The 288,358-nt window shown below is 43.8% G+C and overlaps 1 protein-coding gene across 8 annotated transcripts; it reads right to left on the reverse strand.

Moving 5' to 3' along the window:
• Positions 1-16,859: 16,859 nt before the first annotated feature.
• MPDZ (multiple PDZ domain crumbs cell polarity complex component) lies at positions 16,860-192,759 on the reverse strand. 8 transcript variants are annotated; one of them, XM_040417153.1, is made up of 50 exons: positions 192,596-192,758; positions 177,289-177,320; positions 170,378-170,544; positions 166,788-167,006; positions 166,258-166,397; positions 165,861-166,074; positions 165,171-165,299; positions 163,108-163,317; positions 161,408-161,525; positions 161,148-161,236; positions 160,139-160,328; positions 156,191-156,271; positions 150,428-150,513; positions 144,234-144,380; positions 134,223-134,393; positions 132,426-132,521; positions 131,759-131,947; positions 130,586-130,795; positions 125,598-125,714; positions 124,375-124,533; positions 123,812-124,177; positions 123,314-123,434; positions 112,395-112,593; positions 109,454-109,495; positions 97,585-97,689; positions 95,932-96,024; positions 95,634-95,811; positions 94,313-94,423; positions 93,629-93,712; positions 92,200-92,295; positions 83,498-83,651; positions 81,632-81,828; positions 76,407-76,498; positions 70,050-70,140; positions 62,890-62,961; positions 61,622-61,714; positions 61,473-61,547; positions 60,054-60,234; positions 56,950-57,095; positions 50,991-51,074; positions 50,713-50,906; positions 47,343-47,490; positions 41,702-41,788; positions 31,972-32,065; positions 31,254-31,294; positions 29,879-30,001; positions 22,169-22,273; positions 19,290-19,402; positions 17,891-18,014; positions 16,860-17,586 (listed from the first exon to the last, which is right to left on the reverse strand). In XM_040417153.1, exons 2-50 carry the CDS (start codon positions 177,302-177,304, stop codon positions 17,440-17,442), a joined length of 6,504 nt encoding a protein of 2,167 aa, XP_040273087.1. In that variant the 5' UTR covers positions 177,305-177,320; positions 192,596-192,758; the 3' UTR covers positions 16,860-17,439. The 8 variants fall into 8 exon arrangements, with proteins under 8 accessions (XP_040273087.1, XP_040273088.1, XP_040273090.1 ...); XM_040417154.1 differs by lacking the exon at positions 92,200-92,295 and adding an exon at positions 86,045-86,116 and having other exon boundaries at positions 192,596-192,757; XM_040417156.1 differs by lacking the exon at positions 41,702-41,788 and having other exon boundaries at positions 192,596-192,759.
• Positions 192,760-288,358: the final 95,599 nt, after the last annotated feature.

The raw sequence follows: 288,358 nt of genomic DNA on the forward strand, positions 1-288,358 counted from the left end.
TTATGGAGAGGCCTGTGCCAATCTTAACCCCTTAAGGACCAGGCCATTTTTTGCAAATCTGACCAGTGTCACTTTAAGTGGTGATAACTTTAAAACGCTTTGACTTATCCAGGCCATTCTGAGATAGTTTTTTCATCACATATTGTTCTTCATGACACTAGTAAAATTAAGTCAAAAAAAATCTTTTTTATTTATAAAAAAAATACCAAATTCACCAAAAATTTGAAAAAAATGGCACATTTCCAAGTTTCAATTTCTCTACTTCTATAATACAAAGTAATACCTCCAAAAATAGTTATTACTTTACATTCCCCATATGTCTACTTCATGTTTGGATCATTTGGGAATGATATCGTAGAAGTTTAGAAGCAAATCTTGAAATTTTTCAGAAATTGAAAAAAAAACAATTTTTAGGGACCAGTTCAGGTCTGAAGTCACTTTGTGAGGCTTACATAATAGAAACCACCCAAAAATAACTCCATTCTAGAAACTACACCCCTCAAGGTATTCAAAGCTAATTTTACAAACGTTGTTAACCCTTTAGGTGCTCCACAAGAGTTATTGGCAAATAGAGAGGATATTTCAGAATTACATTTTTTTGCCAAATTTTCCATTTTAACTCATTTTTTCCACTAACAAAGCAATGGTTAACAGCCAAACAAGACTATCTTTATTGCCCTGACTCTGACGTTTACAGAAATACCCCATATGTGGTCGTACACTACTGTACGGCCACACGGTGGGGCGTAGAGGGAAAGGAGCGCTGTGTGGTTTTTGGAAGGCTGATTTTTATGGACCGGTTTATTTACACCGTGTCCTGTTTCAAGCCCCCCTGATGCACCCCTGGAGTAGAAACTCCCTAAAAGTGACCCCATTTTGGAAACTACGGGATAAGGTGGTGGTTTTGTTGGGACTATTTTTAGAGTATATATGATTTTTGGTTGCTCTATATTACATTTTTGTGAGGTAAGGTTACCAAAAATTAAAATTCTGAAATTTCATCTCCATTTGCCATTAACTGTTGAGGAACACCTAAAGGGTAAATAAAGTTTGTAAAATCAGTTTTGAAAACCTTGAGGGGAGTAGTTTCTTAGATGGGGTCACTTTTAGGGAGTTTTTTACTCTAGGGGTGCATCAGGGGGCTTCAAAAGGGACATGGTGTCAATAAAAAAGGCAATCAAAATCAGCCTTCCAGAAACCATGTCGGTCCTTTCCTTTTGCGCCCTGCCTTTTAGTGATACAGCAGTTTACAACCACAAATGTGGCGTTTCTGTAAACTGCAGTATCAGGGTAATAAATATTAAGCTTTGTTTGGTTGTTAACCCTTGCTTTGTTACCAGAAAAAACGGATTGAAATGGAAAAGTGCCAAAAATAGCTGTTTTGGCCCGTTTAAAAAAAAATTGGGGACCGGGTTCATTTTTTTATTTATTTTTTAGCCGATTGTATTAGGTAGGGGCTCATTTTTTGCGGGATGAGGGGACGGTTTTAATGGCACTATTTTGGGGGCTATATGACTTGTTGATTGCTTGCTATTAAACTTTTTGTTATGTAAGGTGACAAAAAAAAAAATCTTTTTTTGCACTTTTTTTTTTTGGACCGTGTTATACTGGGGGGTTAGGTCATGGGGTATTTTTATAGAGGAGATTATTACAGACGCGGTGATACCTAATTTGTATACTTTTTTAAAATTATTTTAGTTTTACAAACTTTTTGAACAAATCTTTTTTGCTGTCTCAAGTCTGAGAACCATAGTTTTTATCGATTGTCAGTGGCGAAATGGAAAAGGGGATTATAAATTTAGTACTCCATGGAAGTGTGGTACTCCCTGAAGCAACCGTCAATGCAGAGGCCCGGATGATCGGGGCACGTGTCACACTGAGTAGTGGTGTCCTTCCGTATCCCCCTCCTGTGACACACTCTGCACTTTTTTTTGGGTCCGTCGTTTCTTTCCAGTATGGGGGACCACACCTGGAAAGTGTTGGCCAGGGACAATCGGGGCACCTATTGTTCCCGAGGTACTCCGGCCTGCTCTTTCCCGGTCAGAAAAGATCAGGGCCTTGAGGACTGCCTCATAGAACTGAAGGAATTTCCCTGTGTTGCCAGCGCACTGGAACAGTACAAAAGAGTTGTACATGGCAACCTGCACCAAGTAGACCGCAACTTTTTTGTACCATGTCCGCGTTTTGCGCATGGCGTTATATGGCTTGAGGACTTGATCAGAGATCAACTCCTCCCATATACCGATTGTAGACGACGATACAATCGGGCTTGAGGACCGTTGCCACGGTACCTCGCACAGGGACAGGGGTGATGCCGTTACCATGAATTGTGGACAGTACAAGGACATCTCTCTTGTCCTTATATCTGACCAGCAACAGGTTTCCACTGGTAAGGGCACCCCTGGGAATAGGTACCTGGAGGGGGTGGGCAGGGAGGCCGCGTTGATTTTTCCGCACGGTCCCACAAGCGGACGTGGATCTGGCGGCGAGGGACCTGAACAAGGGGATACTAGTATAAAAGTTATCCACGTAAAGGTGGTAACCCTTATCTAGCAGTGGGTGCATAAGGTCCCACACAAGTTTCCCGCTAACACCCAGAGTGGGGGGACATTCTGGGGGTTGAATACGGTAATCTCGCCCCTCGTACACACAAAGCTTGTAAGTGTACCCTGAGGTACTCTCACAAAGGGGGGGGGGGGCATGCTGCATTATCTGCTCAAACCGGGAGCGTGTCATGGCCGTACTGTAAAGTGGGGTCTGGTAGAGGACGTCCCAACTCCAGTATAGCCTGGCACTAGGTTTTTTGACTAGGCCCATGTGCAGCACGAGGCCCCAAAATGTCCTCATCTCGGCTGCACTGACCGGGGTCCAGCCACCAGGCCTAGCCAAAAAGGAGCCCGGGTTCTGAGCGACGAACTGTTGGGAGTACAGGTTCATCTGCTCCACCATTATATTTACCAGTTGGTCACTGAAAAAAATGATTAAAAAAGTCGTATTCAGTGAAGCCCACTGTGTAAATCTGGATTCCTGGTTGTCCAACAAAATCAGGAATCGCGGGCTCAAAGTTCTCTGGGGTACACCAGCCAAGTTCACCTGCAGGGGCCCCAGAGCTGCTCGTACTAGGGGGCCACAGGGTCCCTAGCATGGGGGTCCCCTCGATCGCCTGGCGGCTCCGCCGCCTTGGAGGCTCATCATCACTTGATGATGAGGAGGATGTGGATAACAAAAGGAACGTGGGGTCATCCTCGTCCTCACTGGGGCTCTCGGACTCGGAGGGCGTATGCCTCCTCGGCCGAGAACATCCGGCGGGCCATAGGGGAGTGTGTGTAAATCTTTATTAGGTGTGCGTGTGTGTGGGGGCACGGGTGTTCCCAGACTTTTCCCTAAAAAAAAAAAAAAAAAAAAAAAGCCCCCAAAAAATGTGAAAAAAATTTATAAAAAATTATAACTCGCTGATCAGCCGTCCGAAGCTGATCAGTGGTGGGGTGGGCGATGCACTAACAGTGGCCGGACGCTAAAGAGTGCTGGCCACTGTCAGCGTACGCAAAAAAAAAAAAAAGCTTGCGCCCCCAAAAAAAGGGTGAGGGGGGGGGGGGGGGGGGCAAGCTGCAGCACCCCTGGGGGGGGTCTAGGGTTACACAGCTGTGCTGTGGACCCCAGACACCCTAAGAGGATGATGCAACACTAAAAAACGTAACTTTCCCTAAAGTCTCCCTGCCTGAACTACCCTGTCCCTAACCTACCTTTTAGTGCCAGGTGGCACTGTGGAGGATCAAAAGAGGGAGTGCTGGGCACAGATCAGGGGGTGCAGGATCTGGAGATCGGGCAGCAGGCTGCTCTCTCCAACGGCCGAATGGAGGAGAGGAGAGGTTTGCTGCGATCACCGATGCGGGAGGGGGGGGGGGGGCTGTCACAGGACCCCCCTAGGCATTGTGCCAGAGTGCCTGCCGAATGATTTCGGCAGGCACTCTGTTCCGATTGGCACTACAGATCGCCCTGTGTCCTTAAGTACCGGGACATCAGGGCGTACCTTTAAGCCCTGTGTCCTTAAAGGGAACCTGTCATGTGGATATTTGATTATAATCTAACTAATTATATACAATCATTAACTACTAAAAAGTACCTTAGATGTATTCACTTACTGGTGTGACAGATGGTTACCTCATAATATACACACAAAGATGCCACATACCGCATGCTAATGAGCTGATTTGAGTCCAGCGTGATGTCAGTGAGTCCAGCGTTTTTTTAATTCAGAGCTATAGCCACTCCCCTGCCCACCTGCTGCTGATTCATATGGAAAAAAACTGTCATTCAGCAGCAGGTGGGCGGGGAGAGTCAGGAGCTCAAGAATATTCAGGACTCATCATTATCAGCTGGAGCTTTTCAATACAAGATGTTGGCACATTGACTGGGTCAATTAAAGAAAGTGACCCAGCATTTTGCTAAGAGAATCAGTCACTTATTTATGTTGCCCTTAGTTAGGACACCATAAAACTGGTGACAGGTTCCCTTTAAGGGGTTAATAAATGTGCCCCAAAATTTTAATTTTTGCAGTCCAATATTGATAAATTCTATAAAAAAAAAGAAAAAATGGGGGTCAAATCTATCACTACACTGCTTGCTGAATTCCTTGGGTGTGCCTAGAAAGCAGTTTATGATAACATATTAGATATTGCCATACTCAGGAGAAATTAACAGTTTGTGGGCAATTTTTGTCACTACTTAAAGGGTTTCTGTCACCCCATTAAACCGTTTTTTTTTATTTCTTTACTAATAATCCCTATAGTGCGATCTCATGATACATAAGCAAATTAATCATTTTGGTTCAGTAGAATTTGCTAAAAATCGATTTTTAAAAAATGCTAATTACCTTGCTACCAGCAAGTAGGGCGGCTACTTGCTGGTAGCAGCCGCATCCTCCGATGGTAATGACGCCCCCTCGGCATGCTGATTGACAGGGCCAGGGAAGGGAATCGTTCTCTGCTGGCGCTGTTAGAATTTGAAATCTCGCGCCTGCGCCGTACCGGTCTTCAATCGGCGCAGGCGCACTGAGAGGCGGCCGCTCGCTCGACCGCTCCATCCTCAATGCGCCTGCGTCGATGACGTCATCAAGTACACCCGGAAGAGAAGACGCCGGCATCGCTGGAAGGAGGCGGAGAGTCTGGTGACGTCGCTGGATGCTCGAATCAGGTAAGTATGTACATAATAAGCATGCTGCCACAAAAACCACCAACGAAATGGGAATAAATAATTTTATAAAAATGACAGTTATTACCGTATTTTTCGCTTTATAAGACGCACTTTTTCCCCCCCAAAAGTGGGGGGGAAATGGCAGTGCGTCTTATAAAGCGAACACTGCCATGTTTACTTTGGTCACGCTGATACATCGCAAGCCGCGATGTATCAGAGGGGTGGGAGGAGGGGACGGAGGCTGGCAACACTCGCGGCGGGGCCCGATGCAGTCACTGTACTGTAATACATCGGACCCCGCTCACGGTAATTATCACATGTAAAGTCTATAATCTTCAAGCAGTGTCTCTGCTTTAAACTATACCAGTACTCACTATGAAAGCAGCAGTCCGGCCAGCACGTGACGTCACTCACTCAGTCAGTCACGCTCCTGCCAGCTTCATTAATGAAGTGGGAGGAGCATGACCGAGTGAGTGACGTCACGCGCCGGCAGGACCGCTGCTTTCATAGTGAGTACTGGTATAGAAGAAAGCAGAGTGTAATGAAGCCGTTTTCATATGTAAAGTCTATAATCTTCAAGCAGTGTCTCTGCTTTAAACTAGGGCAATCCTCTGTAGTGCAACTCACTATGAAAGCGGCAGTCAGAGCGGCAGCGTAACCTCGCGATTCTCACTCATTAATGCTCCTCCCACTTCCTTCCCATGAATGAGTGAGAATCGCGAGGTTACGCTGCCGCTCTGCCTGCCGCTTTCATAGTGAGTTGCACTACAGAGGATTGCCCTAGTTTAAAGCAGAGACACTGCTTGAAGATTATAGACTTTACATATGAAAACGGCTTCATTACACTCTGCTTTCTTCTATACCAGTACTCACTATGAAAGCAGCGGTCCTGCCGGCGCGTGACGTCACTCACTCGGTCATGCTCCTCCCACTTCATTAATGAAGCTGGCAGGAGCGTGACTGACTGAGTGAGTGACGTCACGTGCTGGCCGGACTGCTGCTTTCATAGTGAGTACTGGTATAGAAGAAAGCAGAGCCATTAAAAGATTTTACATATAAAGTCTACTGTGTGCCCGGTGGTGTAATGGGGGTCACTATTCACACAGGGACAATATACTGTGACACATGATACTGTGACCAGCATAAGATCATCTTATGCTGGTCACAGTATCATATGTGTCACAGTATATTGTCCCTGTGTGAATAGTGACCCCCATTACATAAGATGCTATATATGATGCTACATCCCCCGTAGTAGTGCGTCACCCACAGGTCCCCCCATAACAGTGCGTCACCCACAGGTCCCCCCATAACAGTGCGTCACCCACAGGTCCCCCCATAACAGCGCGTCACCCACAGGTCCCCCCATAACAGTGCGTCACCCACAGGTCCCCCCATAACAGTGCGTCACCCACAGGTCCCCCCATAACAGTGCGTCACCCACAGGTCCCCCCATAACAGTGCGTCACCCACAGACCACCATTAGTTCAAAACCCCTCCAAAAGCACACCATTAGTTCAAAACCCCTCCAAAAGCACACCTTTTGGTTCAAATTTTTTTTTTCTTATTTTCCTCCTCAAAAATCTAGGTGCGTCTTATCATCAGGTGCGTCTTATAAAGCGAAAAATACGACACTATACCACCAACGATTATTAATAATAAATCTCTTCCGGGTGTACTTGATGACGTCAGCGACGCAGGCGCATTGAGGATGGAGCGGTCGAGAGAGCGGCCGCCTCTCAGTGCGCCTGTGCCGATTGAAGACAGGTACGGCGCAGGCGCGAGATTTCAAATTCTAACAGCGCCAGCAGAGAACGATTCCCTTCCCTGGCCCTGTCAATCAGCATGCCGAGGGGGCGTCATTACCATTGGAGGATGCGGCTGCTACCAGCAAGTAGCCGCCCTACTTGCTGGTAGCAAGGTAATTAGCATATTTTAAAAATCGATTTTTAGCAAATTCTACTGAACCAAAATGATTAATTTGCTTATGTATCATGAGATCGCACTATAGGGATTATTAGTAAAGAAAAAAAAAAAAAACGGTTTAATGGGGTGACAGAAACCCTTTAAATCTTATGAAAAGGAGAATTATAAGCTAAAGCCACATATAGTTTTTAATTTTTATGGACTGATTCTAATAACTTGTATGAAAGACATGTGGAGTCAAAGTGCTCTCTGCACCCCTAGATGGATTCCCCTAGGTATGTAGTTTTCCAAAACAGGGTATTTTGGAAATGGTTCTCATGTTATGTTTGGTGCCTGAAAAGCATTGTAAAAAATGAAGGTCTCAAAATCCATAAGGTGCATCTTCATTTATGAATTCAGGGGTAAGGGGTTCAGGTTCATGGGCCTGTGCCAGGCTCGGATAACCACTTTAAATTTCTAAATACCATTTTGAATAAAGGGGTAATCCAACATCTCCAACAGCCCCCCGCCCCATGTGTCGGGCCCCTCCCAGGTAATATACTTACCCCGCTCCTACTTCTCCCTGTTCACAGATTAAAACATCCGGTGTGTTGCAGGGGAACAGCCAATGGCAGGCGGGGATGAGCCTCCCTAGCGTCACCCGCGATGCTAGGGAGGATCATTCCAGCCTGCCATTGGCTGCTCCCTCCCGACACCAGATGTTTTCATCCGTGTACAGGGAGAAACAGCAGCAGCGGTGCTGGGACCAGGAGCGGGGTAAGTATATTACCTGTGAGGGGCCCGGCACATGGGGGGCTGTTGGAGACGTTGGATAACCCCTTTAAGGGATGCAGGTTTTAAAATGGGGGTTTTCTGTTATATGGGCACATCAAAGCAACTTCAGAACTGAACGGGTCCCTAAAAACAGGTGTTTAGAAAAGTAAAAAAATTGCTGCTAAATTTATAAGCCTTCTAAAGTCCCCAAAAATAAAAGTAAATTGAAAGATAAAGTGGAAATATGGTAAATGTCAATTATTGACTATTTTCTGAGGCGTGACTATTTGTCCGAAAAACTGAGAAATTAAAATTTAGATAACGTCAACTTAAATTTCTTTTTGAAAAATTCAGATAAAAAAATCTCTCAGAGTAAAATGTGTCATCCAAAACCACCTCACAATTGCTTGGACTAAAAAAGCATTTAAAGTTATTACCACATAAAGTGACAAATCACATTTTAAAAATGGGGGTCTGGAGTTTGGTCCAAAATGGCTTCTGCTGGAAGGAGTCAAAACACATAGCAATGATACTTATACAGGCTTCATATGTAGATTATTTTTTGCAGAATATATATATATATATATATATATATATATATATATATATATATATATAATTATTTTATTGTAACAATTTATGAGAATATCAGATGCCTGCTGAATCTAAGTGGTTTGTTCAGGATACAATTACTTCCAACTTGCAATTCTCCTGCTTTTAGGAGATTTTATAAGATTGGAAGAATTTATAGGAGAAGATATTAGTTTTCTGAAGCAACCCGAGGACAATATCATCACAAACATCAAACAATCAATCTAAAAATATGTCCAAATCAAATATTATAAGATTCTATAAGATACTGTGCAACTGCTGCAACCCTCAGGACCATTCTGTGGTATTCACAACATCTGGCTGGGAGTAAATCAAGGTAGCCAGTCATAAAGTGAAAAGATATGAGAAATTTGTATATGCTAATAAGAAAAAACACAATAAATGGAGCAATGTCTGGTCTGATTGGGATCCTAACTAACGGCTCTATTATTACTATTTTTCTCTCCAGCCGGGTAGTTCTTGGGTAAGGGAAAATAAATATATTGCATTATAATTGTAACGTTTTATACATTTATAATAAAAAAAAAAAAAAAAAAAAAAGTAGCCAGCCAGAGCAATTGATCCATCTTTAAAATTCAAGTGAACTGATTGAAAGGGAATTGTGACATTAAAGAGACTCTCCAATTCTATCATCATATTTTTAGGTTAAAAAAAAGGTGACCAATTTTTTTAAGTATATTTTTATATCCGAAAAAACCAAGTCGCTTACATAGACAGATATGAAAATTAACATGCAGATTATCTGCAACCTCCACCAGAAGAAGCTCTCTGTGTAATGCATTAAACAAATACAGTATGCAATAAGCTCCCATACTCCCTCTAGTGGCAGCTGCAGGTTACCAGAACCTTATCTTTAAAATCTGTTTTCCATCTTTCCCAATTCTCAGGTTCCTTTTAAAAGGGTTATCCAAGAATGGGATAGTTGCAAAATTATCAGGATAGGTCATCATTATCAGATCAGCTTGGGTCGGAGTCCCGCACCCCAGCCGATCAGCTGTTACAGGGAGCCGCAGCGCTTGCTGGAGCTCTGGTGAGCGAAGACTGTTCCCGGCATGTCTCCGAGGACAGCGCAATACATAGTACAGCGGCTGTGCTTGGTGTTGCAGCTCAGCCCTATTAACTTGTATGGGGCTGAGCTGCAACTAGGCCATGTGACCGATGTAGTGTGATGTCACATGGCCTAGGAAGAGGTTGCGGTGCTTCTTCTAACAGCTGATCGGTGGGGATCCCAGGTGTTGGACCCCCGCAGATCTGATATGGATAACCTATCCTAAGGATAGGTCATCAATATTAATTAACGGATAAACCCTTTAAAGTAAGAAATCTTCAGAATGTTACAATCTAGCGCCATAATCCTATTCTGAGCAATATAAATATTCCATGTATTCCATGAACATACTGGGCAAAGCTCTTTTCAGAAATCACAGACACGTCAGGTGTAACTTAGGTGCATCTTTATTGTGTTCTAGGTAAAGCAAACAGTGGTCTTAACATGTGTTTAACTTGACAGTAGTAAGAAAATATCTGTACAATTATCTAAAAATACTTAAAGTGACAACTAAAGAACATGTGTAATGTCATACAGAATAAACACGACATACATGTGAACTAATAAAATACATTTCTGTAGGAAAAAAGTTGCATGGGTAATAGAATGTCAAATGGAAAATCTCCACTAGGGAGACAAAATCCCTGCTGATTTCCTCCATGACCCCTATGGAAAAAATAATAATTCTCCAGCTGCCCCTCCCCGGCTGGCAGTGTATCTCCACAACAGTGAGAAGAGATCTGGCGCTGCCAACCACCCGCCACATCTATTGTTACTAAACAGAGCAACCCAAAAGTAAACCACAGGAAATACTCATCTGGGAGTCCGGAGGCCTCCACAAGGATTGATTACAAGGGGAAACCAGTATAAGCCAGAGCTTCCTTTATATTTGAGCGGAAATACTGAAGAATTAATAACACTGAAGGTGTGTGGGGTCAATACAGTTAAATGGGTTCTTCAGAATTAATAATAAAGGTATGCATTTCATTCATATCCATGGGTTGCCTCTGGTATTGCCGTTCAGCAGTTCAATGGAGATGAGCTGCAGTATGAGGAAATGAATGGACAAGAGTGCCACAGTTTTTTTAAAACAAAAGCAAACCTTCCAATCTAATCTTGGACAATCCCTTTAAGTACAGACTCTGTTCTGCATCTATAGAAAATGACAACAATCATATATAACTGGATACAACCTTAAAGGGGTTGTCCCCATACCTTTATTTTCACCCAGACAGCCCCCTGAGGCTAGCATCGGAGCATCTCATGCTCCGATGCGCTCCCTTGCACTGCGCTAAATCGCGCAGGGCAAGGCCTCTTTTGTTTTCAATAACACACTGCCGGGCGGAAACTTCCGCCCGGCAGTATGTTCGGTGATGTCACCGGCTCTGATGGGCAGACTTTAGCGCTGCCCTAACCGTTTTACTGGTTAGGGCAGCGCTAAATTCCGCCCATCAGTGCCGGTGACATCACCGGGCTTCCTGGCAGCCCCATGGAGAGCCCCGGTACGTCACCGGATCTCCAAAAAATGCCTTTGCTCTGCGCGATTTAACACAGGGCAAAGGAGAGCATCGGAGCATGAACTGCTCCGATGCTCAAGTCAGGGGGGCTGCCGGGGTGAAAATGGAGGCATGTCTGGGTTCAACTCTGAACCCGGACAACCCCTTTAAAGTAAAGCTCCACCCTGCATTTTTATTTATTTAATTAGGCTCTAAATGATGTGCTCATTAATTTCTTAATATATAATAATACAACTTTTTTTCCACCAATACAGAGCTCAAAATCCCCTGTCTTGCCATAATATGGCAGCCACAACTAAAGGGTGCATGGGAGCTAACTACATGCTATCATATGTTAAAAGGGCTGTCCAGGATTTTAATACCGATGGCCTATCCCTGAGCTAGGCAATCAATATCACATTGGCTGGGGTACAACACTGTGCACCTCCACAGATCAGCTGTTCTGAAACTAGTTCCCAGAACTACACACTGTGTAGTGGATGGAGCAGGTTACATTCACTTCAATGGAAGCAGTACTGTAATAAACAGCTCCGTCCAGTACACAATTTCTGGAGCTGTGCTGTTCCAGCGCCAGTGCTACTTTGGCGGGGGTGTAGGGTGCCCATGCTGAACACATATTGATGGCCACTAATATTTGGTTTGACTCTCAGCGCTCCTGCCAATCAGATTTTGAAAGGGGCTGAAGCGCTCGGGTGAGTGCTGTGGTCTCTTCCTTGGCGTGCGACATCCATCGGTTACACGACCTTTAAGCAGCTCTGTCTGATTCAAATGTATAGGATTGCGTTGAATACCAAGCACAGCAGCTACACACTGTACAGTGTTGTGCTTGATATACTACGAAGAGGACGCGGCACTCGTCCAACCCCTTCAAACAGAAGATCGTCAGGGGTGCCAGGAGTTGGACTTCCACCAATCTGATATTGTTAACTTATCCTGAGGATTGGTCATCAATATTTAATCCCTAGAAATCCCCTTAAACTCACTGATAGGATAATAACTTCTAGTGGCGGTAGCAGGTAGCCAGCATGTTATCAATTCAGATTTATGGAAGGGATTTTGAGCAATGCAACAGACTTTCTAAAAACACTTGTTACTGTAGGACAGCAAAATAAAGTCCAAACCAAACAATGACAAAATGTGGTTAGGATGTTAAGGGTGCGACAGTAGAGAACATTTTCACAATGTTAGAGCTAAAGGGTCAAGATTCAGAGAGGGGAAGAGAAAAATCTGGTTGCCGAGGGCTGACCTCCATGACTAGGTTTGAAAGGAGGAATTTAGTACTGTATGTACATCTGGGATGTAACATTTGGTCCGTTTATCATTATCCTGAGATCTTCTAGAAATTTCTATGCACATTTCTTTAGTCTTTTTATATCTATAGAATACTTGACAGGTTTCAGCCACAGTTATATCATAGATATGAACATATTCTAGTAAAAGAAATAGGTCATTATTGAATTAAGAACACTCTTGATTCTTTAGAACAGGGGCACCAAACCTCTGTTACTGCTTCAGTGGTTATAACCAAAGTAAATACAATTCTCCCCACCAGTATGGAGCCATGGTAAAAAGCCACAAAGGAGACTAAAAGCTCCAAACCCTAGCTGCAGGATTAATATTACTGCTTTCAGTGGTGGCTTATGCAGTATCCTGCCAATTGGCAAATCTAAGTTAAGAGATAAAAAACCATCAGACCTTACAGTAATCAATACAAGACTAATGATTTACTTAAAAATTTACATGAGCTATAACTAAGAACAAGTCTATCTTTGTTTGAAATGTGTCTACTGGTGCTGCCCCTGATGTTTTTAAATAAGTGACAATACATTTTTATGTTTACTGTAGTGCTGGATGGCCGTTCTTCATTAGGATAATCCCACTTTTGCAGACAGTATAAGAAGAAAGAAATAATACTCTTAAGCACACCCTAAGCGTGTGTGTGTGTGTGAAACTAGCCTAACATCTCCTGCAGGCTTGTCCGGAAGGAAGCAGCCTGTCGGAGATATCAAGATCCGGCACTGCCAGAAATTGCCTGAAGGCCAATAACCATAATGGGGACTCGTGGAGATCCGGCCACAACCTGAGAAATTGCGGTTTTAGTCAGGCCAAATCTTGGCATGTTCCACCACCGGTCTCTATTATAGTTATTGGGGCTGGTGGGCCTTCAGGCAGCTCCCGGCAGTGCCAGATCCATACATCCGGTAGATGTTAAGCACTAATGTGAAACTAGCCTCAACATAATTGATCAAATCCAGAAAACTACCATGTTTCCTCAAGCTGTAAACATCTCAGAAGTATTCAAACCAGATCTACTACTTAATCTGCATCAAGGTGTAGCCTAGCACCCACGTCATGTAGACCTTAAAGGGGTATTCCCATCACATACAATGGGGGCATATCACTAAGATATGCCTCCATTGTCTGATAGGTGAGAGGTGGGACCCGCACCTACAAGGAGAACGGAGCGGCGAGAGCTGTGGCTGGAGGACCCTGGGTTTCCCGGGGTCCGTCCACCACCAAACGATGCTCCCATACAAGTGAATGGGAGCGCACGCGTGGCCTCTGCTCCCATTCATTTCTATGGGGCAGATGGAAATAGCCGAGCCAGCGCTCGGCTACTTTCGGCGGCCCCATTGAAATGAATGGAGGGCGGCTGCACATGCGCAGTGCGCCCTCCATTAATTTCCCTGCTGCGTTCTCGTTGTATCAGGCAATGGGGGCATATCCTAGCGATATGCCCTCATTGTATGTGATGGCAAACCCCCTTTAAGTAAACAAAAAGGGATCATTCACTTTGGCTCCTTCAGCCTGTATGAGCAAAGATAAACTGCAGTATATGAAAAGTCCTTTACAGATACATCTGTATCCTGCTTTGGGGTATAAAGAAAGGGGGGACGGGACGGATGGTGGAATTTTTTTTTTTTTAAGTGAATGTTCATCACCAAATACAATAATTTTAAGCTCTAAAATGCAATGCAATTCCGCAAGCAGCAAGTTATCAAGCAGGAGGGCATAAGCCTGATTGATATACAGTTTTGTGGGAAAAGATTCAACAAAATAATGTAATTTATTAATTTGAAACTTCTCTTATTTTGAGCTTAGTAGTGATGTGGGCAGTTCTTTCTCAGTGATTGGTAGAATTCCTGGTGTGTCAGTTACTGGACTGAATTTTTTTTTTTAAGTTTGCATAATGGTTGTGCTTCTTTGTACAATCATAACTGTGAACAGGTCTTTCTTGGGCTTCCCTAAAGTTTTTTTCAGCCCTATTATTCTCTGTTTCAGTTGCACAGCTAGATCCATTTATTCAGAAGCAGAGGTGCGTATCCAGTCTGTGAAATCTGCCAGCACTCTACTGCTGTGACGTCCTTTCCCTTACTTCACACTATGTATGTTTTCAGCTCCGAAGCTCATAGGGGGAAATCACACTTACATACACACAGAAGGCTCCTATAATCTTCAAAAGCTATGTAGAAGTCTCAAATGCTGTCTTCTGAGTCTTCGTGACTGGGGAAGCATCTTGCCTGACAACAGACAGTAGGCTGCAAATTAGGTGGCCATGACTTTACAACTTTAAAGTGAATGCAGGCATATTTATAAATGAAGTGATTTAGAAGTTTGGTAGTTACTCCATTCTCTATGAAATGAAGTTGTGTAAAAGTACAGTGACTCTTAAAGCCCAGAAGAAAAGATTCAGGGGAATAAATTACAAGTTTTCCAGAATTGTCTACCAACAAGCTATATTTCAATCTGCTCAGCTCCTCCTGCAAGCTGCATTTTCATGGTGACAGGTTCGATTTAAGAGCTACATTTTATGAGGTCTATAACTATGCAGAAAACTTGGAGAGGGAATTCGATAACTATGCAGAGGAGGAACTTTTCTCAGAATCCTGGATCTAAAAAAAGGCACCATGTTAAAAAAGGTAGACAATCAGTAAAATATTTGTGTTTCACTTTTTCCCAATAGTTTACTAAAGCATGTGCTATGTTTTAATACTGTTAGTGGGGACTTTTTGCCATCAGATACAGATTGTTTAACGCTCTAGCAATAAATCTATAAAGCACACACAGGCACAAAAGCTAGTGTGTCGGATATTACAGAAACTTATAGAAAAAGAAAACTTGTTGCTGAAAAGCCCACAGCCTGAGGCATTCAGGGAAAGAAGGTTAGTGTCAGGCGTAACCGAGAAGATATGTATAAATCTTTGACATTCCCTAATGTACAGTACAAAGAGAGTGATTGTTCCCCAGAGAAATCTGACTATGTTAACAAATGATATAGTGATCTGACATTGCCAGGCGGAACAGCTCCACGTCTTGTCTGCCACATAACTACATTGGGTGTAGGTGCTGAGATTCTTCTGTCGTCTTAAACTGACTTTTATTTTTAATACTGAAAAGCTTTTTTTTGCTGAAAGACACTTTCCACAACTTTAAAAATTTCCTTCACATTATGACTGTTGAGGCCATGCATATATATATATATATATATATATATATATATATATATATATATATACACACACACACCTCTATATAATATACACATATATATAGTATCTGACCTGTTTTCGATGTCGTTAAAACCTTGACTCACAGTTAAAGGGAATGTGTCATCAGAAAAAGACCTATCATTTAAATCACGTTTTTATGTTTAACGTATTTTTTAAGAATTTTTGGTGATGTTATTTTAAATTTTTCATGTCAATATCTAGATGTCAATAAAAACCATAAAATCCTACAGTTTTCGCTCTGGCCATTAGACCTAATAATAGGTGCACCTCCTTAGTCTGTACAGATAACAGTGCAGTTATCTGCTTATCATTACAGGCAGGTTTAGAATGGCATATATCAACTCTGTGTACAGATAACACATGATCCACCATACACAACAGGTGATTGCCGAGGATTATCTATTCTTTCCTTGTACAATGATCCCTGCACAGGTCACAGACTATGCCTAGAAAACTCTCCTATAGAAGTCAATGAGGTCCCCTCCTGACCATTGTGTCTATGGACCATGGGGCTGCGGTAAAGCAATTCTTTAAATGCTTTCTAAATGCTGTTAAGAACTGCTTAGTCAAAATGGCAACCTCCATAATAATGTTCAGAAAATAGAATAAAAAAGTTTGTACTCAGAAATTAAAAACACATGAGAAAAAAAAGGCTGTAAGTTGGTTTTAACTAGCATAAAAAAGTTGGTGACACATTCCCTACTGTAACCTATTGTAGACAGTGGTTTCCCAAGTCAGGGTTCTTTAGAACATACAAAAACAAGAGCTATCACAGTGGAGATGGTAAAGACTTGAGTCTGTTTAAAGAAGCTTGGCATGGGGGCAGGAAATCTCAGTTGGAATACAGAATGCCTACCTCACCTCTATACCAGTTTCTTTGAGGTTGGACTAGTAGTAGGGATTCAACAGGAGTAGAAACATGTTATGGGGTTCTCCATTAGCAATAAAATTTAGAGACACTACATTGGATAATGAAACACCCAAAACATAATACATTAAGAAGGGGTCATTACTTAAGGTGCCCATGCACGGTCAATGGACTAATCTCCCCGACCCTCACCCAATAACAAAAAGGGAAAGCAAGCCACAGCTAGAGATGGCTCTGGTGGCAATGTATCCCACTTGAGAACAAAAGGATAGGGCATTCAAATTTTCCATGCCTGAAGTCCTCCCACCCCGCCCCCACATCAGGGAATAGCCTGCACACTCTTATGCTCATAAGCTAGTTTGCCAGTCCCGCTGACTTTACTATTATGGTATGGGCAACTAGGAGATCAAACCACAATACCAAGCTTGTATAGGAGAAGTTGGAATCCTTAAATCTAAATGCAACCTATTTTGGCCAACAGAAAATATAGATTTTATAATAAAATTATGGTAAAATAAACCTTCATTTTTCCAGTGTACACTCAGACACTAAAACGCAAAACATTCATTTGTTCACAGGCCATATAGCAGCAAGTCAGTGGTACAAAAGACATGAAAGCACAGTTAAACACAGCAACTATAAAAATAGACGTAATCTACAGCTTGTTTGTTTTTGGAGAGAAAGCCATTCTCTTGACCTGTTCTGTTGCCAAGTTCCATGCTCTTCACACATTTGTTCTAAGCATAGTAGATCTACGCTATTAAAAAACTTCCTTTGTGGTTAAAGAAAGAGCTATTAGAACTTGGCCTCCAGGAGTCCTTCAGCTGAATACGCTGTAACGTACTCATTTGTCTCTGCAATGTAAATCGGGGTGTTAAATGACAGCAGCTAGGTAAACATTCTCCCAGACACACGGCTGACCTATAGTAAGGGTCCTACAACTTTATGTACTTTCACAGGGGAAAGTGCTGAGGGGACACAAATGGGCCCTGGAAGGTGACGGTAGAGAGCTCAGGACAGCACAGTAAGCGTAACCGTTCCTTTCGTCCTCTTCAGGATAGCAACTGCTTCCTCATGAGTCACACCTTCCAAGCTCTGTCCATTCACAGCAATGATCTGGTCCCCTCTGTTCAGGCGACCGTCTTCAGAGGCTGCCCCCTGCAATAAGGGATGGCAAACATGTCAGAGTAATACAGAAAAAAAACTGTGGCAAATTATATGAAGAAAGGTAAATGGTCAGATATAGTCACCCTACTTCTATCCACCTCCAATTTTCACCCCATTTCCCCTTTTGATTTTCAGATTCAGATCGTGCAGACTACTATTTAATTACAATATATACAGGGGCCAGTTCTACTTTGATAAATCTCCCCCAGTGGCTCAGGTACTAGGTTTTTACACAAGAAAAATATGGAGGCTGTGACACTAATGTACACAGTATTCAGGATGCTTTTCTGTTTACCTTGCTAAAAACAGTCTTCACATAAATGGGGAGGTCACCATGTGGACTCCCATGACCCCCGACAATACTGAAGCCCAGTCCGTCTGGTCCTCTCTCAAGAATGATTGTCTTGTACTGAGGAGGCCTAATAGGAATGTACACATTAGAATTAGGATGGTTAGGTTCAACACATCATGTATACCCTGTGCAAGAATACTATGTATGTACATTGCAGTTTTTAGTTCTACATCTGCTAAAATGTACACTAAAGAGGTTGAATACTTGAGAACTTGCTTATAGTTCCTTATTTGTGTAATGTCTCATTGAGATAACCTGTACTCTAAAAACTCTAGCACATTTTAACTGGTTCAGCTGTATCACGCAGGTCAAGGGATTTTTTGTTAACATTTTTCACTGCTAGGCGGAGGCTTTCACCTAGCAGTGTTGCTGGTGATGTCACCAACACTAATAGGAGGACTTTAGCAAACGCCCGCCCATCAGTGCCGGTGATGTCACCAGGCCCACTGCTAGGCGGAAGCCTTCACCAAGCAGAGACCCGGTATGTCACTGGATCTAATGAAAAAGTCCTTTCCCTGCACGATTCAGCACAGAGACAGGGAGAGCATCAGAGCATGAAATGCTCCGATGCTCCACTCAGATGGGCTGCCTGGGTGAAAAAGAGGAGATGTCGAGATCAGCTCTAAACTCGGACAACCCCTTTAACTTTGCTGGTTCTGTATCACGTTGCAGATTTCCTACACAAAAATCCATGTAGAAAAATTATGCGTAATCCACACAATGCACAGGTAGCCTAACTTAGATTTTTTTTATTTCAGTATCGGAGGAAACCGAAACAAATAAAGTTGCAATTAGGTTTTCATATGTAAATCCTAACAGGTTCAATTGCTGGAACAGCTACATCTAAACCTCGCCTCTACAATGGTCCAGATGTAAACTTTATGATCTGGCTGTATGGATTTATGTAGCAATGGAAAAAAAATCATAAATAATCTGAACCACATAGACCGTAAGGTATGTAAGGAGGTCACCTCGCATACAACTTGAACATTAAAATAAAATGTCAGGTCAATAAATTCAATGTATGTTATTGCATAACTATTCTACTGAGGGGTTAAGAAGACACTGCATGATGGTACTGGCCTCCTTTTGAGTATATGTCAAGAAGAGTTTACGTATTTTAAAGACATTACATGTAATCCATCCGTCATGGAAGACATAATACAACCGGATCCATACATAATAGATGCATGCGGTTGTATTATTGTAATAGAAGCGTTTTTTCCGATCCATGACGGATCCGCAAAAAACGCTAGTGTGAAAGTAGCCTAAGATGATAGATTTTAACAAATGCTAGAGTATGGAAGTAGAATATGAGTGTCCTGTGTCAGATAATACCTACCCCAAATCATCTTGCAATATGCTGCTTGAAGCAAGTCCAGAAAAGCTAACTGCCGTGCCCACATGTTCCTGTTGCTGACCAGTGACCACGCTCACATCTCCCCCGGCCACAACCTGAGAGGTGAAATAAACAAACATTCTGTTTTCTAGGGTTTACATTTTCCTTACTTCCCATTTAATTTGAATTTAATGAATGGAATGAAACCTTCAATGATTAATGCACAAGTGCATTATCACATTTTCTATAAGCAGCACTTTACTTTTCACGTCATGACAAGTTTACTTTGGTTTCATGGCTTTGGCTTACATTTATTTGTCATGCTTTATCCCCATTGTGTTATCATGTTCTTATAAGTTATAAAATGCTCTGATAAGTTTCATTTTGACAGCAATAAAATAGCACTATGCTTCTTGGACTTAAAAGTTGTTGTGCCACCATTTATACTGTGTGCACAATTATTAGGCAAGTAAGTATTTTTTGACCATATACAATTGTGTTCAGAATAATAGCAGTCAGACATCACTAACCTGTTTTTGGTAGAAATGATATTTTTACATGGCAAATAATTTACTAGCAGGTGTAGTAGAGTAATAGAAACCCAACAGACCCAATGACATGCATGCTGCTGATTCTCTGTAATTCAATCACTTATTGAAGGGGGTATGTTCAAAATAATAGCAGTGTGGAGTTCAATTAGTTAGGTCATTCATTCTTTGAAAAACAGGTGGCAATTATTGCCCTTATTTAAGGAAGGAAGGCAAATGTTGTACATGCTGATTACAGTGCATTTATCTCTGAAATTCTGATGAAAATGGGTCATTCCAGACATTGTTTAGAAGAACAGCGTACCTTGATTGGAGAGGGGAAAACATATAAAGAAGTGCAGAAAATGATAGGCCGCTCAGCTAAAATGATCGCAAATGCTTTAAAATGGCAACCAAAACCTGAAAGACGTGGAAGAAAGCAAAAAAACTACCATTCGAAAATGGCAAGGACTCAGCCAACAATCAGCTCCAGGAAGATCAAAGAAGGTCTAAAGTTACCTGTGAGTACTGTTACAATTAGAAGACACCTATGTGAAGCCAAGCTATCTACACGAAGCCCCCGCAAAGTCCCACTGTTGAAAAAAAGACGTGCTGAAGAGGTTACAATTTGCCAAAGAGCACATTGACTGGCCTAAAGAGACATTTTGTGGACTGATAAAAATAAGATTGTTCTTTTTGGGTCTAGTGGCCAGAGACAGTTTGTCAGATGACCCCTAAACACTGAATTCAAGCCGAAGTACACAGTGACAATAAAGCATGGTGGCACAAGCATCATGATATGGGGATGTTTCTCATACTACGGTGTTGGGCCTATTTATCATGGATCACTTCAGTTTGAATACATCAGAATACTTGAAGAGGTCATGCTGCCTTATGCTGAAGAGGAAATGCCCTTGAAATGGGTGTTCCAACAAGACAACGACCCCAAACACACCAGTAAACGTGCAACATCTTGGTTCCAGACCAATAAGATTGACATTATGGAGTGGTCAGCCCAATCCCCGGATCTTAATCCAATAGAAAACTTGTGGGGTGACATCAAAAATGCAGTTTCTGAGGCAAAACCAAGAAATAGAGAAGAACTGTGGAATGTAGTCCAATCATTGTGGGCTGGAATACCTGTTCACAGGGGCCAGAAGTTGGTTGACTCCATGCAACACAGATGTACAGCAGTTCTCAGAAACAGTGGTTATACAACTAAATATTAGTTCAGTGATTCAAAGGAAAGCAAAGCTATTAGAAGGATTTTGAGCTTTATTCACTTTTTTAAAACACACTGCCATTATTTTGAACACGACTGTAATTGGAAAGAAATTGATGCAAATGAGCTCTTAACAAGCTCTGCCTCTAATACCACCAGATGTAATGCAGATATCCTGTAAGTCAATGTTCAATCCTTTAAATAGGCCTTGAGACATGACTCGGATATTAAATAAGCCAGCATGAATGGCCTGTAAGTCTCCTCACGCCAATTAAGGCGCTCCCTCCCCAGGGAGAGATGGTGCCCTCCAAGTTATGCATATTTTCCAACTCCAAGCTGTATAAACTTGATTGGTAATGTGTATTTGTGTAATGAGGGAGGAAGATGCAGAAGATGATTTTTAGACATTAAAACATATTGCAATTAGCCAAAAGACAAGCCAAAGATCGGGAACAAGCGTTGGTAGGCTCAAATATTGGATCAAGTAAAACGGCCTTACTGATGTGCCTAGTGTGCAGGTTTTTTTTAAACCAGCTCAAGGCTCTCCATATCACATCGGTAAAAGAGTAATAAATGTGCTATAGCGAGCTCTAAGCAGTCCGGGGAGTGCTCAGCCAGGAACCCGCTCTGCGAAATCCTGGCATAGCACACCTGTACAGGGTATCTGTACGAGGTGCTGTGCCACAATTTAGCCAAACTTGAGGGGCGCGCACAGGCAGGAGAAGCGATCTGTGCTCCGACCTGTGCAGCGTTCTGTGGCCCCCAGTGAAATACGTACTCCAGAATAGCACTGACATGTCAGCGCTGCACTAGAATAATGATTTTCAGACGCGATAGCCCCCAGGACTCTGGGTGCCTATTTGAGTAGGAAAATAGTATAATTGATTAATAAAGTATATTACAAAAATCATTTTTAGGCTATTTATAACATTTTAAAAGAAAGTTTTAGAAAAGTTTAGTTATTCTTTAAGACTGTGGAGCAAGTTTCTGAAATCTTTTTAGTCTTAGTCTAATATTTAAAAAGTAAAGGCTTATGTGGCGCCATTGTTAATACATGAGGAAGCAGGGTTTATGTTGACAATAGATTAACCTGAGCTGCATGGCTGGCATCAAACAATACTTAACAGTGTTACCTGCAGCTCGATTGTGCCCATGGCATTCTTCAGGAGGCTGACAGCCTGAGAGTGAGTAATTCCTTCAGTCGATGTCCCACAAATACTAACAATCCTGTCACCAACCTTTGTGTAAGAAAAGAAATAAAAGGTTACAAAGAAGGGACAAAGAGAGTGCCGCTCACCGTCTCAGGTCACCATAGTAACAAAATATACTTGAGTATTACTAGAGACTTCATTCACACAGTGCTGGGCAAATATAGTGAGAGGACTGCATGTCACCCTCTGTTTTCCCAGTGGTAACTTTTTGTATGGCATTTCATTAACAATAATAGCTTACAAAGAAACCAAGGGTATTCCACCAAAAACATAAATCACAAAGGTTAGGCTACTTCAACATCTGTGGCACTGCGATCCAGCAGAGAATGCCCGGAATCGGCCATCCATTACAGCTAATGTCGCCGGCGGGCATTCAGGCTGCATCAGGCAGTGCCGGAGGCGGAGAATTCAGGCAGGCTGCTCTCTGCCGGAATACATGCCACAGACATAAAAGTAACCTTAGATGGGTGGGCTCTGACCACAGGGACCTCCACTGATGACCATGGTCCCCTTTCCTCCACTCCCAGCTGCATGACTGCGGCAAGAAGGAGTCTGAATGGAGTGTTGGTTGAGCATGCATGCTGCTGCTCCTCACTACGTCTACGAGTGTGGAGGAAACAGGACTAGTGCAGACTTTCAACTATGTCTAAATAAGCGGTACCCTCACCAAAAATCTGCAACAAAGGTTTTTGAACATGCTCTAACAAGGGTTAGGGTGATGTGGTGGAATGAGCCAGCCATATGCACTGTTCAGCAGGTATAGCTTGAAGGAATTTCTCAAATATCACAAAAGTGGATGTCTATATCTGATCCACCCCTCTGTCCTGCATGTGTTCAGACATGGAGAATGTGTTGCAGATTTGCAATGTGGATTCACTAATAGCATTTCCAGTGGGAAAAAAAAAAAAATCAGCCCAGAATTTTGGGCAGGCAGTGAGTGGACTGTCCAGTGTGAGTGATGACAATCTGCGTACAGTGCTGCTCAATATGCTGGTAGTATATTAACCACTTAAGGACCACAGGTTTATACCCCCCTAGTGACCAGGCCCTTTTTTACAAATCGGCACTAAACAACTTTAACGGTTTATTGCTCGGTCATGCAACTTGGCACCCAAATTAATTTTACCTCCTTTTCTTCTCACTAATAGAGCTTTCATTTGGTGGTATTTGATTGCTGCTAAGATTTTTCGTTTTTCCGATATTAATCAAAATAGGCTGCAATTTCCTCAAGAAAATGTCTATTTTTAACTTTCTCTGGTTAAATTGTTCAAATATAATTACATTTCTATACAAGTTTGTGTCAGAATTTATTGTGCTACATGTCTTTGATAAAAAAAAATCCAATAAGTGTATATTTATTGGTTTGCGCAAAAGTTATAGCGTTTACAAACTATGGTACAAAAATGTGAATTTCCGCATTTTGAAGCAGCTCTGACTTTCTGAGCACCTGTCATGTTTCCTGAGGTTCTACAATAGCCAGACAGTAGAAACACCCCACAAATGACCCCATTTTAGAAAGAAGACACCCCAAAGTATTCGCGGAGGGGCATGGTGAGTTCATGTATGATTTAATTTTTTTTCACAAGTTAGCGAAAAATGACACTTTCTGAGGAAAAATATAAAATAATAAAGTTTCCATTTCTGCTAACTTCTGGCAAAAAAAAAAGAAAAACATACGGTGTGTGAGAAATATCTCTGTAAATGACAAGTTTTTCAATTTTTTTATACAAAGTTGTCAATTTACAGAGATATTTCTCTCACCCAGCATGGGTATATGTAAAAATACACCCCAAAACACATTGCCCTACTTCTTCTGAGTACGGCGATACCACATGTGTGACACTTTTTTGCAGCCAAGATGCGCAAAGGGGCCCAAATTCCAATGAGTACCTTTAGGATTTCACAGGGCATTTTTACGCATTTGGTATGGTGAGTTCATGTAAGATTTTATTTTTTGTCACAAGTTAGTGGAATATGAGACTTTGTAAGAAAAAACAACAAACAAAAAATAAATAAAAAATTTCCGCTAACTTGTGCAAAAAAAAAAAAATCTTCTATGGACTCGCCATGCCCCTCAAAAGTGATCTTTATAGCGCCGCAGCGATTTTACGGTGTTTTTGCAGTGATCAGAAAAAATATATATTCTGTCACTGCGGTGGGGCGGACTGAATGCAAGTGTGCGCACAAGATCAGGCCTGATCGGGCGAACACTGTGTTTTTTGTAGAGCCTATAGATCATGTCCTATTCTTGTCCGCAATTGCGGACAAGAAAAGGCATTTTCTATATAGTTTTGGCAATGTGCGGATCCGCAAAATGCGGAAAGCACATTGCCGGTGTCCGTGTTTTGCGGATCCGCAAAACACATACGGACGTCTGAATGGAGCCTTACAGGTGATCAGGGAGTCTATATGGGGTGATCAGGGGTTAATAAGTGAAAGGGGGGGGGGTGTAGTGTAGTGATTGGTGCTACTTACAGAGCTGCCTGTGTCCTCTGGTGGTCAATCCAAGCAAAAGGGACCACCAGAGGACCAGGTAGCAGGTATATCAGATGCTTTTAACAAAACAGCGTCTGATATACCTTTCTGGGGTTAAAAAAAAAAAAATCGCATCTACAGCCTGACAGCGAATGATCGCTGCTGGCAGTCTGTAGATCAACTTCTAAGCTGCGCGTCGCTGTGAACGCGCGTTCACAGCAAATCTCGGGTCTCACGAGATGACGCCTTTCGGCATTAGTGTGACCTGGGAGAGCGGTTGAGGTGGCCATACCCATTAGGGCTCATTCAGACGACCATATGTGTGTCCACATTCTAATCAAAATAGCGGAACGGATGCTACATATGACATACTGCATATAATATACCGCATACTCCCAACCATAAGAATACTGTCAGTGTCTCCCAATTATTGTCTAATCGGTATTAGTTTACACACACACGTCAAGTATGAAATTAAGCTCAGTTTAACTATTCCTGATAGATCTCCTTCCAATGTGTTGCTCTCTGAAGATTACTCATACCATTCTTAAACAGGTGTCAGAATTCTGAAACTACACATATAAAGAAAAACACAAGATTAGCGATGCTTTGGTTGGAGGATCCTCCCCACGCTTGTAAAAGTCAAGACTTCAAAGAAAACCGGAAACAATTCAGTGTTTTATCTTTGCAAAGCCATAGTAAAAATGGGACAAAGAATGAGGTCAACAAAGTGCTGCTAAAATCTGAGTTTATACTGCCACCTGGTGGTCAAACCACAGTTTGCTTAATCGTTTTTGCTAAAACCTTGCCAAAAAAACTGTGTTGATAAGACCACCTAAAGGTAAACTTCAGTATAAAAAAATGATTACATTGCTTGCCATAGTTATTCTTTAATAAGTCTTTCAGATGGAAGTTGCAAGGTATTTCATGTTCAGGGTCGTGTCAGGCCTCCATAAACGTTATGGTTCACAGACCACCATAGTTTGCAGGAATGTGGCCCAGAGTAAAATTCTTAACTACATCCTCCAGATGTCCATTAGAAAAAAAGGGTCTTAGTTATTAGATCTTAGGATGCCCATACACGTACAGCGACAAGAAGTAGAATCTGCTCTTTACATTAGGTCTACAAAGCGCAGCCTGGATTACAAAAGTTTACCCAAACTGAATTTCTTTCAAGAGGGCAGCGCTTATAGGAAAGGGTGGGGCTATCACATTTACTATCATTTACGCCAGAATCAAGAGGCCTGCACCGCTTAGTAAACTGGCCGCACCTCATTTCTCGAGTGCCTTTTTATTTTATTCAAAATGAACAAAAATGACTTTTTGCTGCGATGCTCCTTAATTTTAGCTGCGCTCGAAAGAATAGTAGCCTTAAAGTCTCGGAAAACCCTTTTAAAGAGGACCTTTCCCCCACTCCTGACGGGCCTGTTTTAATAGCTTCACGCATAACCCATGTCATAATAATTCTGGAACATCTATTCTTATGGCTCTATTGTATACCATTCCTTTATTATTTCTACTTGAAGTTATGACTGAATTGCTATTAGCCTTCAGTAAGGGTACAGAGGGGTGGTACCTGCACAGTCTGAAAATGGCAGCACTGATTGGATAGAGTGAGACTGTGCAGGTACACACCCCCAACTTGTTACCTCCCCTCTGTACCCTTACTGCAGACTGCTAGCAATTCATTCATAACTTCTGGTAGAAATAATAGAGGAATGGCACAACATACAGCCATAAAAATAGATGTTCCAGAATTGTTATTACATGGGGAATGCATGGAGCTATTAAACAGACATGTCAGGTCCTCTTTAAGTCTTTGCTGAGTTCTTTTCCCACAAACCTACACTCATTGACAAAAATAAATAAGGTCCAAAGAAGAAGTTGTTGGACTGGAATGAAACTTTATATGTGTGAATGTAATGGGATATATGTAAGTGTTTACAATATTAGAGTGAAAACTGTAGAACTGAAAGGAGGCTCTAGTACCCTGATGGGCCACCTCTAGCCTAGGTACAAAATGAGATATGGTTGGGCATGGATGCATACAGTTTCCATATGATATCCTGCCGCACATTTGCAAACAGCAGCTGGGTCTGTAGATCCTGCACACTCCTAGGCCTCATGCACACGACTGTTGTTTTGGTCCGCATCCGATGGATGTGGACCCATTCACTTCAATGGGGTGTGCTGTCCGCATCCGTTGCTCCGTTCCGTGGTCCGCAAAAAAAAAACAAAAAAACTGTCCTATTCTTGTCAGGCAGTTATATCAATGGCTGTCCGTGCCGTTCCACAAATTGCGGAACGGACGCCATCTGTGTTTTGCGGATCCGCAATTTGCCGACCGCAAAACTCACAACGGTCGTGTGCATGAGGCCATAGACTGCTGAAGCTTGAGTCCCAGCAGGTCCCATTAATGCTCAATTGACAATAAACCTGGCAGGCTAGCGTTAGAATCTGGTGGAGAAATTTCTGGAAAACCCTTGCTTTGTGTGGGCGAGCATTATCCTGCTGAAAAGATGCTAGCTGGAAGCATCGCCATGATAGGCAGCACATGTGCTAGGTTGTCCTCACACATTGCTGAGCTGCTAGGCTAGTTTCACATCTGTAACAGAGATCTCCAGCAATCTGTTCCTGTAGAGAACAGCCTGTTGGGGTTCTCTGGATCTGGCACTGCCGGACACTACCGCCTTCCTGCTGGACCACATTAACCATAATGGGGTCCGGCAGAGATCCGGCCTCTACCTGGCAACTATGCTGAGAATTAGACACGTAGCGATTTTTGTCCGGCTTATTCCAGACACTGTCTGGTGGAACTGCCGGATGGAACACCGGGCTGCAGGTCTTAAAGTATCCTTGTATCTCTACTAGGGGTGACCAACTGTTGTATGTGATGGCTCTCCAGATCATCACACTAGCAGTTAGGGCAGTGTGTCACTCCAAGGCAGGATTGAAGCGCTCACTAAGAGGCTTCTATATTCAAACCCAACTGCTGTTGGATGCCAAACAGAACCTGGATTCGTTGCCAAAGAGGATACTGTTCTAGTCTATAGCAGTCCAGGTTTCTTGTTCCCGACACCACTGCAAACAAAGTTGACGGTGGCTGGCTGTAAATAGCAGGACATGTAATTAGTGCCTCGATACCAAGTTTTCTTCTGCTAAGCCCTGGAAATGGTCTGAGCAGAGATAGGGGTGTGTAATGAAGGTGCCACCATTGTCTGGATGGTGGACAACGAAACTGAGCTCCATGTGCTTGTCAGCGGATCAAACGATCCTCTCTACTGGTGGTCTGTTTGGAGTCTGTTCACTGTGTATGTGTCCCTTCTCATAACCACTGATACCAACACCTCCTAACAGCTAGGTCAGAATGGCCTAGACAGAGGGCAATTTGTCAAAAGGACCATTCTGCTTCTTTAAGGCAAATGAGGCACTCCCTCTCGAAGTCCGTTGATTGGGCAAAATGTCTTCAAGTGCTTCATAGAGACTTGTCTAGCAGTCAACGATCTCTCACCAAGATGTACACTACCCAAAAGTAGCCTCTGAGAGCTTATTTAAGCCCTCTTGTGGCAAGACCCAGTGTCTAATCAGACCACACCTGTAATAATTTACTAATTTGCCAGAGACATAACTGCATGCTGAGTTTTGCACCAATCCGACATCTGGGTGTATATATTAATCTGCTCAGCAACTCCTGTCCTATAAGATGCTACCAAGAGATTGCATTGCATTTCAATTCGTGGTGACAGGTTCTCTTTAAAGAGCTTTTTAAACACTATGGAAAATGTCTTACATGCATTAAGATCTGTCACTTATCAATGTCCGGTCAGTAGAGGAGATGCCTCAGTAAGCCAGCTCACATGCAGACACATGGCAATGCTCCTCATGTTTAATCTGCTGCTTGTGTGATATCCTTTTAAAGCTCGATAAACGTAAGATCAAAGTTGGTGGTACCGCCAAAACCGCAGTAAAACAACTGATTAAATAAAGTAAAATAAAGTCTGCATTTGTTCTAGCAGCTTTAGTCTCTAAATTGCCAAATCATTTACTAATATATAGTGTAAACCTATTTTTCCTTCCTAGTTTTTATCCTGTGTTAGGCCTCTTTCACACTTGCGTTGTCCGGATCCGTCGTGTACTCCATTTGCCGGAGGTGCCCGCTGGTGAAAAACGGATCCGTCTTCAAAATGCGTTCAGTGTTACTATGGCAGCCAGGACGCTATTAAAGTCCTGGTTGCCATAGTAGTAGTGGGAGGGGGGAGCAGTATACTTACCGTCCGTGCGGCTCCCGGGGGCGTTCTAGAATGACGTCAGAGCGCCCCATGCGATCACGTCATCCATGCGCGTGGGGCGCCCTGACATCACTCTGAGGCGCCCCGGGAGCCGCACGGACGGCAAGTATACTGCTCCCCAGCTCCCCACTACACTTTACCATGGCTGCCAAAACTTTAGCGTCCCGGCAGCCATGGTAACCATTCAGAAAAAGCTAAAACGTCAGATCCGCTAATGCGCCGAAACGACGTTTAGCTTAAGGCCGGATCCGGATTAATGCCTTTCAATGGGCATTAATTCCGGATCCGGCCTTGCGGCAAGTGTTCAGGATTTTTGGCCGGAGCAAAAAGCGCAGCATGCTGCGGTATTTTCTCCGGCCAAAAAACGTTCCGTTCCGGAACTGAAGGCATCCTGATGCATCCTGAACGGATTTCTCTCCATTCAGAATGCATTAGGATAAAACTGATCAGGATTATTCCGGCATAGAGCCCCGACGACGGAACTCTATGCCGGAACACAACAACGCAAGTGTGAAAGAGCCCTTAAACACCTGGAGCCGAATACTTGGCGCACAGAAGCCAACAGGCCTTGAATTTTACTATTAGCACATAACAATGCTCTGCTTCTAACTACAGATTTCTTATTGCTGTGCCAACATGAGATACTAAAAGGAGTGATATGAATGGCTGCTATGTAGACAGTGTTTAACCCACTAATACTTACACAATATTCTAAATCGCACCAGTAACAGCACAAAACATCAAAAACTATTGCTGTGTATTCTTGACACACATCTCAGGCATATGTACGGAATACATAACTGATCATTACATAGATAACAGCTAAGAAGTCACTGAATGACAATTGAGTTGTTGAATTTATACATACCCTTAGTTTTTGTGTTTGGGCCACAACTCCATTTGCATGCATCATGGCTATAAAAATTGGTACATCTCCTAGAGGGCTGCCAACTCCACCAGCAATGCTGATACCCAGCGAATCTGAAGGGCCCTGAAAAAATAACAGTCTTAGTATGGATAACCTTGGTGACCTGTGTCCTACTAAACCTAATACCAAGAAAACAAAATACGTTCAGCTTAGGGTACTTTCACATTAGCGGCAGGACGGATCCGACAGGCTGTTCACCCTGTCTGATCCGTCCTGCCGCTATTTCACCGTGCCGCCGCTCCGTCCCCATTGACTATAATAGGGACAGGGGCGGAGCTCCGGCGCAGCACGGCAGTTCGCGGTGAGAGGCCGCCGGACTAAAAGGTCGGACATGCAGTACTTTGAGTCCAGCGGCCTTTCGCTGTGCTGCGCCCCCCCCTCCCTAATATAGCCAATGGGGACAGAGCGGCGGTCCAGCGAAATAGCGGCAGGACGGATCCGACAGGGTGAACAGCCTGTCGGATCCGTCCTGCCGCTAGTGTGAAAGTAGCCTTAGGTGGCAGTATTACATAAAATAGCCTTAATAGCACCTTTAAGAATCTTTTGAATGAATGCTTGTTCATCGGGCCATCGCAATTTTTAAGAAGGCTAAAAAAAATAAAAAGAAAAATTGCTTCCTAGTGGCAGATCATGCTGTTTAATCACACTCTGCTGGCAAATAATGATTCTGTATGGAGATGAGCGATGGCATCAGCGATCACTCCTCCCCATACTCTGGAAGAGATCGTTGCATGTAACAGAAGCGGTCTCCTCCACTGACAAGCAGGCAATTGCCGGGAAGGAACGCTTCCTTCCCGACAATCATCAGCCTTATCTGCTGGTCTAATACAGGCCTTATCTGAACATTAAACGGTGAAAAACTGTAATTAAACCTACATGGAGGACGAACAATTGCAGTAGCAATCATTTGTCATTTATGAAGTCTCCATAAAGGCCCTTTATACAAGAACTTGTAGACTATAAAAAACATTCAATCTCACTTATTATGGCCACAAATTGGGCCATAAAAACGCCATTAGTGACCCTACCTTTAAGAGGTAGAGCTTGAGGCTCCAAAGCAAAATCTGGAACTGAGTACCCCACTAACTATGTGCCATATATATATATATATAAAAAACACTGTGTCATCTAATGTGGCAGACACACCACTGGGCCCTCTCAAGGACCACTGCTTCTTCTGCACCCCTATAACTATGCCGATACAATGCTTATCTTTTAGGAACATTGCCTAGATAGATTATAGATATATATATATATAGAGATACTGTGTGTATAGTTATGTTCCACAGATATTGCATCTTCTACATAAAGATACCTTTATGATTTCAACTGTCCGTAGTCCTTGGATGTCAGGAGCTGCAGAGGAAAACAAAACGCAAAGTTGACGTGAAAAGAACTATGGATATACTGCATATGGAACAGAGCCAGGCTGCTAAAAGTTGGGAAGACAAGGTGACCTCTAAGTAGAAAATTGCGTAAGAAGAATTGCACACCACAAGCACTGCCAGCCACTTAAGCTGGAAGAAAAGGTCAGCTCATTTTTCAGTTTTTGTTGTTTTAAACAATTAGCACTAAACACTTTATCGCGTGTGACAAGGTTACGATGCTTGGGTAAAGTCAATTTAACCTAAATATCTTCTTGATTACAGATCTTCTATATTAAACATAATTTACAACACTAAACAATGTCTCACTGCCAAGAAATAAAATAACACCATAACAATCTAAATATATTACCAGAGCAGAACTTGTACTAATAATACACACATGACAATCCACTTTTATAAAAGAGTATGTCACTTTCCATCACCAGTCATTAAATTCCACCCAAAAAACATTTGCTATGATTAAAATTGTCCACATTCATCAACTTGTGTACAGACATCTTAAAAACTGGCCACATAGAATTAGAACGTTGACGCAAGTGGACAACCCGTAGACATAAGCTTCCACGAACAAGAACTTGAAGTCGGTGAAGATTGATAGATATAGAAGGATTCCTAACATTTAAGAACATTAACTGTAAATCTTACTTTCATTCTTTTTGGAGGTATTCTCAAGTGACTCAGCTGCTAAAGAACCAGGCGGAAAATTGAAAGATGTAAGACTACTGCTGCCATCACTGACCTACAATAAAAAGAAAAAAAAACGGTTTACACCAGTCCTCACTAGACCAACAGACAGCAGCTCATAAAAGAGCATCTTGTAAGACAGGGATATCAAACACTAAGACAACCATTTCTAAAAGGCCTCTTAACTGACGATATTAAAAGGGAGTTGGTTATAACTAGAGAAGAGAAAAGTTTTGAAAATTTTGATTTCGTCATGAATCGCAATAAATCAGGTATACCCAGGCCACACTGCCTAATCATATTCACCTTACTTGATGGCCCAATCTCAGTGTGAAGGATTGGGAGTTAAACTGCAGGGAGAGTGTATCACCATGTGCATTACGTTCTAGTGTACCCACATTCATAGTTAATCCGTTCTGTAGGTACTGTGCTGTCAGTATTACAGGTGTAATTTATCGCTGTCTACATCACTGTAGAGTGCACCAAGATTCATAGCTAACCCCTTCTGTTAAACAAAAAGAAAAGCATACAGCACCCTTCAGAAAGGCAAAAAAAACGTGTGAACCCCTGCAGGAACTGTGTCCTAATGGCTCCTTAGTGGAACAAAATACAGAAATGGAGGCAGCGTCAATAAATTAGTGGAGAACAAAATGTTCTTTTAATGCATGTTGGTTTGTGTGGCAGTCCAAACACATGCTTTTTAATCCCTTCTGTTAGCTGTAGATTTACTGTGCATCAGTATTACAGGTCACTGTTACTCTCAGGACTAATTTATCGCCATGGACTTAACTGTCATGGGGCCACTAGTTGAATCTTGGTACACGGCACAGAGTAGTGACAATAGTGGCCCCGTGACAGAGTGGGGAGTGTTGGCAACAGCAGCAGTAACAGTGACACTAGTAGCCCCATAAAACAGTAAGGATGGGGGCCAACAGCAGTGGCAGTAACACGGACAATAGAGACCCCATGACAGAATGGGGAAGGGAAGGGGGGGGGCAGCAGTGGCAGTAAGGCTGTGTTTACATGCAGGACTTTAACAGCCTCTTTCACACAGTCAGTATTTTGCATCAGTATTTGTAAGCCAAAAACAGCAGTGGGTCCAAAACAGAGATAAAATGTAATGGAAATATATGCATCTCATCTATGACTTGAACCCACTCCTCCTTTTGGCTTATACATACTGATGAAATACTGACCATGTGAAAAAGGCCTTAGGGATGCTCAAAATACAGGATCATTTTTCTAATTTTTCTGCCCCACTCCCCATGACAAAGTGAGGGGGAGGGGGACAACAGCAGTGGAATACATCACAAGATGGTGGCAGATCACAGTAGTAGCAGAACCCCAAAACAGCAGTATGATAGCAAGGCCCAGTGGCATGCATATCCTTTTTAAAAATTTAACATATACATATCAGTAGGCAAATAAGCCCCATTATAGGAATGGCAGAGGCAGCAGGTGGGTGGCAGCAGCATATGGGCAGAATTACTCATTTTGCTGAATGTTGCGGTGTGGCAGCACACTACAGTATGATCATTAGTGGCAAAATTCTGCATCAGGCACCGGCATCTGGAAATCCAGGTTGATCCATGCCTGATTCATCTTTATGAAGGATGGTCTCTCAACATTTTGGAAGGAAAGGCGAGTTCTCTAAGGGGTAACTATGCCCCCCCCCCACCGCACTGAACACCCGCTCTGATGCCACACTACTGGCTGGGTAGGAAAGCATGCTCATGGCAAAATCGACCAGTTGGGGCCACACTTAAAGAGGATCTTTCATGTGGCAAAACATTGTGAACTAAGTATCATGATCTGTACAGCGGCGCCCAGGGAACTCACTGCACTTACTATTATCCCTGGGAGCCGCTCCGTTCTCCTGCTATGCCCTCCGGTATGTTCGGTCACTTGGTTATAGTAGGCGGAGACTTAGTTATAGTAGGAGGAGACTTCCCTTGTTCTCCTGGGCATCTTCTTCTCCCAGGCTGTAGTGCTGGCCAATCGCAGCGCAGAGCTCACAGCCTGGGAGGTTTTTTTCTGCCAGGCTGTAAGCTCTGTGCTGCGATTGGCCAGCGCTACAGCCTAGGACAAGGAGACGCCCAGGAGAACAAGGGCAGTCGCCTCCTACTATAACCAAGTGACCGAACATACCGGAGGGCATAGTGGGAGAACGGACCGGCGCCCAGGGATAATAGTAAGTGCAGTGAGATCCCTGGGCGCCGCTGTACAGATCATGACACTTAGTTCACAATGTTTTGCCAGATGAAAGGTCCTCTTTAAGTTTGCATTCCCAATAGTCCAGGGAATCTTGGATCATGGGCGACAGGGTGCAGTCCAAGTATGCCACCACCTACTGGTTGAGGTTCTGCTGCATGTCCTGCTGCTGGGTGGTTTCTTCAGTAGGCGGCTGAAGAAAACTGCTCATCAGAGACTCCAGACTGAAGTTGTCATGGCAGTGCAGGGTCTAACAATGAAGATAGGCAGTAGCCACCCCCCTGCCAAATCCTGATAATGCGGCTGTCACTACACAAACATGACAGCATGCATCTGGCCATTTGTGCAAGGGAATCAGTGGACGTTCCTGACTCCCCATCTGCATACTGCCACGGTCTGCCAGGGTAATCTGCATCGTCTTCGTCAATACCCTCCAGCTCCTCTTCTTTCGCTTATAAACCAACTAGTTGTGAATATAATTTCTGAGCGTTTATGTTTTCTTCCTCCCCAGGGCTCAGATGGCTGTGAAATGGAGGTGCCACATCTTCTGTCTCCTCACCAATCAGATTTGTCAGCATCCCTTCGAGGACGCGAAGGAGTGGAATGACATCATTTATCCCATACTTTTTCCAACTGACAAATAAAGTAGCCTCCTCAAAGGGCCTGAGCAAACGGCACATGTCACGCATGAGCTGCCACAGGCTAATCTGGAAATTACACACGTGGATCTATCAGTCTGTAGCATTAAGAAATCATTGACCATCTTCCTCGTACAGGTGGTCTAACATATGGAGCGTGGAGTTCCAACAGGTGGAAACGTCGCATATCAGATGTTGGGAAAGTGAATTTTGCCTTTACAGCCCAAGGGGCACGTGTTTTCCAAGGTAAGAATGGTTGAAGTGCAAGCACAGTTTCCTGGACATTTTTAACAGCTCTTGGAGATCAGTGGAAGACTTGAGGGTGATGACGAGAAATAAGATGTGCGCCACGTAGTGTGCATGGGTCAGCCCTCCCTGACGCAGCACAGACAAAATGTTCTTCCCGTTATCAGTAACCATGGTTCCTATATCCAGTTGGCAAGAAGACAGCCAGTGTTCGATTTCTTCTCCTCTCCCAGTGTGGCTCTGTTCACCAAGGCTGACCAGGTGCACAACCGTGTGACAACGCCTAGCTTTGCATAGGTGATATGCTGCAGGACCACTGTAAACTGTGCCTAGAGGGGAGGGTGGGAACAAGGTAGAGAATGAGGAGGCAGAGGAGTACATTGGCACAGAAATCTGGTCAGGAACCACATTTACCCAGTGGGCTTTGAACGACATATATAATCCTTGATCATAGTTACAACTCCACACGTCAGCACTGGCATGAACTCTACCAGACACCAAGAGGCCCAAGGACTGGCCCACCTTCTGCTCAACGTACGTGTGCAGGGCTAGTACAGCTTTTTTGGAAAAATAATGTCAGCTTGGGACTTTCCACCTGGGCACAAGCCATAAGTTCTCTGAAATGTGCAGTCAACTACATGGAAAGGGGGGGACTTTTGCAGCAGCAAGTTAGCCAAGTGCACGTTCAGCTTCTGCGTCGTTGGATGAGTACACGCTACTATTGTCTTTTTGCAATCGCCTCGATGATTGCTGTAGAAACAAGTGACAAGGAGTAGAAGAAGCATCAGAAGCAATAGACGACATTGAAGTCGATGGGAAGGAACGACAGCTTCCTTCTGCTGACATTGTCGAAGCCTGACTGCTGCAGAGGGGGCGCGGACGGGTGGAAGATGCAGCGGTTGATAAAATCATATGAGTGCAGGACAATAGCACCAGGGGCGGCCCGACGTGCACAGCATCATTGTAATCTATGATGCTGTTTGCTCCCGTGCGCACGATCAATGCCGCTCCGGGACATATGGCCCGCTCACGGACCGTATGTCACAGAGGGCATACGGTCGTATGCAAGAGGCCTAAATGAGTGGCAGTTTTCCCACGCCACTTTATGGTGACGCTCCAAGTGTTGATGAAGGGCCGTCATGTCAACATTAGCACCATGGCCGAGCCTCACCTTCTGCCCACATATCCTGCATACCGCCACGCTAACATCCCCCAGCGATTTGGTAAAAATTCCGACAATGCCAGGTATGGCATTTTCCCTCCTCAACTGGGTGAAGCCTACCTGCCGCTGCTTTTATGAACCCATGTACTGCTAGTGTGTTCCTCATAGGTAGTCTCCCGAGTAGCAGATGGTGTACCCCACTGCTTCCACCCTGCTGTCTCACGGCCACGCTGCTACCCTCACCACCTGATGATGACTGCACACTAATCATTTGGCTCCCATGTGTGATCGGTTACATCATCTACATCTGTTTGGTCGTCACTCGTGTCACCCTCACCTGTCTCTTGCGCACGTCCCTGACCTCTCGCAACATGTGCTCCCACCCGACTGTCATCGTCGGTAGTTGCACGCCTAGAGGAGTGAACAGCGGATCTCTCCTCCAAGCCTGTGCTGGCCTGCAACTGCTGACTATGCTTACAATGCTTATCCTCTCTGAAAAGCGGAGCAGAGCCGGCAGAATACATTTGGCTAGCAGAAGGAGAAGCAAAAGCAAGAGGCAGGTCCCAGGGCTCCAGATGGCGACCAAAATGGTCGCCAATGCGACTTAGAATTTACAAATGGCGACAAGACTTTTTAGTCTTGTCGCCATTTGCGGCTCTGCCGTTGAATACAGCTGCGGGCACAGGAGATGATAGTTCTCTGCCCCGCTGCCGATGTTCTTCTCAGCAGCGCAGTGGAGAAGGAGTCTCTCCCTCGCCCCTGTGCTGCCGCCGCCTCCGCTAGTAAGAGGAGAGACGGGAGGAGGGGAGGGGCTGTGGCCACTGCGCCACCAATGAAGATAACTGACCTGTTAATACAAATACAGGAGGCGGGAGCCAGAATCAAATAGCCGGCACCCGACCTCTATGACAGGGGGCTTCGATCAGCGGCAGTTAACCCTTCAGGTGCGGTACCTGAGGGGTTAACTGCCGCTGATCGCAGCCCCCTGTCAAAGAGGTCGGGTGTCGGCACCCGCCTCCTGTATTTGTATTAACAGGTCAGTTATCTTCATTGGTGGCACAGTGCGCCCCCCACCCCAGTATAATAAACATTGAGTGCGGCCCCCCCCAGTATAATAAACATTGAGTGCGCCCCCCCCAAGTATAATAAACATTGAGTGCGCCCCCCCCCCCCAGTATAATAAAAATTGAGTGTACCCCCCCCCCCCCCCCAGTATAATAAACATTGGTGGCGCAGTGGGAAGTGCCAATGAGGGTTAAAAAATTTTTTTATTTTAACTCACCTCCTCCAATTGATCGCGTAGCTGCCGGTCTCCTGTTCTTTCTTCAGGACCTGTGGTGACGTCACTGAGCTAATCACATGGTCCATTACCATGGTGATGGATCATATGATGTACCAAGTGATGAGCACAGTGAGGTCACCACAGGTCCTTTGACAGGTCCTGAAGAAAGAACAGGAGACCGGCATCTACGCGATCAATTGGAGGAGGTGAGTTAATTTATTATTATTTTTTTAACCCTCATTGGCACTGCCCACTGCGCCACCAATGTTTATTATACTGGGGGGGCGCACTCAATGTTTATTATACTGGGGGGCTCACTGCGCCACCAATGTTTATTATACTGGGGGGGCGCACTCAATGTTTATTATACTGTGGGGGGGCGCACTGCGCCACCAATGTTTATTATACTGGGGGGGTGCACTGCGCTACCAATGGTTATTATACTGGGGGGGGGCGCACTGCGCCACCAATGTTTATTATACTGGGGTGTTGGGGGGGGCGCACTGCGCCACCAATGTTTATTATCCTGGGGTGTAAAGAATGCTATTATTTTCCCTTATAACCATGTTATAAGGGAAAATAACACAGTGAATAGACTTTCATCTTAGCAACCGTGCGTGAAAATCGCACCGCATCCGCACTTGCTTGCGATTTTCACGCAGCCCCATTAACTTCTATGGGGCCTGCATTGCATGAAAACGCAGAATATAGAGCATGTTGCGATTTTCACGCAACGCACAAGTGATGCGTGAAAATCACCGCTCATGTGCACAGCCCCATAGAAGTGAATGGGTCCGGATTCAGTGCGGGTGCAGCACCTTCACCTAACACATTGCACCCGTGCAGAAATCTCACCCATGTGAAAGGGGCTAAGGGTGAATAGGACAAGGGTTCCAGCCCCTAATGGGGCTAATAGTAAGTAAAAAAAAAAAACAAAAAAACACTAAGGCTACTTTCACACTTGCGGCAGTGTGATCCGGCAAGCAGTTCCGTCGTCGGAACTGCCTGCCAGATCCGCCGATCTGGATGTGACTGAAAGCATTTGTGAGACGCATCCGGATGCGGATCCATCTCACAAATGCATTGCAAGGACAGACCCGTCTCTCCGCTTGTCATGCGGACAGACGGATCCGTCTTGTATCTTTTTACACATTTTTACCGGTCTGCGCATGCGCAGACCGGAAGGACGGATCCTGCATTCCGGTATTTTGAATGCCGGATCTGGCACTAATACATTCCTATGGGGAAAAATGCCGGATCCGGCATTCAGGCAAGTCTTCCGTTTTTTTCGCCGGAGATAAAACCGTAGCATGCTGCGGTTTTATCTTTTGCCTGATCAGTCAAAACGACTGAACTGAAGACATCCTGAACGGATTACTCTCCATTCAGAATGCATGGGGATATGCCTGATCAGTTATTTTCCGGTATAGAGCCCCTGTGACGGAACTCTATGCCGAAAAAGAAAAATGCTAGTGTGAAAGTACCCTAAAATATTAAGTTTAAATCCCCCCTTTCCCAATTTTACATATAAAATATATAAACAATAAATAAATAAACATATTACATAGCGCTGCGTCCGAAAAGTCCAAACTATTAAATTATTAAAAAATATCTCCTATGCGGTGAGCATTCGCCATTTTTTAGTCACCTTGTCACCCCAAAAAATAGGATAGGACTGTTCTATTATGGGCCGAACGTTTCATAAAATGCGAAATGCACGTGGCTTTTTTGGGTGTTTTTTTTATTATTATTTTTTTTTCCGCAGTATTGAGTATCGCAATACTTTTTTGTGGTGACGAAAGCGAATCCAAATTTTGGTATCGAAACAACCCTACGCCGATCTGATCGGCGTAGCGTTGTCACGATACCAAAATTTTGATTCAGTTTCGATTTGGCGACTAAAAATGTAATTTGGCTCCTAAATTTTTCAGTTCAGGAGCCAATGGCTACAAGTTTTTTTTTTTGTCTGGAGCACTGGGTCCAGGACAGGCGAGGGCACAGAGGCGGTTCCTGGGCAATGCCAACTAAGTGTGATGTCAGAGGGACCCACCGATTCCTGGCTGTCTGTATCCCTTTGTATAGTTCAGCTGGATTGTTGGTCAAAACATGACCGCTGGATGACAGTGGCAGCTCTAGCCTGTTGCTGTGGCTGGTGCTACCACCACCCCTTCTTCTGCTGCTACTTGTGCCAGTTACACGCCCCTACCAAATATTCTCCTATTAATAGCTTTCTGAAACACTGTCCCTAGTGCATAAGCGCTTGTTACATCTTTCCCTAAATTCAGCTTACAGGGAAATGGTGGAGACCGCGCTGAACAAGGCTTTTATAGGGCTGTGACATCACAGGGGATGGCTGCCGATTGGCTTCCTGCACTGCATTATGGGTGATCTCGCATTCCTGGGCTTCTTACTTTCACAAGTCATGATTAAAGGCATTCTGTCACCAAGTTTTAGGCTATAGAGATACGGACATGCACGGCTAGATCGCCTCTAGCATGTCCGCAATATACCTGTCCTATAGGGCTGTGTGCTTTTATTTTTCTTTAAAAAAGGATTTTAGAGATATGTAAATTAGTTTTGTAAGGTGACCAAGGGGCTGTACGAATCTTCCTGGTGCCCAGCCACGCCCGCCTGTGAAGGAGCCCAGCACCGCCTATGTCCTCCGAATCTCCTCCTTTCGTCATCGAGAGATAGCCGAAAGGAGGAGATTCGGAGGACATAGGCGGTGCTGGGCTCTTTCACAGGCGGGCATGGCTGGGCACCAGGAAGGTTCGTACAGCCCCTTGGTCACCTTACAAGACAAATTTACATATCTCTAAAATCCTTTTTTAAAGAAAATAAAAGCACATAGCCCTATAGGACAGGTATATTGCGGACATGCTAGCGGCGATCTAGCCGTGAATGTCCGCAGCTCTATAACCTAAAACTTGGTGACACAATCCCTTTAAGAACAGTTTTGTTTGAAACGCGTTGACTTAACAGATGGATGTCACTGGATGCGGTTGATTTGCTGCATGAATATTACCACGCACAGCTTTACATTTCCTTGGTGCTGGATCTTTTCTATTAGCCTTCTTACTTTCACTTTGTAACATGTGCAGCAGCCATTTTAGAAAAAAAAATAAAAAATAACGTTACCACAAAGCACAAGGAAATTCGGATTCGTGGCGAATCTAATTTTTCCGAAACCTCGGATCGAATTCTACTTCGGATGCTTTGATTCGCTCAACACTAGTTATGACCATGGAAAACTGCTGACAGCGCTCGGTAGGAGCCAGAGGTAGTGGAGTGGTGAGAAAGTGATGTTTTAATCTGCCAGGTTATGCTTCTATAAGTGCCCTGGAGTCCATGCTTTATTGTGAAGTGCTCTCTGCATTGAGCTGCGTCACAGCCCCTCCTCTCTCTGCTGTGTGTAACAGCTCTAATGGTCTCCTGCTTTGATGCTACAGCTGTCACTCAGTGTTGGGGGGTGGGGGTATGAACCAGCTCGATACAGAGTGCACAAAGCACTACCCGGTAAAGCTCTGCCTCCTGAGTACTTGCAGGAGCAGAATCTGGTTCACATCTACACTAAGGCCTCATGCACACGACCGTTGTTTTGGTCCACATCCGAGTCTTGGATGCGGACCCATTCACTTCAATGGGGCCGCAAAAGCTGCGGACAGCACTCCGTGTGCTGTCCGCATCCGTTGCTCCGTTCCGTGGTCAGCAAAAAAAATATAACCTGTCCTATTCTTGTCAGTTTTGCGGACAAGAATAGGCAGTTCTATCAATGGCTATCCGTGCCGTTCTGCAAATGGCGGAACGCACACAGACGCCATCTGTGTTTTGCGGACCGCAAAACACAAAATGGTCGTGTGCATGAGGCCTAATCTTGATGAACAAAGCTCCGCAAAAGGTACTGTATGTTTGTCCTGCTGTCTCCAGTTCCTACCTAGCGCTGTCAACAGTTTAGTATGGTCAAAACTGCTGACAGACTCCCTTTTAGAGATAAGATAGGGATTATTGGAGCAGACACTTTTCTGAAAATCTTGACAGTTTTTCCATTAAAGGGGTTGACCCATTACAAACACTTATCCGTTATCCATAGAACAGGTAAGTATCTGATCTAAGCGCTGTATTTTCCTTTTTTTCTTTTTTACTAACACTCACTTGACTGCTCTGTGAAGTCCTCCTTTCAGAGTGGAAAGGCCCAGCTTTAATTCTTCCGACTTCTAGCTTTACGGTACCTAAGGAACACTTAATAACAAATATATATTACTGTAAAAATGTCCACAGTAAAATATCTTCTAGTTATCTTTCCCATTGTCTGAAATGTTGTACTCCGTGAAATCCCTGTTTCTAAGTAGTAACCATTTTGTAAGTATTAGGGTGCCTTCACATGCTGCAGATTTAGTTGCAGAATTTTCCACAACTTAAAATTCATTTAAATGGGGCAGCAAGCACATGGATTTCTGCAAGCTCCATTTACCGTAGGTGAATCGAACAGATATTCAGTTGCGGAAAATTCTGCAACAAAATCTGCAGCGTATATAGGCACCCTTATGAGGTGGGTTCATTACTTATGTCATCAATATACGATTACAGCACTCACCTATTTATACAAAGGAAGAGAATAGATAGAAAGGAAAATAACTACAAACACTAAATTAAAATATTAAAGACTTTTTGACCCCTCAAAATGCTAACACCACTAGACAGGTGATGAGAATACAAGTGCACTCATAGCATAAGTGAGAAAAGGAAGTATGAATTGCTCACGCACTGAGCCGTCACTGGACAGTGGGTTCTCCTGGATTCCCTCCCCACAAGCCCTCCACTGAGTGATGGTTCTAGTGGCTGCCTGCATCATAACACGTTTTCCGTTACACCAACATAGCCATCTTTACACTTGTATTCTTGTCACCTTCTAGTGGTGTTAGTGCTTTTGGGAAGTCAGATTCGCTTTAAATGCCCTCCATAGACATTCGGGCTGCCTGCAGTCACCGCTAGAGGGGGCATGGGAGATACAACCGTACACTTAACTTTTTAAAATATATTTTTTTTTACTAAGTATCCACAGCATGCCCCCTGATGCATCCATCTTCTGGTCCCCGCGCTGTTTTCATCCGACTGCCACAAGCAGCCCATCACCGCTAAAGCCAGTCATTAGCTGGAGAGGGGTCATTTCTTAAGACCGGTCTTTTAGACGCTGGTCTTAATATCCCCTAAAGCTGGCGGTGGATCTGCTGGAGTTAGGAAGAGGTGCTGGCCTCTACATAACATCGGCGGATCCACCGCCCGTTCTAGACCTTTTTCAGACCTGGCGTGAATGGTAAAAAAGTTGCAGATTGTGGAGCAAAGGACCTCTGCACCGCAATCTGCGCCAGAAATATGCCTAATATAGGCATATTTCTGGTTAGTAAATGATCCCGATAGTTTTAAAAAGAGCAGAAAAAAGGTGGTCATTCAGTCTTAGAAAATTAACTATTTAGGTTATCAAAGAATGAAAGCTGTACTCAACACAGCAAATATATATTTAGGGGATCTCATTATACCGCTACATTTAGCAAAAAAATGTTCTTTTTACCTCTACAAGTCCTATGTCATTACATTCAAAATGTAAATTCTAAAGGCATCAGGGGAAAAACATATTCAAAAAATAATTTCCAGGATGTGAAGCACTTGCATTATTAAAGATTTTGTATAGAAAATCCAACTGTTCCAGAATTTTATTTTCCCCATGGGCACTTTTACTCAATATTGTAGTTGCTGATGGTCTATGACGAATCCAGAAGCGGCATCCCCTTGTACAATGAACACGTACCAGGTGCAGCAAGGACCAGTGATTTCACAGTCATCATGTGCTCTCTACTCTTCTCCTCCCTTGCAGCAACCTTTACTGCTACATCTACATATGTGGACGGGGAACAAGCACATACAATTTTGGATGCAGCATATTCATCTCCAGCTCCATTCAGTTAACGGTCACAAAATAGTGTTTCTTTTAGCTTAAGTGAAATTGCGGAAGATACCAAGATCAAGTTCTGGTTCAGCTGTGGCTGCAGTCTCCTGAAATAACCTCATGGGGAATCAATAGGATTATTAAACAGGGCCTTTCGAGATTATAGTTATTGCTGGTCTTTATTTTATGTTCTGCCATCTGGAGCCATCAGATGTAACGTGCTATTATCATCCAGTTATGGATCTCCTGAGTCATTGAGTACATGATTACAGCCATTCTATTGAAGTCATTTTTGTTTTAATAAGCCTCCTCCCCTAGTTTCATGATTTAACAATGGGGTCTAATGGAGTGAAATTGCAGTTGATGGCACACTTTTGGGGGGAACGACACAAGGTGCCAAGAAGAATTACATGCAAACGGACTAGTAACTGATAGCCAGTTTTCATGTTGATTATTGTTTAGAGGGATTAAAAACCTCTCCGTTCACATGAAAAGCACTTCACTATTATATGTCAGCTCCAGAGCACAGAAACATTCTCAAATTGGCCATTATTGGGATTAAAACATATTTGCAAACAGTTTGCCCTGATCACTGTAGAAATGAATAATGTCATGTCAAAAACAGTGCCAGATTACTAGTTACTTCGGGTAAAGTTCAGAAGGTTTGGAAGTAGTAGAGCTCTCCTAGTCACAAGGGCTGCACTTATTTATTAAAAGGAACTCCGTGCTTTAACAGTTTCCCCTTAGGATGACTGTATCACAAGAAGTTTCTAAAGTGCCATATGAAATCAAGCTAATTTATACAAGAAGTAGTATTATATAATTTTTTTTATCTAAAATAAATTTTTTCAAGACCATATTTTATGGCAGTGTAATACTGTAGGTGACAAAACCCATCAGATGGGTATGATGTGTACGGAGGCATTTAGATGTCAGGAATACACAGTTTGTGCCTAGGATACAACTGGTGGACACTGCTTATTAGCGTGTGCTTACACGCAACTATCTCATTCAGAAAAACTTTGAGAGGTTTCTACACCTTGATTGGAGTCCACCTGTGGTCAATTCAGTTGATTGGACATGATTTGGAAAGGCATGCCCCTGTTATATATAAGGTCTCAGTTGGAAATGCATATTAGTGCACAAAACAAGACATGAGTTGGAAAGAACTATCTGTGGAGTTCAGAGAGAGGATTGTGTGGAGGCACAGATCTAGAAAAGCACACAAAAACCTTTTGATGCACCTAAAGTTCCCAACAGCACAGTGGCCTCCATACTTCTTAAATGGAGGAAGTTTAGAAGAACCAGGACTATTCCTAAAGCTGGCCTCTCCACAAAAACTAATTGAGGGAGAATGACCTTGGTAAGAGGGGTGACCAAGAACACAATGGTCAATCTGGCTGAGATCCAAAAATCCTGTGTGCCGTTATATTTCCAGAAGGTCAATCATCATTGCCGCACTCCACCAATCTAGGCCTTATGGCAGAGTGGCCAGAAAGAAGCCTATTCTCAGTAAGAGACGCATAAAAGCCCACCTGGAGTTTGAAAAAAATGCACCTAAAAGAAGTCTCCGACCGCAAGAAACAAGATTCTCTGGTCTGATAAAACTTTTTTTTGCGTCAATTCTAAGCGTCATGTCTGGAGTACATGATGTGTGCATCACATGCCCAATACCAGCCAAACAGTGAAACATGGTGATGGCAGCATCATGCTGTGGAGATGTTTTTCAGCGGCTGGGACAGGGAGACTGGTTAGGGTTGGGAAAAAGTTGAATGGAACAAAGTACAGAGATATTCTTAATAAAGACATGATAAAGTGTTCTCTGGACCTTACACTGGATTAAAGGTTCATCTTCCAACAAGAAAATGACCCTAGGCACACAGCCAAAAAAACACAGTAGTGACTTAGGGACAACTCTGTGAATGTCCCTCAGTGGCCTGTCTTGAACCCAATCCAATATCTCCGGAGAGACCAGAAACTGTCAGTCCACTGAAGTTTCCCATCCAACCTAACAGAGCTTGAAAGGATCTGCAGAGAAGAATGGCAGAAAATCCCCAAATCCAGGTGTGCAGAACCTTGTGGCATCATACCCAAGAAGACAGGAGGCTGTAATCATTACCAAAGGTGCATCAACTAAGTCCTGAGTAAAGGGTCTTAAGACTTATATCAATGTAGTATTTAAGTTTTTCCGTTTTAGTAAATTATCAAAGATTTTGAACATTCCGTTTTCACTTTTTCCATTATGGGATACTGAGGGCAGAATGACGGTGAAAAACTTGAATTAAGATAAACATATTAATCTCTAGAACAGAAATATCGCATCAGCAGCATAATATATGCACAATCATAAATTAACCCAGTGCACATAAGACAATAAAATTAATGATTAAAACTATTACAGTCAGTATAAAAAAATATTAATACATGTATATTATTTTACAGTTATACCTCATTCCTGATACGATTCAGTACCTCACCACAATTGGGTAATAGCCATCTGCTAAAAAGACTTCCAAAACCTATCGATAACACACCTCCTCTGGATAAATCTCTCACTAAAACTACAATGAGCACCAATGAATCTAATGGATAGTAATGATTATTTATAATACCCCTAAACTTCCCCAAGATGCATTGTACTTGATACAAGTAAGGGTGCATTCACAAGCATATTGTTGTATGAATGCTCCCTAAACAGGAGATAATCTTGCCCCTACTGGTTGTCTGGTTGTAGCATTTTCTGCATAGGCCTGAAGAAATACTGCAGATAACACATGGGTTAATCTCCTGCTGATCTGTTCCATTTTCAGCCGGTTTTCTCCTACTGCAGACAGAGCAGTAAGGAGGAGGAGGGTGGACAATTGTAACAATGGCAGTTGGCAGCCGCCAGCGTGCAGTACATCCTGCTATGTACCTCAGTCGAACTGCACACAAGGCTCCTCCTCTCTGCTGCAGGCTACGGACCCGCTTTCCTGCACTGTCGCAGGCGGCGACAGCTTCAGTTGCACCTTGTAGGAGCCGCACGCGTCCTGTTTCTTTAAGGGTTCGTGCATACCCCCGATTCCACCTTCTCTCCAATCTCGGACAGGCACCACCTTTATAAGGGTACTTCCCCCTTCCTGTGATGCCTGGGCCAATATTCTAGTTTTCTACAGCGAAGGTTCCAGCTCGTTGTTCCTGTGTTGATATCCTTCTTCCGACCTTAGCCTGTATCCTGACCTCGTCTCTGCCTGATCCTCCTGTACCTTGCTGCTCTCAAGTGTATGATTCGGATTGTTGACCACGCCTCTTTGCTGTTCTAACAGCTCCAGCTCTGCTGAATCACTAACTCCGCTCTGCTTTATCCGACTCTGCTGCTGCGCTTTTCCATCCAGGGACAGCTCGCTCCACCTGCCTGTATCCCCAGTGCTTGCACCGGGGCGTTCTGACCTGCTCGGCCAGCTGCCACTTAACCGGGACCACTCTTGCGGTAGCGACCTAGTGTCTCCCCTGCAGCTAAGACCAGCTTTCGCATCCTGGAGCGGGATAAAGGGTGAAGACCAGGGGAACACTTAGATTCCGCTCCCAAGTTTGGCACAAAGCCAAACTGGTAAGTGGCACAACGGGTCCACACCCGTTGGAGCGTTACAACAATATTTTCCCTGGACACACAAAGATTTCTTTATATACAGTTTTTTTTATTGTGATAGTAGATAAAATTGGAACATAAAGAAAATAGGAGAATAAGGGAGGAATTGCTGGGATAGATTTTTTTTTTACACAGTCAGTTATAGATACAGCGAGATTTCTTTGAGATGGCCACCCAAAGTTGCATTAACGAATACATTTATCTATATGTACAACAGTTACCTTCAAGAGTGCTGCCACACCTTCCTGGGTAGCGTTCCTCACATCCTCTCCGTTCACAGTTAATATCTGATCCCCCTGCATCAGTCTTCCATCTGTCTCTGCTATACCTCCTTTCACAATATCGGAGACAAATACTCCAGTATCATTCCTGGGTTTTGGAAAGGTGCAATGGTAAAACACAAATATCACATATATAATCCTATGTAACATACGATATACATGACCTATAAAATATCAATCTGGTCATTACATATTTTTCATAAGAAAATGTAGCATTCCGATGGTTAGAAAAAGCAGTGTGCCAGATGTGCTAGAACATGGAGCAGATCCTGGGCCTGCTTTTTGCATAGAGTATTTTTTTTTATTTGCACATGCATCTCATCCATGACTGTAAACGAGTGAGAAGAATCAGGAGTGGTAATCACTCCTGCAGGATGATGCGTCACCGTGGATGAAAATCACTATGGCCTTCAGCAACTAGATATTGGAAGCCATGTGATGTTCGGTCATGCCACTAGCAGAGCAATTTCACTAAGACCTCATTTACCCGACTGTATTTTTGGCGCCCTTACGATCTGCCTTTTGTGCAGATTGGACGCAGACCCATTCATTTCAATGGGGACAACACTCTGTGCGCTGTCCGCATCCGTATATCCGTTCCGTAGACCCACAAAAAAGATAGAATGTGTCCTATCCTTGTCGGTTGTGCAGACAAGAATAGGCACTATTACAATGGATCAGAAAAAAAAAAAAAAAACAAACAAAAAAAACGCATGCAACACGGACATTATCTGTATTTTTTGCGGACTGCAAAATACATACAGTCGTGTGAATGCACCCTAAGGCCTAGTACTTACATGTGTTAAAGGAATTGGTAGTGCAGGACTGAAGCAAAATCTTACAAATATATTATATATACATTTTTCTTTTATTTCATAAGTTTGATCTATTTCAGGTTTTTTTCAGAATATGAGAAACCATAACAGGAGCTGGACTATTATCTATGGTTAAACTGCTTTACCAAATAATGCACCTTATCTGGATGCAGTGAGTACAATTTGTACAGGGTAAGCTTTCTTCAACTACTACTGCTTTAGATGCTGCTATCTCCTGAATGGTAGCAGAGAAACATGAAACTGGTCCTGTTTGAAAGCTGACATTCCAAGCTTTCAGACAATACCAGAATGACATAGTGTGAATGCAGCTGAAAGTGAAAGTAAAAGGAGGTTTTACCCACGATTATTCCCGACTCGGGAAGGGGTGTACTGCAGACACCCTGACTGCTCACACAAACATTTGAATGAGAAAGCAGATATAGCGATGAGGGACAGATCGTCACAATTATAAGATTAGGTCTATAGGATAGAACAGCGCGAGGAATTACATCATACAACCTGTGAATGAGCATAAAAGTGCTGGGAGTAACTCATGCTGTCCGTTTGCATGCAAATTGCCTGATCCGGGAGGCAGTTCCGGCGACGTTATGTTGCTACTTTGGCTGCTACATTAGCAACTAATGTTGACACTAATTGTTCCAAAGTAAATACAAAGTGGATAAAGTCAATGCATAGTGACTATAAGGCCTCATATGCACACGACCGTTCCGTTTTTTGCGGTCCACAAATGGTAGATCCGCAAAACACGGAAGCAGCCCGTGTGCCTTCCGCAATTTGCGGAACGGAACAGGCAGCCCATTGTAGAAATGCCTATTCTTGTCCGCAAAATGGACAAGAATAGGACATGTTCTATTTTTTTGCTGAACGGAAGTGCGGATCCGTAAACGTGGACAGCACATTCCGGCCCCATTGAAAATGAATTGGTCCGCATCTGTTACGCAAAATTGCGGAACAGATGCAGACCCATTTTGCGGACGTGTGAATGGACCCTAAATGTTAAAGGGTTTCTGTCATGAGAAATAACGTTATGTAGCAGACTGACAGTAGCGATGGGCTAATGTCAGCAGTACATAACAGTGGGCTTTATAACTCCCTGCCTGCTGCCGTTCTCTTAAAATAAATACTTTTAAAATATGCTAATGAGAGTCTGGGTGCTATTAGGGCGTTGCTTCAGCACCTAGAAGCTCGGTCTACGCACCCTTTGGCACGCCCAGGTCCAGTTGATTGACTTTCGAGTTCTCCTCAGTGTCCCGTAAATCCCGCGCCGTCCAGTTTAGTATTCGCCGCAGGCGCAGTGAGTCAAGGACACTCTCCTGCTGCCAGTTTCCTTCTTTCGGTGCAGTGAGGAAGCTGGCAGAACAGGGGACCTGGGCGGGATAAAGGGTGAGTGGACGGAGCCTCTAGGTGCTGATTTTACGCCCACATAGCACCTAGAGGCTCATTAGCATATAATAAAAGTGCTTATTTTACCAAAACGGCTGCAGGGAGAAAGGTAAAAAACACACTGTTATGTAGTGCTGACATTAGCGCATCGCTAATGTCAGTCAGCTACATAACAATATTTCTGGTGGTAGAAACCCTTTAAATCTAATAATCAATATGATAAATGACCAGAAACAGGAATGAGATAGCCTAAGGCTTTTGGAATTGTGATATTCCCGACTCGATTTCTAACAGTGATTTCTGTTGCTTGGACTTTAGCTGTCATTTTCGTCTTGTATGAAATCCTCGAAGCTTTCAAACAAGACCAGTTGCATGTTTCTAGCTGCTACCATTCAGGAGATAGTATCTAAAGCAGTCCTCTACCCTCCAGTTAGCTACTTTTCTCGCTGCCCGCGCTGGACTCGGGCAAAACAGTTAGGTGGTTAATCCCAAGGATGCATCTTATCCACATCATTGTACTGTAGGGAGACATTTTGAATAAAATCACACAATTTTCTGGTGCATCTTTAGGTGCAGTTATCTCAGCCACAATCAGGAGTGGAATTGGAAATATAAGATAAGAACATATGCGCCACTTCTGCCTTTGGCTCGAAAAAACATCAAAAACCATACTATAAACTACAGGTGTGTTTCAAGCCTTAGGAATATAAGGACTGATGCTGTCACCACTGCAAAACCAAAAGAGTTACAGTACAGTAGAATCACACAAAAATATCTAGTTAAAAGAAAAAGTTTAGTAAATCCACTTTTTGCCTGGTGTGATTCTCTCAGTAAGCCAAAGGAGAAATCTGCTACAAAAATGCATGACAGGGTGTGTTACAATATTAAAAAACACACACCGGGACCAAAAATAATGCAATATTGAGGGATGGGAATTCATAAACTCCCATTAACTTACAGGTGCAGAAAAACAAGCCACTGGCATACAGTTAACTGGGCCTAAATTGGCACCCCCCCCTTTCATTTCTAGTGGCACAGAGTTTAGTAAAGCAAAATAAAAGTAAATATATTGCCAACATAGTATACATCACCTCTTCCCCACAATGCTTAAGCCAAGGCCTTTCCCTGGTTTCTTCTGAAGCTCCACAGTTTCTATATCATACATATCCTCTTCCTTATACTGAGCCTCGTCCCGGTATACGCTCAGGCGGACTTTTTGTGGTGTCTGTCTCAGCACATTTATGGCTTCATCATGTGTGGCATTTCTTAGATCAATACCATTGACCTAAAATTCGGCATCAACAGTCAGTGAGGGAAATTACCACCACCAATACGGCAATCATACGTTCGTAATTCTAACTCCCCCTACCTCTAAAATCTGGTCACCAGCCCACAACCGCCCATCTTTGGAAGCTGCACCTTCTTCATATACTTCATGAATTATAATGGCACCCTGATAAAAAAAAAAAAAAAAAAACAGAAGCCAAACAAATAATTTTACAAAAGAACAAGGGATCATATATCAAGTACTACACAAAGAATGGGTTAATTTCAGAGGAAAGATCCAAAAGAGCACAAGTCACAAATAAAAGTACCCTGAATGAGTCCTTAAAGGGGTTTTCCGGGAACTAAGAAAATGAAAATACTTAAATAAGGAGATTTTTTGTGAAACTCACCTGTAAAATATTTTTCTCGTCTTTTCCATTGGGGGACACAGACCATGGGTATAGCCTAGGTCATTACTAGGAGGAGACACTATGCAAATAAAAAAAGAAAGCTCCTCCTCCCTGGGCTATACCCCTATGTTCCACCGGGAGTACCCCAGTGTGTGCAAAAGCAGTAGGAGGAGGAGACCAAAGCCATAGAGACCAAAACAACGGAATACCGCCATCGGACCGAAAACCTTCAGGACCTGAAGAACTAAACCAACCCTTCCTACAACAGATAAGAATGGGAGGGAGCTCTGTCCCCCAATGGAAAAGACGAGAAAAAGATTTTACAGGTGAGTTTCACAAAAAATCTCCTTTTCTCGCACATTCCATTGGGGGACACAGATCATGGGACGTCCTAGAGCAGTCCATGGGGTGGGAAAAAACCAGCACCTCCAGGAGAAAACGCCCAGTGGTCAAACAGGAACCACCATCAGGTCAAACCCGGGCGCCCTCACCTGCGACAGATGTCCTCGAAAACTTCCGGATTTAAGGACCACTCTCCTGGATCCACCGTGTTGCGGCCGAGAAAGTCCGCCTTCCAATTGTCGATCCCCGGGGATGTACACTGCCGACAGTACTGGAACATGGGTCTCCGCCCACTGGAGGATCCTCTCCGCCTCCTGCATCACCGTCCGGCTGCGGGTCCCGCACTGGTGGTTGACGTAAGCCACGGCGGTGGCATTGTCCGACTGGACCCTTACCGGGAGACCAGCCAGGAGATGAGTCCAGTGAGAAAGGGAGAGGAAAATTGCTTTGAGCTCCAGCATGTTGATCGGAAGGCGGGCCTCCTTCGCCGACCAAAGCCCCTGCACCGTCCGGGTCTGTAGAACACCACCCCAACCTAGGAGGCTGGCGTCGGTGGAGACGACTGTCCAGGAGATCAGAAGAAAGGACCTCCCTGAGATCAAGTTTTGGGGGGACAGCCACCACAAGAGGTCCGCCAGAACCCGGACTCGAGATGTCAGACCGCGCGACGTCCTGTCCCAAAAGAACAGAATCGCCCGCTGTAGAGGCAGAGTGTGAAACTGGGCAAAGGGGACGGCCTCGAAGGAGGCCACCATCAGCCCCAGAACCCTCATGCACTCCCGGATGGAGAGTAGTCAGGAGCAGAGTAGGAGAGATACCGATTCCTGAATTCGAGAGGACTTGGAACTGCCGTGGTGTCCAGAACCATCCCTAGGAAGGTCAACATCTGTGAGGGGAGAAGAGATGACTTCTGGGCATTGATCAGCCAGCCGAACTGCTCCAGAGTCTGAACCATGATCCGGACGCTGTCCCTGGCCTGGGGAAGGGAGGAAGCCTTTATCAGCATGTCGTCCAGATAGGGCAACAGAGATATGCCCCTGGTACGGAGAAGCGCCAAGATATTGGTAAATACCCGAGGGGCCGTAGCCAGTCCAAAGGGCAGGGCGACAAACTGGTAATGCTGCCAGCCGACAGCGAAGCACAGAAACCTGTGGTGAGATTCTGCTATAGGGACATGCAAATAGGCGTCTTGTATGTCCACCGACGCGAGGAATTCCCCTGGAAGAAGAGAAGAAACGCTCCGGAGGCCTGGAAGCGAATTCTATTTTGTAACCAGATGTTACAATTTCCAGGGCCCAGGCGTCCTGGATATGATCTCTCCAGACCTGTTGAAAGGAGAGCAATCGGCCCCCCACCGTAAGAGGTGGGGGCGCCCCTTCAGGCGGAAGACTGCTTGGGAGCAGCAGGGCGGGCTGATTGTGGCCGCGGGCGCCGGGAAGGCTGGGGCTTAAAGGCAGGTTTCTTACGGGAGTCTTGAGAGCCACCCTGGAAGGGGGCCGCCGCAGATCTGGAAGAGGAGAAGCGACTAAAGGACTGGTTCCTAGAACCGGAGGACCGACCTCCAAAAGGTGCGCTTGGATCTAGATTGGGGCAGGTTGGAACTCTTACCCCCCGTCGTGTCCGAGATGATCTCGTCCAGCTTAGCACCAAAAAGCCTGGAACCCGAAAAGGGGAGGTTAGTGAGGGAACGGTTAGAGGAAGCGTCAGCATCCCAAACCTTCAACCAGACTTCTCTACGCTGTGTGACCGAAAGGGCCGAGATACGCGCAAAAAGAATGCTAACATCAAAGGAAGCTTCGCAGAGAAACTTCGTCGCCTGAGACAACTGGAGGACAAAATTTAAGGTGTCCGCAGAGGCATCCTGCTCCACCAGGTCCTGATGGTGGCGCTGCAACCATACGGAAAGCGCTCTGGATACCCAGGCCGAGGCAAAAGCGGGCCGCAGGCCAGTGCCTGCCAGAGTGAATATGGCTTTTGACAGAGAATCCAAACGCCTGTCAACTGCATCCGGTAGGGACGAACCGTCTAAGACAGGAATGGCCGTATTCTTAGCCAATCTGGCCACCGGCGGGTCAACCTTAGGAGGAGAAGACCACTGCTGCACATTTTCTGCAGGAAAAGGATAAAGAGTATCCATACGTTTCGGGGCAGAAAACCGGTGATTCGGGCGGTCCCAGGCCTTAGAGAGGACCTTGTCGAACTCGCCATGTATGGGGAATACAACCGTTTGAGGTTTCCTCGAGTGGAAAAGAGGGAATTCCTGGCTACTAGCGGAAGGAGATTCCCCCTGGATATCAAACGTATCCCGGACCGCCACCACCAAGTCTGCCACCATAGTGGACAGTTTGGGCGAGGGTTCCAGCTCTGTGTCCTCGTCAGAACTGGATCTTTCCCCTTCCGATCTATGTTCCCTGCGAGGAGGGGAAGTGTCTGAACGGGCTTTTAGGCGAGGAGGGGAAGCAGAATCATCCGAGGAAGGATGCTGCTGTGTACGCTGCCTCTTAGTGGTTGAGCGTCCTCTGTGGGAACCACTGGGAAGAAGTATGGTGTTAGCTGCAGGATCCGTAGACGCCATGCGCTCCATGAAGGCCATGGCGGCCCGAGAGACTTGGGCTAAGTCAGCGGCCGCCCTAGAAATGGCAGAGGCCCAGGCGGGTTCCGCGGGCTCTGACAGGGCGGAGGGAGGACTGGGCTGAGTGAGAGGGGGGAGGAGGCACGAGAGGATGATCCTGTCCAGAGGCAAGGCAAGAGTCACAGGATCCAGAGACCGAAAGTGGTAAGCAGCAAACCTTACATAGCCCCAGAGGGGCCGACTTGGATTTTTGTGAAGCCCCAGGTTTTGGCATGATGGCGGTAATCCAGCAATGGAAGGGGCCAGGGTCTCCTACTGTTCCTGCAGGACGCAACCGGGAAGAGTGGAGCCGGAGCAGCCGAGAGCGCTGAGCCGGAAGTAGCAGAAGACAGAGCGCCGCCCACAAATCGCGTCAGAAGGAGCGAAACCCGCTCGCGCGCAGGAAATATGAAAATAATAAGAAGCGGCTGCCGGAAGGGTAGGAGAGACCGCCCCCTAGACACCGCCGAGGGAAGCCGGGAAGTAGCCGCTCATGTAGCGATGCCCCAGACAGGTATCCTCTCCCCCCTTAAACCCCCCCACCAAGCGGTAGTAGCGTCACACCGGGAGACAGTGTACTTATCTGTGTCCTGTAGTCTTCGCTCTCAAATCCACACCAGGTCACTTCTGTTAGCTGGCACAAGGAGTGGAGGGCAGGAAGGTGACCCCGAATCTGGTAGGCGCTGAGCTGCAGATCGAGCCCGGTTCCACTTAACTTCTGGGGGGGGGTGGGAGGTAGCCGGGGACGTCAATTCGACCCCGGCGCTTGCTCCACCAAGAGACCAGGGAAGCAGAATTGCGACCCTGCGTCCACAGCAAAAAAATAAACGGGAGTAGAAAGAATGTCATCCTCCTTATCCGACACTAAGCAAGAACTGGGGTCCTCCCGGTGGAACATGGGGGTATAGCCCAGGGAGGAGGAGCTTTCTTTTTTTATTTGCATAGTGTCTCCTCCTAGTAATGACCTAGGCTATACCCATGGTCTGTGTCCCCCAATGGAATGTGCGAGAAATTACTTATTACAAATACATTCCCAAATATCTTTCATTATATAGAATGGCTTGTTTTGTCTAGGGAGCAATCATTAGGAGAAATAAAATGGGCGCCGTCCTATTAGTACACACAAAACCTGTCCTAATCACCCAGAGGAACAAGTTACTTGTCTGCCTCTTTCTCTTCTCTACTCATCAGGGATTATGATCCTGAATACAGTTTAATAAGATCTTCCTCTGAGTGGCGCCAGTTTTGAAAATGAAAATGTGCTGCTAGCAATCTGTTTGTGGCTGTTTTTACGTAGGCACTGATCTGTATCTCACCACATCCTGCACATGTGCAGATATGGGTGCCATATGCCTGTTTGAGCATTGTATAATGAAAGACAATTCAACTTCCTTCGACTAAGTACACATCTGCGGCATAGTTACAGTATTCTGTTCCAGCATAGGACCCTGCTCCTTCCAGAACTTCCACTGCAGATGTAAACCTAGCCTAATAAACATTGCGCTTCAATCTCTCCCCATTTTCAAGATCTTTTTTAAAAAGCTGAAACATAGTCCTGACCAAGTCTTACTTTCACAGACTACAGTTTGTTACATAATCACGCCTTGTACTCCTCTGTAGGCTAAACACAGCAGCAGTACAAATCTCTCACCAGGCCCGATAATTAGAAATGAGCAACACTTGTTTCTGCTCACTGCCCTATATAAATATGCTGTCAGTCTTCCTACAGATCGGCAAACACTCATTTGTCGGGTGATCGCATCTTTTAAGCAGCAGTAAAAATCATTTGTTGGCAGCACATCACCTCATGTAAAGTAGCAAATGAAACCTGTACGGGGAGGAACAATCATTAACTATCGTTTGTGCCCACCCTTACAATGAGTGCCGATCGACATGCCGTACCATCGATCGGCGCTTGTTAACTGGTAGAAAAAAAAACCCTGCAAAACCACCTTCACCCACAGATACAATTGGCAAATATAATAGGAGTAAAACAGGACAGGTTTTTGAGCTCAATGTACAGTAAATAAAAATGTTTTATTCATTGACCACAATGAGATGAAAATTTTGAGAAAGGTAAAAAATTGCAAACCTTTCCTCCCGCTTGGGGGTTAAGGTAGCTAAGGAGTTTTTATTAAATTTTTAGATTTTTTTTACAAAAATCTCCGATGTTGCTAGAAACGGTCACAGGAAGGATTAACCGTGTATAAACATTAGCAGCTATACTTTCTCGGCTCCTCTTACCCAACCAAATGGGAGTGATTGTGAGGGGTGGCAGTAGGGAGGCTGTTTATTACAAGCATCTTCCCCACTGGCCCTCCCCCAGCTGCCTCATCGCTGTACGCATAGTCTCCTTCCCTCCTTGCTGAGGAGCATTAAGAAGTACAAGAGACAGGCTGAGAACTACAGTTGGATCAATGCACAGATATTACGAGGTAGATCTGGCTGCGCACGAGGCAAGTCTCTGCACACGTGTGTTCTGAAAACATCACTGGATGGGCATGCACAGACTCTTTCTGAAGGAACAGCAGGGGGCGCCTCAAAGCTAGCAAGTTGAATATCCCTGGACGGATGTATTTTTTGTGAATGGTTACCATTGTGAAAACCATTCGTTTCATATAAGGAATAATTTAGTGTCCACTTTCATTAATGGGAAAAGTCCTTTGAGGTTGATATTCAAGAACCCTAGGCGTACTTACCAGCAAAGTGTCTGCACCTCCAACAATGCTAAGTCCCAGACCTGTTCTCCCTTTGGATATTTCAATTGTTGTTTCACATCCAGGTATAATTGGACAAGTGGTTGGATCGGAAGGAAATGTAGCTGGAGTTGATGACCGACTAGCATCTGCAAATATCACAAAACAGCTAAAACTGACTTGTAAAATAACTTGTTTTCTACTGGATCTATTATAGTCCTGCAAAGAAAACTAGTATACAGTACATTGATTCTGCTGCTTCCTGGTGCAATAATGGTGATCAATAAAACTATACTGGCCTTATTGGACATACGCAACAAGCAATACAGTGAATTTACCGTATTTTTCGCAACCTATAAGACACATCCACCCCCCCCCCCAAAAAAAAGGGGGGAAAATGCGTCTTATGGGGGTGAATACTAATGAAGCGCTTCCATTATGGAAGCACTTCATTAGTACTGGAGGACCGGGAAGCGGTGAAGGCTCTGTACTCACCGCTTCCTGGTCCTCAGCTGTCGGCTGTAAAGACTGCGCACAGTGTGAGGGTGTGCTGTGAACTCACGCTGTGCGCCCCAGTTCACAGCACAGCAGATGGAGGAGGAGGAAGACCGAGCGCGGGCGGTGAGGAGCGGCGGCGTCCGGAGGAAAGTAAGTGTTTTTTTTATTTTATAAAACATGAGGCGCAGGGGGCAATATGGACATGCTGGAGGCTGATATGGGGGCAAAATGGACATGCTGGAGGCTGATATGGGGGCAATATAGAGATACTGGGGGCAATATGGAGATGCTGGAGGCTGATATGGGGGCAATATGGAGATGCTGGGGGCTGATTAGGGGCAATATGGAGATGCTGGGGGGCAATACGGGGCTGATATGAGGCAATGGGGGCTGCTGGGAGCTAATATGAGAGGCAATGGGGACTGCTGGGGGCTGATACAGTCCTGATCAAGAGTTTAAGACCACTTGAAAAATTGCAAAAAATCATATTTTACATTGTTGGATCTTAACAAGGTTCCAAGTAGAGTTTCAACATGCAACAAGAAGAAATGAGGATGAGACAAAACATTATTTGAACATTCAATTATTTGAAAATAACGATTAAACTGAAACAGGCTGTTTTTCAGCTGATCCAAATTTTAGGACCACATGCCTTTAAAAGGCCAAATCTGTGCAAAGATGTGGATTCATTGTCATTTTCTGTCAGGTAGTCACACGTTGTGATGGCAAAGGCAAAAAAACTCTCCCTTTTTTTAACGTGGTTAGGGTTGTTGAACTGCATAAGCAGGGTCTCTCACAGCGCGCCATCGCGCCTGAGGATTATGGAACAAAAAAGTCAAGTGGAAGACCCCAAAAAATTTCACCAGGACTGAGCCGGAGGATCCAATTAGCTGTCAAGACACTGGACGATCCTCGACCCAAATTAAGGCCCTTACTGGTGCTGACTGCAGCCCCATAACCATCAGACGGCATCTGAGACTGAAGGGCTTCAAAAACAAAAAACGTCTTCAAAGACCTCGTCTCCTTGAACGCCACAGAACTGCTCATTTGGACTGTGCAAGAGAGCACCAAACATGGGACATTCAAAAGGTGGAAGAAAATTTTATTCTCTGATGAGAAAAAAATTTAACCTTGATGGTCCTGATTATTTACAACGTTACAAGCAGATCCCACCTGAGATGTTTTCTACGCACCACAGTAGAGAGGGCGCCATAATGGTCTGGGGTGCTTTTTCCTTCAGTGGAACAATGGAGCTTCAAGAAGTGCAGGGGCGTCAAACGGCCGCTGGCTATGTCCAGATGTTGCAGAGAGCATTCCTCATGACTGAGGGCCCTCGTCTGTGTGGCAACGACTGGGTTTTTCAACAGGACAACGCTACAGTACACAATGCCGGCAGGGCAAGGGACTTCTTCCAGGAGAATAACATCACTCTTTTGGCCCATCCTGCGTGTTCCCCTGATCTAAATCCAATTGAGAACATTTGGGGATGGATGGCAAGGGAAGTTTATAAAAATTCCAGACAGTAGATGGCCTTCGTGCAGTCGTCTTCACCACTTGGAGAAATGTTCCCACTTACCTCATGGAAACGCTTGCATCAAGCATGCCAAAACGAATTTTTGAAGCGATCAACAATAACGGTGGAGCTACTCATTACTGAGTTCATGTTTAGAAGTTGGATTTCTGTTTTGGGGGGGGTTTAGTTTTTTTTTGGAGGTGTGGTCCTAAACTGTTGATCAGCTGAAAAACAGCCTGTTTCAGTTTATTCGTTGTTTTCATTAAATTGAATGCTGAAAAAATGTTTTGTCTCACTCCCATTTCTTCTTGTTGCATGTTGAAGCTCTACTTGGAACCTTGTTAAGATCCAGCCATGCTAAATATGATTTTTTGCCATTTTTCAAGTGGTCTTAAACTTTTTATCAGGACTGTATGAGACTGCTGGGGACTGATGAGTGGCATGAGTCTCTTATCTGAGGTCTGATTGGGGGTCTGAGGTGAGGTCTTGTTGGGGTCTGATTAACATTGGGGGTCTGATTAGTGGTCTGACCTGAGTTCTAATGAAAAAAAGTCGTACACACCCCAAACTATTAATACTGAAAAGTACACATAACTACAAAAAAGTTAGAGGGGGTCATACGTTTTTTTTTGTTTTTTTTGTATTAAAACGCAAGAAAAACTATACATATGTGGTATAACCGTAATCATACTGACCTGGAGAATAAAAGTAACAAATCACTTTTACTGAATAAGAAATGGTGTAAAAAAAAAAAAAGCAACATAAAACTGTGCCAGAATGTTTTTTCTTTTTTATAATTCCACCCTCATTGGAATTTTTTCCCAATTCCCACCACATTTTATGTAACTGTATATGGTGCTATTACAAAGTGCATCTTGTCCTGCAAAAAACAAGCCTTCATACGGCTATGTGAATGAAAAAATAATGAAAAAAGTTATGGCTTTGGGAGGCTTGGTAGTAAGAAACAAAAATAAATGAAATTTTCCGGTCATTAAAGGGTTAAAATGCCTAGTCAAAGCACAATATGCACACTGGCTATATATGTAGAACATGATACGTTGGAAGGCCAATATCTAAAAACAATACAGATTCTTACTATGAACAGCTTCTGGCTCCGAAAGGCTGATATGTGGTAGACACGGCTGGCTGCTTCTTTTCTCAGCAACACCGGAGGTGAATGTAGACAGCGGTAAAACATGGTTTTGGTGGGTGTCTTTTTCATCAGAACTTATTGTCAACTTCACATTCGTTTTTGATTTCTTAAGAAGACCAACAACCTACAGGAAGGAAAATAAATGAAAATATAAAGATGAAATGACCTGATTAAAATATATATTATATAAAATATATATTTTTATATACAGTACAGACCAGAAGTTTGGACACACCTTCTCATTCAAAGAGTTTTCTTTATTTTCATGACTATGAAAATTGTAGATTCACACTGAAGGCATAGAAACTATGAATTAACACATGTGGAATTATATACATAACAAACAAGTGTGAAACAACTGAAAATATGTCATATTCTAGGTTCTTCAAAGTAGCCACCTTTTGCTTTGATTACTGCTTTGCACACTCTTGGCATTCTCTTGATGAGCTTCAAGAGGTAGTCCCCTGAAATGGTTTTCACTTCACAGGTCAGGTTTAATAAGTGGGATTTCTTGCCTTATAAATGGGGTTGGGACCATCAGTTGCATTGAGGAGAAGTCAGGTGGATACACAGCTGATAGTCCTACTGAATAGACTGTTAGAATTTGTATTATGGCAAGAAAAAAGCAGCTAAGTAAAGAAAAACGAGTGGCCATCATTACTTTAAGAAATGAAGGTCAGTCAGTCAGCCGAAAAATTGGGAAAACTTTGAAAGTAAGGGCTATTTGACCATGAAGGAGAGTGATGGGGTGCTGCGCCAGATGACCTGGCCTCCACAGTCACCGGACCTGAACCCAATCGAGATGGTTTGGGGTGAGATGGACCGCAGAGTGAAGGCAAAAGGGCCAACAAGTGCTAAGCATCTCTGGGAACTCCTTCAAGACTGTTAGAAGACCATTTCAGGGGACTACCTCTTGAATCTCATCAAGAGAATGCCAAGAGTGTGCAAAGCAGTAATCAAAGCAAAAGGTGGCTACTTTGAAGAACCTAGAATATGACATATTTTCAGTTGTTTCACACTTGTTTGTTATGTATATAATTCCACATGTGTTAATTCATAGTTTTGATGCCTTCATAGTCATGAAAATAAAGAAAACTCTTTGAATGAGAAGGTGTGTCCAAACTTTTGTTCTGTACTGTATATTATAATATATAAAATAATATAAATATAATAATATTTTTTATGAAAATCACAACTCAATATGATTTCTATAAGTTGCTACTACATAAGATATCACTGAGATAAATGGCATGGTACTTAAAAAGTTAACACCAGATATCCTCCAGTCCTCCTGATCTTGGCACTCTTTGACACACGACTTGGCACATTTTGTTTGTGACAGTCACTAGATGTGAAGCCTACCTTCTCAATAGGGTGACCCACCACTGGTTCATCATCTACGGCCAAGATACAGTCGCCCACTTTAATTTGCCCATCCTGAAGAAGAAGAACAATTGTTCTTAGGAAATTCAGTAAAAGTCTATATGATACAGAAATGTGACTCTACTCACCTTCGCTGCTGCACCATAATCAGTTAAACTTTTAATAACTACTCCATTAACCGTATCCTCTTCACTGATGGCAATGCCTAGGCCCCCTTGGTCCTATAAGAGATAGATCATTTAGAATCATTTTTTTTTTTTTTAGCAGGCTTGAATCTTTAATCATCCATCTAGTTCTCATTATACTGTATATTTAGTCTATATGTCATGTCAGATGCATGATTCATGCATTTCTCCTGACCTCTCTATGAACAACCTAAAACAGGTTCCTCAACCTACTCGGGAAGACCAATTTACCTTGGATTCTAGCAACACTATTGTAAACTACTACTAACTGAATTCTTGAGTATATAAATATTTCAGGAGGTATGTGGATCCCTGGTCACTCATTTCCCAACGTTTCCGATGTCAGTCTCGAAAATGACTGCTCAGCCGATCCCTGAACACATCAGCGACCCACCTCAGGTAATTGTTCGCTAAGCTGCCATTTTCGTGTGTGCTGAGAGGGACCGGGAAGCAGAGAGTGGCAGGGACCATGAAGTGTTGGAATAAGAGGTGGAAAATCAGTAAGGTGAGTAATGACTCATTTTTTATTTTACTTGGGAAGCATTTTATATTTTTTTCATTTAAAAGTCCAGACAATGCCTTTAACACACCACCAGGAATGTTGGGATCTACTCATCAAAGCCTGGCCTTTCATGCCAGTCTTTGATATACCCAGATGCTCTTAATTTACGACTAGGCACAGGTCTCGTCATAAGTTAGGTGCATCCTCCGGCAGCCCATCCCACCCTAGATTGAAAGCTACTTCAGCTGGTACCTAGAATAGATTTCAATTGTCATTTACACCTGTAATGGCATAAATTAAAGTAAATGTGCTGTGCCAGAGACCACCACTCAGCCACTATCCCTTTTCAGAAAGTGGCAAGGACAGTATAAAAACCCGGCTTGCTTCTAAATTTAGCAAATTAACCCCCTCCCCCATGTACAGTATCCTTGTGTAATTCTAAAAACAAGTATCTGATAGACCAGAGATCTATGCAGTGGGTAGTAATGCCCCCTCATGACCATACTTAGAAGCATCTCACAAGTCTACCAATATGCCCACTTGTGCAGCAGCTTTCTAAGGGTAGAAAGAGTGTGCCATGTAAGTGTGACAGTAATGATTCCCAGCAATATCTGTCAGTGCTGTAACGATAAAAGGACTGATAGCCTACTCCGTTGCGTATGACATGAAAAGCGCTGTTATCTTGACCCGATGTATAAGCTATTATTACCTTTGGCAAATTCACATGGATGACATTTTTAAAGGAGCTGAAATTCATTGGAGTGGAAACGTTCTCATCATTCTGAAGGGAAGACAAATGGTGGAATTAAATACATTGCACACATACACGTAAAGAAGGCCTGTCACCTCTCCTGACATGTCTGTTATTAACTATTTTCATGCCTCATGTAACAATGGTTCTGGAGCATCTATTCTTCTTATGATTCTATGTTGTGCAATTCCTCTATTATTCATAGTAGTAGAAGTTTATAAATCAACTGTCAGCAATAAAGGTCCATCTGAGTGTTACTAGCTGGGGGGGGGGTGTCCCTGCACATTCCAACACTGGCAGTACCGATTTGATAAAATCTGACTGCCCAGGGACATATCCCCAACTGATAACACCCAGATGGACCTTTAATGCAAAGTGCTAGCAATTCATTCATAATGCATAGCAGGAATAATAAAGGAATGGCACATGACAGTCATAAGAATAGATGCTCCAGAAATGTTATAATAAGGGGGGTGCAAGTAATTACTAAACTGACATGGCAGGACATTACAGGTCCTCTTTAAAGGCGTTTTCCCAGGATCAGAAAAATATTGCTGCTTTCCTCTAAAAAAAACTCCACCACACCTGTCCAGGGGTTATGGCGGCTACTGGAGCTTTGCTCACGGGGAGGGGCTAAACTGAAATAACATAACCTGTGGACAGGCGTGGCACTGTTTTTGGAAGAAAGCCGCCATTTTTATCTATTCCTGGAAAACTCTTAAGGCAAAAATTCTAAAGAGCCATTTTTTAAGACCGACCTTATAATCAACCCCTTCAACAGATCCCTGAAGTTTTGCTTTTATTTTTGCATTTTAAACTCCATCCCATTATGCTATGTACACATACAAAAATGAGGGAAATGGGGGCCACCACTTCACTTTTCGCCATAGTTATAAAAACAACTATAAGCACCACTATTCTGACTGTAATTACATCAACACATAACTGTAAGAACCAGGAGGGTGGGTGCTGGAATTTTTCCTCCAAAAAAAAACTGCGGTTTTACAAACACTGTCAGAGGACCGCTCATATGTAATGTGGACAATGCATCTGCAATGTTCCTTAGGCTACTTTCACATTAGCGTTTTTTGCGGATCAGTCATGGATCTGCAAAAAGGCTTCCATTACAATAATACATGTCATGAACGGATCCGGTTGTATTATGTCTTCTATAGCCATGACGGAGCCGTCTTGAACACTATTGAAAGTCAATAGGGGACGGATCCCTTTTCTATTGTGTCACATGGCAGACAGAAAAACGCTGCAGGCAGTGTCTTGGTGTCCGCCTCCAGAGTGGAATGGTGACTGAACGGAGGCAAGCTGATGCATTCTGAACGGATCCTTTTCCATTCAGAATGCATTAGGGAAAAACCGGAATTAGTCTTACCGGTAATTCTTTTTCCATGAGATCATCACGACGGCATACAAGGAGAGATTGACCCCTGACCTCTGTAGGGGCAGGAACAGAGAAAGGTTAAATACCCTCCTCCCACCACCAACACCAGTGTTTCCAAAATCACACAGAGCAACCCGGTGGTGGAAAATAGTGAAACAAAGGTATTACTTCATACCTTCTAGAGACCTACTAGGTCAAAAACGATTTAAATCATAGGGAGGGAATAACGTGCCGTCGTGATGATCTAATGGAAACAGAATTACCGGTAAGACTAATTCCGGTTTTTCCATAGCATCATCACGACGGCATACAAGGAGATATAAAAAATATATCAGTTAAGGGGGGCTACAGCCTGGAGGACTTTCCGCCCGAAGGACAGATCAGAAGATCTGGAAAGATCCAGGCGATAGTGCTTTATAAATGTATGAATGCTGGACCAAGTGGCAGCACGACAGATTTCCTCCAGAGAAGCCACAGCTCTCTCCGCCTGAGAGGAAGACATGGCCCGGAGTGGAATGGGCCCTAATGTTGACTGGACATGTAAGGTTTTGTATTTGGTAACAAAGACTAATGGCTTCTTTGAGCCATCTAGCTATAGAGGACCGGGAGGCTTTTTGGCCCTTAAATCTTCCTCCAAACAGGACTAGAAGATTGTCAGATTTCCTAAACTTCCCCGTCACCGTGATATAGTTTAGGACTGCCCGTCTAACGTCCAGAGAGTGAAACGCTGATTCTTTATTATTAGAGGGGTGCTGGCAAAAAGAAGGTAGGGTAACCTCCTGGCTCCGATGAAAATTGGATACGACTTGGGGAGAAATCCAGGATCCAAACGGAGAATAATTCTATCATCTAGAATACGGAGGTAGGGTTCCCTGATTGATAGGGCTTGTAATTCCCCTACTCTGCGGGCCGAAGTTATCGCAATTAAGAAGGCCGTTTTCAAGGACCATAATTTTATTGGACAGTCAGACATGGGTTCAAAGGGTGGTAAAGTAAGGCCTGTAAGAACGACGTTCAGATCCCAGGAAGGGACACGGGCGGTGATCGTTGGGCGGAGTCTCGTCGCCGCCTTAATGAATCTTTAGATCCAACGATGGCCGGCTATATCTTGGTCAAAGAAACAACCTAGGGCTGAGATTTGGACCTTCAAGGTAGAGGGTCTAAGTCCCAGGTCCAGACCTTGCTGTAGGAAATCCAGTATTCTTTGGATGTTGGGTTTACGCAAATGTGGCGATTCGTCCCCACTCCAGGAACAAAAACGTTTCCAGATCTTAAGGTAAATTGCTGACGTTACCTTCTTTCTGGAGGCTTTCAAAGTAGAAATAACTTCGTCTGACAGGCCCTGAAGCTTCAGGGTTTGGGACTCAGGATCCAAGCCGCCAATTTCAGAAACTGCGGGTTTGGGTGTAGAACTGGACCCTGCTGGAGTAGATCCCCCCGCACAGGAAGGAGCCATGGATCTTGTAGGGAAAATTTTTGGAGGGATGAGAACCAGCTTCTCTTTGGCCATAGGGGAGCGATCACAATCACCGTGGCCTTGTCTTGAAGAATTTTTTGTACCACCTTCGGAATTAGAGGAAGTGGAGGGAAGGCATAGCACAGATTCCAATGCCAACGAATGGCGAAGGCGTCTAAGGCATGAGGTCTGTCCCTGGGGTTTAGGGAACAGAATGTTTCCACCTTTGAGTTTGCCCTGGTGGCAAATAGATCCACGTCGGGCATCCCCCATTTCCTTACTACTAGCCCGAATATTTCTGGACTTAGAGACCATTCTGTATGGTCGATTCTGTGGCGACTGAGAAAATCCGCTTCCTGATTTAGTATTCCCTTCAGATGAACTGCCGATATCGAGGCCACATTCTGTTCTGCCCAAGCAAAGATTTTTGTTGACAGTGCTTGTAGGGTTACGGACCGCGTTCCCCCTTGATGGGAAAGGTAGGCAATGGCCGTAGTGTTGTCCGACAGCACTTTTATGTGATGATGACACAACATCTCCTCTGCTACCTTTAACAGCTCCCAGACTGCTCTCAGTTCCCTGAAGTTCGATGACTGGGATCTGATCGAATCTGGCCAAGTGCCCTGGAACATACGATCCCCCACCTTTGCACCCCAGCCGGACAGACTTGCGTCTGTTATTACCTGAACCTGGGGAGTCTTCTGCCACGGATTTCCCCGTGATAAGTTTCCGTGGTCTTTCCACCAATTTAGGGACTGCAGAATCTGAGTTGGTGGACTTACTTGATGATCTAGAGAGGATTGGCACCTGTTCCAGACACTCAGGATCCAGGACTGTAGGGGTCTGAAGTGTATTTGACACCAGGGAACTGCCTGAACACAGGATGTTAGCAGGCCCAGCAGACTCATCGCCTCTCTGATAGAGCAGGATCTTCTTTTTTGAAAGGACCTGATCTTTTGTTGGAGAACTGATATTTTGTCTCGAGGTAGGAATACCGCTTGCCTTCGGGAGTCTAGGATCATCCCTAAGAAACGAACTTCCCTTGAGGGGGTGAGGACGGACTTTCCTTTGTTCACGATCCACCCCAGATCGTCTAGGATGGAGAGAAAAAGCTTCAGGTTCGAACTGATTTGGCTGAGACTTTCGCTGACTAGAAGGAAATCGTCCAAATAAGGGATTATCATAAGTCCCTGTCTTCGGGCAAAGGCGACCATCTCTACCACTACTTTGGTAAATATTCTTGGCGCAGATGAAATCCCGAAGGGAAGGGCCCTGAACTGGTAGTGATGGACGTTCCCTGATATATCCTGGATTGCAAACCGGAGAAACTTCTGAGTCGGTGTGAATGGGAATGTGGTAATAAGCGTCTTGTAGGTCTATTGTGCACATGAAGACGTCTTTGCTTAGCAGAGGGATTGTAGATGCTAGGGTCTCCATCCTGAATTTTTGATAACGGATGAATCTGTTTAGTGGTTTCAGGTTTATGATAGTCCGAAAAGTGCCTTCTTTCTTCCTGATTAGAAATAGGGTAGAATAGAAACCCCTGCCTCTTTCTGGAGGCGGGACCGGTGAGATTACATTCATTAAGTGAAGTTTCTGGACTCCTTGCCAAAGGTTCATTTGGAACCGTGTCAGTGAAAATTTGTTTGGGGGTCTTGAAGACCACTCTATTTGGTAGCCTGCCCCGACTACCTTGGAAATCCAGGGGTTCTGGGAGATGGATTCCCATGACCCCAGGAATCTTGAGAGTCTTCCCCCCACCCCGACGTCATTGCTTATCGGAGGATTTTGGGTGGGAGAAGGATTGGCCTCTTCCTCTTCCTCCTTTTGGATAGCTCCAACGTCCTGATTTCCCTTTCCCCCTGTAGTTTTTTTCTTGACCCGAGGAGGGGCGAAAAGGATACCGGCGTCTGGAGGGGCGATCTTCCGGAAACCCCTTCTTTCTGTCCGCGGCCTTCTCTAGAATCTTATCTAGCACCGGGCCAAACACATATTCTCCAGAAAAGGGTATGGAACAGAGCTTCAATTTAGACGTCTTGTCCCCCGACCAGCACTTCATCCAGAGGGCTCTTCTGGCTGCATTGGAAAGTGCCGCGTCTCTGGCGGAGAATCGGACTGATTCGGCAGAGGCATCCGCCAGGAAGGCAGTGGCGGATTTTAAAAGAGGGAGAGAACTAAGAATTTGTTCCCTAGATGTTCTATCCTTAATATGAGTTTCCAATTCTCCCAACCAAAGATACATGGATCGGGCGACTGAGGTAGCCGCAATATTGGTTTTAATATTGAACATGGACGCCTCCCAGGATTTCCTGAGAAGACTGTCCGCTTTACGATCCATTGAATCTTTAAGTTGGGAGGTATCTTCAAATGGGAGAGATGTTTTCTTGTTCACTTTGGCCACCTGTACATCGATCTTGGGAATTTCATTGAAAATTTTAGATTCCTCTGGATCAAAAAGCAACCTATTTTTGAACGCAGCCGGGACTCCCAGACGTCTTTCTGGATCTGCCCACTCATCAAGGACCATATCCCTAATACTCTCGTTAATGGGGAACACACGAGTTTTCTTGACCCTTAGGCCCCCAAACATTTCTTCTTGTACTGAATGGGTACGTTGCACTTCCTCCACGCCCATGGTCGACCTTACTGCCTTTAATAGGTCGGACATTTCTTCTGTAGAAAAGTAATATCTACGACTGTCATCCACTGAGTCTGTATCAGAGACTCTCTCCCCCTCTTCCCATGACTTAACGGAGTGGGCACTTTCATCCGCCATAACTTCTAGGTCCGGAGGGGACGGAGACCTAGCCCGCTTCCTCTTAGGTTGCGGCAAGTCGGGGGGATTAGTGGACAGGTGGGCCAGGGATGAACGGATCTCTTCCTGAATCATAGTTTTCAATTCCTCTTTTAAGGAGGGTGCTTCATCCCGTACAATATTAGAAATACAAGACTTGCACAACTTTTTAGGGTAGTAGTCAGGAAGTCTGCTATTGCAGGAGATACATTTGAGTGTTTTTTTGATTTTTTTCGGGGCTTCTTTAGCCTAAAAGAGAGGAGAAGGCAGGGCATCAGGGTATGACCACTAGAGGGAGAGAGAGAGAGCAAGAGGGGGTCAGCAGAAGCGAGCTAGCTGCCCCTGGAAATAACTTCCTCTCTCTCTTTTTTCCCCCTTCCACCTATTACAGCAGGAGAGGGGGATCAACAGACTCCCTGACCTGCACAAACAATACCCCCGAAGGGGACTCACAGTTGGTAGCAGCGCCGGAGGCTCAGCTCTGGGGGATCGCTCAGATGCCGACATCGTCCTCTCTGCAGGCAAGGGTTCCGCACCAGTGGGGACCGATCCTGGGAGCGTTTTGACACGGGCGGTAACCAGCGTTTATGCCTCGGTTTTAAACTGGGCTCCACGCTGCCGCCGCGACGTCACTTCCGGGTCGCCGGCCGTGACGTCATAAACATGCGCTCCATGCGCCGGCGCGCACCCAGCTATCGCCCAAGTAGGCTAGGAGGGAGTCTGCGCCAGGGAACAGGCCCCGGAATAACCAGGACGAGATAGGCCCTGAACCCCCTGCCCAGCGTTAGTACTTGGACCGCGGGAGGGCAGGGGGACGCCATGCTGGATGCCGGCGTTTTCCCAAAGGTAACGGAAAAATAAAAAATAAACAGGTTCCATTTCCTTAGCTTCATCTCCCTGCATACAGGGAGACCTTTCTCTGCCCTGTCCTCTGTAGGGACAGGAAACACTGGTGTTGGTGGTGGGAGGAGGGTATTTAACCTTTCTCTGTTCCTGCCCCTACAGAGGTCAGGGGTCAATCTCTCCTTGTATGCCGTCGTGATGATGCTATGGAAAAACTGATCCGTTTTGGACCGCTTTTGAGAGCCCTGAACGGATCTCACTAACGGAAAGCCAAAACGCCAGTGTGAAAGTAGCCTTATATATAGACATTTTTTTCTCATGGTGCATGGTAACCTGAACCATATTTCTGTTCCCAGTTTAATATTAAATTCCTTTATATAGCTGACCCCCTGCAGTGTGTGGCATAGAAGGGCAGCTCTGGCAATATACTTCTCTGTACCGCAAACAGTAGTCCAGCCTGGCCAATATTCACTTAAAGCCAAGAGTGACGAGCCCCCTACCCTCCTGCCACACCATACATTGTGCCCGTCGCCAGCCAGATTTCCTGGGCTGAGTTAAAAGTTCTGTCCACATGTCTCTCTGCTCAAGAAACAGACGCTATTATGTAAATGTGTCAGTGTGATGTCTACCTCTTGACTTGGAAAAGCGGAAGAGTTGGAAGGGCACAGCTCAGCCGTTTTCACGGGGCACACCGCCATTTGGCTTACAGCGTCTTTATTCCTGTTAGAAAATACATGAAGTCAGAAATCCGTTATTCCTAAAAACGCTGACATATATGTAAATGTTAACCTAATTTTTTCGCTCACATGGGCACCTGTCCTAAAAAATAAGGAAAATAGTTTATTAGTCTTCATTTTTCTGGAAAAAAACCCAGCACACACCAAGAAGAGCAGAAAGCTCTAGAAATCCTGCGGCACCATTGCCAAGGCATGTGTGTGTCACAGGAATCTTTTCTACAAACATCAGTTAATCAACACGCCTCCGGGAATAGTGCGATACCAAATGGCCAAACAGATGACAGGCATGTCACACAAAATAGGGAAAAACACATTGCTGCAAGACTTACTACAAGACTCCCAGTGATTTTTGGCTTCAAACGTTTACAACGTGCAGCAAAGAATCGTGATTTCCCAATGTGACAGCGGCTCGTCAGTGCCTAAAATAGGTTTCTAAAAATGCTCAGATCAAAGTTCTTTGGTCCAGTATATAAAAAAAAAAAAAACCTCCAGAGCTCACTAATATGATAAAACTGGGTTCTCTAAAGGTGATCGGGCATTGGGCGAGTTCATGGAGCTTGTCTGTATAGAAAGAATACTGCATTGATAGGGGACCTGTCCCTCTCCTGACAGATCTGCTTAGTGTGAGTACTTGCATTCCACATGTATTCATTCTACAGCACCTATTCTTATGACTGTGTTGTGCCATTCCTACATTATAGGTTTATGAAGGAATTGCCAATAGTTTGCAGTAAGGTCCAACTGGGTGTTACCAGTTCCAGTTGGGGATGCGCCCTTGCACATCCTGCCACTGGCAGCACTGACAGGGCAGGGACACACCCACAACTTATAACACCCATATGGATCTTTACATTTACCAACCTCAAAAAGGAATAATAGAGGAACGGCACAACATAGAGTCACAAGAATAGATGCTACTTGGGGAATGCAAGTAGTTACTGAAACATTTTAGGAGGTGACAGGTCCACCTTAAGGCTGGGTTCACACGGGCGAGATTTCCACGCGGGTGCAATGCGTGAGGTGAACGCATTGCGCCCGCACTGAATCCGGACCCATTAATTTCTATGGGGCTGTGCACATGAGCGGTGCGTTGCATGAAAATCGCAGCATGCTCTATACAGTGCGTTTTTCACGCAACGCAGGCCCCATACAAGTGAATGGGGCTGCGTGAAAATCGCAAGCATCCGCAAGCAAGTGCGGATGCGGTGCGATTTTCACGCATGGTTGCAAAGATGACAGTCTATTCACTGTATTATTTTCTCTTATAACATGGTTATAAGGGTAAATAATAGCATTCTTTAATACAGAATGCTTAGTACAAGGTCAATTGAGGGTTAAAAAAAAATAAAAAAATTACTCACGTCCTCCTCTTGATCGCGTAGTTGCCGATCTCTTCTTACTTCTTTAATTATGAGCTGCCGGCTAAAGGACCTGTGGTGACATCACATCACATGGTCCATCACCGTGGTGATGGACCATGTGATGAGCTCAGTGACGTCACCACAGGTCCTTTGACAGGTCCTGAAGAAAGAACAGGAGACCGGCAGCTACGCGATCAATTGGAGGAGGTGAGTTAATTTTTTATTTATTTTTTTAACCCTAAATTGACCTTGTACTAAACATTCTATGTTATAAGGGAAAAGAATTACATCTACACAACACCGAACCCAAACCTGAACTTCAGTGAAGAAGTTCAGGTCTGGGTACCACATTCAGTTTTTTATCACGCGCGTGCAAAACGCACCCGGGGCGCATCCTGAGCCAAAACGTGACACCCCCGTGTGAACATATCCTAAGGCCTCTGTCACACGAACAATACGGATTGTGTCAGGGTGCGTTCAGTGAAACTCACACCATTTTGCAAGCAAGTTCAGGCTACTTTCACACTAGCGTTCGGGTGTCCGCTCGTGAGCTCCGTTTGAAGGGGCTCACGAGCGGCCCCGAACGCATCCGTCTGGCCCTAATGCATTCTCAGTGGAGGCGGATCCACTGAGAATACATCCGCCTGCCAGCGCTCAGCCTCCGCTCAGTGAGCGGACACCTGAACGCTGCTTGCAGCGTTCGGGTGTCCGCCTGGCCGTGCGGATCCGTCCAGACTTATAATGGAAGTCAATGGGGACGGATCCGCTTGAAGATGACACCATATGGCTCAATCTTCAAGCGGATCCGTTCCCCATTGACTTTCAATGTAAAGTCTGGACGGATCCGCTCAGGCTACTTTCAGACTTAGAAAATTTTCTAAGTAATAATGCAGACGGATCCGTTCTGAACGGATGCAAACGTCTGCATTATCGGAGCGGATCCGTCTGATGAAACATCAGACGGACCCGCTCCGAACGCTAGTGTGAAAGTAGCCTCAGTCAGTTTTGTCTGCATTTATGTTCAGTGTTTTCCGCGCGGGTGCAATCAGTATTGATGCGTTTTTCACGTGCGTGAAAAAAAAAAACTGAAACAACGTCTCCTAGCAACCACTGTTGAAAAACGCATTGCATCCGAGTGCAATACGTTTTTCATTGAAGCCTCATTTATTTCTATGGGGCCAGAGCTGCACCAAAACGCTGAATATAGAACGTGCTGCAATTCTCACGCAACGCAGAACTGATGCGTGAAAAAAACCACAACGCTCATGTACACAGACCCATTAAAATGAATGGGTCAGGATTCAGTGCGGGTGCTACACGTTTGCGTCTCGCATCGCCAGGGCTGTGGAGTCGGAGGCAATTTTGGGTACCTGGAGTCGGAGTCGTCAAAAAATTAACCGACTCTGACTCCTACTAGATTTAAATTGGAATAAAATAAAAAAAAGCAAGTTTAATTGTCCCAATTGACAAAAAGTTATAATTAATTATCGTATTTTTTGCCCTATAAGACGCACCTAGGTTTTTGAGGAGGAAAATAAGAAAAAAAATATTTTTAACCAAAAGGTGTGCTTTTGGTGGGTTTTGAACTAATGGTGGTCTGTGGATGACACTATTATGGGGGCATCTGTGGATGCACTGTTATGGGGGCATCTGTGGATGGAACGGTTATGGGGGCATCTGTGGATGGCACTGTTATGGGGGATCATTGTGAGGGCATCTGTGGATTGCACTGTTATGGGGGCATCTGTGGATGACACATATATAGCATCTTATCTTATGTGTCATCCACAGATCCCCCCCCATAACAGTGTCCCTGTGTAGTGAATGGGGGCCGGCATCTGTTTCTGTAATGGCAGCGGGGCCCGATGCCTGCTTCATTCATAAAGAGGGAGGAGCAGACGCGTGACGTAGTGAGCTACGCTACGAGCGCCCTCCCGGCCTCCTGACTGCCAAGAAGTTAGTAGTAAGTAGTACAGCGCTAGATTTAAGATGATTGGAATACTTTAACAATACCCACAAGTTAGATATGATTACCGTATACTACAGTGAGCGGGGCCCGGTGTAGTAGAATACAGTGACTGCACCGGGCCCCGCTGCCATTACAGAAACAGATGCCGGCCCCCTGCCCCTCCTCCCTCTCAGCCTATTCACCGGACGGTCGCAGCATTCACCCCATAAGACGCACTGATATTTTTCCCCCACTTTTGTGAAAAATACGGTACTTCTCTACTGTAAGAATAAAGGCCAGTGCATGTAGTGCGTCACGTTACAGCAAAACGAACACGTTAAGTGACCATGAAGAAGCATGCTTTTCATATGCTTCACTATATGGCACGCAACGCACAGTTAGGAGCGCCAATACTTATACTTTCCATTGTGTTGTGTTCCGCTGTTACAGGGTTAACCTAGCCTCTCACTGATAACTGATTAAGTAAATATGTTTTTTGCAGGACTAGACACTTGTATAAGTTAAGGGAATGGATAGTCAATAGTCCAAGACTGAAGCTGTAAACCATTTGAAAAACTGCTGTCATTCAGCTAGGGCTATAAAAACTTGTAAACTCAGATTGTTAGCTTAAACTTTAAACATGACTATGGGATTCTACTAGGGAAATCATGTTTTACAATAAATGCCCCTTTCTGGATCCTCCCACTGCCCTATCTTCAGCAGAAGATCAGCACACAAAGGAGAAGGCAGCAGCTTCCTAGCCAGTAGTTCTGTGGTAATGACATGTATGTTGCCTTTCTTTCCTTCAAGGAATGTATAAAATACATTCGCATATTAAATACAGAGGAGTCGGAGAGTCGGAGTCGGAAGTACCAAAAACTGAGGAGTCGGAGCATTTATCTACCAACTCCACAGCCCTGTGCATTGCACCCGCATGGAAAACTCGCTCGTGTGAAAGAGGCCTAAAGGGGTTTTCCACTAACTACTGCTTGGAGACTGCAGAACTTAGACTAGGCCGCCATAAAAGGGCACATTGGCGGTCACCAACGGGATAAATAATTCAATTGAAAGCATATGTTTTGTGAAATCTAACAATCGGTACCCCTTTAAGAATAGGGAGTTGCAGCATTTTTTTGTCAACTGTGTTAAGGGAAGAAGAATTCACAAGAACTCAGCCAGTGCCATTAATCTTGCAGTTGTCGTAATCATTTACACACATATTAAAAATGGCTAATATGAATGCATCTAGATTTTGGAGTAAATTGCATGTGACACAATGGGTGAGAAATCTTAGTTGGAAGCTCCATTTGGGACCTCCATCACAGTTCATCAGAAATAGAGATTGCGTACAGGGCTTTTTTCTCCACAAAAAAAACAAAACACGTTCTCCAAAATGGATCAGATTATAGTCAATCGGATTTGTTAGGCCCTGTTCCTGGTGGTTATGTGCCGAATCCAGCATTTCTGTTACAGCAGAAGAAAGGAGATAGTAAGTGCTGATGTGAAAAAGCCCTTGAGCGCATTCACACATGCCAACAGTGTGCTGCACAGGAAAGAAAGATACAAGCATTTTACTGTGGTTATCAATGTTTTTTAGGTGAAATGTAGCAAAACACAGTAACTTCCTACGATTTACACCATTGTGATGGCATTCAAAGAGCCCCTAGACTCTTGATGACATTCAAATTAGCCAACTGGAGCGTGAGCATTTTTCTAGTATATCAGGAGTTGATTGGGATTAGGGCTGAAACGATTCATCGATGTAATCGTGGCAAAAAAATCCTCCTGCAATTTCTCTGCATTGAGGAGTCGTTTAAATCACATGACCACGGAGCGTGAGTGAAGTGAAGCCCCTCACTCACCGCTCTCTCGGCACTGCGCTGCACTGGCCAGGTCCTTGCGTGCACACATAGTCAGCGTCAGTGCATGCTGGAAAGAAGATGCGGTCCGTCTCCTGCGCACTGCCAGGAAAGGTAAGTGTAATGTTTGGAAGGGGGGGGGGGGGGCGGTTTGAATGGGGCACCTGTGATTTCAAGGGGCTGATGGCGCTGGGCGAGTGGGGGACGGGACATGGATGGCATAGAACTAGCCCTATTATAATGTAAGCTGTGACTATGAGATGCCAACTCATTCCTGGCAGACATTATACACTATATTTGCCAAAAGGCAGCTTCTAACCTTAAAAAAAAAAAAAAAAAAAACTAAAATGAAATATTAAAATAAAAGCTACGATTTTCTAGGCCTCCTCTTTTTCCAATGATTTACATTTTTCATTATCTGACTGAAGATGTGTCCATGGCTCATTCATGGATGAGGCATTTACCTCAAAAATTCCATACAATTTGTACTGTGGCCAAGAGTGGTCTTCTGCAATCCTGGTTGCATCTTGTCCCTCCTACTATAGGTAGGGTTGTTAATAAGTTGAAACGTCTCCCGACTTCGGAAAGAATGGATATTGAAAATGTTGTCAAACTGCTGGCTTTTAAAAAAAATGGAGGGCGTTTATTGGGAAACATTTTTTCAGCCATTGAGATTAGCTAGTTGATGTCCCCTTTTACCCTTACTCACTGGTACCTGAGAGTTTGCGGGGGATCCTTGGGAGCTTTGAAATTAACCTGCTGATCTATGTTAGGGAGAGCAGTACCGATTGGGCTGTACCATGTGACATCAAATGATGGACTAGATGTCAAGTTTGGAATTCGCAACACTTGCAATGGCTGTACAGTTGAGTCCACTGTGATGCATGGTTTATTTGTTGTAACCATCACTACTGAATTTTCAATAAAGTAAATTTGCAATTGAAAATTAAAATAAAAGGCAAATAAAGGAATGAAGCATAAAAATGTGTATATAAAGATATATATATATATATATATATATATATATATATATATATATATATATATATATATTTTCAGTTTCAGCGTGTGTAGTTTTTACCTGATAAAGATTATTTTAACTTCAGATGGTGCACATTTGATGATAGATGAGGCATTCTGATGACTTCTTCCATATAATATTTGCCCATTAATCTATGAGAAAAAAAAAAGGCAGAGAAATTATAAGCTGTTAGGCCATATTCACATGCTGAGGATCTTAAGATGGTCTAAAAGGCAATGTTTTATACTCCATTCACACCCTCAGGAACATAGCCATGTATTAGCTCCATTGAATTATTACAGCGCTAAATCCACATGTGGATCCCCTGGATAACCTGTTGAAGTCATGAATATAAACTGCAAATTTCTCCTGTGGTTTATCAGAGTAAGATGGCTTTTGATGATGCCAAGCCTCGCCTGGAATGCTCAGGAAGCCTAAACAAAAGATCTGAATGAAGAAAGGCAGATAGAACTATCATCCTGTAATGTAGAGCACCAAAACCACCTTTTGAAGGAGGGCACTGGGTAAAGACCCACTGTGTCCTGAAAACTGCCAGACCGAGGGTCTGAGGCCAGTTCAGGGTAACAAATGGCTAGAATAACCTCTGTCTGAACCGCTTGAGAATTCAGGGACAAGCAGTAAGGGTAAAAAAAAGCATACAGGAGCTGAGAAATGATGAAGAAGAAAATGGCCCTGGGAGACTGAAAATTGAACCCAGCAGTACAGAAATGCCCAAAGAGAGCTACTGAGGAAGAACCCTATAATGAATATCTAAATGTAAAGGCTGTCAGATAGAGATAAATGGGAGTGAGCCTTACCAGGATGAAAGGCCTGTAACTGTCATGGAGCAGAGGATTGTGACGAACACCTTCATAAAGACAGCAAAAGCAGATGTCGGGTTGAAATTATTCCCAAGGACATCTATTAGGCTAAACATATTGATATATGGAGAAGTGTTTCCACTAAAAAGAAGCACCAGCATCCGTTTAAGACTTATTAGCTGGAATAGAATGAGGGACCGGAGGACCAAGAGCAAGAGACTAAACCAGTCCTTCTTGGGATGGAGGGCGGGGCTTTGGGGGTTGCTGTAGATAGACAGTCCCTGAAAGAAACTCTCCAATTACAGGAGGCATGTAAACACGCTGTATTCTGTTGTCACAAGGCATAGGAGCTACGGTAGAACACCAAAAGTCTGGAACTGGACAGCGCATGCAAATCTGAGGCAAGAAAAGCCTCTTGACACTAGTGGTCTGACAAAATCTGGTCCAGTGTAGGACCCTAGCAACATAAGCAGAGACAGGACTTGGTGAAGTCTGATAAAAAAATAAATAAATTGCAGGACATTCCAAGGTGGAGCAAATCTCAGACTACGAGATAAGGCCAACAAATCAAACTACCTACAACCAGGTACAGAGGCCTTTTCCACAAATGGAAACAAGTAGCTCCTATATAATAGGAACTAACCCTGACAAAGCAACCACCGAATAACACCCATCAAGAGAAGGTACCAAAATCGGTACGTGGCTTGAAGAGCCAAACCTAGAGTCTTGAGGCACAGCTGTTGCAAGGCCGTCTGTACCCAGGATGCTGTGGGCAACATCCTAGAAGGGGATGATTCAGCTTGAGAGTTCCAGATGCTTTCAAAAAAGGTTACTTAAATAGGGTAGACTCAGCCAGAGATACATATGCTGCCCAGACTGGCTCAGAGGGCGAAATGGAAGCAATAGGTGCCTGAAGAAGGGGTCAATGAGTGGGGACTAACCACAGTGAGACCCAGTATTGAATAAAGACAAACCCAAGCAAAATGGGGCGCCTAACATTAAGTGAGGACATACATCGTATGACAACATGTAGATTTTGCTACCGCACAATTACGTAGCCGTAGAAGGAGATAATACGGCTGCTGAAGTTAGCCCTACTGCATTGATGAGTGAGAAACAGAGTCTAGAAATAGAACTAAATGTTTGTGCCGGAGACCTAACCATGCAAAGTGTTAATGAGGCTGACTGCCTGCAAAAAAAAACCACACCGATGGCAGATATTAATAAAAGCAAGCGAACCATAAGAGGAATTCGGTTATCCTGAGCTTGCAATAGCCATATCGGGAACAGGAAACAGATAGAGCACCATTGTCCCACTCACACCAATGGTGTAGTCACAACATACACAACGGCTTGTGGTAGTACAATTAGTGTACTTAGATAAAGGGGAAAAGGAGGGTGCCCAGTGCACTGAATACCTATGAAGCCATGTCAAACCAGAGCATCCACTGATGATCCAACTACAAAAAGAGAAGCAACAGCATGATTACTCTGTCTGAGGAAGAGGGTAATGTATGTAATGAAGTAGGTGATGTGGCTGTTTGGTGCACATCAGAACTGTGTGGTTTTGTGTGATACACCATCAAGATACAAGCACTGCCATAGATGCTGATCTGGCTGGCCAGTGAGAGAAGTCCCCCATAATGGTGTCAAGCTGTTTGCTGGCACAGCCGCGGCGAACACACTGCAGATCACTGACTCAGCCTGACCAAAGGACCTCTAGTCCCTGCAATAGACAGGGGAAAGGTAAAGGAGGATGAAAAGACAGACTGAAGAGATAGGGGTTGACACCTCTAGTGCCAGCCTACAGTAATAGTGGCAGTATAAGGGAAGCTGTGACGGAGAAATAACCACCAAGCTCTCCTATAAAAGGTGCCAGGTAGCGAAAATATACTTACCCCTCAGGAGCAGCATACTCATGGTACATCCAAAGACTGTCCAAATGCAGTCAGGTAACATTCTACAGAGTGGTGTCTCTAAGCAATGCTGAAATAAGTAGGACTTTTAAGAAAAGGCGACATTCTTGCTGGTGGGTTACCGGATATTTGTTGTCCTGCCTAACCGTCTTGCCTTCTGGAGGTAGGGAATGAGTGGCAGGTTTGGTGACTTGCTGGTCTCCCTCCTCAGCCGTAGGATAACAGGGGGTTTATGCCTCCTGTATTCTCATGCAGAAACCCCAAAATAAAAATGGTAGCAGACCAGAAGGAGGTAGGCCTTCCTCGTGCAGACAACAAGCTAAAACCGTTTTAGAATATTAGTGCAATATGGTGGCTCACTTCAAGTGGATTATGGAATCAGGTGCTACTAACCCAAATTAGAGGGACACCCACCCTCTGGTCAAATAGCTAATAAATGAAAAAGTAGTGGGTGAGCACTCAGGCACTTGGACTTGATAAAATTTAATTAAATCAATTTATTGATACATGTACTAGTCATAAAATCTATTAAGATAAATATAAAACATAACATAAAATGTAATCACCAATGAGGATCAATATGCTGGATTTCCACACTTGACATAAAATGTTTGCAATGTCCAAACAGTGTGGACTGACACAGCAGGTGGCTGAGCACAAATCCACTACCAGAGTGTCAATTCCAAAGTGTCAATTCTCAGGTATGGTTATCAGTCCTTATCCCATATATCAAACACATCAGGCACAGATAAATAGCCAAGGTATGGTTAGGATGATAGTGCTTATCTCCTCCGCAGGGTTTTCGGTGCAGTAGGTTTTATCACAAGCTTAGTAGCTGTAGGTATTAATTATACCTTCCGATGAGAGTCAATACTTTGAGGAGGAATGGTTCTTACCTTCCTTCCTATCCACACGAATAGCAGGCGGTGCAGGTTAGTGCCGGCGTCACGCTTCAAACTGTTCGCGCTGATTGTCCCGAACTAACGCGGGAGTTGGAGCGGGACTTGGTTCGTCCGTGCGTGATGATCCTCCGGCTGGAACAAGGAAATTACCTCTTCGGTCTGTGTTTGTTTGTTCCTATAGGATTGACTGCGGCTGCAGTTGCAAGTAGCGTGGCCACGCTAATGATCACGGAGGTACTGCTCACAGGTGTCCGGTCCAGACGCGTTTCGGGAATTAGCCTTCCCTTCCTCAGTTGTGTCTGGGCCGGACACCTGTGAGCAGTACCTCCGTGATCATTAGCGTGGCCACGCTACTTGCAACTGCAGCCGCAGTCAATCCTATAGGAACAAACAAACACAGACCGAAGAGGTAATTTCCTTGTTCCAGCCGGAGGATCATCACGCACGGACGAACCAAGTCCCGCTCCAACTCCCGCGTTAGTTCGGGACAATCAGCGCGAACAGTTTGAAGCGTGACGCCGGCACTAACCTGCACCGCCTGCTATTCGTGTGGATAGGAAGGAAGGTAAGAACCATTCCTCCTCAAAGTATTGACTCTCATCGGAAGGTATAATTAATACCTACAGCTACTAAGCTTGTGATAAAACCTACTGCACCGAAAACCCTGCGGAGGAGATAAGCACTATCATCCTAACCATACCTTGGCTATTTATCTGTGCCTGATGTGTTTGATATATGGGATAAGGACTGATAACCATACCTGAGAATTGACACTTTGGAATTGACACTCTGGTAGTGGATTTGTGCTCAGCCACCTGCTGTGTCAGTCCACACTGTTTGGACATTGCAAACATTTTATGTCAAGTGTGGAAATCCAGCATATTGATCCTCATTGGTGATTACATTTTATGTTATGTTTTATATTTATCTTAATAGATTTTATGACTAGTACATGTATCAATAAATTGATTTAATTAAATTTTATCAAGTCCAAGTGCCTGAGTGCTCACCCACTACTTTTTCATTTAAAACCGTTTTAGGTCAATATAGCTGTGGGAAGAGCTAACCCTTTTTTAACTTAGTGTATGCTCCTAGTGGCAGCAGCTATAAGACTGTGTCCTCTAATACCCAAAAAAAAAAAAAAAAAAGTCATCACCAGAAGTGTCCGGATGGGACCTTTTTCCTGTGTCCCCACTGAAAAAAAACATACATGCTCGGCCATGCCAAATACGTATGTGTATGGGTGAGTTGTGAGAGATAGCTGTCAGACAAAAGCTACTGAAGGTGTATGGGCCATCTAAGGCCCCATGATCCGTCATACGTTCCCTATAACAGCTACGTACAAACTGCAATATGACAGTATTCATAAGGCCTTTATGCCTTTCTACTGTTATTTACTCACTGTTATTTGGTATTTCTGTGGACTTATCCTAAAGAAAGACATTTGAATACCCTACATTATTTATCTGGTTCTTAATGCCACATTACTGACAAAAGACTCATTTAAGATACCTTTGCTTCCACTTAGTGGAATATAAGAATTCTTCATTGGAAGGGAATCTTTATCTCAATCGGCTGCTAATTCAGAATTTTAATTTACAACTACAATGGATGTATTCACTGGCGGCTTATTGACATATTCTTGCCTCTAATAACTCATCGGCAATCTGCAACCGGCCATCTTTGCCAGCTGCTCCATTTGGATCAATCCCCACGATGAAGACGCTCATTCGTGATCGGTCTTTGTTTCCAGCAAGGCTCAGGCCCAATCCAGTCTTCCCTTTCTCCAACTCTATCATATGCAACTCTCCTGGCAGGTTTCCATACCGCTGTGATATCTTTCCTAAATGGGAGGAAGAAGCACTAATTAACAAGTCCATCATACTAAGAACAGACATGAGTAATTAGCTCTTTGCAACAAAATTGGGATAAAAATGTGCAGAGGTCCCCTAGCAACAACAACACATTATTACCACCATTTTACCATAGAGAGAGGCTGGAAACTTCTATCTTTAGATAACCCAGTTAAATCTGTGATTTGTGGATGGATACAGGATTCACCCAGTAAAGAAGCCAAGATATACCATAGTGCAAACTAACACTCAAGCACAACCTCAGTGTTTTCAGAGGGAATGTGATTTTTTAACCTTTTAAAGTCAGTAATAAATAGAAAAAATGTCATCAACATTCGCTGACTGCAATATTCGTACTTACCGTCAATTCTTAACCTTCAGAATAAACAGGTTATCCTAGTGAAAAAATATACAGAGAGATGGAGAATAGAAATCTCAGGTTTCTGATGGGTTGACTTGGAGTAGTCTAGGATATATATATATATTTTTTTGCTAAAGGCAGAGAATGATTTTATAGAGACTGTCCCTTTTGAAATCAGTTTCAGTTTCAAAGTAAGCATACTACCATATAGGGTAGGTGACACAAAGCGCAACCATACCTTTCTGTGAAAACCCTGCCCTCTAATCCTGAAAAACGCTTCTTCTTATTTTTATGTAAATAAAGCTTTCAGTGCTCCATAGGAGGAACTGCTCTGGTACACCACCCCTCCTCCATAATGCTTCCCAGTGCCTCCTCTTCTTGTTGGAGTGACAGTCCCTGAGATTTCTGAGGCAGTAGCAATGATGCAGAGGAAGCCAGATCCAGAAAATGAAGTAGCTCCGCCCAGGGAGCGCCAATAACCGTATTTGAATTAAAGTAAAAAAAATAAAACATTTTTCAGAATCAGTGTAGCAGATTTTCACAAGAAAGGTATGATTATATTTCAGGGCACCTACACTACATGGCAGCATGCTTACTTTGAAACAGATTTTTAAAAGCTGACCGACACACTTTAACATAAAAAACTAAAAAAACACACACAAAAAAACTAAAAAAACTGTTTAATCCCCAGTCTCTCTAGAGTGGTCCCCACTGTTTACTTCCATAAGGATGATCAAGTGCCATCTACAGCCAATCATTAGGCTCAGCCGTCTTGTTGGAGTACATACAGACAAGATCGTTGAGTCCAGTGGCGGGTAGATGGTACATGACCAGCTGCATGGATGCAAGTTATCCCTGCCTTTAGAAAATAAGCTCTGTATCCTGGACAACACCTTTAACAGATAAAAAAAATAATGTAAATATATCAGCACACTTTGAAGCAGCATGTCAAGTAAAAACTTTCAGGAAAAAAAAGAAAGGACTCCGCAAAAATATAAAAATTCATGGATCTGTGGAGAGACATTGTCATGTGTAGTTTTTATCTCCTGACGAACCCCTTTGACCATCAGCTAGAGCAGTGCTCCTCAACTCCAGTCCTCAGGGCCCACCTGCCTGTCATGATTTGAGAATATCTCACAGAATGAATACCTGTGGTAAGTCCTGATGCATTGAAACTAATTGTATCACCTGCTCAGTACTAAGGAAATCTGGAAAACATGACTGACAGATGGGCCCTGAGGACTGGAGCTGAGGAGCACTGAGCTAGAGTGAATATTTTTGTAAATTTGGTAACTTACGCCAGCTGTAGCCAAACTCGTCTTCTTTTTCGGGATCTCCGTTGAAAGTAGTAGTGCCTAGCTGAGCACTGTCAGAACTCATTGAGGTCAGTGGTGCAGTAACTACACTGGAAAGGGTTGCCTTTTCCGAGTCTGAATCCGAGTTACTAGATGCCTAAAATAAGAAGACAATTTATTAGGTAATGAAACTAATAATGTTAGAAAGAAGGATATACAGTGAAATTCCTTTAATCCAGCATAGAACTGTAATATAATATGAATTTTCACAACATCTGAAATGATCTGGGATGATCAACTAGGAAGATACCCACATAACAAAAACAAAATAAGAGTAGCAGTGTGTTAACCTTATATCTGGAGATTTCTCTACCCTAAGGCCTAATTCACACATCAGGGATTTGGTTAGTGATTGTGGGCCAAAACCGGGGATGGGACATATACTCGCTAATCCGATGTTGTTACTAGTTACCCTTTCCTTTCCCTTGGCGCGGAAACCCGCTTCTCCTTGTTCTCCCTCCCCTTCTCTTTCCATTCCTACTGTGCGATGGTGGTATCAAACTGATTATATTGTTTCATGCTTTAAGTTGACCATCAGAATCTCTGAACTAGAGAACGGCACTTTTTGGGATTCTACTCTTTCTTACCTTTAATAAAGTATTGATTCACCTCTCTACTTATCTTCATCCCCAACCTGGGCTGTCACATATAAATGACCTTGAGTACATGGACTGTACAATGCGTTATTCTTATGGCCTAATAAATGTAGATAATCTAAGTTACTATGTAGGATCTACTGTTGCTCTATATATATACCTATGTAAAACCTATGTACTATTATCGCTTTTATCTTTTATATACTGTTGTACCTGGTTTTACCTGTTTGAATTCAAAAATAAAGTAAAAATTATTGCCTCTTAAAAATTGGGGATGGGTCAAAAACACAGAGGAGGTGCAGATCTTTCCATTATACTTTATCTTTGTGTAGGAACCACTCCTGGTTTTGGCTCACAGTGACTGATGGAAATCATTGATCAAACACTGGCATGTGAATTAGGCCTTACAATGGATTTTTATATACTTTTCCAAGATGGTAACGGAGAAAATCTTTTAATTTAACACCTAACAAGTGCCATTAATGCTGGATTAAAGGAATGCACTGTATATTGATAAGACACACACAACCACACACACTGATTATTTTTCTTCTTATATGATGCAGATCTAATCAGACTGTAGAAGCAAAGGCAAGTCAACTATGCCATTTTTATGTTTAATAAGTCCTTTATTAAAGATATTATTTGTTTTGGAGAATCCATTTTAAGATGTCCTGTGGTTTTGGAGTATTTGAGGGTAGGGCATTCCCTCTAGAGATCCAGGGCTTAGCTATGAGAATTTTGAAAGTCATGTAACAAATCTCTGCAAAAGCGCTCTTTCATCACTGCTGGATGTCCAGTGATCAGCTGTTGTCAATGACTTGCCAGTGTAGACAACCCCTTTACTCAATCTGTACAAACAGGGGTTTTCGAATTTTATCATGATTGTATGGACAAACTAGACAACATAGGAAACTCTACAAGAATTTTCCAGTTAATGATATAAATATTAGATCGATGAGGATCTGACTCCCAGCCCACCTTCATTTTTTATTACTGAAAATCTAGAGACTGTGTTGTCATCAAAATACTAATAAAAGTTGTCTACTGCAAGCAACCTCCAAAAGTAGAAGGCCCCAAAAGAGTCAGACTCCCTTAACTAAAGCTTAGGTGGACAGTCTGCGGTATCACCCAAGCATTATGAACTGAAAGTACTAACTTTGGCTCACCCAAAAGAGGAAAATTAGTTACAGTGGGATGAGGGGCCTAAGGGGCCAAATACGCCACCCTCCAGCAAGAACACCCTTAAGGGCACTGCAAAACTGAGAACATCTGGAAGTATACAAATTCCTGGTACTGAGGTTTAGCTAGAAAGCCACAGAGGTGTGTGCTCTCAAAAGAAGAAGTGCAAATGCACAGAATTAAATGGGGTTCCCAACTTCAAGTGCCCACTGGAGCGACACTACTTGGGCACTTGGGTTTTTAAAACCAGCTGGCCTAATGGCATCCATTAGATGGCCTGGGGTTGCCTATTAACAGCAATTAAATTCGGCCTGTGAGCACCCCAACCATATCCACCTTCAGCATAGCATATCTGTTCCATTTCTATGACCCTCTCTCATGTTAAGAACAGATGCTACTTGATATTAGTCCAAAGACAGAAGAAACGGTTGTAGTTGAAATGCAAGCAGCTTTCCATGAGAAGAAAAGACATGCACTATAGTTCACACGTAAAACTCATGGTGTTAAGGTGATCATGCAGGAGTCCAAACCACAATTAACAACAATGATCGATGGATAACTAAAAACACAGTATATAAGTATCTTATACTTTCCATCAGACAGGCAAGCAGTGCTTCACAAACTAAAAATGATACACAGCATCACACAAACAAGTGCGCACTAAGAATGGAGAACTATAGGCGGTTACTGAAATGTCATCACTCAGACAAACCTTAAATGGCGTGGGAGCAAAGGGGTTAGTTGGGGAACAACGGAAAGCAATTCTAACCGGATTCATTGTGCCCTACAGTGACAAGAGAACAGTTAAAAGTGTACAGATAAAAGGCAAGATGCAAAGTCGTGTAAATTATAGTCACTATATATATATATATATATATATATATATTACATTTACTGCAGCATTTCCTTCCCATATCCCATATCTACACAGTGACTATCTTGGTTCCCAACCAGTCCTCTGTATACATTAGTGCATAACAAAATGTAGTTCACGCATGTGAAATGGTTGTGACGGTCATCTGTTTGCTACAGTGTGACGTGTCTTTCATAGTTATAATACTGCCAATCGTGCAAGTGACCCAAGTGAGACATTCATATGAAACATGGTGGTGATAGATACACTTAGATTATTATCTGTGGGTGTTTATTTTAAGGATTTGGAAAACAAATTAACCACTTATGGACTACTAGGCGACCTAAAAGCGTCCGCATGCAAGGTCATTTCTAACTGTCCATGAGGAGCTTGCAGCTGCGGGAGCGGGGAGCTGGTTGTCAGTGACAGCCAGGCTCAACAGAGAGAAGGTAGAGACAGTTTTCTTAAGAACCCTAACTTCCCGATCTATGTATACACAGCGCTCAATGAAAACTAATCATTACAGAAAGCGGCCATGATGCTCCTATTCCTGTCCTGACAATCATGTGATCTCTGGGTGCTAGGTAATCAAAGGAGTTGAAGGTCTTACAGTAGTGGGTAGGGTTGAGCGAACCTGCCTTTTGGCAGGTTCGAGTTCGAGGTTTAAGTGAATTACGTAATGGATTCCATTCTAACAGAATCCTTCACGTAATTCAATGCCGGCATGTCGCATAATACAAGTGTATGGCCAGCTCCGAAGGGTTCCGCTCTGCTGGCCATACACTTGTATTATGACAGCATTCAATTACATTATGCATTATGTAATTCACTTAAATGCTGAACCTGCCAAAAGACAGGCTTGCTCAGGTCTAGTCGTGGGCAAAAGTTGAGAGCCTGGCACAAATTTTAGTTTTCACTAATTTTGCTGCTTCAGTTTTTATGGTGGCAATTTCCATTGCTATGAAGAGTGATCAGATTAATTTTGCAAAAAAATTGCAGTCATTCCTTGTCATGAAAACTGATTTAAAAGGGTTGTCCCCCAAAAAATATTCAGCAGTTTTCAAACCAGCACCTGGATCTAAATTCTTTTGTAATTGCATGTAATTAAACAGGAAAAATGTACTTCAAACCAACATTGCCGTACTTAAAACCAAATTCGTTATTTCTTCGCGAGATACAAGCAGATAAAATGTTGACGCGTTTCAGGCTACACTAGCCATTTATCAAACATGTAAAGGTATATGTAGTTCAGCTGTTAAAATACACATGCAAAAAAGTGAGCCAATAAGAATCACTGAACGTCATTAATTGGTTGGTTATTCCCATACTTAAAGGAAAATCAAGGAATATATTCCATACTGTACGTAGTTGTAAAAAACAGTCGCTTACTATTATTCACACGATTTCTAACAAAAGGAGAGGGTCTTAGCAAGTCTGACCTATCTTTGGTTCGCAGCAAATTTCCTTGCACGTTCTAATGGCCAATCTTGATAGTCCCTATCCTTAAGATGTTAGTTATACATTCACATACTCTCACAAAAGATGCATTATCAGAACAATTGCGTTTAGATCTAATGATTTCTCCCTTGGGAATATTTTTAATAACATGCGGGGGGTTTAACATAAGTAGTAGTAATGATGGATTGTTTCCGTGCAGAAAGAGTTAAATCTAAAAAATGTATTTCATTGTGGTCATGGTGGATAGTAAAAGGTAAATTACATTTGTTCTGGTTTAAATAATTACCAGATAAACTGTATATCTTCTAGATGACCTCCTCATATAATGAGGTCATCTATAAATCTACGGTACCATACCAAATAGATGAACAAAATGGATTGCCACTGGTGTAAATAAACTGTTCCTCCCACCATGCCATACAAAAATTGGCAAGCAAGGGCGAGAACTTAGCTCCCATAGACGTTCCTCTGATCTGCAGAAAAAAAATCTCCATCAAAACTAAAATAATCATGTTTCAAAAGGTAGTCCATAGCAGACAATGTGAACTCCTTAGTCTCCTCACTATATTTACCATACCTGTTTAAATAAGGAGATAAAGCCACCAGAGCTAAATCCTGTGGAATACTAGAGTATAAAGGAGTAACATTACAGGTAATCCAAACATAGTGAGGAGACCAAAGTACATCTTGCATAGATTGTAAGACATGTTTACTGTCCCACAGGTAATGCTATCACCATGGGTTGTAAGATCTGGTCCACCCAGAGGCATGTAATTAATTTAATGTAATTTAACATAGCCACTAAGTTATTCAATATAACGTATCTGTATAGCACCACCTGCTGTTTTTTGATTTCTTTGACCTGCTCAATGAGATGGCCGCACATGCTCAGTTTCATCCTTCAGCTGCCTCCTGAGCTGTGATAGGGAGAGCTGAGACACACCCCTGAGCTGCAGCAGAAAAGACACGTCCCTTGAGCTACCAGCTTGTTATAAATCTAGCAGATCAATGAATGTGGAGATCACTGGATATATGTGAGGTACAGGGCTGGTTCTAAGCTTTGTTAGAAAGAGATTGCTATGTACCATATGATCTCCGATTGTCATTTTTTACATTAGTCATGGGATAACCCCTTTAATCACTGCATTTCAGCCTAGCCACAAAATGACTTGCTAATAATTTCAGTGATCTTCTTGTTAGCTCAGAAGAAAGTGTTAACGAGGACAAGGCAGCTGATATCACTCTGTTATGCTGATTGAATTAGAACAGCAGACTGGTTGCTTTAAAAGGAATAGTGGCGCTTGAATCATTGTCTTCTGTTACCTAAAAGGAAACGCATGCAGTCATCGATGTTATACATCAAAAAGGGCTTCACAGGCAAGGACACTGCTGCTTATAAATCAACCATTTATTCGACCACCAAGAACTTCAAGGAGAGACGTTCAACTACTAAGAAGCAGGCTTCAGGGTTTCCAAGAAAGTAGAGCAAGTGCCAGGCCCATCTCCTAAAGAACATTCATCTATGAGATCTGGTCACCACTAGTGCAGAGCTTGCTCAGATATGGCAGCAGGCAGGTGTGAATGCATCCGCATCCACAGTGGGGTGAAGGCTTTTGGAGGATGGCCTGGTGTCAGGACAGCAAAGAAGCCACTTCTCTCCAAGAAAAATATCAGGGAAAGAATTAAATTTAGCAGGAAGTACAGGGAATGGACTGCAGAGGACTGGGATATTTTCTCTGATGAACCCCTCTTCAGACTGTTTGGGACATCTGAAAAATTATCCTGTCCTAATCCTGTGTCATGCCAACAGTAAGCCATCCCGAGACTATTCATGTGTGGGGTTGCTTCTCATCCAAAGAGGTGGGCTTACTCAGAATTGTGAACAATCCTCAAAAAGCAGGTGGACAAACAAAAACACAGAAATTGTAATAAACTCCCAAGGACTAATTAGGCAAGAATGGGCTGACATCGGTCAGGATTTGGCCCAGAAGCTTGTATACAGCATGTCAGGGCAAATTGCAGAACTTTTGATACAGAAGGATCAACACTGGAAATATTGAGTCCTTGCATAAAATTGATGTCAAGAAAAGTAAAAAAAAATTTTTTTTTAAATGCTTATATATTGTACTTCCATATACCATAGAAACGTCTGACAAAACACTGAAGAAGCAAAATTTGTGTCAGTCTCAAAACTTTTGGCCATGACAGTGCATGTCAGGAGGCTGTATTATTTTACATAGGGCTAATATGTTAAAGCCAGTTACAATAGAAATTCGGGAATAAACAAAAATATTGTAATGTTACGATGCCACCAACTGTCTTGCATTCTTTTAAGGGGGATGTAAAGTATAAAATGAAGACAAAACCCCCCCACCATAAACGAAATATCCCCTATATAAGAATGATCCTAATGGAAACAATGTTAGTTGTACTTTGAGCAACTAGACAAAGAAAAAGAAAAAAAAGAAAAATTGACTATTTTTTAATTTTCCTGGGTATAAAGAAAAATAAAAACACAAAAAATGCTAAAATAAAAATAACATTAAAATAAACCCCCATGTATCACTAGAAAAAAAAAAAGACAAAAAATGTAAAAGTTGCCTTTACGAAAAAATAAATAAAAAAAATGACCTGGTCTTGAACTTGTTAACATACGTTGATTAAAGAAGCCAGGCTTTACTAGGCCATCACTAGATGATCGGCTGGGGTTTGACACCCCGCACCCCAGCTGTTCGGGTGTAGCTCCACTGCTGGTAGTCAGCGCTGGCCTTACACTGCACCATCAACCTTGTACTGGCATGTGCTTCTACTGACATTAATGGGAGCAGTGCACCAGTGACGATCAACTAGTGATGGCCTACCATGCTGTAAAGTCCAAACAACCTCTTTAAAAAAAAAATTACGATTTAATCATAAACACTTTGTTTCAAATGTGCACTATTTCCTTATTCAAGGCGGCTTTAAAAGGCGCAAAAATTATTTGTTTCTGGCATCCAAGGGAAACTGGCTGCATCTATGTAACTTGTGCTGCTGATCATTGCACACAGTCATCATCTTAGAATGGTGGATTCTGACACACTGCAATTGCTTACAATTATAAAGGAACATTAAACCCAGAAGTAAGGACAGTAGGAATCTTGCCCCCTTGTTTGTCATTCTGCATGATTTTTTTTTTGTCCATAAGGCTTTATATAAATCTGGTGATCTCTTCTATTGCCAGTGGGTGGTCGGCTGAAGAAGCCGCCTTAATAAAGGGGGAAAGCGTAAGGATTTTTTTGCTCTTCTACAGACAGCAGCACCACAGGAAGGCTTCCACTTCAGCCATTTGCATTACAGCCTATCACAGGAATATGAGGAGGAGAGGCGACACTGCTAATCTGCTAGGAAGATTTCTCGGTTTTTAATGTAATTTGAGACAGAATAGGACAGAGGGAAATGAAAAGATGTAGGGATGAAGTGCTGGTATTTTTTATTTTTTTTCCATTTTCTGTGATTAGTGTTCCATTAAGCAATTATGTCAATTACGCAGTTGTGTGAACCTGTAAACCACTTTCTAATGTTCTCATCATTTCAAAGCAAAGTGGATCTGCTGCTTTCAGAGCTGGTCACATGATGTGCCTCTTCAGAAAATCTTGACTTCGGTTGACGTCACGACCGTCTTCTCACTCATGAAGTTTCCGGGCCCTAAATGGACGGTCCATCATTTCCGTACCAGCACAGCGGCAGTGTAGTGGATAGAGCTGTAAGCCCGTCGAAGAAATCTTCCATCTATTGGAGCATGCACAGAGCACATTCACCACATTGGCGCATGCACTGACAGATGAGGACTGCAGCCCCATCTATTGCACCGCCCGTATTCTAGTCCCAGAAACGATGTGACATCCATTCCAGGGACAGGATACTTAAGGAGAGATGAGACATTGGTGGAAGTCAAGATCTTCCAAAAAGGCTAGTTACGTGACCGGTTCTCAAAGCAGCAGATCCACAGAGCTTTGAGTACATTAGAAAGTCGGGGCTTTTTTACAGGTGAATGGGGCTTTGGAAGTTCGGGAAAACCCCTTTTAAGTACCTATAGTAAATGAAACTTCCAGAAGCACCTTCATTGTCAATGACAACTATGGAATTGAACCACTAGAACCACCAACTAAAGAAAAAAAGGCACGAGGAGCAGCCATGAATAAATAGACATTTTCAGAAAAAAAAGATTAAAATAAAATAAGCTTCTATAGTGGATGTTATGCTCTATAATAGTCACTAATAACACTGCACCAACTAATGCATACATCTAGGATGAATTCATACACTGATTTGTTTCAGAAATGTCTGCACTGAATATCAGGTCCATTCATCGGAACGAGATTGTTTAGGTAGTGCTTGTTTGAGGTTGTTTTGGTGGAAACGTCATGGATTTCTGATGTCCCATTTCTGACAGTCAGACAATTCTGCAACAAAACTGCTGCATGTAAATTCATCCTAAGGCTAGCTAAACAGGATTCTAGATATTTTATTGCACCAATCAGAATGGGCAAAGAGACAAACAAGTTAAAGCATCCAACCTTGTTAGTGGAGAACTGAGAAGGATCAGCAAATGGGTTAGTGCATCTGAAGAGAGGTTTAGTACCAAAGGTGCTCTGTAAAGGTGAGCTTTGTTTCTACAAAATAAAAACACATTTTAATACTACTATTATTCCAAAAGCAAAGGAAAAAAGTGAGAACTACAGTAAGAGTATGGTAAGAGAGGTAGGACCATCAGTGTCAGAAAGGCAGATGTGACCTGACCACGAGGCTGCTCAAAAAAGCTCCGCAAAGCCAACAATGCGCTTGCCTGGCACTGATGCCATTTGGTTCTAGCGATTAGCCTCGTCATCAACGTCTTTTCAGAGGCAGCCACTCCTATGTATTGTCCTAGTAGGAAACATTTGTCTTTTTCTTTTTCTTTACATGGGTTAGACAACCTGGAAAATGTAGTACACCCTTGTCAATCATAATTATATCATTCTTTGATGGAGTGCTGGTCCCATATTATTCAAGAGATATCTATACCTTGAAGGGGTTGTTTCTCTTCAGTAAATAGCATTTATTATGTAGAGAAAGTTAATACAAGCCACTTACTAATGTATTGTTATTACCCATATTGCTTCCTTCCCTGGCTGGATTCATTTTTCCATCACATTTTTCCATCACATTTTTCCATCACATACACTGCTCATTTCCATGGTTACGACCACACTACAATCTATCAGCGGTGCTATTTACTTGTAAGCAGGCTCACCCCTTCCTTATCTTTTACCTGTATTGTATGTGGCTTTATTAGGTTTTAATATGAATTTTCAATAAAGGTGGTAGTTTTCTTAAGAGAATTTGGGTCTTGTGCCTTTTTCTGTTTGGCGATATTGTTGACATCTAAATAGGACCCTTATAGGGGGCCCAGAATGGAAGTACACTGAGTGAATCCAGATAATTAACAGAGGTAAACTGGTGATTTCACATTAGTTAGGGAGATTTACTAATAGAGTTCATGGAAGCATGCGCTTACAAATGATTGAAAATGGGGCAGATTGGGCTAATTATTATATATACAGCCAGTAAGAATGTTACTAGCTGGACAGTACTGACATTTCTGTGTCAAGAGAGACCAGCAAGAAACCACTGGATTGACCACCTAGTGTTTTCTTATTTTTTTAAAACATTCTTTTTCTAAAAAAAAAAAAAAAAATACTGGCCAGACACTGGCATGTTACACACACTTCTGCTCCTGCTACCTCATGGCTGGTTTACACAACTGCAATATTTTGCACTGAAATATAGTGCACTCTTCTTCTAGACAGACAAACAACACACAAAACACCACAGTTTGGCTCAAATGGATACAAATTTGAAATAATTTGCTTCATAAACCTCTCTCAATAAATGTACCTTTTAGAACCCCTATTCGACTAGCTGGCAAAGGTCATGACAATCATGCATCTCAGGCAGAATATTTACCTTGGAGGAGTTGTGAGAGAAGGGGTTAGTATGCGGTTGCCCCCTGAAAGCAGAGGCAGATGGAGAGCAATACAGAGATTCAGGCTAGAGAAGAAAATTAAGGAAATAATCCGTGAATTCATTTGTATTACAATTATTCGGGGAGGGGATTCAAATTAAGAGAAGAAAAAGTGGTTTAGCAAAGCTATAAAACAGTGCTTGCTAGTGATCTAGTAAGAAATTCATATACTAAATGCTATTCATTTTTATGCAACAGTATACTGTACTAACACATTCTATCAGACACCACAGTAACATATATATATATGTGGATCTATGCCGTCATACATGCAGCGTTAAAAAAACAAAAACAAAACTTGGTAGCGGTAATGTCCCAATTCAGTCTCCATGCAAAAATCCTTGGGGTAAGGAAGGGGGATTATTTATTCATGCTCATCTATATATCAATGTATATGAATACTACACTTGAAGCCTTACACTACTACATGGAAGCGTATCATTACATACACATGCCCGGCCACCACCCCTGACATGGCTGAATTCTAAGAAACACAGTGCTGTCACCTGAATCTCATTTTTATAGTGTAGAACCCCATTAATGGAAATAGTAAGTTCAATAACTGAAAGTAAAGGAAGCTCACATTGCACATCCACCTCTGCATAAGCCAACGTGTAGGTACTTACTCTGGGTCTGCTGATGATACTCTGAACCACAAAGATGACAGGATTTCCAGCTCTTCTTATTGCCTCTACTGCCTGCTCATGACTAGCGTCTCTGAGGTCAGTGCCATCCACCTAAAATACAGTTTATTCAATTGCTGCAAGCTCAAAGACGACTTACAAAAGTTGGTTAAATTCTGGGTTTTAGGAGATCTCCTGCGATACTCTTGCATTTGTATTTAAAAAAAAAACAAAAAGGAAAAAAGTCTCCTTCTATGGCCACCACACTGAGGCATGTATGTGTATTAGAGAAGTGTTATAAATAGATGTCAGTAATAGGCTTTATTGTTCAAAAAGCCTTGGTACGACGGCTTTACGTTGTAAGTGATTTTGTAAATGGCTTTCCTGCACGGAACACCATAGACGAGTGGGTTCTCAGAAGTTAATCTAAAGCTTACAGCTGACAGTCGACTCATTAAGGCAAACAAAGAGACAGCTCAAGATTGAGGATAGCAATCTAGTTGAGAGAAAATCCACAGCACTGTGCAAAGTCCTACTCACTCAGTCCAAAAGACTTTGTCCCAGTGAAACTTGGAAACACAAACTGAGACCGTTTTAGGTATTTATCCATTTTGGAAATCTATTTATCCAAGTTAATATCGTAAAGCATCACTGAGCGTTCAACAAATTTTGCATTTACCAATAGTACAGTGTGTGTACATGAAGGATGACACTATTTCTTTCTGGCCATATTTCTTGGCTGCTATCCACTGCACACAGAAAGTAGAGGAGATTCTCCTTCCTAACTGCCTCAGTCACTCACAAGCAGCCCTCATAATTGTACTATTCATTTATGCAAAGTTGTGTAAATAGTTAGCAATAATTTAAGATGTCTTCAAGAGGAGTCAGAGACCATTACGGCCATGCTGAATTTCACAGATTGAGTACAAATAACCAACACTTTACAAACTAAGAAGTGCAAATAAACAAGAAATCACGTCACCAGCTATATTGCAAGCATATTATAATGTCTTTCTGTATGTTGCATGTACATAGTCTTCCCAATTTAAAGTTAAAGGCACAATACTTGAGAAGGGATGGAAGACAGCCGCGTGCAATAACATGAACTGCATATATCTGATTTTCATGGTTTTGTGCCAACACCTATAATCTACTCTCAAAAACAAGGAAAATTCAGATTAGAAAAAAAAATGTAATATTTCTACATTTGTAATATGTAATATTTCAGCATTCAAGAAGACAACTCTTGAGGCTCTAGTCATCACAAGGTCACCATACAGAGTAAAACAGCTGTGCTTTTCACAGTTATGCACCCAGATGGTACCTCCACAATCCTATCTCCAGTTTTCAGGGTTCCATTCTTCCCTGCCGGACTGTCCTCTAGAATATGTTTGATGAAGATTCCTCTCATTACTTCCCCATTGCTTAAGCGACTCCCCATGCCTCTGCCACCAACGATGCTGATCCCCAGTGATTTCCCAGGCTCTCTCCAAAGCTCAATCCTGTATGATAAAGTACATAAATTAGTTCATGAATATTACAGATATAGACAGCTGGGATTTAGCATGCAAAAGACTTCCAGGCATTCATGGAGCTTGAGCAAAGGACACCCATGGGCATACCTTCTTGGATTATTCCAGTTGCTGAATGCAGTATGTTCCAGTTCACTTTCCTCCCCTTCTCCCTCTTCACGCTCAGGCAGCTCTGGGGCATCACTGAGGGAAAATACAAAATAGATTTTCTGGGTTTAGATCCCTGCTTGCCAATTTTCCAAAAAGTAGGTGAAGCAGGGCGAGGAATCGGGTGTGCAGGTACGGTTCTAGGCAGCAAGGCATATTTATTATAATCTACGGCAGAAAAAATACAGGAAAGCTGTTTTGGTACACTGAACCGCACAGGCGTGCAACTTAATAATTGTGGCATATCTGATGCCAGCAGGGGATAGATTATGATAAGGATAGATGCCTAAGAAGTCTAGCAAGATACACTAGATCTATCACACAATGTGTTCCTCTGTGATATACTGTATCTTGAACATGTACTGTCTAGTTTTAAAGGGGTTCGTCTGGCTTTTTACAAAACCCACCTGAAAGATAGTTTGGTTACTACTTATCCGTCCATCACACTGCTGATGCCACCATCTCAGCTGTGGGCTCTTCCACTCATGTTCCAATTGGATGTTCTCAAGTCTTCCTGCCCTGTTCTTTGAACAGGAACAGAAGAGCACACATCTGGTCGAGATCTGAGTAGAAATGCCCACGGCCTGTGTGAATGCAGCAGAGACGGCGTATTCGATGGTGCGACAATCGAATAAGTACAGTATTAACCAAACTTTCTTCTATAAGGCAGAAGAAAGAACGGATTTTTCAAAAAGCCTGGAAAACCCCTTCAAGCTGTATAAATTGAAGCCAGTAATAATACATCTCCATATCTGTAGGCCAATCACCCAAACATGTTGTGTGTGGGAGGAAATTGGAATAATTTGAGGAAACCTATGCAAGAACAAGGAGAGCAAACTTCATAAAGATATTTTCCTGATCAGAGTCAATCCCACAACCCTGGTACGGTTGGCAAAGCTGCCAAAAACAGCCACTGTGCCTACATTACTAATGTCCTCTACAATTCTAGGACATTTGTTCTTATTTTGCTGGCTAATAGTGCACAATCAGTTTTGTGTACTAGAGCCCAGATGAGTGGCTTATTGAAGTGGATGTGCCCTGTAAAAAGGAAGAACACGTTCGATCAAAGTGGTCATGTTTATTACTGAGGTTAAAGAGGACCTTTCACCGATCCTGACATTGTGAACTAAGTATGCTGACATGGAAAGCGGCGCCCGGGGATCTCACTGCACTTACTATTATCCCTGGGCGCCGCTCCGTTCTCCCGTTATGTCCTCCGGTATGTTGGGGGACTTGGTTATAGTAGGCGGAGTCTGCCCTTGTTCTGCGGGCGTCTCCTTCTCCTAGGCTGTAGCGCTGGCCAATCGCAGCGCAGAGCTCACAGCCTGGGAGTTTTTTTTTTCCCAGGCTGTGAGCTCTGTGCTGCGATTGGCCAGCGCTACACCTGCACCTGAAAGGACCACCTGCATGTCTCCTAAGTCCAGAACGAGCAGAGATTTACATGAATAAATGACAAATAATACTGAATCTTTTCCCATAAAACTATATATCAGTCTGCTCAGCTCCTCCTGCTCTATAGCATGCTGTCTACGGATTGTACTGCAGTGTGACGGGTTCACTTTTTAATTGCTAGATACAATACAGTGTGGTGCTCACCTATTGTTCTGGGCAGTAAATACATCTAGTGGCACAGTTCCTTCCTTCAGCTGCCCCACACTTGCTCGATATTCTTCCAAATTCTCACTTGGAACATATGTAATGCTATAAAAGAAATGTGGACATTAATTCTTCCAGGTTGTTAAGGGCACTAGAAGTAGCACTAAATGCCACAAAAATGCCATTAAACGTTGGTTAACTTATGGGCACATAGATAAATAGAAGACGCCTTAGGCTGCGTTCACACTGTCTGCATTTTGCATTTGTAAACCAAAACCCGGAGAGGAAGCTACAGAGAAAAAAAAAAATGTAATAAAAGGCTTGTAAACTTCTGTGTTTCAGACCCATTCCTGGTTTTGGCTTACAAAGATTGATGAAAAGGCTGTATTCACGCAAGACAACTTTTTATTCCCATGCATGCAAGATATTTTTTGCAGTTTTAGCAGTAAACACCTGATAAAACACATGACTTGATCAGATGTTTTTATATGTTTTTGGCCATATATTATGTTACCATTATTTGGAATTTTACTTTTTCCTATTTTTGCAGTAGATGCAATTACAGGGAAGGAAGGAAGAAAAAAAAAGGTCTTGACACACCCTTTAACTGGTGTAATTTGTAGAAAATTGACTTCCAATATGTTAATGTATAATTGGGAGGGGAGCTGCATTATTTATTTATTGGAAGAAACATTTTAGGCTGCCATTTTGAAATCTGCCATACTGAAATCAACTCAAGTTTTTCCAAAGGGAAAAGAGTCATGTGATATACCAGTCTGGACTAGAATTTACTGAGAAACACTCTGGAAACCTGTTTGTGTTAAAGGGGTCATCTAACTTCAGCAAATGGCATTTAAAATGTAAAGAAAATACAAGGCACTTACTAATGTACTGTGATTGTCCATATTGCCTCCTTTGCTGGCTCCATTCATTTTTCCATCACTTTATGCACTGCTCGTTTCCATTGTTACGACAACCCTGTAATCCAGCATTGCTTTTACAATATAGGAAAAAGCGTGCAACCACAATTGCAGGGTGGTCGTAACCATGGAAACGAGCAGTGTATAATGTGATGGAAAAATGAATCCAGCCAGCAAAGGAAGCAATATGGACAATCACAATACATTAGTAAGTGGCTTGTATTAACTTTCTCTGCATGATAAATGCCATTTACTGAAGTGAGACAATCGCCTTACGAGAGGTCACAGTTTCCTAAACTTGTTCATCATTCTGCTGGATGCACATGGTTAAACATTGAATCCAGTCTTTGCGAACATGCTGAAAAACACGCAAGGTGATACTTCTTCACGGATTGGTCATTTCAGGTGACCCATACTGTTTATTGCAAAATATGGCTCACCTGAAATGGTGAATCCTACAGTGCTGTGAAGAAGTATCACCAGAGGATGAAACCCAAATATATGCAGGACCCTTTGAATAACTAAAGCTGGCTGTACATATTAGATTAATATCGGGCGACCATCTAATGTGTGTAAGGGTGTCCTGAATGTCCCCCCAATAGCAGCTGTTGAGGGAATGAAGAATGAGGCCGTTTGTTCCTAAGCGAGATAACCCACCACCAGGGGAGTCTGGCAGAACATGTGCATGCTATACTGATTCAAGCGTACACGAGTAGTGAATAGGAAGGGGGGGTGTAGGAGGAAAATGAGTGTATGGCAGTCAGCTATCTGAAGTTTTACTATCAGTACTTAATGAATCCCTAAGCAGTGAGATGGTGCACACAATACAGTTATAGGCTCGGTCACACATTCTGAGCCAAGGAAGGGATCAGATACCATTCTGCGAGATTACTAAAGCCCTTCCCAAAGCAGGCTGGAAGAAAAGCTTTTATACATTTCACAGGACGGGACCCATCGAATATATAGGTCCTATACAGAGTGCACTAGCCCTTAAAGTCTAAATTTGCTATCTTACGCATTCTGGTGAAGAACATAGACAAGTCACCAGAAGCGGACACCAAAGCCGCTATCTGACGAGAAGAAATTAGATTATCGAAAGCTTTAAATCCATTACTGAAAGGCTTACAATGCTATCTGCTGCACGAGGCTCGCCATCCGATGCAAATGAGCCGTGTCGTAGAAAACATGGATGGGTCTGCATAATGGGTTATAATTTCTAGATTACGCTGTTGGGTACATTTTGACGACTGCATTCATAATGAACGATAATAAGTCTCAGCAAAAGCTTGTTTTATGTGATTTACACGGAAAGGAATGAGTTACAAATTGTCAGTAATACGCTCTCCCTAATAAAGACCTGAAGAGCGCATTGCTCTGACAGAAGAATATACGTAATTTTCATCTGATTTCATATTATGTGCTAAATTGAATCAAGGGAGATAAAAATACCATAAAGCCCACCAGCACCTTAATCAAGCATCACAGCTGGTGGCTACCAACACAAGAGCTTTGGGAATTAGCCAATAAACATGACGATATCACAGCTAAAATGAATTTGATCCATTGCCTGGCACCTGGGTTTTTTGACTGACATCCAATGAGTAGGAGTCAGATAAACAACTCATGAATGCATGATCAAGATTGTGCTTTCAATACAAAATGTGATGTCTATAGGAGGAGGGGTGAGATTCTTTTTCTTCAGAATTTTGCTTAATAATAATAAACTCGGGCTGAATCCGTAAAAAGTAATGAACTGTCATTTAAGCCTGTTATTTTAATAGAAATAGTTTTAGGGCAAAACATGGTTTTTATGGATTGCAGTTTTCCTATTAAGGCTAATTCCCTGGCTAGTTGGCTCATGTGTCTGGTCAGTGGCTGTAATTTACAATACTGTGGTCAGTTTGGCTGTGAGGACATCACCAAGTTCCCTGGGGGCTCAGCTACATCACTGGCCACCTAAACCAGGGCCAGATATGACCAGATCAAAGAAAGGTTTGGGTAAGTTCAAGATTTATCGTGCCACACCATGATATTCTTGTGAGCACCTAGGGCTTAATTCATACATTGAAGCAAATGTTGAGATTGTGGCGACAAACCGTGAATGATCTCACCGTGTGCATAGACTATGTTGTCTACCAAAGGAAGCAAAATATATAAAAATAATTTTAAAAAAAAAAAGTTTTTTTTTTCTTCCTAATCTTATATATGATAATTCTTTTAACTGGGTTTACACATTGCAGTATTGAGCCATGTGGTAAATTAGCATGCAGCAAAGTCGAATGTGATTGCCACGGTTTTGTAACACCGTTTTTGGAAGTGTGTTGTTTTTTTTAGCAAAACATATTTTATTTAAACATGCTTCACCTTTAATATTGTACAGCACTATACTGCAGCATATAAACCCACTATAAACCCACTAAATACACAGTGGTCCCTTAAGATACAATATTAATTGGTTTCAGGAGGACCATTGGATGTTGAAACCATAATAAGTTGAGTAATCGGTTCCAAAGACCAAAAATGTCAATCAAGATAAGAGAAAATGAAGATTTAAGAAACATAAGCAGATAACTAAGACAGATAAAACAAGTCCTTACATATATAACAGTCAGGAATAGCTGATAACTAGAACTAATATAGCTAGTTTACCAGAAAAGTGTCCTTGATTGGTTTGATCCGAGTCTGAGGCATTGTATGTTGAGTCTAGTTTCAACTTACGATGGGTCAGAAAATACCATTGCATGTTGAAAATATTGTATCCTGAGGCCATTGTATCTTGAGGGATCACTGTAGTTCAGTGATTAATTTATAATCAACTTTGCAGGATAACAGGCTAAACTGCATGGACAGATGTCTTGTTTCAGCCTTATAAACTATTTTATTTGATACAGTTTTTAAAAAAAAAAGTGAGTCTGGAAGGTAGATTCTTTTTTGCAAAATACATTTAATACGAAATCAACTGAAAATGAAATTGTGCACATCATACATGACTTACAGTTACATACATACAGTTAGTCATCCATTGCCTCAAAACAAAAAGAAATAAAGCTCATGGATAGATTTTTTTTTAACCTTATTAAAAGAATATATAAAAAAATGTAAAAAAATTATCACAAAAATACATTGATTACTCTTACCGGTAATTTGTTTTCCATGAGCCCATGACAGCACCTGTGAGAGATCCTCCCCCTTTCGGACAGGAAACAGGAACTTCCTATATCTTTAAAAGGGTCCTCTGTACTCCACTGCTTAGTTTGTGACAAGATTCCTAGGACCACCAAAACACCTATACACAGTGAAACTTAACACCTCATACATAAATATCTTAAATATATGCCATTCAGCATATCTCCTCTTTAAGATATATATTTAGTTTCATAAAAGTTATGTAATTTGCTTTTGGGAGGGGAATAATGTAGGTGCTGTCATGGGCTCATGGAAAACGGATTACCGGTAAGAGTAATCAATGTATTTCCATTACGCCCCATGACAGCACCTGTGAGAGACTAGACTAGATAATTTTAGGGTGGGACTACCGCCTGCAGTACATCTTTTTCAAAGGACAGGTCCTGAGCAGACAATAAGTCCACTCTGTAATGTTTGTAAAACGTGGTCAGAGAGCTCCAGGTCGCAGCTCTACAAATTTGGTCAATGGTGGCAGACCCATTCTCTGCCCAAGATGATGCCACTGCTCTTGTAGAATGGGCCGAGAATCCCGTAGGAACCTGGAGACCTGCCAGAGAATAGGCTAAGCCTATTGTCTTCATAATCCATATGGCTAAAACGCAACTTGTAACTTTTAACCCTCTGTTAGGACCCTGGAACTTAACGAAAAGTTGAGAGGCTTTCCTACACTCCCTTGTTGACTCTACAGATACATCTCCTCACATAAAGTGTATGAAATGTCTCCTTGTCTTCACTTTTTGGATTTTGACAAAAAGAGGGGAGAACAATTTCCTGGGATCTATGAAAATCCGAGACAACCTTTGGCAGAAAAGCAGGGTCTGGTTTAAACACTATCCTATCTTCCATTACCAAGGTATAAAGGTGGAGAGGCGGATAAGGCGGAAAGCTCCCCCACTCGTCTAGCAGATGTAACAGCCACCAGAAATGCAGTCTCTTAAAACAACATCCTCAAGGAAATAGAATCTATGGGCTCAAATGGACTTTTGGTTAACCTAGAAAGTACTATATTAAGATCCCAGGGAGCTGTCTTGGCCTTAACAGAAGGGAATAACCTGAATTACTCTTTAATAAACCTCATTCCAGGGATGGGTAGCCAACCTGAAGTCAAATAGCACATAGCCTCCTTAACCAGGCAAACCAAACTCTTTTTGGCCAGAAAAGAGCTATTAAGGTCACTGCTGCAGGTTGGGACAGGGCATCTATCCCCAGGGACTGATCTGACAAACAGAGTATTTTATTTAGGCATTTCCTGTTTTCTCTGGATGCAAAAAGATCTATTGTTGGGGACCCCCACAGAGCTTCTATCTGATGAAAGACTTCTTGGTTTAGACACCAGTTGATTCCTTGACTGAACTTGTGTCTGCTCAGAAAGTCCGCTTGGCAGTTCTCTGAGCCTTTCAGGTATACTGCTGAGAGAGATAGAACCTTCCCCTTCATTAGTTGGAAAATTGAGGACGCAAGATTCAATAGCTGAGAAGATCTTGTCCCCCTTGTCTGTTGATATAGGCCACCACCGTCGCGCTGTAGGATAGAATTCTGTCGTCTATCAGAAAGGGAAGACCCTCCCCCAAGGCACACAGTACTGCCCTCAGTTCCCTGGGGTTTTGGGACTGTAGACTCTGGGATTTTGACCACTGAACTAGGGGAAAACCCCAAAACTGAGTGGGCACCCACCCCTTGGGGCTGGCGTCTGTTGTAATTATCAATGGATCTTCTTTTACCCATTTTAATCCTTGAATCAAATTCAGCTCCTTCATCCACCATAAAAGGGAATCCTTTATTGACCTGGGGATTACACATTTGCAGTCTAGGGATAACATTCTCTTGTCCTAATGCGAAAGGATGTATGACTGCAGTATTCTGGTATACATGCAGTCATTAGACCTAAAATGAACATAGCCTCTCTCAGCGTAGATGTTCTGCTGAATTTCCTCATCCTCTGTTGTAATGCCAGTCTCTTTTCTACTGGAAGAAAGGATTTTTGGGCTAATGAAGCTAGCTGAATTCCTAGAAAAATGCAGCGGTAAGCTGATGTTAGACATGACTTGTCCCAATTTTTTAACCAACCTAGTTTTGTCAGAATCCCCAACACTTCCTGAATTTGGCTCGCCAGGACATCTGTGGACTGCCCTACCATAAGATGGTCGTCTAGATAAGGAATTATGATAATGTCCGATCTCCTTACTTGTGCCATCACCTCTGCCATTAGTTTTGTGAACACTCTTGGCGCTTGTGATAATCCAAAGGGGAGCGCTCTGAATTGTAGAGGAGCTATCGATTCCCCCATCCGTACTACCACCCTGAGAAATTTTTTAGATGAAGGATGTATGGGTACATGGTAGTAGGCTTCTTTTATGTCTATAGAGGCCATCACGCACTTGGGGAATAGGTAAAGAACTGTTCAGGATATTGATTCCATTCAAACTTTTTGGCATGTTAAATACTGATTAAGCTCTTTTAGATTTATTATCGTCCGATAAGTCCCGTTGGGTTTGGGGACAAGGAAGAAAGGCGAATAAAATCCTTCCCCTATTTCTTCCAAGGGAACCGGTATTAGTACTGACTTGGTCCGTAGATTTTTTACTTCCTCTATCAATGCTGCTTTCTTTGGTGAGTGTTGATGTAAAGCAGTGATTTTTTATCTTTTTGGTGGAAGCTTTTTGAAATCTAGGCAGTAACCTTCCTCTATAATATTTTTTATCCAGGCACTTGATGTGATATTTGGCCACTTGAGAAAATAAAGAAAGACGACCGCCCACCTGAGGCCTGGCGTGATTGGTGAGACACATTTGGAATTTGAGGTTTGGATTTGAACAACAAACCCTTTGATTTGCTACTTCTCCAATCAATACTTTTCTTTTGGTCCCACCAAAGCACCTTCTTTTCTCTCCACCCCGAAATGTCTTTCTTTGTTTGGGAAAAGCTGGTACTGGAAATCCCTTTTTTCTATCCGACACCTTGTCCAGTATGTCATCCAATGGTGACCCGAACAAAAAATTTCCCTGGCAAAGGGAGGGTGCATAATTTAGATTTGGATGCCACATCACCCTTCCATTCCTTCAACCAGAGGGATCTCCTGGCAGAGTTAGATAATGCAGCTGCTCTAGCCGATAACCTTAGTGCATCCGCCGAGGCGTCTGAAATAAAATCTACTGCCTTTAGCATGGTAGGTATCGCCTCCAGTAATTGTTCTCTTGGGGTCTTATTCATTATACGGGATTCTAATTCTCCTAACCAGACTTTAAGCGATCTGGCCACTGAGGTAGTTGCGATATTAGGCTTAAAAGATGACGTGGATGCCTCCCAATTTTTTCTTAGATAGTTGTCCGCTCTTATCCATCGGATCCTTAAAGGGATTCTGTCACCAGGTTTGACCCCTGTCAGCTAAACATATGCTGATGTTCAGGGCGTCTTCACGATTCCTAATGTGGGCTTATAAATGTCATCTGTGGGCTTATTTAGCTAAAAAACAGCTTTTACTAACCTGTCAGTCAAACAAATAAGGTGCCCAAGGGGATGTTAAGGGGTGCAAGATGCCCGCCGCACCCACCGCCGTTCGTGCCCAGCGCCGCCTTTCTGGACTTCTGCGCCGCCTCCTAATCCTCTGTGCCGTCTCTCGCTCTCCCTCCCTCCCCCCTCCTGCTGTAAGATCTCGCGCATACAGGGGTTGAGCGAAGTGCCGGCGCATGCGCACTTCGCTGTAAGAAGCCAAATGGAGAAGTCCGCACGGGCGCATCAGGCAGAGCCCTGTGCTCAAGCGCGAGATCTTACAGCAGAAGGAGGGGGGAGGGGGGAGGGAGGGAGAGCTAGAGGCGGCACAGAGGATTAAGAGGCGGCACAAAAGTCCGGAAAGGCGGCGCTGGGCATGAACGGCGGTGGGTGCGGCGGGCATCTTGCACCCATTAACATCCCCTTGGGCACCTTATTTGTTTGACTGACAGGTTAGTAAAAGCTGTTTTTTAGCTAAATAAGCCCACAGATGACATTTATAAGCCCACATTAGGAATCGTGAAGACGACCTGAACATCAGCATATGTTTAGCTGACAGGGGTCAAACCTGGTGACAGAATCCCTTTAAGGGATCCTAGATCTTCAAATGGAAGTGCTGATCTTTTATTCAATTTTTCTACCGGGGCGTCTACCCTAGGGACATCCTGCCAGGCCGCAATTTCTTCATCTTTAAATGGGTATTTTCTTTTAATAGCTCTAGGGATAAAAGAACTTTTTATCCGGTTTGTCCCATTCACATTTAACGAGTTCTTTTATGCAATCCTGAATGGGGAATACTCTTGCTTTTCTTGGTCTCAGACATTAAAACATTACTTCTTGTCTGGATCTATACCCTTTTTCTTCCTCCATTGTGGACCTCACTGCTTTTAGTAATAAATCTGTATCCTTCACTTTGAACAGTGGCATCCCCGCAAGATTTTCAGAGGAAGAATCCGAGCTTGTAATTGCTCCTTCTTCCTCTGAATCAGACTCCGTAGTGTCACATTCAATCACCTGAGTTTTCCTATGTTTGGACGAGCCTTTTTAAATTGTTCCACAGAGGATCGAACCTCCATTTTGACTAAATCCTGAATATTCTGGAGTAAGGTTGGGGATTCTTCCGCTACCATTTATCCAGACAGGGTTGACAACAAGCTTTGGGGTATAATGGGCTAAATTTTCTTTTGCAAATTCCACATTCTCTGGCTTGTGCATAGCTTTTCTTGGGGCCTCCTTAACCTGCATTAACACATAGCCCATAATCAGTTACCAAAAGGAAAAAATAATCTCCTAAAAAGGAGATAGCAGGGATAACCCCTCTTACCCCCAAGAGTACCATGCTGGATTCGGAGTGTAGCTCCTGTCTTTCAGTGCGCTGTTGCATCTCCCCTTCTTTTTGGTGCATTCAAGGGCTATGGAAGGAAGATCTGCCCGTCTGGTCAAAGCCTGCTGCTGTGCTACTGCTTCCTTCCATGCTGGCTGGCCGGCGTCCCCTCTTCAAAAAGGCAGCGCACCACCCGCCATGCTTCTTGGCCCCTCCCCTTCCTGTTCAGGTGGAACGCAGGTGTCACTTCCTGTGCGCCCGGAACAGGCCTGCAGTTAACCACGAGGATAGGACTCCTCCTCCACCCTCTTCGCCGGCCACAGACTGAAGGGTACGAGGTGGCCACCAGGGATCCCCCCCATGGCATAATTTAGAGGGGACGACCGGGCTTTACAGTGGCTCCTAGTGGAGACTTACGCCGTCAGGTACCTCCACTAGGCCTAAGGTAATTACCCTAGATGTTTTGCAGCCCCCTAATAGACCTGGGAAAGAACCATCCCGCTGTCCTACGGACAGGAAACAGGAAGAAACTGAGCAGTGGAGTACAGAGGACCCTTTTAAAGATCTGGGAAGTTCCTGTTTCCTGTCCGGAAGGGGGAGGATCTCTCACAGGTGCTGTCATGGGGCATAATTGAAAATAATTTCTGATACAAGAGCAGGTTAGCTGGCATTTTGAGAATGTCCTTGTGCCACTAAAGCTAGCTTCACAAGCCCAGAGTTCTGACCAATCTTAAATATGCTGCCCATCTCCCGACTAATGAGTGATCACATCTATTATGTGGAACATCGTTATCCGTCAGTACATCGCTCAGTGTGAACAGAGGAAGTACTGCCAACAAATCAACACTTGCGCCACCTAGCACGGAGGGAGGTGGTGAAGGGGGCATGACTACCGTAGAGAACAGTTTGCCAGAAATCCCTGTGAAACCTTACACAAAGCATGCTGGGTTTGGTTAGAAAACCCACAGAAAGCTGATGAAAACATGAAGAACTGCAAGTAGACATCCTGCCAGGATGCAGTGATGCTGAGAAAAGGAGGAAAAACAGGTATATGGGGTACTCTGGACAGGTAAAAAAAATAATAATTACAATATAACTGAATTTGAAACCAGTTATGAGCATGGATACAACATGCTGTGCAAAATAGTGTACCGTGACTATGAGAAGGCAATGTTCTCATAGAGTGTGGAAATCATTCACTCCTAGTTCATATGGTTATGAAGTATGTGAAGGGATATCTGTCTGCTCTTTGCCAGACTCGTCAATGCAGACGTCTAAATAAGTGATCTGCTGCCCAGAAACAATGAATCCGTATGAGGACGAGAGATGGCAGTAGTGGCCGCTGGTCCCCATCCAGTGGAGGAGATTGCTGCATGTAAATGTAAAAACCTCCACCGACGAGCAGGCAGTTACTGGGAAGAAACAGTTCCTTCTCAATAACTGCCTGCTCGGTCAACATGTGTTTTTTAATGTAATACAATAACTGAAGTTGGAAAATACTTGACTACAGTAAAGAACATAAAAAGAGAAACTGTATATCCATGACAAATTTACCATACACTCAACTACTGACGAGAGACACAAAGTAACGGGGCAGGCAAGAAGCTCTGAGCTCCTCAATAAAGCTAAAGCAAAATGAAAGCACCCCCATCTTTCCTGCTTGTCCTTGTCCCATTTCCAAACCACGTTTACCTCTTTCCAGCTGCAGCTACTCGACAAGCAATGCAATCACTTCAAGGAAAAGGGAGAGAGAGAGAGAGAGAGAGAGAGAGAGAGAGAGAGAGAGAAAGAAAGAGAAAGAAAAAGAAAGAAAGAAAGAAAGAAAGAAAGAGAAAGAAAGAGAAAGAAAAAGAGAAAGAAAAAGAAAAAGAAAAAGAAAGAAAAAGAAAAAGAAAGAAAGAAAGAAAGAAAAAGAAAGAAAGAAAGAAAGAAAGAGAAAGAAAAAGAAAGAAAGAAAGAAAGAAAGAAAAAAAAAGAAAAAGAAAGAAAGAAAGAAAGAAAGAGAAAGAAAAAGAAAGAAAGAAAGAAAGAAAGAGAGAGAAAGAAAAAGAAAGAAAGAAAGAAAGAAAGAGAAAGAAAAAGAAAGAAAGAAAGAGAAAGAAAAAGAAAGAAAGAGAAAGAAAAAGAAAGAAAGAGAAAGAAAAAGAAAGAAAAAGAAAGAAAGAAAGAAAGAGAAAGAAAAAGAAAGAAAGAAAGAAAGAAAGAGAAAGAAAAAGAAAGAAAGAAAGAAAGAGAAAGAAAAAGAAATAAAGAAAGAAAGAAAGAGAGAGAGAGAAAGAAAAAGAAAGAAAGAAAGAAAGAAAGAGAAAGAAAAAGAAAGAAAGAAAGAAAGAAAGAGAGAGAAAGAAAAAGAAAGAAAGAAAGAAAGAAAGAGAAAGAAAAAGAAAGAAAGAGAAAGAAAAAGAAAGAAAGAGAAAGAAAAAGAAAGAAAGAGAAAGAAAAAGAAAGAAAAAGAAAGAAAGAAAGAAAGAGAAAGAAAAAGAAAGAAAGAAAGAAAGAAAGAGAAAGAAAGAGAAAGAAAGAGAGAAAGAGAGAAAGAAAGAGAAAGAGAGAAAGAAAGAGAAAGAGAGAAAGAAAGAAAGAAAGAAAGAGAAAGAAATCTGACAATTGTCCATGCAGAAAATGAGAGAATTCACATGACCATGCAAACAGTACATGCAAGAGAGTGAAAACTCTCAATTGGTTAATTGCCGGACACAAGAAAATTTTGCTTGAAAAATTTACTTGTGCAAAAAAAAAAAAAAAAAAAAAAAAAGTAAAAAAAAAAAATAAATATAGAATAAAAAGTATTTAAAAGGGTTAAAATAACAAACGTTAAAACACACAAAAGACACATGGAAAACATGAAATTTGTCAGTTCCTGAATCGCTCTGCAGAAAGGAATATTAAAAAGGGTGAGGTGAAGAGACGAGTAGACGACATGCCGAGCTTTCGAGTCAACAATACTCACACATAATATGGGGCCTGATCATCAGCAGGAGCGGGAGAAGATCTAGAATGGGAAGCATATAATGCAGCATCTTTTTACAATAGTGTTAACAAAAGCCAAAGCCCCGCGCTGTGTGTGCAAAGCATACATATGTAGCCAAAAGTATGTGCAATTTTATTTTATTTTTTTGGTATATAATTCCCATCTCCCTTTTATCAACACCTCCCCCCGAAAGCATCTGCTCATTCTGTGTGTCTATAGCGGTGATTATGAACAAGGGTGAGGAAATGTTCCTGCCATCCGTCTCTCTCCCTTGATCAGGAATTTATTCTTTAGGTGAGGGCAGGTGAATTTCATTTCAAACCGGTAATTATCTGACAGATGTTGGAAGCAGATGCTGCGCTGCGCAAAGCCCTGGCTCTTAGAACAGCACAGATAGCAGAAGCTTCTGGCAAGGTGGATTGTGAAGTGGGACGACATGCATTCTGCGAGTGGCCGCACAGCTGGCTCTCTGTGCAAAACCGCACAAATCTGCAACCCCAACCAGCTGTTTTAAAGCTTGTCAAACGGAAATCACTCCATCCTTTTTGAGAAGAAAAAAATAAATAAATCCAATATGTTCATCTTGGAAATTTCCCCATTCTTACTCTGTTCCACATACAAGGTTGTATACCATCTAAAGCATGTTTCAACTACGGTTTTACAAGGGTATTATAAATTTTCCAAATCGCTTGAACTGCCTCAGAACCAAACACGTTATGCAATTTGAAAGAATATAACACACCGAGCCACATGATGTACAGATGTAGCAGAGCTGAATGTCTTAACCCTTTGGAAGTGCTCTGTGAAGGTGTAACTCCATAATTTGTTAAAAGGATTGTCCGCATTTTACTATTGATGACCTATCCTCAGGACAGGTCATCAATATCAGATTGGCGGCGGTCTGACTCCCACCGATCAGCTGTTTGAAGAGAAGGCCGCTCTCACACGAGCACTGCCTTCCCTCTGGTTACCTGCTCGCCATCACAACTACAGCGGTGAGCAGGTGTAATTACAGCCAAGCCATCCCATTCACTTCTATGGGATGGCTCTGTAGTATACACTTGAATAGGAAGGAGCAGTCTCATTGAAGTGAACGAGGACGGCTTGTAATTACACCTGCTCACCACTGCAGTTGTGACGGTGAGCGGGTAAACAATGAAGGGATGGCAGCGCTCGCATGAACACTGCCTTCTCTTCAAACAGCTGATTGGCGGGGGTGAACAAGAGTCACCCCCCTGTCAATCTGATATTGATGACAGGTCATGAATATTAAAAAAAGGCAGACAACCCCTTTAACGATGCAAATGGTCAGGGGCCTAGACATAGAGACCCAGATTTATTTTTGTCAGTGCACCTAGATTTTGTTGCAAATTGCTACAATTTGAGGCACATTTCGGTTTAAAGAAATTATCTGCGCAAAGCCCAATCATGGGATGTGGCTTAATGGAAACAAGGCACGGCTTTTCTGGAAAAAGGGGCGTGTCCTCATATTAGGCCATAATTCCGCCGTAAAATTCTGTCAAAAATTAAGCCAACCAGTAGTTGGTATAAAGTGTCTATCCCTGCACCAGGTTCATCATCCAGCCTGAGTCACTGTGATAGATCTGAGGCAGGTCTAGACAGCCTATCCAAGTAAATCTGCACCACAGTGTGGAAAGGTAGCATATTCTTCTGGGCCCTGATGCCAAATGGTCCATCTACTACTTAAAGGGAACCTGCCATAAACTTCATGCTGATCTCACTGAGGGCAGCATAAATTTCTGACAGAAATGCTGATCTCAGCGGTGTGTCAATCTTGAGCTAAAAGTAAGTGGTTGCTGAGAACCAGCATCTTCATTATTGCAGCCCAGGCCTTGAAAAGAGTCAAATCCACCTGAGAAGAGTCCTGGTTATTCCTAATCTCCTGCTCTCCTGTCCATCTGCTGATGATTAGCAGTTCTCTCCTAGACAGAGATGGAGAAAACTAGGTAGAAAACTGTCAGTCATCAGCAGGTGGGTGAGGAGAGCAGGACTTCATGGATAACCAGGACTCTTCTCAGGTGGCCGGGACTCTTTTCCAGGCCCAGTCTGCAATTATTGTGAGGTTGGTTCTCGGCAACCACTTACTTTTAACTTAGAAATGACAGACCGCTGAAATCAACTCACTTGTCTCTACTTTATACTGCCGTTAGTATGGGCAGCATAAAGGTGATGACAGGTTCCCTTTAAAGGGTTTTTTCAGGCTCCTGTTATTGATGACCTATCTTCAGCATAGGTCATCAATATCCAATCAGTGGGGGGCCCAACACCCTGCACCCCCTTGATCAACTGTTCCGTGCATCCTAAGGCACTGGAACTAGCACTTTAAACAAACTTGTGCTTCCTGTTCCATTCAAAGTATAGCGGCTGTGCTGTGTTATTGCACCTCAGCTCCCGTACGCTTCAGTAGTAACCTGATGGCAGAATGGCCACTACACTTTGAATGGAGCCTCCTGCTTCAGGAACAAGCTGATCAGTAGGGGTGTGGGGGGTGTCAGAGCCCTTTAAGAGGACATCAGTATAACAACTGGCACAATGTTGGAGAGGGTCCTGAAACAAATCTATTTAGTGCAGTCCATTTTTGGTGGAATTAGAACTATGGAGCATTTTTTTTTTTTTCTTAACAAATCTCCCCTATAGGATTAGTATATGCAGTGATTTAGCACTCCCACCACTGAAAGTTCTCCAGATGGGGGTTGTCCAAATGTGTAAGAATTTAAATAAGTCCCTGCAGGATATCATAGTTGTACCAAATAAATTCAGAGCTGCTACATCTAGTAAATGAAGCTGCGCTACATCTATAAATAATTAGCGGCATCACAGCAATTTACATGAAATTAATTTGTAGCTTAACACTAGTATGCAAGATATTTCAAGGAAAAGACTTTTACAGCTCGCTTACCTTAGATCAGGGCCGAGTAAGGAATGCCTTCGCAGCATAGCCCGTGCCTGGGCATTGGTCAGGTTGGCAGTAGACTCATCATTGATTGCCAGTATACAGTCTCCAACACGAATTCTACCATCACGACTTATTGAGCCTCCATTTATAACACTGCGGACAATCATGCCGGCGCCATCTTTATTAGCGCTTACAGTCATACCTATCCAAGACAAACGTAAAGCGGATGATTAAAAATGCATTTTTAATTGCTGATGTAGCTCACATGCTCATCTCACATTTTATATGGTACCCATTCTATAAATGAGTTCCAGTATCAATGGCGTGAATAGGCCGTATATGTAAAGTTAGTATGACATCATTTACACTACGAACGCACACGTACATCTTCTGGCAGTGATTTGTTACTAAATTGTGTCCCCCGTTATCCATGAACACACTGCCATAAACAGATTTGTCAAATGTGTCCCAGGTTCAGTGTTTCTAGGAAGACTTTCAGCTACAGTCTATCTCACTGATGAGTGCACGGACATCCATTCAGTTACAATGGCGCAGTTGAGGGCCGATACTGGGCGATAAGGCCAAATTCAGTTGTTGTTTAACGGGGCTGAGAAAATTTGCCATCTGTACCGCGCATGCCAAAGTATTTTGTGGGGACTGACCCAGGACTGTCATGGAAGTAAAGGTATATTCCAGATAACTAAGGTTCTAATAACTAGACAGAGTTCCTGCACCAGAACGGTCTCAAATTAATGTGCAGGCATGTTCCCCTGAAAAACGGGTTATGGCATAACAAACACCAGGTTAAAGAAAACACATAGACAGGTACTAAATCAATCATATTTTTTCAGTTACGCGGTTTTGATTTAGGGTGTACGTTCACTAGATGTTTTAGTTGGTTTTTTACTTTACCCTATTTTCACATTAGTGCCAAAAGTGCAGTTTAAAAAAAATTGCATTGGTTTTGTGCAATTATAAAGATTTTACTAAATATTGCAACAAAACAACGTTTCATATCATTATTGTCACGGCCTATGGTTTGCGCTGTGACACTGTTGCCCCACTTGCGGTTGCCCGCAGCGACCCTAAGTCGCCCTGGTAATCCCTCACCAAGGAGCAGGGAAGAGACGACCTGTTCATCCTAGTCATGGAGGAACAGGAGTCTCTATCTGAGGCCAGGCTGCAAGGAGAGGGGAACACATACACCTTAACCCCTTAAGGACTCGGCCCTATTTCACCTTACGGACTTGGCCATTTTTTGCAAATCTGACCAGTGTCACTTTAAGTGCTGATAACTTTAAAACGCTTTGACTTAGGCCTCATGCATACGACCGTTTTTTTTTTGCGGTCCGCAAAAACAGGTTCCGTAGTTCCGCCATCCGTGTCCGTTTTTTCTTCCGTGGGTCTTCCTTGATTTTTGGAGTATCCACGGACATGAAGGAAAAAGTCGTTTTGGTGTCCGCCTGGCCGTGCGGAGCCAAACGGATCCGTCCTGATTTACAATGCAAGTCAATGGGGACGGATCCGTTTGACGTTGACACAATATGGTGCAATTGCAAACGGATCCGTCCCCCATTGACTTTCAATGTAAAGTCAGGAGTCCCTATTATACCATCGGATCAGAGTTTTCTCCAATCCGATGGTATATTTTAACTTGAAGCGTCCCCATCACCATGGGAACGCCTCCATGTTAAAATATACCATCGGATTTGAGTTATATCGTGAAAACTTAGATCCGACAGTATATTCTAACACAGAGGCGTTCCCATGGTGATGGGGACGCTTCAAGTTAGAATATACAAAAAAAACTGTGTACATGACTGCCCCCTGGTGCCTGGCAGCACCCAATTTCTTACAGGGGGCTTTGATCCGCACAATTAACCCCTCAGGTGCCGCACCTGAGGGGTTAATTGTGCGTATCATAGCCCCCTGTAAGAGATCAGGTGCTGCCAGGCAGGAGGGGGCAGACCCCCTCCCTCCCCAGTTTTAAATTCATCGGTGGCCAGTGCGGCCTCCCCTCCCCCCCTAATTAAAATCACCCGCCACCACCCCCAATGAGTTAAATACAGGGGGGCCGCACTGGCCACCAATGAGTTAAATACAGGGGAGGGAGCGCACTGGCCACCAATGAATTTAAAACTGGGGAGGGAGGGGGGTCTGCCCCCTCCTGCCTGGCAGCGCCTGATCTCTTACAGGGGGCTATGATACGCACAATTAACCCCTCAGGTGCGGCACCTGAGGGGTTAATTGTGCGGATCACAGCCCCCTGTAAGAGATCGGGTGCTGCCAGGCAGCAGGGGGCAGTCATGTACACAGTTCTTAGTATATTCTAACTTGAAGCGTCCCCATCACTATGGGAATGCCTCTGTGTTAGAATATACCGTCGGATCTGAGTTTTCACAAAGTGAAAACTTAGATCTAAAGCTTTTATGCAGACGGATCAGTGGATCCGTCTGTGTGAAAGTAGCCTACGGACACGGATGACAATCTTGTGTTCATCCGTGTTTTTTCACGGACCCATTGACTTGAATGGGTCCGTGAACCGTTGTCCGTCAAAAAAATAGGACAGGAAACACGGATGCGGATGAAAAACTGTGCATTTTCTGAGTTTTCAACTGACCCATTGAAAGTCAATGGGTCCGCAGAAAATCACGGAAAATGGAACAATGGACACGGATGCACACAACGGTCGTGTGCATGAGGCCTTATCCAGGCCATTCTGAGATTGTTTTTTCGTCACATATTGTACTTCATGACACTAGTAAAATGAAGTAAAAAAAATTCATTTTTATTTATAAAAAAAAATACCAAATTTACCAAATTTCTCTACTTCTATAATACATAGTAATACCTCCAAAAACAGTTATTACTTTACATTCCCCATATGTCTACTTCATGTTTGGATCATTTTGTGAATGATATTTTATTTTTTGGGGATGTTACAAGGATTAGAAGTTTAGAAGCAAATCTTTAAAAAAATTAATTTTCAAAAAAAATTAATTTTCAAAAACCCAATTTTTAGGGACCAGTTCAGGTCTGAAGTCACTTTGCGAGGCTTACATAATAAAAACCACCCAAAAATGACCCCATTCTATAAACTACCCCCCTCAAGGTATTCAAAACTGATTTTACAAACTTTGTTAACCCTTTGGGAATTAATGGAAAATAGACATACAAATTAAAAATTTCACTTTTTTGGCAGATTTTCCATTTTAATAATTTTTTTCCAGTTAAGAAAGCAAGGGTTAACAGCCAAACCAAACTCAATATTTATGGCCCCGATTCTGTAGTTTACAGAAACACCCCATATGTGGTCGTAAACAGCTGTACTGGCACACGGCAGGGTGCAGAAGGAAAGGAATGCCATACAGTTTTTGGAAGACAGATTTTGCTGGACTGTTTTTTTTGACACCATGTCCCATTTGATGCCCCCCTAGTGTAGAAACTCCAAAAAAGTGGCCCCATTTTAGAAACTACGGGATAGGGTGGCAGTATTGTTGGTACTAGTTTAGGGTACATATGATTTTTGGTTGCTCTACATTACACTTTTTGTGAGGCAAGATAACAAGAAATAGCTGTTTTGGCACGGTTTTTATTTTTTGTTAGTTATTTACAACATTCATCTGACAGGTTAGATAATGTGATATTTTTATAGACCAGGTTGTCACGGATGCGGCGATACCTAATATGTATACATTTTTTTTATTTATGTAAGTTTTACACAATGATTTAATTTTTGAAGAAAAAAAAATCATGTTTTAGTGTTTCCATAGTCTGAGAGCCATAATTTTTTCAGTTTTTGGGCGATTACCTTCGGTAGGGTATGATTTTTGCGGGATGAGATGACTGTTTTATTGGCACTATTTTGGGGTGCGTGTGACCTTTTAATCGCTTGCTATTACACTTTTTGTGATGTAAGGTGACAAAAAATGGTTTACTTAGCACAGTTTTTATTTACATTTTTTTACGGTGTTCATCTGAGGGGATAGGTCATGTGATATTTTTATAGAGCCGGTCGATACGAACGCGGCGATACCAAATATGTATACTTTTTTTTTTATTTATGCAAGTTTTACACAATAACAGCTTTTTTAAAACAAAAAAAATGATGTTTTAGTGTCTCCATATTCTGAGCGATAGTTTTTTTTTATTTTTTGGGCGATTGTCTCAGGTAGGGGCTCATTTTTTGCGGGATGAGGTGGCGGTTAGATTGGTACTATTTTGGTGGGCAAACGCCTTTTTGATCGCTTGCGGTTGTACTTTTTGTGATGTAAGATGACCAAAAATGTTTTTTTTTTTTTGTTTTTGTTTTTTTAACGGTGCTCATCTGAGGGGTTAGGTCATGTGATATGTTTATAGAGCCGGTCGATACGGACGCGGCGATACCTAAAATGTATACTTTTTTTCCCCCCCTATTTTTTACCAATTTGTTTTTACTTTATTTGGGGAAAATGATGTTTTTGTTTATTTTTACTTGAAACTTGAAATTTTTTGGGGAGAAAACTTTATTTTTTAAACTTTTTTTTTCACTTAATTTTTTGTCCCACTTTGGGACTTGAACTTTTGGGGGTCTAATCCTTTACAATGCATTCCAATACTTCTGTATTGGAATGCATTGGCTGTATGAGTACTACTGTGTGTATTACTCATACAGCTTCCGGCCTGTGAGATCCAGGGGGCTGGATCTCACAGGCTCGTCACCGGAAGGCCATGGGGACCCGATGGCACCGCCGACCACCGCCGCCGCACCAGGTAAAAGCCACAAACTGCAGGTCTGAATTGGTCACATGACCCCCCCCCCCCCGGCGTTGTGACAGGATGCACGCTAAATGATTTCAGGGGTTAAGGAGATGGCAGGTAAGCGAAACCACTAACACACTTACCTGCCACAGACACACTGACTGGAACCCGTGCACAAGTGCTGCTGTCCACACCAACATTAAAGGACACAGCACACACCACAAACCACACAGGAACCCAGGACACCCATAGCTGCAATAAACATGAGACAGGGGAATGTCTAGCAAACATGACACCAAACACCACCAAACATGTAACACCAAACTAGAAATACAAACACCCTGAACATAACCCACTCCATACAAATAAGGACAGGAAGGGAACGAGACACCGGGAAGACATTGACATCTTTGACCACAAGGGTCGCCCTCACTGGAGAGATGGAACACCCTGGACTGGAGCAGAGCTCCAGCACCAACTACAGCTGAAGTACAACTCACTCCAGCCAGGAACCCACATAAGACAAAAGCCAAGTGACCACACCCAGTCAGGGAGTTAACCCCTACAGCACCAGACAGAGGGAGGCTACAACTTAAAGGGGAAGTGCACACACAAGCATACTAAACCACACGTTACCACCGGCAAGACACTGCCACCGCATGCTCTCACAGCAACACGTTGCCGCGGGCAACCGCAAATGTGGCAACAGGGTCACAGTGCAAACCAAAGGCCGTGACAATTATATCCTTGTGCTTGCTTCAGGTGTGTTCCACTATATATGGTGGTGTTTCGGGAGCCTCGTGTGTTTGTGACCCTACTGTGTGGCTCGCAATAATATGGCCTTATTCACAAATCACGGAATCGGGGACATGGACAGCACACAGACATATTGACTTTAAAGGGATTGACCACTTTGCAAAGTTTTTCTGTTACTCACTGTACAACAGTTATTGCTTCTGATGTGCTAAGCAACTTCCATCCATATTACCCTTGCTGACTGTAATACAGTGACAATGTAAAGAAAGTTCCAGCACTTGTAAATCGTTTCGTTGCTTCATCTTTATTTTCAGTAACAAATTACAGCATGTGGACACCACCGCAAATTGACGCGTTTCGAACTGTAGCGTTCTTAGTCGTAACCGGTTACGACTAAGAACGCTACATTTCGAAAAGTTTCAGTTGTGCGGTGGTGTCCACATGCTGTAATTTGTTACTGAAAATAAAGACGAAGCAACAAAATGATTTACAAGTGCTGGAACTTTCTATACATCGTTTATGTCCGGAGAACTTGCCTGGTTCGTTCTGCACGGAGAATGATGGATACATGGTGAGCTGGATATTGTTTGTGGACTTTATGATGTACTACAGTGAGTAATAGAAAAACTTAGCAAAATGGCCAATCCCTTTAATGTATTTATTCGCACATCATTGGAAAAACCACGGAGACCAGCACCATTTGGGTCTGTGGTGCAGACCAAACATGCTCACTGAAGGCAATGGGTCAGTGAAATCCACAAGCACAATATGGATAGCATCCATGTTCTGTCAGTGATTTTCAAGCACCATTGGTAGGAGATGCTTTGGAAACTCATTTTCAGCCTAGCAGTGTATGTGGAATACGGATGACAAGAGGAGGGCAAAAAACAGACACATGGATCACATATGGACCTTTCACAGACATCTTCACGAATTAAACACTAACAGTCTTCCCACAGACCTCATCACGAGCACAGACGTGTGAATAAGTCCTTACCCTCTGGTCAGATGTGGTGCAGCCTTGTTTCCCTAATACTAGACACGGCTTTGAAGCGGCTCTGTCACCAGGATCAACCCTATAAAACTAGGCATACTGGCTTGTAGGGTTCATCATGCTGATTACAACTGTATCTAGGGGTGGGCGATATGGCCTAAAATCTATATTGCAATATCATTTTAAGCATGTGCGATATGCGATATACTGTTTTCTATATTTGGTGGGGGGGGGGGGGGTGTTTAAACTTTGTTTTTTTTTTACTTTTTATTTAATAACTATTAACCTCCTTAAGGGCTAGAACCCTTGTCATATTCACCCTAATAGAGCTCTATTAGGGTGAATAGGACTTTACACTCTCCCTGCTGCCCTGTGCTTTGTGCACACAACGGCAGCCAGCCTCTCATGTGCCCCCCCAGCCTCTGATCCGCCTCCCAGCCCCTGATCCGCCCCCCAGCCCCTCCCTCTTATCAGCCCCCTCTGGTAACTCAAACCCACCCCCCCTCCCTCCCCAGTATTAATCATTGGTAGCAGTGGCCACAGGGTCCCCCTCCCCTCACCCCATCATTGGTGGCAGTGGGCAGTTCCGATCAGTTACCATGGCAGCCAGGACGCTACTGAAGTCCTGGCTGCCATGGCATGTTAGTGAGCAGCATTATACTCATGTGCGCCATGGCCGCCCCTTCTTCTCATAGGTCTGTGGGGCGCATTGCTAATGCTATAAGCATTAGCAATGCGCCGCACAGACAGAAGAAGGAGCAACCGGCGGCCACGGCGCACGTGAGTATAATGCTGCTCACTAACATACCATGGCAGCCAGGAATTCAGTAGCGTGACTCCTGGCTGCCATGGTAACTGATCGGAGCCACCAATGCAGAGACTGAAGAACATTCCCGGCACCTGACCTCTGACAGGACGCTGTGATCCGCACTATTAACCCCTCAACTGAGGGGTTAATTGCGGCGGATCGCAGCATGCAGTCATAGGGGCCGGGATATGGCCGGCACATGAACGCTAGGTTGGTATTCAGGCATTCATTGGTGGCGCAGTGGCCACAGTCCCTCCCCTCCTACTCCTACTCTGTTCTTATTGGTGGCCAGCGGCAGCCGCGCACAGTGGGGAGGGAGGGACTCCCTCCTCCTCCACTGTGCCGGCTCAGGAGAACATGGTGAGTGCCGAGAGCACGATCATTCACTACCGGTCATATCGCGGTCCGGCGATATAGGCGATATGCACAAAATCCATATCGTGGCACAAATTTATATCGCATATCGCCTATATCGCCCACCCCTAACTGTATCCTTCTTTTGTTTGTATGATAAATATCTGCAGAGAAATATGAGTTTTCATTCATATGCAAATGAGCCATTCAAGAACTCATCGGCGGGGCTGAATCATTTGAGCACTGCTCTGTAACACCCCCTGTGCTCTGCACACTCCTCCTCCCCTTGATTGACAGGGCTAGACATGCTAAGGGCAGAGCTGTGTACTAGCATCTACATATCAAATACGCTATGTACTATAGCTTCACCACACCACATTGAGATCTGCTCTACATATTACTTCTTTATTCACAGGCATAATATAGGATTATAAAAATACCAGTAATATGTGTTAGCTTATAAGCATAGAAAGCATTACTTCATAGAGATGCGTGTTCTATAGCTTAATGGTATAGTGGTTTACCATGCATATAGAGATCCCAGGTTAAAATACCAGAAGAGATATACATTTTCTTTCTGTTATTTTTTCTCTCTCATTCAAAACCATATTAAAAGGATATAAATAATCATATAATAATAATGATGAGAAAAGTGTTTTTTTTTTTTTTGCTAAAACCTATTAGTGGTTTATTAACAGACAATATAGGATTATAAAGAAGCCAGTAATATTTAGGTGGCTCAGGTGCTTTTAATTAGCAGAAGTCTGCAAAGGGTTTATATATTCCTACCACATCTCAGTTGGAGTTCCTGAGAGGCTGTGAACAGGTGAGCCATTTGCACCAGTTCACATGCGGCGCTGGACGGCGGCCGTCTCTGCTTCTGTGCCGTGCTGGTGGAGTGATGGGACCCGGGGCCCATGTGGCCTCACTGTACAGTGGGGCCGCTGTGCGGCTGCTGGATCCCATTGCCTGCTGGAGCGGTGTGGAGGCGCGTCGGTCGCCGCACGGCTCTGCGCCATGGTTAGAGTAGGTTCCCACTTAAACAAGAGGCATCCTTGTCGCGGTAAGTGGGCCTATGCGCTTTGATCAAACTGTATACTAATTGCCTCTTTATAGTGCACAGCAAATGATTGATAGCATCGCTGTATAGCCATGTTTTATCATAAGAAATGCTGATAATTGAAAACAGTTGTATATCAGAAGCATAGGTATGAGGATGTGCGATTTAGAGATTCTCTCCACATATCCATAATATTTATTAGCTTTCTAAAAAAAAACAAAAAAAAACCATTATTCTCAATATGACAAGGACATAGACTTTTCTTATGGGATAAACGTGGAAGACAAAAAAAAAATTTGACGTCTCTCCCGAGATTCAAACCTGGGATCTCTACATACAAAACCACTCACTTAACCACCAAGCTATAGCATTACCACATAGAGATGTATGTCTTTTCTGTGCTTATAAGCTAACATATATTACTGGTGTCTTTATAATCATATATTGTGCTTGTGAATAAAGCAGCAATATATAGATTAGCTTTCCGAGCAGATCTCAATGTGGTGAAGCTATAGTACATATTGTATATGATATGTAGATGCTAGAACACAGCTCTGCCCCCAGCATGCTCATATCTAGTCCTGTCAATCAAAGGGAGGGGGGGGGGTGCAGAGCACAGGGGGTGTTACAAAAGCAGTGCTACAAGGGTTCAGCCCCACCTCCTGGTGCTTAAACTTGCTCATCTGCTTATGAATAAACCACAGATTTCTCTGCAGCTGTTTATCATATAGACAAAAGAAAGGTATTGATTTAATCAGCATGATGAGCCCTACCTGGTAGTATGTCTGGTTTAATAGGGTTGATCGTGCTGACAAAAACCCTTTCTGCTGGAAGTGTCATTTATCAGGGCTAGAAATATCACAATTGCACTATGGTTCCAGGCCAAGCTGTCCAGGCTCAGAGTCTGGAGAACAGACCACTCTAATCATGGATTATTAACACACTCCATGCTGCTGATACAGAACATCTGCTAGTATCTTTCATCCACCACGTACAGCAGAAAACCGGATATGGCTGAACAGAAATCTCGCCACATTTATAGCCACAGTTCTATGACGGTTTCGTTACAGGGACTTTCTTTGAGGCTTGCTGTGTGCTTTTTTCCAGAAAATTCCAGTTTTGCAGGAATCCAGACAGAACAATGCAAACACTTTCCTCGTTTATGATATGATTTATGCATCAGAATGCTCTCTTCTGTGCCTTTCCACAATACCAACAAATACGTCTCTCTTCATTTTGCTTAAAACCATAAGAACACTCATGCTGATCTTACAGGTCTGTGAATATAATGCCAGTGAAGACCGACACAAGCAGGTAAAAGTAACTCTGCCTAACAGTAAAGACCTATATGACATTCAGGGTGGGTGTAAGATGGGCTGATCACTCCTGTGGGCACTGTAATGATTGCCATTAGCGACTGTCAAATAGTAGTTTGGTTCCCATGCAGAAATGCAAGCCAACACATAAAAATTAAATCTTAATGATAATTATAAGTGACCTCAGGGACAAACATTGAAATTTTTTTTTTTCATTCATTTTAGGACAAATGCTCCTTATGGATTTTGAAGCAACTAATGGTCTAATTCTGCAGATAATTCTGGATGTGGAACCTGCCTATTGAAATCTAGCTGCATATCTTTTAGCCATTTAAAAGGATTTAATAACTTTTTTGATTCTGCTTAATTTCTAAAAATTTTGGAAAGTACACCCAATGAAAGTAAAAAGAATTGAAAAGCACACTTGTGTAGGAGGCTCCATCAGCAGGTTTCACTGGGGATGAAGTTACATCTCCAGTTATTTTCTCTGGCAAAACGACAGACCCCATGAAGGCACCTGACAGACCCCATGAAGGCACCTGACAGACCCCATGAAGGCACCTGACAGACCCCATGAAGGCACCTGACAGACCCCATGAAGGCACCTGACAGACCCCATGAAGGCACCTGACAGACCCCATGAAGGCACCTGACAGACCCCATGAAGGCACCTGACAGACCCCATGAAGGCACCTGACAGACCCCATGAAGGCACCTGACAGACCCCATTATGACTGGACGGGGTCTGTTGGGTGTGGCTGGTGGCCATCATGTGATAGATCTGGCACTGCATTACGGTTTCCGTTTACACAGATGTGTCATATTATGCCCTTAGACATTATAATGAAGGGATAGAATAAAAAAAAACAATACTTTTCACAAAACAAAACTCACCGAGGCTGCAGTTTCCTCTGGTTACAGTAATTGTTTTCTCAAAGGTGTTTTTAATGACAGTTTTGGTGTTACTATCTTCACTGGCTTCGGTGCATTCTCTCCCAGATGAATATCCAGCAGCCTATTGTGGAAAGACACTTCGTGTGACACGTGAGAATAAATTTACATCTGTCAACGCTGCGGCTCAAAGCCAACTGTCTATAGGGGCCGAAACATTTCAACGTTGTCATTTGTACTGACATAAAAGCCATTTTCATACCAGATATAAGTGCCACTGGAGAATATTTCATTTTGACTTTAAGCAGCAAATGAGGGTCACATGAAAGCTGACATGCCAGTGTTGCTAGCTATTCCAACCTATTCATTCATAACAATCTAATAAACCACTTCCAGTATCACTCATCTCAAAAAATACTTGGGGTGGCCAAAAACTAAAAGCTAGTTCCTGATAGATGGACATTCTACCTTGTTAATACCAGTAATTCCCTAATGTGTTACCTTTAAGAGAGAGTCAGGAAGGACAGCAGTGGTGGAGGTTCCATGGGTCTTTAACTGAGCCCATGAACCAGATGATTGCATTTCAGATCCAAATCCAGATGATGTGCATTCAAACCGCTTGTCAAGACCACCATCTCCTGAAGGCTCCTTAAAATCAGAAGAACCACCAATATTGATTCCAGTTTTTTTAGCATCTTCTGCTGGGCTAAGATTAAGGTTATATAAATCTTTGGCAGGCAACTTAAAATCCAGAACCGTTGCTGATGTAGCCCAAAGTTCAGACGTTGGAGTGGACTTTTGAAGAGCTAGCTTTCCAGTTTGGACTTCCGGTGCTGAATGAAAGCTCTCATCTTCCTTAGAGACATCCTATTTAAAGAGACACGCATAAGCTTACTCATGGATTTCAATACATGATATGTTATATCGCTAGCATGTACTATCACATGACGATTGGTGTGGGGTCCAACACTGGGACATTCATCAAGCATGAAAATGAAGGGGCTAAGTTGATATCAGCTACTGAGCAGCATCTATGTGAAGGCACAGCTTATAAATCTCCTTACCTGCAAGGAACAATCGCTGAAGACATTAAGGAGGTCATCATTACAGGCACTGCCATGCAAGGCTAACATAGAAGTCTGAAGGGAGCGGTCATCATCATCAAGAGGAAAGCGAGATTCTAAACTACATTCTCCTGGTAGGTCAGCATCATTGGTCTCCACCTGCATCAAAAGGGCAAATTAACATAAAGGGAATCCGACACCAGTTTTATGCTGTCCTAACTAAGGACTTATGATATTTATAGATACCATCAGAGCTCTCAATAGGTAAACCCCCCCCCCCCTTCCTTTATACCAGTGACAGTCCCCATCATAGTAGCAAAAGGAAGCAAGCTGTATAGGTTACTGAACATACACCCTGATCCTGTATGCTGACAGGCATGATCCTTCGTTGTCAGTCAGCAACTAATCTGTTGCTCCATTTGGTACTTTCTAATGTATTTTGATTGTCCATATTGCCTCCTTTGCTGGCTGGATTCATTTTTTCCATCACATTATACACTGTTCATTTCCAGGGGGTACGACCATCCTGCAATCCAGCAGCGGTGGTCGTGTGTGCACTCCCACGATCCTGGCCATCAGACAGGCACCTTTTCCTGAAGCATCCATTGTTATATTCTATATTATTCCTGCTAGAAGTTATTTATAAATTGCTGGCAGTTTGCAGTGAAGGTCCAGATGGGTGTTACCAATTTTGGGGGGTGCTCAGTCTGAAATTAGCCAATCAGTGCTTCCAGTGCCAGACTGTGCAGGGACACCACCAACTGGTAGCACCTATCTGAACCCGCAATTCATTCATAATTTCTAGCAGGAATAATAAAGAGATGGCACAACAGTGTCATAAGAATAGATGTTTCAGAATTGCTATTACATGGGGAATGCAAGTAGGCACTAAAACAGACATGTCAGAAAAGGGGATTATGATAATGAGGTGCATGACCATGCCATGGTTCATCTCATCATAGAAATCTTATCATGCAGTCACTTCATTGGTACTCGTGGCACATGTTCTGTACGAGTGCACTAATCTAATGTGCAATGGATAAGTTAAAGGAAAGCAGGCTTGGGTTTATATTCAACAAAAGCTCAGAAATCAGAGTATCATACAGTAACACTGAACAACTTTGGCTATGCAACAAACATATAAAGACAGTCAAACCATTTCACGTTTCCATGGCTGCACAACATTCCTAAAAACAAGGTTTAGTAAGGTTTCTGGCACTAACCAGAGCTAGCTCAGCATGGAAAAGAGGAGCATCACTGGACCCTTCCTCATCATATGAGTGTGCAGTGTAGAAAGCAGAGTCATCCTTAGCAGAGATATAGCCTTCTTCAGGGGATAGCTGCAGAAACAAGGAGGTCACCATGAAAGGAAAGGACAGCAAGTGGAAAGATATTAAAACAACAACTGAACTCAAGCTAGTCAGTCTTGAGGGTGTCTGTCAGCAGTTTTGTACCGGGAAGAGCAGTACAAACTTTTTGCAGAGGCCTTGAGAATGTGTTGAACGACGCGAAACGCTGTTGGCTGCATGCTGTAAATTTCCTCCCCATTATACCTATGCACTTTATGTATACTTTACAATAAATGGGACTTCATGTTTAACCTTGAGTACCATGGAAACTAGTCTTAGGGTGGACATTTTCTGGATCTTTTATTATCATCAGGGTTAGTGTGAGCATAAACTTTTATTCTGCCAGGTTCTGCTCCTGCAAGTGCCCAGGAGGCGGTGATTGACTGTGAAGTGATATCTGCATTAAGCTGTTTCACAGCTCTTCCACTGTGCTGTGTGACAACTGGAGAATCCAACCAGGAGACCACTACAGGGGTCAATAAGAGCAGAGAGGAGGGGCTGTGAGAGCACTTACAGTGAAGCCCCACCTCCAGGGAACTCGCTGAAGCTGAGCCTGGCAGATTCAAACTTCATATTCATACTACTACCCTGATAGCGAAGCTCCACAAATGGTATGTTTGTACTGCTCTCCCCAGCCCCTAACCAGAGCAGTCTTGTATGGTAAAACTGCTGACAGACTCCCTTAAGCAGAAAGTCTCTAAACTCTTTGCGTTAGTCTGTTTCTGTAAGTTAAAATGGCTCTATATGGTTTCATACAACCTAGAAATATAAACCAAATATGACAAGGTATGTTTAGTACTAACCAGATACAGCATAGACTAGTTGTATACAGTGGTAATTCACTGCTACATTCTGAGTATTGCATATAGTAGGAAATTCTGCTTGTTAGCGGGTACAGCATGCATTTTCTACAGGCATTGGAAAGGATGTAGATGGTTATTTCTGGAGAGTATAAAGTTTAAAGGATAACTGTCACATTTAGACCCCAATTTCAATTTTCATATATGTAGTTGCTAATAACATGATATTCCAGAATCAGTTACTATTAGACTGACTTACCCCATATTTAATAAGATTCAGCCCTTAGCAACCAGTCTGCAAAAAACTGCAATTTCACTATTCAGTTAAGATGGCCGCCACTGCCCTCACCCTGAGGCTAATCCCGCCTGCCCTCACTAGCCAGTAACAATAGCCCCCCAAAAGTGTCAGTAACCAGAGCCCTCCCCCTAAAGGGTTAATCTCCTGCAGCACAAAGGGGTCCTCTTACCACATGTTGCTTTCATTTATACACTGAGCAGACGGCAGATCTCCCTTCCCTGGTGTGAGCTGCTTCCACTCTGCATTCTCCAGCTCTGCTGAGTGAGGGAGCGTCTGCCAAGCGCAGGGACAGGGAGAAGTGCACACAGCCCAGGCACGGTTATCAGCTGCTGGGGAGGACCTGGCTTTAATCATTTACTTACAGTCCCTGGCTGTCAGTAATGTGAGCCTGCACGCTGCGTGCTCCATCCTTCAACAGATAGACGGACCCTGCATAGCAACCCTATTTTAAGCACAGGTAAAAGTAGGCAGTACAGGGAACAAAACTGTGGAATTAAGGGGTAATTGAATACACAGTGAAAAATTTAAATAGGGCCACCAAGGAGATATTAATCACCACAATCCAATACTCCAAAAAAAAAAAAAAAAAAAAAAAAAAAAGACAGTTATCCTTTAACCCCTTAGTGACCAAGCCTGTTTGGGCCTTTATGACCAAGCGTTTTTCTTCCTTTTTTCATGGTCTCGTTCCAAGAGCTATAACTTTTGTATTTTTTTGTCTATATAGCTTTATGAGGGCTTGTTTTTTACGGGACAAGTTGTAGATTTTAATGGCGCCATTTTGGGGTACACATAACTTTCTGATTAACTTTTATTAACTCTTTCTGGGAGGGAGATGGGGAAAAATAGCAATACTGCCACTGCGTTTTTACATTATAAATTTTATGGCGTTCATTTTTCGGTACAAATAACATAATATCTTTATTCTCTGGGTCAGTACGATTACAGTGATACTAAATACTTATAATTTTGTTTACGTTTTACTACTTTTTTTGCAATAAAACCCCTTTTATTACCAAAAAAATGATTTTGCATTGCCACTTAAGACCCATAACTTTTTTAAATTTTTTTATATGGAATTGTGTGAGGGCTTGATTTTTGAAAGACGACTTGTATTTTTCATTGGTATGATTTTGGAGTAAATGCCGCTTTTTGATCGCTTGTTATTACGTTTTTTTCGGTGGAAACTAAGAACAAGTTCGAAATTCTTTTTTTTTTTTTTTTTAAGGCGTTCACCATAGGGGATAATTTATGTAATATTTATGTAGTCCTGGTCGGTACGGATGCGGCAATACCAAACATATGGGGGATATTTTCTTTTTGCAATTTTTTTCATTGAAAAGCGTATTTTCAATGAAAAAAAAAGCATATTTTTTTATTTTATGGAATTTTTTTATTTAATAAATGTGTATTTTTTTTCTATTTTTTTTAATACTTAATAGTCCCACAAGGGGACTATAATATACAGTATTTTGATTGCTTTTAAAATGTAATGCATTATCTCTATAATGCATTGCATTTCAATAGCAATGCTATTCAAACATTGACCAGCAGGCTGCGCCAGAGAGGCACAGCCTGCTGGAGGTAACGGAAGACAGGCTCGGGGCCCTGATCGGAAGCAAGGTAAGCTTCCCAACACATCAGCACCCTGCGATCGCATTTTTTGGGTGCTGATGGGAGACAGAGGGAGACCGCTCCCTCTGTCACCACTTTACATGCAGCGGGCGCCATTGCGCCCGGCATGTAAAGGGTTAAACAGCCCGGATCGGCACTCCTGCCGGTCCAGGCTGTTAGAGCAGGGAACCGGCTCTCATGTGAGAGCCAGGTCCGCGCTCCCCGCTGCACGGGGGAGCCGTGCAGCGCTTAGACAGCCTAAGGCCCCTTAGTTTAGATGTGGGGAAACCAGCACTCACTCAAATGCACGCTGCACGGGAGAGGACGTCAATCCACAGTAATATGAACAAAGGATCCCAGCAGTCGCGTCTTTGTGAATCAAATGTCTTTTATTCCATAGACCAGGACCAGGTTTCGGCAATGTGCCTTCATCAACAGGTAATCCAAATACAAACTTAACAGACTATATATGATGTTGCTACGGAGGGAAGCCTTTTGGATCCATACATTGGACACATTGCACCCTAGAGGCCTCAATAGGGAATATGAGGTTATGTATCTGTAATATAATAATTTTGTTATATATTTATAATATTTTGCTGTTTATTTCTCAGGTATTGAAAATTTGAAAGTTATACAAGAGTATTATCTACAAATGTAAGATGAAATATCTATCTAGATGCTTTTTTCTCTGCTTTGGTTTGTTTATTATTAAATTGATTACACCTGTTACTTTCTGGCCATTCCCTTATGGGATGGACTTTTGCTCCTGTGGGCGGTGACTGTAGAGCATATATAGTCTGTTAAGTTTGTATTTGGATTACCTGTTGATGAAGGCACATTGCCGAAACCTGGTCCTGGTCTATGGAATAAAAGACATTTGATTCACAAAGACGCGACTGCTGGGATCCTTTGTTCATAAGGCCCCTTAGTGACTGCCGTAAAAACACGTATGGGTGGTCACTAAGGGGTTAAACTTTCAAGAAAAGTGTCAATCTTCAAAAGGCATCCCCATGAAATGACATTTCTGGAGCACCTTTTCTTAAAACACTGTTGTGTTGTTTCTTTGTTATTCCTCATAGAAATTTAAAGGATAACTGTTGCATTTTTTATTTTTTTTTGGAGTATTGGATTGTGGTGATTAATATCACCTTGGTGGCCCTATTTCAACTTTTCACTGTGTATTCAATTACCCCTTAACTCCACATTTTTGTTCCCTGTACTGCCTACTTTTACCTGTGCTTAAAATAGGGTTGCGATGCAGGGTCAGTCTATCTGTTGAAGGATGGAGCACGCAGCGTGCAGGCTCACATTACTGACAGCCAGGGACTGTAAGTAAATGATTAAAGCCAGGTCCTCCCCAGCAGCTGATAACCGTGCCTGGGCTGTGTGCACTTCTCCCTGTCCCTGCGCTTGGCAGACGCTCCCTCACTCAGCAGAGCTGGAGAATGCAGAGTGGAAGCAGCTCACACCAGGGAAGGGAGATCTGCCATCTGCTCAGTGTATAAATGAAAGTAACATGTGGTAAGAGGACCCCTCTGTGCTGCAGAAGATTAACCCTTTAGGGGGAGGGCTCTGGTTACTGACACTTTTGGGGGGCTATTGTTACTGGCTAGTGAGGGCAGACGGGATTAGCCTCAGGGTGAGGGCAGTGGCGGCCATCTTAAGTGAATAGTGAGATTGCAGTTTTATGCAGACTGGTTGCTAAGGGCTGAATCTTATTAAATATGGGGTAAGTCAGTCTAATAGTAACTGATTCTGGAATATCATGTTATTAGTAACTACATATATGAAAATTGAAATTAGGGTCTAAATGTGACAGTTATCCTTTAAGAACAAATAGACAACTGGGTGTTACCAAAGTGATGCACCCGTACACAGTCTAACAGAACTGACTAGATGGTGTCAGACTGTGTAAGGACACCCCCCCCCCCCCAACTGGTAACATCCAGCTGTCAATTCATTCATACATTTCTAGGAGGAATAGCAGAGGAATAGAACAATGTAGTGTTCTGAAATGAGATGCTCCATTAGTGGGGATGTTTATTACAATTATTTACCTAAACCTCCCATATCAGAAGAGCTGACTGGGTACCGAAAAAAAACATTAAAATAGCTGGCAAGTATAATACAGCAGATGAAAATATTCTTACTGGCAGAGGTTTGGCAACGCCAATGTTAACTGTTCCTGTTGGGGCACCTTTAAGTGCCTGAACAGCCTCCTCCAGGCTGGCATGTTCCAGATTGATGTCATTGACGAACATCAGGCGGTCACCAGGCAAAAGTCGGCCATCTAGCTCTGCAACTCCTCCAGGCACTAGAGACCGGATGACGATCACTGTGCTCGCTGGGTCAATGGGATCCTAAGTGAAAGGGTTAATAAAAGGCATTACTTTGTAAATTGTCACGCACGCTATGTCGGCATTCAAGGGAAAACTAGCAAACATTATGCATAAAAGATACAATAGAGTGTTTTATGAACAAAGGGTTGGAATGTACAAAGTACAATTCTGTCCAAGGGGAGAAGAGAAAAGGGTCCTCAGAACTACTACTAGGGACAGTCCGCAGGGAACTTGAAACATCGAGATACATATTCACACAATTATGGGGATAGTTGGAAACAAATGCTAGAATTCTACTTTCCCTTACAATGAGAGGCACCCGTGTGCTAATTCTAGAACAGCAATAAACTCTATAGCCATCAATGTTTGACCGGTGGGGAGCCTTCACTGAACTCAAAGGCATGGTGGCTCATTCATGTAAGTGGCTGTGCAGGTTAGTGTATCTAGTACTGGAAGGAAGGGGTGCCCGGAAGGCTGATCACCACCAGACCCGGAGAACTAAAAGGAAAAGAAATGCCCTTGCTGGATAACCCCCTACTTCTACTGACATGTTATCTTTTAGGACGAGTTAATAATACAGAGCATCACAGCACAGGAATTTATTTCATCCATCCATAATGATTCAGTATGACATGGCCAACGTTTCGGTCCAGCCTGGACCTTGTTCACGCTTCACATCTGTGGCAGGATTACTTCTGCTTCAAGGGATTATCCAGGTTTTTAATATGGACGACCTATCCATATGTCCCCCCACTACTCTGTGGGGATGAGTTCTGCAGCCACTTTGGTGCTTACACTGCTCTCTACTGCACAACATACTGTAGTGGCTGTGCTTGGTATTGCAGCTTAGGACAGGCCATCGTTTCATAACCGGTGAGAACCCATTTAATTGTAAATCTCACTCTAGTTCCTGACCAGTTACGCAGTATAAGGTCGGGTCCCAGGGAATACAGACTCCGATACAAAGGATACCAAAGAACACACCTGATAATCCAATATACTGAAACCAAGCCCTAGGCTTCCCTTCTCAAGTTCAATGTTCTGAATTTCAGTCTCCCACATTGCTAAGGGTGATCCGGGTGTATCTTCAACGCTTGGACTTTCGTCACCTTGCGCCATGATTAAGTCATCAGTTTCCGAGGAGCCGATGGTACCGCCAAAGTCGATTTGAAGCTAAAACCGCACAAGATTTTTGAAGGTTTACATTTCACATAATGAAGCCATTATGTTATTATCAGGACAATGCAAATAAAATGTAAGATATGCCATCAACCAATATAATGGGGGTTGAGCACTGGCAAAAATATGCTTTCTTGTTAACGAACAGTAAAAGAAATGGTAGTTACTAATACACATCATTTATCAAATGCTCTTGGATGGTCCAATTTCAGAGACACCCCCTTTAACACCGCATAGACTGGGAACCCTACAGCTTTCCACTTTAATTCACTCTATGGCATTTGTGCCGGTAAGATAGTGGGTTAGGGCACCAGCCAAGAACCTTCCTATATCCTTATATACACACACTTGGCCGGATACAAGCCGGCACAGCAGGCTACTGTGGAAATAGCTGGTGCTAGATAAGGTCTGCACAATGGAACATTCGACCAAACACCTCTAGGTGGCGCTCTTACCACAATACACACATTACCTGGGATTCATTGCTGCATATGAGACTAGGAATTAAAGGATCATCTTCTTGTATTTTCCAGAGTGTGGATAACTGGGTATTAGAAAACTCATCCTCCTACGATGCACAGCACAAGAGAGAAGAGTCAATGTACAAGCACATTTTCTACCACATTAACCGCTGCTGGCCCTTTACATTCACAGGGGTAATTACATGGCTTTCAGCTTCATTCCTGTGAGGAAATGTTCTTCCATCATGTTATATAATGCAGTATAATAGTACAACTTCTATAATATGAGCCACTAGCGAGCAACCGCCATCATGCCAACATGTCACTGACTAGAGTGGCAGGAGGAATACAGCCAGGGGCGGACTGGGAACTTAAAGAGGCCCTGAAAAAAAAACAAAGTAGCTGGGCCAACAATATCATAGTGCAGCATATAATACCGCCCCAGCAGAACCAAATACCACAGTACAGCACAAAAACACTGTAAAGGTCCCAGTAATGATACATTGATCACCTATCCTGTGGATAAATGAGGTTTTTCTTGGCATAACTCCTTTAAATTAGTTACACAGATTGTAGACTAGGGCTGCAACGAGTACTCTACTAAAATCGAGTAATTGGACACAAAAAAATCCTTGATGCAATTTTTTTGCATCGAGGATTCGTTTGTGTCACGTGACCACAGAGCGGGAGTGAAGCGCTTGCTATTACTCCTGCTCCGTGGTCTCCCGCTGCACTCGGAATACTCACCTTTCCAGCAGGAGGCCTCTGGAGACTCCACAGCACGTCCATGGTCCCGCGCTGCACTGACCTCCTGTGCGGAACGATGGAGTGTCAGCGGCACCCCTGCCGGAAGGGCAAGTTGGCCGGGAGCCCGGAGTGCACAGTGTCATAGCAACCATGGTGCTGATGGCACTGGGGTGGGGGGAGAGAGCTGATGGCACTGGGGTGGGGGGAGAGAGCTGATGGCACTGGGGTGGGGGGAGAGAGCTGATGGCATCAGGGGAAACTGATGCACTTGGGCTTATCGCACAGGGGGGAACGAAGGGTGTTGGGACTGATGGTAGGGGGTCTGATGAGTTTTTATAAAGGAAAATAGTCTATTAATTCATTTTTTCTAATTAGATTACTCAATTAATCATAAAAAATAATCGATAGAATACTTGATTTCTAAAATAATCGTTTACTGCAGCCCTATTGTAGACTAAGAAAATGGCAACAATTTGAAGCTAACCAGTAAGACATTGGAATCCAGACCACAAAGTTCTGATTTAACACCTTTGGATAACTTTTTCTCTTGAATTGCATGTGTTATGGGCTAATGGAACTGGTTTTTATTAAACATTTTGTACTGTTTGGCTTCTGCAGCTTGTATACATCACAATACATAGCAAGCTGTCGTTTAGATGAGCTCTCTGACATCTCAGTCTCCAGCCCGTCTTCTCATGAAGATAAATCTAGGGTGAATAATGATCAAATCCAAGTTAAGTTATATTTCATCATAATTCAGCTTAGATGCCATTCTGGAGAAGAAGGGAGAGCGCTTGTCTGACAGAATGGATTTTGGATGGGAACAAGCAGCTTGATTTTTTTTCTGTAGTACAGGCAAGCTGCAGAAGTGGTGCAAAATGTTTAATAAACACTAAATTACAAAAATATTTTTTGCCCATATTATATGCAATGCAATATCATCCAAAGGTGTCCATAGCGTAAGGTGATGCATTGCACTGCTAACCAGCACATGTGCACTGATACTGACAAAAACATAAAATTGTCAAGGTGAGCAGAGCTTCGATTTCTTTAACAAATACCTTATCAATGAGATGAATGTCTTGTTCAGAAACGCATGGTTCTTCAGCATTAAGTGGGCTGGCATCCTGTTGTACTGGGCGACAGCATACCATAGTCACGCCAATTGGCAGTTCCTTTAAGATATTCACCACATCTTTATGATTTTGGCCCAGGAGAGTGATTTCATTTACCTACACAGAAGGCAAATTCCGATGTGATGCTACACACATATTGTCCAATAACATACAATTTCACATATTACTTGTACAAAGTACAATTTAAACGCAGTAAGTAAAAGAAAAGAGCAGTACTACTATATTGCTACGTGCTGAACAACTGCTCCGGTCAACCAGAAAAAAACCTACTCAGTGGAAACATTTCTGCCATGCTCTGCCTTTAAATCAGATTGGGCAAAGCAAGGATGGGGGTGCACATGTGGCGTAGGTGGTGTGGATTAGCCATAGTGGATTTTCGTGTGGCAAATATGCAGCCTGGTTGATGAGATTTAAAGAAATTTCATCCCAAAAAAAATCTGCAGCACGAAAAGGACATCCAGTGTGGATTTGAAATCTGTAAGCATGTCAATTTATGCCTTGGATCTCCAACATGGATTTCAATGGAGAAGGTGGAATCCAGAGCCATTCCTGCAGCAAAAACAATGCACGTACACACAAGGGCAAAATGGTTGGTACTCTTCCACTGAAGAAACGAAAAACCCACAATGGGCACTAAAAGAGCTTGAACATTTTCTGAACATCAAACATTGCTTTTGAATTGTGGTTCACCAGAATAATTTATAAAACAAACTCATGAAAGTGGCCTGGACAAAAATGAGGCCACCCTTAAAAGGGTTTTCCCATCGCAGACAATGGGGGCATATCACTAGGATATACTCCCATTGTCTGATAGGTGTGAGTCCCACCTCTGGGACCCGCACCTACACAGAGAAAGGAGCCCCAAAAGTAGTGGGGGGCACACTGCGCATGTGCAGCCGCCCTCCATTCATTTCTATGGGCCGCCGAAAATAGCCGAGAACTGGCTTGACTATTTCTGTCGGCCCCATAGAAATGAATGGGTGCGCTCCCATTCACTTATATGGGCAGAGCGCTTAGCAGGATCCTCCAACGATCACTCTTCCCGCTATGTTCACTTATCAGACAATTGGGACATGCCCATTGTCATGACATTGTCTGAGATGGGAATACCCCTTTAACTTAATATTTTGTTGCACAACCATTTGAGGCAATCACTGCAACCGATTTCCGTCAAATCAAGTGATTTCCGTAATTCTCAATGAGAATTTTGCACATGTGCTCAGGTACTTTGGCCCACTTCTCATGAGCAATTTGCTCCAGCTGGTTTGAAAAGTGCCTTCTCCTGACTGCATGCTTCAGCTCCTTCCACAGATGCTCATAGTAGGCCACTTTAGAATAGTCCAATGCTTCACTCTTATGCTGGGTTCACACGAGCGTGTCCGGATTAGGTCCGGATCCGTCCCGGTGTGTTGCGGCAAACCCGCGCGAGTAGGAATGCAATTGCAGTCAGTTTTGACTGCGATTGTGTTCCGATGTTCAGTTTTTTATCGCGCGGGTGCAATGTGTTTTGCACGCGCGTGATAAAAAACCGACTGTGGTATCTACAGTTCCCAGGTGTTCTGTAGATTGTATTATTTTCCCTTATAACATGGTTATAAGGGAAAATAATAGCATTCTGAATACAGAATGCATAGTAGGTGATCAATTGAGGGTTAAAAAAAAAAAAAAAAAATTAACTCACCTCCTCCGCGTAGTTCCCGGTCTCTTCTTTACTTCTTTAATGATGAGCTGTCGGCTAAAGGACCTTTGGTGACGTCAGATCACATGCTCCAAAATTAACTCACCTCCTCCTCCGCGTAGTTCCCGGTCTCTTCTTTACTTCGTTAATGATGAGCTGTCGGCTAAAGGACCTTTGGTGACGTCAGATCACATGCTCCAATCACATGGTCCATCACCACGGTGATGGACCATGTGATTGGAGCATGTGATCTGACGTCACCAAAGGTCCTTTAGCCGACAGCTCATCAGAAGAGACTGGGAACTACGCGATCAAGAGGAGAAGGTGAGTTAATTTGTTTATTTTTTTTTAACCCCTCCAGCGCTATTTTACTAAGCATTCTGTATTCAGAATGCTATTATTTTCCCTTATAACCATGTTATAAGGGAAAATAATACAGTGAATAGACTGTCACCTAGCAACCATGCGTGAAAATCGCACCGCATGCGCACTTGCTTGCGGATGCTTGCGATTTTCACGCAACCTCATTCACTTCTATGGGGCCTGCGTTGCGTGAAAAACGCAGAATATAGAGCATGCACAAGTGATGCGTGAAAATCATCGCTCATCTGAACAGCCCCATTGAAATGAATAGGTCCGGATTCAGTGCCGGTGCAATGCGTTCACCTACCGCATTGCACCCGCGCGGAAATCTCACCCGTGTGAACGCAGCCTTAGCCATTCTTGGATGTTTTTAGCTGTGTGTTTTGAGTCCATATCCTGTTGCAGGACCTATGACCTGTGACGGAGACCAAGCTTTCTGGCACTGAACAGCACATTTCACTCCAGAATGCCTTGATATTATTGAGATTTCACAGTACCCCGCACAGATTCAAGACACCCTGTGCCAGATGCAGTAAATAAATAATTACTCTTACCGGTAATTGGTTTTTCCAATAGCCTCCACAACGGCACTTATTGGAGGAGTGTCTCCGCCTCGGACAGGAAACAACGACGTAGAAGCAGAAGATTTAAGAACCTCCTCCCCTTTACCTAGTCAGTCAATAAGAGAGGACACGGAAGTGATGCCAAGATAAATCATGTATTAATAACCAAGGACAATTACATCATTAGAAGGAAAACAATAAGTCTTTTCAAAACCTAGACCCATGTAATAATATTTTAGGGAGGGAATCCCAGTGCCGTTGTGGAGGCTATTGGAAAAACCAATTACCGGTAAGAGTAATTATTTTTTTTCCCTAACGCCTCCACAACGGCACTTATTGGAGGATTAACAGAGTAATAGGATTTAGGGAGGGACAGCAGCAGAAAGTACCCTGCGCCCAAATGATAAGTCCTGGTTTTTAAGGATATCCAGCCTATAGTGATTGAAAAAAAGTCATAGGATTGGCCCAGGTTGCGGCTCTACATATCTGTTCTAATGATACTGATGCTGCCTCCGCCCATGAGGATGATACTGCTCTGGTGGAGTGAGCCCTTATTCCAACCGGGGGTTGGAGATCTTTCTGCAGGTAGGCTAACTGGATCATATTTTTTATCCATCTGGATATCGTAGGTTTGCTTGCCCCGTGACCTTTGTTGGGCCCTTGATACTGTAAGAACAGTTGGTCTGAGTGCCTGAACGATGAAGTTCTGTTGAGGTAGCAGATTACCACCCTTCTTACATCCAAGTTGTGGTAATTCTCCTTTTCCGAGGTTGGTGAAGGACAGAACGAGGGCAGCGATATTTCTTGTTCGCAGTGAAATCTAGACACTACCTTAGGTAGGAAGGCTGGGCAATGTTTCAGAATTATGCAATGTAATGGCCGTAAGGAATACTGTCTTCAACGTTAGAAGTCTCAGGGATATATCTTCTATAGGTTCAAATGAGGGAGACATTAGTACAGACAGTACTAAGTTAAGATCCCAGGGAGCAATGGTAGGACGGGCTACAGGAGTCTTCCTCGTTGCGCCCTTGAGAAAACGATTTATTAAAGAGAATTCTGACAACTTGACGTCCAAAAACACACTAAGGGCTGATACCTGCACTCTAAGGGTTGCTGGCCTGAGGCCTTTGTCAAGTCCGGCTTGAAGGAACTGCAGAATTTGAGGAATGTTGGGCAAAATCGCGTCACCCGCGAATTTCTGAAAGGCTTTCCAGGTCCGCATATAAATTCTGGATGTTATGGGTTTCCAGCTATGCATAAGAGTAGAGATAACTGAATCAGAGAGTCCCTTCTTTCTTAAAGTGTTGCGTTCAGTCTCCAGGCCCTCAGGTTCAAGTTTTTGACGCTTGGGTGATCTACTGGGTCTTGATGAAGGAGATCCGGAATGGATGGGAGGAGCCAGGATTCCCCTGCTGAAAGGTGAAGTAGCAAGGGGAACCAGGATCTTCTCGGCCAGTGAGGGGCTATAAAGATTACCTTGGCCTTCTCTTCCTGTACCTTTATCAGAGTCCTCGATATTAGGCTGAGGGGAGGAAAGGCATAGAGAAGGCAGTCTGGCCATGGTCGGGATAGGGCATCTATCCATAGTGGCTGGTCCCTTTGGGAGAGGGAACAGAACTGTTTGGTCTGTTTGTTGGACTTTGTCGCAAACAGATCTATTTCTGGAGTCCCCCACTTGAGACACAATTGGTGAAATATTTGTGGATTTAGGGACCACTCTCCTTCTTTCAGAGTTTGACGGCTGAGGAAGTCGGCCAAAGTATTTTCTTCTCCTCTGACATGTAAGGCTGTATGGGAAATCAGGTTGCTCTCTGCCCAGGAGAAGATTTTTTTGCTTACGGCTGCTAGGGAGCGACTCCTGGTTCCTCCCTGTTTGTTTAAATAGGCGACCGCGGTAGTATTGTCTGAGAAGACTTTTATACTTTTTGGTGATGTAGGCGTAAAGAGAGCGACCATGACTTTGTATACCGCTGAGAGTTCTTTTAAGTTGGAGGAGGCTTGTAGTAGATCCGCTCCCCAAGTGCCTTGGACCACTTTCCCGCCTTAGTGACCCCCCCAGCCGATGCTGCTGGCGTCTGTGGTTATGATCATTTGATCTCCTTGTCTCCAGGAAACACCCGTCTGAAGGTGCTTTCTGATTCTCCACCACAGAAGAGATGTTTTTACCGATTTCGGAATCAATACTCGCTTTTCTAGGGCCGAGGAGGTGCCATCCCAGGAAGATAGGAGGAACGCCTGAAGTGGTCTTGTGTGGTGTTGGGCCCACCTTACTGACTGGATCGTGGACGTAAGGATACCTAGAATGGTCATGAGGTTCCTTATCGTTGTGGACCTTTGACTGCAGAAAAGCAAGACTTTTTCCTGGAGCTCGATCTGTTTGATCTGTGGAAGAAAAGGACATTAAAATCGATGGGAATCTAATGTTACCCCAAAAAGGTTTTGCTTTGTGCTGGATTTAAGTCTGACTTTTTGAAATTTATTATCCACCCTAGGGTGGTAAAAAATTTCTGAACGTCTGCTAGGTGTGACAGAAGGGTCTCTTCACAGGGAGCAACTACCAGAAAGTCGTCCAGGTAAGGTATAATTTGGATGCCTCTTAGGTGAAGGGCTTTGACGACATCAGACATAACTTTTGAAAACACCCTTGGGGCTGAGGAAAGCCCAAAGGGAAGGGCTATGAACTGAAAATGACAGAGCCGGTTATTTATATAGGTTGCGATTCTCAAATACTTTTGATGGGCCACAGCAATCGGGACGTGGTAATAGGCGCCCTGAAGGTCCATGGTCGCCATAAAGCAGTCTTGGGGCAGGACATTTATGGTGGATCTCACTGACTCCATCTTGAAGCGTTTGTAAACGATAAACTTGTTTAAGCCTTTTAAGTTAATTATTAGTCGATAGGTCTTGTTGGGTTTTTGGATTAAGAAGACAGGGGAGTAAAACCCTTTTCCCTGTTCTTCCGCAGGAACCTGACAGATTACTCCTTTCTGAATGAGCGACGTATGTTCTGACTCTAGGCAAGATTGTTTTTCTTAATGAGGCAGGATTTTGTTGATCATGAAATGATCTGTGGGTATTGACAGAAACTCTAACTTAAGGCCATGACTTAGGGTGTCCACTACCCAGGGAGATGCTCCTATATTTTCCCAGACGGCAGCAAAGTGGATTAGTCTGCCCCCCACTTGATGTCTAGCTTCATTGTTTTGAGGATGAAGCATTCTCGGGGTTAAAGAGAAACCCTCTACCCCTACCTCTGGAGGGCTGCCACCTCTTTGAACTTTCTTTTTTCTTAGGATCTCCTTTGGGCTTTCTTTGATTCCGAAAGGAGCGCCTCTGATGGAAATAGCGGTTCTCTATAGGGAAGCCCTTCTTCTTGTCCGCAGCTTGATCTAGAATATCATCCAAGGTGGACCCAAATAGTCTATCGCCTTCACACGGGATGGAGCATAGGCGATTCTTTGAGCTTGCGTCCCCTGACCAGGTGCGGAGCCAGACGGTTCTTCTTGTGGCATTCGATAAGGCTGCTGACCGGGCAGAAAACTTTACTAAGTCTGCAGATGCATCGGCAAGAAAATTAGACGCCTTCTTTAGAGCTGGTAGGGAAGCCAGGATTTCTTCTCGCGGGGTACCCGCCGCCAGGTGATCCTCTAGCTGGTTCAGCCATACTGAGAGTGTTCTTGCAGTACAGGTGGAAGCTATACTTGGTCGCAGCATAGCTGTGTTAGTCTCCTATGATCTCTTTAGGAGGCTCTCACACTTTTTGTCCATGGGGTCTCTGAGGAGGCCAGTATCCTCAAAAGGTAGCAAGGTTTTTTTAGAGATCCGAGCTACAGGTGCATCTACCTTTGGGTTTTTTTCCCATAGGTTAGAATCAGCATCATCAAAGGGGTATTTGCGTTTGAAGGCACCCGATATAGCAACCCTTTTTTCTGGATCTTTCCATTCCCTAGCAATAAGGGACTTGACGTTATTATGAATGGGGAAGGTTCTTTTCTTCCTTTCCCCCAACCCCTGATACATTCGGTCTTGTACAGAGTGAGCCTCCTTCACCTCCTCGATGTTCATAGTTGCTCGGATGATTTTTAAGAATCCATCTGTCTCTTCCGGCAGAAAGAGGGGTTTACCCGAGTAGTCTTCAGAGGAGGAGACTACCTCGGAAAAGATTTCCCCTTCATCCCATTCAAACCCGGCGTCAGAGGTTAGGGATCTTTGAGAGGTGGATGGTCTTGGGGATGACGGCATTCTTAGGTCTACTGCCGCATTTACCTCTTCCTTAATTATTGACCTCATGGACTCGAGAAGGGAAGGGGATTCCTCTGAGACAATTTTTTCTGTGCACTTGGGGCACAGAGGTTTCTTTGACTTGGAGGAGAGTGCTTTGCGACAAATGCCACATTTTTTCCGTGCCAAATCTCCACCATGCGGTTTCAGGGTCGCGGTCTCTCTGGCCTAAGATCAATACAAAAGAATGGGGTATATTTAGAGACCAGTAGAGTGTTTTAAGAGGCCAGACCCTTCACCGGTGGTGGAAAGCAGCAGGCACCAAGTGTGTACATACTTTAGGCAAGAATCAGAAACGCACACTTTTAAGCATATTTCTCCTCTGGGAGGAGGCTTACCGGGCTCAGGGCAGAGGCTGAGGGATCCACGGGTTTTCTAGCGGTGTCCATATCTCCAGGGCTTTGCATCGTTATGTGTAGCACGAGGATGCTGTGTCTGAGGAACTCTTTTTAAAAATCGCGCAGCTGGAGCTCCGCCTTCTCGCGAGATTCTCTTGCCCAAGGAGAATCTCACCCGCTGACGTCACACGCCGGATCCTGCGATAGTTCCTGGAAACTACTGCGCATGCGCCCGGGGACGCCTGCAACCAGGACTTACTCCAAGGAACGGGAAGGGAGGCCATGCGTCCCCGAGGGCCCTCTCCCTGCTCCAGCCCTCCCACATGAAAGTGGGGAGAACCCCGGGACCGAGGTGAGGCTGAGCGGAAGAAAAGATACTCCTGCTACAGGAGCGGCTTCCACGTCTTCCGTCGGACAGGAAACAACGACTGACTAGGTAAAGGGGAGGAGGTTCTTAAATCTTCTGCTTCTACGTCGTTGTTTCCTGTCCGAGGCGGAGACACTCCTCCAATAAGTGCCGTTGTGGAGGCGTTAGGGAAAAGCAGCCCTAAAACATAACCGAGCCACCTCCATGTCAACTGTCCAAAGGACATTCTCCCAAAAGTTTTGTGGCTTGGTAATATGCATTTTGGTAAACTATAGTGTCACTTTTTTGTGGTTTCCTCTTCGGTCATTTTCCGTAAAGTCCACTTTGGCTAAGATGGCGACGGATGCTGCGATCTGACACTGATGTACCTTGACCTTGGGAGTTCACCTCTAACCTCTTTGGAAATTGTTCTGGGCTCTTTGGTTGACATTCGTATCATCCGTCTCTTCAATCTATCATCAATTTTCCTCTTGCCGTCATGTCCAAGGAGGTTGGCTACAAATCCATAGACCTTAAACTTCTAATTAATAAGTGTAGTGAGGGTACTTTCACACTTGCGTCAAAGTTTTCTGGAATTTAGTTCAGTCCTCGGGGCTCTATACCGGAAAAGAACTGATCAGTTTTATCCTAATGCATTCTGATTGGAGAGCAATCTGTTTAGTATGCATCAGGATGTCTTCCGTTCAGTCCTTTTACGGTATTTGGACAGAGAGAAAAAACGCAGCATTTTTTTCCCAATGGAATGTATTAGTGCCGGATCCGGCATTAAAATTGCTGCATTGATGGATCCGGTTTTCCGGCCTGCGCAGACCTTTAAAAATGTAAATAAATAATAATAATAATACCGGATCAAATGGTTTCCATTTGCATACAGATTGCCGGAATCCAGCAAAGCAAGTGTGAAAGTACCCTAACAGGAACATCAAGCAGTTTGGAGATGTCCTACAGCCTTTACCTTTAACATGTCTGTCTATAATTTTCTTTCTAATCTCCTGAGACAACTCTCTCCTTAGCTTTCTTTGGTCCATGTTCAGTGTGGTGCCCACCATGATACCAAACAGCACGGTGACCACTTTTCACCCTGTAAATAGGCAGACTGTCTGATTACAAGTATGAAGACACCTATGATGCTTATTACACACCTTAGTGTAACATGTCCCTATGGTCAAATTATTTTCAATCTTTTCTAGGGGTACCATCATGTTTGTCCAGGCCAGTTTCATTACCGTAGTTTGTTTTTAAAATTATTCTGTTGAACCACAATTCAAAAGCAATGTCTGATTTTCATTAACTGATTTCAGTAAATTTTTCTTTATTATAACTTTTGTCAGTGTCCATTGTGGATTTTTCTTTAACAGAAAGGTACCAGCAATTTTGTCTAAAATGACCTCACTGCATCATAGTGATTTACAATGGAGTGAGTTCCTGTCTGACCACAGGTCTATTGTACTGTACTGACATGATGATGTAAAGCACTATGATTCAGCGAGGTCATGTCAGAGGACACAACGCCAGGGTGACACACGGGCTGCTTTCCCGGACTGCACACAGTCATGTGCATGAGCCCTTACAATGTAGTGAGTTCCCGTCTGAACACAGATCTATTGTACTGTACTGACATGATGATGTGGGTACTGTGCTTGTAAAGCACTATGGTTCAGCGAGGTCATGTCAGAGGACGCAACGTCAGGGTGACACACGGGCTGCTTTCCCGGACTGCACACAGTCATGTGCATGAGCCCTTACAATGTAGTGAGTTCCCGTCTGACCACAGATCTATTGTATTGTACTGACATGATGATGTGGGTACTGTGCTTGTAAAGCACTATGATTCAGCGAGGTCATGTCAGAGGACGCAACGTCAGGGTGACACACGGGCTGCTTTCCCGGACTGCACACAGTCATGTGCATGAGCCCTTACAATGTAGTGAGTTCCCGTCTGACCACAGATCTATTGTATTGTACTGACATGATGATGTGGGTACTGTGCTTGTAAAGCACTATGATTCAGCGAGGTCATGTCAGAGGACGCAACGTCAGGGTGACACACAGGCTGCTTTCCCGGACTGCACACAGTCATGAGCCCTTACAATGCAGAGCCATATTCCATGCATTAGTTATTCTAGAAATAAGAGTACAATGAGTTCTACAGCTGTCCCCGTCTGCAGGGTTTGGAATTTAGAACTCAGAACAACCGCTTATAAGGAATCGAGCTATGTGGAAAGCTAGGAGACATCCCTACAGGCGCATTAAGTGCCGACATAAGTGGCTTTAGCCCAGCATCTTTTTAGATATATGAGAGGATATGAAATGGTCTCCGATGTACATGCTTCAACTATATCTTACTTCCAGCAATTCATCCCCACTGTAGAGTTTTCCACTTCGTCCAACAGCACCTTCTGGTAATATAGATCTCAGGAAATGATGACCACCAGAAGCTTCAAGGCTTATGCCCAGGCCACTGCTTTCACTGAACTTGTTAACATGTGCAACCTGAAAAATATATGAAGCAAATACATAGAACTGTCAGCATTTATACTGCACAAGCACCAGTCCAAGCTGTACCCGTTTTGGAAAGGCTCAGAACTGCTTACGTTTCCATAGTAACTATATAGATTGTGCTGCATTTTGGGAAAAAAAAATCCTAAACTCATTCCAACTGTCTCTGTAATGAAAAGATAAAGAAGGAACGCACTAACTGTCAGAACGCTGAGCTGATAGTCTACAAATAAGGAAACACGAAGAGGACGCAGCAGCTTTGCCTCCTTTTCCTATTCACTATACATGCATGCTTGGCCGAGCAATGCATTCATACGGATGGGAGGGTTGGGAGAGAGCTGTTGGCCGATGACCGTTCTCTCATGTGCACGACCAGCTTAAGGCAGAAATTTAAAATAGACCCACTGAACAGGTTATGGACAAATCACATCTTCTTTATTGCTTAAAGGAATTTACAAGAGGTCAGCAGGGGTCCGACACCACATACCCGTGCCGATCAGCTATTCTGCAGTAGCTGCAGCACCAGAACTACATAGTTCTTCCCGTTATCAAGTGGACCAAGCTGGTTACTGCAGCACGGCTCTTACTGAAGTGTATCAGCTTAGTCCACTGCACAATGGACAGGACTGTGCAGTTCCGCCAATGCAGAACAGCTGATCAGTTGGGTGTGGGAACCCCACCGTTCAAATTGTAATGGCCTATTCTGAGGATAGACCATCATTTGCAAACTATTTATGACCTATATACTTAGGGTCTACTGTTTGATGGGGCAACGGCATTTAGGCGGGAGCTGTGGCCACTTCATGGTGATTGTCAAAGCTTATGTATTCCCTCCCTGTACAATGACCTCTGCACAGGTCACAGAGCATGCCTAGAAAACGTTTTCATGTAAGTCAATAGGGTCCCCTCCTGTCCATTGTGTCTATGGACATTGGGGCTGTCGCAAAGCAAATTTTTTTTATGCTGTGTAAATGCTGTTAAGAACTCAGACAAGATGGCAGCCCCCATAATCATGTTCAGAAAATATAATACAAAAATCTACAAGCAGAAAATAAAAAAAGATTAGATTTAAAAAAAAAAGATGTGTTCCACCACTCAGGCGGCCAGAGTGTGACACACACAATTATTACATGGTAGCGTATTCATTCATAGCTAGACTCACAGTCTGGGTTTGTTTAAAGGGAAGTTTTACTTTGAGACATCATCTAACATATCACTGAAATATGCAGTCTTAACCCCTTAAGGACCGGGCTCATTTTCACCTTAAGGACCAGGCCATTTTTTGGAAATCTGACCAGTGTCACTTTAAGTGCTAATAACTTTAAAACGCTTTGACTTATCCAGGCCGTTCTGAGATTGTTTTTTCGTCACATATTGTACTTCATGACACTGGTAAAATGAAGTCAAAAAAATTATTTTTTTTTGCACAAAAAAATACCTAATTTACCAAAAATTTGGAAAAATTTGCAAATTTCAAAGTTTCAGTTTCTCTACTTCTGTAATACATAGTAATACCCCAAAAAATTGTGATGACTTTACATTCCCCATATGTCTACTTCATGTTTGAATTGTTTTGGGAATGATATTTTATTTTTTGGGGATGTTATAAGGCTTAGAAGTTTAGAAGCAAATCTTGAAATTTTTCAGAAATTTACAAAAACTCAATTTTTAGGGACCAGTTCAGGTCTGAAGTCGATTTGCGAGGCTTACATAATAGAAACCACCCAAAAATGACCCCATCTAAGAAACTACACCCCTCAAGGTATTCAAAACTGATTTTACATACGTCGTTAACCCTTTAGGTGTTGCACAAGAGTTATTGGCAAATGGGGATGAAATTTGAGAATTTCATTTTTTTGCCTAATTTTCAATTTTAACCCATTTTTTCCACTAACAAAGCAAGGGTTAACAGCCAAACAAGACTGTATCTTTATTGCCCTGACTCTGCTGTTTACATTAACACCCCATATGTGGCCGTAAACTACTGTACGGCCACACAGCGGGGCGCAGAGTGAAAGGTGCGCCGTTTGGTTTTTGGAAGGCTGATTTTGCTGGACTGTTTTTTTGACACCATGTCCCATTTGAAGCCCCCCTGATGCACCCCTAGAGTAGAAACTCCATAAAAGTGACCCCATCTAAGAAACTACACCCTTCAAGGTATTCAAAACTGATTTTACAAACGTTGTTAACCCTTTAGGTGTTGCACAAGATTTAATGGAAAATAGAGACACAATTTCAAAATTTCAAATTTTTGGCAGATTTTCCATTTTAATATTTTTTTTCCAGTTACAAAGCAAGGGTTAACAGCCAAACAAAACTCATTATTTATGGCCATGATTCTGTAGTTTACAGAAACACCCCATATGTGTTCGTAAACCGCTGTACGGGCACACGGCAGGGCGCAGAAGGAAAGGAATGCCATACGGTTTTTGGAAGGCAGGTTTTGCTGGACTGTTTTTTTGACACCATGTCCCATTTGAAGCCCCCCTGATGCACCCCTAGAGTGGAAACTCCAAAAAAGTGACTCCATTTTAGAAACTACGGGATAGGGTGGCAGTTTTGTTGGTACTAGTTTAGGGTACATATGATTTTTGGTTGCTCTATATTACACTTTTTGTGCAGCAAGGTAACAAGAAATAGCTTTTTTGGCACGTTTTTTTTTTTTGTTATTTACAACATTCATCTGACAGGTTAGATCATGTGGTAATTTTATAGAGCAGGTTGTCACGGATGCGGCGGTACCTAATATGTATACATTTTTTTTATTTATGTAAGTTTTATACAATAACTTCATTTTTAAAACCAAAAAAATGTTTTAGTGTCTCCATAGTCTAAGAGCCATAGTTTTTTCAGTTTTTGGGCGATTATCTTGAGTAGGGTCTCATTTTTTGCGGGATGAGATGACGGTTTGATTGGCACTATTTTGGGGTGCATATGACTTTTTGATCGCTTGCTATTACACTTTTTGTGACGTAAGATGGCAAAAAATGGCTTTTTTTTTACACTGTTTTTATTTTTATTTTTTTACGGTGGTCATCTGAGGGGTTAGGTCATGTGATATTTTTATAGAGCCGGTCGATACGGACGCGGCGATACCTAATATGTATACTTTTTTTTTATTTATGTAAGTTTTACACAATGATTTCATTTTTGAAACAAAAAAAAATCATGTTTTAGTGTTTCCATAGTCTAAGAGCCATAGTTTTTTCAGCTTTTGGGCGATTATCTTGAGTAGGGTCTCATTTTTTGCGGGATGAGATGACGGTTTGATTGGTACTATTTTGGCGTACATGCGACTTTTTTGATCACTTTTATTACCTTTTTTGGGAAGTAAGGTGGGCAAAATTTCAATTTTCTCATAGTTTTTATTTTTTTATTTTTATGGCGTTCACCGTGCGGGGAAAGTAACATGACCATTTTATAGATCAGGTCGTTACGGTCGCGGCGATACCTAATATGTGTAGTTTATTTTATTTTTTTAATTTTTATTCAGTGATAAATGTTATTTTTTTTTATCTTAACTTTTTTCATTTTTTTTACATTTTTTTGACCCAGACCCGCTTGGTTCTTGAAGATCCAGTGGGTCTGATGTCTGTATAATACAGTACAGTACAATATATATTGTTCTGTACTGTATTTTACTTACACTGAACAGATCTATGCTTTCAGCATAGATCTGTTCAGCACCATGGACAGCAGGACGCCTGAGCAGGCGTCCTGTTGCCATGGGAACCCTCCCCGTCTGCTCAGAACTTCGCAGACGGGGAAGGGTAAGCACAGGGCTGAGGGGGGCTCTCTGGGGGCTCTCTCCCTCTCCATCGGGGGGCTGCAAAGGCACAGCAGCCCCCCGATGGAGAGGGAGGGAGCTCCCTGACCGATGACAGTTAACTTTTTCCATACAGCGGTCCGTACGGACCGCGGTATGGAAAGGGTTAAACGGCTGACATCTGCACAGATGTCAGCCGTTTATACCAGGGTGCCAGCAATGTGCTGGCACCCTGGTATACCCACTAGAGGCCAACGATCATTCATGGGGAGGCGGGCGGGGGATCGCGATCCCACCTGCCGCACCGCCCGCCTCCCGCAACACCCCCACCGCATGCGACACCCCCCCGCACCACCCGCCGGCATCAAATCATGCAGGGGTGCAGGGGGGGTGAAAAATATAGATTTTAGCCACTCTAAAGTTTCTGATCGCCGCGGTCAGGGACCGCGGGGATCAGAAACTGCAAAAAGCGCAGCAAACCGCAGGTCTGAATTGACCTGCGGTTTGCTGCGATCGCCGACACGGGGGGGTCACATGACCCCCCCTGGCGTTGTCACAGGATGCCGGCTGAAGGATTTCAGCCGAAATCCCGTTCCGTTTAACCCCTCGGGCGCCGGAATACAGATTTTAAGTCAGGACGTACCGGTACGTCCTGTGTCCTTAAGGACTCGGGAAATAGGGCGTACCGGTACGTCCTATGTCCTTAAGGGGTTAATGCAGTAAAATATTCTGATTAGACTCTTAAAGTTGTTCAGGATTACAAAAACATGGCAGCTTTCTTCCAGGTGGTGTGCAGTATTGCAGCTCAGCCCCAGGGAAGTTAATGCGGCCTGCCCCTTTAATAGTGGCCCTGCCCCATTAACAGTGACCCCCACAACAACTACCCCTTTAATAGTGGCCCCTGCCAACTTAACAGTGTCCTCCACAGTACCCTGCCCCTTTAAGGATAGGGCTACATGGCGACATGTGTCGTGCGACATTTTGTCGTACCAATTTTGCGACATGCTGCGACTGCGACACGATAGTCGCAAAAAATCCATCCAAGATGGAAACTTGGAGTAAAACTGTGTGTATGTGGAGACTAAGGGCCTGCGAGCTTCTATTGGCTGATAAGGGACATGTGACCATGTGTATGGCAGTTGGGATATGAAGAGAAAGACTTGCAGGCTTGTATTGGCTAATGCAGGTCATTTTTTGGGGAATAACTCATGAACGGTACGTCCTAGAGAGCTGTGACCCCCACAAGATTTCTTTCCAGGTAGCCAGGGATGTGTATACCAAGTTTCGTTGAAATTTATGGTTGCGTTTTTGAGTGATGGCAGACCATATATACATAAATACATATGTAAATACATACATACATAAATATATACAGACATACATACATATATACGTCCTTCTTTATAAAGATGGATCTGTACACCGAATGCTGCAAATACAGAGCAGAGCCAATGCAAGTGGAAGGTGCAGAAGCGCCACTACAGCTTCTGTGCTTTGCGTGAAGGTTTAGGTACCTTTTAAACATTTTAAATAAATGGTCATCTATGAAAACCCCTCTAAACTCCAGCATACTTGCCAACTTTTGATGGGCGCAACAGAAACGGTGTCTGGGCATTGGCACACCCCTTTTATCAGGTTATGCCCCTGGTTGGCACAGACTATGACCCTTTCATACAATACCCCACCCTCCTCAATGCACATTTGACATGGCATCCTGGCACCACATACAGCTAAAGCCCATGGAGGGCCGTTTTCTCAGAGAAAGCATCCCCCTTTGCAGCATCTGGGAGAGTTGCCAGCTCTTGCAGGAGTCTGAGAGGTCTCCTCTTTTTTACAGACGCCCGGGGAACATTCCAGGAGCCACAGCACGTGCCCACAAAACAGGCCGACGCATAGAGAGGACTCCTAAACTGATGTGATACAATGGAGAAGACTCATCCGCATGCAGGCGCAAAGTGGAGGAATGCAAACGCAAAAGATATTTGAAATCGGTGTCTTTTAAACGGTATATACCGATTACTATTCAGTCAAATCTGCTACTAAGGCTAATAGCAATGTGGGAACTTTGTGATCAGGTCACTGTGTGTGCATATGCATTAGTGCAGGGATCAGAATTCAGAACATAGCCTGCCACACAGAATAGAGAGATAAAGGTAAAGTATTTCTAAAACGCACTGCACTATACAGACACATATATAGAAACCAGTATAAAAAGCCGTGTAATAAGCTTCCAAACCATCAGACACAAAAGAAGCATACTTCAAATGAAACCTACCACGATCTCATAATTGTCACCCATAATTCTTTGCCACTTGTTTCTGAGAGCATCTTCCTCAGTTAAGGTCGGGATACATTCATCTTCTGGGGGAGGGAAACCAAAAACAAATAGTCATCTTAATATGCTAGCATCCTCAATGAGGCAAATCGTTTCATCCTGTATTAAGGGCCATGTTCATGATGTGATGGATTTTCTAAGCGCATCCCAAACCTATGGTCTGTATTAAAGTCCAGCTGTATAGATGTGAATGGAGTTTTCAAAACCTCATTCCCATGTGACAGATTTTTCTGTATAAATGAGGTTTTAAAATCCACAGCATGTGAAGATGTGATACACGGAAGACTCGGCATGGAACCTGTAGCTGATTTTTTTTTACCATAGGTCTTAACTTACCCTAGATGTTGAAATATTTTGTTAAAAAAAATATGCTGAATATTTTCGTGAAGTTTCACATACTAAAGTCCCAGCAATAACAACTAGATGCCAAGCATTTTTTTAAAACACATCGTAGATTTTGACCATTTAAAGGGGGTTCTCCAGCTCTTAAAAAAAATGTTGGCTCCTCCCATCCCCACCAGACCTACAGAGGGAAGCATACCTACCTACTCTCTGCTGCTCCATTCCTGCTCTTTTGGTCCACCACTGCGATCACAGACAGTGTTCAAATGTGCCACTGCAGCCAATGACTGGCCGCAGCGGTTAGGTATGTTCCGAAGTGCACATGCCCCTCTCCTGGAGAACCTCTATAAAGGTAGGTTTACACACATTTCTGACCAACCAGGTTGATCTCAAAGATGATGAAATTGGTCAGAGTCGGCCATTTACACACTCAGATATTTTGTTACGTTAAGACCAATTCTCATCTTCCTCTTCTGTCATCATCATCCTAAACATGAGCCATTGAGCCAATAATTGCACTCCCTAAAATTGCCACCAAACGCTCATTTATCAGGTGAAAGCATTATTGATGCGGCACCCAAAATCATTGCTTCTGGGCAGCAGATCAGGAGGCTGTATAAATGAGAATCTGGAAACAATGGGCCAGATTTACTAATTCTATAGATGGCATAAGCTTAGGCCGGCTGTCTAGACCTGCACCAGATTTATCACAGTCGCTTAGGCTGGATGATAAATCTGGGGCAGGGATAGACACTTTTCACTGACTCTATACAAACTACTGGTTGACTTGATTTGAGACAGAATTTTCCACCAGGACTGTGGCACAAGTTTGGCGCATATTTGGCCACTTTCCCTTGAAGCCCTGCCCATCGTTGAGCATGTTGGAAAAAAATTGAACGATCCCTAGATGGACCAAACTGCATCACTTTTTGACCGATTTTTGGCACCAATACGTCAGTGAGGCCTCTTGCCCACGACCGTATGCCCTCCGAGATATACGGTCCTTGAGCGGGCCATGTGTCCCGGAGCGGCATTGATCATGCGCATGGGATCGCACAGCATCATCGATTACAATGACGCTGTGCACATCGGGCCGCCCGCGGGACTATTGTCCCACACTCATAAGATCATATGATTATGAATCTGTATAGAATGAGTGACTGCATGTCTCCATACAGAGGAGATAACCGCTACATGTAAATGCAGCTCTCATTTTGCTATCAGGCAATTATCGGGACTCTTCGGTTAGTTCCTGATAATAGTCTGTGCCTTGGACATTGTAAACTGGCTTTTAGGCGGATTGGTTAAATATTTGTCATTGCCATTAAACAGATTACTACTTGTCATTTACCAACTAAATGCTGCAAGATAAGCGACATAAATCTAACACACAAGAATATCGAGAGAATTAAGGTCCTTTTACAAGGGCTGAGAATTGGTTCAATTATCAGGAAAAAGCATTCGACATTAAAGAGGATTACATCTTTAATGCGGCGCCAAAAATCATTGTTTGGCGGCAGCAGATCGCCCTGTATTGATGGCTAACAAGGACTCTTTACAGTGACGAGCAATCACTTATTCTAACACAACAGGGATGATTACTGAATGAAACTGCAGCTCTCCCGTCTCCTGTGTCCTAGTTCAATACAAATTCACTGCAACAAGTTGTAGGTAACTAATCAGCACCATACTTAAGATGATGCTGATTAAATAAAAACATACATGTTTCACCTTACTGCTTAATGATGTCCTTGTATTGTTCATAAAACTCCTCAAGGAATATCTTCCTCTATTTGACAGAGTAGATGCCACCTGGTCACACCTTTCCAATGCTGCGAGCAGTGTTGCTGGTCTCTGCAGCACTACCTAAAGACAGTCCTACAACCATGAACTCTACTCTGCCATAGTGTAAGCAGGGCATATCAGAAGCCATGATGGGAAAACCCAGGCTGGAACTTGGCATGCTGCATGGTTTTTACACCAATATGCTAAACAGGGGCAGACTGGGAACTTAAAGTGGCCCTGGAAAAAAAAACCTAAAAGTGGCCCATGTTGTAGGTCAGAAGGCAGTGCAACAGAAGTAGGCAGGGCCAGCAATACTGTAGTGCAGAACAAAGTACCACCCCAGCAGAACCAAATACCACAGTGCAGTAGGTCTAGTTTCACAGGACCGATCCTGCGGAGGGGTGCTCTTTAAATGGGAGCTGTATGAGTAAAAAGGGAAGAGAGGCCAAGTAAGAAGGGTTGATTAATGCACTTTAAATAATATTCAGACTAAGATATTTTAACCCAAATACCAGTGCTTATCAGAAAGCGTAGAAGAACCACAAACAAATCAGTGGTGCCGTCCAAGCCATTCATATTATGGGTTGGAAAATGAAATTATTGACTTGTTTGGTTGCTATGAGCATCTTCTCCACTTTTTCCTTTACTAGATTTTAGAAATCTCACTAAAAACAGTTAAAAAATGATGCAACGGAAAGTAACATTGGCAGCCCAAATGTAACATTCTTCCAGAGAGGGAATGAGTCAGGATGTGAGCTTACACATTTATGGCGTAGGTCACATCAGTATACAAACTGAGGCTACACCGCCATTAAACAAAACGCATGATCACCAAGCTCCTCTAAAATTAAAGCTATATTTCAGTGCCAATGCCGTATCTTGACAAATGTAAAGGATTCGGTTCTTCTGCCAACGTAACTCGAGAACTGCCACTCATCTATTATTTTCCACAATTATTTTTCACAGAATGATTGGTAATCACATTAAACATGCCAATAATTCCCACAAATTTCAAGAGCAGACATCTTTTTTTTTTTCTTTCTTTAAAGCCAGCTCAGGCTCGAGGATATCAGGAGTGCCACTACATTATACAAAGCAGCCCAGCCAGCGTTTCAGATACATCAGCACGACGTCCAAGCAGCACAACCTCACCAACTGGCAAAATCCTAGTTTTAGATGGAGAAAATCCTGCAAATGATCATCTGTCAAAGTGTCATAGCAATGCTACAGGAGTTCAAGAGGCCTATTCGGACCTTGCACAATTAAAGTGTTGGGGGGGGGGGGATATAAAAAAGGAAAAAAGCAAAGACACCAAAGGATACATTATTTTGGCTATACACTATATTAATAATCTCAGTAACTGTCTGCAAGGGTTAACCATCTTATTCTCATTGAAAAGAAAAGGTAATGGGAGGAAGGAATTAGACATTTCAAGGGTAAATGCACTGGTAGAAGGGGGCATATTGGGAACCACTACTTGTCACAAATGTTTATTATACATATAAAAAAATAAATATTATAATTATATATATATATATTATTTTTTTTTGCAGTAGGCACCTTTAAAAGGGTTCTCTGAGATATTTTTTTTGAGATGACCTATCATTTTTATTTCAGTTAATTTTCAAAGTCTGTCCCCAAGGTCAGAAAAGGCCATTGGAGAGACTTCATTAGTTCATATGTGGTCTGCTCTCATTGGAGCCCAGTTGTTTCTGACAGCCTAGCACCCATCTGGGTTAAAGGACCATGCCAACGACTACAAATTTATTGCAGCCGTCCTTTACAAAGACCTGGCAGGCAGTTTCAACCCTATTAAACCAGACACAATGCCTAGTATTGTTGATCCCGCTGAGCAAAATTCGTGTATGCCTTATGTAAATTGGCAGTGTCGTTTAGGTGCACTTGTGGTTCGTATTAAAGTGCACTGAGGGGCAGGACCAATCCCCCTTGGTACAACTTGACTCTGATGCGGTGTCTCAATTGCCACTCCCCTTGATTCACAGGGCCAGGCATCTCTCATCCGGCCTGTAATCCTACACCTGCATCCTAGCTTACACTCTTGGGGCATGTGCAGTACATTTGCTTCGGCTTTCCTGGCAGCTCCGATGACTACTGCGCCAATACTGGTGCAGGATTACAGGGCCAGGCAAGATACCCAGCCGTGTGAATCAAGGGGAGGGGCAGTTGAGACGCAAAATTGGACCTAAGGTGCACATAGTGGCTCAAACACGCCGAATACCTAATTTGCATAATACAAACTTTAACTGCACGTGAACAGCGCAACCAACTGACATAAAGTATGTTTTTACAGTATCAACCCTATCAGACAAGGTGCCTGGTTTAATAGCGTTGATGCTGCTAACAGGACCAATCTTCCTGATTTCTTAGTGAACATACAGAGCAACCTTCTAATGGCAATTTTCAGCACTTGGAGGGAAAAAGAATGAAGAAACAAAACAAAAAAAAAAAATCTGAAAAATTTAACGCAATTGAGGTGAGATTAGGGAGCGAACTTGGGTTTTCAAGTTCGACGTACAAGGTTTAGGTTCAGTATATCTAAGAATTCCGTTATTGATTCTGCTACCACGGACCATAACTTATGGTCCGTGGTAACGGAATTCTTAGATAACCCAAACCCGGTACGTCAAACTTGAAAACACAAGTTCGCTCATCCCTAGCTGAGACTGACAAACTATAAACTGCTAGTGGAGCTTGGTCAATGATCACACAACCACTCTTTATTTTGGGTTCTGCAGCAGTGTCACATTAATGCTGGGTGGCATCTCCCCTTACTCTGATACAGGTTGCTCTTCACGTTATCCAGGAGCTCGATCAACAGATCTTTCCCCCATTGAGAATGTCTGGGACTGGATACGGAAATGGGTCTCCCATGCACAAAAGCCAACAACCATCTTGGCTAAAATACAAGTCCACGTTGAAAGACATACCTCAGGAGGATATCCTGCATCTGTATGACCATTACCATGCCAGAGATGCCACCGAGTATTAATGTGACCATGCACCACCTTGGTTGTGTGACCATTGACCACGCACCACTAGCAGTTTAGAATTTTTCAATCCTATTAAGTTTTCCAGATGTTCTTTTTTCCACTAGTGTAATATGACAATAAAAATCTATTACAAATTTTTGCGTGAAGTTGAATCTTCCCAGAATAAGACCCGTTTTCTTTGCCTGATAAAAGAACATACGGTACAAGTGTAGCAGTTTACAACAAATAGCAATGGTAACAGTCATTGCCTGAAGCTCTTTTGAAAAATCCCTTTGGTTTGATACTTTACTCAAACATGACATAAAACGTGATAACACCCATATTGTCATTCTTTACTTTACATCACAGTGAAATAATACCAGCATATGCAATTTTTTGAAATGGCTCCAAACAGAGATGCGGGTCACTGTAACTTTATTTTTAATAAATTCTTTAAAAAAAAGCTACAACTGTCAGATGCCACAGTATAGCTAGAAGGAAGATCTGAGGGACAGCTGGCCAACACTACCCCTGACAGATTGCTGCAGAATGCTTTTCCCATGCAGCACACTATGGAAACCTGTACCTGTTTGTCCGCTTTTTCCTTTTGATGCAGGCTGCTTGGCAGTGGTACTGATCACTGATGATAGCAGTGGAGTCCTATTTTCTGTAAAATAAAGTATATGGCATACGTGAAAGTAATTCACAATGTGCGCTGGCATATAAACTGCAATACAATAGGCAGTCCTCAATGTGAGCCTCTTCCAATGACAGTAACCAAGATGTAAACTCTGTAATGGCAAAAACATACCTGCATCTTAGACAGAAAAAAAGTTCTGGGCGCGTATCTTGTGCGCCGACTGTGAGATGGCCATACACATTAGACGCATGTCGTTGACAACTCCCTCTCCCTCCCAAAACCCATATATACATGCACACTTAAAGGCCATGTACACCTTTGGGGGCAATTTTTTTTATTATTATTGCATTATACTTATTTTGAGCTAAAAAAATATTTTTTTCAATTGGTCTTTATTAACAATATGGAATCCTTTTTTCTGTACAGAGCTGACATGCTCTACTAGCGGCCTGTAGATTTTCCGTCATCTGAGGAGCAGACGGCCTCCTTATCTCTGCTCTCTCACATCATAAACACTCATTAAAGCTCAATCCTTATCTTACTGATAAGAATGCAGCTTAGGCTACTTTCACACTTGCGTTTCTGGGTCCGCTTGCGAGATCCTTTTCAGGGCTCTCACAAGCGGCCCAAAACGGATCAGTTCAGCCCCAATGCATTCTGAATGGATAAGGATCCGTTCAGAATGCATCAATTTGGCTGCGTTTGACCTCCGTTGTGTTTTTTAGACGGTCCCAAAAACGCAGCTTGCAGCGTTTTGGTGTCCGCCTGACGATGCGGAGCCAAACGGATCCGTCCTGACTTACAATGTAAGTCAATGGGGATGGATCCGTTTTTCACTACAATACGGTGCAATTGAAAACGGATCCGTCCCCTATTGACTTTCAATGTAAGTCAGGACGGATCAGTTTTGACTTAGACTTTTTTTTTTTTATGAATAATGCAAATGGATCCGTTCTGAACGGATAGAAACGTTTGCATTATTGGTGCGGATCCGTCTGTGCAGATACAAAGTAGTTTTACATAAGTGTTTATGACCTCTCAGAAAAGGTAATTAGATGGGCACAAAGTGAAAGTACCAGGGACACAGTTAGAAAAACAACCCCTTGTGACTGAACAGCTCAATATTTTTAATAAAGGCCAATTAAAAATATGATTTTTAGGCAAAAATGAGTTGAATGCAATCATAAAAAAAAAAAAAAAGACCCCAAAAGGTGTACATAGCCATACTTAGCCCCTCACACGTCAATGCATTTCAATATGCATTTTGACTTTGTATAAATTACTTACAGGGGTATTCCCGCAGAAAAAAATAAAAATACGTGAACAGGTATAGCGCTTTTCTTGAAAGAGAGTGGACATGTTTCTTTTTTGGAAGGGTTTTAACGTGGTGAATACAAGCTAATTTTTTATATTTTTTTTTAACCATCTCACGCCCATCCCATAACTGACTTGTTACACTTGGCGTCTTCAGCGCTCAGTTTGTTAAGTCATATGAGCAGGGAGATGGACAGTGATAAGGGACATACAGTAGTCAGGGACAGCGGTAGTAACAAGAGGCAGGCTAGGAGCCTCTGCGTGTTACACAGGTGTCTTCAGCGCTCAGTAGAACTGAAGACTGACTCCTTAGCAATGCTCAGTTAGAGCTTTGCCTTAAAGGCTCTTTACACTCTGTTTTCTAGTACAAAGAAACATCTTTCACTAATAAAATGTTTAACATCCCCACCTCTACACTATATTAAAAAGAAACAAACAACATGAATGCGAATATATCCATTTTGCGGACTGCAAACCGTGGATCAGCTAAACATGTATACACCCTGTGTTCATCCCGCACTTTCCCGTTCCACACATCCCGCACTCTTGTAAAAATGCCTATTTTTGTCTGCAAAATAGACCTGAATAGGACATGTTCTATATTTTCTGTGGTGCAGTGGAATAGACATACAGATGTGGACAGCATGGAGATTGGATGAGGACCAAAATTACGGTTGTGTGCATGAGGCCTTTTAATGCAAAGCAGAACTCAAGGACTTAAAGGGAACCTGTCATCAACTTTATGCTGACCGTACTGTGGGCAGTATAAAATGGTGACAGAAATGCTGATTTCAGCGGTGTGTCACTCATCAGCTAAAAGTAAAAGGTTGCCGAGAACCAACCTCACAATAATTGCAGACTGGGCCTGGAAAAGAGTCCCGGCCACCTGAGAAGAGTCCTGGTTATCCATGAATTCCTGCTCTCCTCACCCACCTGCTGATGACTGACAGTTTTCTACCTAGTTTTCTCCCTCTCTGTCTAGGAGAGAACTGCTAATCATCAGCAGATGGACGGGAGAGCAGGAGATTATGAATAACCAGGACTCTTCTCAAGTAGATTTGACTCTTTTCAAGGCCTGGGCTGCAATGATTTTATGAGGCTGGTTCTCAGCAACCACTTACTTTTAGCTGATGAGAGACACCGCTGAAATCAGCATTTCTGTCACCATTTTATACTGCCCTCAGTACGGTCAGCAGAAAGTTGATGACAGGTTCCCTTTAAAAGGTTATTCCAATAGCAACAAGTTATCCCCTATCCACTGGCTCCGACCAGCACGAACCCTCAAACATAAATATGAGAGTCCTGCGTCTCCCTATACGGAGTCGAGTAGGAGTGCTGCTGCTCCTTTCAGCTCTCTGGGACTACCGGAGATTACAGCGCTTATGGAGGAATGGTACCATAGAGGAACATCCCTTCTTATGATCAGCAGGGGTCCCAGCGGTTAGACTCTCAACGGTTTAATTTTCATCCCATGGGGAATAACCTGTTTTACCCAGAATAATCATAAAACCAATTTTACTGACCATTAAAAGGGATGTTCCCACTAAAACACTAGTCCCCTATCCACAGAGTATAAAGCCTCCTTCACACGAGCGTGACGGATTAGGTCCGGATGCGTTCAGGGAAACTCGCACCATTTTGCAAGCAAGTTCAGGCAGTTTTGTCTGCGATTGCATTCAGCTGTTCAGTTTTTTCCGTACGGGTGCAATGCGTTTTTCACACGCGTGATAAAAACAAAATGTTTACAAACAACATCTCCTAGCAACCATCAGTGAAAAACGCATCGCATCCGCACTTGCTTCCGGATACAATGTGTTTTTCACGCAGACACAGTCACTTCTATGGGGCCTGGGCTGCGTGAAAAACGCAGAATATAGAACATGCTGCGTTTTTCACGCAATGTAGAACTGATGTGTGAAAAAAAAAAAATGCTCATGTGCACAGACCGATTAAATTGAATGGGTCAGGATTCAGTGCGGGTGCTATGCGTTCACGTCACGCATTGCACCCGCGTGGAAAACTCGCTCGTGTGAAAGGGGCCTAAGAGTCTGATCTCAGCACTGCGCAGTTCCGAAGATGTAAATGGAGTGGTGATCACTAGTGATGAGCGAACTCGTTTTTCAAGTTCGGCATACAGGTTCGGTTTATCTAAGAATCCAGTTATGGATCCTGCTACCACGGCCCATAACGGAATTTTATGACGGCATGCACCACGGAAGCCTATAAGAGGCATTCCATCACAATAGCGCATAAACTTCTATTATGATGGAATGCAATATGGAATGGCTTCCATGGTGCATGCCGCCATAGAATTCAGTTGTGGTTCGTCGTAGCAGAATCCGTAACCTGTATGCCGAACTTGAAAACAAATGTTCGCTCATCACTAGTGATCACGCATGCACTCCACCACTACATTCTGGTAGGAGACTCTGGGACCTCCACTACCGTGGTCAGAGAAGGTCCCAGTAGTTGCAGCCACCCTTCCTTCCCCCCCATGATCAGGCACTTCTAAGTGTTGTTACTGGGAACACTCTAAACTTTATCATCTACAGAAACCATTTATCTGAAGGAAGGCTTTACCTTGGTCATCCTCTACATTTTCTAATGCCACAGTTTGGTCAATTGATCTGCCACATTCTTCAGTTTGATGACAGATGACATCTTGTTTTTGTCCCCTCCGAATTAATGTTAGGTGGACAGTCTGCCCTGTGTGACGCAAGACTTCCACAGCTTGCTGGTTGGTGTAACCCTGGAGATTGGTTCCATCAACCTAGACATATTGGTAAATTGATTTAGTAGCAGTTATTTTAATAAAGTTTGGGCAGATAGAACAGATTGATGTCCAGATGACTGTTAATCTGCTTTTAAATAATCTTTGTTCTTCTACAAAACAAACAACACACCCTCTTAGAATATATCACACCATCTGCTTTACTCTACATGGCACATAATGAGATGGAGACATTATGATCCCAGGAAAAATAACAAGCTACCTTCACAAAAAAAAAAAAAAAGAATAAATCACTTTACTGTAAACCAATAATTATAATACAAATAATAAGAATGCAAAAATTGACTTCATCGTAACAATCATAATTCATTGCTTTCTGGGATTTACAAAAATTGGCAAAGATCAGGACAGCTAATTAACAAAAAAAAAAAAAGAAGCTATCCTCACCGCAATGACATGCTGTGCATCCATATTACTACTGCAGCCAATCACTAACCTCCACAGCATGTGACCGCCGAGGCCAGCGATTGGCTGCTCAAGACTGGCCGTCGATTAAACGGGTGAACATAATATATATTTTTTTAAATCCATGCCAATTTTTAAAAAATCCCAGACAACCTTTTGAAAAGGTGAGGAATGAGGGCGTCTTGGCCAATGAACTGATCAAGCTGTGGACACCCCTCTGCACTGTGCATGCACAATAAGGGTTTAAATATTTCCTAAAAATGCTCATGTTCTATGGATGGGAGAATCATGAAAAGGTGGCTATATGGCTGTGTGCTGTTCAAGTATAAGTAGATGAGGTAAGACAATGACAGAGAATAATCTTGATAGCCTGTACCCAGAATTCATACTTACAGCAATGATCTGATCGCCAACATGGATCCTTCCATCCTGCTCCACGGCACTGCCTTTCGTAATGCTTTTCACAAAAATACCAGAGGGCTCTGTAAACAGGGGAACAATCAAGTAAGGGTTTGTACTTTGTTCTTCTTGCTGCTTTTGGTCCAATTTGTCCTACCAGAATAACCGCACGCTAACGGGGTGGGCCCCGTGTTACAACCCAGTATGGCACCCATAGAAAGGTAACGTCAGACTAAAGTGCAGAAGGTACTTGCCTGCATTTTTGTCACCAACATAACCGGCAATAGTTATTCCTAAGCCCTGAGCATTCTTGGATAGTTTGACGTCAAAGGTTTCACTGCCTGTATCTCTTTTTAACATTCCAACATTAGCCTAGAGAATAAGGAGCACACACTGAATACATTACAACTAACAGACACATAAAATAATCAGCATCAGCCATTACCACAGTAGGGTTTTATTAGGACCTGAAGGTAAATCTAGACAATCCACAAAGCATTCTTAAAGGGGTTGTCCGCTTTTTACTTCTGATGACCTATTCTCACGATAGGTCATCAATATCGGATCGGCGGAGGTCTGACTCCTGGCACCACCACCAATCGGCTGTTTGAAGAAAAGGCTGCCTTCTCTGCTCCGATTACCTGCTGGCCGCAGCAATTGCAGTGGGGAGCAGGTGTAATTACAAGTATGGCGCCCCCATTCACTGATATGAGACGGCTGTCTGTTCAAAGTGCATAGGAAGAAGGTTTCGCATAGAAGTGAATGGGGACGCCACACTTGTAATTACACCTGCTCACCACTGCAATTGCTGAGCAGAGAAGGCAGCGCTGCTTTCTCTTCAAACATCTGATCGGCGGGGGTGCCAGGAGTTGCACCCCCGCTGATCTGATATTGATGACCTAGCCTGAGGATAGGTCATCAATAGTAAAAAGCGGACAAGCCTTTTAAAGGAGTTGTCCAATAACAAACATTTATCTTCAATTCACAGGATAGGTAATAAGTTTCTGATTGGCGGAGGTCAGACCCTTGTGTTCACTGGAATGGATATCCAGCGTTTCTAGATTTGAATGAAACAGAGCTCACGCACGTGCGCTGCTTTCGTCAAAATGGGATCTCTGGGAGATATGTACTGTGTAATAATAAGTAAGTCAAGGGGAAGTACATTATTGCAAAAACATAGTTGTTTTTTTCTCCAAAAACAGTGCCACATCTATCCACAGGCTGTGTGCAGTATTGCAGCTAAGCCCCATTTAATTCAATGGCGTTCAGCTGTAGTACCAAAAACACAACCCATGAAAAAGCATGGCACTGTTTCTGGAAAAAAGCAGCCATGTTTTTCAAATCCTGTTTCTTCTCGTCAGCATCGTCACTGGGACATTGTGTGGGTCCTAAATCACCATCCACATCTATGTCCTAGTTGCCCCTCTCCAAGTTCAGTTTGCACGTGTAGCCAGTAATTCAGGACTTCTGCATCAATGACAATAAAACGATGATGACGGTGAGATATTACATTTATGCTTAAATTCTTACATATCAATAAGAGGGATATGAACATCATTTATAGGTTTTTACAATTCCGTCACAGAGCCAAGTTTACAATGGAGGGACCTATTGCCCCAAACATGGTGTATTATTGTGGTGGTAGTGCCAATGCTGCATGTGGTTCAGCAGGCTCCGAACAGGCAGAGGATAAATTAAGACAACCCATAAGAAGCTAGGACTATTCCTAGAGTTTGTCCAGCCTCTTCCTGCTCTAGTGAGCAGGTACTTAATGGATGGACTAGTGCAGAAGGTTTGAGAAGGTACTGAGGAAGAAATGGAAAGTTCTTGTAGGTAGCCATAACCATACAACCAATACATATTTAGGGGCATAACGGATTTTATATGGTAAAGTCATTTCATTTGAAGGTAGCATGTAAATCAGAGTTAGAAGAGAGTTTTCACTTATTCAAACCTGCAGTTCCGGTGTAGAAGTTGTTAATGGAGGCGTCTGAATCCCAGTAGAGACCACTGAGGTCGGATCCCCCAAAGAGCCTCTGGCAACAACCAGCTTTACACGGTTTCCACACTGCCTCAAAACCTGGGCAACCTGTTCACTGCCCATTCCAGCAAGATCTGTGTCACCTATTTTTAATATATGGTCCCCACTGCACAGCCTACCATGCTGAAATATAAAAAAATATGAAAAAGCATGTCAGTATCATTCCAATACATCGCAGTCCACAATTACAACTTTTGGATAACACATTTCTTCATCAGATACTGCAATGCTTTTGCAAGAAATCAAACTGGCCTCTAATGTATCACTGGTAAGTGATAGTAAAATTGCAGGACTAGTGACATGTTTCCCTATGGAAAATGACCTAGTCTGACATTTTAGGGGATTTTTACTGTGGCTCATAGACAGACCCATGGAGACTTTGTGAATCTCACCCAAAGCTAGTAGAATGGCTGCGGCTCCCTGTGGTGGATGCAGATTTACCTCTCCCAAATAATCAAATAAAGCACGCGTCAAACAAGACCCATGAATCTGGCCTGACAGGTCATTTTATGCGGCTGACACAAGGTCCAAATGCGGAAGAAATTAGGACATGCTGTGGCCATTGCAAGACATTTCCCTCACTCACACACTAAAGAACGGACAATCTAGCGAGGGTCTGCCTGGGAGGTGCAACTCTGGCAAGGCTTCTACAGATGCTTGCACGGTGATCGGCTTGGGCACCAGAAGCATAGACAAGCTTCAGGCTGGGCTGCCGCTGTTTCCATTTCCTCCACAACAGTAAGAGATGCTGTTGCCATCGTGTCTAAGAGAGTGTTGTCAGGCAAGTCCCCACTTCACTGTCACAGGAGAGTCCTCACTCGATTGTCCATTCTTAAGTGTGTGAAGGAAGCAACATGGCAGCAGCTAAGTCAAGAGAGTGAGCTTCAAGGAGGACTCATGACTAAAGGAGTATAAAAAGTGAACCCCCGACGTAAGGTCTCTGGGGAGCTGATTTGTATAGGGCAGGTTCTGCCAGTAATGTAAACTGAGAAAGGGCAAATGCACACAACCGTAAGGGCTCCGTGCCCGTATTGCAGACCACAGACGCAAACCCATTGACCTGAATAGGTCCACGATCCGCAAGGTATGGCCAAAGATAGGACATATCCTATCATTTGCAGAACAGATACATGGATGGGAAGCCCACGGAAACACTGCGAAGAGCTTCCATGGGCTTTGGGGTATGTGCCTCCGCACAGCAAAAGATAGAACATATCTTGTGGATCGTGGACCCATTCAAGTCAATGGGTCCACATCCGCAGCAAGGAGTGCACGCGGCCAGCAGTCGTATATTGCGGATTGCCATTTGCTGTCCGCAGCATGGGCACATAGCTCTTACGTATGTGTGCATGAGCCCTAAACTGGAAGGCAGCCAGTGCTTGGCAGACGGGGTGGTGCCAGAACAGGAAGTGGGCACTAGCTTGCATTGTGTGCTCAATGGCCCTTTGAAGGCAACCAAAACGCTCATGTGGGCCTAGGTGAAAATGAGTTTGACAGCCCTGCAATAGAGCAATCAGCACTAAATCACATATACTCAAGCAGGTGGTCATGTCAAACACAGGTACAACTTCTGTTATTTCTATTGAGGTGCTCCAAAGCACAGGAACATGAAAATATTCACAGTAGTAAGTAGAGTAAGATGCATTGTAATGCAACGTTGTTCTTAATCCACATTCTGGATAGAATACATGATATCGGGCTTGTAGTAGAACTCCTAAGATCTGACATGGATTAGTTCTTATAAGGAGCTCTGCTACAGACCCAATACCAAATGTTTTATCTGCAGTATGGATTAAGAACAAAATCGGTGAGTGCGGTGCATATCTACCTCTCACAAATGTAGGTGAGAGAAGGTGAGGGAAGCCAAGGAGTAAAGAAGCTGACAAACCAAAAAACAAAGCTGGGCTACAACTCTGATTTTAGCTGGTGCCATCAAACTACATTAACAAGCAGGTCCAACGACAAAAGACACATACCTGGTCTGCGACTCCTCCAGGTAGAATGGTTTTGACTATAACTCCAGTTGATTTTCCTCCAACAATTCCAAAGCCCAAACCTGAGCCGTCATTTACCAGTTCTATAGTCTCCACATGCTGCCAGTTCATCTGATGAGCATGAAACAAAAAGACTGAGGCGTTACCGTATTTTCTTCATTTAAGCCTATTAAAGTACAATAGTCCAGTTTCTTTTGCAAACTGACAAAAGCCCTGCCACCATGGTAAAGTCACTTGCCTATGAATGTATATAGGATTTCTGAAGAAAAAGCAACACTGATCATCTGAAAGGTTTATAGGGTTTTCCAATTTTATTTATTTTTTTAAACAAATGTGACCTATCGTTTGGTCGCTGGTGGGAGCCCAATTCTATGACCCCTTCCAGGGTGAGCCTGGTATTGCAGTTCAGTACCACTCTGGCCCAAAGAGCTTCATTCTGAATGGAAGGGGTCTCATAGGGACAACAAAGGAATTGTGTTTGCTTTGGGGGGGGTTTAACAGTTTTGTATGAATACAGGCTCACACATAAGTGTATTTTGTGTGCCAAGCGGGTACCATCGGACAGATTTCAAATACCACGGAAGGTCGTCTAATATATGTGTATGCCAATGTATCTTGTCATTTTATCTAACTTGATATACCTATTCAATGCCTAATCAATACAGTACTCACAGGACTTGAAAGTGCCGACACGGTGCTGGCATCAGACGGCGTGCGAGATACCACAGGACTAGCTAGTTGGGGTAATGGGCCTCTTGCAATCACCAGCTGCACATAATCCTTTGCCCGCTGCAGTAAGTGAATAGCTTGGTGATGTGTAATTGTTTGATCAAGAGGTTGACCGTTAATGGAGAGAATCTGATCAAATTCCTTCAACCGTCCATCCCTTAAACATAATGAAGAAGAGAAATAATAGGGACGATGCTGAAAACACAATTCTACATGTGCATCAGCTGTGATTTTACATAAGCTTTCTGTATGAACATCATCAGTATATTATATGAGGGTTTTTTGAAGGCAACATCAATTTCACAAATAGCATCAGTCCCCAATCAAGGGAAACTCTCACCTATGAGCAACACCTCCATCTTGAATGTCCTGTACAAATATCCCAAGTTCTCCTCGGTTCTCACTCTTAAGGCCAACAACACTAAACCCAAGGCTATCGCTTGCAGGTTTATCCAGGTCCAGTGTTTCCATCTGACGACTCTATATAATAGCAAGAGGCAATATACATCGATATATTCAACAGTGTTTTGAAAGGACATAATAGGCCACAGCTCATTTCAATGCTAATACACTGTAAAATACAGTAGATGGAAAGACTTTGATAACTGTGCAGAGCAGCAGAAGAGGGAGTTACAATTATGAATACTAATGTGTTTTCAAATTTGCCACTTATAAGTTAATAGAGGATGAAGCATGGATCCACACTTTAGTCTCCACTGTCTTCTATGTGGAATTCTAATATATAACAAAATAGCAAAAATAATTGCTCGTTACATCATGTAAACCTCACAATTTTCTGTAGGTTAACGTATTTTGAGGAACATGCCCATAAGAAAATAAAAAATTAAATTGAAAAAAAATAATACATACTTGAGCCATCCGTTTGACAATTTGGTCAAAATCCTCATTAGCCTGTTTGCCGTTGATCTGAGGAAATGAAGATGGTACAAAAGTTTCCTCAGAGTTAAATTGACTACCATTCTGCTGGGCCAATGGGTAGGGCTCAGTCTGTGTTGAAAGAGAGCTTGATCCAAATGGAGAGATCTGTGCAAATTCTGTTCCTGATGATCCAGTTGGTGTGGCATTCACCTGAAAGGAAAAATGTGAGACAAATTATACCCTCTGTACCTCCTATTATCTTACATGTTCCCTCTGCCTAGCTACTATCTCCCCTTTACCTTACACAGAGTTCCCCAGTCAGCCCCCCTCCCCTGATCAGTGGTACTTTTACATTTCCAAGGCCCTCATTGCCCACACTCCACAACCTCCCCACCAGCCAGCTTCTCACCCTTGAGCTCTCACACCTGCCATGTTGTGTTCCCTTCCTCTATACAGTCTTACCACCTAGTGTCTTCCACCAGAGCCCCTAGAACATCACCATCTCCCCCTGTCCCTCCACAGAGTCCTTGCCAACCTGTTTCTCCCCCTCTGCCCACCCTACAGTCCATGTCGCTTTTCTTTACCATTGCTCCTTTCCTCTAAAGGGTCCCCACACTTTGTGTCCCACCCTTTTCCACCAAGTTCTTCTACTTTGTGCTTCTCTTTTTCAATTTACTGCATCTGTGGCCTTCCAAAGGAACCCCAGCCTGGTTGTTTCCTGATCCACCTCCCAGGGCCTAGACATTCCTTGGCTGTATGGAGCCCACAAATTTCCAGAGGTGGCCTCATGTAAAATTACAGTAAAAGCTAAAACATTTTGTTTCAAATTAAAGGAATGTTAAAGATAAGCAAAGCCCAGTCTGGCATTAGATAACAATTCTGCTTACAGTACAATCATAGGTCTTACATCAGCACTGCCTGCCTTCAACTTCCCAATGCCAGAGACACTCTGGACATGCTGCATCTGTCCAGTCACTCCACTGTCACTGTAGTAAAGTATATTCAAATATTCATCAGGCCTCTTTCACATGAGAGAGTTTGCAGTCCAGGTGCGATGCGTGAAGCATACGGACTGAATCCTGACCCATTTATTTTAATGGGTCTGTGCACATAATCGTAGTTTTTCACGCATCATTTCTGCATTCAGGAAAGTGCTGCATTTTTCACGCAGTTCTGGTTTCATAGAAGTGAATGGGGCTTCAGTGAAAAACGCATTGCTTCCGGAGGCAGTCCAGATGCAATGCATTTTTCACTGATGGTTGCTTGGAGATGTAGTTTGGAATTCTTCAGTTTCTTTTTCATGCGTGTGAAAAAACGCATCAAAAACGGATTGCACCCGCACGGAAAAAACTGAAACGCCGAACACAACCGCAGAAAAGACTGACTGAACTTGCTTGCAGAACCATCACTTTTTTTTTCTAAATAGACCAGCAATTTTAAAGTGAAACTGTCAGCAGTATTTACCAAGCTAAACTGCTGATAGCTTAGGTACTGTCTCTTTGAAGAGCTTTCCTCATCAGCAGTAGTGGGAATATGAACTTTGGTCTTTGAGGGTAGGTTCACATGGGATTTGCTCCAGAAAATAATCTGTAGCGTATCTGCAGCAGGAAAAAAAATGCACCAAATGGTGTGTGTGTGTGTGTGTGTGTGTATGCTGCTGATTTGGTTGCTAAAATGCTGCAAATAAGGCCTCATGCACAAGGCCGTATGCGGAGATGCTTCCGTGGTTCCGCACCGCAAATAAATATGACATGTCATATCTTTTTGCGGTGCGGACTGACCACGGACCCATTCAAGCGGTCCCCAATACATGGAACGGCCGTGTGCATGAGGCCTACAAGGCAGATTTCATTTTTTGCACTGGAAAGGGTGAAATCAGCAATACAATCCGTGGAAAAAGGGACATGCTGCAGATTTAAAGTTCACACCACAGGTCCGTTTCTGCTTCAGATTTTTTCTGCCATGTGTGAATAAGAATTGCAGAAAACTCATTCACTACTGGTACTGTATAATTCTACAGATATGCTGCACGAAAATCCGCGACAGCAAATCCACTGGTAATCTACCTTTATTCTTCCAAATTCTGCTACTGCAAGTGCCCTGGGCAGGGCTTCACCAGGAAATGATCTCTGCATCGCGCGGCTTCACAGCCCCCCTCCTCTATTCGGAGTGACCGAGGTACTGGTCTCCTGGCTGGATGATTTCAGAGCAGAGGGGCTGTGCAGAGAGCGATTCCTAATGAAGCTCCGCCTCCGCGGCACTTGAAGCCCTGCCTTCATGTTCACGCTACTCCTGATGAATAAAGCATACAACAGTTATGTCTGCACTGCTCTCCCCACCCCCTACCTACCTAATGTTGTCAACAGCTCAGCATGGTCTCAATTTCCTGTCCCCAATGCATGGGCAACATCCGTGCGGATTCTGCAGATGGATCCAGACCCATTCAGCTTGAATAGGTCAGTGATCCGTCCACACAGCAAAAAAGTAGCGCATGCCCACTTTTTTGCGGTGCGGAGTCACGGAGAGAAACCCCACTACGGAATGCTTCCATACAGATATTCCCAACATAGAATTAAAAGGGTTTTCCAGGACTTTGATACTGATCCGTGGGGGTCCGACACCCGGGACCCCCACTGATCAGCTGTTTGAGAAGGCACCGGCACTACAGGGAGCGTTGCGGCCTTCTCCATGCTCACCAAGCATAGCACAGTACACTGTACAGCGGCTGTGCTTTGTATCGTGCTCAGCCCCATTCTGTTCTATGGCGCCTAGGACACATGACCGATGTATGTATCGGCACTGGCCTAACCCAAGTTGTGAGAAGGCTGTAAGAAGGACCCCCACCGATCAGAAACTGATGACCAATCCTGAGGAAAGGTCATCAGTATTAAGTAAATTATAGAGTTCATCCCCAAATCCTGAGATGGATGGAGACATTCACAAACAATGCCACAAACCATTGATGCACGGGGACAGCTATCGTAGGCATTGTTAGTTACTTTCTATTACACCCTGTAAACTATTCTCCAGTACAGTTATCTCAGAATTTCTGATTAATTAATGAATACACCATATTCCATCCGCTTTGTATCTTTCCCTTTAGCTACACAAATACTAAGTTCAATTTCAGTTTCGCTGACTTAGTATATCATTATCAAAGTTATATATGTTATTCCTGTACTTGGACCTATTTGCTTGTTTCCGACAATCTACCCACCTGAAGGTGCAGAAGATCACCCGATTAACAAGCGCACCTAAATTATGGTTTCGAGGCAGCAGATGGGGCTGTCTAGACAGAGATCTACTGCCCAGAAACCATGCTGCACAAGGACGAGCGATGGTAAGAGCAATCCCTTGTCCTCACACTGTGGAGGTGATCACCGCATGTAAATCACCTCCTCTTAGTGAGCACTAGTGATTCCTTCCTGACAATCTGCTTCTCCTCGGGGTGTGGAAATGCACCTTAAGAGCACAGATTCCAGTTCTAACTAAATCCTGCTCATCAAAGCTGACATCTTGAATTTGACATCTCAAATGAAGAGTTTACCTGGAGAAACTGTAACATGAAACATTTTCCCTACCTGTTCTCTTATGTGGTGAATTGAAGACTGTAAGCTTAAAATTTGGTTGAAGAGAGGACTTTGTAAGACAGATTTTAATAAACACAACTTTTCCTCATTTGCTGCATCGCCACGATCTCGAACCTTGACCTGCAGGCGGTCTACTGCCTGCAAGGCACGATGAGTGTCTGAAACAGAAAAGATATCAATATGGTATCATCAAACAAAGATGTCATTTTCATAAGCTGTACTCCTAGTCAACTATCCATTTATAGCCTCCACAGGTGAGGCCACATGTCCTGTTCTCAAGCTCATATTTTAAACTATTTATTACTTATGTTAAAGGGGTTTTCCAGGATTTAAATACCAATGACCTGTTTACAGCTCATGAATATCTGACTAGAGGCACCGCCACCAATCATCTGTCATAAGGGATCACTGTGCTCAGGCAAGCGTTGTGGTGGCTTCTTTGGCCTGTGACATCACATCAATCATTCACAAGGCCTAAATATAGAATATAGGTTGGTTGTGCACACCTCATACGGAATATGTATATGTAATGTATACACAGATGCTTCCTTATATACGTACTAAATATTTATTATACATATAAAACAATGTGTTAAAAGGTTATATGAAATCACTGATATTCAAGATATTCGTCAAAAAAAGGTCTTAATATATAGTGACCGTAGTGGGATAAGACTTTAATATGGTTCGATCCTTGGGATGATTGTCTCTTAATACAACCTAATAGTATATATAAAAATAAAATAGAATATAAATTAATCTTTTACGATTGATCCAAGATAACACCACAATATGATATGTGAAAAAATATATGCAAAAATATGTGAACCTGCAAAAGGAAAATAGTTATAAGACCATCCACAATGGGACCTCCTAGATTTAGTATGTAGAATAAAAATGAATTGTCAAAAGGTGCAAAACTTTCATCGATGGACACAATTATAGGCAATATATAACCACAATAGGGTGAAAACCGCAATAATGTTACTAAAAGGACGTTGCGTTCTGTTTCATCCAGCAGGTCCGCGATGTTCCCACTGCACTATGGAGGACAATTGTATTTTATCCAACAGTGATGGAAATGATATGCCATCCATCAGTATTATGACCGCAATATTTAGAAACCACAAAAGATAGAGATGAGAAAAAAGTAAATAAAAAGTTTATAATAATAAAAAATAAAAATAAGTTCCATCCAGCAGGTCAGCAATAGTGCTACGATGAGCAATTGTATTTTATCCAGTAATAGTCAAGATTGTATTTCATCCAGCAAGATTAGAATTGCAAAAGTATTATGGCTGCAAAGGTACAAATGTTATAGTTCCTCCAGCAGTATAGAGATATTAGAAACCGCACTGTGATGTGCAGGGATTATCTTTTATCCAGCAGATTTGTTCAACTTTGGTGAGATTTCAATGTCTATTGAAGTTGTTGCTATGTGTTGTTTCTCCACATGGATTACCATACACAATGTATCGATCTGTCGGATCTCTCCAGCTAGAATGTCATATAAGTACAGGTTCCGACATGCAGTCTTGCGATTTCAGTCTATAAACCGGCTTGTTAATATTGGTTACTCACAATTAGTTTGGATCCTGGTATAGGCGACCTGGTAATATTGCACTGTTAGTATCTGTGGCCGCGGCGTCCCACGTGCCTACAGAGCTCACAGTACTTGTGCCTTCCGGACTATTCTCACGAATGCAGGATGATTGTGCAGCTCAGTCCATTCAAAGGAATGGGATTGAACTACAATACCAAGCATAGCCGCTATACAATGTATAGTGCTGTGCCTGGTATACTACACGCTAAGTGCTGCAGCCCCTTCAACAGCTCATCAGTGAGGGTGCTGGAAGTTGGGCCCCCACTAATCTGATATTAATAGCCTACCCTGAGGATAGGTCATTAATACTTAATTCCTGGAAAACCGCTTTAAGAGACTGGTCTCTGTGGTCACTGACAAAGACAGTGATGCCAATTGCTTGACAAGAGGACACCGTTTAAAGCTGAAGAAGGAGTAGGACACAAAAAAAATTATTAGAATCATGTCACATGGCATATCTTTCATAAATGTTAGAAATTGAAAATAGATTATATTTATAATATCTGGGCATTTCCAGAGAATTCGTCATGCAGGACAGACCGCATGGCAATAAATGTTACTTCCACCTACTACATGACTAATACAGCTTCTAACGAAAAAGTGCAATTCATTACAAAATATACATATAATACACTGCTCAAAAAAATAAAGGGAACACAAAAATAACACATCCTAGATCTGAGTTAATTAAATATTCTTCTGAAATACTTTGTTCTTTACATAGTTGAATGTGCTGACAACAAAATCACACAAAAATAAAAAAATGGAAATCAAATTTTTCAACCTATGGAGGTCTGGATTTGGAGTCACACTCAAAATTAAAGTGGAAAAACACACTACAGGCTGATCCAACTTTGATGTAATGTCCTTAAAACAAGTCAAAATGAGGCTCAGGAGTGTGTGTGGCCTCCACGTGCCTGTATGACCTCCCTACAACGCCTGTGCATGCTCCTGATGAGGTGGCGGACGGTCTCCTGAGAGATCTCCTCCCAGACCTGGACTAAAAGCATCTGCCAACTTCTGGACAGTCTGTGGTGCAACGTGACGTTGGTGGATAGAGCGAGACATGATGTCCCAGATGTGCTCAATTGGATTCAGGTCTGGGGAACGGGCGGGCCAGTCCATAGCATCAATGCCTTCGTCTTGCAGGAACTGCTGACACACTCCAGACACATGAGATCTAGCATTGTCTTGCATTAGGAGGAACCCAGGGCCAACCGCACCAGCATATGGTCTCACAAGGGGTCTGAGGATCTCATCTCGGTACCTAATGACAGTCAGGCTACCTCTGGCGAGCACATGGAGGGCTGTGCGGCCCTCCAAAGAAATGCCACCCCACACCATTACTGACCCAATGCCAAACCGGTCATGCTGGAGGATGTTGCAGGCAGCAGAACGTTCTCCACGGCGTCTCCAGACTCTGTCACGTCACATGTGCTCAGTGTGAACCTGCTTTCATCTGTGAAGAGCACAGGGCGCCAGTGTGCGAATTTGCCAATCTTGGTGTTCTCTGGCAAATGCCAAACGTCCTGCACGGTGTTGGGCTGTAAGCACAACCTCCACCTGTGGACGTCGGGCCCTCATATCACCCTCATGGAGTCTGTTTCTGAACGTTTGAGCAGACACATGCACATTTGTGGCCTGCTGGAGGTCATTTTGCAGTGCTCCTCCTGTTCCTCCTTGCACAAAGGCGGAGGTAGCAGTCCTGCTGCTGGGTTGTTGCCCTCCTACGGCCTCCTCCACGTCTCCTGATGTACTGGCCTGTCTCCTGGTAGCACCTCCATGCTCTGGACACTACGCTGACAGACACAGCAAACCTTCTTGCCACAGCTTGCATTGATGTGCCATACTGGATAAGCTGCACTACCTGAACCACTTGTGTGGGTTGTAGACTCCGTCTCATGCTACCACTAGAGTGAAAGCACCGCCAGCATTCAAAAGTGACCAAAACATCAGCCAGGAAGCATAGGAACTGAGAAATGGTCTGTGGTCACCACCTGCAGAACCACTCCTTTATTGGGGGTGTCTTGCTAATTGCCTATAATTTCCACCTGTTGTCTATCCCATTTGCACAACAGCATGTGAAATTGATTGTCACTCAGTGTTGCTTCCTAAGTGGACAGTTTGATTTCACAGAAGTGCGATTGACTTGGAGTTACATTGTGTTGTTTAAAGAGGACCTTTCACCGATTCTTACCCTATGAACTAAGTATACATACATGTGGAGCGGCGCCCGGGGATCTCTCTGCACTTACTATTATCCCCGGGCGCCGCTCCGTTCTCCTGCTATGTCCTCCGGTATCTCCGTTCCCTGGGCAGCACTTTGATCCCCATTACCAGTGTTTGTTGTCGCAGTGGTTGCCCACTGCCCCCCTAAAGGCAGGCACAGCAATCACCCAGCTTGATCCCAGGACACCCTAGTGCGATGTTCCCCAACTCCAGTCCTCAGGCATCACCTGCCAGTCATGATATAAGAATATCCCACAGAATGAATACCCGTGGTAAGTCCTGATGCACTGACACTTATTTTATCACCTGCTCAATACTAAGGAAATCCTGAAAACATGACCGGCAGGTGGGTCCTGGGGACTGGAGTTGAGGAGCACTGACCTAGTGCACTCCATCCTCACCCAGCAAGGTAGACAACAATCACATGCACCTACAAAAAGGTATGCATGATAGGACCAACCAGAGTTGTCCATGTGTCGTCCAGCCGACTGACTCTGGTAACTACGAGCAGATTCTAGCCCGGTTTCGATGTATTTGCTGTCTTGCATTTTTGGCAAGTGTTAGGCTACTTTCACACTAGCGTTCAGAGCGGGTCCGTCTGATGTCTGCCCAGACGGATCCGCTCCTATAATGCAGACGTTTGGATCCGTTCAGAATGGATCTGTCTGCATTATAGTTTAAAAAAAATTCTAAGTGTGAAAGTCAATGGGGGTCGGATCCGCTTGAAGATTGAGCCATATTGTGTCAACTTCAAACGGATCCGTCCCCATTGACTTAGGCTACTTTCACACTAGCGTTCGGGTGTCTGCTCGTGCGCTCCGTTTGAAGGGGCTCACAAGCGGCCCCGAACGCAGCCGTCCGGCCCTAATGCATTCTCAGTGGAGGCGGATCCGCTCAGAATGCATCCGCCTGCCAGCGTTCAGCCTCCGCTCCGCTCAGTGAGCGGACACCTGAACGCTGCTTGCAGCGTTCGGGTGTCCGCCTGGCCGTGCGGAGGCGAGCGGATCCGTCCAGAGTTATAATGTAAGTCAATGGGGACGGATCCGTTTGAAGATGACACATATATGGCTCAATCTTCAAGCGGATCCGTTCCCCATTGACTTTCAATGTAAAGTCTGAACGGATCCGCTCAGGCTACTTTCTGACTTAGAAATTTTTCTAAGTTATAATGCAGACGGATCCGTTCTGAACGGATGCAAACGTCTGCATTATCGGAGCGGATCCGTCTGATGAAACATCAGACGGATTCGCTCCGAACGCTAGTGTGAAAGTAGCCTTACATTGTAAGTCTGGACGGATCAGTTTGCCTCCGCACGGCCAGGCGGACACCCGAACGCTGCAAGCAGCGTTCAGGTGTCCGCTTGCTGAGCGGAGCAGAGGCTGAACGCCGCCAGACTGATGCATTCTGCGCGGATCCGCGTCCACTCAGAATGCATTAGGGCCGGACGGATGCGTTCAGGGCCGCTTGTGAGCCCCTTCAAACGGAGCTTACAAGCGGAGCCCCGAACGCAGGTGTGAAAGTAGCCTTATACTGTTCATTTTTGTTACTGGTCCCCTGATGAACTTTCTTGGGACTAGGGTGTAATGGGCACACAGTAATTTATTCTGCACAATGCCTCATTTAAACAACCATGATGTGGGAGCATTTGAGCGTCCATATTACAGCCGAAAAGTATGGCCCAGCTATAGAGCCCTATAAAGCTGTTAGTTTGGGCCACTAAGCGTACAGTCAGGCTGAGATTCGCCTAGGCGATACAAATGGCAGTGCCAGTCTTTATAAATCAGGGCCAAAATGTTTTGAAAAATTAGAAAAAAAAGTTAACTTAAAAAATCCTATGATTAACGTTTTTAAAGAATATGCAAGGACCTGTACATTAAAAAGAACACACTATTTACCCTTTACAATAAACACCATAAACAAATGCACAAATTACTTGCAATAATTCAAACAACCTTACAAAAATGCAATAAAAAGTGAACAAAAAGTATGGGCCTTCGAATATGGCGACAAAGAAACAAAAATAACTGGAACATAAAAAAAACTATATAAATTTAGTCTCATACTGACCCACAGAATACAGTTATCATGTCACTTATACTGAACGGTAAACACCATTAAAAAATAAAACTTATTTATATTAATGCTAAAATGTCAAAGTTATAGCTGTTGAAATACAGAGATGAAAAAAAAAGAAAAAGATTAAAAGGATTAAAATTGCTGCATCCTGAAGTCAAAGTTAGGCCTCATGCACACAAACGTATTTTCATTCGCATACGGAACCATTCATTTCAATGGGTCCGCAAAAAAAAAAAAAATAATAATAATAATAATAATAAAAACAGAAGGTACTCCGTGTGCATTCTGTTTCCGTATGTCCCTATTTCCGTTCTGCCAAAAAATAAAACATGTCCTATTATTGTCCGCATTACGGACAAGGTTTGTACTGTTCTATTAGGGGCCGGCTGTTACGTTCCGCAAAATACGTGATGCACACGGACGTCATCCGTATTTTTTGTGGATCCGTTTTTTGCAGACCGCAAAATACATACGGTCGTGTGCATGAGGCCATAGAGTGCGTCCTTCAGGGATAAAAAAAAATTCCACCCCATAGCCATGAGTCCATGAATATTATTTCCCAGAATGTCCCCCAGAAAGATCTTTTGTCTATCGTCACTGAACATGCTTACCCAGTCCAGATCACTGTAACAGTCAATATGGACTGCAATGTGTCAGTGCCTACTGCTATGTCACTTACAGTACATGGCCACCCTTCCCCTTGAGGAAGGTAGATGGGCCATGTACTGCGGACTGAATCTGTACTCCCACCTACAGCAGTGGTCAATGACGTGCTCATCTCCAAGAGCATTGCTGCCCCCGCACTCAGGAATGCAGGCCTTCAGCTCATTAATACACAAAGCTTCAAGACCAATTTCACTGTGTAGCAACTGGTAACGCCAGGTCTTCTCTGAATGCATGCATTTCACTGGAAAGATGTGCCTATGAACTATATGCACCCACATTGATCAAAGCAGATCTATTCATCAAAGATGAAAATAACAAAGCACGTACCAATAGTTTCCAACATGGTTTTCAGATGTTTCCTAAAAGAAAAAAAAAGAAATATGTAAATCGTTCAGTAATCTACACGGTAAGTAACCTACTTTCACACTTGCGCTTGATCGGATCCGTTCTGAACGGATCCGATCATATTAATGCAGACGGAGGCTCCGTTCAGTACGGATCCGTCTGCATTAATAACTTAGAAAAATTTCTAAGTGCGAAAGTAGCCTGAGCGGATCCGTCCAGACTTTCAATGTAAAGTCAATGGGGGACGGATCCGCTTGAAGATTGAGCCATATGGTGTCATCTTCAAGCGGATCCGTTCCCATTGACTTACATTGTAAGTCTGGACGGATCCGCACGCCTCCGCACGGCCAGGCGGACACCGGAACGCTGCAAGCTGCGTTCAGCTGTCCGCCTGGCCGTGCGGAGGCGAGCAGAGCGGAGGCTGAACGCCGCCAGACTGATGCAGTCTGAGCGGATCCGCATCCATTCAGACTGCATCAGGGCTGGACGGAAGCGTTCTGCTCCGCTCGTGAGCCCCTTCAAACGGAGCTCACGAGCGGACAGCAGAACGCTAGTGTGAAAGTAGAGACTGCGGTGTTGGCCCCTTCCTCACAGGACTAGCCTAGCTTTGCTAAGACTAGGTTCACATCTGCTCCAGTATAGAAAACAGAAAAACGGCAGCACCGGATCCAGCATATGCTGAACACCATTGCCGCCTGCCGAATCTCTGACTATAATGGCACCTGATGGGGGGTTCAGTTATGATTCGGGCATTCTGCTGGGAAATATATACCGCTGCACATAGTGGTTATTCGTCTAGTAATTTTGCTGTATTCTGTGACAAAAGATCCAACCGCTGCCATGAATGTGAGCCAAGCTGACTAGCAGTGCCTGTCTATATACTGTACAGTGTGCTTATATGTATTATTGTTATGACGGCACTCTGTGCCCGCCATTCGGGGCAGGCACGGGCACCACATATCTTACTATGCTGCAGCAGCCCAGACCCGCTGGCCCTCCTCGGCCCGGCTGCTAGAATCCAGTGAAACTCCTAGCGCTGCAGGCCGCAGTCTGTACTTCTCATCCTGGTCTTCTGACATTGCCTGTAGGGCACTCACTTGCCCAGGCTAGTGACCTCAGGTTACTTGAGGCACCCTCCCCAGTGGGACAGTGCCTGAGCAATAGGTGTATCTAGCTTCTGAGTCCCTGAAATAGGTGTACTCTTCCATTTGTCTGCCATTGTACCAACTTCTAATGGTTCTGACCCTCCGCTGCCTGATTACCGAATTGACCTTTTGCTGCCTGCCCCGACCCCATTTCCTGATTACAAGTATTGCCTTTTCCCTCTGTGCTTCGCACCAGTGTCACTGACCCCAATGAGTCAGCTGCCAACTACATCATATTCCAAAAGATAGCAGCCTGGTGTCTCCCCTGCAGTGAAGACCAGATCAATGTATACAGGTTAGGCTACATGCACACAACCATATGTGTTTTGAGGCCCGCAAATTGCGGATCCGCAAAAAAAAAAAAGAAAAAATGATGACATCTATATGCCATCCATTTTTTTGCCGGATTCATTGTAATGCCTAAAACGGACAAGAATAGGACATGTTATATTTTTTTGCGGGGCTACAGAACAGACATACGGATGCAGATAGCACACGGTGTGCTGTCCGCATTTTTTGCGGACCCATTAAAATGAATGGGTCTACATCCTATCCGCAAAAAGAACGGAACGGACACAGAAACAAAATAAGTTTGTGTGCATGAGGCCTTAAAGGGTGAAAACCAGGAGACCGCTATGCCAGGATCGCACTCTTAGGTCTGGCCCAAAGTCAAACCGGTTAGCTGGCAAAGTGTTTCTACAACTATTTATAGGCATCTTATGTGTGGTCAGGAAGTCAGTGTGTCTATTCATTCCTATAAGGGCTTGTTCACACGACCGTGCCGTTTTTTGCGGTCCGCAAATTGCAGATCTGCAAAAAACGGGTGCCGCCTGTGTGCCTTCCGCAATTTGCGGAACGGAACAGGAGGCCCATTATAGAAATGCCTATTCTTGTCCGCAAAACGGACAAGAATAGGACAGGACTCATAATTTTTGCAGGGCCACAGAACAGAGCAACGGATGAGGACAGAATACAGAGTGCTGTCAGCATCTTTTGCGGAACCATTGAAATGAATGGTTCCGTACGCGGAATGCAGAAAACGGCCCGTATACAGAACGCAAAATACGTTCGTGTGAACGAGCCCCAAGACTGACATTGAGGCTCCCATAGGAATACATAGAGAAACTGACTTCCTGTCCACACATAAGATGCTGTGTTATTTGGGGAGTCAGAGTGTTGGTCACATGACACAGCTGAGGATCAGAAGGGAGGGGATAACTCAGTCACTGGTAAGGGTACTCTCACACTAGCGTTTTTCTTTTCCGGCACTGAGTTCCGTCACAGGGGCTCTATACCGGAAAAGAACTGATCAGGCATATCCCCATGCATTCTGAATGGAGAGTAATCCGTTCAGGATGCATCAGGATGTCTTCAGTTCAGTCATTTTGACTGATTAGGCAAAAGATAAAACCACAGCATGCTACTGTTTTATCTCCGGCCAAAAAAACTGAAGACTTGCCTGAATGCCGGATCCGGCATTTCTTTTACATAGGAATGTATTAGTGCTGGCACCGGCATTCAAAATACCCGAATGCGCAGACCAAAAAAAGGTGAAAATAAATAAGTGCCGGATCCGTTTTTCCGTATGATACCGGGAAGACGGATCCGCCATTTCAATGCATTTTTCTGACTGATCAGGCATTTTTAAGACTGATCAGGATCCTGATCAGTCTTACTAATGCCATCAGTTGGCATACGTTTTGCTGGACGCCGGCAGGCAGTTCCGGCGGCGGAACTGCTTGCCGGATCACTCTGCCGCAAGTGTGAAAGTAGCCCAAGATTACCTTCAATAATTGACATCATGTATGTTTCTAACGGGCCAGAGAATAACCATGTTTGTGGGAGTGCTTCTTTAAATGAATAAGGAATGTGAGAATAACCATGTTTGTGGGAGTGCTTCTATAAATGATTAAGGAATGTTTCTCATCTAAGGAATGCCTGGGTACTTCAGTGAACACGCTTCTATCGCCTCTCATTAGGCCTCATGTGATGATGTCACACTACACTTCCCGGTACTCAAGATATGCCTTCAAAATGTTCCAAAATCATTATTACTGTGGCCGCTCCTGAATGCTCGAAATTCAATTGCTCCAATGGTTAGCCTCCTGGCAGGAAACGAGGGTCACCATTTGCTGTAGGACATGTGCAGTCCCCATACAGCACCGCCCTAGACCTCCACATGACTTCTCTCAACAGGACCGGGCCATAGCTATACATTAAGTACATGCATCTTTCCCAAGATTTTTGCAGTACAAATGCATCATTCAGAAAGGGATTTTTTAGCAGATACTGAACATGCTGTGTAAAAATCATGACTTAAAATGGGAGCCATCATGTAATGTGTGTTTAGGCTCACGCTGGTCAGACACTATTACCTTATTCAGCAATTAGCCCAATAACTTCCAGTTACAAATCAGTCGCTAGCTCACAAGGAGATTTTCCTAGCTGAACAATATCATCCTCATCATCCCCCTGTTTGTCTTCTGCTGAAAAGAAAATCTAACTGGTTCGGAGGGGTCTGAAAGAGGACCTTCCCCCACTCCTGACATGCCTGTTTTAATAGCTACATGCATTCCCCATGTAATAACAATTCTGGAGCATCTATTCTTATGGCTCTATGTTGTGCCATTCCTCTATTATTCCTACTAGAAGTTATGACTGAATTGCTAGCAGTCTGCAGTAAGGGTACAGAGGGGAGGTAACCAGTTAGGGGGGTGTGTCACTGCATAGACTCACTCTATCCAATCAGTGCTGCCATTTTCAGACTGTGCAGGTACACACCCCCAGCTTGTTACCTCCCCTCTGTACCCTTACTGCAGACTGCTAGTAGGGATCGACCGATATAGATTTTTTAGGGCAGATACCGATACTAATAATTTGTGAACTTTCAGGCCGATAGCCGATAATTTATACCGATATTCTGGTAATTTTAATAAAAAAAAAAAAATCCTACACAAATCTGCTGAAAATGAATATGTTTATTGTTAACGTGTATTTTTATTTATTTTTTAAAATCTTTCATTTATACTTAACATTATTATTTTTTTTTTTTACAAACTTTTAGCCCCCTTAGGGACTAGAACCTTTGTCCTATTCACCCTGATAGATCTCCTATTCACCCTGATAGATCTCTATCAGGGTGAATAGGAGCTCACACTGTCCCTGCTGCTCTGTGCTTTGTGCACACAGCAGCATGGAGCTTACCATGGCAGCCAGGGCTTCAGTAGCGTCCTGGCTGCCATGGTAACCGATCGGAGCCCCAGGCTTACACTGCTGGGGCTCCGATCGGAGGAGGAGGGGATCCTGTGGCCACTGCCACCAATGATTAATACTGTGGGGGGCCCACTGCGCCACCAATGTTTTTAATACTGGGATGGGGGTGGGGGGCGCACTGCGCCACCAATGATTAATACTGGGGGGCGCACTGCGCCACCAATGAAGAGAGGTCTCTCATTCATTCATATACAGGAGGCGGGAGCTGGGAGCTGGCTGCAGAATCACATAGCCGGCTCCCGACCTCTATGAGCTTTAGCTGCGATCTGCGGTAGTTAACCCCTTAGGTGCCGCAGATCGCAGCTACTTGTCATATAGGTCGGGATCCAGCTATGTGATTCTGCAGCCAGCTCCCGCCTCCTGTATATGAATGAATGAGAGTTTTCTCTTCATTGGTGGAGCGCTGGCCACAGCCCCTCCCCTTCTCTTGTCCTCCTTCCTCTCACTGGCGGCAGCAGCACCACAGGGGGAGGGAGACACTGCTTCCTTCTCCCCTGTGCTGCGGAGGGAACACGGAGAGCGCTGAGAGCAGCGCGATCTGTGTTCCCAATACGTTATCGGAATATCGGCAAAATAGATGCCGATACCGATAACAAAATACCGATACCGATAACAAAATACTGAATATCGGCCGATAATATTGGTAAAACAGATAATCGGTCGATCCCTAACTGCTAGCAATTATTCATAACTTCAATTAGAAATAATAAAGGAATGGCACAACACAGAGCCATAGAACAGATGCTCCAGAATTATTACATGGGGAATACATGGAGCTATTAAACCAGACATGTCAGGAGTGGGGAAAGGTCGTCTGATGACCTATCCAAGAGAATATCAGATCATCAGGGGTCTGACACCCCGCACCTCCAGTAGCTGCTCTGGAGTAGCTTCAGTGCTGGAACCACAGCAGTAGATACAGCAGGGATGTCCAGTGACAATCACTACCGTTTGTCACCACAGCCCTTTAATGAAGGGCATACCAATAAGGATCCTAAAGGGAGTGAGCAGACCAGGCATCCTCAAACTGTGGCCCTCCAGTTGTTGTAAAACTACAACTCCCACAATGCCCTGCTGTAGGCTGATACCTGTAGGCTGTTCAGGCATGCTGGGAGTTGTAGTTTTGCAACAGCTGGAGGGCCGCAGTTTGAGGATGCCTGGTGCAGACAGTACATATTGAGGACCTATCCTCTTCAAGATTACACTACTCGTCGTCTCGGAAGTGCAGTGTAATTACAAGTTCCATTCACTTGACTGGGACAAGCACTTGTAATTACACTGCGCTGCCACTGTAAAGGAGTGCACCGCTTCCTCTTCAAACAGCTGGGTGTCAGGAATAAATATCATAAATATATGATCATAGGAAGGCCTAACTGCGTGGACTGTTAAGTGACTACTCTTCAGAAGGTCTTACCCACAGTTCCTTAAAGGGGTTGTCTAAGCTGCGGATATTGATGACCTTTCCTTAAGAAACATTTACACTGCCCAACGATCGGGAGATTATCTGGAGCGAACGCACAGCGCTCGCCTATCTCTGGTATTCCCATGGAAATGAATAGAGTGGCAGCATGCATGCCCGACCGGCCGGCCGCTCTGTTCCTTTCAGGGGATACAGGGCCCCGTTCTTGTGATCAGTGGTGGGCCTAGCAGTAGGACCCCCACCAATCTATTAGTTATAACTTAATGTAACCGGAATACCTCTTTAAGGCCAAAATTACTGAGGCTTCAAACCGTTCAATTGGTAGTCCACTTTGTACAACTCCTAGCCATATACCACCAATTCCTAATATACAGTCTAAGGGCTTATTAACACGACCGTAGGCCATCAGTGGCCGTGCAAAATGCGGTCCGCAATGCACGGGCACCAGCCGTGTGAATCCTGTATTGAGGCGTGGACCCATTGACTTAAATTGGTCAGTGTTCCGCAATATACGGCAAAAGATCAGACATGTCCTATCTTTCGTGGTCCGGAGGAACAGACCCAAAAGCCCACTGAAGCTCTTCTTAGTACTTCTGTGGGCTTCAAATCCATGCTCCGCAACACGCCATATCTTGGGGATTGTGGAGCCATTCAAGTCAATGGGTCCACATCCATGATTCACATGGCAGACGGCCTACGGTCATGTGAATGAGCCCTAAGTGTAAGTTAACATTGTGCTTAGCAGAGGTGACAATGGAGCAGCCAACCGGACACCGCTGACACAAGCATCAAAGAATCATGTAAGAGCAAGAGAGTAAATGCTGTAAAGCTAGTTCACATGCCGTAATGTAACACTCAAACAGAACTACACACCAATGGCCGCATTAGAAAAACACAACAGCCTTTCTCTAGTCCATGGGTTATGTCTGGCATTGCTGATTTGGGTCAAGTATTACAGGACATTGAGGAACAGTATTGGTGCAATGAGGGCGTCACCATTGCTCTTGGTGCACCCAAAGTCTGCCCCTTTCTGGGGCCAGTCCCCTTCCTTCACTGCTTTTATTGACAGGGCCAGGCAGTGGAAGAGCAGGGCGGAAGGGGCTGGCCACAGAAAGGAGTGGAGTTTGGTTGCAACAAGAGCAATGGTGACGCCCTCATTTCAACAAAGGCCTAATAATTCGGGAACGGAGCCTCAGATCAACAAAAGAAAAACTGTGTTTTAATCAGGTGAACCACAGCGATGTGTTGGGGGGGAGGTCGCTGGTGACAGATTCCCCAGGCACTATAAATGCTCATTCCCAATAATTTGCCCATGTAAAGGTCCACAGATCACCCAATTAAGGAGCCAAACACTTGTTGCTCAAAAGCCATGATTCTGTATGGGGACGAGGGACTGCTCGTCGTCACACCGTGGAGGGGATCGCTGCACTGAACCATTCCTTCCTGATAACTGCCTGTAGGCCAGCCAGAGTAAATGCAGAATTACCGACTGCCTGACAATCATTACAGAGCAAGACAATTCAAACCCTGATGTCTGCTGGATTCCTCTGAAATATAGATCAGCGAGAAATCTGCTTCAGGGGTTAAAAACAATACAAAGTTGTGTATCTGCAATGATGGAGTCCTAAGTTCTAGGGAAGACGGCGGAACAAGCAATCTTCTAAACATAGAGCACTTGACTCGGTAATAGGCTTTAACGCCATATGTCAGTACCTCACACTTGGATGGCAAATGGGATAGAAGGCTAGGGTTCTTTAACCCTTCAGAGGCTTGTGGCACGCGTTGGGCCAGCAATGTGTTAAACTGAAGCCTTGCATGCTTCATTGCTTCTCCTGGTGGCAGCAGTGGGCTCGGTAATGAGCCAGTCCTGCAATCTGGTGCCTGCGTTTGCCCACATTCTTATCAGCAATATATTCTAGATAAACACCTCTGTTTACTCAGCAAACAAAGCAACCTCACCAAATAATTACAGTCATGGGAAACTCAGCCAAGGGGTTTGTTGTTTGTTTTAAGAAAAAAAAAAACCCTCTAAAAAGGTCCCATTAAAGGCGCTGATAATCGGCAGAAGGTGTGTTCATAAGGATGTTCATCCCCAACCTCCGCTCAGTATAAGGGCTCACGCAGACGAACGTATGCATTTTGCGGTCCACAAAAAAAATACAAAAGACGTCCGTATTGCTTCCGTTCTTTTTTTGCTGATCCATTGTAAGAATGCCTATCCTTGTCTGCAAAAAGGACAAGAAAGGGACACGTTCTATCTTTTTTGAGGAACAGCCATGCGGACACACGGAAATGCACACAGAGTAATTTCCATTTTTTTGGCGGACCTATTGAAGTGAATGGTTCCGCATACAGGCCGCAAAAAAAATAAAAAATGGAACAGACATGGAAAAAAAATACGTTTGTGTGCATGAGCCCTAAGAGTATATGTAGGGTTTATGTGGAGTTTCTGCAAGGGTTGTGGCTGCGTTTCTTGCACTTTTCACCGCTGCTCTTTCTTTGAATCCACTATTGGTTTTGGCTTGACTGCATCAAAAAAAATCTGGAAGCGCGGCCGTACCCTAAAGATGGCAGCGAGTAAATGCTGGTTTGTCATCAAATCTGTCATGCAGAGCATTGTCAGAAGCACATCCAGCGTCAGAGCGGTCCACCAGAGTCCAGGCCATGATACCACAGTGGGCTCCAAAGGTCCAGGAGAAAAAAAAAAATCACTTGGAGATGACTTTGGAGACAATAACTTGCCACTAGGGTGTTTTTTTTATTTTTATCAAAACATATACTTTACTGATGATACAGGGGTTGGGCCCCAAGAATAATTTCCTCTAGTCGGTCCAAGGAATCCCAGTCTGACCATGAGCACATCTAAGGGTGGGTTCACACTAGCGTTATGGAGTCTGTTATAACGGAACATAACGGAATCCATAGGATGGAATGCAAAACGGAAGCCTTTAAGAGGCATTCCGTTTTGCTCCGTCCTAATAGAAGTCCATGGGAAAAACATAACCGATCCGTCTGGGTCCCGTTATGCAAGACGGAAAAAAAAGTCCTGGAGACAGGACTTTTTTGTCTGTTCTGCATAACGGGAACCAGACGGATCCGTTATGTTTCCCATAGACTTTTATTAAGACGGAATGCCTTTCAGAACGGATCCGTCCTTCCGTCTTATGGATTCCGTTATAACCCTGTTATAACGGAAAGCCATAACGGACTCCATAACGCAGATGTGAACCCACCCCAACTGTGCAAACAGGGGAAGTGAAGCCGACATTACCCAAACTGATTGAGGACCAAACGAGCTCATTGGTCGCCATACAGATCGCATCAAGCAGAATAAAAAATCGCTTTAAATGAATGTCGATCACCTTGTCGCTCCAGTTGTTTGAAGTTAACCCCTATCCACAGGATAACTATTAGACCAGTGGGGGTCCTACTGATGGTACCCCCACTGATCACGAGAACGGGGGCCCCGTACTCCTGCCGCCCCAGTGAAATGAGTGCTGTACTCGGCTACCTCCAGAACTCCCCGAGAAATGAATAGAACGGCCGCGTGCATGCCCAACCGGCCGTTCTGTTCATTTCAGCGGGGCTACAGGGGGTCCACTTTCTCGAGATGGTGGGGGTCCTAGCTGTAGGACCTCCACCAATCTAATAGATAACCTCTAGGGGAGAACTTCAAACAACTGGAATACCCCTTTAAGGTCAGGCAGCGGCCTATGGGAACATAAAATAATAAAAAATATGCTGTATTTACTTGATAAATCCCCCATCACTCCAGTGTCCCCTCAGTCCCTGATTGCAGGCAAATACTTGTCACTGCTGCCGCCAGTGACCGCCGAGGCTAGAGATTACGTGTTGTCATCGTGATGTCATCGCTGCAGCCTAGTAAACAGGGACCACCCAGTGTCATTAGTTTAGATTATTATTAACCATGTACTGCACTTCATTCACCCCATGTATGATGCCTTCAATCTCAGGATTACTCAATAGGCTAGGGTCACACAGGGCATTTATGGGGCACTGAATATTAATAATGCTGCACCTGTTGGGCATTTGCCCGCATAGTATGTGTCTAGGAGTCAGCCCACCTAGCACTGGTGGGAACCTAGAAGCTGGACCTCACTGATCATGAATCACACGTCTGTGTCCATGATGGTCAGTGGTTCATTCATGTCTGTGAAGGATCCATGTTTAGTCTGTGTATTGCCTTGCGTGTGTCATCCGTAATTTCCAAGCAATGAACTGTGAAACACAGGTACATGTGCTGTCCATGGAGAACGTCCGCGGTTCACTGACTTGTGAATAAGGCCTAACATCCACACGTAGCAAGTCCACAAATCCACAGCGGATCTGAATGAAATCCGCTACAGCAAAAACCGCCCACAATGAGCTGGTTTTCTGCAGGGCAATGCTACTGGCAGTGCAGAGGGTCTTCCACTGCAGAGGTAACCGCAGCTGACGGCAGCGCATAAACTGACACACTGTGAACGGAAAACGCACAGTGCACGAGAGCGTATTCTCCGTAGTGGGTAAAATGTCATTCACTTTGCTTGTACTGTAAATGCACCAAATTCTGCAGCACTTGCGTCCCGTGAGATAACTGCACACAACGCGGATTAGAGTCCATTCACACGTCCGTAAAATAGGTCTGCATTCGTTCCGCAAATTGCAGAACGGGTGCGGACCCATTCATTCTCTATGGGGCAGGAGCGCGCCCCGGGTCTTCCGGTCCACGGCTCCGGAAAAAAATAGAACATGTCCTATTCTTGTCCGCAACTGCGGACAAGAATAGGCAATTCTATGGGGGTGCCGGCCGGGTGTATTGCGGATCCGCAATGCGCTACGGACATGTGAATGAACCCTAAGGCCTCATACACACGAACGTTTCTTTTTCCCCCGTTTACGTTCCGTTTTTTGCGTTCCGTAAACGGCACCATTCATTTAAATGGGTCCGCAAAAAAAAAATAAAAACTGAATGTACTCCATATGCATTCCGTTTCCGTATTTCCTTTCAAAGATAGAACATGTCCTATTATTGTCCGCATAACAGACAAGGATAGTAATGTTCTATTAGGGGCCAGATGTTCCGTAAAAAATGGAATGCACATGGATTTCATCCGTATTTTTTGCGGATCCGTTTTTTGCGGACCGCAAAACACTGAAAAAGCCATACGGTCGTGTGCAATAGGCCTTATGTGTCGTTTTTTTCATGCGGAAAAACTGCAGAGTGGTACGGAACCAGCAAAGTGAATTAGATCTGCCAACTCATGTACAGTACAGACCAAAAGTTTGGACACACCTTCTCATTCAAAGAGTTTTCTTTATTTTCATGACTATGAAAATTGTAGATTCACACTGAAGGCATCAAAACTATGAATTAACACATGTGGCATTATATACATAACAAACAAGTGTGAAACAACTGAAAATATGTCATATTCTAGGTTCTTCAAAGTAGCCACCTTTTGCTTTGATTACTGCTTTGCACACTCTTGGCATTCTCTTGATGAACTTCAAGAGGTAGTCCCCTGAAATGGTTTTCACTTCACAGGTGTGCCCTGTCAGGTTTAATAAGTGGGATTTCTTGCCTTATAAATGGGGTTGGGACCATCAGTTGCGTTGAGGAGAAGTCAGGTGGATACACAGCTGATAGTCCTACTGAATAGACTGTTAGAATTTGTATTATGGCAAGAAAAAAGCAGCTAAGTAAAGAAAAACGAGTGGCCATCATTACTTTAAGAAATGAAGGTCAGTCAGTCAGCCGAAAAATTGGGAAAACTTTGAAAGTGTCCCCAAGTGCAGTCACAAAAACCATCAAGCGCTACAAAGAAACTGGCTCACATGCGGACCGCCCCAGGAAAGGAAGACCAAGAGTTACCTCTGCTGCGGAGGATAAGTTCATCCGAGTGACCAGCCTCAGAAATCGCAGGTTAACACCAGCAGCTCAGATTAGAGACCAGGTCAATGCCACACAGAGTTCTAGCAGCAGACACATCTCTAGAACAACTGTGAATCAGGCCTTCATGGTAGAATATCTGCTAGGAAACCACTGCTAAGGACAGGCAACAAGCAGAAGAGACTTGTTTGGGCTAAAGAACACAAGGAATGGACATTAGACCAGTGGAAATCTGTGCTTTGGTCTGATGAGTCCAAATTTGAGATCTTTGGTTCCAACCACCGTGTCTTTGTGCGACGCAGAAAAGGTGAACGGATGGACTCTACATGCCTGGTTCCCACCGTGAAGCATGGAGGAGGAGGTGTGATGGTGCTTTGCTGGTGACGCTGTTGGGGATTTATTCAAAATTGAAGGCATACTGAACCAGCATGGCTACCACAGCATCTTGCAGCGGCATGCTATTCCATCCGGTTTGCGTTTAGTTGGACCATCATTTATTTTTCAACAGGACAATGACCCCAAACACACCTCAAGGCTGTGTAAGGGCTATTTGACCATGAAGGAGAGTGATGGGGTGCTGCGCCAGATGACCTGGCATCCACAGTCACCGGACCTGAACCCAATCGAGATGGTTTGGGGTGAGCTGGACCGCAGAGTGAAGGCAAAAGGGCCAACAAGTGCTAAGCATCTCTGGGAACTCCTTCAAGACTGTTGGAAGACCATTTCAGGGGACTACCTCTTGAAGCTCATCAAGAGAATGCCAAGAGTGTGCAAAGCAGTAATCAAAGCAAAAGGTGGCTACTTTGAAGAACCTAGAATATGACATATTTTCAGTTGTTTCACATTTGTTTGTTATGTATATAATTCCACATGTGTTAATTCATAGTTTTGATGCCTTCATAGTCATGAAAATAAAGAACTCTTTGAATAAGAAGGTGTGTCCAAACTTTTGGTCTGTACTGTATATTGTGTGTATTTTTTACAAGCAAATGTGTGGATTTCAAAGTCTGCAGCATATCAGTTGTTTGAGGGATGCCGCACCTTCTGTAGTGTGGTTTTCCCACTAAAATTGTATGAAAATCCACACCAAAACAGCGATAAGTAGCACATGGCTTCCCACTAGATACCACGGAGCCCTGGCCGTGCAGTGCCTCCATACTTGGTGGTGGGTGGGTGGCAATTAGTAGTAAACCACACGCAGTTACAGCGGCTCTGCCTTAGGGCTCATGCACACGACTGTATGCCCTCCGTGAGCAGGCCATATGTCCCGGAGCGGCATACAACAGGAGCGCACAGCATCCTAGGTTACTAGGATACTGTGCGCATCGGGCCGCCCGCGGGGCTTTTGTCCCGCACTGATAATATCGGCCCACAATGCGCACAATGTATGCCGCTCTGGGACACATGACCCGCTCACGGACCGTATGTCTCAGATGAAATACGGTCGTGTGCATGAGCCCTTAAATGGGTTCTCCATGAATAACACCTTTTTACATAATCCCTGCAGCCTCCCTCCATCATACTTACTCCCGCTCCCGATCCCCGGACTGTTTACATTTGGCGGTGCGCAGGCATGGTCATAAGTAGAGATGAGCGAAGTTTTAAAAAATTCGATTCGGCTACTTCGCCAAAGTTCACAAAGAAATTTGATTCGTCATGAATTACTTCATCATGAATTGCATTCCATGTATGTAGCGGGCGCAATGACAATTGCACCGCCCCTCGTCATTGAACCCCTCAGATGCCGCGTTCAACGCTGGACGTGGCATCTGACAGTCACCTTAGGCCTTTCGGGAGTTAAAAACAAAAAATACATACTCACCTCATCCATTTGCTAGAGGAGAGGCCGTTGATTGAAACACGCATTTCTTCTATCAAGATGGCTGTGACGGCCTCTCCATGGCCAAATGGATGAGGTATGTTTTTTTTACCGCAATTTCAGGGAAAATTAAAGGGGTTCTGCACTTTCATTTAACTGATGATCTATCCTCTGGATAGTTCATCAGCTTCTGATCGGCGGGGGTTCGACACCCGGGATCCCCGCCGATCAGCTGTTTGGGAAGGCAGCGGCGCTCCAGCAGCGTCGCGGCCTTCTTACTGTTTACCACCAGCCCACTGACGTCACGACTAGTATCAACTAGCGTGGGCGGGGCTAAGCTGTGTTCACTTGAATGGAGCTTAGCCCCGCCCACGCTAGTTGATACTAGTCGTGACGTCAGTGGGCCAGCGGCCCGGCGGTAAACAGTGAGAAGGCCGCGCCGCTGCTATAGCGCCGCGGCCTTCTCAACCAGCTGATCGGCGGGGGTCCGGGGTGTTGGACCCCCGGCCGATCAGAAGCTGATGATCTATCCAGAGGATAGATCATCAGTTAAATGAAAGTGCAGAACCCCTTTAAGGCTACTTTCACACTTGCGTTTACATTTTCCGGTATTGAGATACGTCATTGGATCTCAATACCGGAGAAAAACGCTTCCCATTGACAATGAATGTGGACAAAACGGAACTGAACAGAACGGAGTGCTCAAAAATGCATTCCATTCCGTTTGGTTGCGTTCCCAGACCGGAGATCAAATCTGTCATGGGATGCGGATCCGTTCCTCACTGACTTTCATGACATCTTGGCTATGTTACAGATAATACAACCGGATCCGTTCTGAACAGATGCAGACGGTTGTATTATTAGTAACGGAAGCGTTTTTGCCGATCCCTGCCGGATCTAGCAAAAACACTAGTGTGTAAGTAGGGTAATTCGTTACCATGAAGCGTAACGAAATTTGGCTACGTAACAATGCAAATTTTTCCTGAAATTCGGATCGAAGTCCAATTCGTTAACTTCGATTCGCTCAACACCAGTCACAAGCTCTGCTGGAGCCAATAACTGACTACTGTGTGCCCGCTGATGCCAGTTACTGGCTGCAGCGAAGCAGGTCAGCATGCCAGTGGTAAGTATGAATCTTAGGCTGCGGCGATGATGTAAAGAGGCGATATTCACGGAGTGCCCCTTTAATGATCCAATACAATTGGGAAAAACTGAATATACAGAAAAAAGACAGGCGGAGTATCCACATCAGGGCCACAGCCGGGTGCTTACTGTACGGTAGAGACAACCCATGTACGACATCATATAAAATATAGATCTGCGCCGATGGCATATCACCAAGCCCTCTGCCACTTGGAAAGCGTCAGAAAATGGAGATGTGCACTTCTCCGCGCCATGTTTAAGAAAACACGCCACATTACAGCATTAAAAAAATCTGCCCCAGGTAGGGCTTCTGTGCCCAGGCACTGGCATCAGAAAGATCACACCCATCATACACGTTCACACTGGCATCTCAGGCAGATTGTGCCCTAACCCACAGGTATAATAGGCTGGAAGCTGCCAGACCCCACTGAGAATCATTGGGGTCCCCTGGGTGGAGGTGATGAGATCAGATGTGAAGAATGCAGGGGGGCTCCAAATAAATCTGAAAGCGACCCCTAAATAGGAGCGAAGCCCCACAGAGTCCAGCTCCCTGCAGTGACATCCCCCCCTCCCGGCAGATAGCCGTGCTCCCCCACCTGTTGTCGCGAGCTGTCCGGTCGTGTCCTCCACTTGTGTCGCCGGCCCCCGTCACGACATAACAGCGCACTGTCCGGAGGCCGCTTGCGGTCCACGCTCGTGACGTCACCTCGCTAGCTGCGCTCTGTCGTCATGGGCAGTGGGGGCCGGCCGGCGGGGGGAGCAGGCTGGAGATGCTGCGGGTAACAAAGGCCGGAGGAGGGGGAGGAGATGCTGCTGGCTGAGGCTGGTGTTGCTGCTGCCGCCGCTTTACAGCCGTCTTTTTTGGGACCAGATAACGGATGCGGTTATGTTTACAGGGTATCACACAATGTCACCTAAGCATGCCATAAGGCTGCTTCACATAGGATTCAATTGCAGATGTCATAGAAGACAGCACTATTGTTCCCATATAGATGATGCATACTTTGGCGGAACTTAACGGACCGCGTTCCCCATTGACGCGGTCATATCCGATCTTCTGCCAAGAAAAACGGATCCTTCAAATATGGACAGCTTCCATGTGCATTGGGTTATTTTCTCGCAGCCAAGAAGAACCTGCATGCGGTGAGGTTCTCCAATCACGGATGGGGCACACGGATGCCCCCTTGATGGGTCTGTGTGCCATGTGTTTAAAAAAAAGCGCGTACCACACTGAAGAAAAATACAGTTGTGTGCATGAGGCCCAATTGTGCTTTCACATGGACCCAGGATGGAGCCAATTATCTGGAACTGGAAATATTCATACTAGGGCTGAGTGACTGGATTCCTCCCTGTGAGGGGGTGTCTGCTCCCCCCCCCCTACCGCCTGACCCTGACAGACTCATTCCTACGCTGCTGCTCCGAGCAATGGCGTAAGTGCAGAGCCTTTGCTTCCGACTGCGCCTGCGACACTTCTGGGTAGCCACGTATGAGTTGTCCCCGCTCCATAGACTCTGCGCGTGCGCTAGCAGCACAGGCATGAGACTGTCAGAGCGGGGCGAGATGTCTGGCCCTGTCAATCTCCTTGGTTTGCTCATCTCTACTTTATACAGATATTCATTCCCGATAATTGACCGGTGTGAACACGCCGCTGATTACCCCGAGAAACGGGCAAATGCTCATTGGTGGAGTGATCACATCTTTCATGCATCACCTAAGATGGCAGTACGTGGTGTGAGCAGGAGATGTGCCGCCTACTGTACAAGTGATACTAAATAATCAGTACTAAACCTCTTACTCCTCTCTGCCGTTTGTGTTCCTGGCTGCAGCAGTGACGTCCCATGTACTGCTGTGAATTGTGTGCGCAGAATGTTACAGCTGCAGCCAGGGAGATGACATTAGAGGCAAGGTGGACCGTAGCACAGTGCCGGAAGAAAAGGGGCAAGTATCTCTTCTTTTATCATTTTACCACACCCTTTAAGGGGGTATTCTAGTTTTTATTTATCTGATTATATGATAAAACATAATACAAATTTGCTAATATACACCTACTTCAAATTCTCTTCAATTCATTTCTTATATCAGCTAGTTGGTCCCTATAAGCAAAGTAGAATGGTATAGCCCAACATGGATCAGTCCTGTGTAATGTATCCATGGCCTAACTGAAACATGGCATCAGTCAAGTGACACCCTTCACATCATGGGACCCCTTATCCTAATAGGGTTTCACCGGGTATCAAACTATCGATACCCAATCTATATTTTTGTACCCAGATGGATATGATACCGGGATTTGCTATTTCCCGGTACTAGGCTGCGCTACTGTGCAGCCTATTGTCTGTTAGAGAACATGGTGCGCGCTGATCTCAGCGCGCACCATGTTCTCATCAGCCGACACAGTGGAGAAGGAGGCAGTCCCTCCCTCCCCACTGTGACGCAATAGTGAGGAGGAGGGGAGGGCCTATTAACACTGCGCCACCAATGCATATAATTAACCCCTAAATACAAATGTAGGCGGCGGGTGCCTCAATGACAGGGATCCCGCTGAACCGCGTCAATTAATTCCTCAGGTGCGGCACCGGAGGAATCGGGTGAATAGGACAAGGGATCATGTTCTAGCCCCCTAAGGGGGCTAAGAGTTATTAAATAAAAAGTTTAAAGAAAGCAACAAAATATTAAAAATTTTAATCGCTCCTTTCCCAATTTTATATGTAAAATATATAAACAATAAAAACATAAACATATTACGTATTGCCACATCCAAAAATGTCCAAACTATTACAATATAAAAAAATATCTCCTGTGCGGTGAACGCCGTAACAATAAAAAACACACGACTTGCCATTTTTTTGTCACCTTGTCCCCCCGAAAAATAGAATAGGACTGTTCTATTTTGTGCCAGACGTTCCATAAAATGTACAATGGACCGGCTTTTTTGTGTTTTATTTTTTTCGCATGGTATCGAATGGTATTGGGTATCGCAACACTTTTTTATGGTATCGAAATCGAATCAAAATGTTGGTATCATGACAACCCTAGATCCTAATCAGTAAGCAATAGTGTTACATGACATGCAGTATATGTGCTGGGTCAGCCACCAGGGTACATCCATGTCATAAATAAATAGGACTAGTGATGGAAAAAATGATTTCTATTATGGTTATTACAATAACTACATCGCTTTGTGTATTTACATGCCTGCCTCTCTCTAGGCGAGTTGAAAAATGTCTGCCTGTTGTAGGAAGGCGCAAGGGTCCGTCATTGACGGAAGGTACGTGTCACCGAGGTTCCTGGCCTCGGTGAGATAGGAACCGGTTATTTTGTGTGTCAGCCGCAGCTAGTGCTCGCTGGCACTGTTTTACTTAATGTGGCTGTAAAGCCGATCCGGGCCGGTTCTTATTGGGAGCAGCCAAAGAGCAGGGTGGGTGGCTGTTCCCCACGTTCCAGGCCAGGTTTTGGGCTGGGGTTTAAAAACCCCATCCAGCAGCTCAGCTGGGTGTGGAATGAACCTGCAGGTGATAGTGGAGCGCTGTGTTCTGGGAGCTGAGGAGTTCTACCATACTGCGAGGCTGAGAGCTGCCAACTGGAAGCCAGGTGCCCTAAAGCCTGCTGTGGACTGCCAGGTGACGTGTTTCTTTGACTTCTGTGGACTTTTGCTGTGTGAATTAACACGAGGATTCCTGCGGTGTGAATTAACACCAGGGCCCTGCCTAGTATTGTGTTTTTTCCTGCCTTTTTTTGTGTGAATAAACACTGACTTTTTTGCTTTTCAACCGTGGTTTTGCCTCTGTATTGCGTCTGCTTACCCTGCCTACCAGAGCAAATCCTTACAATTGGTGGCTTGAAGCGGGCAAGCGCAATGAGGCTGGCGTGAACGGTGACATATTTTTGGTTTGTACACGGTTGTATGTCATTTATCAAACCGGTGTCACGTGACGAAATGGAGGCTGTTATGAAGGCCCTCGAGGAGGCTGACCTGCAGCATCGCGAGGCTAATAAGCAGCAGCAGGAGACCAACCAGTTGCTGCTACAACATGTAATGGCTTTGCAGACAGCAGGAGCAACCCCAAGCGTATACAATGCCCGGAAAGCAGTACGTGCAGCGATCCCTAAAATGACCCCTGCAGACGACGTCGAGATCTACCTGGCGATGTATGAAAAAGTGGCCACCAGGAAAAAGCTGCCCCATGACCAGTGGGCTGAGGTCGTCGCTCCTTTTCTGAGGTCAGAGTCCCAGGGGGTGTTTTTCGACTTGCCGGACGATCAAGCGGCCGACTACCTAAAGGTAAAGGGGGAGATTTTGGCAAGACTGGGGGTGAATGTGCTGGTCCGGGCCCAGCGGGTGCATCAGTGGGGGTTCAACCCGGCGGAGCCCGTGAGACCCCAGTATTATGACCTACTTAACCTGTTGCAAAAGTGGCTGCAGCCTGACGTGTTGAGCCCCACTGCTATGTTGGATCGGTTGTTAGCAGACAGGTTCTGGAGGGCTCTGCCACCCCCTCTCCAGCAATGGATTGGCCAGGTCTCCCCAACTAATGCGCTGGAGATGGTCGACCTGGTGGAGCGCTATAAGGCTACCCGGAACTTACAGGGGGGTTCTGTTGGGAGGGAGGCAGTCAGATCCCGTAACTCTCCACCCCGGACCCAGCAACCGGTGCCCACCAAACCCGCCCGGGATGTAACCCCTGTGGACCCCGCTCCAATAATCTGCTGGCGGTGTCGGGAGCCAGGCCATGTTCGAGCAGACTGTCCGTGTCCATGGGTTCCCCCTGACGTGAACTATGGCTTCTGTCAATCGTTATATGCCAGGAAACTTTGTGCAGTGGGTGCTCCGGAGTCTCTGAACCACCTGTGCCAGGTTGAGGTGGGAGACACTCAAGCAGAGGCTCTGTTGGCTCAGGAAGTCTGGTGACCCTGGTAAGGGCTTCCCTGGTACGCTCCACTGAGTACACCGGCCGTACGGTCGGAGTCATGTGTATCCATGGGGACTTAAAAGACTACCCTACTGCTATGGTGTCTCTACGGTTTCCGGCAGGTGGATCCACGAAGTGGCTGTTGCAACCCACCTCCACTATGAACTTATAGTAGGGAGAGACTTTCTGGGTTTCACGGCACTGTGGCCTGTTCCGAGAGTGACTGATACGCATGAGACAGATGTAACCCTAACAGAGTGGCCCGGCTCAGGGAAGAGACCAGAACCCTGGGAACCTGAGTCCGAAGATCCAGCGGTAGGGGTGACCGCCACTTCGGTGGAAGAGGAGGAGACAACCCCGCTTAGTGTAATGGTGGGAGACATGGAGGACTTGCCGCCGGGGCCTGAGCTGGCAGACCTCAATGTCTTCCAGGATAATTTTGGTACCACGCAACACCGGGATCCAACTTTGTCCCGAGCCTGGGAAAATGTACTAATAATAGATGGTGAACCACAACAACCAGGGGCAGAGTCTGTGTTTCCCCGTTTTGTGGTCCATCAGGATATGTTGTATCGGGTAAATCGGCTGCGAGGTGAATCCGTTGAACAGTTGGTGGTGCCCCAGGCTTATCGCAAACTCGTGTTAGAGTTAGCCCACCAGTATGTTCTCGGGGGTCATCTGGGAATGCAGAAAACACAGGACCGGATACTACAACGGTTTTACTGGCCCAGTGTGTTTAAAGAGGTGGACGATTTCTGTAAGTCTTGCCCGACCTGCCAGGCAACTAGCCCCCAGCACCTTTTTCGCAGTCCCTTGGTACCCCTCCCGATCATCGAGGTACCGTTTGAGCGAATCGCTATGGACCTGGTAGGTCCTGTACCGAAGTCCGCTAGTGGACACCATTTTGGTTGTCCTTGATTACGCTACTCGGTACCCGGAGGCAGTGCCACTGCGACATACATCGGCGAAACTTATAGCTAAAGAGCGAATGGAGATGTTCTCCCGAGTGGGGCTACCTAAAGAGGTCCTCACTGACCAGGGGACCCCTTTTATGTCCAAGGTCATGAGGGAACTCTGCAAGTTGCTGCGTATTAAACAGTTACGGACTTCCGTGTACCATCCACAAACGGACGGACTGGTTGAAAGGTTTAACAAAACTCTAAAAACTATGTTAAAAATGGTGGTGACCAAAGATGGAAAGGATTGGGACCTTCTTCTGCCTTATCTCATGTTCGCAGTGCGAGAGGTGCCCCAGGCCTCTACTGGGTTCTCGCCCTTCGAATTGCTATATGGCAGACATCCTCGTGGCTTGTTGGACGTAGCCAAAGAGGCGTGTGAACAACAACCCACTCCGCATAAAAGCGTCCTGGAATATGTTACCAAGGTGCAACAGCGGATAGAGACCGTTTTGCCTCTTGTCAGGGAACATATGGAGGCCGCTTAGCGAGCCCAGAGTCGGATCTATAATCGGCAGGCTCGGGTCCGGAACTTTAAATCGGGTTTTGGTTCTGGTGCCGACAGTGGACAGTAAGTTTCTAGCCAGGTGGCAGGGGCCTTTCGAGGTACGTGAAAAAATTAGAGAGGTAAATTACAAGGTACACCAGATGGGGAGGCGAAAGCCGGAGAAGATTTACCATGTTAAATTGCTAAAACCTTGGAAGGATAGGGAAACCTGTACGGAAGACAGTCTGCGGCCGGTCTTTCTTGGACAAGAGATTCCGGCTCCTATGTCTGATGCAAGGGAAGCGGTTGCCACAATAAAAATTGCTAACAGGCTCAGGAAACCAGGGAGTTCGTTAGTGGGAACACTGATGTGTTCTCAGACCTCCCTGGACGCACTTCCGTAATCCAACATGACATTGTCACTGAGCCACAGTCAAAAATCCGGTTAAAGCCATACCGAGTACCCGAGGTTCGGGGAAAAGCCATCTCGGAGGAAGTGCAACTCATGTTGCGGCTGGATGTCATCGAGGAGTCTAAAAGTGAGTGGGCCAGTCCTATAGTCTTAATTCCCAAGCCAGATGGGACTTTACGATTTTGTAACTATTTTCGGAAATTAAACGAAATATCAAAGTTCGATGCATATCCAATGCCTCGGGTGGATGAACTAATTGAGAAATTAGGTCAAGCCAGGTATTTTTCTGTTCTGGATCTCACCAAAGGGTACTGGCAGGTACCCTTGACGGAGGCTGCCAAAGAGAAAACTGCCTTCATTACACCAAAGGGTCTGTACCAGTATAAGGTGTTACCCTTTGGCCTGCATGGCGCCCTCGCCACTTTCCAACGTCTAATGGATATTGTACTTCGTCCACATCGGCGGTACGCCTCGGCTTACCTGGACAATATTATCATTCACAGTACCGACTGGGAAAGTCGCCTGTCCAAAGTACAGGCCGTAGTGGACTCCCTTCGAAAAGCGGGACTAACAGCTAACCCAAAGAAATGTGCAATAGGGTTAGAGGAGACTAAATACCTTGGGTATGTCATTGGGCGCGGAGTCATTAAACCTCAAGTGAGCAAAATAGAGGCGATACGGAATTGGCCCCGACCTGACACCTCTAGACAAGTAAAGTCGTTCCTGGGAATGGTGGGCTATTACATGAGGTTTGTCCCCCATTTTGCCACTTTAGCGGCTCCGTTGACAGGGCTCTTAAAGGGACGGAAGTCCGTGATAGTCCGCTGGAATGACAAGGCGGAAAAGGCTTTCTCCGATTTGAAGTCGGCCCTGTGTGGGTCCCGGTTTTGGTGACGCCCGACTTCAAGAGGGAATTTGTGGTACAGACTGATGCCTCCGAAGTGGGCCTCGGTGCCGTGCTGTCTCAGGAAGTCAACGGGGAGGAGCATCCCGTTGTCTTCCTCAGCCGTAAGCTCACTCCAGCGGAGACCCGGTACAGTATAGTGGAGAGAGACAGAGTGCCATCAAGTGGGCTCTCGAGTCTCTCCGCTATTATCTGTTGGGGAGGAAGTTCCGTCTGGTGACCGATCACTCCCCTCTCAAGTGGATGAGCCAGGCCAAGGAGAGGAATGCTCGGGTCACCAGGTGGTTCTTGTCTCTGCAAAACTTTAAGTTCACAGTAGAACACAGGGCAGGCCGGTTACAGAGAAACGCGGATGCCCTGTTCCGGGCACACTGGCGTGTGTTCACACCCTTAGGGTTGAACAAAGGGGGAGGTATGTAGGAAGGCGCAAGGGTCTGTCATTGACGGAAGGTACGTGTCACCGTGTTCCTGGCCTCGGTGAGATAGGAACCAGTTATTTTGTGTGTCAGCCGCAGCTATTGCTCGCTAGTGTGGCTGAAAAGCCGATCCGGGACAGTTCTTATTGGGAGCACCCAAAGAGCAGGGTGGGTGGCTGTTCCCTACGTCCAGGCCAGGTTTTGGGCTGGGGTTTCAAAGCCCAGCCAGCAGCTCTGGTTTTGCCTCTGTATTGCGTCTGCTTACCCTGCCTACCAGAGCAAATCCCTACACTGTCTCTAGGTGATGTGGTTAATACAGTTAAGTGTTAAAGGGGTTGTCCGCTTTTTACTATTGATGAGCTGTCCTCAGGAAAGCTGGTTCCTTACGCTGGTTTGATTTGTAACTGGCTCTTTAATATAATAGTAATAAAAGTGAAAAATAATAAAATAAAAGTTCACCACTGTTTTCTTTTTCTTCTTTTGGCGTCGCAGACCACCGTGTGAAGCTGGCTCATTCACATTAAAAACAGTCAATTCAACGAAGGAGTCGTACTGCCTCACTTTTTTGCTATATTTTCTGAGTCTTTATAAGGATGGGATACGTCAGCTTTTTGGTGATGCCAAACAACGAGATTCCACAAGAGAATAGTCTTTATCACAAAACAACCCTTCTGTAGATATAAAGGTTAAGGAACATAGTGAAGGTCCACCAATCTTCCAGATAAAAATTGGTTTTATTATACTTACAAAAGTATAAAATCAATAGGCATAAAACACGGTATAAAGTTGTCCGTAGTTATGACACCGCCCATAATATAGCCAAAGTGAGGCAGCGCAACTCCTTCATTGAATTGATCATTTGTAACTGGGGCTGACATATTAATCCAAGTTACAGGGAGAATTCAGCTTCTGTGGCCTCACTGCAAAGCTGATCTGGGACTGCTAAGACCCGGCAATCACGTGAGCGCCCTATATATAGTGATCAGGAAGCCAGGGATGGGAATAAAACACGCTGTGCTATTTTTTTTTACCATCAAATGTGACAAAGGTTGCGACAGAGGCACCTAAAGGAGTCTCCCCTGCAACAGAACAGGGAACAGGGACTAAGTGGAATGGCATTTAAATCTGCCGATTTCGGTGGGACTGGCCAACCATTGACCGTTTTATGGCAGTGTCTTGACCCTTCTCCTAACAGTGGATGTCGGGGAAAAGATGGGTTGGGCGTATTGGATTGCAACATGCTTGATCATTTTATTCTCATTGGAAATAAGTGGCAGCCAGAGTCAGGGGCGGACTGGGAACTTAAAGTGTCCCCGTTTTGCAGTTGGGTCCAAATTGATGGAAGGAAGGGCCAGCAATACTATATTGTGGCACATTATACCACCCCAACAGTGCCAAATACCACAGTGCATCACAAAATGCCAGCAGAAACAAAATACATCCCTAAAAACTTCCACTGGCCGGCCCCCTAGACATCGGCTCACTGGGAAAATTCCCTGTAAGGCCTCTTTCACACGGGCGAGTTTTCCGCGCAGGTGCAATGCGTGAGGTGAACGCATTGCACCCGCACTGAATCCAGACCGATTCATTTCTATGGGGCTGTGCACATGAGCGGTGATTTTCGCGCATCAGTTTTGCGTTGCGCGAAAATCGCAGCATGCTCTATATTGTGCGTTTTTCACGCAATGCAGGCCCCATAGAAGTGAAGCAAGCGAGTGTGGATGCGGTGCGATTTTCACACATGGTGGCTACTATCGGGATGGGGACCCGATCTTAATTATTTTCCCTGCTAACATGGTTATAAGGGAAAATAATAGCATTCTTAATACAGAATGCTTAGTAAAATAGGGATGGAGGGGTAAAAAAAAAATGTTTACTCCCCTCATCCACTTGTTCGCGCAGCCCGGCTTCTCTTCTGTCTTCTTCTTTGATGACCTGGGAGGAAAAGGACCTTTGGTTACATCACCATGGATTTTTTTCTGTATTAAGAATGCTATTATTTTCCCTTATAACCATGTTATAAGGGAAAATAATAAAATCTACATAACACCTAACCCAAGCCCGAACTTCTGTGAAGTTCGGGTCTGGGTACCAAAATCGTGCATTTTCCCGCGACGCACCCGTATCCTATCCGGCCCTCACACGCGACGCCCTTGTGAAAGAGGCCTAAGGTTTATGACCAATCTGCCCCTGGCCAGAGGTGTTTGACAGTGGCTTAATCCGCTCTCCCCATTGAAAACATATATGTTCATAATTGCTGAGCCCAGCGTGCATGTATATGGGGTAGTCCAAAGGAAAAGGTGTCTGCCGAGCAAGGGTTTTGTCTAACATATGGCCAGCCTTAGGCAGGTTAGGGTCTGATCTCTGATGCAACCCCCCCTTCCTCAATGCTAAACTGCTGTGAAGCATGTATGTTGCAGCAACTATGGAAGTGGAAAATGTCAGAAATTCTCTCACTTTTGTATAATATTTGATGCATCTAAAATTATGTTCTGTCTATACTTGTTTTTATTGTCAATGGGACTATAAAAAAAAAAGTTATCATTACTAGACATAGGTGTACACAGGGTAGAGCTGTATGCACAGCGCAGGCACATGGAGTCCTTACAGCTCTGTACACCGCCATATGGTGACTCCATATGGCATTGCATTCACAGATATTCTCAACTAAAAGCTATTCTCATATTACAACATATTCTGTTTATTGAAACTATATACATATACACACAGTCAAGTCCCATTATTATGTCCACTTCCTACATTCAACGTTGGCATCTCGTAGCTCATGAAGGAAGACACGTGTTGTGAGCTGGCTTGGTGGGTATATAAGGTGTGCTGCCTACATACATGGCCTTGATCGTTGTCATGGGTAAAAGAGTTGCAAAAAGGGATAATTACACTGTTCTACAAAAATTTGGAAGTTTTTTTGTAACAGATACGTGATTAAGTAATTTTGCATAATTTTGAAGTGCTAAACAGGAAAATGACATTGAAATGCAAGATGTATTCTTCTTTGGAAGTTACAGAAGGGAACGAGTCAAAAAACTAAACATTTGAGAGCTGAAGGACAGAGAAGGAGAAGCATGAAAGGCTTTCAAAATTGTGTCTACTAGTTTGTTAGCAAATGTCAGAGTTGAAAATTTCCATCAGCGTGTAGATGAACTTCTAACGCCATACAAGAAAATGGACTGCAGAATGTCCCAGAAGCTGCATGCCCTCCATTCCCATTCAGATGTCTTCCCCAGTACCCACTTATTGCTCCAGTCCGTGTTGGTCATGTGACTGGTGGGGCCGAGAGTCTAGGTTGCTGGATGGGTATTATCAGTCCCAGATCACCTCTGCAGAGAGGTTGTAACAAGCATGTCCCAGAAACTGCATACCCTCTATTCCCATTCAGATGTCTTCCCCATAACCACTTCCCGACCACCCATAAACTGTATATCTCTGCAGCAGGAATGGGGAATGTATTTCCCCCCTGAAACTGGGGCTGTAACTGGCCTCAGTTACAGAAGAATTCACAATAAAAAAATGTAAAGTTTTATATGTCCCCCAAAAGTCTTGTATGACTTTATGGGGGGCACAAAACATAAAATACAAAATGAAAACAAAAACTGCTCCACACCGCCCCTGGTGATCATAACCCATGCACCCCACATATCAAAACGGCTGTTATGGAAAGGGGAAATAATAAATATATGTAGATGCATGTTGTCCTAGTAATAACTGAAAATATGAAAGACTAATTTCTCCCTTTTTTAATTTTTCTTATTCAAAAAAATAAAAAACTGAAAAATGACAAAAATAAAACCTTGTATGTCAGCGAAAAAAGGCACAAAAGTTAATTTCATAACTGAATGGAAAAAAAGTTATGGTTTTGAAAGATGCATGTACTAAAAAATTTAAAATGCACCAATGTGTGCTGGAGTAGGAGGCCTCTTAATATATTAACCCCTTGTATACCGGATTTTTTTTTTGTTTTCACTTTTCTTCCCTATCTTCCTTGAGCCATAACTTTTTTATTTTTCCATTCACATATGCACATGAGGGCTTATTTTTTGCAGGACAAGTTGTACTTTCTAATGCCACCTTTTAATATTGCCTACTATGTAGCGGGAAGCAGGAAAAAAAATTCCAAAGGGGGTTGGAATTGGAAAAAAAATTTAATTCATCCACCGTTTTACGGGTTTTGTCCCTACGGCATTCCATTTGCAGCAAAATTGACCTGGGTACTTCATTCTCTGGGTCAGAATGATTACAACAATACCACATATGTTTAGGTTTTTTATGTCTAAGTAGTGTAAAAATAGATGAAATCTTTGGGAAAAATTTTTTTTACATCACCATATTCTGACCCCCATATCTTTTTTATAGTTATATCTACTGAGCTGTGTAGGGGGCTCATCTTTTGCGGGAAGATCTGTAGTTTTTATTGATACCATTTTGGAGTGTGTGTCTTTTTTATCACATTTTATAACTTTTTTTGGGTAAGAGAAAAGTGATGAAAAAATGGTGAAGCAGCCATTTTGACCCTTTTTTCCGTTACACCATTGACCGTATTGGAAAAATATATATATTTTTTTATTTTATTTTAATAGTAAGAGCTTTTTCGGATGCGGTGATGCCCATGATGTTTATATTTTTTTGTTATTTATGTATTATTTTTTTTTATTCTATGGAAAGGATGGGGGATTTAAATTTTTACATATATTTCTTTCCTTTTTTCTTAATTTTTTTAATGGTTTTTACCAGACTTCATACAGGAGCATGGTAATATGTGAATTGCAGATTTCTTATGTTGGACTGCCACCTCCTGGCCAAAATAAGCATTGCAGCTCCAATACCCTGGGTCTCTTCAGAGACACCTTGCATATTGAAATCAATTACCAATATCCTCATTGGATCCTCAGAGGATGCTGATAAGAAGCCCGGAAGGGCGAGCCTCCGCGTTTTTTAGCTTTTAGATGCCGTGATCATAATTGATCAATGCATCTAAAGGCTTTAATGACCGTGATTGGCATTATTGCCAGTTGCTATCATTACCTGCGGGTCTCTGCTGTTTGAAACAGCAGAGACCCGCCGACCATTGCGCCCACTGCACACGCGACCGGGCGCCACTTCCGGTTTAGGTGGAAGGGATACTAAGCACTCTGCACTTAGAACACCAAAAACCTCTCTCCAATAGGATTGCACACTTGAACAGCTCCATGTCATATGCATATAGTCAGCAGCCTCTTCTCTACCTTTCCAACAGTTTGATTTTCGTTCTTTGTAAATCTTACTTAGCAATAGTGGAGTCATGGATATTCTATGGATAATATTAAAATAGATTATCCTAAAATTGCTAGAAATCGTTGCCCTTTTTATATTTTTATATATAATATATATAATATACACTCACCTAAAGAATTATTAGGAACACCTGTTCTATTTCTCATTAATGCAATTATCTAGTCAACCAATCACATGGCAGTTGCTTCAATGCATTTAGGGGTGTGGTCCTGGTCAAGACAATCTCCTGAACTCCAAACTGAATGTCAGAATGGGAAAGAAAGGTGATTTAAGCAATTTTGAGCGTGGCATGGTTGTTGGTGCCAGACAGGCCGGTCTGAGTATTTCACAATCTGCTCGGTTACTGGGATTTTAACGCACAACCATTTCTAGGGTTTACAAAGAATGGTGTGAAAAGGGAAAAACATCCAGTATGCGGCAGTCCTGTGGACAAAAATGCCTTGTGGATGCTGAAGGTCAGAGGAGAATGGGCCGACTGATTTAAGCTGATAGAAGAGCAACGTTGACTGAAATAACCACTCGTTACAACCGAGGTATGCAGCAAAGCATTTGTGAAGCCACAACACGCACAACCTTGAGGCGGATGGGCTACAACAGCAGGAGACCCCACCGGGTACCACTCATCTCCACTACAAATAGGAAAAAGAGGCTACAATTTGCACAAGCTCACCAAAATTGGACTGTTGAAGACTGGAAAAATGTTGCCTGGTCTGATGAGTCTCGATTTCTGTTGAGACATTCAAATGGTAGAGTCCGAATTTGGCGTGAACAGAATGAGAACATGTATCCATCCTCTGATGGCTACTTCCAGCAGGATAATGCACCATGTCACAAAGCTCGTATCATTTCAAATTGGTTTCTTGAACATGACAATGAGTTCACTGTACTAAAATGGCCCCCACAGTCACCAGATCTCAACCCAATAGAGCATCTTTGGGATGTGGTGGAACGGGAGCTTCGTGCCCTGGATGTGCATCCCTCAAATCTCCATCAACTGCAAGATACTATCCTATCAATATGGGCCAACATTTCTAAAGAATGCTATCAGCACCTTGTTGAATCAATGCCACGTAGAATTAAGGCAGTTCTGAAGGCAAAAGGGGGTCCAACACCGTATTAGTATGGTGTTCCTAATAATTCTTTAGGTGAGTGTATTTTATATATATATATATTCCCCCATTCTAATGTGTTTAATCCTATATCCTTTGCCCATTTTTCCTCACTATTAAACTTTACTATTTTACCCAGCCCCTTCCTTATTGTCCTATACACTTGAGAAATTGTCACCCTGCTTGTCGTGTGTTGATAACAAAAATCTATAAATTCATGTTTTGTTGTGGTAAAATATTCCCTATTTTGTGTAGCTTCAAATGCGTGTTTTAGTTAGTGATACCGAAACCGACTCATTGAATCTAAATTTATTCCAGGGCATAACTCTTTTAGTGCTCTTATTTCCCCATTCTTAACTAACTGTGATACATAAATGATACCATACTTTTCCCAATACCTATATTCTGCGATTAGTTGGAATTCTCTAATATTGCTATTACACGACAAAGGTGAAAAAATGTGAAGTGTTCAAGATTCCTAGTATTCTTTTATTTTTTCCCCAAGCCAAGTCAACCATTCGACATATTGGGCACTTTTTCCCTTTATTTTTAATAAATCCCGTCTCTAATATGCTGAATATGTTATATTTTGGGCCGTTAAAGCCCCTTTCTAGGTATTATTTTATATTATTTCCTCCAGATTTTAACCACTGGACTTGAGAGGCTAAATAATATCCCTGGAAAAAGGGGACCGATAGCCCTCCATCCTCTTCCGCTAACCAAAGATATTTTTGTTTTAGTTTTACCCTTTTTCTTCCCCAGATTAAGTCGTTCAGCAGCCATTCCAGATGGTTGAAGAAATAATCCTCTATCCAAACTGGACAAGCTGCCCAAATATACAAAATATGGGGAAGAAACACCATTTTTATTAATGCAATTCTGTCCGCATGTCCTATAAATAACTTCTACCAAACGCTTATTTTACTTTTACATCTAGTCAACAAGGGAGAGACATTTAATTTCGTAAAAGTCTAGGATACTTGCACTCCGCTTTATACCCAAATATTCAAAATATTCCATAGATTTTATTACCCTAATCTCTAGGGAATTCGGCAGAGTTGCCTGGTCAAGCGGCAACAATACTGATTTAGCCCAGTTGATTTTGTATCCCGAAATATCACTAAACTTATTAGTTCCATAAGATGAGACAACTGAAATGTTGGGTTCTCTAAAAAGATTAAAATATCATCTGCATACATACTTATCTTGCCAGAGGTCCCCTTCATGCCAAAACCTTTAATCATTTCATCCGATCTAATTTTAGCTGCCAGCGGTTCTATAAATAAAGCAAACAATAAGGGGAAAGGGGGCATCCCTGTCTTCTTCCTCTATACAACTCTATTTGCTCAGACCATACTCCATTAATGTTAATTCTAGCTTTGGGATGATTATATAGAATCTGGACCCACTTGATAAAGTATTGGCCCAGGTTCATCCTATGCATTACTTTCCAGAGGTATTCCCACTCCACCCTGTCAAATGCCTTCTCAGCGTCTAATGACAGGATAGAGCGGGAGCCTCCCCCCTCCTCAACCTGCATGTTCAAGAAAGCTCTACGTATGCTGGATTGCACTAATCTCTTGGGTATAAACCCAGTCTGATCTGGGTGGATTAACCTGTCAATAACTCCCTTTAATCTATTAGCAAATATTTTTGCACAGATTTTATAGTCTGCATTTAACAGAGAGATCGGCCGATACGCCCCGATCTCTCTTTCATCATTACCCTTTTTTAGAATGAGTGTAATCACAGCTTCGGATAAAGATGAACGGAGTTCACCGGTCTGATAAATTTTATTTAAGACCTGTAGTAGCATTGGCAGGATTATATCTCCATACTGGTGATAGATTTCAAACGGGAGCCCGTCAGTCCCTGGAGAAGAATTTCCCCAGATGGTCTTAACAGCCTCAAATTCCTTTAGATCTATAGGTTGGTTTAATATTTTACATTCCTCCTCTGTTAATTTAGGGAGATTAATGTTCTCTAGGAACTTTTAAACATCTCCATCCTGCTGATTTTTGTTGTTTGTATATAAGATTTTATAATACTTAACGAACTCCCGCTCGATCTCCTCCGGGCGCGTAGTAACCACCCCATTTTGGAAGATGTAAATTTTCCAGGAGAGTTCCAATATATTAATGCTTGAGGATCATCCCTCAGAACACTCACTTCTCACATGTGGTGCAGTCCGCAGGGCCCCAACCCAATCTGAACCCTCAAAGGGCACAGAGAGAAATGTGTCCAGTAAACAAAATGTGAGTTGCTGCACACCAATCAAAAACAAACGACCACACGGAGCGCCACAGGTGGTTCAGGTGCTGCAGGTGCTACAGTAGAGACGGTCCCCCTGGCGTATGTGCCCTTAGTGTATTACATAAAATAAGGAAAGTTTCATTCACCAGGAGAGATGTTGGAACCAGTATCTACAGATATTAGCGAATACTGGTATTGATCATTTAAATTTCCATTATCACATCCCTTCCATAGTATTAGGGCATAAGCTTATTCGCATACTCCATGCACTTCAATACAGGCGCAGTCAGTGGCGTATCTATCACGAGGCAAACAAGGCATTTGCCTAGGGCGGCACTTGCCAATGGGGCGGCAAAATGCCTTGTTTGCCCCTTGTCCCATCCGTCTTATATGCCGGTATACTCAGAAGATCCAATGGTATATTCTAACCCCCAGGCGTTCCCATGGTGACAGGGACGCTTGCCTGGGGGTTAGAATATACAGGGCCACGCCGCTCACAGGAGTACATTTATAAACTGTAATCAGTAACTTTAATCATAGCTGATCTCTTTACTTGGACACCTTACTCTGTCTTAGCTCCGGTAACAGCAGGCAGTGCGTGTTCCTCCCACTAGGCGGCGCGTGACGTCAGTGAGTGAGCGCCGCCCGCACTACCTGCTGTTACCGGAGGTAAGACAGAGTAAGGTGTCCAAGTAAAGAGATCAGCAATGGTTAAAGTTACTGATTACAGTTTATAAATGTACTCCTGTGAGCGTCGGGTAGGGGAATCTGTGGATGGCACTGTTTAGGGGAGGGGGATCTGTGGATGGCACATAGGAAGGGGTGGGGTTTAGAGAGGAAGGGGTTTGGCCTTGACAGGAAGGGGTGGGTCAAATTTATATTAGGGGGGTGCCCGAGTTTAGTCTCGCCTAGGGCAGCACAAAACCAAGATCCACCACTGGGCGCAGTGATCAAAAACTTCATAGGTTCTTTAGGTTGGGCAGTGCCCCCACAAAGCACACCAATATCTGTGCTAATCTGAACAGATGAGGGGTGCCCACTCCCAGAACAGTCACCGCCACCCTTCCGGACGCCACATGCGATAAGAGGTACAGAAATTCAGGTAGCTATAGCGCCTCTAACCTCAAGCGTGGACGTCTATTACTCCGTTCCACCATCCCCATCCACGCATTTCCCAAACAATGGGACCACCAACCTCTGCCTTTTTATCAAAAGGTCTCCGCAGGTCAAGAGCACACCCCAGGGCTTCCTCTTTCCTGTTCGTTGTGGTCGAGGTGAGGGGAGATGCCGGGGCAGGAGCAGCAGGTCAACAAGCCGCAGAAGGACGCCGGTGCGAGGTCGGGGCTGGAGTGGCAGGCAGGAGAAGGACGCCGGGGCTGGAGCAGCGAGGTCAGGTCAGCGTTCGCATCGCCGGGTAAGGGGAGGAAGGTGGGAGGGGCCGTTGCACGCCTACGTGCTTACGTCATGCCGCCAGCCAGCTGAATGAAGTGGCGTAAATAGTTTGATAAATGCCCCTCATTGTTCTTTCCGTTTTCTCTCTGTAACATCCAAACAAGAACCAATCTTGCATTTTCAACATCATTTTCTTGTTTCGCAAACCAAAAATTATATAACATTAGGGTACATTCACACGTCCGCATGAATGGGTCCTATTCATTTCAATGGGGCCGCAAAACATGCAGACAGCACACTTCCGTTCTGCTGCCCCGCAGCCACGGACAAGAATAGGCATTTCTATCATAGTTCCGGCCATGTGCGGTCCGCAAAATGCGGAGCGCATATGGCCTGTGTCCATGTTTTGCGGACCGCAAAATACCTGCGAACATGTGACTGGACCCTTAGTGGAGCAGCTAACCACCAAAATGAACCAGGAGGCTAACAGACGTGTCTAAAAACAACAGTTCAACGAACCCTACAGTGCATAGTGTTCTAAAGTAGATGGATTGTCACTGCATCTGTGCTAATGAAGTTGCAGCAACAGAAAAGGGTTTAATTTTCTCAGCAGTATCAGCATTGGACCTCTACTGATTTGCAAAGGGTTGCCTTCTCCGATGAGTCATGAGAAATATCAGAGAACAAACACCCTTCAACCATTGCTGGAAGACCACAAGCTGGTGGTGGCAGAATTATGGTTTGGGTAAAATTTTGGTGGCATTCTGTGGGCCCACTCATCCATGTGGAAGACACACTCAACCGATTTGGGTATCGGTATCCATGGGTATCCATTTTTGCAAATTACGTACACCCATACATGATGATTGTATTCCGTGAGGCGGATGGGATTTTCCAGCAAGACAATGCTACATGACACATGGCTAGAAATGGTTGGAAGAGCATTATCAAGACTTCCAAGTACTACCTTGGCCCCCTAATTCTCCAGACTTGAAACGAATTCAAAATCTGTTAGATTACCTTGATCCTCATGTTCGCTTTATGGATCCTTCCCTTCACACCCTCCAGCAGCTGTGGGATGCACTGCAGTCAGCATGGCTCCAGATTCCTGTGACAACCTACCAGTACACGCACATGGCGGTTACTCTGCATATTAGCTGGTGGTTATAACAATGTGACTCAACTGTGTAACCTAGTATATGTACCTAGTATAGGATGTATTCTAAAGATCACCTTCCTAATATTTTTTGAAGGGTTTAGTGAGTGCTTTGACCCAACAAACTTTCCATAGAATTTAGAGACAATTTGCTATGAAAATGAAAAAGTTAATTTCTTCCAATAAAATGATGTTTTAGCCCCAATTTTTTCATTTTCACAAGGGGTAACAGGAGAAAGGGCAATCCAAAGCATTTTTTCCTGACTATATAAACACCCAATATGTGGTTGTAAACTGCTGTATGGGCACACCCCAGGAAAGGAGAGCCATTTGGAGGGCAGATTTCACTGGAATGGTGTAATGTCAGTAGGTAGGGATGGACATGGACAGTGAGCCCTAACTAGAAACCTGCCCGCTTTCCCTGCCTATTTGCAGTGCAAGCTCTAAGTAGCAAGTCCTCAACTGTTCGACGTTCCCTACTCTGCTAAGGTGCGAGACAACACAAAGGGACAAAAACAAGACACAGAGGCAGGGTTGTACTGAAATGGGACAAAACCAGGAGGACTACATAGTACCAAATCAAGATACAAAGAGTGGTGAAATAGCCAAGCCGAGATCAGAACCAGACAGGAAACTCTGTACCACCAATATTTTAGACAGAGAGTGGTCAAAAGGACAAGCCGAGGTCAAAACACTAGTAATCCAAAATACGCAACCAGGAACACAGCTAGTGACTAAGAGACTATCACTGGCACTGGTATATGGCCAGTAAGGGGTTTAAATAGAGCACCAAGTCCTAGGATCAGAACCTGATAGGTCATGACTAGGCGCTCCATTAGTCAGAATACTAGCACATAGCAACAGAACAGCTGAGCAATCAGACCACTGCCAGTATCCTCCAGCACACACCCGCTGTGGGGACAAAGAGCATTGCATCTTGTTGCTAATGACGCGGTCGTGTCACCAGGGGGCATGGCTTAGCAACGTGTCTCTCCCAGCGCATGCCTAGACAAGTACGTTTGTGACAAATGGTTCTCAGGTGCCATATCACTTTTGCAGAGCTTTTTTTTTTTAAACTAAACCCTTCAAGGAATTTACCTAGGGGTATAGTGATCAGTCATCACAAGGCAATACTGGTGACCACTCATCAACCTGTCGATCAAGATGTAATCGATCATTAGGATCTCCAGTGGCGCGGACGTGCGGATAACTTGAATTGGGGCTCTCTGCTCAGGAGGCTTCACCAGCTCGCATGCTCGACACTTCTGGCACACTTCACGGACTATCTGCTCCAACTGCGGGCAGTATATGAATCTCTGTACCCACTTGTATGTCTTCTCCGCTCCAAAGTGGGCACCCTTCTTATGTCCCTCGAGGGCCACTCTTCAGGCCAGGCTACTAGGTATCACTATCTGCCACCTTTCCTCAAGATCAGTAGGCAGAAACACCTTCCGGTACATGATTCCATTTCGGATTCGCAGCCGATCCCACTGCTGCAACAGCTTCCATCTGTCTGAGGACAAGCGACTTCGCTCTTCAATCTTGGGCCATATCCCAATCTTCACCCAGTGTTTGATCTTCTTTAAGTCAGGGTCATCATCTTGCACTTGAGCCCATTCTTCCTCAGTCTTCCCCAGCAACACAATGCTCCCAGTAGCCATCCCACTTGAGCTGGCCACGGGCGACTGTCGAAGCACTCGACCAAGATCAGGTATCTCAGTCCCTTCATCCTCTTCATCAACCTCACCTACTGGGACATCCCAGGTGACTCTAGACAGTGCATCCGCATTCGCGTTGTCTTTACCGGCACGGTATTTGATGGTATAGTCAAACTTCTCCTGTCTAGCCATTCATCTCTGCTCCAAGGCGCCCAGCTTCGCATTCTGCAGGTGGGCCAATGGTTTATTGTCTTTTCTTACTAGGATCTGTGCCCCGGTGAGATACCCTGAGATTTTTTCAGCCATTGCCCAGACTAACCCCAACAACTCAAGTTTGAAGGAGCTATAATTTCCCGGATTGCGCTCAGAGTCCCATAGAGACTGACTAGCATATGCAATGACTCGTTCTTGTGCTAGTACTGCTCCCAGTCCATGCAAACTTCCGTCAGTGTAGAGTGTGAATGGTCTATCATACTGAGCCAGGATGGGGGCGCTAATCAGGACTTTCTTCAACTCGTCAAACGCTTGCTGCTGTGGCAGCCCCTATGATATGGGCTGTGTCTTCGGAGTCTGGGCAGTACCTCTCAAGAGTTAGTGTAGCGGACCAGCTATCTTCGCAAAGCCCTTTATAAATCTTCAATAGTAACCAGCCAGTCCTAGGAATGCTTTCACTTCTAGAAGCTTCTCAGGTTGCGGCCACTTACTCACTGCCTCTACTTTACTCTCTGCAGGGCGAACTCCCTCCACTGATACGATGTGTCCCAGATACTCTAGGCTAGTTTGGAAGAGATGGCACTTCCTCGGTTTGATCTTAAGGCCATGAGCGCGGAGCCTACCTAACACTTGCCGCAGTCTCATCAAATGTTCTTCAAATGTAGGTGCATGGACTATCACGTCATCCAAGTAGATCAGAATCGACTCAAAGATCAGTTCACCCAGGCAGTGTTCCATTAGGCGTTGGAATGTACCCGGAGCATTTGTCAGTCCGAAGGGCATTCTGTTGAACTCATACAGCCCCGTGGGTAGGATAAAGGCTGTCTATCCTTCTCTGCCACAGGTACTTGCCAGTAGCCGCTCGCCAAGTCCAGAGTTGAGAAATACTTAGCACACTGTAGTGCCGTCAATGACTCTTCAATCATAGGCAGAGGAGAAGAGTCCTTTACTGTGGCAGTGTTTAACTTTCGATAGTCCACACAGAACCTCAAGGACCCAGCCTTCTTCCGCACCAAGACCACTGGTGCTGCCCACGGGCTTTGGCTCTCTTTTACCACTCCACTATCTAACATCTGTGACAGCATCATTTTCACTTCTTGGTAGAGAGTGGGCGGAATCTGCCGGTACCTTTCTCGAATCGAGGGAGTATCCCCAGTCAGTATTTCGTGTTCGATAGCCGTTGTGCACCCGAAGTCCTCCTCACGTCGGGAAAAGGCGGATTTAAACTCCCATAGCACTGCTTCAATCTTCTACATCTGATTAGCGGTGAACTAGTTCACATCCATCTCCTTTTGTTCTAAGATCCGCCGGCCATTCCACTCAGGCATGGGTTCCTCCACAGAGTTCTGATCCACTGCCAAAAGTCCAGGCATCATTTTCAACAGCCTGTAGGGAAAACTGACTACCTGCGAGTGGTTCTCCTTGCAGCACAAACAACTCAGCCACTTTCTCTCCAGCATGGAAGGTAACTTCATGATCGTGTACATTGATACACCGGACTAACACATTCCCCTCCGTGACTGTCACAATGGTCCTGGCGACCACTGGGCTCCAGCTGGCTTCCGACATGCCCAGGGGTTCTATCAGCATATCTATCCCATTCAGTTTCCGACGGCTTCCGAAAGGCATTCGCATCATCTTCTCCTGGCACAGAGGTACAGTGAAGGCTCTTCCATATGGGGCATACACTTCTCCAACCGGCATACCCTCAGTAGTACTTATGCAGATACCGCATGTCCGGATTAACCTTTGGAATGCTCTTTGGGTAGGCTTGTAGGAAGTCATCTTCCTCCAATAACTCAGGCCCTCCTTTGTGTACATGAGCTGATCCAATTCCCCCAGGAACGTTCATTCCCAGTACAACGGGAGCTTCGTCCCGAGCCGGTTTCTCTACAGGCACCACTCCCTTCTTGCTGACATCTTGTCCACATAGCTTCATTCTCATCCAAGCCACTCTGAATACAGGTATAGCAGTCTAATTTACCTTCGTCAGCTTGATCACAGTGCCCTTGTCAAGCTTTATGAGGTGGCCAAAGTATCTCTCAAAGAACTTCACTGGCATCGTGGTTACTTCCAACCCTGTGTTTACAAGACATTCCACCATCTGTTTTTCAATCTGCACCTGTAGGTAGAGGCTTTCAGTCACCAGGTCCCGGAGGTCGTTAGGGGTAACTTGGCAACTGGCCTCCCCCACGGTGTGCCCCACTACTGCGAGGGGTTCCCATTTAATGGTGGCTGTTCTGTATTCAGGGCCTTTTGTGGGCATTGATGGGAGATATGTCCTCTTTCTCTGCAAATCCAGCACTGCAGCCCCCTTGCCTTCCGGTATTTTGAAGGACCACATGTCTGTGCATCTGTAGGTGGTGACGAACCAGCCCAGTGCCTGGGAGAGTTTCTCACTCCAGCCTCTGGAATTGCTTGATATAGAGGGGAACCCATGGGGGCGGCACCTCTTTTCCAGAAATCGGACTGAACTGGGGCCATTGATGTAGCCTGTAACTGTGCCAATTGCCTCCGAATTTTTTCTCAGGGATACACTCTATGCCATCACTGCCTCTCGCAGATCCTCTTCATCAGAGGGAGTTCTTTGACTTCCTGCAGCCTGCATCCTTATGGTGTAAGCCCCATACGCCTCTTCCTTGTCTCAGGCCACAGCCTCAGCTAGTATCTTCTGAAACTGCAACATAGCATCCACCAGGATACGTTCCCTGAGAGCCTGGCGAAGAGGAGGGCTACGCAATCCAAGTATGAACTGGTCACGGAGGATTTGATCTCCATTTCCAAGAATTTTAGCACAGTTGGCCTCTCTCTTCCGTACATGTGACCAGATCTCCTGGAGGGCATTGGCAAACTGGGGAATAGTCTCATCTTCACGCTGGAAGGGAGTGAAGAAATGGGACCTAAGGCTGCCGGTACTGGTCTTTTCTCCGTAGATAGAATCGAGAATATAGCATCCAGTGTCTTCATTTCCTCTGGATGTAGCATGACAGTGCGTCTAGCATCCCCTTCCAAGGCGTTCAGCGCCACATCTGAAATCCGGGGCCACGTTGTACAACCTGAGGGTGCTCTTAAGGTGTGCGGCCCAGTCTTCTAACAGCATATTGTGGCCATCAAACCACACTAGCTGATTCAATATTGCCCCTGCGGGCAAACACATGATCGGAGCTACTCCCATGACAGGAGGAGTGATGGGGCCAAAGCTGAAACTGCCTTGGAACCGGTTGGGTTCTGTATGGCGATCAATGTACCCTGCTCGTGGCGCCAAATGAAAGAATACCAAGGGCTGGGTCCACAGGTACAGAGGGTACACAATGCCACACAGACACAGACAACGGTTCTTTCCCAGCAGTTGAGTTTATTGAACAATATAGTGAACAAGAAGCTAAGAATATATAAAACAGATTGGTACACAGAAAATAAACCAACAGTGAATTTAACATAGCCTAACAATAAACCAGTAAATGTGATGTTTTCTCCAAAGTCCATTAAGCAGCCTAGTGTCACAGCCTCTGTTGTGTGCACCGTGACACGTTTGCCGTGCATGCTGTTGCCTGTGGCAACTTGTTGTGGTTGCAGCATGTAGGTGCCTCCTCCTTTCTCCTGGGCCCTTCCCTGTCTGGTGACGGAGGGGTTAATTTTCTGGCTGGTGTGGATTCAGGTGTCTTGGGTGTGGTCTCTTGGCTCTTTATTGTTTGTGTTTTGAGCGTGAGGTCAGTGGCCCCTCAGCCTTTGTGTGAGCTGGAGTGCTGCTCCTATCCTGGATATACCACCTGTCCAGTGGGAGTGCCTCCTAGCTAGACATCAATGTCACCTTGATGTCTCCCCTATGTTCCCTATATCTTCCCTATATCTATGTTTGGTGTGGGTTATGTGCGGGGTCTGTTGTATGTCTAGTGGTCGTTACATGTCTGACTTAAGGGTGTCTGTCTCCCAGCATGTTTGCTAGACATTTCCCCTGTGAGTCGCATAACCTCCAGAAGGGGGTGTCAGGGTTCCCCGGAGGGGGAACCACAAGTCGGTGAGCAGCTCTGCCTTGGGCCCTCATTCTTCCTGTCTGCATGGGGGTCCAGTAGTCGTTGGGGCCACGGCAGGTAAGTGCATGTTGTTCCTGGGCTCTTACCTGCCGATCCAGTGGCAGTTCACTGGCTGTCCCTTTCCTTGCAGCTAGGCCAGTGGAGACTCCTGTTCATCCGTGTCAGGGATGAACAGGTCGTCTCCTGCTCCTAACCTCATTGCAGGAATCTTCAGGGCGACTCATGGTCCAAGGTTCCTGTGTATGAGCCCACCTACTATCTGGGTCTGCTCATACGGTTAGGAGTCAGGGCTTTAGTCCCCGCTCTCCTACATTATACGATAGGGAGTTTTCCCCCACACCCCACCATGACACCTAGCTGCACTTGTATGTTCCTGGACGAGTTCGTATTTGTAATCCACAGGTAAATGATGTTTGTCCCTTTGATTGCAGCTGTAATCCTTACTCCAGCTCCCAGTATATAACACCCTATGAGCAGTCAGTGAGATAGGAAGTTGTCAGCGTATGAGTCCCTTAGGGCTTTGCATTAGCTTGCAGCCTGTACACTGCAATGCAACTGTACTTGTCTGTCCAAATGCCACTTTACCAGTGTGATGCAATGTGACGTGGCAGATCTGCACTTACAGTTCCTTGAGCAGGTTCTTGGTGCTTTATCTTATTTCCTGTTTCACTCCAGAACTGGATCCTACAGACACGACACTCCTGGGGTGGTCGCTGCAAATCTCCCCTTCGTGCTGTCGCCAGTCTCAACTGTGAGCTGGTCCTTTCCCTTCCAGAATCTGCAGAGAATATCTCTTCTGGTCTCCAGAAGCACCAAGCACAGCCTCTGTCCTTTCACTTCCTGCTCCTCCAGGCCCCTCCTCCACTTCACGGGAAGAGTGTGAAGCAATAAGTCATTTGCTAAGTGCAGTGTCAACCCTGCATATACAGTCTGCTATCACACTTGTAGGGGTCAGAAACAGCCCATAAATTAGCTAATTACCAACTTTGCAAACAAAACATGTTATTAATATTACTCTGATAAAAAGCTCCATGTAGACTTTTAGCATGTTATCCTTTGCCGCCATCTACTGACCAAAGTGAGACATTGCAGTAATTACACAATTTACACATGCAGAGTAATACATTTATGGTCCCTTACCCCACATTCTTACAGGGCGACAACTGCAGAGGCTATGAGGTGAAATAAAAAAGGAAAATCCCAAGTGACCACATTATAGAAACCATACCTCTCACAGTATTTCCTAAGGGATGTAGTGAGCATTTTGACCCTACAGGTGTTTTGAAAAAATTAATGCACAACAGATGCTGCAAAGTGAAAATTGCAATTCTTTCAGCGATATGGCATTTCAGTCTCCAATATGTTGCGCCCAGCTGGTGCCATCTGAGACTTACACCAGACTTTTTTAATTCATAAGCAGGTTCTACTGGTTATGGAAATGTCATAGATTTGGACATAAGCTGCTGTATGAGCACATAGCAGGGTTCAGAAGGGAAGGAGCATATTGCTTTTGTAGTGCAGATCGTTTGAATGGTTTTCAGGCACTACATCACAAATGCTGTGCTTAGCTGGTAACATTTGAGATACACCACACCCCTTAAATTGTTAGGTGGGTTCTATTGGGTACAAAAATGCCATAAATGTGGACTCAAACTGCTGTTTTGGTACACTGCAGGATTCAGAAGGAAAAAGCCACCTTTTGGCTTTTGCAGTGCAGATTTTGGGGCACTATGTTGGTTCTATAGTGCTAGTATAACTATTTTCTGACAACCATAAGTTTTTTTATTTTTCTCTCAAAAGAGCAGTATGAGAACTGAATTTTTGCAGGATGAGCTGCCATCACTGGTTGTATTTTGGGTTACAAATGACTTTTTGATCACTTTTTAATTCATGTTTTTGATAAGCAGGATAAAGAAAATGCCTTATAGGCATATAGACTTTGTAAGGCTTCTGAGTGCCTTGGCAACTATAGCACACTGCGATCGCATCCCGGGTGCTAAGGAGATGAAGAGGGAGCTCCCTCAGTAAACCATTTGGATATGGTGGTCAGCATTGACCATGTCAGTAACAGCCAGGCCCCTGTCCCAGCTCCTATGCCTGGCCAAACAGTGCACAGTACTGTTACAGCGCTGGTCGGGAATTCACTTTCCCGCTGCATCATATATGTATATCTATTTATTGCTTTTTTTCTACTTTTACATAATGAAAGCATTTTGGGGTACATAACATTTTTTGATTGTTTGATATGTATTTTTTTTTTTGGGAGGTGAGGTGAACAGGAAATGGCTGTTCTGGCATAGTCTTTTTTTTCTTTTACAATGTTTTTACAACCTAATTTTTTTCAGCTTTACACAATAAAAGCATTTTTGAAAAAAAAAATGTTTTTGCCTCAAGATGAGGCAAAATTTATATTGGTGCCATATTGGGATACATACGACTTTTTGATTGCTGGATATTATGATTTTTATGAGGCGAAGTGGCCAAAAAATGATTGTTCTAGGATAGTTTTTTTTTTTCCAACAGCATTCATCTGTTAGATCATGTGCGATTTTTATAAAGCTGGTCTTTATGGATGCGCTAATACATAATATGTCTTTTATTTTTATTTTTTTATATATTTTTTTACTATTGTAAATGGCATGATGAGGGCAAAAGTCCCACTATAGGGCTTTAACTTTTGAGGGCCTGGTAGCTGTTTGAATGCAGTACAATACATACTGCACTACACTGCATTGAAACTACCAGTTTCACATTGACAGTTGCCTATGGGAGCCGTTATGTAATACAGGATCTAACTATATTGATAGCACACAAACAGTTGTACCGTCTGTGTGTTTTTTATTGATCATTTTTGGGGAAATCTATTGGAAGAAAGTGACCAATTTTGGGGCACACTATTTATTGCGAAAAAAAATAGTGCAATTTCTCTTTACTCCGCTTTCACCACCAGGAAGTCGAAAGTGGGTGTGGTTGGCTATGTTACTGGTGCATGCCAAATTTATCAACTGTGAATTATAAAAAAATAGCAGTCGTGTAAAATAGATGTGTGCTGTGGTCTTCTTCTGATTTTGGTGATACAGTGTGCTGATGATTTCTTTATAAGCCCTTTAGAAGATGGAATAAGGTAGGGCATTGGATCATTTCATGGGGTCTGGCATTGAAGATGTACTCATGCCTGGCCCTGAAGTCTTGCTGCACGGGGCTGGAGAACAAACAGGCAAAGACCACCAGACATGGCTGGGGCTGAGTCACTGAGCAGTATGAAAGTAGGTTCAATTCTTATGGTCAGACAAGACAACTGGGTGATTAGCTCCCTCCAATGGATGACACCATTCTTCAAAGGCCAACTTAATAGACAGTAGCTTACGATCCCCAATAGAATAATTTTGTTCAGTAAAGGAGAAGCCCTTTGGCCTCATGCAAATTGCGGATCCTCAAAACATGGATCCCGGTCGAATACATACTGCCATTTTCTTTTCCTCTAGCAATGTCCTATCCTTGTCCACAAAACAGACAAGAATTGACATGTTCTATCTTTTTTGCACAAACGGATGCAGACAGCAGATGCTGTGTGCTGTCCGCATCTTTTACGGCCTCATTGAAATGGATGGGTCCGCAACCGATCTGCGAAAATTTGGATTTGATGTGGACCGAAACTACAGTCATGTTCATGGGGTCTTATTAAAGAAGCCGCAGGTGTGCATTTTCCCCTTTTGCGAGAGAACCGCTTTAGCTGTCACAGAGGATGCTCCTCCTCAAGGAAGAACTGTTTGGCAGGATCTACACGGTGAAGAGTAGATGCAGAAGAGAAAGTCTGCAGCAGAGAATTAAAGTACGTGCCTCTGGAGTCCATACTTTCGGATTGGCCCCTTTATAGGTAAGATCAGTAATCGGTGCTGTCAGAGTAAAGAAATGCGGAATAAATTTTCCGTAGTAGTCGGTAAATCCCCAAAAGTGCTGATTGGCTCGTAGACCAGTTAAATGAGGCCAGAACCACAGTCCGCTTCTCTGGATCTATGGATATATCTTTGTCAGAAATAATATAGCCCAAGTATGGTTGGTAAAGGTAAGGATGACTTTGCAAAATAAAATTTTTCTTTAGAGAAGGCGCACAGTCTCACACAGATGCTGGAGGATACTGCGGATATGCCTGTGATCAGGGGAGAAGACCAGGATGTAGTCCAGGTAGACAGGGACACAGACATAAAGAAGATCCCTCAAGATGTCAGTAACCAGTTTCTTAAAAACTGCTGGCTCATTACAGAGCCCAAAGGGCATCACGAGGTATTCATAATCTCTGTCCCATCGATCTCCAGCCATGTACAGCTCGTGTGGCAAATGTACTATTACGAGACTTCAAAACCAGGATAGAATACATCTTGCTAGCTCTGTCAGTCAAAGTGTGGGGCCGGGAATGAAAAGAAGCAGAGTCTCGGGTGCAACAGCACCACCCTAGTTGCACCCCAGGGCTAATTAGCATAAAATAGAAATCAACAACTCAACAGGAGTCTACCTATTGAAATAGGAACAAGACCATTATAGTGTACTGACAAGTGTGCATCTCGCATGTAAGATGGATTCATAACCAGGTATCTGACAGATTCCCTTTAAAGGGGATGTGCACTTTCTGGCTACTGCTGACCATGTGAGATGATTACAGTATATGGCACTTACTAATATAGTCTTTGTTGAAATTCTGCACCATTTTCTATATTATATCAGGTGTTACTGTATATCCTTATTTACAAAGTCTTTTGAGCTGTCCACACAGATGACCAGGCAAATCACCTTCATGTGATGCCTCCTCCATTGAAATACACTGCACCTGCCATCTATACTTGCACTGTTGAAATTTTAGTGCAGGTGCAGTGTACTTCAACGGAGGAAACTGTTGTGGTGTTTGCAGCTTTTATGAACAGCGCTCAGACTATGTGGGAGAACACAAAACTGGTTAACTTTACTTGGGACAAAACAGCAGCCATTAACTTTAACATCATCATAAAGATGGAGACTACAAGGGACAACATCTTCTACATCATCAACAGACAGTACATACAGTGGAATAACTGCACTTGAATAAACTGATGCTTAACACAGCGCCATCTACTGTCAGCTTAACATAGTTCCTCCTGCTTTAAGCTGTAGCTGTATTCCATCAGAAACATCACATGGAGGTGATTTGCCTGGTCACATGACCCTCCGTCAGCAGCCATCTTTTGGACAGGACCTCTGTGTGGACACCATAGAAGACTTTGTAAACAAGGGATTATACCTGATAAAATATAGAAAATGGTGCAGAATTTTAACAAAGGCTACATTAGTAAGTGCCTTATAATCATCTCACAAACACATGGTCAACAATAAACAGAGTGGCAAATAAAATCATCAATTTCCCTAGGGGGTTACGTAGGGACTTCAGTCACCTAAGTTGTGGGCCAGCTATATTTACTTCAGACATACAGTAAATTCACTTTTATTAGGGGGTTGGACCAATCCACTATGAACAGTGCTCAGCACCCGATGACCTCACCCTACCATAAGGACCTTGTGTGCCATGTCAGGTGGTCACAACATGTCACCTGGTTTAAAAATCACTTGTAATGTCAGAGTGTTGTACCCTATTGAACAAACTTGTGATGCCACAGCAGGATACACAAGAAATACTTGTAGAAGGGTGAGGAAGGTAAGTGGTTAGACCCGCGCTGATAGTGCAGTATCATGTGATGTTGCCTATATATGTAAGTAAATCCCCTCTTTAAGAGCCGGTTGTAGTTATTATTAACAGATTAGCTAAACGAGTTTGGAGCGCTCTTACCACGGAGGTATACTACTTGCCTGTCTCTGTTGCGGGCGGTACTCCTCTTGGATAAGGATGGTGGCGCTGTTAGACTTAGGAGTGCGTGAGTCTTCAGCTTCCACTACCAGCGCGCGTAGTCTTGGCCAGTGACACTCGTGCGCGAGGGAAGCCGCGCTAGTAATCCGATGGAAAAAAGTCACACTGGGTATGGATGCCTGCTTGGACCAAAAACAGACGCGTTTCGGAACTGCCGAGTTCCTTCCTTAGGAATAGCTTTGGTCCCTTCTGCTCATGAATAAATAGGCGTCCATTTCTATGGTTACTAATCCTATTCCCTTCGCTACTCCTGATGGCAAAACAGCCTATTTCAGCATCTCTATGTCCACCCTTATAATTACCCCATCTAGATATATCTTACCACGGTGATATAATACGACATTGGATGATTAATATTTATAGCTTAATTTGATATGTCCGATATATGAATGTACATTTGTCTGAGTAGCCTTTGTGAAAACGCAAATAATTCAATTTCTTGATTGAGTCCTGCAGGTGCAATAGTGTTTAAATTATAAATCCATTTTGTTTAATTTTTTGACATTAATTTAATAAAGTCCCCTCCTCGGTCAGGTCTAATTTGTTCTAGTGCTCCGAATTTTTACCCTTCAAATTCCCCCCTATGTTTCTCTTTATAGTGGCGTGAAAGTTGATGGCCTTCAAATTTTAAATTTATATTTCTAATATGTTCCCCTATTCTAGTTAATAGTGTCCTTTTGGTTCTTCCAACATACAGTCGTGGCCAAAAGTTTTGAGAATTACATAAATATTGGAAATTGGAAAAGTTGCTGCTTAAGTTTTTATAATAGCAATTTGCATATACTCCAGAATGTTATGAAGAGTGATCAGATGAATTGCATAGTCCTTCTTTGCCATGAAAATTAACTTAATCCCAAAAAAAACTTTCCACCACAATTCGTTGCTGTCATTAAAGGACCTGCTGAGATCATTTCAGTAATCGTCTTGTTAACTCAGGTGAGAATGTTGACGAGCACAAGGCTGGAGATCATTATGTCAGGCTGATTGGCTTAAAATGGCAGACTTGACATGTTAAAAGGAGGGTGATGCTTGAAATCATTGTTCTTCCATTGTTAACCATGGTGACCTGCAAAGAAACGCGTGCAGCCATCATTGCGTTGCATAAAAATGGCTTCACAGGCAAGGATATTGTGGCTACTAAGATTGCACCCTTAATCAATTTATAGGATCATCAAGAACTTCAAGGAAAGAGGTTCAATTCTTGTTAAGAAGGCTTCAGGGCGTCCAAGAAAGTCCAGCAAGCACCAGGATCGTCTCCTAAAGAGGATTCAGCTGCGGGATCGGAGTGCCACCAGTGCAGAGCTTGCTCAGGAATGGCAGCAGGCAGGTGTGAGCGCATCTGCGCGCACAGTGAGGCGAAGACTTTTGGAAGATGGCCTGGTGTCAAGAAGGCCAGCAAAGAAGCCACTTCTCTCCAAAAAAAACATCAGGGACAGATTGATCTTCTGCAGAAAGTATGGTGAATGGACTGCTGAGGACTTGGGCAAAGTCATATTCTCCGATATAGCCTCTTTCCGATTGTTTGGGGCATCTGGAAAAAGGCTTGTCCGGAGAAGAAAAGGTGAGTGCTACCATCAGTCCTGTGTCATGCCAACAGTAAAGCATCCTGAGACCATTCATGTGTGGGGTTGCTTCTCATCCAAGGGAGTGGGCTCACTCACAATTTTGCCCAAAAACACAGCCATGAATAAAGAATGGTACCAAAACACCCTCCAACAGCAACTTCTTCCAACAATCCAACAACAGTTTGGTGAAGAACAATGCATTTTCCAGCACGATGGAGCACCATGCCATAAGGCAAAAGTGATAACCAAGTGGCTCGGGGACCAAAACATTGACATTTTGGGTCCATGGCCTGGAAACTCCCCAGATCTTAATCCCATTGAGAACTTGTGGTCAATCCTCAAGAGGTGGGTAGACAAACAAAAACCCACTAATTCTGGCAAACTCCAAGAAGTGATTATGAAAGAATGGGTTGCTATCAGTCAGGAATTGGCCCAGAAGTTGATTGAGAGCATGCCCAGTTGAATTGCAGAGGTCCTGAAAAAGAAGGGCCAACACTGCAAATACTGACTCTTTGCATAAATGTCATGTAATTGTCGATAAAAGCCTATGAAACGTATGAAGTGCGTGTAATTATATTTCACTACATCAAATAAACAACTGAAACAGAGATCTAAAAGCAGTTTAGCAGCAAACTTTGTGAAAACTAATATTTGTGTCATTCTCAAAACTTTTGGCCACGACTGTAGAATTTTGTGCAAGGGCATTTTATAAAATAAATAACGCCCTTGCTATGACATGTAAGATGATGCTCTCTTCTATAGGTATTGTGTACAGTTTCTATTGTTTTTAATGGCTCATTCTGTTTTGCAAGGTGACATGCTTTTCATACTTTGCAGGGAAAGAAGCCAAGTCTATTATTCCCGGCTGTTTGAGATTTAGATTTTCTAATTTTGGTTTTAACAGAGGGGGCTATTAATTTGCCCAAGTTTTGCGCCTTCTTAAATATAAAACTTGGATATTGGGGTAATTTTTCCCCTATAATTGTATCCTGTTTAAGGATATCCCAATGACGTTTCACAATTTTTTTTTAGGATAAACTCCCCCTGGTTATATTGAGTAATGATAGGGACTCTACATTCCATCTCCTCTTTTTTTTATTATATTCTGACTGTTCCTTTTTGGATTTGTTCAATAATGTTTTCCTGTCTATTATTTTTACTTCCTCCTTTATTTTTTCCAATTCAGTTTTTTATAGCCTTTCTCCTCAAAATTATGTTGTAAAATGTCCGCCTCTTTTCCAAACTGTTCTATCGCAGTACAGTTTCTCCTTAATCTTACAAATTAACTCCAAGGGATGTTAGTTAGCCATACCGGTAAATGGCAGCTGTCTAGTGATATAAAGCTGTTACTGTCGGTTGGTTTAGAATAAGTCTGGATCTGATTATTTTCAATGTTGATTGTCAGATCTAAAAATGTACCTTTTCTGTGCTAAAAGTTAGAGTAATTAGATGTAATTAAAATACATTTTTATTTATTTCTATAAAAAATTCATCCAGATTCACTCGGAGCTCGCCATTAGGATAGATGGCAAGCTCCTCCCATCTTTCCATATATAGATTTGCGAAGCTCGGCCTCTGGCGTAGATTTATAGATGATATTATTTTGATATGGAGGGGTGGTGAAGATGCTAGTAATGAATTTTTAATAGAAATAAATAAAAATGAATTTTATTTACAGTTTACTCCAACTTTTAGCACAGAAAATGTACATTTTTAGATCTGACAATCAACATTGAAAATAATCAGATCCAGACTTATTCTAAACCAACCGACAGTAACAGCTTTATATCACTAGACAGCTGCCATTTACCGGTATGGCTAACTAACATCCCTTGGAGTTAATTTGTAAGATTAAGGAGAAACTGTACTGCGATAGAACAGTTTGGAAAAGAGGCGGACATTTTACAACATAATTTTGAGGAGAAAGGCTATAAAAAAAACTGAATTGGGAAAAAATAAAGGAGGAAGTAAAAATAATAGATAGGAAAAATTATTGAATAAATCTAAAAAGGAACAGTCAGAATATAATAAAAAATAGGAGATGGAATGTAGAGTCCCTATCATTACTCAATATAACCAGGGGGAGTTTATCCTAAAAAAAATCGTCAAATGTCATTGGGATATCCTTAAACAGGATACAATTATAGGGGAAAAATTACCCCAATATCCAAGTTTTATATTTAAGAAGGTGCAAAACTTGGGCAAATTAATAGCCGCTCTGTTAAAACTAAAATTAGAAAATCAAAATCTCAAACCCCCGGGAATAATACACCTGGCTTCTTTCCCTGCAAAGTATGAAAAGCATGTCACCTTGCAAAACAGAATGAGCCATTAAAAACAATAGAAACTGTACCCAATACCTATAGAATAGAGCATCATCTTACATGTCATAGCAAGGGCGTTATTTATTTTATAAAATGCCCTTGCACAAAATTCTATGTTGGAAGACCCAAAAGGACACTATTAACTAGAATAGGAGAACATATTAGAAATATAAATATAAAATTTGAAGGCCATCCACTTTCACGCCACTATAAAGAGAAACATAGGGGGAAATTTGAAGAGTCAAAATTCGGAGCACTTGAACAAATTAGACCTGACCGAGGAGGGGACTTTATTAAATTAATGTCAAAAAATGAAACAAAATGGATTTATAATTTAAAGGGGTTCTGCACTTTGTTTTAACTGATGATCTATCAGAGCGCCGCTGCCTTCTCAAACAGCTGATCGGCGGTGGTCCCGGGTATCGGACCCCCGCCGGTCAGATGCTGATGATCTATCCAGAGGATAGATCATCAGTTAAAACAAAGTGCAGAACCCCTTTAAACACTATTGCACCTGCAGGACTCAATCAAGAAATTGAATTATTTGCGTTTTCATGAAGGCTACTCAGACAAATGTACATTCATATATCGGACATATCAAATTAAGCTATAAATATTAATCATCCAATGTTGTATTATTCCACCATGGTAAGATATATCTAGATGGGGCAATTATAAGGGTGGACATAGAGATGCTGAAATAGGCTGCTTTGCCATCAGGAGTAGCGAAGGGAATAGGATTAGTAACCATAGAAATGGACGCCTATTTATTCATGAGCAGAAGGGACTAAAGCTATTCCTGAGGAAGGAACTCGGTAGTTCCGAAACACTTCGGTGTTTTGGTCCAAGCAGGCATCCATACCCAGTGTGACGTCACACAGAAGACTTTTTTCCATCGGATTACTAGCGCGGCTTCCCTCGCGCGCGAGTGTCACCGGAGGAGACAAGAGGTGTCCCGCCCGCAACAGAGACAGGCAAGTAGAATACCTCCGTGGTAGGAGCGCTCCAAACTCGTTTAGCAATTGCACTAAGTTAATAATAACTACATTAAAGAGGGGATTTACTTTTTTTTATTTCTTGAAGTATAATAGAGGGGTTTGGCAATTAACCCCCCATAGACCAAGCAGCGACACACTCTTATTGAGTGTGAATCAGTGCAGTATTGTCTCCTTCTTTTCACGGCAGCGCAGGTTCCAGAGTTAAGTTTAACTTGTGTTAACACTATTGTGGTGTTAAAATGTCCAAATAAGTGAAAGGCCGCTATATATAAGCGAGCCGTCATTACTTTATGCTGATCTTAGTGTGAGACTGATAAAGTATATGACATTCCCTATAAGGTTAAAGGGGTTCTCAGAAAACGGGAACCCTTTTAAATATTTTCAGGCAGGGTACAGGGACAAGCTGCATTTTCATCCGCTCCAGCCCCTCAGGACTGGGAGTCTGACATTGTGCCAACATGCATGTCACCGATGCTGGCCAATTAATGGACTTAATGGTGGCAGCCATCAAGTGCTGTGCCTGTGCACGTCACCACAGAGACCATTGATTGGCCAGCAATGGTGACATGCCTGTAGATGGCACTTCTGGTCCATTGGGGAACAGAAAATGAGGAAAAGGGAGCTCTTCTCTGGAACCAGAGCACCAGTGACAGGTGAGTCTTTACAATAAGTACTACTGTAGTATATGTAATGTTCATGACTCAGCTCCCTACTCCATACCACAGTAATTCTAATAGTAACTTTATTACTGTTACTATTAGGTCTCATTCAGACGGCCGTATGCTGTCCGCAAAAATGCGGATACTTTTTTGGAGGATTAGATGCTGTCTTATTTACTTCTATGGGGCCCTTTTCTTCCATTGCACGGCTCAGTAAAACAAATGAAACATGTCCTATACTTTTCAGTGAAAATCAGGACATGGCCCCATTGAAGTCTATGGGTCAACAAAAAAACAGAATGCAATACGTTTTTTTGCGGACATGCTGAACTGTTTGCAAAAAAACGGATCCACATTTTTGCGGACAGCATACGGCCGTCTGATTGAGCTCTTACTATCATTATTACTACCATTATGCATAACTTAAAGGGATTGTCCAACTGACAAAAATTTTTAAAAGGGGGCCAGGAAGCATTTGAACAGGTATAGGATAAGTAAAGTGAGTATCACTTAAAAATCATTGGCCTAAAATAAAGGCAAAAATACCATTCTTGTTGGTACAATAGAACAATTAGTACCGGACCAAAAATGACAATTTAGTATCAATAGTCCCACGACTATATTATAATGTACTATTTGCAATGGACGTATTATGTACTGTATATTCTAAACATTTTTTGGTATAGTAAAGTGTCTATGAAAATGCTGTGATATTTGCCACAGAAAAAAATTAAATTTTGATTGTCTGGATGATAGTGTAAAAGATGTTTCACTGTATATACAGCCTCAGTTCACAATTGCATTTGGAGGCAGTATTAGACTGCCAGATGATCGCTAACGAAATCTCATTAGCGATCATCTGCCAGAAAATCTGGCAGTCTAATACACCCTTTAATGTGTACATAACAATAGATTTTTTTATGGAAATTGCTACACAATACGTTAACAATTAAAGTAAATATATATATTGTACTTGACAAGTTTCAGAGAGGAAGTCTTAACATCATACCAGTAGGTGTCAGCACTGTCACTTAAAAGACCTTTCTTACGAACTAAAAACTTTCCAGAGATCCTGACCCTTCTAAAGCATGTCAATACTTTAACATTTTGTATTAGTTTATAATAACCATAATGCGTCTTTTTAATGTTATATATTATTTGCAAATATTATTCTGAACAGATAAAATATCACAGTATTAATATTATAAATACAGAACAGTTTTTTATTCGGGAAAACAATCGGTGTAATGACTATTTAATTTAATTTCAGTTAATAACAGAAAGGTCCGGTCACTCTGTAAGACTGGATTTCCACGTATGTCCACGGCACGATCAAGGTGCTGTTGTGATGTGGCCAAAACCATGCTGTCATGCAGTTCGACCACTGAATGGTCAGATTGGTTGTCCAGGCCACAGATATTGATAATCTATCCTCAGGACAGGTCATCAATATCAGATCAGCATGAAGTCCAACTCCTGACACAGCTGTTGGAAGGAGCCACCGGTCTCGTGCGAGTGCAGCATCTGCAGCAATGCTGGCAGCACTCATATGTCTATTTGGAAAAGACAACCTTTGGATATGACGCTGAGCACGTGCACTCAACTTTTTTGGTCAACTATGGCAAGGTCTGTTCTGAGGGGAACCTGTCTTATTAAACTGCTGTATGGTCTTCGCCACCATGCTGCAGCTCAGTTTCAGGGTGTTGGCAATCTTCTTATAGCCTAGGCCACCTTTATGTAGAGGAGCACTAAAGAGTCACATGACACCGAGGTAGGAAAATAGCTAATTGGGCACAATTTGTCCATTTTCACTTAGGGGTGTACTCACTTTTGTTGCCAGCGGTTTAAACAGTAATGGCTATGTGTTGAGTTATTTTGAGGGCACACCAAATTTACACTGTTATACAAGCTGTACACTGACTACTTTACACTGTATCAAAGTGTCACATCTTCAGTGTTGTCCATGAAAAGATATAATAAGTAGTGTTGATCGAGCATGCTCGGCCGAATACCAGTTCGGCTTCAGAATCTCGATGCTCGGCACATGGCGGCATTCGGCCGCAGCCAATAAATGTGCAGGTAAGTACTGCCCTTTACTGTAATGCCGTAGCCATGTTGGTTACTGGCATTACAGTGATTGACTGGCCGAAACACGTCATCGGGTGCAACACGTGTTCGACTCAGTGTTAGTTAGGGAGAGATGTGCTGAAGAAGGGAAAGATAGTGTAGGGAGTGAGATTTTCTTTTTTTTTTGTTGAAAAACTTGTCAGAGACCCAAAAGTCCTTTTAAGGACTATTGTGTGTGGCAGCAGCAACCTGCGCTAAATTGCTAAAACTTTACAGACCCAAAAGTCCTTTTAAGGACTATTGTGTGTGGCCACAATATCAATTTTTTGTGCATCCTGCGCTAAATAGCGTACAATAGTTAGACCAATGCAGACAGCGACATTATCTGCGCTACATCTCCTGTGTAACATGTGCACATCCCAAAAATATCAGTGACATCTAGTGTACTTTTTCCGTAAACGGTGTCCGCTGCAGACAGTGACATTACCTGGGGTACATCTCCTGTGTAAAGTTTCCACATCCCAAATACCTGTGACATTCCCTGTAATTTTTTATTAGCTGCTGGTGACATCAGCGACATTATCTGCGGTATTTCTCCTGTGTAACGCTTCCACATCCCGAATACCTGTGACATTCCCTGTAATTTTATATTAGCCGCTGCTGACATCAGCGTCATTATCTGCAGTATATCTCCTGTTTGACGTTTCCCAAATATGATCTAAACATGTCTACTTTATGTTTGGATCATTTTGGGAATGCCATTTTATTTTTTGGGGACGTTACAAGGCTTAGAAGTTTAGAAGCAAATCTTGAAATTTTTCAGAAAATTTCTAAAACCCACTTTTTCAGGACCTGTTCAGGTCTGATGTTACTTTGTGAGGCTTACATAATAGAAACCATCCAAAAATGACCCCATTTTACAAACTACACCCCTCAAGGTATTCAAAACTGATTTTACAAACGTTGTTAACCCTTTAGGTGTTCCACAAGAATTAATGGAAAATATAAATAAAATTTCACTTTTTTGGCTGATTTTTCCATTTGAATAAATTTTTTCCAGTTACAAAGCAAGTGTTAACAGCCAAACAAAAATCAATATTTATGGCCCTGATTCTGTCGTTTGCAGAAACACCCCATATGTGGTCGTAAACTGCTGTATGGGTACACGGCAGGGCGCAGAAGGAAAGGAATGCCATACGGTTTTTAAAAGGCAAATTTTGCTGGACAGTTTTTTTGACACCATGTCCCATTTGAAGCCCCCCCGGATGCACCCCTAGAGTAGAAACTCCAAAAAAGTGACCCCATTTTGGAAACTACGGGATAGGGTGGCAGTTTTGTTGGTACTATTTTAGGGTACATATGATTTTTGTTTGCTCTATATTACACTTTTTGTGAGGCAAGGTAACAAGAAATAGCTGTTTTGGCACCGTTTTTATTTTTTGTTATTTACAACATTCATCTGACAGGTTAGATCATGTGGTATTTTTATAGAGTAGGTTATAATGGACGCGGCAATACCTAATATGTCTACTTTTTTTTTTATTTATGTAAGTTTTACACAATTATTTCATTTTTGAAACAAAAAAAAATCATGTTTTAGTGTCTCCATAGTCCGAGAGCAATAGTTTTTTTACGTTTTTGGGCGATTGTCTTAGGTAGGGTATCATTTTTGTGGGATGAGATGACGGTTATATTTGCACTATTTTGGGGGGCATACGACTTTTTGATCGCTTGCTATTACACTTTTTGTGAAGTAAGGTGACAAAAAATTGCTTTTTTGACACCGTTTTTATTTTTAATTGTTCACCTCAGGGTTTAGGTCATGTGGTATTTTTTATATAACAGGTTCTTATGGACGTGGCGATACCTAATATGTCCACTTTTTTTTTTTTACTTTTAACATAAAGCATTTTTAAAACAAATAAATCATGTTTTAGTCTGAGAGCCATAGTTTTTTTTATTTTTTGGGCCATTGTCTCATGTAGGGGCTCATTTTTTGCGGGAGGAGGTGATGGTTTGAGTGGTACTATTTTGGTGTACATACGACTTTTTTGATCACTTTTATTACCTTTTTTGGGAAGTAAGGTGGGCAAAATTTCAATTTCATCAGTTTTTATTTTAATTTTTTATGGCGTTCACCGTGCGGGGAAAGTAACATGACCATTTTATAGATCAGGTCGTTATGGACGCGGTGATATCAAACATGTGTAGGGAATTATTTTTTTTTCATTTTTAATCAGTGATAAATGTTTTTTTTTTAACTATCGCTCGCAGCCACAACAGAGCAGCGGGTGATGGGGAGGGAGGGGGGCCCCCTTCCTCTGATCTCATCAGGAATCGGGGGCTGAAAACTCACAGCAGCCCCCGATGGGAAAGGGAGGGAGCTCCCTCCCTGTTAACTCCTTCCATACAGCGGTCCCTATGGACCGCGGCATGGAAGGGGTTAAACAGCTGACATCACAGCACAGATGTCAGCCGTTTCAAGCAGAGTCTCAGCAATGTGCTGACACTCTGCTTGCTAACTGCTTGGCCATCCTGGAAATGAGATGTGGTGCCCGCCCGCCAGGGTTAAAAATGAAAATGTAGGAAATTTTGAAGTTTCTGATCCCCGCGGTCACGGAACGCGGGGATCAGAAACTTCCGACAGCGCTGCAAACCACAGGTTGGAATTGACCTGCGGTTTGCAGCGATCGCCGATACAGGAAGGGGGGGGGGGGGGGTCCTCGGCATTGTCCCAGGGTGCCTGCTGATTGATTTCAGCAGGCACCCAGTTCCGATCACCGCCTGTCGCACGGCGGTGATCGGAAATACACATGACGTATCGGTACGTCACGTGTCCTTAAGTACCAGGACATAATAACGTACCGGTACAACATGTGTCCCCAACAGGTTAAGAAACTTTGAGGAATCAACACAGATGGTGAGCGGCGATATCGCTATTATCAGCGTCACCATACCACTTCTGTGTCTCCTCAAAAGCTTGCTCCTTAGAATTAAGGCAGACGCTTTGCATGTGGAAGAGGTGGAAATGGGGGAAGACATTACACAGGGTGATAGCCAGACCACGCTCAGTTCGTCTTCTCAGCACAAATTGGATGATGATGAAGAGGAGAAGGAGGAGGAGCAGGAGACAGTTGCCTCTGCTACAGAGGGTAGTACCCATGGAAGTTTAATTCCATCTGTTCATGGGCAGAAGAGGAGGAAGAGGATGAGGAGATTGAGAGTCATCCTCCTAAAGACAACAGCAAAGTCTTGCCTTTTGGGACTCTGGCCCACATGGCTGACTTTATGTTAGGCTGCCTTTCCCGTTACCCACGCGTTTTGCGCATTTTGGATAACACCGATTACTGGTTGTTCACCCTTGTCGACCCCCGCTACAAAGAGAACTTCTCATCTCGCATTCCTGTGGTGGAGAGGACTAGAAAAATGGTGCAAAATTTTCATCTGACAATGCTGGCAGCAGAGTCCGTAGTTCCTTGGGCAACTGAGGAGGGGAGACGAGGGGAACACACAGCAGTTCCAACAGAGGCAGGGCAACACTCTCTAAAGCCTGGGACAGTTTCATGACACCCTGCCAGCACCCTCACCCTAATGTGCAGCCTAGTATTAGAAGGAGGGAAAATTTTTGAAAGATGGTAAAGGAGTATGTAGTAGACCGTGTCAGCATCCTCAATGATTTCTCTGTGCCCTACAACTACTGGGTGTCCAAGCTGGACACGTGGCACGAACAGGCGCTCTACGCCTTGGAGGTGCTGGCCTCCCCTGCCGCCAGTGTTTTGTCAGAGCGGGTATTTAGTGCTGCTGGAGGCATAATAACTGATAAGCGCATCCGCCTGTCAACTGAAAATGCTGACAGTTTGACTCTTATAAAAATAAACAAGGCCTGGATTGCCCCTGACTTCTCTACTCCACCAGAGGAAAGCCGCTGAACATAAAGGCACTTTAAATGTGTTTTTATAATGTACTGAATACACTGTAGTCCCATGCACCCCTTCCACCACAAAAAAGGGTATATGGTTCAATCTTCCTTTTCCCGTCCTCCTCTTTCTCCTCTTCCATCATATCAACATGCTTATTAGTCTGCCCTCGCTCCTAATGTTGTAGAGGGTCAGCTCACCTGCAGGCCCTCGCCCATAATTTTTTTAAATGGTCAGCTCAGCAGCAGGCACTTGCCCATAATTTTTTCGATGCTCAGATCAGCAGCAGGCACTCTCCACTTATGTTTTAGAGAGCGAGCTCCGCAGCAGACCCTCACCCCTAATGTTTTAGATGGTCAACTCAGCAGCAGGCCTTCGCCCGTAATGTTTTAGAGGGTCACCAGCAGACCTTTGCTTCTAATGTTTTTGAGGGTCACCAGCAGGCCATCATTATAATTTTTCAAGGGTGTATGATGCCCTCCTTTATGTGTAATAAAGGGTGTATTGGAGTGCCGGTTCCTTGTAATTTTTGGCAGCCCTTTCACTTAATGCATAGGCTTTATAAGAGTAGGAGTCCCACTACCTGAACAATTGTACCACAATGTGAATGAGGCCCTCCATTATGTGATATACAGGTTGTATCGGAGTGCCTCTTTCTTGTAATTTTTGGCAGTACTTGCACTTTATATACAAGTAAATATATACAGGAAACAATTTTTCCTCTAAAATCGATTGTATCTTAGGTTTTGTGCATATTATTGTCAGTTTGTAAAAGTGGCGTACTACTCGGACAACATCGTTCCCAGCAGCGACCTGGGAGTCCAAGATGCATCCTCCCCATGCTGTTCCCAAACCATTTCGGTGGGGTTTCCATACATTTCTGACCTTTTCCTATGAACCAGACTTTCGAGCAGGGGGTGCCTGGTTTAATGCTCGGGTTCTCCCTTTCACCTCCATTGTGCTCGGGTGCTCTGTAGAGCACCCGAGCATCCCGAGGTGTTCGACCCGAACACCCGAGCACTTTGGTGCTCGATCAACACTAGTAATAAGATATTTACAAAAATATGACGGGTGTACTCACTTTTGTGAGCTACAGCATATGGACACATAGATAAATAAATAGATTGATGGATAGATACAGAACTAGATAGATACAGAGATGATAGATAGATAGATAGATAGATACAGAGATGATAGATAGATAGATAGATACAGAGATGATAGATAGATAGATACAGAGATGATAGATAGATAGATAGATCGATAGATACAGAGATGATAGATAGATACAGAGATGATAGATAGATACAGAGATGAGAGATAGATAGATGGAGAGAGAGATATGAAATGCACTCATGCTTTCTTTAGCAGTTGTGTTACGCTTTACGTTAAACACGTCCTAATCTATTATACATAATAATCTTTGTATTGTGATTTAAAATACTACAATTATTAACATTTAAATGGGAATTATTGTATTCCATGTTTGGGTGCTGCTTCGATTTGACATCTGTTTTTAGATAAATATGTAAATCTGCTGAATGCCTGCAATAGTGTTTGATTTGCAATCAAGTTTTTACTCTAAACAGTGTACAGTACTTAATTAAGGTATTCTGTTTTACACCAATGTATTTTAGTAAAGGCCCATTCAGATGGCTATATGTGTATTGCGGATCCGCAAAACACGGATACCGGCCCGTGTGCGTTCCGCAATTGCGGACAAGAATAGGACATGCTCTATCTTTTCTACGTGGCCGCGGAATGGAAGTATGGATAGAAATGAATAGGTCAATCAACGGATGCAAACCCATAAATACGGTAATCTGAATGATCCCTAACAGTTACTTACATTACTAATGTAAGGCCGAATGCACACGGCCGTGTTCCGCGGCCGAGAGCGGTCCGTGGTATGCCGGGCTGGATTTCTGTTCAGAGCAGGAGCGCACGGCGTCATTGGTTGCTATGACGCCGTGCGCTTCATGCCGCCGCTGCTGTACAGTAATAAACTCGTATAGATCATATGAGTGTATTACTGTACAGCAGCGGCGGCATGAAGCGCACAGCGTCATAGCAACCAATGACGCCGTGCGCTCCTGCTCTGAACAGGAATCCAGCCCGGCATACCACGGACCGCTCTCGGCCGCGGAACACGGCCGTGTGCATTTGGCCTAAATGTACTATATATATGCTAAAGCAGTACAATGTCAGTAGAACAAAATTAACAGAACAGAACTGGACTTAACCTACAGTAAGCCCCTTTCCTGGGTACTAATGGTGTCTCCTAGTATTATAATGTTCCCCAGACTAGGGTTGCCAAACATCCAGAAATTCATAGACTGTATGTAAAAATAGGTAACTTTTTAGTTACCCATGAAAAAATTAGATGTTTCTACGATTTTTTTTTATTCTGGTGGTACTTGAACAGATCACTTTGATTGTAACTCTTAGCATTTTAGAGCCCATGGTAAATAGTGATAATGTGTACAGTATTGGTCTAATCTTTATAGTTCATTATAGTTTTCCAATTTGTTCATAGAAAATGTTGACTTCCCCTAGACTTTACAGTAAAGCGGAATTTTGTAACTGCCAGACACAAGACAAAATATATTGAAGCCCCTATCAAGACCATCAGGCAGCAGGAGTGCAGAAAAACTGGAACTCAGCAACATATGACTGAAACAGGATGATGGAAATCAGTTGACGGAACAAATGGTTGATGATGATGATGACAGTCAGGTAATGAAGCAGTTGAATAACAATAATGGTATGTAAGAGAAGAGAGAGAAGCACAGATAGGTAGGACTGGTCAGGGAAATCATAAATACTTGCCAATTGAAGGCTCACCTGTAGGTGTTGTGCTCTCAGAGGAACAGAATAAACACCACAGGGTGCTGCACTGGAGCTGCCGACTGCAAAGGATCAATGAAGAAGAAGAAACAGGTGTGCTTCTCGTAACTGTGAACAAGACTTCAGGTGAAAATCGCACAGGTGCCTTTGTCAGATTTACACCAAAAAGTATGATAACCAAAGATGAACAAACAGATGATAGCTGACCTGGACTCTAGCTTTCCCTGAATCGTTCCCTAGAGCTATCGCTGAACACTGGCACTCACATAAAACCACTGGCCCTTACTTTCCCTAAAGATATCCATATTGCAAACCCTAATCTGCAGTACGGACCCTACATGAATAATCAGGCTTGGACTGGCCCACAGTGGAACAGGAAAATCTCCTGGTGGGCCCCTAGCATGGTGGGACCCTAGTCTCCCATCCCCTTCACAAGTGGCACATAATGCAGTAAACTGATTGCACTATATATAGATAAGCAGCATACAGCACCTCAACCAGCCTATGTTCATATGAAAACTGGGCAGATTATTTAGCAAACTACCCAGATTATTATTATAGATGGATCAGGTGGTTGAGGTGCTAGCCAGCATCCTCTTTACCTAGAGACCTGCCTTCTCAAAGTCACTGCCAGGACCCCATAATCTATCATCTTGGTGCTGTTGTGTGAGCAGGTAAGATTTGCATGCAGCTGTGCAGTGGGCCCCCAGAATTAATTTTACTAGTGGGTCCCAGGAACCCCAGTCCAACACTGTGAACAATAGGAGTGCACTAAGGCTCAGAGACCAGAATACCAACCTTAGAAGAGCTTAATTGGAATCAAGGCAAAACAAACAGCAAGGTAACATACAAACTACAAAACTCAGGAGGAAGGACTGCACTAGAATTCACAAGAACAAAGCTACATTTGACAAAAAGTGACAAGTAACTAGAAACTAAATATTTACAATATAAATGGAATATTGGATATAAATGCAAAAATAAATGCACAGAACTTAAGATGTCACCAGCAACTTCACAGCAGAGACCAGAAATATTTAAAGTGATTATCGAATCAGGTACATCTTTACAAATGAGACAGGCCTGCATCAGAGTGATAAGATGACCCATACAGGAGAAGATAACACTGTAGGAGTAGTCCTATGGATTATAACAGAAACAAAATACTAAATAATTTATAAATAAGAACATAATTTTGTTCCATTTTTTGTTATGTCCACATTTATAACATATATTATACTGTGGAGCAGTATATAATAATACTAAATACAAAAATAATAATACATACACATAATAAATTAGTTTGAGCGAATCGAAGCATCTGAAGTGGAATTAGTTCCGAAGTTAGGAAAAATTAGATTCTCAATGTATCCGAATTTCTTTGCGCTTTGTGGCTACACGTGTTAAAAAGTGAAGGTGAGAAGTTTGGGAATGCAAAAACACCCATAATGCTGTGCAGACAGCCAATCAGCAGCTAGCCAGCCTATGTGGTGTCACAGCCCTTTAAAAGCCTCATCCCGCGCCATTTCACTGTGAGCTGAGCATAGGAAGAGACGTGACAAATGCTTTTAATTGTGGAATATTGGATAGGAAGACAGCCATGACAGTGTAAGGAGATTGTAGGGGGAGCATAGGGAGATGGCAGGGACTGTAATCTGAAGCTGAAGGGATCTATTATGCCTTGTTTCTCAAATTAGGGTGAATAAGTTGTCTAGTTCTACTGTTATTGGGGTGTCCACTTTGTTTAATATATAAGCAATTCCATTAGGCCTTGATTTTCAAATTGGGGTGAGTAAGCTGTCTAGTTCTACTGTTATTGGGGTGTCAACCTTGTTTAATAAATAAACAATTCTATTATGCCTTGATTCTCAAATAGGGGTGAATAACCTGTCTTGTTCTTCTGTTAGTGGGTGTTCACATTGACATTGAATAAATTATTTTACATATACAGTTAGTGTTACTGTATAGAATGTCCAACAGACAGTTGCCAGGGCCCTCCAAAGGAAAGAGCAGTGGCAAAAATGTTGCTGGAGCTGGCAGAAGTAGCAGCAGAAGAAGGGAGGGGGGAGGGGGTTGGTATTGACAGCTGCAGCAACTGGTCAGAACTGCCACTGTCATCCAGCAGTCATGTTTTGACGACCAATCCCACTGTCCTGGAATGGTTGACTCAGTCTTCAACATCATCTCAACTGACCTCAGACACACAAAGCAGGAATCGCTGGGTTCCTCTGACACCATACTTAGTTGGCATGGCCTAGGAACAAGCTCTGTGCCCTCTCCTGTTCTGAACCTGCCTCTTTCTTTGCTGCTCCTTCTGCAAGGCAAGTAATGTATGCCGCAGGCTTTGCTCCGCATTTTAGCAAGGGGAAGATATTATTGAGGATAGTCAGCAGCTACTGGCCAGCTGAGATTTGGAGGAGAGGTTCGCTGCTTCCTCCTGTAGGCGTGTAAATAGCGACAATGGCAGTCGCGTGGGAGCAGGTGTCGTCTGCGGTCAGGTATGCGGCCATGAGACTGGTGAGGGCAACATAAGCGAGGAGCAGACAGTAGTGGATGATGATATAGAAGATTGCATGTGGGAGCCTGGTGAAGAGGGGGCTTCATCGTCATAAGGGGGTGAGGGTGGCAGCTGGCCCGTGAGACAGGGGGCAGGGTGGAAGTTCGCGGCTGAGCCAGCAGGGTGCAAGTGTGGCCGTGAGTCAGCAGGATGGCAGCAGTGTAAGATCTGGAGTCAAACTTGCCCGGGGTAGACGGTCTTCTACTCAGGAGCCTGTCCAGAAATAAATAACAATGTATGGCTTCATAGAGGCAGCGGCAGGCAGTCAGCACAGAGTCATGGGCGTAAAATGCCATACTCGCCAGTGTGGGAATTTTTCATCAAGTCGCTTGAGGACTTATGTAGGATATGTGGGCAGAAGGTGAAGCGTGACCAGACTTCCAATGTTGGCACCACAGCCCTGCATCAACACATGGAGCGCCACCATAAAGTGCCCTGGGAAAACCATGGCGCTAATGTAGTGGTACAGCCTGATGCATCCCCCAGTGGCCTCCACCGCTTCTTCAGCTGCCAAGGATCCACCAGCTTAGCAGAAGTGAGCTGTGTTTCCTTCCCATCGTCTTCTAGTCCTGATGCTCTTCCTCCTCCTTGTCACCCGTTTCACCAGCAATTGATCACCAAGGCGATTGCAAAGAAGGAAACAATATGCGTGCCAATGGCGCAGAAGCTGAATGTGCTCGCAGCCAAGTAGCTAGTACTACACCCCCCCTCGACTCGACTATGCACATTTCAGAAAACTGATGGCTTGTGCCAAGCCAAGGTGGAGAGTCGCAAGCCGTCACTACTTCTCTAATAAAGCTGTACCAGCCCTGCATACATACATACAACAGAAGGTGGGACAGTCTTTGAGCCTGTTGGTGTCTGCTAAAGTTCATGGCAGCGCCGACATGTGGAGTTGTAACTATGGTAAAGGCAACTGGGTAAATGCCCACTGGGTAAATGTCGTTCCTGCCCAGGCACTCCATCAACTTGGCCAGGTGATGGCCTCTGCGTTCTAATGCTGTGATTCCAACCAATAACCTCCTCTGCCTTCTCATTCTCCACCTTGTCTTCAGCCTCCAATGTAGGCACAGTTCTGTGTGGTCCTCCAGCATACCACCTATGCAGAGCACGGCGGAGTCACGCTGTTCTGCACCTGGCCAGCCTGGGCAAACGTCACACCGAGGAGGAAGTGCTCCACGTCCTTCATAAAGAAATTGAATCCTGTCTGTCTCCTCGCCAACTGAAGATCGAAACCATGGTTACTGATAATGGGAAGAACATTCTGTCAGTGCTGCATCAAGAAGAGCTGACCCATGCGCCCTGCATGGCGCATGTCTTTAATCTGGTTGTAACCCAGTTCCTAAAGTCTTCCACCCAACTGCAAGATATCTTGAAATTGTATAAATATAAGGAAATGTCGCACTAGAGTGAGGTGGAGATCCAACAGAGGTGCTCCCACTGACAGACAACACCCAGTCTGAAAAAGTGAAACAAGTATAAAATGGAAGTGGGGCACTCTCTTAAGTAAAGGGATCTTTATTGTACAGTGGTAATATATAAATATAATGACATTTATTACAGCAGCAGATAAAAACAAAGTAAAAGCAAAGTATCAGTCCTATAATAATATTAAAAATAGATTAAATAATACTCAATATAAATACGGATCCCAAGTAAATATAAAATGAATAAAAATTATTGCATAATTATTCCACTCTCCAAAAAGTATAGTTTCATAGAGATATTTGCATGGATATAGTTAATTCAGTAATGAGCCTGCAGGCAAATGAAAAAATAGTCCATTAGTATAACCAGTCTCTTATAACCTTTAGTCTGTGACTGAACAGAAAGTTCTCCTATTGGGAGTAGTACCAGGTTGCAATTCAGTGTACCTGCAACTTTATGTCAACACATGTGCGTAATTATCCACAGTTCAAAGAAATGTAGCTGTTCAATAGTTGCGGTAAATGTTGAAAAAGCTACTAATGCTTGCAGCGGCGTCCCGCTGTATTTGATGAAGCGATCGCTATAGGATCAATGTAATCTTACCCGGCGGTCTTTTTGGCTGGACGATGAGCCCTCGACTCGGCACACTTGGCTTGTGAGATCCCGGTCTCAAGGGCTGCTGTTAAGGATTTGAATTGTGGCGCCAATTGGATCTATGTAGTCCACGTGTTCTCGGCGTCTCCAGTATCGCAATTAGATATGACAAATCCTTTTTCATGCGGCAGTGTCCAGGTCGCCGGAGTTACACGGTCCTTTCCTTCTTTAGGGGGGGATTCGCACCAGACGCGTTTCGGGGATTTAAAATATTGACCCCTTCCTCAGTGGTTAATTTCCCCCTTCCGTTACCCTGCTTTTATAGTGATAAATGCACATGTGAAAGACTGGACTGGAATGTTGAATTTTCAAAGATTGGGATCCAAATATATTACTTTCAACCTAAAACTAGACTTGTTATTAAAAATTATATATTTAACAATAAAATAATATAAAATCCCTATGTGTGGTCGATCACCAACTTCCCTGTGATCGACCAATAGAAAAAACGCACCGGTGTCGCATGCGATTTTAGTGCGTTTCCGGTGCGTTTTCTCCAAAAATTCGATTTTTCCAATGATTTTGTCTAAGGGGTTCATTTTATAGTCCTTTAAGATAAATCTAAGACCAAAACATTTAAAATATCTCAAAAACTTCAGAGGGCATAGTTATGAACATCGAGATAATATAAGGAAATCTGTGTGTATTAAGTCTATATATCTTCTTCTTATTTATAATATTACAAAAACGCACAGATATCGCATTCATTTTGTGAATGCGTTTTCGGTGCGTTTTTTTCAAAATTAAATTTCTGACAGGTTTCTTCAAAGTCATTCATATCTGAATCTCTAAAACATAAAATAGAGCAATAAAATGGAGAACATTAAGAGTATTAAAAACACGTTAAAAGCTTATTTTTCTTATTTTCTTTATAGTTGATTTTTAATTTCAATTTTGATTGTTTATCTTAATGTTCTCCATTTTATTGCTCTATTTTATGTTTTAGAGATTCAGATATGAATGACTTTGAAGAAACCTGTCAGAAATTTAATTTTGAAAAAAACGCACCGAAAACGCATTCACAAAATGAATGCGATATCTGTGCGTTTTTGTAATATTATAAATAAGAAGAAGATATATAGACTTAATACACACAGATTTCCTTATATTATCTCGATGTTCATAACTATGCCCTCTGAAGTTTTTGAGATATTTTAAATGTTTTGGTCTTAGATTTATCTTAAAGGACTATAAAATTAACCCCTTAGACAAAATCATTGGAAAAATCGAATTTTTGGAGAAAACGCACCGGAAACGCACTAAAATCGCATGCGACACCGGTGCGTTTTTTCTATTGGTCGATCACAGGGAAGTTGGTGATCGACCACACATAGGGATTTTATATTATTTTATTGTTAAATATATAATTTTTAATAACAAGTCTAGTTTTAGGTTGAAAGTAATATATTTGGATCCCAATCTTTGAAAATTCAACATTCCAGTCCAGTCTTTCACATGTGCATTTATCACTATAAAAGCAGGGTAACGGAAGGGGGAAATTAACCACTGAGGAAGGGGTCAATATTTTAAATCCCCGAAACGCGTCTGGTGCGAATCCCCCCCTAAAGAAGGAAAGGACCGTGTAACTCCGGCGACCTGGACACTGCCGCATGAAAAAGGATTTGTCATATCTAATTGCGATACTGGAGACGCCGAGAACACGTGGACTACATAGATCCAATTGGCGCCACAATTAAAATCCTTAACAGCAGCCCTTGAGACCGGGATCTCACAAGCCAAGTGTGCCGAGTCGAGGGCTCATCGTCCAGCCAAAAAGACCGCCGGGTAAGATTACATTGATCCTATAGTGATCGCTTCATCAAATACAGCGGGACGCCGCTGCAAGCATTAGTAGCTTTTTCAACATTTACCGCAACTATTGAACAGCTACATTTCTTTGAACTGTGGATAATTACGCACATGTGTTGACATAAAGTTGCAGGTACACTGAATTGCAACCTGGTACTACTCCCAATAGGAGAACTTTCTGTTCAGTCACAGACTAAAGGTTATAAGAGACTGGTTATACTAATGGACTATTTTTTCATTTGCCTGCAGGCTCATTACTGAATTAACTATATCCATGCAAATATCTCTATGAAACTATACTTTTTGGAGAGTGGAATAATTATGCAATAATTTTTATTCATTTTATATTTACTTGGGATCCGTATTTATATTGAGTATTATTTAATCTATTTTTAATATTATTATAGGACTGATACTTTGCTTTTACTTTGTTTTTATCTGCTGCTGTAATAAATGTCATTATATTTATATATTACCACTGTACAATAAAGATCCCTTTACTTAAGAGAGTGCCCCACTTCCATTTTATACTTATATCTTGAAATTGGTCAGGAAATTGTGCATGCACTTCACCTCCTCTTACCGTGCGAAACACGCCTTCCTTGGACTGCAAAGGCAGAATGGTGTTCCCCAACATCACCTCATATGTGATGTTTCCACATGTTGGAACTCCACCCTGCACATGTTGGACCAACTTTATGAGCAGAGGAAGGTCGTGAACGATTTCTTGATGATGCAGGTGGACAGGAGTAATTTCCTATGTAACTTCAATGTTAGCCATTTACAGCTCATGCATGACACCTGCCATTTGCTCAGGTCCTTTGAGGAGGCCAGTTTATTTGTCAGTCGGCAGAACTACAGGATAAATGATGTCATTCCACTCCTTCATGTCCTGGAGGGGATATGACAAATCTTATTGGTGAGGGGACAGAAGACGTGGCACCTCCATTTTACAGCCATCTGAGCCCTGAGGAGAATGAACTGGCAGAGAAGGAGGAAAATATAAATGCTCAGGAATTTTATTCACAACTAGATGGTTTATCTGCTCAAGTGACAGAAGAGGAGCTGAAGGGTAACGGTGCAGATTACCCTGGCAGGAGACGTGGTGCCTACATATCAAGGCCACCAGAGGCCTGTGGGGGCTAAACTGGCAGAGGAGGAGGGTGAGGAAGAGGAGAAGAACATTAACACCCAGTAATTGTATTCAGAAATATGTTTATCTGCTCAAGCGACAGGAACAGGAGGAGCATGAGGAGCTGGAGTGCAATGAGGAAGACCAGGCAGATGACCACTACAAACCATGGCATTATGCAGTGGAGGTGAAGGAAGGGAGTCCCTCCGATTCCCTTGCGCAAATGGCCAGATGCATGTTGAGTTACTTGCGTAGTGACAGCCGCATTATCACCATTCAGCAGAGGGATGACTACTGGCTCTCCAAAATGTTAGACTCTCGCCACCGGGCCAAAATGTGAGCCTTTTTTTCATCTGCTGAGAGGGATGATAAACTCAACTACTATCAAGACATCCTATGTAGTCAGTTGGTCTCTGCCTATGTGCGCCATCGCCCATCCTCACAAAGATCTGACCGGGGTAACCCTCTGTGCTCACGCTCCACTGCCATGGACAATGGAGGAGGGGTGGGGGGCAGGAGCATCACCAGCTCCATTAGCAGCAACTTGAGTCTCGAATCTCTGAAGGGCACGTTTCTTCACCCGTCTACTGAAAAAACCAGCCAGCAGCATCAGGACATGGAGCAGAACCTGAACTAGCAGGTGGTGGCATACTTGGAGTGCACCCTGTCACCCCAGATCCAAGATCCCCTGAACTATTGGGCAGCCAAACCAGAATTGTGGCCACAACTTGCCAAGTTTGCCCCAGACAAGCTTTCCTGCCCGGCCAGTAGTGTGGCATCAGAGTGGGTGTTAAGTGTGGCAGGGGGCATAATACCCCAAAGATAACTCAAAATGTTGAGAGATTAACCTTTATACACCCTGTACAGAATTATTAGGCAAATGAGTATTTTGACCACATCATCCTCTTTATGCATGTTGTCTTACTCCAAGCTGTATAGGCTCGAAAGCCTACTACCAATTAAGCATATTAGGTGATGTGCATCTCTGTAATGAGAAGGGGTGTGGTCTAATGACATCAACACCCTATATCAGGTGTACATAATTATTAGGCAACTTCCTTTCCTTTGGCAAAATGGGTCAAAAGAAGGACTTGACAGGCTCAGAAAAGTCAAAAATAGTGAGATATCTTTCAGAGGGATGCAGCACTCTTAAAATTGCAAAGCTTCTGAAGCGTCATCATCGAACAATCAAGCGTTTCATTCAAAATAGTCAACAGGGTCGCAAGAAGCGTGTGGAAAACCAAGGCGCAAAATAACTGCCCATGAACTGAGAAAAGTCAAGCGTGCAGCTGCCAAGATGCCACTTGCCACCAGTTTGGCCATATTTCAGAGCTGCAACATCACTGGGGTGCCCAAAAGCACAAGGTGTGCAATACTCAGAGACATGGCCAAGGTAAGAAAGGCTGAAAGACGACCACCACTGAACAAACACACAAGCTGAAACGTCAAGACTGGGCCAAGAAATATCTCAAGACTGATTTTTCTAAGGTTTTATGGACTGATGAAATGAGAGTGAGTCTTGATGGGCCAGATGGCTGGATTGGTAAAGGGCAGAGAGCTCCAGTCCGACTCAGACGCCAGCAAGGTGGAGGTGGAGTACTGGTTTGGGCTGGTATCATCAAAGATGAGCTTGTGGGGCCTTTTCGGGTTGAGGATGGAGTCAAGCTCAACTCCCAGTCCTACTGCCAGTTTCTGGAAGACACCTTCTTCAAGCAGTGGTACAGGAAGTCTGCATCCTTCAAGAAAAACATGATTTTCATGCAGGACAATGCTCCATCACACGCGTCCAAGTACTCCACAGCGTGGCTGGCAAGAAAGGGTATAAAAGAAGAAAATCTAATGACATGGCCTCCTTGTTCACCTGATCTGAACCCCATTGAGAACCTGTGGTCCATCATCAAATGTGAGATTTACAAGGAGGGAAAACAGTACACCTCTCTGAACAGTGTCTGGGAGGCTGTGGTTGCTGCTGCACCAATGTTGATGGTGAACAGATCAAAACACTGACAGAATCCATGGATGGCAGGCTTTTGAGTGTCCTTGCAAAGAAAGGTGGCTATATTGGTCACTGATTTGTTTTTGTTTTGTTTTTGAATGTCAGAAATGTATATTTGTGAATGTTGAGAATGTTATATTGGTTTCACTGGTAAAAATAAATAATTAAAATGGGTATATATTAGTTTTTTGCTAAGTTGCCTAATAATCATGTACAGTAATAGTCACCTGCACACACAGATATCCCCCTAAAATAGCTAAAACTAAAAACAAACTAAAAACTACTTCCAAAAATATTCAGCTTTGATATTAATGAGTCTTTTGGGTTCATTGAGAACATGGTTGTTGTTCAATAATAAAATTAATCCTCAAAAATACAACTTACCTAATAATTCTGCACTCCCTGTAAAGATGAATCAGGCGTGGGTCAGCCCGGATTTCCACACACCGGTGCCTGATGCATCAAAGTAGATCATTCTGGCAGTAATGTTCTGACTGCAGTGTGCTACCACACCAGAACATTGTGAAACATGGCCCGTTACTTCTAGCCACGTGCTTCAGCCACTATTTTGATGCTGCCACCCGCCTGATGCCAGACACCTGATAACTCTGCTGCCATCTTCTCCCACTGCCACCATCTTGTGCTGTTATTGCGATTGCTGTTGAGCCTCTCCCGCTCCCCACTCTATGACTGGGTCACTATGTTGACTCTTCATGCTGTTGCCATCCTCATCAGTCTGTTGTGGGGCCACTAGTGTCCCTTTTTGGTCTTTTTGACATCACCATTTATTTTACCCTTCTTCTGATTCATCACAAGAACCAAAAAATGAAAAACACGACAGATCCTGTCTTTTGCATCAAGATTTAATCATGATTTGGAAGCCAAAAACAGAAGATATACAAATATTTACTTCATATGTCATCTCTGTTTTGAACCCACTCTTGTTTTTGCCTTACAAATACTGATCAATTACTGACCAGATGAAGGCAGATGCTTGAAAGACAGGATCCGTTTTTTGGGGTCGTTCTTCTGACGGATCACAAGAATGGAAAAATAAACAGTGACATCAACACAAACTTACTGCTGACACCCTCCCCACTCTTTGACTGGGCCACTGCTTATATTTGTGGTCGTGGTTAATGATGGCGAGAAGGAACTGACCCCATCTATGGCCCCCTTAACTCTAAAGCGCTAGAATTATGCCGTAACCGCGGCGATGTAGGGACGCCTGAATAGAGGGCATCCCCTTAAGAAGAGTAATATGAAAGGGAGGGTGGGAGGGGTAAACGAGACGAGACGTTCATTGAGGGAGGGGCGTATGCCGATTATAAAGGCAGCTACACCCCTCCCACAAATGCAGGCCAATAAATCGGCCTTTACACTTGTGGTCGTGGTTAATGATGGCGAGAAGGAACTGACCCCATCTACGGCCCCCTTAACTCTAAAGCGGCTAGAATTATGCCGTAACCGCGGCGATGTAGGGACGCCTGAATAGAGGGCAAAACAGCAAACTGAAAGGCAGGATTTCCTTTATTACAACACAAATTACAGAACCAGATTCTGAAAAGCAATCGACATTTCGACCTTAGGATGAGGAATATACCTGCTAAAACATGATGACCGCCAGCGACCTAACTTTTGGATGACGTGCGCCGACACCTGAGTTTTTGAAGCTGCGGATGCAGCCCCGATGAGGAATGAATGACCCGACACCGAAGCTGGATCCACACCTAAGCTGGCCAACAGAGGGCGTATATGGGACACAAACTGGTGGGTTGTGAGAGGCGATTGGCCGAAAGGCAATAACAGACTACTCGGCCCAAGGCCATCTAATGCTGCCAGTAACTGATGGAGTACACGGACGGGGCACCAACGGTGTACTGTGGGGAAGAATGACACCTGAGCCTGAGGACCCATCTGTGATGTTTTTGACACTGGCAATAGTAAAGAGAAACCTTCAACACTCGGAATCAGTTGGCTAATTGATGCAAACTTACTGCTGTTGGAGGAGCTCGTGAACTCACCAGGTCTCAAAAACCCATAAAAGGCCAAATAAATAGCAGCTTTGAGCACAAGGCTAAAGAGAAAACCATAAGGATCCTTATCTAAGGCGTCAGAGAGATCCCGGAAAACCTGACCTGAAATGGCTTGTCTACAGACCCGTCCTCTCACGCTACATTTACCCAGACCCCTCAAAGCGGCCTTAACAGCGTGGACAGAGAATAAGGAGCCCCACTCCGGATGGCTCACAGCCAGGAAGTGCTGAACCCCTGCTAGGTAGGACCTAACTGTATTATGGGATAACTTCAACTCAGAGTGACAAAACCCTATGAAGGCAAGGACATATTCTACAAAGCTGGACAGCCCCTGAGGGAACCGCTCCTGGAACCTACAATATGCGTTCCACCCTGTGTGGTAAGCTCTGGCCGTATTAGGTGAGAGAGATTTAGCAAGCAACGTGTGAGCAGTAGCTAGGTTTTCAGTTAGACCAGGACTAGTGACTCGTGCAGAGGAATCATGGCACCTATGATGTCCGCTTCTGGCATGATCTGAAAGAAAAGGGAGGTATTAGCTTGTGACAAGGCATCCGCTGCCATGTTTTGTGTACCAGGCAAATGTGCACAACTGAAATGGAAATGATGTATCAATGAAAGTTGTACTAGATGCCTCAGGAGACTCATAATATGTAAGGACTTAGACAAACCGCTGGTTAAAATATCGATAACAGCTGCATTATCTGTTACAAACAAAACTGAGCAATTAGACCAATTGCTACCCCAAACACAGGCGGCCGCGACAATGGGATACAACTCAAATAGTGCTGAGGTCTGCAAGAAACCCGGGATTCGTCTGACTTCGACTGGCCACTCGCCTGCCAACCAATGGGTTCCAAAAATGGCTGCAAATCCTGAACTTGCAGCTGCGTCAGAAAAAGTTACAGGAGAACTACTACATATTGCGGGAATGAAAAGGGAAATTCCATTCCACTGGTGGAGAAAGTGATCCCACATGTGAAGATCCGCTAGAGCCAGACTGTCTAAGTGCACCGGGCTGTCCTGACAAGGTGCTGAAGGGAGGAGTGTCAGCAGACGAGAAATGAATGACCTGCCTTGTGGGATTATACGCATGGCAAAGTTCAGCATGCCCAACAGTGATTGTAATTCGGCATTCGTGGTCACGGTGGTAACCGTGAACCTGTGTATCACTTCCCTGATCCTGACCAGTTTATCTGTGAGTAACTTCGCTAGCATGTTCTGCGAGTCTAAAACAATGCCCAGGAAGGTGATGACAGTGGACGGACCCTCAACCTTCTTAGGGGACACTGGGACGTCTAACCGAGAGAAACAATCCAGAAGCTTCTTGAGACCTACTGGGGCAACTCCTGGCCTCTCTATCAGCAAGAAGTCGTCTAAATAATGGATGACATGCTCACACTGTACCTTGTTCTCTATCACCCAGTGGAGGGCCTGTGCCAACTGATCGAATAGCCACGGGCTGCTTTTAGAGCCAAACGTGAGCTTCGAAGAGAAGTAATACTGGTCTCTCCACTTAATGCCATGCCACTGCCAGAGGGCCGACATGATCGGGAGAAGCTTAAAGGCGTCAGATATATCCGCCTTAGATAAAGCAGCTCCAGTACCTAAGTGCATGATGATAGCTATGGCTTGGTCAATGGAGGAATACTTCATGCTAACCTCCTTCGATAGTATGAGGGAGTTGAGACTAGCAACATGGGACCGATGCGGGGCTGACAAATCAATGATGAGTCTTTCTTTCTTGCTGAATTTGCCTGTGACTATCTCAACCGGGCTGACTCGCCACTGCTGAAAAGGGGGGGTTTTAAAGGGACCGATGAGGAAACCTTTGTCCAACTCAGCTTTAATCAACGCGTCTACTGCGCTGGGCTTCCTACCAGCTGATTGCAGATTTTTACATTCGTGGGTAGATTCTGGCAATGAAACCAACCCGGTGTGAAAACCTATGGAAAAACCTGATGACAAAAACTCCACAAAATTGGGATCGGGATGCCCTAGCAGATACCACCGAAGGCAATCAATATTGATGACACTCATATAGGCTTTGATTGATTTTAATGTACAGGAAACCTTAGGATGTGCCCTAAAACAGTTAGTACAGATGTGCAACAAACGACATTGGCTGAAATTACATACAGCAAAATTATAGTTGTTGCAAATCTGAGCCTTACCCAGGTATACAACAGGTCGACCTAACTTATCAACTGACCCTGAAGGCCTGAGGGCGTCCGGTCCAGACAGTGAACTAAAGGGGCTAGTCTGAAAACCGGCAGCGGCCTTGTGACACCACTCTGTGGAGTGGAAAATGGATTGACACAACGTACAGGATGGTGCTTTACGACCAGCTAAGTGTCTACAAAACAGCTCGGTATCTAGACTTGCCCAGTTTGTTACAAACTGAAACTGCGAGAGAGCTGCGGCGGCCTTGGCGGAAAAAGAACAGTGGTAATCATAAAATGACTTACCACCATACTTATACCCCAACTCCGTGACTCTAAACAGCTATAAGTCAAGCTCCTCCCTTCTGTTGGGTCTGACAGAACAAACAACATCTCTGTACAGGCTGAAGGCCATGACAAATTCAGGGATTATCAATTTGCGGTTCAGTCTCTGATCTCGACCCCTCAATACAACAGATACCTCACCACAGGAAATAACCTTATTGTCAGAAATATCCCTGGTGGCAATTAACAGAGAAGCAAGATTAACGTCCCTACCCTCAAGAATGTCCTTTCTGATAATCGTCGGGACAAAATGGGCGGGAGCGAGTACCGGCACAGACGTCGTTGCACGAAGGGGATCTGCTGCTGACGTCGAAGCCACAGGTACGTCTGGAGGTGAAACCGGGTCGACAGAGCTGCGAGATTCTATAGCTTCCAACCTAGCCTGGAAACTATTAACGGTTGACGTGAGATTATTTAACATGACGTGCAATTGATCAAGAGACGTCTGTATTGTAGCCACAGGAACCTCATCTTGACGTGGGCCCACTGAGCCTGTTAGCAGTCGGTACAATTCGGCCTTTCTGGCGGTAGCCGGGAAAGGGATACCCCTCCTAGAAAGCTCTGACGTTAGTCTAGATATGGTCCAAGAGCGCAAGGACAGTATACTGCCCCCTTCCGACATGCCGGTGACATTTTCGTCCACGGAAGCTTCAACGATGTCTGAAGCGCGTGATATCACAACTACGGAAAACAGCATACAACAGTGTCATGGACTTGGACTGTGAACTTGTGTAACCCCCTGTGCTGATTGACCCTGGTGGACATTACGTGTGAACCGAGGGTGAGACGGATAAAGGAAGACATCAGGACAGAACAAGGAACCGCCACCCTGACATTATCACACACACGTAGACACCAAATGCTTACCCGAACTGGATTAGCCTTGAAGACTGACATCTGCAATAGGAAGAAAATAGCAGACCCTGACCTGAAAGAAAAACTCTGGCGATACTCGAGAAAAGGGAAACACGGACCTAGAAATGAAATCATGAAACATCAGTGTACAAACGTAAACAGGAATTAAAACGTTACAATAGTAATGCGGAAACCAAAAGTAACTAAACTGAGTGGAACAAACACTGCGCTGCGTGTACGACTAAGCCTAGTACAAAGAATCATACGGCGAAAGACCATGCTGTGTAGCAGTACTATAATATAGAACCAAACTGAGAATAAAACTTGATTAACCTACACAAACACCCTCAGCCTCTCTCCCCCTTTTTTTAAAAATAGAAAATATGACACAATGGCTGCAACTTAAAGAGAAGCCTGCTGACAAACTACAAATAGGGTGCTTAACATAATTGCCTAAACCACATATGTACCCTCCCCTTATATACTAAATATTTTATTTTAATCTTCACCAGCAATGAGGGATCTGACCTGTGCACTGAGCTGGAGCAGGCAGACCTGACTAATAGACCACGAGCCTGCTCCAGCTCTGCCTCTCTACCTTCCTATCTAACTGCACGGCGGCCCGTGCAAGACTTTACCGCTGCGCCGGAGTTGGGAACACGCTGTCCCCTGTAACCCTACGATGAATGGCCGCGTGGGAAGCCGCATGTCGGTCCCTTGCCGATCGTTCTGGTGCGGTGGTGCTCCCCCTCACCTTGGGGAGCCGAAACACCGCCGGCCGGACTATGTGGACATGGCTGCTGGATGAGGCAGCATAATCACCTTTGACCGCAGACTCGTGAGCCAGGAGCGCCCCCGTCACCTGCCTGCACGTGTGGTAGGTAGAAACGAGACGAAACATTCATTGAGGGAGGGGTGTATGCCGATTATAAAGGCAGCTACACCCCTCCCACAAATGCAGGCCAATAAATCGGCCTTTACACGAGTGGCTAACAAAATAGCATACTATCAATCTATGTGGAAGCAGCAGACGGTGTAAAATGAGACAGCTCTTTCCCACTTTAGTAATATCTGTAGCTAACAGAACAGGCTATTTATCAATCTATGTGGAAACAACAGACTGTGTAAAATGAGACAGCTTTTTCACTCTATAGTAGAGTCTTTGGCCAAGTACATTATACTAGATGCTAATATTGACCTGTAAGGCTCAGTTTACACTTCTACACACAATCCTACTCTCAGATCAGGGATCATGAAAAGATCTTCACCTGTTCTGTGTTTTTGACAGTAACTGACCAAATGAGTGAAGTGTGAACTGAGCCTAATAGTGACACACAATCATTTTACAGCTAACAGAAGTGATTCAAAATCATTTGCTTGCACTGCCACAACATAGCATAAAATAACCTTATTTTCCTCCACTACTTAATTGGCACTGCCTCCATGTCCTTCTTTTGTTCCACTAAAGAGTCAATGGAACACCGGTCTTGCAGGGGTGCAGTTTTTTCTTTTTTTTTCTTTTAACAAAGACTGCTGTAGGCTTTTCCTTTGGCTTAGCTAAGGGTTAGCTAGGACTGTGGGTGGCCTGCACAACGATGTGCACGTCCATATACTGTATGAGACCTGCGTGTCATACTGACGCACAGTAAATGTTTCACTACCAGAAAGGACTAGCTATGCATGTTGCTGCAATGCACAGAGATGTACACCGAGATATACTCTCCCTGCAGGTCGGGATATAGCTGATTTAATGCACTTCGTGACAAATTAATTTGGAACAAAGCTAATTTCTGGGAAAAATTTGGCGACGCGTTCGAAGTCCAGCTCACCTGGTATTCAGAAGACGCACAGACCAGTGATGACAATATATACACATTATAATGAATAAATATACACTCACCTAAAGAATTATTAGGAACACCTGTTCTATTTCTCATTAATGCAATTATCTAGTCAACCAATCACATGGCAGTTGCTTCAATGCATTTAGGGGGGTGGTCCTGGTCAAGACAATCTCCTGAACTCCAAACTGAATGTCAGAATGGGAAAGAAAGGTGACTTAAGCTATTTTGAGCGTGGCATGGTTGTTGGTGCCAGACGGGCCGGTCTGAGTATTTCACAATCTGCTCAGTTACTGGGATTTTCACGCACAACCATTTCTAGGGTTTACAAAGAATGGTGTGAAAAGGGAAAAACATCCAGTATGCGCAGTCCTGTGGGCAAAAATGCCTTGTGGATGCTAGAGGTCAGAGGAGAATGGGCCGACTGATTCAAGCTGATAGAAGAGCAACGTTGACTGAAATAACCACTCGTTACAACCGAGGTATGCAGCAAAGCATTTGTGAAGCCACAACACGCACAACCTTGAGGCGGATGGGCTACAACAGCAGAAGACCCCACCGGGTACCACTCATCTCCACTACAAATAGAAAAAAAAGAGGCTACAATTTGCACGAGCTCACCAAAATTGGACTGTTGAAGACTGGAAAAATGTTGCCTGGTCTGATGAGTCTCGATTTCTGCTGAGACATTCAAATGGTAGAGTCCGAATTTGGCGTAAACAGAATGAGAACATGTATCCATCCTCTGATGGCTACTTCCAGCAGGATAATGCACCATGTCACAAAGCTCGAATCATGTCAAATTGGTTTCTTGAACATGACAATGAGTTCACTGTACTAAAATGGCCCCCACAGTCACCAGATCTCAACCCAATAGAGCATCTTTGGGATGTGGTGGAACGGGAGCTTCGTGCCCTGGATGTGCATCCCTCAAATCTCCATCAACTGCAAGATGCTATCCTATCAATATGGGCCAACATTTCTAAAGAATGCTATCAGCACCTTGTTGAATCAATGCCACGTAGAATTAAGGCAGTTCTGAAGGCAAAAGGGGGTCCAACACCGTATTAGTATGGTGTTCCTAATAATTCTTTAGGTGAGTGTATATTCCATGCTAAATAAAATTATCAATTATAAGACAGTTCTTTAAGTTTAACTGTCATTATTGCATGGGCGGACTGGCCATAGACCCTACAGGGAAATTTCCCTGCGGGCCGATGCCCAGAGGGCTGCCCAAGCCCTCCTCCTGGGCGCCAGCCAGGTTCAAAAAGATCTGATAGTCTCAGCATTGAATAATATAGGAGCATCAGGCACTTATGATTCAGGTCAACAGCCACAGGCGCCCTCCTGAATTCAACTGTATGACCACCCTCGGGATGATGATAGTTTGATACTTTGGCACGGGCGGCAATATTTTGTGCTGCACTGTGGTATTTGGCTTTGTAAAGGCAGTATTTTGTGCTTCACTGTTGTATTAGGTTCTGCTGGGGCAGTATTTTGTGCTGCACTGTGGTATTTGGTTCTGCTGGGGCGCTGTTTTGTTCTGCACTATGGTATTGGTGGCCCCGCCTACTTCTGTATTCCTGCTATCTATCCACTTGGATCCACCGTTTAGGTTTTTTCCAGGGACCTTTGATTTCCCAGGCCGCCCCTGCATGATTATATATTTTTTTTCTTGCTTCTGTGTAGGGAACATTATTCTAATATAGTTTATTTACTGAATTTGTACATTTATACTATAAATTGTGGCTAAAAATGTCCCTTAGAAGTACTATCTAAATGAGCTTTGCTAAGGCACATCCATCTTCTAAAACAGTATAGTACAGTATTGACTATGAAGATGGGATAGGCTGGGAGCTGCTGGGCTTCTGCCCAGATTAATATTAATATCTGTAGTAGTGATGAGCGGCAGAGGCAATATTCGAATTTGCGGTATTTTGCGAATATTTGTCATATATTCGCAAATTCGAGAATTTGCGATTATTTTCTTGATTGCAAAAATCGGCAATGTAATATGCGCGTATTGCGCGCCAATACAGGTGTAGGTCACTGTTGTTACATTTTTCAAGCTGCTAGAAAGTTTCCTGAGACTGGAGAAAATGGTTGGCACGGCAGAACATTACAATAGCTTTATATGCAGATAGAGGGCTTCAATATATTCGCCATTGTGCTAATCGGCAATTAATGATGCGCATATTTTGGAGCAATGCGTGAAACTTCACATTTTAGCAGGTCTGACTACATATTACTGATTGGTGCACTCTGTATTGTTGTGACATCACAGCACTATGTCTGTAGCATGTATGTATGGACAGCAGTATTTATCACACTACCTAACACACTGCACTGCTAGAGCTACACTATATCAGGATATAACCTACACTGACTATCTCCCACTAACTATCTGTATTATATATATAAGCTAACTAATTTATCTAATTAAACAGTAAAGCACAGAGCACAGCAATGACACTGCTGTCTCTCTCAGAACTCCATAAAACTACAGAAAATGGCTGCTGGGGAGGTTCTTATATAGTAAGGGGTAGGTAACTTTCCTATTGGTTGCTAGGGATGTTGCTAAGCTCAGACAAAGATATTGCAGCCTTCTTATTGGTCCACAAGCAAGAAGGGAGGTTACTGATGAAAATAAAATCTAGAATTTTTGAGAATACAAATATATAGCACTATATTCTAAATCTTTGCGAATTCTCGAAGTGGCGATATTCGCAATTAAAATTTGCAATTTGAATATTCGCGCCCAACACTAATCTGTAGACAAAATATATAATTATATTCCTTGCTGCTTTTTTCACTGATCATTGTGGCCAATGCTGTCAGTGAGTTCTGCTGTATTCCCTGCACCCTGAGTAATTAACCAGCCCCCGGGAGATATGTGTGTGCGAGCAGTAAGTGCTCACTATTGTCAATGCAGGGGGAAGCAGTTCTAAGGTATATAGGGACAGTTATATACTATAACTGTCCCAAAATGTGACAACACTGCAATACACATAATACACAGCCAATAATAGTGTATTACTTTTTTCTGGTCTACAAACCAAAGTAAACATTGAAGAAATTGCAGTTCTCAGTACTGTGGCACCTTCAAACGGTTGATTGGCAGAGGTGTCCAGAGCCCAACTCCCTCTTATCTGAGTCCAACATTGTGATCTCAGACGATCTATTTAAGAAATATATTGATGGTGGCTCTACTCATTTTATATCAACCTGAAGTATCCATCTCAATAGATAGATCCTTTCTCTTAAATGTCTCATCAGAAAATTACCTATTGTTTAAAACGGTTATCAAACTGTTTGTAACTGCTGACCTATCTACTGTATAGATCATCAGCATCTGAACGGTGGGGTCCAACACTTGGTACCCTCACCGATCAGCTGTTTGAGAATGTCTTGGCACTACTGTGAGTGCCGCGGCCTTCTCACTGCTTACCCTAGGCCAGTGACGTTACGACCATCGATTACGCGGCCTAGGCGCAGCACAGCCATGGATGTCGGTGCATGGGAAAACAAACATAAAGCAGGACACCTTAGAAGGGACTACAGGAAAATATGTCTTAAAGAGGTTGTCTCACTTCAACAAATAGCATTTATTATGTAGAGAAAGTTAATGCAAGCTACTTACTAATGTATTGTTATTATCCATATTGCTTCTTTTGCTGGCTGGATTCATTTTTCCATCACATTATACACTGCTCATTTCCATGGTTACGACCACCATCAGTGGTGGTTTTTCTTGCACACTATAGGAATAAGCACCGGCCTGTTTAGTGGGAGCACACATAGGCCATTGCTTTTTCCTATATTGTACAAGCACCACCACCACTGATGGATTGCTGGGTGGTCATAACCATGGAAACAAGCAGCGTATAATGTGATGGAAAAATGAATCCAGCCAGCTAAGGAAGCAATATGGATAATAACAATACATTAGTAAGTGGCTTGTATTAACTTCCTCATGTGGCGGTTGTGCTTGCACGCTATATGAATAAGCACCGGCCTATTTAGTACTAGATAATGCACATATATATTCAGTGCCTATAGAAAAGCACCTCCTTGAAGCGTCACATATGACGTATGTAGGATTGAGGTTAGGAAGACCGCCATTACAACATGGCGTGGACCCATAGATGTTTATATTAATCCACATTCCAAAGTTTATGAGCTAGTGCATACTGCGCAGAAGCCAAGTGTTATCTTATCTCCTTTTCCTTCTTAAGCCAACACAATCATGGCATGTGCCTCAGGAAAGACCGCCTCCCTGAAGGTGTATAACTGCTTTACTTATTGTAATAAACGTAGAGATTACCTTGACCAGCTATATGTCAGCGTCAAGTCTCTCAGCCACGCTGGATATTAACCCCTTGGGGGTACATTGATTTGGAGCACCAGGGGAGAACTTGGAGGTCTTCTTAAGACCAGCTTTAACAACAACGCCCTGTGGCATATTATTCAGCCAGAGTTAACCCCGTGGCCAGACGTGCCCCTTTCTGCATCAGAGCTGTAGTAGTTGTAAAGCCATGCTTGATAAAAGCTCTGAGCTAGTACACAGATTAGGCAGTGGTGACTAAACATGACACTCTTGAAAAAAAATAAAAAACATAGTCCTTACCACCACACATGTCTGCTCAAGAAGTGGAGCTAAAGACTCTAAAGATGGCTTGCAGAAATTCAGAGGGAAAAACAGCCAACATTTACACTGATTCCAGGTATGCCTTTTGGGATGGCCCATTTGGAAAGTCAGAGACTTCCTAACCGCTTCAGGTAAACCCATCGAAAATGGGGAAGCAGTGAGGTCTCTGATGGAAGGCCTCATGTTACTAACTTGAGTGGCGGTGATCACAACAAAAAAGTCACTGTAAAACAGACTTAGAGGAGGCAGAGGGAAAAGCCACGGCAGATCAGGCGGCAAAAATGGCTGTCAATTTGCCTACCCAGACCTCTGCCTTAGTGGCCACAGTTCAGGTCCCTGAAATAACTCCCCCTGTTTCCCGAAAGTTCTTAAGACCTTACAGAACCAGGTGGGGAAGGAGGAAAGGGACTGGTGGATAGAAAAAGGGGGGACTACAAATCAGGAAGGCCTAATACAGTTCCAAGGAAAACTCTGTCTTCCCAGGTCCCTCTACCTCACGATGGCACAGGCAACCCATGGAATGAAGCACCAGACAAAAACTGCTATGTGTGATTTAGTACATAGCGTATGGTATGCCCCAGGGTTCAGCACTGTAGCAGTTAGATATACTCAAGAATGTATGTGTCACACACACAGGGGGTGGGGTAGTGACCACTGAACTCCACCCGCACCCCTGTCCCTGCCTACTTGCCTCTCAAGTCCTAGCGACAAGGGACAACTGGTCGACAAACCTTTAGCTGGGAAAGTGAAGGGAAGACAAACAACACAAGTAACAGGAAGGTCAAACAAGCCGCGTCAATAACCAAGAGAGCAGAAAGGTACCGGAGGAGCAGGCAGAGAATCATCAGGACAAGCCGAAGTCAAAACCAGGAGGGAACGCCAAGACCAAAGGATGAGACGGACGGGAAATCGGAAGCCAAGCAGGAACAACAAACCAGGTGAGTATCTAGTAGGAAGGACCTCAATAACAGGCAATCTGTGGGCAGCAGATTGCCTGTTTAAATAGGGCGCTGGTGGAGTCATGTGACGTGGCCAGCGCAGGGGCGTACCTAGAGCATTTGGCACCCGGGGCGAACCCTTTGTTTGGCACCCCCCCCAAGAAAGTTAAGAAAACATGCACAAACTTTTTTCAATGTTTTCAATAAATGTTATAAATAAAAATAAAACCCCTTAATAAAATAAACCTCTGCACACCCCCTTAACGAAATAAACCCATTAACCCCCCTTAATAAAACCCATTAACCACCCCTTAATAGACCCCTTAACCCTTCCTTAATAAAATAAAAACCTGCACCCCCTTAAACCCCAGTATAATAAACATTGGTGGCGCAGTGCGCCCCCCCAACATAATAAACATTGGTGGCGCAGTGCGCCCCCCCTCCCTAGTATAATAAACATATAAACATTGGTGGTGCAGTGCGCCCCCCCCAACAACCTAGTATAATAAACATTGGTGGTGCAGTGCGCCCCCCCCCAACAACCTAGTATAATAAACATTGGTGGCGCAGTGTGCCCCCCCAACATAATAAACATTGGTGGTGCAGTGCGCCCCCCCTCCCTAGCATAATAAACATATAAACATTGGTGGTGCAGTGCGCCCCCCCCAACACCCTAGTATAATAAACATTGGTGGCGCAGTGTGCCCCCCCAACATAATAAACATTGGTGGGCAGTGCGCCCCCCCTCCCTAGCATAATAAACATATAAACATTGGTGGTGCAGTGCGCCCCCCCCAACACCATAGTATAATAAACATTGGTGGCACAGTGCGCCCCCCCAACATAATAAACATTGGTGGGCAGTGCCAATGAGGGTTAAAAAAATAAATAAAAATTAACTCACCACCTCCAATTGATCGCATAGCAGCAGGTCTCATGTACTTTCTTCAGGACCTGTGGTGATGTCACTGAGCTCATCACATGATACATCACATGATCCATCACCATGGTAATGGACCATGTGATATAATGTTTATTATACTGGGGGGGGGCGCACTCAATGTTTATTATACTGGGGGGGGCGCACTCAATGTTTATTATACTGGGGGGGCCGCACTCAATGTTTATTATACTGGGGGGGGGGGGGGGGGCCGCACTCAATGTTAATGAAGATAACTGACCTGTTAATACAAATGCTGGAGGCGGGTGCCGGAATCAAATAGCCGGCACCCGCCTCCTGCATTTGTATTAACAGGTCAGTTATCTTCATTGGTGGCGCAGTGGCCACAGCCCCTCCCCCGGCCCTGCCCCTCTTCTTATTGGCCGTGGCGGCAGCAGCACAGGGGGAGGGAGAGACCATCTGGAGCCCTGAACCCTATCACAGCGCCACGCCTGGCCCACTCGCCACATAATTATTATTATTATTATTTTTATATCCTCAGTCGCGGCTGGCACCCCCCTTGTGAGTGGCACCCGGGGCGGGCCGCCCCCCCCTTGGTACGCCACTGGGCCAGCATCACATGACTCCTGAGTTCTAATGTGGTCAAGCGCTGAGTGAGCCGCTCGGCGCTCAGCCCTATTGTGGTTACCCATGGGAGCTGGCGACACAGGGCGAGCTGATGACGCGAGCGTGCCCGGCCGTCCCCGCTTCCGCACAGAGCGCATCCTGACAGTATGATTTTTGCCCAGAACAACGTTTGTGATGTGGTTAAGGTACCCCAGAAACACATGTCTTGCCCTTTGTACCTGATTCAACGCTTGCAGACTACCTTCAACTACCCAACGTGGGCATGTATAAGTATGTATTGATGTGTGATGACTTGTTTTCAGGATGTCCAAAAGCATACCCAAAGAAGCAAAGAAGATTATGGATTATGAAGTTGTATGTAGGTATCGGGTACCTGAGACCATTGAAAGTAACAGAGGTGTTTACTTCACAGGTGAAGTAATGCAGGAGATAATGAAGGTTTTGGGTGTAGAACAGGCCTTACATGCTTCGTACCATCCACAAAGCAGCGGTAGGGTAGGGAAAAAAGAAACTGAACGGGACACTAAAGTTAAAGATTCAAAAAGTTATGAACAGAGTGCCTGCTGATAGCCCTCTTTTCAGTAAGGTATACCCCTAAACTTAAGACAGGCCTTAGTCCCTATAAGGTCCTTTTCGAGTGAGCCCCTAGGATAGGATTGTATTTTGCACAGCAGCTCCGGATGCAACATGGTTGTTTGACAGATTATGTGATCAGTTTGCACAAGCATTTGATTAAAATACGTTCTCGAGTTTTTGCTTCACTTCTCTGTGCTCAAATCCAGTGTCATGGGAAGCTATTCATTAGGAATGGTTTGTCATGGAAGCTGGTGAAGAGGAGGCGGAGCATTGGGACAGATCTTTAGGTTTAGGGAAAGAATGAGAATTCAAGGGGGGACTGTTACAGATGTGTGAATTTCATTCTATATTTTGTATCTCTAGGACTGTAACTAGTTAACTTTTCTGAAGCTGTTACAAACTATTTCTTTCTTTGTCTCAAGGAGCCTCCCCTCCTCCCTTTGTTCAGTCAACGCTGAGGAGGGGGGGGGGCACGCAGCTGCACTGACTTCTCGTCTGGTCACAGATGTATAGACTATGTTAAGCCAATCACTTAACTAGATAATACACATATACAAACCGGATTCCAAAAAAGTTGGGACACTATACAAATCGTGAATAAAAACTGAATGCAATGATGTGGGGGTGCCAACTTCTAATATTTTATTCAGAATAGAACATAAATCACGGAACAAAAGTTTAAACTGAAAAAATTTACCATTTTAAGGGAAAAATATGTTGAATCAGAATTTCATGGTGTCAACAAATCCCCAAAAAGTTGGGAGAAGGCCATTTTCACCACTGTGTGTCATCTCCCCTTCTTCTTACAACACTCAACAGACATCTGGGGACTGAGGAGACCAGTTTCTCAAGTTTAGAAATAGAAATGCTCTCCCATTCTTGTCTAATACTGTCACGAGGGTATCTAGAGCCACGTCTGACTCCGTTATACCCGGCTGCGCGCTCTATAGCTAAAGATCACGTTGTTTCTTAGTGATTGTTTTCTGTGTTTGCCTTGCTATCCTTTTTGTCTCAATCAGGGATCCGTAGCTTCCCCTCCTCAGCTGTTTCTTGTCTGCCACTCCCATCCTCCTTATATTCTCCCCTCACACTTCTCTAGTTGCCAGTTATAGAGCTTCCTGCCTGGACATCTATACTGACCCACTGGAGTTGTGAATCCTGGTTGTCGTTCCAGAGTGCTACCCTCCGGATCCCTGTTGGGCTTCTTGTTGTCTCCTGTTGTCGCCCACCTGGGATTACATGTTGAGTTTGTATTGTCTGTCCTTCCCTTGGTGTTTTCCTTTAGAGCTAGTGGTGTGGACTAGTGTTCCCACCGCCCTGTTCACTATCTAGGGCTCAGCTTAGGGAAAGCCAGGGCTTTAGGCACGTGATCGGCGTACGGGTGAGGAACCCGTCTAGGGACGTCAGGGCAGCCAGGTGCCAGCCGCTAGGTGAGTCAGGGGTCACCACCTTCCCTCTCACTTGGTCAGGGCCTTCCTTGTTCCCTCCCTCTGTGTCACGTATGTGATAGTCACGCCGACCGTGATAAATACAGGCCTCTAACTGTTCAATCGTCTTGGGCCTTCTTTGTTGCACCTTCCTCTTTATGATGCGCCAAATGTTCTCTATAGGTGAAAGATCTGGACTGCAGACAGTACCCGGATCCTTCTCCTACGCAGCCATGATGTTGTGATTGATGCAGAATGTGGTCTGGCATTATCTTGTTGAAAAATGCAGGGTCTTCCCTGAAAGAGATGACATCTGGATGGGAGCATATGTTGTTCTGGAACCTGAATATATTTTTCTGCATTGATGGTGCCTTTCCAGACATGCAAGCTGCCCATGCCACACGCACTCATGCAACCCCATACCATCAGAGATGCAGGCTTCTGAACTGAGCGTTGATAACAACTTGGGTTGTCCTTGTCCTCTTTGGTCCGGATGACATGGCGTCACAGATTTCCAAAAAGAACTTCGAATCGTGACTCGTCTGACCACAGAACAGTCTTCCATTTTGCCACACTCCATTTTAAATGATCCCTGGCCCAGTGAAAATGCCTGAGCTTGTGGATCTTGCTTAGAAATGACTTTTTCTTTGCACTGTAGAGTTTCAGCTGGCAACGGCGGATGGCACGGTGGATTGTGTTCACTGACAATGGTTTCTGGAAGTATTCCTGAGCCCATTCTGTGATTTCCTTTACAGTAGCATTCCTGTTTGTGGTGCAGTGTCGTTTAAGGGCCCGGAGATCACGGGCATCCAGTATGGTTTTATGGCCTTGACCCTTATGCACAGAGATTGTTCCAGATTCTCGGAATCTTCGGATGATGTTATGCACAGTTGATGATGATAGATGCAAAGTCTTTGCAATTTTTCGCTGGGTAACACCTTTCTGATATTGCTCCACTATCTTTCTGCGCAACATTGTAGGAATTGGTGATCCTCTACTCATCTTGGCTTCTGAGAGACACTGCCACTCTGAGAAGCTCTTTTTATACCCAATCATGTTGCCAATTGACCTAATTAGAGTTAATTGGTCTTCCAGCTCTTCGTTATGCTCAAATTTACTTTTTCCAGCCTCTTATTGCTACTTCTGGTCCAGGTCAGTATGCAAGTTCTTTAATCCTTCTCACTTCCTCGTTTGCAGAGAGAGCCTGAGGGCTGCAAATATCCCTCAAGTAGATATCACACTGCGTATCACACAAGGCGTAAATGTAATCTCTCCGTGGTAGGTTGCTCTAATTCTGTCAAAACAGCCACGTTTCCATACAATCTGGTTCAGTCCCCACACGGACTCAAATGGTATATACCACAGACAAATCTGTGTTTCTTTTCTTCAGATTCCTGGAAGTATTCTGTGGACAAGAATGGCTTCTGCAATAGTGAAGCTCCGTAATACTTCTTTAAAACTTTTTATTTGTCCATACTCACAAGACAACTTTCTTAAAACAGCTTTTAAAACACATAAAATTCCCAGCGTCTGCTGCTTCTGCCCGACCCGGGTTTCACTCCTAGAGCTTCGTCAGGGGCACAGGTGTTTTAAAAGCTGTTTTAACCACCTCAGCCCCCAGTGCTTAAACACCCTGAAAGACCAGGCCACTTTTTACACTTCTGACCTACACTACTTTCACCGTTTATTGATCGGTCATGCAACTTACCACCCAAATGAATTTTACCTCCTTTTCTTCTCACTAATAGAGCTTTCATTTGGTGGTATTTCATTGCTGCTGACATTTTTACTTTTTTTGTTATTAATCGAAATGTAACGATTTTTTTGCAAGAAAATGACATTTTTCACTTTCAGTTGTAAAATTTTGCAAAAAAAACGAGATCCATATATAAATTTTGCTCTAAATTTATTGTTCTACATGTCTTTGATAAAAAAAAAATGTTTGGGTAAAAAAAAAATGGTTTGGGTAAAAGTTATAGCGTTTACAAACTATGGTACAAAAATGTGAATTTCCGCTTTTTAAAGCAGCTCTGACTTTCTGAGCACCTGTCATGTTTCCTGAGGTTCTACAATGCCCAGACAGTACAAACACCCCACAAATGACCCCATTTCGGAAAGTAGACACCCTAAGGTATTCGCTGATGGGCATAGTGAGTTCATAGAACTTTTTATTTTTTGTCACAAGTTAGCGGACAATGATGATTTTTTTTTTTTTTTTTCTTACAAAGTCTCATATTCCACTAACTTGTGACAAAAAATAAAAACTTCCATGAACTCACTATGCCCATCACGAAATACCTTGGGGTCTCTTCTTTCCAAAATGGGGTCACTTGTGGGGTAGTTATACTACCCTGGCATTCTAGGGGCCCAAATGTGTGGTAAGGAGTTTGAAATCAAATTCTGTAAAAAATGACCAGTGAAATCACAGTGTCTTTTGCCAAGATATTTCTCTCACCCAGCATGGGTATATGTAAAATGACACCCCAAAACACATTCCCCAACTTCTCCTGAGTACGGAGATACCAGATGTGTGACACTTTTTTGCAGCCTAGGTGGGCAAAGGGGCCCATATTCCAAAGAGCACCTTTCGGATTTCACTGGTCATTTTTTACAGAATTTGATTTCAAACTCCTTACCACACATTTGGGCCCCTAGAATGCCAGGGCAGTATAACTACCCCACAAGTGACCCCATTTTGGAAAGAAGACACCCCAATGTATTCGCTGATGGGCATAGTGAGTTCATGGAAGTTTTTATTTTTTGTCACAAGTTAGTGGAATATGAGACTTTGTAAGAAAAAAATAAATAAAAAGAAAATCATAATTTTCCACTAACTTGTGACAAAAAATAAAAAATTCTAGGAACTCGCCATGCCCCTCACGGAATACCTTGGGGTGTCTTCTTTCCAAAATGGGGTCACTTGTGGGGTAGTTATACTGCCCTGGCATTTTCCAGGGGCCCTAATGTGTGGTAAGTAGGTAAATGACCTGTGAAATCCGAAAGGTGCTCTTTGGAATGTGGGCCCCTTTGCCCACCTAGGCTGCAAAAAAGTGTCACACATCTGGTATCTCCGTACTCGGGAGAAGTTGGGGAATGTGTTTTGTCGTGTCATTTTACATATACCCATGCTGGGTGAGAGAAATATCTTGGCAAAATACAACTTTTCCCATTTTTTTATACAAAGTTGGCATTTGACCAAGATATTTATCTCACCCAGCATGGGTATATGTAAAAAGACACCCCAAAACACATTCCTCAACTTCTCCTGAATACAGAGATACCAGATGTGTGACACTTTTTTGCAGCCTAGGTGGGCAAAGGGGCCCATATTCCAAAGAGCACCTTTCGGATTTCTCTGGTCATTTTTTACAGAATTTGATTTCAAACTCCTTACCACACATTTGGGCCCCTAGAATGCCAGGGCAGTATAACTACCCCACAAGTGACCCCATTTTGGAAAGAAGACACCCCAAGGTATTCGCTGATGGGCATAGTGAGTTCATGGAAGTTTCTATTTTTTGTCACAAGTTAGTGGAATATGAGACTTTGTAAGAAAAAAATAAATAAAAAAAAATCATCATTTTCCACTAACTTGTGACAAAAAATAAAAAATTCTAGGAACTCGCCATGCCCCTTACGGAATACCTTGGGGTGTCTTCTTTCCAAAATGGGGTCACTTGTGGGGTAGTTATACTGCCCTGGCATTTTCCATGGGCCCTAATGTGTGGTAAGTAGGTAAATGACCTGTGAAATCCGAAAGGTGCTCTTTGGAATGTGGGCCCCTTTGCCCACCTAGGCTGCAAAAAAGTGTCACACATGTGGTATCTCCGTACTCGGGAGAAGTTGGGGAATGTGTTTTGGGGTGTCATTTTACATATACCCATGCTGGGTGAGATAAATATCTTGGTCAAATGCCAACTTTGTATAAAAAAATGGGAAAAGTTGTCTTTTGCCAAGATATTTCTCTCACCCAGCATGGGTATATGTAAAATGACACCCCAAAACACATTCCCCAACTTCTCCTGAGTACGGCGATACCAGATGTGTGACACTTTTTTGCAGCCTAAATGCGCAAAGGGGCCCACATTCCTTTTATGAGGGCATTTTTAGACATTTGGACCCCAGACTTCTTCTCACGCTTTGGGGCCCCTAGAATGCCAGGGCAGTATAAATACCCCACATGTGACCCCATTTTGGAAAGAAGACACCCCAAGGTATTCAATGAGGGGCATGGCGAGTTCATAGAAATTTTTTTTTTTTGGCACAAGTTAGCGGAAATTGATTTTATTTATTTTTTTCTCACAAAGTATCCCTTTCCGCTAACTTGGGACAAAAATTTCAATCTTTCATGGACTCAATATGCCCCTCACGGAATACCTGGGGGTGTCTTCTTTCCGAAATGGGGTCACATGTGGGGTATTTATACTGCCCTGGCATTCTAGGGGCCCTAAAGCGTGAGAAGAAGTCTGGAATATAAATGTCTAAAAAATTTTACGCATTTGGATTCCGTGAGGGGTATGGTGAGTTCATGTGAGATTTAATTTTTTGACACAAGTTAGTGGAATACGAGACTTTGTAAGAAAAAAAAAAAAAATTCCGCTAACTTGGGCCAAAAAAATGTCTGAATGGAGCCTTACAGAGGGGTGATCAATGACAGGGGGGGTGATCAATGACAGGGGGGTGATCAATGACAGGGGGGTGATCAATGACAGGGGGGTGATCAGGGAGTCTATATGGGGTGATCACCACAGTCATTGATCACGCCCCTGTAAGGCTACATTCAGACGTCCGGGTGCGTTTTGCGGATCCGATCCATCTATCAGTGGATCCGTAAAAATCATGCGGACATCTGAATGGAGCTTTACAGGGGGTTGATCAATGACAGGGGGGTAATCAATGACAGGGGGGTGATCAGGGAGTCTATATGGGGTGATCACCACAGTCATTGATCACTCCCCTGTAAGGATCCATTCAGACGTCCGTATGCGTTTTGCGGATCTGATCCATCTATCAGTGGATCCGTAAAAATCATGCGGACATCTGAATGGAGCTTTACAGGGGGGTGATCAATGACAGGGGTGTAATCAATGACAGGGGGGTGATCAGGGAGTCTATATGGGGTGATCACCACAGTCATTGATCATGCCCCTGTAAGGCTCCATTCAGACGTCCGTGTGCGTTTTGCGGATCCGATCCATCTATCAGTGGATCCGTAAAAATCATGCGGACGTCTGAATGGAGCTTTACAGGGGGGTGATCAATGACAGGGGGTAATCAATGACAGGGGGGTGATCAGGGAGTCTATATGGGGTGATCACCACAGTCATTGATCATGCCCCTGTAAGGCTCCATTCAGACGTCCGTGTGCGTTTTGCGGATCCGATCCATCTATCAGTGGATCCGTAAAAATCATGCGGACATCTGAATGGAGCTTTACAGGGGGGGTGATCAATGACAGGGGGGTAATCAATGACAGGGGGGTGATCAGGGAGTCTATATGGGGTGATCACCACAGTCATTGATCATGCCCCTGTAAGGCTCCATTCAGACGTCCGTGTGCGTTTTGCGGATCCGATCCATCTATCAGTGGATCCGTAAAAATCATGCGGACGTCTGAATGGAGCTTTACAGGGGGGGTGATCAATGACAGGGGGGTAATCAATGACAGGGGGGTGATCAGGGAGTCTATATGGGGTGATCACCACAGTCATTGATCATGCCCCTGTAAGGCTCCATTCAGACGTCCGTGTGCGTTTTGCGGATCCGATCCATCTATCAGTGGATCCGTAAAAATCATGCGGACGTCTGAATGGAGCTTTACAGGGGGTGATCAATGACAGGGGTGTAATCAATGACAGGGGGGTGATCAGGGAGTCTATATGGGGTGATCACCACAGTCATTGATCATGCCCCTGTAACGCTCCATTCAGACGTCCGTGTGCGTTTTGCGGATCCGATCCATCTATCAGTGGATCCGTAAAAATCATGCGGACATCTGAATGGAGCTTTACAGGGGTGTGATCAATGACAGGGGGGTAATCAATGACAGGGGGGTGATCAGGGAGTCTATATGGGGTGATCAGGGGTGATCAAGGGTGAATAAGGGGTTAATAAGTGACGGGGGGGGGGGTGTAGTGTAGTGTGGTGCTTGGTGCAACATATTACTGAGCTACCTGTGTCCTCTGGTGGTCGATCCAAACAAAGGGGACCACCAGAGGACCAGGTAGCAGGTATATTAGACGCTGTTATCATAACAGCGTCTAATATACCTGTTAGGGGTTAAAAAAATCACATCTCCAGCCTGCCAGCGAACGATCGCCGCTGGCAGGCTGGAGATCCACTTTCTTACCTTCCGTTCCTGTGAGCGCGCGCGCCTGTGTGCGCGCGTTCACAGGAAATCTCGACCATCGCGAGAGGACGCGCCGGCGCGTCCACTCGGAATGAATCAACCACCTCCAGGACGCGTCTGTGCGTACAGCGGTCCGGAGGTGGTAAAGAAAGTTGTCTTGTGAGTATGGACAAATAAAAAGTTTTAAAGAAGTATTACGGAGCTTCACTATTGCAGAAGCCATTCTTGTCCACAGAATACTTCCAGGAATCTGAAGAAAAGAAACACAGATTTGTCTGTGGTATATACCATTTGAGTCCGTGTGGGGACTGAACCAGATTGTATGGAAACGTGGCTGTTTTGACAGAATTAGAGCAACCTACCACGGAGAGATTACATTTACGCCTTGTGTGATACGCAGTGTGATATCTACTTGAGGGATATTTGCAGCCCTCAGGCTCTCTCTGCAAACGAGGAAGTGAGAAGGATTAAAGAACTTGCATACTGACCTGGACCAGAAGCGCGGTCCGAACCCTATATATTGTACCTGTTTATAACGTGATTGAACCCACATCACTTTTCGGACCTGCTGCATAGCATTATTGCGGACTGGTGATATATTTATTTCTTAGGCCTCATGCACACGACCGTATTTTTTTGCGGTCCGCAAAACGGGGTTCCGTTTTCCCGTGATCCGTGACCGTTTTTTCGTCCGTGGGTCTTCCTTGATTTTTGGAGGATCCACGGACATGAAAAAAAAGTCGTTTTGGTGTCCGCCTGGCCGTGCGGAGCCAAACGGATCCGTCCTGAATTACAATGCAAGTCAATGGGGACGGATCCGTTTGACGTTGACACAATATGGTGCCATTTCAAACGGATCCGTCCCCATTGACTTTCAATGTAAAGTCTGGAGTCCCTTTTATACCATCGGATCAGAGTTTTCTCCAATCCGATGGTATATTTTAACTTGAAGCGTCCCCATCACCATGGGAACGCCTCTATGTTAGAATATACTGTCGGATATGAGTTAGATCGTGAAACCTCATTTCCGACAGTATATTCTAACACAGAGGCGTTCCCATGGTGATGGGGACGCTTCTAGTTAGAATATACTACAAACTGTGTACATGACTGCCCCCTGCTGCCTAGCAGCATCCGTTCTCTTACAGGGGGCCGTGATCAGCACAATTAACCCCTCAGGTGCCGCACCTGAAGGGGTTAATTGTACTATCATATCCCCCTGTAAGAGATCAGGGCTGCCAGGCAGAAGGGGGCAGACCCCCCCCTCCCCAGTTTGAATATCATTGGTGGCCAGTGCGGCCCCCCCCCCTTCCTCCCTCTATTGTAATAATTCGTTGGTGGCACAGTGTGCCCCCCCCGCCCCCCCTTCCTCCCTCTATTGTAATAATTCGTTGGTGGCACAGTGTGCGCCCCCCCCCTACCTCCCTCTATTGTAATAAATCGTTGGTGGCACAGTGTGCGCCCCCCCCCTTCCTCCCTCTATTGTAATAAATCGTTGGTGGCACAGTGTGCGCCCCCCATTGGCCCCCCCTCCCTCTATAGCATTAACAACATTGGTGGCCAGTGTGCGGCCTCCCATCTCCCCCCCCCCCCGATCATTGGTGGCAGCGGGTTACTAGCAATAGTACAATAGTAAAAGATTCATACTTACCTGGGAGCTGCGATGTTCGTGTCCGGCCGGGAGCTCCTCCTACTGGTAAGTGACGGTTCATTTAGCAATGCGCCGCACAGACCTGTCACTTACCAGTAGGTGGAGCTCCCGGCCGGACACGAACATCGCAGCAGCAGGTAAGTATGAATCTTCTACTATTGTACTATTGCTAAGTAACCATGGCAACCAGGACTGTAGTAGCGTCCTGGTTGCCATGGTTACCGATCGGAGCCCCAGCGATTAAACTGGGACTCCGATTGGAACTCCGCTGCCACCAATGATGGGGGGGGGGGGGGAGATGGGAGTCCGCACACTGGCCACCAATGTTGTTAATGCTATAGAGGGAGGGGGGGCCGATGGGGGGCGCACACTGTGCCACCAACGAATTATTACAATAGAGGGAGGGAGGGGGGGGCGCACACTGTGCCACCAACGAATTATTACAATAGAGGGGGGGGGGGCCGCACTGGCCACCAATGATATTCAAACTGGGGAGGGGGGGGAGGGTCTGCCCCCTGCTGCCTGGCAGCCCTGATCTCTTACAGGGGGCCGTGATCAGCACAATTAACCCCTTCAGGTGCCGCACCTGAAGGGGTTAATTGTGCTGATCACGGCCCCCTGTAAGAGATCGGGTGCTGCCAGGCAGCAGGGGGCAGTCTTGTACACAGTTTGTAGTGTATTCTAACTAGAAGCGTCCCCATCACCATGGGAACGCTTCTGTGTTAGAATATACTGTCGATTCTGAGTTTTCACAAAGTGAAAACTCAGCTTTGAAAAAGCTTTTATGCAGACGGATCTTTCGATCCGTCTGTATAAAAACTAACCTACGGCCACGGATCACGGACACGGATGCCAATCTTGTGTGCATCCGTGTTCTTTCACGGACCCATTGACTTGAATGGGTCCGTGAACCGTTGGCCGTGAAAAAAATAGGACAGGTCATATTTTTTTCACGGCCAGGAAACACGGATCACGGGTGCGGCTGCAAAACGGTGCATCTTCCAATTTTTCCACGGACCCATTAATAGTCAATGGGTCCGCGAAAAAAAACTGAAAACGGCACAACGGCCACGGGTGCACACAACGGTCGTGTGCATGAGGCCTTATTGCTACTTGTCCCAACTTTTTTGGGATTTGTTGACACCGTGAAATTTTGAATCAACGTATTTTTTCTTTAAAATGATACATTTACTCGGATTAAACGTTTGATCTGTCATCTACGTTCTATTACAAATAAAATATTGACATTTGCCATCTCCACATCATTGCATTCAGTTTTTATTCACAATTTGTTTAGTGTCCCAACTTTGTTGGAATCCAGTTTGTATACAGTACAGACCAAAAGTTTGGACACACCTCATTCAAAGAGTTTTCTTTATTTTCATGACTATGAAGGCAGCAAAACTATGAATTAACACATGTTGAATTATACACAATATAACAAACAAGTGTGAAACAACTGAAAATATGTCCTATTCTAGGTTCTTCAAAGTAGCCACCTTTTGCTTTGATTACTGCTTTGCACACTCTTGGCATTCTCTTGATGAACTTCAAGAGGTAGTCCCCTGAAATGGTCTTCCAACAGTCTTGAAAGAGTTCCCAAAGATGCTTAGCACTTGTTGGCCCTTTTGCCTTCACTCTGCGGTCCAGCTCACCCCAAACCATCTCGATTGGGTTCAGGTCCGGTGACTGTGGAGGCCAGGTCATCTGGCGCAGCACCCCATCACTCTCCTTTATGGTCAAATAGCCCTTACTTTCAAAGTTTTCCCAATTTTTCGCCTGACTGACTGACCTTCATTTCTTAAAGTAATGATGGCCACTCGTTTTTCTTTACTTAGCTGCTTTTTTCTTGCCATAATACAAATTCTAACAGTCTATTCAGTAGGACTATCAGCTGTGTATCCACCTGACTTCTCCTCAACGCAACTGATGGTCCCAACCCCATTTATAAGGCAAGAAATCCCACTTATTAAACCTGACAGGGCACACCTATGAAGTGAAAACTATTTCAGGGGACTACCTCTTGAAGCTCATCAAGAGAATGCCAAGAGTGTGCAAAGCAGTAATCAAAGCAAAAGGTGGCTACTTTGAAGAACCTAGAATATGACATATTTTCAGTTGTTTCACACTTGTTTGTTATGAATATAATTCCACATGTGTTAATTCATAGTTTTGATGCCTTCAGTGTGTCCAAACCTTTGGTCTGTACTGTATATATGAAAAAATGTCCGCACTCTCAAACACTTTATTCACTCCTGTGGTCGCAATGTTTTCAGCTCATAGGGGGTCCATTCACACATCTGCAACTGTTTTGCGAAACACGGACATCGGCCATGTGCGTTCCGCATTTTGTGGGCCGCACATGGCTGACACTATGATAGAAATGCCTATTCTTGTCTGGGGCTGCGGACAAGAATAGGACATGGGCTATTTTTTTTGTGGGACCGCGGAACAGAAGTGCGGATGCGGACAGCACATGGTGGTGCTGTCCGCATCTTTTGCGGCCCCATTAAAAATGAATGGGTCGGCACCCCTTCCGCAAAATTACTGAACGGATGCAGACCCATTATGCGGACGTATGAATGGACCCTTAGTTATGGTCTGTGGTAGCAGAATACATAACGGAATTCTTACATAACCTGAACCTGAAACTTGTACACCAAACTTGAAACACAAGTTCGCTCATCCCTAGTTGCAACCACAATGGTGAATAAAGTGTTTTTCTTTTCACTCATTTTTTGTGAGAGTGCTGCCATATTTTTTAATTCTTATATTGTCCTGGATTTGTTGTCGGATCCATTGGCCTGCACCTCCATATTTATATTTGGCCTGAAGTGCTGCCATTGTTATATATTAGGGTTATTACTGCAGTAGAGGTAGTAATATATACAGGGAGTGCAGAATTATTAGGCAAATGAGTATTTTGACCACATCATCCTCTTTATGCATGTTGTCTTACTCCAAGCTGTATAGGCTCAAAAGCCTACTACCAATTAAGCATATTAGGTGATGTGCATCTCTGTAATGAGAAGGGGTGTGGTCTAATGACATCAACACCCTATATTAGGTGTGCATAATTATTAGGCAACTTCCTTTCCTTTGGCAAAATGGGTCAAAAGAAGGACTTGACAGGCTCAGAAAAGTCAAAAATAGTGAGATATCTTGCAGAGGGATGCAGCACTCTTAAAATTGCAAAGCTTCTGAAGCGTGATCATCGAACAATCAAACGTTTCATTCAAAATAGTCAACAGGGTCGCAAGAAGCGTGTGGAAAAACCAAGGCGCAAAATAACTGCCCATGAACTGAGAAAAGTCAAGTGTGCAGCTGCCAAGATGCCACTTGCCACCAGTTTGGCCATATTTCAGAGCTGCAACATCACTGGAGTGCCCAAAAGCACAAGGTGTGCAATACTCAGAGACATGGCCAAGGTAAGAAAGGCTAAAAGACGACCACCACTGAACAAGACACACAAGCTGAAACGTCAAGACTGGGCCAAGAAATATCTCAAGACTGATTTTTCTAAGGTTTTATGGACTGATGAAATGAGAGTGAGTCTTGATGGGCCAGATGGATGGGCCCGTGGCTGGATTGGTAAAGGGCAGAGAGCTCCAGTCCGACTCAGACGCCAGCAAGGTGGAGGTGGAGTACTGGTTTGGGCTGGTATCATCAAAGATGAGCTTGTGGGGCCTTTTCGGGTTGAGGATGGAGTCAAGCTCAACTCCCAGTCCTACTGCCAGTGTCTGGAAGACACCTTCTTCAAGCAGTGGTACAGGAAGAAGTCTGCATCCTTCAAGAAAAACATGATTTTCATGCAGGACAATGCTCCATCACACGCGTCCAAGTACTCCACAGCGTGGCTGGCAAGAAAGGGTATAAAAGAAGAAAATCTAATGACATGGCCTCCTTGTTCACCTGATCTGAACCCCATTGAGAACCTGTGGTCCATCATCAAATGTGAGATTTACAAGGAGGGAAAACAGTACACCTCTCTGAACAGTGTCTGGGAGGCTGTGGTTGCTGCTGCACGCAATGTTGATGGTGAACAGATCAAAACACTGACAGAATCCATGGATGGCAGGCTTTTGAGTGTCCTTGCAAAGAAAGGTGGCTATATTGGTCACTGATTTGTTTTTGTTTTGTTTTTGAATGTCAGAAATGTATATTTGTGAATGTTGAGATGTTATATTGGTTTCACTGGTAAAAATAAATAATTGAAATGGGTATTTATTTGTTTTTTGTTAAGTTGCCTAATAATTATGCACAGTAATAGTCACCTGCACACACAGATATCCCCCTAAAATAGCTAAAACTAAAAACAAACTAAAAACTACTTCCAAAAATATTCAGCTTTGATATTAATGAGTTTTTTGGGTTCATTGAGAGCATGGTTGTTGTTCAATAATAAAATTAATCCTCAAAAATACAACTTGCCTAATAATTCTGCACTCCCTGTATACACTGCTCAAAAAAATAAAGTGAACACAAAAATAACACATCCTAGATCTGAATCAATTAAATATTCTTCTGAAATACTTTGTTCTTTACATATTTGAATGTGCTGACAACAAAATCACACAAAAATTTAAAATTGGAAATCAAATTTTTCAACCCATGGAGGTCTGGATTTGGAGTCACACTCAAAATTAAAGTGGAAAAACACACTACAGGCTGATCCAACTTTGATGTAATGTCCTTAAAACAAGTCAAAATGAGGCTCAGTAGTGTGTGTGGCCTCCACGTGCCTGTATGACCTCCCTACAACGCCTGTGCATGCTCCTGATGAGGTGGCAGACGGTCTCCTGAGGGATCTCCTCCCAGACCTGGACTAAAGCATCTGCCAACTCCTGGACAGTCTGTGGTGCAACATGACGTTGGTGGATAGAGCGAGACATGATGTCCCAGATGTGCTCAACTGGATTCAGGTCTGGGGAACGGGCAGGCCAGTCCATAGCATCAATGCCTTCGTCTTGTAGGAACTGCTGACACACTCCAGCCACATGAGGTCTAGCATTGTCTTGCATTAGGAGGAACCCAGGGCCAACCGCACCAGCATATGGTCTCAAAAGGGGTCTGAGGATCTCATCTCGGTACCTAATGGCAGTCAGGCTACCTCTGGCGAGCACATGGAGGGCTGTGCGGCCCTCTAAAGAAATGCCACCCCACACCATTACTGACCCAATGCCAAACCGGTCATGCTGGAGGATGTTGCAGGCAGCAGAACGTTCTCCACGGCGTCTCAAGACTCTGTCACGTCTGTCACATGTGCTCAGTGTGAACCTGCTTTCATCTATGAAGAGCACAGGGCGCCAGTGGCGAATTTGCCAATCTTGGTGTTCTCTGGCAAATGCCAAACATCCTGCACGGTGTTGGGCTGTAAGCACAACCCCCACCTGTGGACGTCGGGCCGTCATATCTCCCTCATGGAGTCTGTTTCTGACTGTTTGAGCAGACACATGCACATTTGTGGCCTGCTGGAGGTCATTTTGCAGGGCTCTGGCAGTGCTCCTCCTGTTCCTCCTTGCACAAAGGCGGAGGTAGCGGTCCTGCTGCTGGGTTGTTGCCCTCCTACGGCCTCCTCCACGTCTCCTGATGTACTGGCCTGTCTCCTGGTAGCACCTCCATGCTCTAGACACTATGCTGACAGACACAGCAAACCTTCTTGCCACAGCTCGCATTGATGTGCCATCCTGGATAAGCTGCACTACCTGAGCCACTTGTGTGGGTTGTAGACTCCGTCTCATGCTACCACTAGAGTAAAAGCACCGCCAGCATTCAAAAGTGACCAAAACATCAGCCAGGAAGCATAGCAACTGAGAAGTGGTCTGTGGTCACCAACTGCAGAACCACTCCTTTATTGGGGGTGTCTTGCTAATTGCCTATAATTTCCACCTGTTGTCTATCCCATTTGCACAACAGCATGTGAAATTGATTGTCACTCAGTGTTGCTTCCTAAGTGGACAGTTTGATTTCACAGAAGTGTGATTGACTTGGAGTTACATTGTGTTGCTTAAGTGTTCCCTTTATTTTTTTGAGCAGTGTATATATAGTACTCTTATTGTGAGGCAAGGTAACCAAAAAATGGCTGTTCTGGCACAGTTTTTATTTTTTGTTTTTTTACAATGTTCACCTGACAGAGTAGATAATGTGAAATCCTAACGACGTGGCAATACCGAATATGTCTTTTTTTTTTTTTTTTTTAGGGGGGGATTTACACAATAAATGTATTTTGTGTTTTTCTGAAAGCCATATTTAAAAAAAAAAATTGGGCGATTGTCTTAGGTAGGGATCTTTTTTTTCAGGATGAAATGACAGTTTGATTAGTACCATTTTGGGGCACATATGAATTTTTGATCGCTTGGTATTACACTTAAAAAATGGCTTTTTGCCACGGTTTTTATTTCATTTTTTTTACCCATCACCAGATGGGTTAGCTCATGTGATATTTTTATAGAGCAGGTTGTTACGGATGTGGTGATACCTAATATGTCTGTTTTTTAAATATATTTTGGTTTTACACAATAAGAGCATTTTTGAAACAAAAAAATCATGTTTTAGTGTTTCCATTTTCTGAAAGCCATATTTATTTTTTATTTTTTGGGCGATTGTCTTAGGTAGGGGCTCATTTTTTGCGGGATAAGATGACGGTTTGATTTGGTTTTATTTTGGGGTACATATGACTCTTTTGATTACTTTTTATACCATTTTGTGGGAAGTGCGGTGGGCAAAATCGCAATTTCATCATAGTTTTTCTTCTATTTTTATGGCGTTCACTGTGCGGTGAAAGTATACGATCCTTTTATAGATCAGGTCATTACGGATGCGGCGATAACAGACATGTTTAGTGTTTTTTATTTTTTGCATTTTTAACCAATTATATGTGCGGATATAGGAAGATTTTTTTTTTTACTTTTTTTTAACTTTTTTTTTTAACACTTTTTGACTAGACCTACTTGGTTCTTGAAGATCCACTGGGTCTGATGCCTCTGAAATACACTGCAGTACACTGTATAATGTACTGCAGTGTATTGTCATTTACAGTAGGCCTGATCAGGCTCAGCCCTACCATACAATCCAGATGCCTGTGAAGGCGTCCGGTTGCCATGGTAACCATCGGGACGCTGTGGCACAGTGGCTCGATGCTTGAAGGGTAAACTGAGGGAGGGTGCTTTGTTGCCATCCTGAAGGGGAGGGGGGTGACTGCTTGCATGGAGGTGAGGATAGCCATCCTACAAAGCGGGGGAAGGGGGGGAGAGGGACTGCATCGGGCTGCTGCCACAGCAGAGCAGCTGCCCGATGGTTAGCCCTTTCCATACAGCTGTCCCTAAGGACCATGGCATGGAAGGGGTTATGTCTGCAGTTTGAAGCAGACTGTCAGCTGTATGTTACAGCTGACAGCAGAGGTCGCACTACATTTTTTCCAGAAGAGTAAAAATACTCCTCTTAACAGTTTTGAGGAGTATTTTTAGCCGAGGAGGAGTACAAATTGTGCAGTAATTCACATACAGTCCTGATCAAAAGTTTAAGACCACTTGAAAAATGGCAAAAAAATCATATTTAGCATGGCTGGATCTTAACAATGTTCCAAGTAGAGCCTCAACATGCAACAAGAAGAAATGGGAGTGAGACAAAACATTTTTTGAGCATTCAATTTAATGAAAACAACAAATAAACTGAAACAGGCTGTTTTTCAGCTGATCAAAAGTTTAGGACCACACCTAAAAAAAACTATACCCCCCAAAACAGAAATCCAACTTCCAAGCATGAACTCAGTAATGAGTAGCTCCGCCGTTATTGTTTATCACTTCCAAAATTCGTTTTGACATGCTTGATGCAAGCGTTTCCATGAGGTGAGTGGGAACATTTCTCCAAGTGGTGAAGACGGCCGCAGGAAGGCCATCTACTGTCTGGAACTGTTGTCCATTTTTGTAAACTTCCCTTGCCATCCATCCCCAAAGGTTCTCAATTGGATTTAGATCAGGGGAACATGCAGGATGGGCCAAAAGAGTGATGTTATTCTCCTGGAAGAAGTCCCTTGTCCTGCAGGCATTGTGTACTGTAGCGTTGTCCTGTTGAAAAACCCAGTCGTTACCACACAGACGAGGGCTCTCAGTCATGAAGAATGCTCTCTGCAACATCTGGACATAGCCATCGGCCATTTGACGCCCCTGCACTTCCTGAAGCTCCATTGTTCCACTGAAGGAAAAAGCACCCTAGACCATTATGGCGGCTCCTCCACTGTGGCGCGTAGAAAACATCTCAGGTGGGATCTGCTTGTCATGCCAGTAACGTTGGAAACCATCAGGACCATCAAGGTAAAAAAAATTCTCATCAGAGAATAAAACTTTCTTCCACCTTTGAATGTCCCATGTTTGGTGCTCTCTTGCAAAGTCCAAACGAGCAGTTCTGTGGCGTTCAAGGAGACGAGGTCTTTGAATATGTTTTTTGTCTTTGAAGCCCTTCAGTCTCAGATGCCGTCTGATGGTTATGGGGCTGCAGTCAGCACCAGTAAGGGCCTTAATTTGGGTCGAGGATCGTCAAGTGTCTTGACGGACAGCCAATTGGATCCTCCTGCTCAAATGAAATTTTTTGGGGTCTTCCACTTGACTTTTTTATTCCATAACCCCCAGAATCATTTAAGAAATTCCAAATGACTGTCTTACTGCGTCCCACCTCAGCAGCGATGGCGCGCTGTGAGAGACCCTGCTTATGCAGTTCAACAACCCGACCACGTTCAAAAAGGGAGAGTTTTTTTGCCTTTGCCATCACAACGTGTGACTACCTGACAGAAAATGACAATGAATCCACATCTTTGCACAGATTTGGCCTTTTAAAGGCATGTGGTCCTAAAATTTGGATCACCTGAAAAACAGCCTGTTTTAGTTTAATCGTTATTTTCGATTAATTTAGAGCTCAAAAAATGGTTTGTCTCACTCTCATTTCTTCTTGTTGCATGTTGAAGCTCTACTTGGAACCTTGTTAAGATCCAACAATGTAAAATATGATTTTTTGCCATTTTTCAAGTGGTCTTAAACTTTTGATCAGGACTGTATATAATGCATAGGCCCACATAACGTTATGAGGCTGATATTTCTGCAGGGAACCATTGCTAGTCTCCCATGCAGAAATAAATATAGACAGTTTTACATACAGTATATCCAACATCATACACTAAACATAAGACGACTGCTGACACCCACCTGACGCTGCCATACACAACGCCCATCTGATGCTGCCATACACAGCGCCCACCAGACTCTACCGTACACAGCGCCAAACCGGACTCTGCCGTACACAGCGTTCACGCGACGCTGCCGTACACAGCGCCCCCGACGCTGCCCTACACAGCGCCCGCTTGATGCTGCCATACACAGCGCCCCCCTGATGCTGCCATAGACAGTGCCCACCTGACACTGCCATACACAGCGCCCACCTGACGCTACTATATATATATATTACATACACAGCTCTACCACATGCTCATTACATAGATAGTTTACTATATACACATTACACACACAGCACTGCTACATGTCCATTACACAGATAGAACTACTGTGTGCACATTACATATAGAAAGCTGTACAATAGACTGGTTACACTGACATAGCTCTGCTTTATACACACCTTCCATACATAATGTACCTCTGCATTCTCCACCAGGCCCACCAGGCCCTGCAGGGAACCTGTGTTCGCCTAACTCCTCCCATACACATAGTGTCACGGCCATGGTCATCGTCGTGTCTCCTTTACCGCATGCGGTTGCCTGCGGTCTGGTTTAGTTGTTCAACCACAGGTGAGGGCCGCTAGTGTGTAGCCTCACTTGTGGTTGCCGCGGGCAACAAGTAGTTGGGTATTGTCGCAGTAGAGCAGCCTGAGCTGGTGCTAGGCAGCTTGCGGCAATGTGCATGCGGTTGCACCTAGCAACCTCTCTGTTAGGTGTGTGTGTGTATGTTATGCACTTTGTATGTCTGGTGTGCACTAGGTTTATGTTAGGTGTGCACTGTGACACTTCCCTTCACTGTGGCTGCCCGTGGCAACGTTTGGTATGTGTACATGTGGTGGCAGTGTCTCGGCCTTCTGGCTGACTCCCAGGACATGGTCGCCACCCATGTCGTTGCCTGCGGTAACAGCTACAGTGTGATGTGCATTTGGACACTTCCCCTTTAAGTGGTTTCACTCCCTGTTAGTGTTGGAAGGGTTAATTCCCTCTCCTGTGTGTGTCTGTGTGGGTGTGGCCACTTTGGGCTATAAAGCCTCTTTGGAGATCTGAAGCTGAGGGGTTCTTCAGCCATGCTTTGCTGGAGAAACCCTCCTGGTATTTCCATCTGCCAGTGGGGGCCACCCTTGTGGTCATAAACAAATTGTCATGTATTGTTTATACATGATGTTATGAGGATGTGTTTGTGTGTCATGTCTATTCTTTGCAGCGTATGGTTTCCTGGTGTCCTGTGTGGTGTGTGTGCTCTGTCGTTTGTGTTTGTGGACAGCAGCATTGATACTTGGGTCCCAGGCCCTGTGTCTTTGGCAGGTGGGTGTTAGTACTAGTTGCACTTACCTGCCATTGCCATATGCCTGTTTCCGTTTCCCCTGTCTTTATAGTTTGGCCATCTTTAGACTCCTGTTTCTCCATGTCCAGGAGGAACAGGTAGTCTACCCAGCTCTTAGCGTAGGGACCGGCAGAGGGCAAGTAGGGACCCGAGGTTCCAGAGCATGAGTCCTCCTACCTTCAAGGTCGGCTCATGTCGCTAGGAGTTAGGGTCAGATTAGGGAAGCAATAGGAGGTGACCTGCTCCCTAGTTCTGTGGTTCTGGCCAAGACGTGACTACCATCCTCTGTCATCGCACGGCTGAGGGTTTTCCCCATCCTCAGCAGTGACACATGGGTGATCACATGACTGTGACATCACCACAGGTCCTGTAACCACAATGTTGTCTGGAGCTTCTCCTGGTGAGAGAGAGAGGTCAGTGAGGGTGCTGGGCTTCTCAGGAGAGGGGTGGGTCTTCATGTGTTCCGGTCCTGGCAGCTTCTGATACAGCGTGGGGTGGGAGGGAGACAGTGCGCGCTCCCTGTGCACACAGGAGGAGTTACAGAAAATCCATCAGATGACGGATTATCTGTAAACTCACTGAGAGCAGCCTGATGTGCATAGGAAGCACAGCAGGCTGTAGAACAAAAATGAAAATAAAAGATAGATACCGTAAATACAACCAATTGGAGAAATTATTTTCTCCACAAAATAAATTAATTGTTGTAGTTTTTTTATTTTTTTTTTAAAAAGGTGTCCATAGCCTTTAACCCCTTAAGGACCTGCACCGTACATGTATGAAGCTGTGATCGGGCGGGTGTAGGAGATGCGCCCACCCGATGCATGACTGGGGTCTGTCAGTCACTGATAGCCGGAGGGAAGGGAGGGAGAGAGCAGCCATCGGGTCCCTGCGCTGCTGTGACAAGGACCCGATGGCAGAGAAGGCAGCACGATGCCTTACTTAGGCATCGTGGCTGCCTTCTGGGAGAGCCTGTGAGATCCAGCCCCCTGTGTGTAATACACTTACAGCCAATGCATCACAATACAGAAGTATTGTGATGCATTGTAAAGGAGATCAGACCCCCAAAAGTTGAAGTCCCAGAGTGGGACAAAAAATAAAGTGAAAAAAAAAGTGAAAGAATTTAGTAAAGTTTCTAATAAAAAAAAAGTGTCCTTTTCCCAAAATAAAGTAAAAAAAACAGTAAAAAATAGGGAAAAAAAGAAAAGTAGACATATTAGGCATCTCCGTGTCCGTATCAACCGGCTCTAAAAAATTTAACATGAACTAATCCCTCAAATGAATGCCGTCAAAAAAAAACTGTGCTTTAAAAATAAACATTTTTTTTGTCACCTTACATCACTAAAAGTGCAACACCAAGCGATCAAAAAGGCGTATTGCCTCCCAAAATAGTACCAATGTAACTATCACCTAATTCCGCAAAAAATGATGCCCTACGTAAGACAATTGCCCATAAAATAAAAATAAACTATGACTCTCAGACTATAGAGGCACTAAAACATAATTTTTTGGGGGTTTAAAAAATGCTGTTATTGTGTAAAACTTAAATAAATAAAAAAAAGTATACATAACTTAAATAAATAAAAAAAGTATACATATTGGGTATTGTCATGTCCGTAACGACCTGCTATATAAAAATATCACAAGACCAAACATCTCAGGTGAACCCCGTAAAAAAAAAAAAAAACGGCGTCGAAAGCAATTTTTTGTCACTTTACATCACAAAAAGTGTAATAGCAAGCGATCAAAAAGTCATATGCACCCCAAAATGGTGCCAATCAAACCGTCATCTCATCCCGCAAAAATGATACCCTACGTAAGACAGTCGCCCAAAACATAAAAAAACTATGGCTCTCCGAATATGGAGTCACTTTTTTTTGTTGTTTCAAAAATGATATTATTGTGTAAAACTTAAATAAATAAAAAAAAGTAGACATATTAGGTATTGCCACATCCGTAAAAACCGGCTCAATAAAAATACCACATGACCTAACCCCTCAAATTAACACTGTAAATTTTTTTTTATAAAAACTGTTAAAAAAAAACATTTTTTGTCACCTTACATCACTAAAAGTGCAACACCAAGTGATCAAAAAGGTGTATGCCCCCCAAAATAGTACCAATCTAACTGTCACCTCATCCTGCAAAAAATGAGCCCCTACCTAAGACAATCGCCCAAAAAAATTAAAATAAATATGTCTCAGAATATGGAGACACTAAAACATAATTTTTTTTGTTTCAAAAATGCTGTTATTGTGTAAAACTTAAGTAAATAAAAAAAGTATACATGGCAACCTTAAAAAAAATTTTTTTTGTCACCTTACATCACAAAAAGTGTAATAGCAAGCGATCAAAAAGTCAGATGCACCCCAAAATAGTGCCAATCTAGCCGTAACCTCATCCTGCAAAAATGATATCCTACCTAAGTCAATCGCTCAAAAAAAAAAAAAAACTTGGGCTCTCAGGCTATGGAGACACTAAAATGATTTTTTTTTGTTTCAAAAATTATATTATTGTGTAAAACTTAAATAAATAAAAAAAAGTAGACATATTAAGTATCGCCGCGTCTGTAAGAACCTGCTGTATATAAATATCAAATGACCTAACTCCTCAGGTAAATACCGTAAAAAAATAAAAATAAAAAGTGTGTCAAAAAAGTCATTTTTTGTCACCTTACATCACAAAAAGTGTAATGCCAAGCGATCAAAAAGTCATACGCACCCCAAAATAGTAATCGAACCGTACTCTCATACCGAAAAAAATGAGCCCCTACATAAGACAATCGCCCCAAAAAAATAAAAAACTACAGCTTTCAGAATGTGGAGACATAAAAAAATGTTTTTTTTTTCAAAAGATGCTTTGTTATATAAAACTGAAACAAACAAACATATTTGGTATTTTCACGTCTGTAACAACCTGCTCTATAAAAATACCACATGATCTAACCTGTCAGATGAACGTTGTAAACAAAAAAAAACAAACTGTGCCAAAATAGCTATTTTTTGTTACCTTGGCTGTAATATAGAGCAACCAAAAATCATATGTACCCTAAAATAGTACCAACAAAACTGCCAACTTATTCAGTAGTTTCCAAAATGGGGTCACTTATTTGGAGTTTCTACTCTAGGGGGGCTTCAAATAGGAAAAGATCTCACAAACGGAAACCAAAACACCAGTGTGAAAGTAGCCTAAGTAAGAATAGAGCGGACCATGTGCTACTCTTCTTTTGTTTTATTCTTTATTAATATGGATGGTAGGATGACGCGTTTCTGAGCTGTACCAGCTCCTTACTTAGATCACATGTGGTTTTACAGACTTGTTATATGGTTCCAGGTACCCGCTTTGATTCTATTAGTAAAGTTTGGCATTGACAGTTCAGAAAATACTTCCAGGATGCTGTGATGACATATTGAAGATACAGAGCTTTGGAGAAGACAATCTTTCATGTATTTACTGTCACCAAATCCTGAGAATCAAGATCGGCTGTTTTTGTTTGGAAATGTAAATCCTTCATTTCAATATTTAGCATGCAAATAAGTCTAAATGCCACATCCCTTGGGTGCTTTCAAGGAAAGAGAGCACTTTTTTCTCTCCAAATATTTGGCAGCAAAATGTGGTTGATAGACTTTTACAAAAATATGTCCTGGAGTGAATATTTTACAGTACATTATTGGATGTTTGCGTTTTATATGCCCCTAAGATGAAATACGATTGTATGAATAATATATGAATGTTATATTTATATTGCTAATTTCATACTTGTTAAACAATATGGAGTACAGAGAAAGATATCGTTACAGAATGACTGAAATAGTTTTTTTCATCACATACACAGTATGTACTCAAAATCAGTAGTGCTTCAACTCAAAATTTTCCCCCATAAGAATAATTTTGTGACAATAAGTTCAGCACCAGGGTAATTTCTTCAGGACCAGGCACAGTTTAGCCATTTTTTTGAATGCACAATAGTTTCAATTTATTTATTTACTTATTTTTACTATATTTTATTTTTATTGCTATTGTTTTTTTAATAGTTTCTCCTTTTTAGTGACTCTGATCTCTGCTTATAACAGTGTGGTCTTGAGCAGGGGATACTGCTTAAAGTGGTTGTCCCTCAAAAAATATTCAATATCTTTCAAACCAGCACCTGAATCGGAATACTTTTGTAATTACGTGTAATTAAAAACATAGTAAAGCCGAATAGCTTATTCAATAAAATGTATCTGTATAGTGCCACCTGCTGTTTGTTCTTTTCCTTATTTCTCCATCCACTGAGGTTGTCACACATGCTTAATTTAATACTTCAACTGTCACCAGCCATATCCAGTGTTAGAAGCTGTAAGAGTTACAGGGAATGAGCTGCCACAGAAAGTACACACCCCCTGAGAAAGGACATACTCTCTGAGCTGCCAGCCTGAAATAACTCCAGCAAAACAATTGAAACAATGAATGGTGGTAGCTCCATGTGAGTTACAGGGCTGGTTCTAGCTTTGTTAGAAAGAGATTTTCATATGCTATATAATTTTTGATTTGTTTACATCAGTCAGGCATAACCCCTTTAAGGTGTCCATATACCTTATCCGGCATACAATAAGTGGGTGCCCCAATGGACAAGCTTAATAGCTCTTCAGAGGAGGCTATTTAATCAAGGCCTTCATGTAAGAACTATACATTGTTCTTCAAACAGCTTAATAACAGGGGGTAACAGTTGTTGGACCCTCATCAATCAAATTTGATGACATCCTGAGGGTAGGTCATCAATATTAAACTTAAGGAAAACCCCTTTAAATGGGTATTTCCATCCAGCGACATTAATGGTATATCGTTAGGATGTGCTATGAGTGTCAGATAAGTTTAGGTCCCACCTCTGGACCCTCTTCTATCTCCAGAATGGACCTACTGAAGTGAAGGGACAGCAGCCACATATGCGCAGCCGTCCTCTGTTCACTACTACAGGAGTTCCAAAAGTAATCGGGCGCTGGCTCAGCTATTTCCAACAGTCCCATGGCGGTGAATGGAGAGATGGCCACAATTGTGTGGCTTGCTCTTCATTTATCGCTATGGGACTTCCAAAATCAGCCAAGCACAGGAGCTGCGTGCCCTCCTTCACTGCAAGGGTTTTGTTCTGAAGAGGAATGGGTCCAGCAACTGACATTGATGGCACATCCTACTGAAGTCCTAGATGGGAACACCCTTTTAAGGCATTTTTGTTCCAACACCTATATCTCCTTCTCCTATACATGTCAGTCATAAAATGTGCCATTGGGATATGTAGACCCACATAAAGGAGAACCAGGCAACAGGTACTAAATTTATATGGGAGACTTGGATTTGGAAAACCATCCCTGGTACTGTAGTTATGCTGCCATGGTTGATTTAGTTAATATCAGTTCCCATTCTGAATCATATAAAATTGGATTTAGCTAATATTTTTTATAATCTGTTATATTCTTTTATTTCCCCCCCACCCACTATATTCTTTGCGAATTGTCAAAGACTAGACTGTGACATGTGGCTATAGCTTGGAAATAATGTATTGCACTTTTATTCCATAGCAAATGTGTAGAACTGACACTGTTAATGACTTCAAACCATATTTGTTTAATGTATCTTTACTTAGCAACATTAGGTAATAAATGTGTCATTTGCATTACTCTACTCTCAAAGCATTGAAACTTTATTGTTTCCGATGCTGTCTCTTCAGGAGCCTGTTTTTAATCTAGACTTTGTCCTGAGGATAAGTTCATGTTCCTTCCTTTGCTGTCCGTTACTCATTTGCTACAAAGATAAAGTTTGATGTTCTGCATGTGTTGGATCAGTCTCACTCAGCTCCTGTTACCCCTATATAGGGCCTCAAGGATTTTGTTACGTCTCCTTCCAGCTGGTTAGTATTTACAGTGCCTCAGCAATATTAACTTTTTATTTTAACAAGGTTTTATGGGCTGAATTTTTAAGAACTAATGGTTTTATATAACATATATGGTAAAAGACATTATTATTGCAAACAATACTGTATTCTGACTGAAACATAAAAAAATATTTATGCTGTATAAGCATTACTGTAAGTTCAAACCCCACTGGTTAACCATGGATACAGGAGGGGTTCTGAGAATGTGTAATAAAAGGTAATCTGAACAATGTAACAGATATGAGTGGTACAGTTCAGAGCTCGGTAAGGATTTTCTAAACTGTGTTTTGCAACAATGATCACAAGAATTGCTTACAACTTAGGCCTCTTTCACACTTGCGTTGTCCGGATCCGTCGTGTACTCCATTTGCCGGAGGTGCCCGCCGGATCCGTAACAACGCAAGTGAACTGAAAGCATTTGAAGACGGATCCGTCTTCAAAATGCGTTCAGTGTTACTATGGCAACCAGGATGCTATTAAAGTCCTGGTTGCCGTAGTAGTAGTGGGGAGCGGGGGAGC

This window comes from Bufo bufo, chromosome 2, assembly GCF_905171765.1.
Source record: "Bufo bufo chromosome 2, aBufBuf1.1, whole genome shotgun sequence".
Lineage (NCBI taxonomy): Eukaryota > Metazoa > Chordata > Amphibia > Anura > Bufonidae > Bufo > Bufo bufo.

Coding starts and splice junctions, on each gene's coding strand:
- MPDZ (XM_040417153.1), bottom strand. Junction 166,075..166,257: donor GATGGAGGTGTTGCTCATAG/GTGAGAGTTTCC, acceptor ATTATGTTTAAG/GGATGGACGGTTGAAGGAAT. Junction 61,548..61,621: donor ATTATGGTGCAGCAGCGAAG/GTGAGTAGAGTC, acceptor CTTCTTCTTCAG/GATGGGCAAATTAAAGTGGG.